The following is a 288,358-nucleotide window of genomic DNA, read 5'->3' as shown; positions in this document are numbered from 1 at the left end:
TGGGCAAGATTAGGGAGGAGATATGATCTCCTTCCAATTTTTTTCCAAGTGGGCATTTGGGACTTCAACCCCTCACCCCACCCTTTAATTTTACTTCCTGCATTAAGTATGTTCATGGTGATGGAGAATGTACCATGCAAGTCATTCCAGAAATCTTCATCAAAATTAAAAGTATCACTAAATCCTGGGTAAAGAATACTTTTCATGTTTTTGGTGCTACTCTTCTTTGCACAGAAAATAAAATTGATAAATTATATATGGGCTTTCCAAATGTTGGGTTTTCAGAAGACATCAAGGTCACTTTAGCTACATTGGAGAAAGAGAGAGGGCACCTTTTGGCATGGAAAGAAGCTAAATGGAGAATAAATAGTAGAGCCACTTGGCTCAAGGATGAAGATGAGAGTACAAAATTCTTTTAGAGTCATGCAAAATGAAAGAAGGTGCAAAATACTATTTGGAAGATCACTAATGTGAAAATACTAGAATGTACTATATTTTATGATATCTAGAGAAACAACACCATGATCAAGGGGAACATGTTCACCCACAATATTATCACCAACAGGTTGAAAATGTTCAACAACAAGAATCAAGGTTGACACTACAACAATATTTTAGTTCTCCTGAAGCCATTGAGGTATGTATACATGTTTGGATATTTTCTTTATTTGAAAAAGTGGATGTAGAAGGGCCATCTTTGTCACCTCTAGTAAATTGGAATCTCTACTACTGTCACTCAGGCTCTATTGAGTGATCAAGAAAGACTTCACCAACTTTTGGAACAACACCCAAAATTGATGCAAATGCTCCGAGTATCTTTTATAACTTCAACATTTTTTTGATAGTGACCTTGAATGTTGGAGTAATGTTAGTTACATTTTGTTGAATAGTTTGTGATATTTGACTAATCCTCACTATGTCATTTGGTTGTAGCATCTACATTTGTTTTATTCAACTAATATATTCACATTCATTGGTTAATAATATATTTATTTCATATGTATATATAGCAATGCATATTTATCATCTATCACAATTTTCACATTGATATTTCTATCACATGCTTTATGTTGTATCCCCTCAATCTATGTTCTATCTGGATTGCATCACATGTTTTTCATTACATCAAAAAGACCACATAGACTATTAATCTTTGCAGTATGTGCTATGTAGATTCCTACATGAGCTAGTTAACTATTTTTTCCTTATTACTGGATACTCATAATCCATAATGCCATTGGCCAAACATGCAGTTCACATGGTGTTGTAGCCTTGAAGTCTCTTTTTGGACTTGATTTTGGGTCATCAGACCATCAAACTGAAGAAAAGTTGAAATATGTGTTTTCCATGATGGACCTTCATACAAAGAAAATAAATTACCATAGCAAAAATGTTTCATTGCACACAAGGACTACCTTAGAGTAGGTAACATACCTTGAAGTTAATGTGTTTCTTTAAGCATGTTTCATTTTAATATAGTTCTTTCTTGTCTTTATTTATTTCTACTAACTAATAGTTTATGATGGTAGACTCAGACAACTGTCAAAGAAACTCTTTGTTTGTTAAAGAAACTTACATATATAATTCAGTTGTCAGAGATAGTGCCAAAAAAAGAGCTTCCATATTCTGCAATTGGGATTACAGTTTCATCTTGGGATTTCCCACATCATTTATCTATTAATCCTAATGAAGATTTTAAAAGAGTTTGCACCCTGCAATGAAAAACCCAAAAAATGAGTCTAGAGTATTGAAGCAGTTGATGATTCTTATTTTGTAGGGGGTATTGTAGAAAAATTTATGTGGGAGTTCCCAGATTCATCACCAAATAGGCCTACATTTCATGTGTCTTCATTAAAGAGGCAGGTATGAAGCTAGACTTAAAGACTTTTTCTAGTGTGCTTTCAACATGTGCCAACTTGGTAGCTATGGAACAGTGAATGGAGATCCATCAAGAAATAATTATAAGTGGATTTATGTGGATAAGGCTCTTATAGACATGTATGCAAAATGTTGAAGGATAGACAAGGCTCTTATAGACATGTATGCAAAATGTTGAAGGATAGACAAGGCTCTTATAGACATGTATTTGACAAGATTCTTTATCGAAACATGGTTTCCTGGAAAATAATGACAGGATATGTAATGCATGGTTATGGCAAGGAAGCCTTGGAAGTTCCAAAAATATGCATCATTCTAGCATGGAGCCATATTTTATGACCTTTATTTGTGTTTTTTCTGCATCCTACGATGTAGGCCTAATGGATGTGGGGTGCCAATACTTTGATCGTATGATTCAATGTTATCATATTAAACCTGCAATGGAACACTATGGTTGCATGGTTGATGTTCTTGGTCATGCCTTACCTCCTAAATGATGAAATAGGCTTTATTAATGGTACGTAAATAAAACCCAATGCCACATAGTGGGTTTCTTTTCTGGGTTCCTGTCAAGTGCATAACAATGTCGAGCTTAGAGAACAAGTTGTTGAATATCAATTTGAGTTGGATTGTAAAAATCCCACACCATATGTGCTTTTATCAAAAATCTATGTTGTGGTTGGGAAATAGGATGATATTGATAGAGTATGGAAAATGATGAAGGATAGGGAGGTAAAAAAATATCTAGATGCAATTGGATTGAGGTTAATAAAGAGGTGCATGATTTTCGAGTAGAAGGCAGATCACACCCACAAACAGAACAAATTTATGCAAAGTTGAAGATATTATCTAGGAGAATGAAAGCAGCAAGATATGCCCCCAATATAAAATTTATTTTGAGTAATGTGGAGGAGGAGCAGAAATAATAGGCTCTTGGTTACCATAGTGAAAACTTAGCTATTTCGTTATCTAATATTTATTTGAAAAAGTGGATGTAGAAGGGCCATATTTGTAACCTCCAGTAAATTGGAATCTCTACTACTGTCACTCGAGCTCTATTGAGCGATCAAGAAAGACTTCACCAGCTTTTGGAACAACACCCAAAATTGATGTAAATGCTTTGGGTATCTTTTATAACTTCAACAATTTTTTGATAGTGACCTTGAATATTGGAGTAATGTTAGTTACATTTTGTTGAATAGTTTGTGCTATTTGACTAATCCTCACTATGCCATTTGGTTGTAGCATCTGCATTTGTTTTCTTCAACTGATATATTCACATTCCTTGGTTAATAATATATTTATTTCATAGGTGCATATATAGAAATACATATTTGTCATCTATCACAATTTTCACATTGATATTTCTATCATGTGCTTTATGTTGCATCTCCTCGTTGTATGTGTTATCTAGATTGCATCACATGTTTTCCATTACATCAAAAAGACCACATAGAGTGTTAATCTTTGCAATATGTGCTATGTATATTCTTGCATGAGCTAGTTAGCTATTTTTTTTCTGATTACTGGATACTCATAATCCATAATTCCATTGGCCAAACATGCAGTGCACATGGTGTTGTAGCCTTGAAGTCTCTTTTTGGACTTTATTTTGGGTCATCGAACCATCAAACTGAAGAAAAGTTGAAATATTTGTTTGGCATGATCTACCTCTGTACAAAGAAAATAAATGACCATAGAAAAAATGTTTCATTGCATACAGACTACTTAGAGTAGGTAACAGACCTTGAATTTAATGTGTTTCTTTAAGTATGTTTCATTTTAATCTAGTTCTTTCTTGTCTTTATTTCTTTCTACTAACTAATAGTTTATGATGATAGACTCAGACAGTTGTTAGAGAAATTATTCTTTGTCAAAGAAACCTACAAGTATAATTCAACTATCAAAGATAGTGCCAAAAAAAAAGCTTCCATATTATGCAACTAAGATGAAAATTTCATCTTAGGAGTCGCCACCTCATCGATCTATTAATCCTAATGAATATTTCAAAAGAGTCTGCACCCTTCAATGGAAAACCCAAAGAATGAGTCCAGAGTATTGAAACAATTGACAGTTCTTATTTTGTAGGGGATATTGCTGACAAAGTTATGTGAGAGTGCCCAAATTCATCACCAAATATATAGGCCTACCGTACATGTGTCTTCGTTAAAGAGAAAATTGGCTTAAGTGGATGGCCCAAATATGCATCAGAGAATTGATGGCATTGGTTCAAGCGCTATGATAAAATCCAAAGCCACTATCTTGTTTGTTCGTATAGGAGGTACAATTGTTTCCTCATCTGGTCCAACTAGAAAATACACATTTTTTCAATGCAAAGCTAATACTAGTAGACCACCTTCTATGCATGTTGATGATTACGTTGCAAGAGAGAGAAACATTGATGGTGTTGTCCCTTAAGAAACCAATTTCCTGGTTGTGTAGAAATTGTGCTTAAGACATTAATTTTTATTATGCATGTCAATTATTTGTATAATGTATCCTCATGTGAAGGGCCTAAAGGACTTGACTTTTAACTCTTAATATTTAGCTAATATGAAAGTCTCAAAATGCCATGTGATGCTGGATATAAATGTTGTGTGAAGAATTCCTTGAGAAATTAAAGATAATATGATGTGTTTGATGGAAACTATTATTTGTAACTTAGAAGAAATATAGAAGTAGGAACTTTAAATATAGTATCGCTTTTTTAAGTAATTTTAACTTCATTCACATAAGTAAACAAAAACCTACAGCTTCATTACCATACTTAAAGAAAGGAAGAAATATAATGACACATGACAAAAAAATTACAAAATCATACCCAACAATGTGTGGAAAACTCCTAATTCTTTCATTAATCATCAATTTATCAAGAATACAATAGCATATTCTCCAGGTTCTTCAAAATTCAGACCTTTCTTCTATAATTTTGCCTCTTTTTATACATCATGAGATAGTTGGTAACTACCAAAACTATAAAACTTAACTATCTTCTAACTATCTAAAGTAAAAGTCATTACAGAATATTACATTAGAGGGTAAAAGACACCTCATTCTTCTTAGGAAATAAGATAACAAGAAGTAACAAAAATTAAAGTATCATTGGTGATTGTTGCTTGTTGTTTGAATTTGTGGCTTGAGTAGGTGGTCCTGCTGTTAGATTCGGTCTTGTCAGTCCTCCAGCAGAGATCAAATATGCTCTTACAAAGTGATTTTAAGGTGTCAAGGTCAAATTTTATCATTTCAGTGAGTCTTCAAGCAAACTTTGGTCACTAGGTACTAGGTCTAGGGTTTGCTTTTACTCCTGTCAAAGTTGTCCAAATGTCAGTCCATGTCACCATTCAGCTGAGTGTACCATCATTCATAGGGTTTTCATTATCATGTCAAGTTCCACTGGGTCATTTTACACCTTGTTCATGCTTCAGTTGCGCCTAAGTAAGGTCATTTCCCTCTCCTAGGGTTTTGAAGGAAATTTATCTTGGACGGTCAAATCATCGGCAAACCTTGTATCCTGATATTCATACACCTTCCCCTATCCTTAAAGTACCTTATCAAACACTTCCCATCACTGAGATCCCCCAAATTCCTCATTTTCGCACAAACCCTAGTTTCTTGCTACAACCTGGCAATTTTCTAGGTTGGACCTGTGTTTTGCCTTTTTGGACCCCTTCCCCTCACTCAATCTTTGAAATTCCACTTTCCCCTGCTTTTTAACATCCCTCCCTACTTACAAGAATTTTCCCAAGAATTTAGAAGCCACTTATCCCCTTCATTTCACTTCATTTCGACAAATCTCTTCTGCCACACATCGGGATAGGTTTTACTCCAATGAAGTTTCCGAGCAATAAAAGATGAATTTGGAAAACATGAGAGAGGTTTTTTTCCAAAACATGCCAAGGAAGAAAAACCTCCTTCACGTTTTACACAGGTGTCATGGATATAGAGAAATGTCAAAAATACAATCGCCTCAGGAGAATTGATGCACCTCTGAAGTGACCTTGGGAAAATCAATTTTTCTCCTAGCTTGGTTGGCCAAATGACTTTATTGATGAGTAAAATGATAACTAGACACAAATAGATTTCCAAAGAGCTATCATGAGCTCAATTTGGAGTTGAGGAAGGCATTCCAAAAGTTGACTGCAAAAGCACCCTACCTTTAGGCAGCCTCATTTGGCACATTTTGACCAGTCTTGGGAGATTTGATTTTTGACAGGGAAAATGAACTCCAAATTGAAAAATTCTGGTTTGGTTGGAAAGTAGACTCAAATTCCTTTCCAAAGAGCTATTCTACGCCCAATTTGGACACGTGGAAGGCCTCCAAAAGTCACCTAGAAAAAAGCGCGACGCACATAGAGAGCGCAGCGCACTAGGAGAAAATTTCTAGTGTAAATTTACACTGGCGCTATGCACAGGGCTAAAAGGCCTGAAATTCATTGAAATTTCTCCAAATTGCTAATGCTTTGCCTAGATTTTCCAGGTAGGCTTGCTATCTTGCCATTGCATCAAATTTTATGGTAAAAGACGGTGGTTAATGGGTGATAGTGGTTGCAATAAAAATTTTCAAAACCTACTTCTAAAGGATCCTCAAGCCAATTGCAGCCAGGTTTACAATTCACTGTTTTTGCCACCAAGATTTTGTCTCCCTCCCATTGTTCCCTTATTTTCACTAATCCCTAAATCCCTATCACCTAAATTCATTACCCCTTTCCCCTACATACTCTATCCTAAATCCTCCAACCCCACACAACAAAACCTATCAACAAATCCCAAACCCTAAACACTATTCCCATGCATCAAACCCTCAAACCCTATCCCATATTTCCCTATTTAATTTCTCCCAATTATTCCCATTCCTCAATATTGTTTCCCCTTCCTAACAATCCCTAACAGTCCCTGTTGCATTTGTTTTTTTCCCTTGGTGGTAGAATTTGAATACATCATCCAAAAGAGCAGTGCAAGCACAGTTTATACACAGCAGTCATTTTGTCTTTGAGGTAGTTTGTCCAGCAGTCATGGCATCTGAGCATTCGTCGGACTATGAGGTAGAAACCCAAAGTGACTCTCCCTTGGAAGAACAGGGACCCCGGAGGCCTCATAAGAGTGGCAGACATGTTAGAGAAGAACCGACCACCCTTACAGAATTGCAGGCCTGCCCTCTTGCTATGTCCTATTTTCAGTTTCAGTCATGCTATGAGTTTTGTGAAAAGGTTGCAAATGTTCAATTTCACCATGAGTTGGCTCGCCTATTTGTTCTACATTTGCATGGTGCTCAAGTTACTTTGGCTAGTGTTACTTTCACACTTACACCGTACTCTATTTCGTTAGCTACCGGCATGCCTAATATTGGAGAACCAAATGGAATATGACATACCTGGAGCAGAGGAACAAACAACTTGAGGACCGGCAAGCTGAGATAGAGTTGCAACTGATCAAGGAAAACCGGCAACACATCATGGCAGCACAAGGTAGACCTATGGAGCAAAGAGATGAGGACCGGGAGTATGTTTTAGAGAAAGTGAACGTTCACTTGGAGCAGCTGGTGGAGAAGGCTAATAGGGAAAAAGCAATGCTGAGACACATGGCTTTCCACTACATGGCGCGAAACAAAGTGTGCAAGGCCCGAATCAGGAATTTGAAGGCGAAATTGAGGAAGGCAATCAAGAAGCAAAAGAGGAAAAGGGAGATCGATCAACTTCAGATATTGGCCGAAGCCTCTTTGGCCCAGCATAACACTTGATAAGGAAGCTCCAACCCAAATTTCAAGAAATTTGGGGCAATTTTGGTCAGATGGCAAATTTTTGGTCACAACACAGGTTTTTTCTCCCTGTGCGCTTATGATTGGGAGCTCCAAATGACAAATGGCTTTCTGGATTCAGCATGAAAAATCATGACTATTGGTGCTTGGACAAGAAATTTGGGCATGATTTGAGTCTCCAAGAGGTCAAAAACACTCAAAAAATGACCTCTCTGCCCCTATTTTGACACACAGGAAGCTGTCTTGGGAGAATGAAGTTTTGGAGGGGCAAATGAGCACCAAATTTAGAAATTCCACTTGAGTTGGAAAGTAGACAGGCTAGGCTTTCAAACAAGCACACTTGGGCACAATTTGGACTCCTACAGGTACCTCAAAATCGCCTCCAAAGTGGTGCGGCGCATATAGCTTTTGGCGCAGCGCATATAGAGAAAAAGGCCAAAATCACTCCCGCTTCGCGAAATTTCGATTCGTGACTTTCTCCAAGTGGGCCCACTCATTTACACTATATTTTTCTTGGAAACTAAGGAAATGTTTAAAAAGTATTTTCACTTAAGGTGGGCTCCTATCCAAGTAGCAAAGGAAGGCGAGCAGTCACCCAAGCCATTTGTCATTTTTGTAACGCTGCACCTATAACTAATGGTTGGATTTCCACTTCCACTTTGTAATGATTCGAAAAACTCCCCAACTCTTGGTCATTCTATTTCCTCATGGCATAGTCTATTTATTGTATTGAAACCATTTGCAAAGGGTTGGCTTGTAATTTCTGGGAGACTGTGGGAGAGAAACTCAGTTCTTCATTGTATATTTTGACAGAGGATTAATGAAAGGCAGCGGCTATGTTTCATGAGATTCATGTGGTTGTGAGTGTAGCAAATGTGTCTCTTATGTTTCATATGCATTTCGTAATGTTTCACAGTTCATTTCATATTCATTTCCAGTGAAATTTTCTAAGTTAGATAAGGTAGAATTCATTTTTATTGCTCTACCTGTGGGAAAATTTCATGTTCAGTGTTCTTCTGTTGAAAAGGATTCATGTACTTATGCCCTTTTCACCCTCGTAAGCAATTCCTCCATTCCGCGTTATTTCAAACTAAATTGCTAGACTTTCCACCTGTATTGCCTCACGAAGTAATCTATGCCTTTGTATTAAATTCTCTGCTCATTGTTGTCCATTGATCCCATACCATCCCAGAAACTCAGTCATTCATAAAAAATTGTTTCTTGTATCCATATTCACTTACTAGCCTAAAATCAATATTTCATTGTTAGTCATCTCAGACCATTCCATTTACTTATTCGCTGAGTGTGACTCGGAGAGAGCCCTCTCCTGCTCTGGTAGGGCTAGCTACCAGACTGAGCGTGGTTTGTGGTTACCCTGAATTTTTCCTTCCTTCAGCCTAAGGCAGATTTAGGTGCTAACACCTACTAATGCATCTTTGGTCTGCTTTATCATCCATTCTTTGCACTTTCTCCATAATGGTACATTTGACTTTGGTGCTTCCTCTAACTTGTCAAGTTATATTCTGCAAGCTGTAATCCCACCATAAGTAGGTTTATCTGTAAACAGAGTCTTCACCATCTAGAGAAGCTTAAAATATTTGTTCAGGTAGTTCACAATGGTGGCTCGCTTTAATATTGTTGTCTTTTCATGAGTGTTATCAACTTTGCTCTTTTCTCCAACTAGCAAAGTCTCATATGTTTTCCATGGCATCAAGTTCCCTTGTAGTTCCCAACAAGAACAAAGTCCAGCCTTAACTCTTTTACCAAACAAGATGTTAAACTTTGAAACTGCTTCCTTCGTCTCATTTATCTTCTTCTCAACAGCATTCCTGTAGATATTTCTGATAATTATTTTATTGAAATCTATTGCAAATAATTTTTTGTCTGGCATTTCATGTTCCTTCAATTCTGCAGTAGATTTAGAATTAATGAAATCTATCATCCTCTTTGCAAATTTTGATCTATCTAAATCTTTTTGTTTATTTTTCATGACCACCTCTTCCATGTCTCGGACTAGTGTTTTCTGTTTAGATATAATAATAAGAAATTCCTAAATGCCCTTGATAACCTTAATGACTTCATCACATAGGATTTCCCTGGCTTGAATTAAGGACATATTGCCCTTCATTTTCTCCTTTACCCTTTTGATTTCATCTTCAACCCTTAGGAGATATTCCCTGTACTTATTTGCATTATCTTTATCCCTTCTTGATTCTTCTTCACTCAAATTCAATAGCTTGCAAGTTTTTTCAACTCTCTTTGGCCTTTCTTCACATAATGCTCAACCATTTTAAGCTTTGTTCCCAACTGTAAAACTTGTGTTGCTGGATCGTCTGTGTTGGTTGGAATTACTATTGTACAAACGTGAGTGTCCACCTGTCATTGCAGCTTGTCCAAAGATTCTTTAAGTAAAGAAACTTCTTCAGTTCTCTGCAACACATCATGTAGAAGCTTTTCCTTTTCATTTTCCACTTTAGCTATCCCTGCAACAATGGGATGTTCACCTGTAGGTAAATTCAACTTCTTTTTCAAAACTCCAATCTCTGACTTGGCAGATTGCAATAATTGTTGAATAGCAGGTTGATCATGAGGATTGACACCTATTTTTATGATAATTTTCTTCAGCTCATCAACCTATGCATTCAAAGCTCTAGAGTTGGCTTTCTCCAACTTTAATTGTTGAATTACCTTATTTATCATTTTTTCTACCTTAACAGTTGCTGCATTTGTTTTATGTAGATCAATTGCCTAGTTTTCATGTGAAAATTGATCTTATCAAGCATTGGAAGCTTGTGAGTATCAACAATTAAATTCATAGACTTGAAATTACTAGTGGAACCCACTGATATTTCAGTAGGATGAGAAAAAGTAATTTTAAGTTGGCTTCACTCCAAATCCATAGAAGATAGCAATCTAGTTTGTTCAGGTGCAACCCGAGGCTCAGCTTGAGCCTCCATATTTAACATTACCTTCTGATTTCTCTCAGCTATCTGAGCAAACATACTTTGAATTAAAGTAACCTGATCATAAACGGGTTCTCTGGAAGATGGGGAGGCTGGAGCACCTTCTATTTCTCCTAACTGAATCACCAAACCAAGTTGTGCTGAAGACATTGCATCCTAAAGCTTGGTCCTTTTTTCTGCTTCAGATTCTTCCTCATCCAGATGAATAGCTTACTCTCTAACCTTCTTGACACCTTTTTCTATAATGCTAGGAGTTTCAATCTTTGTTCCCTGAGCGTTTTGCAAACCTCCATTTGCCAATTTCTCTATTTCAGGTCTACTTTCATGTACAAAGGTTGAATATCCATTCTCCAGTATTCTCTTTGAAATAATTTGATGAGGGTCATAAATCCACTCAACCACCTGTAAAAGACACATATCATTCAACAATCTCTCAACCTCCTGGGCAGCTTGTCTAGTGTTTACAATGAAGGGTCCCACTGCTTTAGGAAACTTAAAGAAAAATCCTTTCTTCATAGGAACAAAATGAACTTGATCTACATTCAGGCTCTCCCTCATAAATTCAAGGGAAAAAAACCTCATTGGCATAAATTTAGGTAACCTATAAGGCTTGACAGAGGCTCCATAAAGCCTAATCTCTTCATGCTCTTCAAAGATGAACCAATCCCCAAATCTCACATCCTTACTCAATTGAAGAAATTATTTAGCCTTAGGAAGAAAAGTTGGGGGTAGGGTTCCATTCAAGTTTTTATTAGCCACTGGAAGGAATAAAGAAGTAAACTCAAATAAACCACTATCTCCTAGATCACCTCTTATCAGGTCTATCTAGAATACCACTGACTGCTTGTTTTTATATATCAACAACATTTAGTCCCAAATCATAAAAACATTCAGCATTCTGGAACAGAAATAAATAAGTAATGACTAAAGGAAATTTGAAGGAGCCAGTGAGAGGCAAAGTCATAAATTGGGTATTGATAGTATCTACCCATAATGTTGGAGTGTCTATTACTATCTCTAGCTTCACCATTAAGGAGAAGAATCCCATCACAACATTATCCACTTGCTCGGAGTCTTCTTTTCCTAGAATCTTGGCAATTACTTGCAAAATAGGTCTTATAACAACTGCAAATATTTCTAAAGAGAAGAGATCCCCATGTAGGGAGAATTGACCAGATTTAGGGGTCAGGAAAGAGGTGACATGAGAAAGTTCCTGAGGAGACATGTTTTTTTTTTTTTTTTTTGACAATAACAGCTAGTTTTTATTTATGATTCAGAAAAATAGTTGTCAAGGGCTTTAACAAGGCTACTCTATAATTCATTGTTACAGAATTTCATTTGAATGCAGATGAGGTTTGATTGTGTTCCATTTTTTTCTGTTTTTCCTTTTCTGCTGCTCCTTTTCTGTTGTTGTGTTTTTTCTATTCTTCCTTTTCTGCTGTGTTTTCTGCTGTTCCGCATTTTCTATTGTTCCTTCGGGAAAAAGGAACAGCAGAAACCAAAGGTGTTGTTCCTTTAGATCGGAAGAAGAAAAAACCAATGGGAGGAAAGCTCTGGAAGACTTGAAAGCAGAGTGAGAAGGGGAAGAGAGGAGTGTAAATAAATAAGATGGGAAGCGCAGAGGATTAAGCAAGGAGGCGGAGTCACGGGAGGGAGACAGCGAGTGCAAAACAGGAGTCATGAGATGAAACACAGTGATGAAGACTAGCAAAGAATGGAAATCGAGAATGACTAGGATGGGATCTGAGAAATTCCTTGTGGAGGAGTCCGCGGAACCAAGCTACTGCTCTCCAGACATAAGGAATGTTGCATTCCAAATCCACATTATTAACTAACAGAGATCTCCTGTTGTGGCTGGTTCCTTGATTGGCAGCCAAGTCAACCTGAGAGTTTAGCTTCCTCAAAATATGATAGAAGGAAATTTTGCGGAACAAGGGAAGAACTAGAATGCGTTTTTTGAGAATGGGGGCTAAATGAACTTGAGAAGGGATCTTTTTAGAGATCAAAGCCTAGATAATAATTCTACAGTCCCCAAAGACTGAGATGGAAAGGAGATTCCTCGTGATGGCTAGATTTAGCCCCTGCCACAGAGAAAGAGCCTCCGCTCTGTTGTTAGTCTCATGCCCCAGACCCCAAGGAAAACGTAGTTCAGTTGAGCCACCTAGACTAATGAAAACTCCACCGCCTCCCGCTGCTCCTGGGTTACCTTTAGAGGCCCCATCGAAGAAGAGGCAATGCTCATCCAAGGCTAATCTCCATTTGATGAATTCCTATTCTTCCAGACGAATTTCCCAATGAGCGAGGGTTTTAGCAGAAGGAATGGGTCTATTCTGATGGTTTCGAGCTAGTTCTTTTAGCCATTCATCTTCTTCACTGTCCAGGGACATACCATTTCTTATGGCAGGTTTGGCTTCTAGGGCCTCACCCAACAAAGCTTTGATCTTAGATATAATTCTGACCGGATTACAACTCTTCTCCCTAAAGATTCTATTGTTCCTCTCCAGCCACAGTTTCCAGCATGTGAATTTGGGGATCCACATCCAGCCAGTCTTGAGAAGATTTTTTTTGGAGAGATAGAACGGGGATAACTTGGCCCAGTTTCTTAGCAGGTCTGGAATATTTTCGGGAAGCTCTATTTTGTCAGGTCCTAACATCAGGACACCCCTCCAGATTTCTTAAGCAAAGGGGCATGTTAGCACCTAAATCCTCCTCAGGCTGAAAGAAGGCAAAATTCAAGGTAACCACAAACCACGCTCAGTCTGGTAGCTAGCCCTACCAGAACAGGAGAGGGCTCTCTCCGAGTCACACTCAGTAAATAGATGAACGAAAAGGACTGAGATGACTTTCCAACGAACAATTTATCTTAGGCTAGTAAGTGAAAATGAAAATAAGGAGGGATTTTTGTGAATGACCATGTTTCTGGGATGTTATGGGACCACTGGACCTCAATGAACAGAGAACTTAACCTAAAGCCACAGATTATTTCGTGAGGCAAGGTAGGCGAAAAGCATAGCAATTTTAGTCTTAAGATATGGCGGAATGGAGAGATTGATTAAGAAGGTGAAAATGGCATGGACAAATGAATCCTTTTCAACAGAAGAATGAACATTGTACATGAAATTTTCCCACAAGTAGAGCAATAAAATTGAATTCTACCTAATCTCATTCGAAAAATTTCACCAGAAATGAATATGAAATGAAATATGGAACATAACAAGATACATATGAAACATAAGAGACACACTTGCTACACTCACAACCACAGGAATCTCATGAAACAGAGCCGCTGCCTTTCATTAATTCTCTGTAAAAATATACAATGCAGAAACAAAGTTTCTTTCCCACAGTCTCCCAGAAGTTACAAGCCAGCCAACCCTTTGCAAATAAAATGTATACAATATATAGAATGTGTGGAGAAGAGGTGGAACGCCCAAGGGTTGGGAAGTTACTCAAATCATTTCGAAATGGAAATGGAGAGCCAACCATCAGCTACAAGTGCAACGCTCTCAAGCATGACATTTGGCGTGTGGTGACCCTTTGCATTCTTTCCCACTTGGATAGATGCCCACCTCGAAAGAAAACTCTTTAAAAGCCGCCTTTGGTGCCAAAAAACCAAAGAGTGGATGACCGGGCCCACTTGGAGAAGTCACGACCCCAAAATTTCACGAAACGGGAGCAAACTGGGCAAAATTTCCTCTGTGCGTCGCGCGCTTTTCTCTGTGAATCACGCTACTTTGGGGCCCGTTTTGAGGCACTTTCAGGTGTCCAAAATGTGCCCAAGTGGGCTTTTTGGAAAGCTTGGCCTGTCTACTTTATAACCCCACTGGAATTTCTGAATTTGAAGCTCATTTACCCCTCCAAAACTTCATTCTCCCAAGACTTTTTTTTGTGTGTCCAAAAAGTGGCAGAGAGGCCATTTTTGGGTGTTTTTTGACCTTTAGGAGACCCAAAACTTATCAAAATTTCTTTCTCGGACACCAGTAGATGTATTTTTCGATGCTAAATCCAAATATGTAAGCCATTCCTCATTTAGAGCTCTATGATTTTAGCGTCGCGCAGGGTGCGCGACAAACAGGGAGAAAAACCCTGTTTTTTGAACAAAAAATTTCCAAAAACACAAAATTGCCCCAAATTTCTTGAAATTTGGGCTGGGGGCTCTCTATGGAGTGACATGTTGAGCCAAGGAAGCCTTAGCCAAGAGTATAAGCCTGTCTTGCTCTTTTGCCCGTTTTTCCCTTCTTGTGGCTTTCCTCAATTTTGCTTTCAAATTACTTATTCGAGCTCTCAGACTCAAGTTCCATGCCCTGTAATGATGAGCCATGTGTCTCAGAAGTGTGTTGTCTTCGTTGGCCTTGTTCAACATGTTTTCCAGGTGCATGTTGACTCTCTCGAGAACAGACTCACGATCCTCCATAACCTGTCTCTCTAATGAAGTGAATCCAATCCTCCTCTGTTGGGTAGTTAGGCGATCCTCACGAATGTTCTGCAGCTCCATGATCACATGCTGGTCTTCCAGCTATTTGTTCCTCTGCTCCAAATACCTGATGTTCCACTTGGCCATCTCCAACTTGAGTGTCAAGGAGTGAATCTCTGTCTCTTGCTCCTGGAAGATCTCTTTCAGCTGTGCATTTTGTGGACGTGTATCTGTATCATCATCATCACGAAGGAGAATGAGTCTGGTCTTTTGTTCACCTGGTGGTGCACCTGAAGGCCCCCCCTCATGCTTGGGCTTCTTGCCCTTGTCCCGTACCTGCACCTGTATTGCCGATGTAGGAAGCGAGGCCCCTTCCACCCCAGGTGGAGATAACACTCGCTTTGTTGTTGCAAACAAAGGCCTGGTGCCTTTCGGATAGCCTCTCTGATATGTGATGGAAAATGGCACCACAGTTGTCTCATGGCACTCATGCTGATGAGAAGGACCACCTGTCTCATGTTTTGCCTCTGATACTACCTGCGGGGTGTTGAAGAAGTTACGGGAGATGAAGTCCTCCCAAGAAATGCCTTGCAATCCCAGCTGATGGTCCACCAAAATCTGGATAAGAGCAAAGTGATATACGTTGTTGAGCTGCTGCCGAGGGGTCTTGTATGCATGAAATTTCTCATCCTTTCTATGTTCCCGCAAATGAAAAATGGGAGGTTCATCATACGCACCCTGGTAAAGTGCATGAGCAACCTGATGTGATATGCATAAAGGCGAGGAAACCTCCCCTCACAACTGAAGTATTTCATGATCAATCTCATGAGCAGGGCATAATCATCTCTCAGAAATCTGAATGGAAAAACTCTCGTGAGTTGACTCAAACAACTGGCCTTTATGTAAGGCTCATAAAGTTCCCTCTCCACCTTCATCTTCTTGTGCCACTGTTCTCCAACATTCGGTATGCCTGTTGCCACAAATATGGTTTCGGGTGTCAATGTGAAAGTGACCACTGCCAAGATAGACTGTCCTCCATGTAGGTGAAGTGCAAAAAGATGGGCCAACTCATGATGAATTCTGACATTTGCCACCCTCTGACAAAATTCGAAACATGCTAAGTGCTTGAAACAAGACATAGTGAGAGGGCATGCCTGCAACTCAGTGAGGGTGTCTGGATCATCCCTGACATGTTTGCCACTCCCAGGTCTCCGAGGAGCCTGTTCTCCTGAAGTTGTATCACTGTGAGTTTCCCCCTCATAATCTGATGAAGTTTCTGATGCCATTACTACTATTTGTACCCTGAATTTTGTGCTACCCTCTGAACCCAATGACACTGATAGATGCCCTGCAAATCTGTCACCAAGGGGACAATAAAATAGGGAGTATCAGGAGGGGAATGATGAAATAGGGATAGGGATTAAGAGGAGAAAGTTATCAAGGATTTAGGAGTATTTTGGGTATAAGGTTGATGGGGTAGGGTTTGATTTCTGAGCCATAGGAATGCAGGGGGAAAAAGAGGAATATGATTATAGTGATGTTAGGGTGATGATTAGGGGAAAATGCTACAGGGGAATTACATGATAGGGGTGTGGTAGAAAGATACTTTTGCAACACTAGTTACTGTAGCAAAACCCTATTTTCTTGATTTTCTTTGTGTCTCCCTTTGTTTATTTTCAAAAAAAAAAAAATTGCACTCGGTTCACAGCCTCCAAATCATGGTATTCTTCTCAATATTTATGCCAAGAGTGAAGGTAGTTTGGTCTACCTCTTAAGTTTGATAGGCATTCATACAATTTTAGGAAAATTGGTACATTTTTGGGCTTGTAAGTCTGTGCGCCGTGCGCACTGCCCAATGCACCGCGCGCTCTGATTGCGTCGCGCCAGTGGCAAATTTAAGCTACGAAATGGCTCCCAGTGCGTCACGCACAATGAGTGCGCCGCGCCACCATATGTGTGCACCGCGCACTGTCAAAGTCACCCAAATTTGCTTGAGAAACAGGGAAGAGGGTTTAAGGCGGTTTTAGGGTGGTTCTCTTTGGGAGACAAGGTGTAATAGAGGTGACTATGACGAGGAGTGAGGGGACAAGGGGGAGGGGAAACAAAACCTTGGTGGCATCATTACAAACTTGCAACCACATTCATGGTTTTTCTTGGTGATTGTTTTCATGGATGGCCAATGCACCTTGGATATCATTCAACCTCTTCACAAATAGCTAAACATAGACCAAATTTATGGAGAAGAGGTGTCATAAAGCCTACCTGTGGATTTGATCGCTTTTCCCAATTGTTGAAGTGTTTTGGCACCGTTCTTGGGCCGCTGGACTATGTGCGCCACGCGCTCTTCCCAGTGCGCCGCGCTTGTGGTGATTTTACACTACGGGTTGGCTTCCAGTGCGCCGCGCGCTGTGTGTGTGCCGCGTGACCTAGTGTATGCGCCGCGCTTACCAAATCACCTCCCAACTCACTCAAACGCTCACCAATCTCACTCTCCCACCTTTTGCAATGCCTTCTCAAGTCTTCAATGGCACAATGGCTTTGCTTTGGGCCATAATATGTATTTATAGGCTTGAGAGAAACTAGTTTGATTTTTTCTTCTATGAAAACCCACTTTATAATGTTTTTGTTTTGCACTTTTTTATTGACCTTTAAACACACTGATTTTCACTTTTTCCTTGAAATTTTGGCTCAAATGACGAAATATTTGGCACATCTTTGCAGGGACTGTATGACGGAGCATCTGGCTTTGAAATCCTTGACTGCATCTGAAAATGTCAACTGTCGATTTTTGGAAAATTTTGTCATAGTTGACCTTGTTTGACTTTTCTTCAAAACAGAGTTTTGAAGAAGAGTCGATGTCTCTTGCGGTGATGATGAAGCTTTCTGCACTGTAGGTGTATAAGACCTCCCTTTGGCCTGCATGACTTTGTTCTGGGCATGTTTCCAGAGACCAAACTGATGAATTTCTAGACCCAAACCATAAAAAATGAATCTGTCCTGAAATGGGACTAGACCTTGACTATCATGACTTTGATTGATTTTGGACCAAGACCTGAACCAGCAGAGGCTAGGCATGAGGGAAAACGAGCAGCATGACTTTCTCCATCAGATCATGACATGTCCCTAGCAAAATGCAATTGAGTGAATGAAGCAGGACACCTAAAATTGAAATGCCCAAAGAGCTTTGATCTCTAACGGAGGGCTGACCAAACCGACTCTAACATTGGCTCCAATGGGGGATGGTAGCTCCCATGGAGGTGCCATGAACAGCAGATCTCTGGAGGAGCTAGACAGTGCCTCTTGGTCCATTGGGCTATGGAGTCATTATTTGATAAACAGCATAAGACTCTGACTTATTTACAAAACTGAAGTAACCATGAAATTGACTCAAACTTAACAATTGGAATAACTCAAAAACTGACTGTACATACTAAAACCAAACTGAAAATAAAAATGGTATTTACAATGACAGTGGAAGCAGCATTGATAGATCAACAATGATACCGCTTGATCAGCCAACCATTGATCGGCCCTCCAAGACAGTCTTCCCCGTTCATTTCCTTCAGAAGAAAGGCATTTTGACCGCTATATGCTGCAATTTTGAAAGGACCCTTCCACAGATTTTCAAACTTTCCGTGCTTGCCTTTCTCTTCATTCCTTGCATCCCACTTCAGCACCACATCATCCAACTGAAATTTGTCTGCTTTAGCTTTTCTGTCATAGATTTTCTTTATCTTCTCCTGCAACTTGGATATGTTTTGGAAAACTTCTTCTCTTGTTTGCTGCAAGTGGATCATTTGATTCAGCCTTCTCTGCACGGGATCTTCCTCACTGCCTGCCTCCTAAAGAAGTCTAACCACCGGGGTAGCAAGGGTGGCTGGGAATACTATGTCTACTTCATAAACCAGCTCAAATGGTGACATACCAATAGACTTTTTCTGACTGATTCGATCTGCCCAAAGTGCATGAACCAACCTCTTGTTCTAGCTCTTCTTATTAATTTCCAATAGCTTCTTGACGATTTTGACCAAAGATTTATTCGAAGATTCAGCCAATCCATTGCCTTGTGGGTGATAGGTAGTTGAATGACCCAAAATGATGTGATATTCGTGACAAAATTCTACCATCCTTTTCGATTTGAAAGTTGTTGCATTATCGGTGATTATTTTGTTTGGACAACCAAAGCGAGACAAGATGTTATTTTCAAGAAATGAGATGATTACTGTGTCCATCGCTTGTCTGGTAGGTGCTACCTCAATCCATTTTTTGAAGTAGTCCGTGGCTGTAAGGATCCATCTACGTTGTCCGGAATATGCAGGATGAATTTCCCCAATGAAATCCACCCCCCACTGCTGAAAAGGAGCGCTCACTTCGATAGGTTTGAGTGGCAAAGGCTGTAATTTCTGTTTCCCCTTGAAAATTTGACACTTATGACAGTGCTTTACCATCTTATGCACATCAGCAAACAAAGTAGGCCAGTAGTACCCTACTCTCAAAATTTTGTTAGCCGTTGATTTCCAAAAAAGATGACCACCACACTCTCCTCCGTGGAAATCTTCCATGGCTTTCTTTGCCTCCTCTTCCACCAGACAGTTTAACAAAATGCCACCGAGATCTTTCCAATACAATGCAGAATTAAAATACAAAACTTGGCAGCTTTCCATTTAAGTGTTATCGCTTTGTTTCTAGCCATGTCGGGCGGTGGTGATAGATTTTTCAGCACATATATTATATCAGAATACCATGGGGACAAAGCAAACATTTCGGATACCTGAACTGAAGTTCCTTCCTCATTCTCATCGGACATGGCAGTGATCAGATTTATGTCTAATGCATGCAAGTTTGATTCAGCCATTAGTTTCGCCAACCCCTGTCCTTTGACCAGCTTTGTAGGCTTTATCTCCACATCGTATTCTAGCAAGGCTGTGATCCATTTGCCTCTTCTCCCTTCCGGATCAGTCTGCACCAAAACATCTTTTACAGCAGTATTAGGAACATAGGCCAGAATGTGAGAGTGTAGAATGTATACCCGGAAATCCTTCAATGCTTTCACCAATGCTAGAGCTTGTTTCTCAATGATGTTGTACTTTAACGTTGCATCCCTTATAGCTCTGCTGAAGAATGCAATGGGTCTTTCATGATCATCCCTTTTATGCAATAATACTGCTACCATAGTGTGTTCAGAAGCGAATGAAAACAAGATGAAATCTTGAGTGTAATTCTGGCTGACTAGAACTGGAGCTAAAGAAAGGGCCAATTTGACCAAGTTGAAAGATTTTACAGCCTCATCCATCCATTTCACCTGGCTTTCCTTCTTAAGCATGTTGGTCATTTCTTTCAAGTGTTCCGCAAGATTAGGTACAAAGCGACGCAGAAAATTCATCTTACCATTGAATGATTATATCTCCTTTTTGTTCCTAGGCAGATCGATTTTCTGAATTGCTTGGACACGTGCTCGATCTATGCGGATGCCATCTTTTGAAATGATATGCCCAAGTAATTTGCCTTCCTCCATGGCGAACAAGCTCTTCTTAGGATTCAGCGATAAACAATATTTCCTACATTTTTGAAAGGCAATTTTTAGGCGATGCATGTGCTCTTCATCTGATTTTGAAAACACCGTCAAATCATCCAAGTACACCACCAAAAACACATCCTTCTCATTTGAAAACGCCAAGTCCATTGCACGCTGAAATGTGGCACCTGCATTTTTCAAACCGAATGGCATTTTGGCATAGTGAAATGTTCCCCATAGAGGTGTGAATGCCGTCTTATCTCTATCATCTTCATGGACAGAAATTTGGTTATATCCGGAATAACCATCAAGTAGTGACATACGAGATGCCCCCACTACTCGCTGAAGTATATGGTCCATCTTGGGCAGCGGATAGTTGTCCTTCAATGAGACCTTGTTTAGATTTCTGAAATCGATGCATAGGCGGATCTCACCGGTCTTCTTTCTTACGGGTACCAAATTAGAAATCCAATCTGAAAATCTGATGGGCACAATGATACCTGACTTGTACAACCTATTTACCTCTTTTTCAATGGATGGCAACAACTTTGGATTGATCCTTCTCAGCTTTTTTCTAAATGGTTTTTGATTGGGCTTGATAGGTATGGTGTGCTGAATGATATTTGTATCATAGGTCTTCAAATCAAAATAATCCCAAGAAAATACATCTACAAATGAAGCCATCAAACTGATATATTTTTCCTTGATTTTTGGTGGTAATGCTTTGGACAATTTCACCAATTTTGGATTTGCAGCTGTACCAATGTTGACTTCTTCTACACCTTTCTCCGTGGGTTGCAAAGTTGGCTTGCGGGCAACATCATCCTGATCAAAAAGTTCTTCAAGGGGTATCAAGCCTTTAGGAATGATGTTATTCTTCAGCTGTAATACATCCATTTGAATTATCTGCATTTATTCTGTACCATTACCTTTGCTTTCATCGTTTTCCACATCGATTAAGGTTTCTTTGAACTTGCCTTGGTTGAGCAGAAAATCCTTAATCTCTTCATCATCTTGGAACACTTGCCAATGTCGCTGATTGTCAGGAATGGTTGGATGGTGCTTGACATGGATTTCAAATTTGTTGTTGGAGTTCATGGGGATCTTCAAGCTGCTTGCTGCCTTGGCAAGAGCATCAGCAATACTATTTTGGATTCTTGGCACACATGTCAAGGTGTATTCGGAAAATAGTTTCAATATGTCCAAAACTGCATTTCGATAGGCCCGCATCCTAGGATGTTTTGCTTGATATTCACCTCTGACCTGTTTTATTACTAACTCGGAGTCGCCATATATTGAAATCCTCTTTGCATTCAGCTTTCTAAGAATTTTCAGGCCAGCAATCAGAGCTTCATATTCAGCCTCATTATTGGAACATTCGAAGGCTAGCTTGTAGGAGCAAACTCTCACGCTGCTAGGTACTTTGTTTGGGGCGGAGAAAGGACTGCGTACCCAAATGCCAATACCAGCTCCATCATTCCCTACTGCTCCATCAAAATCCATGGTCCATAAGCCTTCTTCTTCTTCTTGCAAGTGCTGAAAATCCTTTTGCTGCCCATTGTTTGTTTGTTGTCCATTGTTTTCAACTGATTGCCCAAGCTTTTGTTGCTTTTCTTGTCTTTCTTTTTTCAAAATCTCTCTAAAATTTTCTGTTATCTCTGGAATTTCATCTGCTTCTACTATCTGACTATCTATTTCATTTAAACTATCTGAAAACAAAACAAAAGACTCTAAATCTGTATGTACATAGTTTACAAGATGATTGATCAGTTTCTCCTTGCTTGTGATCATATACTTCATCTTTTGTTCCCGATATAGTTTCCTCATTTGTCCAAACACCGAGATTGTTGCATAGGAGAAATCTAGCTGTAGTGTCCCCTTCAATTTTTCCACCCAAGACCTGGAAAGAAGCATGCCAAACCTTGGAGGAATGTCTGCTACCACTACGTCCATCAGCACATTTTTCATAGGAAGCTAATCCAAACTCACAACTAAGTCTTTGATGAGCCCTATACACCTTACTGTACTAGAATCGAATGAATAGAGATCATGATATTGCCGGGTGATGTCTAGACCAAGCTTATCCATGATAGACTTGGGCATGAGATTGTGAGAGGCTCCAGAATCGAACATGGCATTGTGTAGCACAAAGTCATGCAATCGTAAACTGATATAGAAGGGTGGTACCTCGCTCTCGGGAGACTCGCCATTCGTTGCTGGCCCAAAAATCATTTCAGGCTGATCATCTTCCACATTTACCATGTCGGACGTTGGGTCCAAGTTCAACATTTTGGAAATCTGTCCTCTATAGCTGCTATTTTTCATGATTTCCGTCAAAGGGATGGATATTTTTAACTTAGAAATCTCATTCTCTAAGCTAAAAGTGGGAGTCTTTTCTACCTCTTTGACTGGAGCCTCTTTCTTTTCCTTTTCTTTTGATGTAGCTTGCTGCTGTGATTGTTCTGCTGACTTTGATTTGTTGCTCTCCGAATCAACTGTCTCCTTCCCTTTCCTTTGTGCAACTGCTGAATCATTCTTTGATGTCTCACCATCCTTCTTTTTCTGAATTGTTTTGACCGGTACATCTCTATTCCTCAGTGAATATCGCTACTGTTGGGTGGATAGAGCATTCATATAGCCTCTTTGGTATTCTTTTGACTCTTCTTCCAACACGGTTTCATTAGCTAGAATAAAATCAGTGCCTCGGTGTGTAGCTGAATTTACTGCACATTCTTCTTCTTCGGTGATGTAAGTAGGCAGCTCATCTGGAGTAAAAAGATGGTTCTCTTCACCTATTATGTTCCCTTCCTCATCTGATTCCGGTCCATGCACAAAATTCTGCTGCAAGGGTGTCTGTATGGGCTGTTGCGCTGCCTGCTCTTGGTTTCGCTGATCTCTTTGTCTTATCCTATATTGTGGTTGCTGCTGCTGGCCACGAAAGTTAGGATTCCTAACTTGTGGCTCAGGCTTGTCAATTTTCACTCTTTCAAGCATCTGCTCCACCTTTTTGAGCAGTTGATCCATTGAAGAAGATTCTTCTTTCACCATGGTTTTCTTCTCTGCTTTCGCCCTTGCTCTTTTGGACAGCAGGTTAGCCTCAACGCTGACTGCAATTTTCTGCATATCTTCCATTGTAGACGATTCTCTCTCTCTCTCAATTGGTACGCCATGTCAGCATCGAAACCATCCAGAAACTTCATCATTGCTAGTACCACAGGTGACTTTAGATGATCTGGGATGTCGTTGTAGACTGCATTAAATCTAACACAGTAATCTTGGACTGACTCACCTGCATTCCTTTTGATTTGCTCATACTCGGCCAGAATTTGAAGGGGATTCTTTTTCACTTCCCACCTGTTCAAGAATTGTCTTTGTAGCTCAGCTAAGGTGGTGATACTTGCAGTTGTCAAACCTCTGAACCATTTCCTCACATCACCTACAAATGTTTGTACCAAGAGCCTCATTGCCACGTTCTCCACATCGATCTCATGAAGTTCATAGAAGTCTACCATTTTGTCTACATGTTGTTGAGTTTTAACACCGTTAGGAGTGCCATCAAAAAACAGAATCTTACTTCGATAATCATTTGGCATGTCATCTAGGACTTGGGGGAGAACAAGAGGAGCGAAATGGGCAGCCATCATTCTGGGTGGATTTGGCCTTTGAGGTGTTGGAGGAGTGTGCACAGTCTGAAAGGGGCTTGCACTTGGAGTTTGGGGCTGTGTGGAAATGTAATTATCAATTAATCTATTAGCTCTTTCTGTCTCAAGGTCTACAAGAAATTTAGGATCGGGGACGGTGTAATCAACAGCCCTTTCGGATTTAGATTCAAACAAAGATATCTCAAATCATTCATCAAACTCAAACTCTTCAAGGTATTCAAAAATGTTGGGACATGAAGGGGATTTGAATATGGGAGTGAAGGTGCTTTCTTGACGAAGGAGTTTTGGGATCAAATTGGGATTTTCATAAATGTGAGGAGGATCCGGATCTGGATTCGCTCTGGTATATCGTCTTGAAGCCAGCGTGCTATTGAGAAGAATTACGGGACACAACCAACTTACTCAGCCTTTCCAATCCTAAGCCCATCATCCGGGAGCCTAGAATTCTTATGAAACAAGGGGATTTGATTTTCAACTTGATGTCCCCAGTGGAGTCGCCACTATGTTAGCACCTAAATCCGCCTCAGGCTGAAAGAAGGCAAAATTCAAGGTAACCACAAACCGTGCTCAGTCTGGTAGCTAGCCCTACTAGAACAGGAGAGGACTCTCTCCGAGTCACACTCAGTAAATAGATGAATGAAAAGGACTGAGATGACTTTCCAACAAACAATTTATCTTAGGCTAGTAAGTGAAAATGAACATAAGGAGGGATTTTTGTGAATGACTGTGTTTCTGGGATGTTATGGGACCACTAGATCTCAATGAACAGAGAACTTAACATAAAGGCACAGATTATTTCGTGAGGCAAGGTAGGCGGAAATCATAGCAATTTTAGTTTTAAGATATGGCGGAATGGAGAGATTAGTTAAGAAGGTGAAAAGGGCATGGACAACATGAATCCTTTTCAACAGAAGAATGAACACTGTACATGAAATTTTCCCACAGGTAGAGCAATAAAATTGAATTCTACCTAATCTCATTCGAAAAAATTCACCAGAAATGGATATGAAATGAAATATGGAACATAACAAGATACATATGAAACATAAGAGACACACTTGCTACACTCACAACCATGGGAATCTCATGAAACGGAGCCGCTACCTTTCATTAATTCTCTGTAAAAATATACAATGCAGAAACAAAGTTTCTTTCCCATAGTTTCCCAGAAGTTACAAGCCATCCAACCCTTTGCAAATAAAATGTATACAATATATAGAATGTGTGGAGAAGAGGTGGAATGCCCAAGGGTTGGGAAGTTACTCAAATCATTTCGAAATGGAAATGGAGAGCCAACCATCAGCGCCAGGTGTAGCGCTCTCAAGCATGACATTTGGCGTGTGGTGAGCCTTTGCATTCTTTGCCACTTGGATAGATGCCCACCTGGAGAGAAAACTCTTTAAAATCCGCCTTTGGTGCCAAAAAACTGAAGAGTGGATGACCGGGCCCACTTGGAGAAGTCGCAACCCGAAATTTCGCGAAACGGGAGCAAACTGGGCAAAATTTCCTCTCTGCTTTGTGCTACTTTAGGGCCTGTTTTGGGGCACTTGTAGGTGTCCAAAATGTACCCAAGTGGGCTTTTTAGAAATCTTGGCCTGTCTACTTTCTAACCCCACTGGAATTTCTGAATTTGAAGCTCATTTTCCCCTCCAAAACTTCATTCTCCCAAGACTGCTTTCTGTGTGTCCAAAAAGTGGCAGAGAGGCCATTTTTGGGTGTTTTTTGACCTTTAGGAGACCCAAAACTTATCAAAATTTCTTTCTCGGACACCAGTAGATGTATTTTTCAATGTTGAATCCAAATATGTAATCCATTCCTCATTTAGAGCTCTATAATTTTAGCGTCGCGCAGGGTGCGCGACGCACAGGGAGAAAAACCCTGTTTTTTGAACAAAAAATTTCCAAAAACACAAAATTGTCCCAAATTTTTTGAAATTTGGGCTGGGGGCTCTCTATGGAGTGCCATGCTGAGCCAAGGAAGCCTCAGCCAAGATTCTAAGCCTGTCTTTCTCTTCTACCCGTTTTTCCCTTCTTGTGGCTTTCCTCAATTTTGCTTTCAAATTCCTTATTCGGGCTCTCAGACTCAAGTTTCGTGCCCTATAATGACTAGCCATGTGTCTCTGCAGTGTGTTGTCTTCATCGGCCTTGTTCAACATGTTGTCTAGGTGCATGTTGACTCTCTCGAGAACAGACTCACGATCCTCCATAACCTGTCGCTCTAATGAAGTGAATTCAATCCTCCTCTGTTGGGTAGTTAAGCGATCCTCACGGATGTTTTGCAGCTCCATGATCACATGCTGGTCTTCCAGTTGTTTGTTCCTCTACTCAAAATACCTGATGTTCCACTTGACCATCTCCAACTTGAGTGTCGAGTGAATCTCGGTCTCTTGCTCCTGGAAAATCTCTTTCAGCTGTGCATTTTGTGGACGTGTATCTGTATCATCATCATCACGAAGGAGAATGAGTCTGGTCTTTCGTTCACCTGGTGGAACACCTGAAGGCCCCCCCTCATGCTTGGGATTCTTGCCCTTGTCCCATACCTGTACCTGTATTGTCGATGTAGGAAGTGAGGCCCCTTCCACCCCGGGTGGAGATAACACTCGCTTTGCTACTGCAAACAAAGGCCTGGTGCCTTTCGGATAGCCTCTCTGATAGGTGATGGAAAATGGCACCACAGTGGTCTCATGGTTCTCATGCTAATGAGAAGGACCACCTGTCTCATGTTTTGCCTCTGATACTACCTGCGGGGCGCTGAAGAAGTCACGGGAGATGAAGTCCTCCCAGGCAATGCCCTGCAATCCCAGCTGATGGTCCACCAAAATCTGGATAAAAGCAAAGTGATATACGTTGTTGAGCTGCTGCCGAGGGGTCTTGTGTTGCATGAACTTTCTCATCCTTTCTATGTTCCCGCAAATGAAAAATGGGAGGTTCATCGTATGCACCCTGGTAAAGTGCATGAGCAACCTGATGTGATATGCATAAAGGCGAGAAAACCTCCCCTCACAACTGAAGTATTTCATGATCAATCTCATGAGCGGGGCATAATCATCTCTCAGAAATTTGAATGGAAAAACTCTCGTGAGCTGACTCAAACAACTGGCCTTTATGTAAGGCTCATAAAGTTCCCTCTCCACCTTCATCTTCTTGTGCCACTGTTCTCCAAAATTCAGTATGCTTGTTGCCACAGATATGGTTTTGGGTGTCAATGTGAAAGTGACCCTTGCCAAGATAGATTGTCCTCCATGTAGGTGAAGTGCAAAAAGACGGGCCAACTCATGATGAATTCTGACATTTTCCACCCTCTGACAAAATTCGAAACATGCTAACTAGTGCTGGAAACAAGACATAGTGAGAGGGCATGCCTGCAACTCAGTGAGGGTGTTTGGTTCATCCCTTACATGTCTACCACTCCTAGGTCTCCGAGGAGCCCGTTCTCCTGAAGCTGTATCACTGTGAGATTCCCCCTCATAATCTGATGAAGTTTCTGATGCCATTACTACTGTTTGTACCCTGAATTTTGTGCTGCCCTCTGAACCCAATGACACTAATAGATGCCCTGCAAATCTGTCACCAAGGGGACAATAAAATAGGGAGTATCAGGAGGGGAATGATGAAATAGGGATAGGGATTAAGAGGAGAAAGTTATCAAGGATTTAGGAGTATTTTGGGTATAGGGTTGATGGGGTAGGGTTTGATTTCTGAGCCATAGGAATGCAGGGGGAAAAGAGGAATATGATTATAGTGATGTTAGGGTGATGATTAGGGGAAAATGCTACAGGGGAATTAGATGATAGGGGTGTGGTAGAAAGATACTTTGGCAACACTGGTTACTGTAGCAAAACCCTATTTTCTTGATTTTCTTTGTGTCTCCCTTTGTTTATTTTCAAAAAAAAAAAATTGCATTCGGTTCACAGCCTCCAAATCATGGTATTCTTCTCAAGATTTATGCCAAGAGTGAAGGTAGTTTGGTCTACCTCTTAAGTTTGATAGGCATTCATACAATTTTAGGAAAATTGGTACATTTTCGGGCTTGTAAGTCTGTGCGCCACGCGCACTGCCCAGTGCGCCGCGCGCTCTGAGTGCGCCGCGCCAGTGGCAAATTTAAACTGCGAAACGGCTCCCAGTGCGCCGCGCACAATGAGTGCGCCGCGCCACCATGTGTGTGCGCCGCGCACTGTCAAAGTCACCCAAATTTGCTTGAGAAATAGGGAAGAGGGTTTACGGTGGTTTTAGGGTAGTTCTCTTTGGGAGACAAGGTGGAATAGAGGTGACTATGACGAGGAGTGAGGGGACAAGGGGGAGGGGAAACAAAACCTTGGTGGCATCATTGCAAACTTGCAACCACATTCATGGTTTTTCTTGGTGATTGTTTTCATGGATGGCCAATGCGCCTTGGATATCATTCAACCTCTTCACAAATAGCTAAACATAGACCAAATTGATGGAGAAGAGGTGTCATAAAGCCTACCTGTCGATTTGATCGCTTTTCCCAACTGTTGAAGTGTTTTGGCACCATTTTTGGGCCGCTGGACTATGTGCGCCGCGCGCTCTTCCCAGTGCGCCGCGCACCTTGTATGCGCCGCACCTGTGGTGATTTTACACTGCGGGTTGGCTGCCAGTGCGCCGCGCGCTGTGTGTGCGCCGCGCGACCTGGTGTATGCGCCGCGCTTACCAAATCGCCTCCCAACTCACTCAAACGCTCACCAATCTCACTCTCCCACCTTCTGCAATGCCTTCCCAAGTCTTCAATGGCACAATGGCTTTGCTTTGGGCCACAATATGTATTTATAGGCTTGAGAGAAACTGGTTTGATTTTTTCTTCTATGAAAACCCACTTTATAATGTTTTTGTTTTGCACTTTTTTATTGACCTTTAAACACACTGATTTTCACTTTTTCCTTGAAATTTTGGCTCAAATGACGAAATCTTTGTCACATCTTTGTAGGGACTGTATGGCGGAGCATCTGGCTTTGAAATCCTTGACTGCATCTGAAAATGTCAACTGTCAATTTTTGGAAATTTTTGTCACAGTTGACCTTGTTTGACTTTTCTTCAAAACAGAGTTTTGAAGAAGAGTCGATGTCTCTTGCGGTGATGATGAAGCTTTCTGCACTGTAGGTGTATAAGATCTCCCTCTGGCCTGCATGACTTTGTTCTGGGCATGTTTCCAGAGACCAAACTGATGAATTTCTAGACCCAAACCATAAAAAATGTATATGTCCTGAAATGGGACCAGACCTTGACTATCATGACTTTGATTGATTTTGGACCAAGACCTGAACCAGCAGAGGCTAGGCATGAGGGAAAACGAGCAGCATGACTTTCTCCGTCAGATCATGACATGTCCCTAGCGAAATGCAACTGAGTGAATGAAGCGGGACACCTAAAATTGAAATGCCCAAAGATCTTTGATCTCTGACGGAGGGCTGACCAGACCGACTCTAACAGGGCACATTAACAACAGGTGATTAGCCATTTCTTCATCCAAAACACAAAGAGGGCACCTGGAGGGACCTTCCATTCCACGCCTTCGCAGATTATCTCTTGTGAGGATACTTTTGTGTGCCAAAGTCCAGTAGAAGAAGTTAATTTTGGGGAGAGCAGGAAAGGACCAAATAAATTTCCATTGGGTTGGCTCTGGGGGAATGTTTGGAACAGCCAATATACTTTTGTAACCTTTTGCTGCTGACTATGAGCCATAGAGAGAGCCCCACCCTCTTTTGTCCTTAGAAGAGGCCTTTAAAGGAGATTTTCCTTGAAGCAAATCCAACAATAAATTGGCTTCACCATCCAGCCAATGAGGAACCTCCCCTAGATTCCAACCATCCCAGAGTCTTCCTGCATCTTCTGTCCAATTGGAGATATCCCAAAGAGTTTCCAGATTGTTGGTTTGTAGCCAAACTCTAATATTTACAAGCTCTTCCTTCTGATTCAAGGGCTGATCGCCAAGGATCAAATCTTCCCAAATTCTTAATTTTTTCCCATTACCTGGAGACATGTTATCATAATAAGAAATCAGAGATTCTTCAGTAAAGGCGGTGTAAGTTCCAGACACGGGGTAATTCAAAGCTTGTGTATTAATTGTGAGGTTACTTGAAAAACACTCTCCCCTGATTGATTCATTACAAAACACTTCTTGGGGTACATTACTGAGGCTCATTGAATAAATCTAGGGAATAAATGAGTTTTGGGGAAAAAAGAAGCTAAAACACCTAACCTAACCATTGCCATGAATATAGGAGACTTTTTATGGTTCAGAATGACCTCTTGTTACAGTGAAAGATGTTTAATTATGCAGAGGGTATCAGAAATATCTCGTTTGACATCCATTAATGGGGTATGGATAACTGATGAAGAACTTACTTGTTGGGTCATGGTGACTGTAGATGACAGTTGTTGATGATAGTTGTCGGGATGGTTGCTGACTCAGACTGCTGAACTGGATGCGAGGTTTCTTAGTACTGAAAATAGAAGACTAATGCAATGGAGTTTTACTTGTCTTTTATATATATGATAATCAAAATGGAGGGAAATCTTGTAATTAATGTAACTAATTAATGGAGTGGCAGATGAGGTGACGGGGTATGGTGGATGAGGTGGACGGTAATGAATGAGGGTGGTGGATGACGTGGAGGAGACGAGATGAAGTGAAATGACAGGGGTCGCCCGCTGTGGGAGTAGGGAGTGTACGAGAGGTTCATCGGGCTTGAAACCCCACAGCAATATCAGGTTGTAGAACTCAGTCAAATACCTTGACGTCATGGTCAACTGCGGGGGTTGAGCCTGAGTTATAACTCATTCTTGTTGTTCCTCTGCAGAGCACTTTACCTGCTTCTTGAGCCCATGCTTGCTTAAATCTTGTGATACCTATGGGTTGGGGCCCCACCTTATATCGGATTTGAATGCTGTCAATAAGATAAAATAAATCACTGTTTTCGAACTTTCACATTCTCTTTTGATTTTTTAAAACATAATATTCGATTTTTTTATTTTTTGTGATAATATTAAAATGAAATTTAAATGATGATGGATGCTACAATAAATGGCATGGGTAGCAACTCCAATGTTGATAATGTTTAGCATGGAAGTTTTATTGGGGGTAGGACACCATCTATTAATGTGGATGAATTTATGGCTAGACAATGTGAATGTCAATAGTCAATAGCTTCAACTGGTGGACAACTACAGAAACCTATGCAAACATTGCGACCTGAGACTGAGAGAAATGTTGAAAAATAACTAAATCTAGACAATTGAAGTCTCCCCTTGAATATGACTTATAGGAAATCAATATGAAGTTGGATGTTGTTTCTAAATCAATAAGACTTGTTGCAGTTCCCACTGTCTGATGACTTTCTTCCATCTACACTAGTGAACTTACCTAGAGAGAATTCACTTGAATATCTTGTTGATGATGTAGAACATAACCCTGGTAGTTCTCCACATTTTATTTCAGTGAGCAAGGACACAACAATGGACACAGTTGAAGGTGTTAATTCTATAGGCCCAATTTCTAGGGACCCTGTTACACAACCTGAGGGTGGTATTGTCAGACATGAAAGCCTTACTCGAGACAAAGGAAAAGGAAAGAAAAGTCCAAGCAGAGAAAAAAAATTTCCTCGAGAGAAATGTGTGCTATCACCAAAAAATGATCACCTAGCCATCTCTAACTAGGTGGATTGAAATACACCATGTAGATTTAATTTTACCATAGTAAAATCACTTTCACTATGGAAAATAATTTAGTGAACTACTTTTATTAAATTATTTTCTAATTTAAATAAAAAAACCCATGAGAATAACTAGATAAATCATTATTTATTTAATTTTATCTAGGAATAATTATTAAATCATTATTTAAATAATTGTTCCTTGTCACATTTGACTAAATCCCTTAGGAATAATTAAATAAATCACTATTTATTTAATTTTTCCTTATTTATGTTATTGGAATAATTGTTAAAACTCTATTTAATAATTATTTCAATTTCACACCATTCTTAATTCTCGCGAAATAATTGCTAAATCATTTTATTTGTTAATTATTTCTAAATAAAGATATTTAACCATTTTAAATGTATTTTCCCTCTCCAATAAGTATAATAAAGTATTACAAGTGATTAGATCTTGATTTGGTTAATATTATTTTATTATTCTCCATTTTCAAGATTAACTCAATACTTTGTTATAAATAGGAGGTATTTTCATTCATTCTTCACCATGATCATAATCATGGTCACCATTATCATCTTTTTCCTTTTGAACTCTCATTCAAATTCTCCACATTTTGTCTCGGTTTTTCACATATTGATAAAGAATATCATTTTCTGAAACATCAAGGATATCAAAGGATCCATCCCACAGAGGGGGGCTTACAGACCCATCTGCAAATCTCCTTCACCAGGTGTTTTTAATAAAAGGTTTATTCATTTAATGTATTTCCATTTGGGTTATCACAATGGATATTTTTATTGTTGCTTTCTATTTTGGTTCGTCTATACTTTTGTTGTAGGTTTTCCATTTTTTATTGTAGATCTGAATTGCAAGAATCCATCAACTTGTTCTTAGGGTCACTTGTTACTTAGTGACTTAAGTGAAGTTTTTTTGGTACACCTTCCAAGAAGTTTCACACTAACAAATGACCACTCCACTCGGTCTTTAATTACATTTGTTGTCAACAAATGGTGACTCCACTGGTGTAATAACAACATTCTTGGGTGACTAAAGTTTCAAAAAATTTCAGGGTTTTCTACAGCTATTTTTAGCCTCTCAATTTCTATTTATAGTATTCACCCCTTTTTTGTCAAATTTTTGGATTCTGGTGGTTTTCTGGTTCTTTTTGCAAGTCACAGGTACCATCGGAGCACCAGACGACAAAATTTATGCAAGATCTGTTGATCGAGAGTCCCGAGAGAAAAACACACTTTTCAGCCCCTGATCTGCATTCTAGAGCGCACTATTTGGCCCAAAAGCTATGTTTTCCACTTTTCCAAATCAACACATGTGTTTTGGAATAGTTCCAAAAAAATTTCAAAAAAAAAATCAAAATTGTCTAGAGTGTTGTCTACAGACTGGTTTGGGTACTTCACTTCTTTTTTCAGTCTCCCTTTAGCATGGATCCATTTTATTTGTCACTTGAGGAAGGAAAAATCTCCCTAGGGTTTCAAGTACACCTCCACAATGTTAGGAAGAGATTTGTTGAGTGAGGAGTCTAGGGTCTTCAACATTTTCAGCCACTAATTTTCAGTCTGATCCATTACATTTTAGCTCTTTTGGATAGGTTTATTTTACCTTTTCTCCATTTATATTTTGGGTTTTACTATTCCCCCTCAGGATCCCCTTTAGCATCCTAGGTTTTGTAGATCTCCTACCCTTTGCATGATTTTTCACCTCTTTTTTTTGTTGTTTGTCTACACCATTTACCGCAGATAAGTGCCTCTAGATCTCAGTCCCTTGACATTAGATCATTTAGGAATTTTTATCTGTCTTTAAGTAGCCTGTTTTCCCTCTCTTTCTTAATGTCTTAGTAGCCCTTGTGGGTGGGGTTTCGTGTGCTTGATTGGTTGTTTATTTTTCTATCATTTTCAAATTTATTTACAGTACTTCAGCATTTTAATTTCAGCAACACATGGCATCATGAAACATGCTTAATTAACTCATCCACTTGACACATTATTTTCACACACTCACACCCTAAGCGAATGTCATCTTGGTTAACACCACCAAGCTAAGACTTGAAACACCACACCTTGATAAATCAACACACATAGATTAATCACACTTGGGCACCAAGTCAAACAATATTTGTAGTGTAGGTGTAGGATCAGTGAGATAGGCTTCCAATAACACCCATCGAGCATTGTCATTGAGACATAGAAGTTGACATATTAGGGATATTAAAATCCTTCACCATCCCACGATCCAAAGCTGGAGTGCATTAGAAACTCGATTCAGATGGGGTTAGGCTAAGTCATCGTGTGAGCGGTTCTCCTCAGGGCTATCCCATGTGGTGGATGACTACCAAGAATCTCAACACTCGACCAGCCCCATGGGACGAAGGTAACCATAGTGAAAAATACTAAGAAAACACCCTATAGGACTAGGTGTGGGAAGTAGTTGATTCTCTACCCTACCTTTGTCTGGACAACTCTACTTGCTAGGATGAGATTTCATCAAGTAAGAAGTTCTTTGGAAGGCCATCTGAAATAGTAGATCTAGGATTGTTTGAGGATTTAAATCACCTATAGGCTAGAGGTATTTTTCTTTGATAGGACGTGGTTTCTTGTATTAGAGTAACATCATTAAAATAGTTAGTTTACACTTGGAACCATTGCACTAGGTTTTTGTTTGTTGTTTGTTGCTATTTTATTCCTATCATCACCCTTTAGTTCTTAGATCATTATTGTTTGGACATCATTACGCCCCCTAGGCATTTGCCACATTGAATTCGAGGTCTTCACCCTCAACTCCCATTATGACATGTTAATCATCCCTATCGAGTTAGATTTCATCCTCCCAGTCCTCCATCGAGCCATCATTTTGATTTTGATTCTACTCATTCATCGAGTCCATCCTTTGATTCTACATCTTATCAAACCTGTATCGCCACCATTTCATGCACCAACATGGGTGCAGGAAACCGAGGGTGGTAACGTAGGTAGCAACCAAGGTGCCCCCACCAGTGGAACCCCCACTAGTGTGGTCACTCCTACTCCCTTGCTTCCTTTTATGGTTGATTTAAGTCTCCCTAATTTTAGACAACTTATCAATGACCCCCTTCTCCATGATCCCACTTGCCCAGCTATGCCTACTAAACTACCTTCATACATTCCAAAGTTTGAAGGTAATCCTGGAGAAGACCCAACTAATCATGTTCATTCCTTCCACATGTGGTGTTCATCAAATTCCATTATTGAAGACTCCATATGTCTTCATTTGTTCCAACGCACGCTAATAGGAGTTATTGCTAAGTGGTATGTCATTCAGCCCAGAGCCACTCATTCCACTTTTGCAACTCTTTCCATAGCCTTGCTTTCATATTTCTAGTTACCTCTCCGTTATGATATCGATACCAAACTTTTGACTTCTTTCTGTCAAACTTCTGCCACTCGCCTTTCTGACGATGTTCAAGAACGGCGTAGAAGGAGGAATATCTATAGAGGTCCCGATTTCAAAGATTGAGTCTATATGGATCAGTTCCTTAAATCGTTGTTGACTCCCATTGCTAAAGATGTCATGTCACACTTCCCCTAGTCTAAGGAAGAGGCACTCCAAGTAGCCTTAAAATTTGATTTAATCTATGCCTAGTGAGGTTATGTTTATATTGTCATCCCTAATCTTCCTCAGCATGGTGCTACTAATGCACTAGGGGCATCCCATGTCGCGGATGGCATAGTTGGAACCATATCATGTAGGTTTTAACCCCATACAAAAATTACCTACATATGAATTCTAAAACACAGAAAATAAACAATGTGAGAGCATATCACATAAAACACATATACACAGAGATTTTCCCCTGGATCCCAAAACCGAGACTACCAGCTTGATTTTTCATTATGTTTATTTCAATGTTACAATACATATTTATACATGTCGAAGCATCCAATACTATGGACCGAAAACCATTTCTTCCAAAACCATGGACTGAAAACCATCGCGTCCAAAACCATGTGCGAAAATCATGCACAAAACCATAGGTAGGTCCACCCAACCTAATATAAGGTCCAAAAAAAAAAATCCTGGGCTAGTGCCCCAGACCCCATAAAGGGGGGCTACTCGCCCCCTCAAACCCCCCTGTGACCCCCTCGTTGCGCAATCGGTGCAACGAAGGGGGGGCTCTGGGCCCCCTCTAACCCCCCGGTTCACTACGTGGGCTAATCGTGGAAAGAATAACACGACCCAACATATCACTCCCTCAACCATATGCTCCACTTCAGATGATTTATGGTCCACCTTATGGAGGGGCAAGTTCCACTTACAATTACCCCTCCACCAAGCAACCTTTATCGAGGTCCCGCCATGCCATATGCATATCCCCATCCGCATCAACACATGTCAAGGCCAGATGTTTCACCACCTATTTATCCCAATGTTTCCCCATCTCCTTATTATCATTATGCATCACCTAGCACTCCATCTCCTCTGGCACCAGTGCCCTAGCCCCCAATGCATGCTCCTCCTCTACCACAACAACCACGTCCTCCGCAAGGACAAGTGTATGCTCAGCAAAGTGGACCCAATCCCCCTAACCGAAAGAAAAGGAACAATGGGAACCATAATCGAAACCAGAAGTCTCAAGGTAGTCAAGGCACCCAGGGTCCTCCACCTAATGCCCCTCAAGGTCCTCAACCTAATCCCATAACCCAACAATAGGGCAGTCAGCCCAAGCAAACCAAGGGTCTTCGTATGAACATTCCTTGTGCTTGTTGTAGTGTATATGGTCATTATACACATGAGTGCCCTATTTTACCTCAGATGCGGGAAGTATGGGAAGCTCAACCAGCTTCTTGAGGATTGCAGCCCACCGTTCCTCCTCTCCCTCATGCTTCATCTCAATCGACAGCGCTTATCAATCCTTTCCCTCACCAAGGATATATAGGTACCCAACCTACACAAGGTTAGGCAACTCAACCAGCTCCACCATCTGGTCACCATGATTACCTGATTCTTATGATGAATTCTGATGAGGTCAATACTAAGTAAGACAACCTTCAGACTCGATCATGCCAATACGAAAATCCATCCTCTAAGTCAGCAATTGAGTCCCAACCCAAAGTGTCCACTGAGCCTCTATCATCATCCAATGGTACCTTACATATCCATCAGCCTAAGGTTGAGGTTTTTCCCAAGAGCCCCAAAGCTATATTATGTCGAAATGTTGCTTCTACTAAAGTCTCCCATACATATAGCATATTAAATGACTTGGTGCAGTCTCTTATTGCCATGTCAATGCTGGAAGTCCTCCAGATGTGCCCATCCCAAAGAAAATATATACTATCTGCCTTGGGTGCCATGGATCCTCAAGACAATTAGATGATTATCTTTCATGTTGACAAGTCAAAAAATCCTCCCCTATATTCATCTATTGCATTTAAAATACTAGTCTCCATTAGAAACACCATTGTATCATCGACAAATGCACCTCAAACTATATGATGGCTACTATTGTTTGGAGCAACTTGGTTCCCCTGACCTATCCTCATCCACCATCACACTTTGGGCATGGATGGTCATCCTTCACAGCCCCTTGGCTTATATCCCAACTTCCTAGTCACAATTTCCAGCAAGACTATCTGTATTGACATTGAATTCATTGATCCTCCCCTACACTATAACATCCTTTTGGGTCATAGTTATACTTATGCCATGTCATTTTTTGCATCGGTGGTTTATCGTAAGATGTGCTTTCCCCATAATGGAAATATTGTCACCATCTATTAGTTGATGTACTATGACCCCAAAGCCCAGACTTCACCTCAGTCCAACATTTCCTCTGTGGCTAACAATACAAATGTCTCGTCCTTCACCAATGTCTCTCCAGGAGTCTACAAATATTCCACTTTTCTTGGTGCTTACTATGGTCCATCACCTACCCATTTTGAGCCTAGCTCATCCAGTGTTTGTATGCTGCAAGCATCACGGGCTGCCCACAAATAGTCTAGTATGCCTTCACAACAGATTGCACCTCTTCAAGCTACTATTCCTAACTCAACCCCGCCTCCTAGTACTAATCCTCTAGGACCCTTTCCTTCTGTTGGTGTCTCTCCAAAACCATTTCCGCTTGGAACCGTTCCTTTAGGCCTTAACCATCTTCGAGCAGTTTCTCCACGCCACTATCCTTCTGGTCAGATATCGTTCTTATTTCCACCTCCTAGAGTTTATTCTACACCTTTCATGGCTACATTGAGTCTACCCAACATTACTTTGAGGATCACAGTCTGGTACATCAATCCTCCTGCAAATACTCCACCCACCCAACTTAAACCTTACACTACTTTGACCTGGGTCCAACCTGTTGTTCCTACCCCTGCCTTTTCTTTAGTTCCACAACAACCTCAACAAGAGCCTACACCTATTTAGAAAGAATCTTGTGAGGGGGGAAAGCCCAAAAAAATGGAACTAAATACAAGGTCCCCCAAACAACTCCATCTCCTCCTAAGATGCCAAATCCTATTCCTCCTTGTGTTTTGTGTGATGTTGTCAGACATGCCACCAATAATTATCATGAACTTCCTCATGTTAAATATGTGGTCGCTAATACCTTCCCTAATTCTAACATTCCGGAGGTCCATGGTACCCTACCTGAGTCATCCAAGAAGAACAGATCATTGCGCACAAACCACCCATGAACTTTGTGTGATAATTATGGCCAATATTCTCATTTTTGTCCCCATCTTTAATATTTTCGATACACTTCAAGTGTTTCACGGATTATAGGTCACTTGTAGTGGGTCCACCTCTCCTCTACCTATGGATTTTGGTCCCACTCTTACACCAAAACAAGAGGTCTCCCATACACACATTGTGATCCCTCCCCCTGATGTCGAGATGATGAATAGTACCACTCCTATTCTCTACTTGTCATCATCCATGAGATCGAAGCATTGGAACTCCCATAATGTTTATCATTATGCACAAACCACCCATGTGCTTTGTGTGATAATTATTGCGACTATTCTCATCGTTGTCCCCATCTTGAATATTTTCATGATATAATTTAAGTGCTTCGCGAATTATAGGCCGCTCATAGTGGGTCCACCTCTCCTTTACCTGTGGATTCTGATCCCACTCCTACACCAGAACATGAGGTCTCGCATACACACATTGTGATCCCTCCCCCTGATGTCGAGATGACAAATAATATGCTCCTCTTATCTACTTGTCATCATCCATGAGATCAAAGCATTGAAACTCCACTGATGTCTCCTATTGTGATTCTATTGAACCTTCTTTGATGAACACCCTAGTCTCAACATTAATAGATATTACATCTAATTGTCATTTTTCTCTGAACCTTAATGATGCATATGTGAACCTTGTCTCTCATGAAGATGCATTAGGTAGATCTTCTCCATCATGTGGTCCTTCTTCCTCCAGTCCTCCCATCTTCCATTTTGATGAAGACATCATGGAATCTATGACCACCCCTGATTATCCTTGGGATGATATGAAACATCATTCGTACTTCCTTCCGCAACAAACCCATGACCAATATGTTGTGGATTCCAAAGACTTCATTCATGGTGAATTCGATTGGTTTAAAAATCCCATTCCTGCACCAGATGCTTTTGAAGAAGGAAATATGGCTAACATTTCCCCTACCATTAAAATTAACATTTTGAATAAATCGAGGATTGAAGAAAACATTATCTTGGGGGCACAATGCACCCTGGAAGAAATTGATGCTTACACCAAGTTATTCAAGGAATTTCATGATGTTCCCACCTCGTCTGATTCTGAAATGCCCGCACTTGATCCTGTGATCGTTGAACATCGTATCAACACTTGTCCTGATGCCATACCCATCTGCCAAAAGCAAAGGCCTATCCATCCTTCCAAACATGAAGCTACTAAATATGAAATTGATAAGCTCAAGCATGTTGGTTTCATTTATCCCATTGAATACACCACAAGGCACCATCTGTGTCTGCACTGACTTCCACGATATGAACAAAGCTTGTCCCAAAGATAACCTTCCCACACCCTTCATATACCAGGTCATTGATGAGTGTATGAGGCATGAGGTTCTATCCTTTATGGATGGGTTTTCTAGATGTAACTAGATATGTATATGTTATGCCAGTCAGCTTAAAACTGCTTTCACTAGTCCGTGGGAAACTTGCGCTTACAATGTCATGCCTTTTGGTTTAAAGAATCTTGAGGCCACTTTTCAGTTTGTCATTTCCTACTGCTTTCATGAATTGGCCCATATTATATTTTCATATCTCAGCGATCTCACCACTCGTTCCAAACTTTGGTCGCAACACCTTCATGATTTCCATACCATGTGTCTGCGAGTCGTGAGTATAACATTTGCCTTAATCCCCTTAAGTGTGTCTTTTGCATTCCTACTAGCTAAATTTTGGGCTTCATTGTGTCCAAATACGGTATTACTCTTGACCCACTCAAAGTTCAAGCCATCCTTGAACTTCCTCCTCCCTATACCCTTTACCAGTTATAAAGCCTCCAAGTCAAAGCTGACTTTCTTCATTGGTTTGTTCCTGATTATGCCACCACAGATAATGGGTTCATTAGACTCCTTCGATATACCATTCCATTTTTTTAGATGACCAAGATCAACAGTCTTTCGATGCCCTCAAACATGCTCTCACTTCTGCTCCCTTGATTAGTCCACCTACTTTGAAAGGGATTTCATCTTGTACAGCTCTGCATCCACCCATTCAGTTTGCTCGGGTCCTCATATAAGAATATTTTGCAGGAATTTAGAATTTCATATATTATGTAAATAAGAACCTTAACGATCCCCCTGTTTCCTATTCCCACAAAGAAAATCTGCCATTGGTTGTCATGTTCTCTATTCAAAAGCTTCATCATTATATCCGTACATGTACCACAAAAACTATGACGAAGTCCAACCCCATGGATTTCCTGTTGAGTCAACAAATCATTAGTGGGAAGTATGACCATTGGATCATTATCCTTCAAGAATTCAATCTCAAATTTGTCACACATAAGAGTAAGAAAGGTTTGGCCCTCACTGAACTCATTTCCAAATTTCCCACCGGTGCGCCTGATCCACCAATTAATGATGATCTTTCATATGAACACTTGTTCACCATTACCTCAGATGATCCATGGTATGGTGACATCCTTACCTATTTGTAAACCCATAAATTCGCCCCCCACCTCACTTGTGATGATCGGTGATGTATTATACATCAAGCCCCTAGCTAACTCCTCATTGGTGACGATCTTTATCGTCACGGTGTCGACATTATCCTTCGTCATTGTCTCACCCATGCTAAAGTTGAGAAAGTGCTCAATGCCTACCATGGCAGCGCTTATGGTGGTCAACTCTCTGAAATGGCCACTACTCAAAAAATCATGTGTACTGAGTACTTCTAGCCTTCTCTCTTTAGCTGGAAATTGGGAAAATTGGCTATAAATTGGCTATCGACTTTGAGTGTCGATCCCATCAGATAATAACCATGAGTATATTATCTTTTCCACCAACTATTTCACCAGATGGGCTGAAGCCATGCTAACATTCAATAGCACCACAGCTGTTGCAACCATCTTCTTCTTTAACCACGTTATCACTCGATTTGGGGTTCTAAAAAAAATGGTCTCTTACCATGGCCAACACTTTGAAGATGAGATATGGCATGAGATATCCTCTCTGTTGGGCTTCAAACATCAATATTTGTCATCTTATTACCCCCAAGGCAATGGCCAAGTTGAAGTTATCAACAAAATCCTTAAGAAAATGCTTCAGTAGACAGTGAATAAACACAATGCCAACTGGTATTTATTTCTCTTCCCTACTTTGTGGTCCTATAGAACTTCTATCAAGACCACCACCAAGTTCACTCCATTCCACCTTGTTTTTGGAGAGGAGGCAGTTTTACCAATCAAGTGTGAAATACCTTCCCTTCACCTTATTATCTAACTCCTCTCAAACACCCAACCTTTATAACAAATACTCATCATTCTTGAGCATGCCATTGAGGACCATCGTGTTGCCTTGCAAACCATTGAAGCGGAAGAAAAGCACAATAAATCTCATTATGACTGCAAAGTCCAACCTCTGACCTTCTTCTTGTGTATGACCAATATCATGATGTCCTAGGGAGTGGGCAGTTCAAACCATTATGGTTAGGTCCTTATGTAATCCATAAGTGTTTGGGAAAGGGGGCATACCTATTAGAGGATCCAGAAGGAGAAATCCTTCCCAATCCTCGAAATGCACTCTACCTCAAGAAATTTTACCCATAGCATTTCCCATTGAAATGTGTGTATATATTTCTTTCTTCTTTCATTTAGGTAGTTTGCATGCCCCACCTTCTTACACATTGTCTTCTTGTGTCTTTCAGATGGATCCATCATCCACACCTTATATCATTTTTGTCGATGGTGCGAGTTGCTTCACCAAGAATCTAGCCTCGATATCTCAGGCCATTTTCACCCCCTTGCATTTATTAGCCCACTCCAGCAAAATTTTCATTGGATATTCCACCAATAACCAAGCCAAATACGATGTTGCGATAGTTTTTTAGCCAATGCCCTTGACCATCGCATCCTGCACCTTCATGTTTGTCTTGATTCCTTGCTATTTGTCATGCAATTGAATGGCATTTATCATGTGCATAATCATGTCCTATTTAGAAAATATCTATGAGTTAAGATTTTGGCACATGAATTTGAATCCATTTCATTCAATCATGTTCCTAGAGCCCAAAAACACTACGTCGATACCATTGTTAATAACAGTCTAAATTGGCATTTATCACATGTAAGAAGGCACCCATAAACAAATGGTGAACCACATCATCAAAATGTATTTTGAGTCCATTACTCTAAATGCATCTGGTATGCCCATAGCATACTCCATCTATCCATACAAAACTGGGGAGCACATATGCCCCGACATCTCCTCATCATCCTTTGGAGGATCTCATGCTAGTTGGTTCGAGATGCCTGAATCCTTTATTCAATCACTTCGAACACGATGGCACTCCAAAAATTCGTCCTTCTAGGGGGCATCATTCCCACCTTTGCATACTAGATCATTCCCCTCCATCGCATATGCTGGGGGGTATTATCCCATGCTTTGGGGCACGATGGTCCTCCCCTTAGCCACATTCTCAACTTAATCAACATAAGTCTTGGCCTAGACCCCAATGATCTAGGTAAGGTCGATTATCCTCTCTTTCCATGGATAGTTTGTCCTACCAGCCTCTCCGGCGAGCCATATACATACCACATATTGTAGATGATTAATACCACATCTTCATATATTCTACTCAATGTGATGCCACACATACCGCTTAGTCCCCATGTTTGACTTGGTGGGCGGGGATGATCCTAGACCTTTTCTAGTAGTTCATTCCTTTATGCCCTTCTTACCTTGACTCTTCACCAGGAACCACCCTTCCAAGAATCTTTAAGGCCATTTTTAGACAAGTAAGGTCACTTACCTAAAAGTCACAGATCCAAATTCCAATGGTCGGTTTGTCCACTATGATCTCCATAAGATTTAGGGCCTTCTCCTCCTCTCCAAATTATCCATGTGTCACTATGCAAATGAATTAGATTTGGGGGCAAAAATCCCTTCTATATGAAAAAACCTAGTTTTTCGGTCACCCATTGTGACCAAATGATACCTATATTTGATGAACCAACAACACCACTAGAAATCTCTCACGGCTTCTATAATGGGTCTCTCTTTGTGTTTGGTAATTTTACACTTCACTGGGAAGCCATTTTTTCCATGAGGTCTCACTATGTCGCCTCTTAAAACCAAATTTCTTCATTTGAGCCACTTGTACTCTGGTACCACTTTATCTTTGCACTGGTTGACTCACGTGTTGATTTTTTTCATGAGTAACCATCATTTACTCATGTTTTCATGGTTCCCTCCAGGCCTCTCCCATGTGGCAGCATCATCAAGTCACCCTTGTTCAGAGCATCAGAGATGAGTCACCCTTGTATTTATGGAGTGTATTCCACATTCCCTTGTTTCTCGTTATAGTGTTTCATACCTCATCATGTTTCATCCCTCCCATTTTTCTCATATTTGGCCTCCATCTGTACTGGACTGTCTTTGCCGAACCTCCATTTTAGTCATTGACCATACCCTCCAGAATAGAGTGAGTCGCTGCCAGGACAACCATCCTTATTATGATTTGAAAAGGGAAGTCGTCAGTTCACCACCCATCTTCTTTCATTCCATCATCCCTAGTGTCAGTCCATCAGTCACTCTACTATGATCCCTCATGCCTTTGTTAAGGATTCCTTATTTCCTTAACTCTAGCGAGCCTTCTTCTGTCAACCTCAACACATTTATTCTAGAAGAATCGTCTCAAGTGTGATGTACCTTGGTTGAAGCTTCCATCATTTATCGATGCCTCGAATCAAACAAAGGGACTCATTATTGTCCTTTGAATTGGTTGTTTCTCATGTGCTCAACATCAAATCCTTATTGCATGATTGAGATTCATACACTTGACGGTTTGGTGATCCCAACGATTGTCCCAGTGATTCACGGGTGTGTGTGAGATGTTCCAAACCTCATGAGGAGGTGGCCCTTCAGGAAGCCCCCCCACATTCCTGGATGACTATCGATGTCGATCCAGCCTTAGATGCAGTCTCGTGGATGTGATGGGTTTGGTTTCTGCGGGTGGTAGCACACACAACCTGCATGTCTCCTATAGACGATCTGTTCAGATCTTCAGAGCCCATTCCTATTCAACAGGTCTTCCTTGGTTGTGATCCCCCCTCACCATGTCATCTCGTGGGGCATTATATCTCATGTACTAAGATTTTATTGTATCCATTCATGGCCTATGTTTTTCCAGGCGCATTATGTATATGGAATCCATTGTATTATTTTTTGGCCCATTGATAGTAGTGTACCATTTATCATGTATCATGTATTTTGTAGCTCAGTCCCACATTGTTGGGCTCACTATTATTATTTATACGCAGTTATCTCGACAGGTATGGGTATGCCTCCCCTGCCTCATTTGAGATCATTTACTCCCACATAAAAGGAGACTTTTACCAGTTTAGTAGTTCTTTCCCCCTCCATTATTTGTATGTCCTTGCATTGCTTCAATTCTCTCTCTCTCTCTCTCTCTCTCTCTCTCTCTCTCTCTCTCTCTCCCCCCCCTTTGGTGTCTGGTGGAAGCATAATCTACAACGTACTTTGGTCATATGGTTTTCTTCTAACACTCATATGTGTGGGGGCAATCTATTATCACCAAAAAATTATTGCCTAGCCATCTCTAACTAGGTGGGTCGAAATACACCATGTAGATTTAATTTTACCATAGTAAAATGACTTTCAATATGGAAAATAATTTAGTAAACCACTTTTATTAAAATAATTTTTGATTTAAATAAAAAAAACCCATGAGAATAATTAGATAAATCATTATTTATTTAATTTTCTCCAGGAATAATTATTAAATCGTTATTTAAATAATTGTTCCTTGTCACATTTGAATAAATCCCTTAGGAATAATTAAATAAATCACTATTTATTTAATTTTACTTATTCCTATTATTGAAATAATTATTAAATCACTATTTAATAATTACTACAATTTCACACCATTCTTACTTCTCGTTAAATAATTATTAAATCATTTTATTGGTTAATTATTTCTAAATAAAGATATTTAACCATTTTAAATGTCTTTTCCCTCTCCAATAAATATAATAAATTATTACAAGTCGTTAGATCTTGATTTAGATATAAGTCTTTCAGATTAATCGCATTGATAGAATTTGGTCGACGTTTCAAACCAACTAATGTGGTATATCCTCAGGACAAGGTGAAGAATCAATTGATCTTAAGGAATAAATAGTATGGATGCATCATTGCCCAGAATTAGCTGTTGAAAAATAGTCGTTATAAATTAGTTAAATTAGTTAATCACGTACATAAAATAATATTAATTATTAGAGGAGGGGAGTTATTTATTAACATAATAAAATATATATTGGTTAAAAACTAGTTGTTAGGAGTAAAAATAAATATTGAATATTAAAAATAAATGTAAAATAATTAAAATATTATATATTTACTTAGAAATTAGCTGTTAGGAATAAATAATTATTATATTAAATTAAGCAAATTATTCCGATAGAAATCACATAAGAGAAATTTTTGGGTGAGGTGTTTCGAGCCAACAAGTGTGGTTCATCATCAGGACCACGACAAGTATTGTAAGGACCTGCGATTCTTACCACGAACACCAATACAAAGTGTGAAGGTTGGTTGGACAAAGTGCGCATGAACTACATGAAGAAATGGTAGAGCGAAAATAATTGAAAGCATGCGTGCGAAAGTATGGAGGAAAACCATGTATATATAGAGGATGGGCGAGGACGTTCATCCTTGGTGAGCCGACGATGGAGAGTTATGTTTGGGAGCATTGGCCGATGGGCCAACCATGTGAAATAACAAGCGAAGGGCATCAGTGTAGTATGAAACGAAGGTCGACCGAGAGTTGGCACGACACACAACATAGCGTATATATTGGACGCATTAAGGAGGCATTTGGACATCGAACAATCGATCAAGCATTCGAGCAAGTCCTCGTATGCAAGAACTGCAAGGAAGGTAGAGCCGCAACAAAAAGGTGAAGGCACAGTTCTAATGTGCCCAACCTTGGGCAGCTCCACACGGTAGCACGAAGTCTTGGAAGGAAGGCGAGGGCGCGGGTGAAGTTGCCGATGTTCAGGTGGAAGGCACAGGTGGTGACTCGTGTGAGTTTCTCGCCCGGCATGCGAAGTGAAAGCAGAGGTGGTGAACGGGGACTCGGTGAGGTCGCTCACCCACCGTGTAGAAGTAAACGAAGGGTGACTTGGGTGACGTTGCCTGCCTGTCAAAACAAGGTTTGGTTGAGGAGTCGGTTGGCAGCTCGTGTGAGGGCGCACCCGCCCAGCTCGGGCAAGGAACTTTGGTTATCACACGGAGGTGTGGAAAGTTGTAATTTTGGCTAAGTATGAAACTTGGTGTTTCCCAAGTATACTTGTAAAGCTTTGTAACATTGAAATATTGTATAATATATTGTATTCGGGCAGACTCATTGTTCAGGGAGTTGCCCCTCCCTTTATACTATGCAATTGTGTTCTCTTGTATAATTGCTGATGATAATGAATGTGTATGGGTGTTCATTGGTATAAAGGAAACATAATAATTACTTGGTTGAGAAACACAAACTAAGTAGGACATATGGTTAGGCGTAGTCCATGAACATAAGTATTGGTGAAAAGAAAGTGTTCGGTGGTGCCGCACCTCACCAAGAGCGATTGAAAGACTACTGTCGGACTGGGGGCGTGACAGGTAGTATCAGAGCAACTAATTTTGGCATTAAAGGTTGAAGCTTGGAAGTTGGTGACATTGAAGCAGGCACTTGCAGGTGAAGGAAGTTGTTTCACATACATGTGGAACAAGGGTTGGTTTAGGTTGCAGGAAACTTGGTGAAGTTGTTGGATGGTTGAAACTAGATCAAAAAGGAGGAAGCTATTAGCAATGGCAGGTGAATCTCAGGTTGGAGAATCTAGCCATGTTGTGAAGGATGCTTCGCTAGCTTTCATTGAAAAGGTGTTGGAAAGGATGGAGGACTTAAAGGCTTACTGGACTAAGAAGATGGACTTGGTCATGAAAGATCAAGAGGATACTTCAAAGATGAGGGAAGAGCTCGAAGAACTCCGGACTCAACACAAGTACACTAATCTTATGTGTACACGACTTGAAGTAAAGGTTAAGGAGATTGAAGAGGCAAGAGATCGAGGTCTGGCAGAGATCTTGAACTTGCAAAAATCCCTTAATGAAGCCAGAGATGAGATCACAGTGTTGAAGAAGGCCGTGAGGCATAGCTCAGGTGGAGGAGTGCCTCATGTGAAAGTCGAGGAACTGGAATCTTATGATGGTACAAGAAGTGCGAAGACTCTTGGAAACTTTCTTTGGGATATGGAGCAATACTTGGAACACACGGGTCTATCCGATGATGAGACAAAGGTGAAAGCAGCTGCTCAATTCTTGATGAAGGATGCTAAGGTGTGGTGGTGAAGGAGGATGGATTAGATTTCCAATGGCAGTACTGGTGACATAACTTCATGGGATGACATGAAGAAGGATTTGCAAACCCATTTCAGTCCTCAGGATGAAACTTGGGAAGCAAGGATGAAGATTAAGTTCATAAAGCAGACAGGGAACCTACAGACATATCAGCGGGAGTTTGCAAGTGCGGTTCTGGAACTTCCTGACATGGTGGAGAGGGACAAGGTGTTCAACTTCATTATTGGATTGAAGCCTTGGGCACGCAATGAAGTGAAGAGGTAGAAGATTAAGACACTTGAGGAAGCTTTTGTTGCTGTGGACAGGTTGGTGGAGCATTATGATGAGACTTCTGATGAGAGAAAGAAGAAGTCCGATAAGCCGAAAGAGAAGAAGAAGGATGATGCTTCAAAATTGGATGATAAGTCGAAGATGAAGAAAGCCTTGAAGTGTTGGATATGTGCTGAACCACATACGGTGAAGAATTGTCCTTCAAGACCGAAAGTGGCTGCTATTGCACAGTCTAATACAAAGAATGAAGAAGCTTTTATGGGGATGATGTAGATTCTTGGAGCTACTGCTGCTATAGAGGTGGTCTCTCAGAGAGATCCTGAGAGGAACAATTTGGAGTATGTTCGGATGAAGATTGGGAGTGCTGATATACTCACTATGGTGGATAGTGGGGCTACTCACAACTTCATGAGTGAAGATACTACGAGAAGGATTGGGTTGAAGTTTGTACTGGTGAAGGCACAAATGAAGACAGTGAATTCTCCTCCTAATTGTGTTCTTGGTGTAGCTGAAAGAGTGGACACAACACTAGGTGAGTGGAATAGGAAAGTCGACTTCACTATAGCACAGATTGATGACTATGAAGTTGTACTGGGGATGGAATTCTTAAAACAATTTGATACTATGATTGTTCCACATTTGAAGAAGTTGTACATTTACGATGGAAGGGAAGATGTACCCATTGGTGTTCCAACCATTGGTGTGACAAGGCCTAATTGTAATCTGGCAGTGATGTAGATGGAAGATGAGAAGCACGTGGAAGACATGAGTAAGCAGTTGTCTACGATTGAGGCAAAGCTTACTGAGCACTCATTGGTCATCAGGACACTATCTGATAGTATCTTGGATTTGTCAAGAAGGCTAGAAGTGGTTGAGGATGATGATGATGAGGAGGAGGCTTATGCAAGGCCGAATGTCCGAGAGGAGGATCGGCTTGCATATATACAGAGGATGGAGATAGAGAATCCTGACAGATGGATTGAGCTTATTAGTGAGGGTGAGCCTTCAGGCTCTACTCCCTCTACATCTTCTTAGATGACATAGAAAATGGGGCTCATTGTTAGTTGCTCATGGGAGTGAGTCCTTAAAACAGGTTGAGAAGGTATGGCAGATGGTGCAGGAATGGTTCGGCATTAAGCATCATGACATGTAGCAGATGGGATGGAGTTTCCATGGACCTGAGCATGGGAGAGATTCTTGGTGAGTCCGGGATGTGGCAGAATCCGAGATAGACTAGTGTAGGCATAAGGATGGACATTCTTATGATTTGAGCGTGACAGTTGGACTGATCACCCGACTAGTTCAAGTCATGGGGGCTAGCAGTGTACCAAAGAGATGTTGGCATCAAGTAAGGAAGGATGACAGTTCAAAGGATGAGACGACACATGATGGAGATGGCAGTTCTATATATGTTGTAGGGATGTTTGCAGTATGTGGAGAAGTTGATATCATGGACCAAGGATTAAACAATTGTTGATGTTGATCTTGGTGTATGGCTACTAGGATGGGATGTTGTCGAGGACGAAAACAACTTCAGGTGGAGGAGGATGTAAGTACCTGTGGTTCTTACCACGACCGCCGATACAAAGTGCGAAGGTTGGTTGGAAAAAGTGCGCATGAACTACACGAAGACATGGCAGAGCGAAAATACTTGAAGGCATGCGTGCGAAAGTATGGAGGAAAACCATGTATATATAGAGGATGGGTGAGGGCGTTCATCCTTGGTGTGCCGACGATGGAGAGTTATTTTTGGGAGCGTTGGCCGATGGGCCGACCATGTGAAATAACAAGCGAAGGGCGTCAGTGTAGTATGAAATGAAGGTCGGCCGAGAGGTGGCACAACACACATCATAGCATATATATTGGACGCGTTGAGGAGGCATTTGGACATCAAACAATCGATCAAGCATTCGAGCAAGTCTTCATACGCAAGAAGTGCGAGGAAGGTAGAGCCGCAGCAGAAAAGATGAAGGCACAGTTCTAATGCGCCCAACCTTGGGCAGCTCCACACAGTAACGCGAAGTCTTGGAAGGAAGGTGAGGGCGCGGGTGAAGGGGCCGGTGTTCGGGTGGAAGGCACGGGTGGTGACTCGGGGGAGTCACCCACTCGGTGTGTGAAGTGAAATGCAGAGGTGGTGAACGGGGACTCAGGTGAGGTCGCCCGCCCACCGTGTAGAAGTAAACAAAGGGTGACTTGGGTGAGGTCACCCACCCATCGGAACAAGGTTCAGTTGAGGAGTCGGTTGGCAGCTCGTGTGAGGGCGCGCCCACCCAGCTCGGGCAAGGAACTTTGATTATGACACGGAGGTGTGGAAAGTTGTAATTTTGGCTAAGTATGAAACTTGGTGGTTCCCAAGTATACTTGTAAAGATTTGTAACATTGAAAGATTGTATAATATATTGAATTTGGGCAGACTCATTGTTCAAGGAGTTGCCCCTTCCTTTATACTGTGCAATTGTGTTCTCTTGGATAATTGCTGATGATAATGAATGTGTATGGGTGTTCATTGGTATAAAGGAAACATAATAATTACATGGTTGAGAAACACAAACTAAGTATGACATATGGTTAGGCGTAGTCCATGAACATAAGTATTGGTGAAAGGAAAGTGTTCGGTGGTGTCGCACCTCTCCAAGAGTGGTTGAAAGACTACCGCCGGCTTGGGGGCGTGACAAGTGTGGTCCTGATGATGAACCACACTTGTTGGTTTGAAATGCATCGGCGAAAAATTTCTCTTATGTGATTTCTACCGAAATACTTTGCTTAATTCATTATGGATCACAAAAGCTTGAATACAAAAATTATTATATTAATTTTTAATAGTTAATTAAAGAATTAAAACAATATATATTTATTTAAAACTAGTTGTTATAAAATACTTTATTCAGTATTTTAATGAATAAGGTAAGTGAAATAATATATCAAAGTCTTTAAATTTATTTCTGAGTAAATATTCTATTTTAATGTTTTAATAGCTAATTAGATATTATCAATTTATAAAAATTCATCACGGGACTAACTTAATCCATATATATAAAATATACATCTATGATCAAGGTGAAGAACTCTAGCTAAAGAAATGGTTTTATAAATTAAAATATAAAAATGAAAAAGAGGTTCCTCATTAATATTAGATCTATTAAGTGACCAAATAATAATATTGCGCAAAATAAAAATTAGAGAAAGACTCCAATTTTTATAAAAATAAAAAATGAAGGTTAAGAGGGGATAACAATGATAAATTATATAAAACTACAGTTAAAGGTTTAGAAAAATATTAATCATCATGTAATACTATTGCATACATATTTTAGTTGAGTTAACTAATTTAATAATATTGCAAAAAATAAATTCAAAAAGAAGAAGGTCAAGAAGGGAAATAAAATAAAAATAAAAACTAAAACCTAAGGGGAAATAAAATAATATTATTTTATTATTCTCCATTTTCAAGATTATATCAATATTTTGTTATAAATGGGAGGCTTTTTCGTTCATTCTTTACCATGACCATAATCATCATCACCATTTTCGTCTTTTTTCTTTTGATCTTTCATTCAAGTTCTCCACATTTTGTCTCGGTTTTTCACATATTGAGAGAGAAGATCATTTTCTGAAGCATCAAGGATACCAAAGGACCCATCCCACAAAGGGGTGTCATGCGGAAAGAGTCAATTTTGCGGACAAAACCGACCTCCCTAGAAGCTAAGGCTTTCTAGTGACAAACAAGACAATCAAGCACTATCTTTCCCTAAATATGCATTTAAAATAAAAGCAACCAGGTGTTTTAAGCATACCTTTAGTCCAACGCTATTTGTAGCAGCCAAGCCTCTCCGATCCAGATGAGCTCCTCCTTCTCCTTGAAGCCTGCATTCACTAACAAGAAAACAATTACATAGCACCTAAATAACTCATATAATAAAACATATTCATCATAAATACCAAGGAGTATATGAAACAAATTATATATAACAACTTGTTGAGAAAAATGAACTTAATTGTATTAATTGGAAACAAAAGAAACCTTACAACCAGTGCCTTGGTGTTGTGCAGGTCCCTCCCAGGGTCCAGCAAGAATTCTCCTCTACTTTGATCAACTCACCCACTTCCAAATGAAGCTAAGAAAGGATTGGAATCTCTCCTCTCAAGCTCTATAAGGGAGTCCTAATTTCAGCAGCATCTACCCTTAGGAATGTTCAGCTTTCAACCTCTCCTCCCTCTGGCCCAATGCCTGTATTTATAGTGCTTTGGAGGAAGTTAATCAGGTCCACCATCAATGGGATAAGCCCCTCTTTCAATGGGATAGCTCCCCTCTTGATGGGATAAGTTCCTCTTTCTTTGGGATGCATGAACCATCTGGAGGCGCTCAATCCACGTCAAACCATCTTCTAGAATGCTCTAGATTCGACCATAAGTAACTTTTATGAAGTAAAACTTGTGCCTTTTGACCTTTACAGGAGTACGCACCCACCCCTTTACAGACAGAGCGTACAAGTACGCAGGTATTATGAACTTGATGTGCATACATGCAGGTAAGGGTAAGAGAAACTGCGTAACCAGAGTTATATTGATTTTTAAGGACTTTCTCTCTTTCTTGGAGTTTGACATGAGGAGCAGAGGTATAAGACTTGCCAAGGAGGACAGTATGACAGTTGATGGAGCCATACCGACTGCAAATGGTCATGGTGACAAATTTTAGTGTAACAAATTGCCCCCTAAAGTGTGAAGCTTGTAGTAGATTAGGGTTTCATATCATCTAGGAAGGGTGAAGCACTTTATCATTTCAAGGATTATCTTGTGGAGAGCCCAGTCGGAACCTACAAATATTCAACACAAAATACATATATGAGATCATATCATCGCTGAGGTAGGCATTCCCATACTCAGATTGAAAACTTTAACTAACAAACTAACTACTGCTCTGATATAGGAATGATTTCGCAGTACATCATAATCATAAACTCATGTAGACACAGTATTGACGCAACCATCTGTTTATGATTAGTCTACTGTATAATGAATACAAAACTCCTCGCAGCCTGGATGGTGGAAACTAGATCCAGGGTCTTCATTTCTACTTCCCGAAATAGTACGATTCTATCCATGCGAATAAATGAGTTGATGTCGAACATGGTAGAAACCACTTGATTACCAGTCAATGATGTAAACTGTTAACAAGTGTGAGAGAGACCACCAGTGATGTCAATGGTTCTCAAAGTACCCAGTACAATCCATGAGATGTGAATGAATGTGTTGATGTCGAACATGTCACGGAATCCTTCGATCGAAAGTCAATGATGTAAATTGTCGTCAAAGGCGAGAAACCTGCCATTGATGCATGCAGATCTCAAGGTACTGACGATTTCTAGATCATCTTTCTAGATAATGTGCTGATGTCGATAGAAAGCGACCCGTTGCAGGCAAGCCCACAACACGAAATCATAAATCAAGTTGAAGAAATGTAGCTGTAAGTACTGACTCAGGTATGGTCAAGATGGATGACAGGTATTTTGCAGATGAATGGTTTATTTGCAGTGACCTCTTGAACACATAACGACACAACAGATGGCTTGGTGACAATTGACCCAAAGTTAATACCCAGAAACCGGCTGAAGACTTTCAATGTGGTTTGATCAACTGTTAGGCAAAGGATTTCCCAAGCCAGGTGAATGAAAAGTGTCATGTTCAAGAGCGGTGACAAGGTTTTTCTGAGACAAAGGATAACAAATAGGCTCATTTTTCTCTCTTTTCCCCCACCATTTCTGGCAAGTACCTCTTTATTTTTTACAAGCTTGAGGAGGATAACATTTGCTTGATTATAAGCTCATCCTTTGGATGAGTCCAACTTAGTTTAGATTCGAACCCTAAGAAGGAGTGGTCCATTCCTGTTTGTAATCGAACAGGTCCTTTACTGTGAAATTTTAACGAGTCCAGTATAGGAGAAACTCGGCGTTTTTCAATTTTAGAGAGTCTGAAAAACTTAAGAAGACTCCAGGGTTGACCTTTTTCGTAAATTTGTGTCTCCCAAGCCCGAAAAAGTATAAAATAATACTTGAGAGAACCGCTTCATCTTTACGACCAAGGAGTACTTTCATGATTAGTGTCTCTGACCTGAAAAGTAAAAAGCGATCAAGGACACGTCGTTTTATTTCCAATATCGAATTTGAAACGACAAAAATCCGGCAATCTTTTCATGTTTTTACGGTCAGAAAAGGGTTGTAAGAGGACCGTCTTTTAATTCCGTTTTAACGAGTCTAAAACAAAAACTCGGCAATCTTTTCATATTTTGAGAGTCTGAAAAGGGCTTAAAAGAGAACTCCAAGGTGTCACTTTTTCGTAAGTTTTAACGAGTTCGCAAAAATGATAAAAATGTACTCATGGTTTTCATTTTTTCGTAAGTTTTAATGAGTTCGAAAAAATGATAAAAATGTACTCATATGGCCGACTTTCAATTTAATTTACGAGCAGGAAACGACGGAAAGAACTCAGAATTTTCATTTGTTTTACGAGAATGAAAGATAACAAAATAATCTTGGGATTTTCATGAGTTTAACGAGTCTTGAAAATAACCAAAATTGACTCGAGATAAGTTTCATTTTTATAAAAGCTTGAAACAGAGAAAAACTATGCTTCAAAGTAGTTTCATTTTTACAAGGTACATACCCCCCAAGCTTCATTGCATTCAACTAGGTGGATGAAATGAAGGTTAAATTTTGAAATCTTGGAAAGACTCATGGGAGTTGTTTCATTTTTTAGTGAGGTTGACACAGGAAAAGAACTATCCTCAAAACCCTTGTTTCATTTTTTAAACGAGCTTGACACAAGATAAGGAACTATGCTCATAACTACTCTCTACAATCTACCTAACAAAAAACTTTACTCTAAAAACCTTGACTCATTTTTTAACGAGCTTGACACAAGACAAGGAACTATGCTCTAAAATCCTTGATTCATTTTTTAATGAGCTTGACACAAGACAAGGAACTATGCTCATGACTACTCTCTACAATCTACCTAAATAACCTATCCTTGTTTCATTTTTTAATGAGGTTAACACAAGACAAGGAACTATCCTCGAAAATCCTTGATTCATTTTTTAACGAGCTTGACACAAGACAAGGAACTATGCTCAAGACCCCTTGTTTCATTTTTTAACGAGGTTGATACAAGAAAAAACTATCCTCGCACACACTGATTCATTTTTTAACGAGGTTGACACAGTAAAAGGAACTTTCCTCGTTACATTGATCATGGCTTCCAACTGGAAGAAAGACATGTCAATGGACACACCTTGATCATGGCTTCCAAGAGGTCTTCATCAGAAGGAAGAATAGTTCTCTGTAAGGAACACATGTCAAGGGACTCAAAAGGGATAAGAACATCGAGTTCAAATAATCCCATAGAGTTTTCCATGTCAATTGCCGGATCTAAATCAAAGGAAGATGAGCAAACAGTGAGAGGCTCACTTACATCGGTAACTGAAAACATGGGACCAGTTGCCACATAATGAACCCATGGCAGGGTAGATTCCACTTTAGAATCAGGAACATTTAGGGGTGTCATATTATTGGTAGTTGAAACAAGACTAGGGAACGAAAGCTGGTCTACAGTCACAATATTTCCATTCTGAGGGAAAGACATCACGCGAAAGAGTGTCGATACGACAGCCTTCATTGCATAAACATAGTCTCGCCCAAGGAGTAAATTGAAATCCAAGGGACCTCGAACTACAATAAGATCAATATAGACAGTTTTACCTTCCAAGGTAATGGAAAAATTAGGAAGGATCCCTAAAGGTTCACTAATGGTTATGTTAAAAGCTTTCAGATTCTGCGTAATAGGCGCAAGCTGAGGGGAACCCAAAGCTTTCCAAGCAGCTGAGGATAAAATACTAACAGAAGCACCTTCATCTACCTGTGTGCGATGCATGTCCCTACCACCAGCCTTGACAATGATTTGGAAAGGGATGGAGGAAGGAAGACGAGGTTCTGTCAATCTATTCCAATCAAAGGAAAAGACCTCAGTACTTGGAGGGGGTTCTGTAGAAACAGGTGAAATGCCCCCCGGTGTAGAAGAATCTGATGTAACAAAAAGAAACTCAGCAGTATGAAGCTCACTCTCTAAAGGGAAAGTGGGATCGACGGAATGTGAAATTGAATCGACCACTTGATCAACTAATGGATCATCAACCTGAGTGTGTTATAGACAATTTTGTGCCTTACAGCAACAAGCATGAATTGTCAATAATCCAAGGGATCCAAAGTTCCCTAAACATGATGTTCTTACCCCTAGAGGAACAAGGTCAGCAAACCAACAGCTCTCAGATCAGTTCTCCACCTGAAAACACTCAAAAACAAGCAATCCTGAAATCAAAGCAGGTGCTCCACTAGGTTTCTGCGCTGAAACTCAGCTGCTCCATGGTGTACCTGCGTTGCAAAGCAAGTGGAACAAAGGCCACCTGCGCTGAGCGAGATGGGACAAGTGGCACAATGAGTCATTGCTCTGGAATCTTCCAAAAATGACACTTGGATCAGGGATTTCGCCTTGTGATGAGTCAGATGCTCTGTTTCTCCAAGTGGAAGCAAAGTTCACCAAGTGGACTCAAGAACTGAAGATCAACTAAAGATTAACTGAAGAGAGAGAGGACACAAGGCAGCTACACATCAGTTGCAAGCTGACTCATCCTTTCTCAATTCATCTATATATTGAACTCTCTCCTATGAGCTCGAGAGGCTGGAATTTTGTGCAAAGTAATGATATGCTGTTGGTTTCACTATAGAGCTATTGGGTGATTGTTTGAGAGAGGTGAAGAGGAGAAATTCTTTCTACTGGGAGGTGTTGCTGGATTGGAGCCTTCAATGGTTGTAATACTCTCAGAACTTTTACTTCTTCATTAATAAAAGCTATTGAGGTTCTTCTATGTGCTCTTGTTTCAATAATATATTGTGATAATTGCATGTTTGGTTTACACTAATCCTTGAACCAGTTATGATTGCATACTTCTTGTAGTTTCCTTCTTTGTTATTTTGCAGGATCTCATTGTAGCTGGGCCAGCAAAAGAGCAAGGAGCTGGGAGCAAGCAGCCAAAGAGAAGAGTTTGGATTCGACATTAAGCGCAAGGCAACGGTTAGTGCATTTCTCCACTCTCTTTTGCTTTCATAAAGAAGTAAACCTTCAGTAGTTTTCTTTGCAGTTGTTGCTAAGGTACTATCACCCTTAGAGTGGGATAGGGTCATCCGAGTCGGATACTTTTCCCTACAACAAACTGGCGACTCCACTGGGGATCGTATCCGTTTGATTGTGTTTGTAGTATTTTGCTATTCATTTCCTGAACAAAAGAGTACCAAATCGAAAAGCGTTTGACTATATCAAAAGCGAAGTAGAGGGCAGCTACTCCAGCTCATTTCTGAGAAAGTTCATGATTTGAAGAGCTGATATACAAGGATCCTTGTAAGCTCTTAGTGATAGCTTTTCACCTTCCTTATCATCCCTTTGAGTGTGCTTGACTGATTGCTTCTGATTTGAGCAAAAACTGTGCATTTTTGAGAAAATTATGACCCGGAAACTGTGAAAACGCAACTTTCGTTTTCCAAAGCAGGTAGTACACAGGCTACCTGCTTTGCAACGCAGGTCCCGAAGGGGCTACCTGCGCTGAGAGCCAGACTGGCTGTGCAGCACCTGCGTTGGCCCAAATTTGCCTAGTGCAGTTGGGGTTTCCTCCCTTTCTCTTGCCTGTTTTCATTATAGATTTGGCAACCAGTTACCAGTCTTGCACCTGTTCTGAAACCAACATTACTTGCCATCATTTTGCCTCTGTTATATAACGAAATTTTACTTGTTCTTTTGTATTTCTTACTCATTTACAATTTCCCATAACGAAGAGTAAACTAGTCTTGCTTTTGGCCTCTTAGATCTGAACCTGTGTTAGGCATTTTGTTGGTCTAAAGAGTTAGCTTGTTTGCTGTCCATAGCTGATTAGTCATTTTACTCTCGTCATTATGGTTTGATTTCATGTATTTCCAGTGATTAAGCAAGTAAATATTAAGGTGTCTTTTGATTTTGGACAAACTTGTCTGTTTTCGCTTTAAATCGAAATCAAAGTTATATAACAACTTTCTTTTTGTAAAACATCAACATTAAGAAAGGGAAAAGAAAATACATGCATTGTGCATTTTGCATTTGAAAAAGTTTGCATGATGATTTAGGAGAAAGTGCATTAGTTTGTGCTGTATGAGCTGTGTGAAAAGAATTTGCCTTTCTTCTTGTTGTAGGGAAAAGTATCCGACTCGGATGACCCTATCCCACTCTAAGGGTGATAGTACCTTAGCAACAACTGTAAAACAAACTACTTAAGGTTTACTTCTTTATGAAAGCAAAAGAGAATGGAGAAATGCACTAACCGTTGCCTTGCGCTTAATGTCGAATCCAAACTCTTCTCTTTGGCTGCTTGCTCCCAGCTCCTTGCTCTTTTGCCGACCCAGCTACAATGAGATCCTGCAAAATAACAAAGAAGGAAACTACAAGAAGCATGCAATCATAACTGGTTCATGGATTAGTGTAAACCAAACATGCAATTATCACAATATATTATTGAAACAAGAGCACATAGAAGAACCTCAATAGCTTTAATTAATGAAGAAGTAAAGGTTCTGAGAGTATTACAACCATTGAAGGCTCCAACCCAGCAACACCTCCCAGCAGAAAGAATTTCTCCTCTTCACCTCTCTCAAACAATCACCCAATAGCTCTATAGTGAAACCAACAGCATATCATTACTTTGCACAAAATTCCAGCCTCCTGAGCTCATAGGAGAGAGCTCAATATATAGATGAATTGAGAAAGGATGAGTCAGCTTGCAACTGATGTGTAGCTGCCTTGTGTCCTCTCTCTCTTCAGTTAATCTTTAGTTGATCTTCAGTTCTTGAGTCCACTTGGTGAACTTTGCTTCCACTTGGAGAAACAGAGCCTCTGACTCATCACAAGGCGAAATCCCTGATCCAAGTGTCATTTTTGGAAGATTCCAAAGCAATGACTCATTGTGCCACTTGTCCCATCTCGCTCAGCGCAGGTGGCATTTGTTCCACTTGCTTTGCAACGCAGGTACACCATGGAGCAACTGAGTTTCAGCGCAGAAACCTAGTGGAGCACCTGCTTTGATTTCAGGATTGCTTGTTTTTGAGTGTTTTCAGGTGGAGAACTGATCTGAGAGCTGTTGGTTTGCTGACCTTGTTCCTCTAGGGGTAGGAACATCATGTTTAGGGAACTTTGGATCCCTTGGATTATTGACAATTCATGCTTGTTGCTGTAAGGCACAAAATTGTCTATAACAGATGCCCCCTAAAGTATGAGGTCGTTTATCGGGTGAAATGCTTTATTGAGAGGATCCGAAGTTCATTCAATCTGCTAAGAAGTGTCCTGTAATAAGATACAATACAATACATTATTTTTCATACATTTTCATGATCTAGCTGAGGCGGGCATTCCCATGCTCAGCTTTATAAATACATTTTGGTACATAGAACAGACGATCGTCTGATTGTAGACTGATAATTCTCTACTGAAATTATCATCCTTTGAGAAGGATGATCATCTGCTGTAATGATGTACGTATCAAATGTCTTTATGTCCTGAATATATATCGCAGCCCGGATGGATGAAACTAGATCCGGGGTCTTCAATCTCTTCCGATCTTCACTCGATGTACAAGTCGATCCATGTGAGAATTTCTTGAAGTCGAACATGGAAAGACATCGCTTGATTACCGGCCAATGATGTAAACCGTTAACAAGCGCGAGAGGAATCACCGATAAGGATGATGACCCTCAAGGTACGGCAGTACAATCCACATGGTGGGAATAAAGGACTTGGCGTCGACCACCATGCAAAATCTTCTGGTCGAAGGTCATTGATGTATACCTGTCGCCGGAAGTGAGAAACTTGCCATTGAGGCATGCAAGCTTCAAAGTACTGAAGGGGGTGTTCCTAGATCAACTCCTTGGATAATGAGCTGATGTCGACAAGGAGCGATCCGTCAAAGGAGGGCCTTAATGAATCCCACATCAATGACACGGAACGGAGCTAGTGATTGTGATGAGGTGAAAACAAACTGTGATGTATGATTCAGGGTGGCGGTCATGAAGTGGATGAAGGATAATGTATGGCAGTGGATGGGACATGGTTGACTCTTTGCAGAACCACATCTCTTGAACATATAACGACACTGATGTGATGGATTGGTAGCATTATCCCAATTGTGGATGGTGTGGCGAGGACCATGGTTATGAGACCGGTGAATGAAACAACCCAACCCGATGTGATACAGAGGACAAAGTGTCATGTTCAAGAGCGACTTGCTACCATTAATGCTGTGAGGTTCTCCCAATTTTTCCCCAGTCATTGCTGACCAGTACCTCTTTATTTTTGTCAAGCTTGAGGAGGATAACATATGCTTGTTCTATAACCTGCCCTTCGGGCAAGCCCACCGCTATGTTTTAACGAGCCTAGCGATAGGGAAACTCGTTCTCGTCTAAAGACAAGTTTGTCACTATTTAATCATTTTAACGAGTCTAACGACAAGGAACACTCGGTCCTTTTCATTTTTAGAGAGTCTGAAAAGGTACGAAAAGTTAACTCCAAAATTCCTTTTTCGTCTTCTAATCCCTTAAGTCCGAAAAAGTATAAAACCATACAGAAGGGATGAATTTTCGATTTCTTTAACGAGCCGAACAAAACAAGCGCTCGATCGTTTTGTGCAATAATCCCTCAAGTCCAAAAAGATTAAAATCTAGAGGAGGGATAGCTCTTCCGGTCCTTTTAACGAGCTGGAAGGCCAAAACTCGGCAAACTTTTCATATTTTACGAGTCAGTGAAAAGAGCTCAAAGAAGACTCGTCTTTTGAGGAACGAGTGATGAACAGGGATAGCAGCAGATTCCAGGTACAGGTTGGAATTCTCCAATCACGGTAGTGTCACAAGGATGGCTAAGTGAAATCACTCTTCGCAGCTGTTCCTCAAAATGGGTAAACAAACATATGGAGATGAACGATTGGCCAAATGAACGGATGGAGGTGAGACTGCAAGAACACGACCAAGGGCTTTAATATGGCTGTCAAAGGTTACATTTCTCAAGGTTATTTACCGGTTCATTTTTCTGGGTGAGCTTGAACTGCTAGGGAAAGATTGCTCACAATTTATGTTTATTTTTTAACGAGCATGAACTCTATACAAAAACTGCTCGATGATGCCCCCAGCATAATAACGCAAATCGAGGTGCATGTCCCCCAAGCTTCATTGCATTCAACTTTGTTGGTTGGAATGAAGGTTTACCATTGAGATCTGGAAAGGGGATCGTTTCATTTTTTAATGAGGTTGACATAGTAAAAGAACTATCCTCATTGCCCACTGTATTTACAGTACTCGATAGAAAATCGAAAACTGAAGGATGATAAAGGTTATTTTGAGTATCTTCCCCACAACCCGGGAGAAGGGAACGATGGTGGGAATCATTCCATGGTGCCCCGTCAAATACCATTGATTGGACTATTCCTTTGTCGGTTCCATGCACTCGCGACCAAGGACTTAAAGGTGTGCCATATTCTCTAGACCTATCTATCCAAACGCTTGATGAACGTTGATTTGGGGTTGCCCCCCAGGCCAAGAAAATTGATTGCTACAATATTTCCATTGGGCTTGGGGACAAAACCTTTGCATGATCCATGCTGATATCGTTTTCTGACATCTTTTGTGCGGAAGATATCATATTGCAGGTTCTTACTGTCGCCACTTCTCCCACAATGAACGTTGGCAGAAGGGTGAAAGTTCCCATTAATGTAGGATCTTTTAGTAGGCCTACTCCGATATTTTGAAACGAATGGTCGCTTCCATGGATCAGAGGAACGCTTCCTGTAACTTGTGAACCATTAGGGAGGAAATTTTGTTGGTCAATGATCGTAATCCCTCCTTGAAATGGGAATGCGATTTTCCTAAAATAGGTCGACACAACAGCTTTCATGGCATAAATCCATAGTCTTCCCAGTAGGATGTTATAGTCAAGATTGCCATCGATGACTTCAACATCTATTTCTACTGTTTTGCCCCCTAGTTCAATTTTCAAGTTACTAAGGATACCGTAAGGGGTATACGTCCTTCCGTCGAATGCTTTTAATGTTGTCGATGATCGCGACAAGGTTGGAGATCCTAAAGTTTTCCAGCAACTCATCGACATAATACATGTCGATGCCCCCTCCTCAATAATTGTTCGATGAACAGTTTTCTCGAGGGCTTTCACTTGGACGAGGAAAGCTAGCTGAGCTGGTAACTGAGGATCATATCCTTTGTGATCAAAGGATACAAGATTGGAATCTTTAGGATCCACCCCACCAATTGCTGATAACAATGCCTGCCTTTGGCATGGGCAATTTTGTAATACTTCAAGAGTCGACATAGCAGACGGCGATTGCGCCAAAACTTCCACTATATTATAATGTTGTGCCGCTCTGGCACGAGGATTAAATGTTGACTTGTGTACTACTCCCTTTGGCGGTTTTATTGTTAATTCATGTGTGATGGGGGGTACAACTTCTGCCGAAGTTGTTGTCGAACTGCTAGGTTGATCTTTACCTTTATCGTTCGACACCTGTGGATTCCCGTAATCTTTGTTCCTTGTCGAAATCAAAGCATCATTCTGTTGCTTCGATATCGATAACATAAGCACTTGCGACGGTGAAGCATTTCCACTACCAACCAGATTTTTTCCTCGATCGGGAAACAGATCAGTTAACACAGCTGGAGTTTGTGAACTCTTTAAGAATCTTTTTAGATCAGCTTTTTATGGACATTCTCTCGTCCAGTGATCCTCATCACATATCTGACACCCATAAGGTGGTTTCCTATCTCGAGGAGGGCTTGAAGAAGTTTTTCGAGGAGATGACTTTCCTTGTTTCTTCTTCTTCCCTTTGTTTTGTTTCTTCTTGCTCCCTGGTTGATTGGTTTCTTTGCCCTTATCTGTCGATACGGCATTTACTTCCGAAGCAAGAACTTCTTCATGCGCATTTTGATTTGAATCCTTACGGGCCTTCTTTTGATGGGTCTTTTTCGGATTCGTGTTTGTCGTGCCAATCACGCCATCACCGGCATGAGAGTCACTGTTTGATTTAGGAGGAGGAGGGATTGAAAACTCTGGTCTAAGGGCGTCTGGTATTTTGTCATAGAGCGTGCCGGACTGAGTATATACTAAGTCCAAATATTGTGCACGAGCGATAACCTACTCTTCTGTTACGACTCCTCCCTTTGCCACATCTTCCGTTATGGCCGGAAGTAATGACTTTATAAACCACTCAGCTAAAAGCTGATCAGGAACGTATGTTTTAACCATTCTTCGTCGACGTCGCCACTCATGTATATGATCTGATATATGAGTTGTGGTTGTCTGTTTGAAGTTAGTCAATATCTCTGTTCCCGTTTCATACCTTATTGGTAATTGAAAGTGGGTTAAGAATGTCGTGGCAAGGGAGCTAAAATTGTCGAACGAAGCTCTAGGCAATTCTATATACCATTTTGCCGCTGGACCTGTCAATGTCCTCTAAAAGAGGCGAAGCCTTATCGAATCGTCATTTAAAGTGTTCGATGAACACCATAGATGAAATGTCATTACATGATTCGACGGGTCTTCACCTGGATTTCCATTGAATTTAGGAATGTTGGATGGAAGTTTGTGTGGAATCGCTGACCACCAAGGGGCGTAAGCAATTGGATCATTGGTTAACCGATGTAAATTAGGCAACTCTAAAGTCGCCACGAATGGTAACTGTTGGTTCAAGTTAGGCGAAGCGTAACCAGGATACGATGGAATCGCCTGAACAATTGGTCTTTGCATACGAGCATAATGGAGTTGATGTTGGTATGATTGATACGGTTGATGGACTTGACCACTATAAAGTGGTTGATTTTGACCATTTTGAATATATGGTTGTCCAGTATTCGCAAAGATTTGCTGTTAAGAACCTTGGTACACTTGTTGGAATTGTGGTTGTTGGTATTGCACTATCCACGGTTGTGACACCATGGGTTGTTGTGCTACACTAACCATTGGACCAAGATGTGGGGTGATTGTACCCGATTGTACTTGTGTCGCCCCACCAGTAGGCGATTGTGGTTGGGTCGCAGGGTTAGGGGGCTGTTGCATGAGAACCTGAGAAATCTGAGGTTGACATACAACAGGCATTGTTTGAACTTGCGACACGGTTACAATAGCCGGTGTAGTTGGGATGTTCGTCACAAGTACACACTGTTGCATAGAATATACAACTCTTGGTGGTTGGGATAGCATAGGTACCCAACTACTCATTGCAATTCCACCATAACTTGAATAAGGTTGAGAACTCCCGTATGGGTACCCTCCCGGAGGGGGTAATGAAAGGGCATACTGCCCCCCATACGGTAGCAATCCAGAACTCAAGGCAATTGATTGTCCTGGAGGACTGGATGGCCTAATTAGATTCCCAAAAGGGTCAATTTGATGAGTCTCACCATGAGAGTTACCAGACATTACTCCGGAACAAACAGGAACAGACCATACTGTCGAGATAGTCTCTTGGTGGACTCCTTCTAGCGACTGAGAGCTAGTTGGGACAGATGGTATGCCGGCGAACATTGTTGGATTTGCAGCAGGTAATTCTTTCGTCGCCGTGTCATTTGACACAGTCCTAGATGTCGACGGTTGTTCAGACATTTTTAGTCTATCCAATTGATTGCCTAGTGATTCTACAGGAACTTCCACTGGTGATGGACAAACTTCTGTTGTAGCAGGAAATAGAGTGACCCCTACTCCAAAATGAGTTGGAGTGGATACTTGCGGTTCCTCTATAATTTCCTCTATCGCAATCAAACCAGGAGGAAGAGGAAGACCGTCAGGTCCGTAAAAGATTTCCGGTGCCGAAGAAGGGGTTGTAACGACAGCGACAGATGTTTGAGGAACAAAACTCTCTGGACCGGTTACAGATGGAACTGGTTCAGTCATACAAGTATTTGCCCCCAGACTAGGATCAGTATTACTGTCCCTCTATGGCGGTTTAACTTCTTCTATGGAGGCAGGGTTTCTGGAAATGTTTGGAGTAACCAGAATCTCAGATGTTGTTGGAACACTTGTTCTAACTTTTAAAGGAGATTTTGATCTGGTTCGACGAGTTCGCTTTGCCCAGATTGTTTTCGATTCCGGAGACAAAGACGGTTGACTCGCAAGCCTCCGAGAACGACGGATATTCAATTGACTTTCTTCCACGATTGTGGATTACTCGATCAACTAAAATATAAAGGGGAAAATTTGTGTTTCCGATTTGAATGAATTTTATTAGACGCTTTTAAACATAACTTTTCTTTTTCATGTTTTAAGAGTCGAGAAAAAGCTAAAGATGACTCTAGTCTCCTTCGATGTATTAACGAGCCCAAAGTGACAAATGCTCGGTTGGACCTTTTCAGTTATAGAGTTTGAAAAGGGCCAAAAGAAACTGCTCTGGAGATCTAGGTAGAGGGTGTGCCAAACCTTTCGCGAAACCACAGAATACGTTTTACGGTACGGGTGGTCGATCTTCGTGAATGCTGTGTTCACTGCATCGCGATCAGTAGGGCGGCCGACACGGCTTCCTATGGGTAAAGGATAATTGCCTATAGGGGTCTCCCAATATATACGCGACGGTACGTGGGAGCACAAGTCCGTATTAGTGCCACCGACTCTCAGGAGGAATCACCCACCTTCGTAGAGATCGACAGTCACTATGTTTAACGACACCGGAACACGTCTCTACCTAGACCTCTAGATGTTTGCGTTATGTTACAATGCGTTTTTAGGTTCATTCAGTATATTTTAAGTTGATCTTTTTAAAGTTTGCCTTTCAAGGTTCACCACGAGATGTATATGACAAATTCCTAAATGCAGCCTAAGATGAGAAGCAAGCTTTTTCAAATCTTTTTGACTGATGAAAATCTTAACTACTGAGGGAGAAGAAAGGCAAATTCTTTTCACACAGCTCATACAGCACAAACTAATGCACTTTCTCCTAAATCATCATGCAAACTTTTTCAAATGCAAAATGCACAATGCATGTATTTTCTTTTCCCTTTCTTAATGTAGATGGGTTACAAAAAGAAAGTTGTTATATAACTTTGATTTCGATTTAAAGTGAAAACAAACAAGCTTGTCCAAAATCAAAAGACACCTTAAGATTTACTTGCTTAATCACTGGAAATGCATGAAATCAAACCATAATGACGAAAGTAAAATGACTAATCAGCTATGGACAGCAAACAAGCTAACTCTTTAGACCAGCAAAATGCCTAACACAGGTTCAGATCTAAGAGGCCAAAAGCAAGCCTAGTTTACTCTTCGTTATGGGAAATTGTAAATGAGTAAGAAATACAAAGAACAAGTACAATTTCATTATATAACAGAGGCAGAATGATGGCAAGTAATATTGGTTTCAGAACAGGTGCAAGTCTGGTAACTGGCAGCCAAATCAATAGTGAAAACAGGCAAGAGAAAAGGAGGAAACCCCAATAGCCCTAGGCAAATTTGGGTCAATGCAGGTGCTGCACAGCCAATCTGGCTCTCAGCGCAGGTAGCCCCTTCGGGACCTGCGTTGCAAAGCAGGTAGCCTGTGTACTACCTGCTTTGGAAAACGAGACTTGCGTTTTCTCAGTTTCCGGGTCACAATTTTCTCAAAAATGCACAGTTTTTGCTCAAATCAGAAGCAATCAGTCAAGCACACTCAAAGGGATGATAAGGAAGGTGAAAAGCTATCACTAAGAGCTTACAAGGATCCTTGTAGATCAGCTCTTCAAATCATGAACTTGCTCAGAAATGAGCTAGAGTAGCTGCCCTCTACTTCGCTTTTGATATAGTCAAAAGCTTTTCGATTTGGTACTCTTTTGTTCAGGAAATGAATAGCAAAATACTACAAACACAATCAAACGGATACGCTCCCCAGTGGAGTCGCCAGTTTGTTGTAGGTAAAAGTATCCGACTCGGATGACCCTATCCCACTCTAAGGGTGATAGTACCTTAGCAACAACTGTAAAACAAACTACTTAAGGTTTACTTCTTTATGAAAGCAAAAGAGAATGGAGAAATGCACTAACCGTTGCCTTGCGCTTAATGTCGAATCCAAACTCTTCTCTTTGGCTGCTTGCTCCCAACTCCTTGCTCTTTTGCCGACCCAGCTACAATGAGATCCTGCAAAATAACAAAGAAGGAAACTACAAGAAGCATGCAATCATAACTGGTTCATGGATTAGTGTAAACCAAACATGCAATTATCACAATATATTATTGAAACAAGAGCACATAGAAGAACCTCAATAGATTTTATTAATGAAGAAGTAAAGGTTCTGAGAGTATTACAACCATTGAAGGCTCCAACCCAGCAACACCTCCCAGTAGAAAGAATTTCTCCTCTTCACCTCTCTCAAACAATCACCCAATAGCTCTATAGTGAAACCAACAGCATATCATTACTTTGCACAAAATTCCAGCCTCCTGAGCTCATAGGAGAGAGCTCAATATATAGATGAATTGAGAAAGGATGAGTCAGCTTGCAACTGATGTGTAGCTGCCTTGTGTCCTCTCTCTCTTCAGTTAATCTTTAGTTGATCTTCAGTTCTTGAGTCCACTTGGTGAACTTTGCTTCCACTTGGAGAAACAGAGCCTCTGACTCATCACAAGGCGAAATCCCTGATCCAAGTGTCATTTTTGGAAGATTCCAAAGCAATGACTCATTGTGCCACTTGTCCCATCTCGCTCAGCGCAGGTGGCCTTTGTTCCACTTGCTTTGCAACACAGGTACACCATGGAGCAACTGAGTTTCAGCGCAGAAACCTAGTGGAGCACCTGCTTTGATTTCAGGATTGCTTGTTTTTGAGTGTTTTCAGGTGGAGAACTGATCTGAGAGCTGTTGGTTTGCTGACCTTGTTCCTCTAGGGGTAGGAACATCATGTTTAGGGAACTTTGGATCCCTTGGATTATTGACAATTCATGCTTGTTGCTGTAAGGCACAAAATTGTCTATAACACTTCTCCCTCAGTAATTAAGATTTTCATCAGTCAAAAAGATTTGAAAAAGCTTGCTTCTCATCTTAGGCTGCATTTAGGAATTTGTTATATACATCTCGTGGTGAACCTTGAAAGGCAAACTTTAAAAAGATCAACTTAAAATATACTGAATGAACCTAACAACGCATTGTAACATAACGCAAACATCTAGAGGTCTAGGTAGAGACGTGTTCCGGCGTCGTTAAACATAGTGACTGTCGATCTCTACGAAGGTGGGTGATTCCTCCTGAGAGTCGGTGGCACTAATATGGACTTGTGCTCCCACGTACCGTCGCGTATATATTGGGAGACCCCTATAGGCAATTATCCTTTATCCATAGGAAGCCGTGTCGGCCGCCCTACGGATCGCGATGCAGTGAACACAGCATTCACGAAGATCGACCACCCGTACCGTAAAACGTATTCTGTGGTTTCGCGAAAGGTTTGGCACACCCTCTGCCTAGATCTCCAGAGCAATTTCTTTTGGCCCTTTTCAAACTCTATAACTGAAAAGGTCCAACCGAGCATTTGTCACTTCGGGCTCGTTAATACATCGAAGGATACTAGAGTCATCTTTAGCTTTTTCTCGACTCTTAAAACATGAAAAAGCAAAGTTATGTTTAAAAGCGTCTAATAAAATTCATTCAAAACGGAAACACAAATTTTCCCCTTTATATTTTAGTTGATCGAGTAATCCGCAATCGTGGAAGAAAGTCAATTGAATATCCGTCGTTCTCGGAGGCTTGCGAGTCAACCGTCTTTGTCTCCGGAATCGAAAACAATCCGGGCAAAGAGAACTCGTCGAACCAGTTCAAAATCTCCTTTAAAAGTTAGAACAAGTGTTCCAACAACATCTGAGATTCTGGTCACTCCAAACATTTCCGGAAACCCTGCCTCCATAGAAGAAGTTCAACCGCCACAGAGAGACAGTAATACTGATCCTAGTCTGGGGGCAAATACTTGTATGACTGAACCAGTTCCATCTGTAACTGGTCTAGAGAGTTTTGTTCCTCAAACATCTGTCTCTTTTGATACAACCCCTTCTTCGGCACCGGAAATCTTTTACGGACCTGACGGTCTTCCTCTTCCACCTGGTCTGATTGCGATAGAGGAAATTATAGAGGAACCGCAAGTATCCACTTCAATTCAATTTGGAGTAGGGGTCACTCTATTTCCTGCTACAACAGAAGTTTGTCCATCACCAGTGGAAGTTCCTGTAGAATCACTAGGCGATCAATTGGATAGACTAAAAATTTCTAAACAACCGTCGACATCTAGGACTGTGTCAAATGACACGGCGACGGCAGAATTACCTGCTGCAAATCCAACAATGTTCGCCGGCATACCATCTTTCCCAACTAGCTCTCAGTCGCTAGAAGGAGTCCACCAAGAGACTATCTCGACAGTATGGTCTGTTCCTGTTTGTTCCGGAGTAATGTCTGGTAACTCTCATGGTGAGACTCATCAAATTGACCCTTTTGGGAATCCAATTAGGCCATCCAGTCCTCCAGGACAATCAATTGCCTTGAGTTCTGGATTGCTACCGTATGGGGGGCAGTATGCCCTTTCATTACCCCCTCCGGGAGGGTACCCATATGAGAGTTCTCAACCTTATTCAAGTTATGGTGGGATTGCAACGAGTAGTTGGGTACCTATGCTATCCCAGCCACCAAGAGTTGTATATTCTATGCAACAGTGTGTACCTGTGACAAACATCCCAACTACACCGGCTATTGTGACGGTGTCGCAAGTTCAAACAATGCCTGTTGTATGTCAACCTCAGATTTCTCAGGTTCTCATGCAACAGCCCCTTGACCCTGCGACCCAACCACAATCGCCTACTGGTGGGGCGACACAAGTACAATCGGGTACAATCACCCCGCATCTTGGTCCAATGGTTAGTGTAGCGCAACAACCCATGGTGTCACAACCGTGGATAGTGCAATATCAACAACCACAATTCCAACAAGTGTACCAAGGTTCTGAACAGCAAATCTTTGCGAATACTGGACAACCATATATTCAAAATGGTCAAAATCAACCACTTTATAGTGGTCAAGTCCATCAACCGTATCAATCATACCAACATCAACTCCATTATGCTGGTATGCAAAGACCGACTGTTCAGGCGATTCCATCGTATCCTGGTTATGCTTCACCTAACTTGAACCAACAGTTACCATTTGTGGCGACTTTAGAGTTGCCTGATTTACATCGGTTAACCAATGATCCAATTGCTTACGCCCCTTGGTGGCCAGTGATTCCACACAAACTTCCATCCGACATTCCTAAATTCAATGGAAATCCAGGTGAAGACCCGTCGAATCGTGTGATGACATTTCATCTATGGTGTTCATCCAACACTTTAAATGACGATTCGATAAGGCTTCGCCTCTTTCAGAGGACATTGACAGGTCCAGCGGCAAAATGGTATATAGAATTGCCTAGAGCTTCGTTCGACAATTTTAGCTCCCTTGCCACGACATTCTTAACCCACTTTCAATTACCAATAAGGTATGAAACGGGAACAGAGATATTGACTAACTTCAAACAGACAACCGCAACTCATATATCAGATCATATACATGAGTGGCGACGTCGACGAAGAATGGTTAAAACATACATTCCTGATCAGCTTTTAGCTGAGTGGTTTATAAAGTCGTTACTTCCGGCCATAACGGAAGATGTGGCAAAGGGAGGAGTCGTAACAGAAGAGCAAGTTATAGCTCTTGCACAATATTTGGACTTAGTATATACTCAGTCCGGAACGCTCTATGACAAAATACCAGACGCCCCTAGACCAGAGTTTTCAATCCCTCCTCCTCCTAAATCAAACAGTGACTCTCATGCCGGTGATGGCGTGATTGGCATGGCAAACACGAATCCGAAAAAGACCCATCAAAAGAAGGCCCGTAAGGATTCGAATCAAAATGCGCATGAAGAAGTTCTTGCTTCGGAAGTAAATGCCGTATCGACAGATAAGGGCAAAGAAACCAATCAACCAGGAAGCAAGAAGAATCAAAACGAAGGGAAGAAAGATCAAAGAAAGTCATCTCCTCGAAAAAATCCTCGTAGAAAGGAGAAAACACCTAGGAGATGTCACATATGTGACGATGATCATTGGACGGCAGATTGCCCGTACAAAGCTGAGTTTAAAAGATTTATAAAGAATCCGCACACTCCAGCCGTATTGACTGATCCATTTCCCGACCCAAGTCAGAATCTGGTTGACAGTGGAAATGCTTCCCCATCACAAGTTATGATGTTGTCAAGTTTTAAGCACCAAGATGATGCTTTAATTTCAACATTAAACAAAAGCCATGGGAATTCACAGTCATTGAATGGCGAGAGAAAATGTCGATCAGGCAGTTCGACAACAACTTCGACAGAAGTTGTGCCGCCATCCAACACGAGAGGCATTCCAACGATCCATGGAGGCAATCATCCTCTCCAATATATCGGAGTAATTTTCCTAAAAGGCCCTTCTTTAATGGGCACTTTTGCCCCACCATCGCCGAGTAATCTTGCGGAGATGGGTGCAACGGAATATGAAGCCTTCTATTTTTAATGGATCTAAAAGTTTCAAGGATAGTTCCTTTCTCAAGTCAACCTCGTTTAAAAAATGAAATAAAGAGTAAAAGAGGATAGTTCTTTATGATGTCAACCTCATTAAAAAATTAAATGTCCCCTTATGATTTAGAGGACATATGCCTCATCTGCATTATTATGCTGGGGGCATTATCGAGCAGTTTTAGCAATGTTCATGCTCGTTAAAAAATAAACGCAGGAATCGAGCAGTTTTTGTACAGAGTTCATGCTCGTTAAAAAATAAACATAAATTGTGAGCAATCTTTCCCTACAGTTCAAGCTCATCCAGAAAAAATGAACCGGTAAATAACCTTGAGAAATGACAGCCATATTAAAAGCCCTTGGTCGTGTTTATATACCATCACCTCCATCCGTTCATTTGGCCAATCGTTCATCTCCATATGTTTGTTTACCCATTTTGAGGAACAGCTGCGAAGAGTGATTTCACCTAGCCATCCTTGTGACACTGCCGTGATTGGAAAATTCCAACCTGTACCTGGAATCTGCTACTATCCCTGTTTATCACTCGTTCCTCAAAAGACGAGTCTTCTTTGAGCTCTTTTCACTGACTCGTAAAATATGAAAAGTTTGCCGAGTTTTGGCCTTCCAGCTCGTTAAAAGGACCGAAAGAGCTATCCCTCCTCTAGATTTTAATCTTTTTGGACCTGAGGGATTATTGCACAAAAAGATCGAGCGCTTGTTTTGTTCGGCTCGTTAAAGAAATCGAAAATCCATCCCTTATGTATTGTTTTATACTTTTTCGGACTTAAGGGATTAGAAGACGAAAAAGGAATTTTGGAGTTAACTTTCCGTACCTTTTCAGACTCTCTAAAAATGAAAAGGACCGAGTTTTCCTTGTCGTTAGACTCGTTAAAATGATTAAATAGCGACAAACTTGTCTTTAGACGAGAACGAGTTTCCCTATCGCTAGGCTCGTTAAAACATAGTGATGGGCTTGCCCGAAGGGTAGGTTATAGAACAAGCATATGTTATCCTCCTCAAGCTTGACAAAAATAAAGAGGTACTGGTCAGCAATGACTGGGGAAAAATTGGGAGAACCTCACAGCATTAATGGTAGCAAGTCGCTCTTGAACATGACACTTGGTCCTCCGTATCACATCAGGTTGGGTTGTTTCATTCACCGGTCTCATAACCATGGTCCTCGCCACACCATCCACAATTGGGGTAATGCTACCAATCCATCACATCAGTGTCGTTATATGTTCAAGAGATGTGGTTCTGCAAAGAGTCAACCATGTCCCATCCACTACCATACATTATCCTTCATCCACTTCATGACCGCCACCCTGAATCATACATCACAGTTTGTTTTCACCTCATCACAATCACTAGCTCCGTTCCGTGTCACTGATGTGGGATTCATTAAGGCCCTCCTTTGACGGATCGCTCCTTGTCGACATCAGCTCATTATCCAAGGAGTTGATCTAGGAACACCCCCTTCAGTACTTTGAAGCTTGCATGCCTCAATGGCAAGTTTCTCGCTTCCGGCGACAGGTATACATCAATGACCTTCGACCAGAAGATTTTGCATGGTGGTCGACGCCAAGTCCTTTATTCCCACCATGTGAATTTTACTGCCGTACCTTGAGGGTCATCATCCTTATCGGTGATTCCTCTCCCGCTTGTTAACGGTTTACATCATTGACCGGTAATCAAGCGATGTCTTTCCATGTTCGACTTCAAGAAATTCTCACATGGATCGACTTGTACATCGAGTGAAGATCGAAAGAGATTGAAGACCCCGGATCTAGTTTCATCCATCTGGGCTGCGATATATATTCAGGACATAAAGACATTTGATATGTACATCATTACAGCAGATGATCATCCTTCTCAAAGGATGATAATTTCAGCAGAGAATTATCAGTCTACAATTAGACGATTGTTTGTTCTATGTACCAAAATGTATTTATAAAGCTGAGCATGGGAATGCCCGCCTCAGCTAGATCATGAAAATGTATGAAAAATAATGTATTGTATTGTATCTTATTACAGGACACTTCTCAGCAGATTGAATGAACTTCGGATCCTCTCAATAAAGCATTTCACCCGATAAACGACCTCATACTTTAGGGGGCATCTGTTATAGACAATTTTGTGCCTTACAGCAACAAGCATGAATTGTCAATAATCCAAGGGATCCAAAGTTCCCTAAACATGATGTTCTTACCCCTAGAGGAACAAGGTCAGCAAACCAACAGCTCTCAGATCAGTTCTCCACCTGAAAACACTCAAAAACAAGCAATCCTGAAATCAAAGAAGGTGCTCCACTAGGTTTCTGCGCTGAAACTCAGCTGCTCCATGGTGTACCTGCGTTGCAAAGCAAGTGGAACAAAGGCCACCTGCGCTGAGCGAGATGGGACAAGTGGCAAAATGAGTCATTGCTCTGGAATCTTCCAAAAATGACACTTGGATCAGGGATTTCGCCTTGTGATGAGTCAGAGGCTCTGTTTCTCCAAGTGGAAGCAAAGTTCACCAAGTGGACTCAAGAACTGAAGATCAACTAAAGATTAACTGAAGAGAGAGAGGACACAAGGCAGCTACACATCAGTTGCAAGCTGACTCATCCTTTCTCAATTCATCTATATATTGAGCTCTCTCCTATGAGCTCGAGAGGCTGGAATTTTGTGCAAAGTAATGATATGTTGTTGGTTTCACTATAGAGCTATTGGGTGATTGTTTGAGAGAGGTGAAGAGGAGAAATTCTTTCTGCTGGGAGGTGTTGCTGGATTGGAGCCTTCAATGGTTGTAATACTCTCAGAACCTTTACTTCTTCATTAATAAAATCTATTGAGGTTCTTCTATGTGATCTTGTTTCAATAATATATTGTGATAATTGCATGTTTGGTTTACACTAATCCTTGAACCAGTTATGATTGCATGCTTCTTGTAGTTTCCTTCTTTTTTATTTTGCAGGATCTCATTGTAGCTGGGCCAGCAAAAGAGCAAGGAGCTGGGAGCAAGCAGCCAAAGAGAAGAGTTTGGATTCGACATTAAGCGCAAGGCAACGGTTAGTGCATTTCTCCACTCTCTTTTGCTTTCATAACGAAGTAAACCTTCAGTAGTTTTCTTTGCAGTTGTTGCTAAGGTACTATCACCCTTAGAGTGGGATAGGGTCATCCGAGTCGGATACTTTTCCCTACAACAGAGTGACATGAGTTTCACTCTCCAATGGAAGAGTGTGATTGACTATACTTGAAATTAGATCAATCACTCCGTCAGTTGACGGTAGGTTGGGAGAAAGTTTACGGTAACCAGTTGGAAATTCTTGTTGTGGAACAGTAAGGTTTTCCAACAATGTTGAGGCTTCATCCATGTGAGGGCAAATGTGAGTTTGATGACTCCCTTTGCATAACTTACAAGGAAACCTAACTTTACCCTTTTTCCCAGGAACCTGACTATCACTGGTTGATGGATCAATGGAAAATTGATGAGATTTTTCTGACCATACTTCCAAGACCTTTGGAATACCAGGACAATTGACAAGGAAGTGGTCACCCTTACAAAGCCTGCAAGGGTATTTGGGTTTACTATGCATGTTGGGGTTTTCCTCAACACAACTAACACTTACAACCACGGTTGGTTGGTTGACTTCTTTCTTATCTTGCTTCTTCTTCTTCTTCTTCTTCTTCCCTTTCTTCTTCTTCTTAAACACCTGGTTACTAGCATCAAGGTTTTTACCAAGCGAAGAGGAAGAAATAGAGGAAGAAAAATTAGGCGAAGAAGGTAAAGGATCAACAGAAGGTTGGTGATGTTGAGATGGTGAACTCTGTTGAGGTGAAGCATTCGGTTGAGGTGGAACAATTGGAGTATTTGGGGTCAACGAAGTTGAAAATAACCATATTGGTAAACCTATTGTAAATCCAAGTAATGACAAAGTAGCCATATAAGGAGGACCAACATTTCCAAAGAAAGGAAAAGTACTAGGATTCTCATTTGGAGGGGTTCCTAGGTTGGTAAATTCTGGAACATTTGCCATTATATTCAACTTCAGTGAATTTTATTAACAATTTTAAAACTAAAATTAACAATTCACAATTCACACCTAACAATTAAAATTCACAATTCACACCTATGGTCTCTAAAAGTAAAAACAAACAAATTAACACGCACTATCAAATATAGGAGTCAAACTACACACAAACAGTAACCGTCCGGACCGAAAACACTAGTTGGTGATGAAATCCAACATCGCAGAATTCAGTACAGAAGTGGCGGGTGGAACAGTTACCCCGGCAACCTGCTTAATGAATAGACTAGCACAAGTTCCTCCACTTTAACCGTCTCGAGTGAATTGAACCCCCCAGAAAATCCAAGTGAGTCTAGCCGACGTCTGCTCCAGGTACAGTGGGATCTTCCCTCCACCGTCACCTTGGGTAGAACCCTAAAGATAATAGTCACTAAGGTCACCAACAGCAACAAATATACCTGGGGGAACAGTCTACGATCTGATAGCATGCAATGGAAGAGTAACAAGCTCAATCCCCTTGTCGGCTCCTTGACAATAATCCAAGGTTTACCGACAAGTGACCCCAAGCTCCTCGACAATGGTTAATCCGAGGTTTACTGTTTTTAATACGTGAATATCTAGCATCGTTCCCAATGAGGAAGGATTGATTCCCACACTGGTTCGGACATGATCTCATGCTTCTCCTTTAAGAGGAGCTTTCCCAGAGCATAAATGCAACAATTGGATTTCTTCCCTACCACAAGATGCAGCTACTTGTTTGTTTTATTGTCTTGGAGAGTTAACTAAAACCTATTCCAAGACACTAGCCTAAGCTAAATTGGTGGAAAGAGCCCTAAAAATGTAAAAATTACTAGAAGAATTTTAATTAAGCGTTGTGTTATTTAAGCTATTATTACTCAAAAGGGTAAATGGATATGAAACCAATGGTGTTATGACCCGACTCAACTGAATGCAATCGAATATGATAATGTAATCTTTTCAATTTGATGAATCCTAACTAAAGTAAGGAGAGAGTTTCCATTCACTTCCAACAATGCAAAAAATTGATCACTCAGAGAAAATATAACAAATTCTCTAATGCACTAATTTCATCAAGAAAAACTAATGCAAATCAATTCCAAAATAGTTTTTATTTTTATTTTAACAAAGCATGTAAAACTACTTAACGAAAATCAATTTTAAAATCTATGAAAATCTAAGAGAAATTTACCTAAAAGCAAAATCAATGGGGTGAAAGCCTACAAAATATAATTCCAGGTTGTTTTACTCGGTTACAATTCAACCAAGGACTAATTCATGCAGAATCATAAATCAGTCAAAAACAAAGACAAAAAGTTCTTGTTCTTTTTCTTAAGAATGAAATTCACAGCTTAACCAACAAGCTTTCTCGAAATTCTGCAAAGAGACAACACAACGGTAGGTTTCTCACAAAGGTGGATTTTACAAAAGGTCCGACTCCTAAGAAGACTGAAAAGACCAGGGAGATCCAAGGTTTTTACAACTTCTAAAGCCAGAGTCACTACAGGACCAATACAAAAATCAAACATAGGGCTAGAATCTCTATGAACTTCACTAAAACCCTCGATGCTAATGAAACCAGCTTAGATGAAAACTTTTGACAGGTAGCCAGTGGATCTGGGCAGAAAAAACAAACTATAAACAAAATCTAAGAGGTAAAAAGGAAAAAAAGGAATTTTCTAAACTTTTGACAGGGTACGCAGGCAACCTGTTTGCACAGGTGCGGCCACGCTCTATGTACAAAGCAGAAGTGCGTACAGGTACTCACTGTGCTTAACGCAGAGGGTGCATACTACTCTCAAAATCAAGAAAAATAAAAACTAACTCAATCCTAAGCTATTCCACCCAAATTCACAGTCAATCAGTCAAAAACCAGAAAGAAATCAGATTTTCTCAAATCAAAGTATCAATCAAAAGAGAAATCAATCAAATCCATGGATTCCCCAGTGGAGTCGCCATTTTGTCATGCGGAAAGAGTCAATTTTGCGGACAAAACCGACCTCCCTAGAAGCCAAGGCTTTCTAGTGACAAACAAGACAATCAAGCACTATCTTTCCCTAAATATGCATTTAAAATAAAAGCAACCAGGTGTTTTAAGCATACCTTTAGTCCAACGCTATTTGTAGCAGCCAAGCCTCTCCGATCCAGATGAGCTCCTCCTTCTCCTTGAAGCCTGCATTCACTAACAAGAAAACGATTACATAGCACCTGAATAACTCATATAATAAAACATATTCATCATAAAGACCAAGGAGTATATGAAACAAATTATATATAACAACTTGTTGAGAAAAATGAACTTAATTGTATTAATTGGAAACAAAAGAAACCTTACAACCAGTTCCTTAGTGTTGTACAGGTCCCTCCCAGGGTCCAACAAGAGTTCTCCTCTACTTTGATCAGCTCACCCACTTCCAAATGAAGCTAAGAAAGGATTGTAATCTCTCCTCTCAAGCTCTATAAGGGAGTCCTAATTTCAGCAGCATCTACCCTTAGGAATGTTTAGCTTTCAACCTCTCCTCCCTCTGGCCCAATGCCTGTATTTATAGTGCTTTGGAAGAAGTTAATCAAGTCCACCATCAATGGGATAAGCCCCTCTTTCAATGGGATAGCTCCCCTCTTGATGGGATAAGTTCCTCTTTCTTTGGGATGCATGAACCATCTGGAGGCGCTCAATCCACGTCAAACCATCTTCTAGAATGCTCTAGATTCGACCACAAGTAACTTTTTTGAAGTAAAACTTGCGCCTTTTGACCTTTATAGGAGTACGCACCCACCCCTTTACAGACAGAGCGTACAAGTACGCAGGTATTATGAACTTGATGTGCGTACACGCAGGTAAGGGTAAGAGAAAGTGCATAACCAGAGTTATATTGATTTTTAAGGACTTTCTCTCTTTCTTGGAGTTTGACATGAGGAGCAGAGGTATAAGACTTGCCAAGGAGGACAGTATGACAGTTGATGGAGCCATACCGACTGCAAATGGTCATGGTGACAAATTTTACTGTAACAAGTGTTAGCCTCCTGCTGCAGCAGGTTAATCATCTTTCATGATCGACAGTTTTACATGCCAAATATGTCGTGCTATGCATGCTGCAATGCTCCATATTTGCTACAGATGGCCAGATAGTATCCATGAGAGCAGGCTGGGCCACCGCTGTGTTCCCATTTTGATAAAGCAATCCATTTTTGCTTTGAGGCAGTTTTTTTAGTTGGAGGTACTCAGGCTGGAGTTCACTAACATCTTTCTTATTATATAGCTCCCTATTTGTTTTTCCCTTCCCCTATTAAAATCATATAGATAAATCCCCTATTTAAATACCCCTCCCTGGCAATATAGCCATATTTTCTACCAAGTCCGGGAAATCTCAGTCCATCTGGGACTGTTTTTAGCCCATCCGCGTCGTTTAGGAACTGGTTTGACATCTGGTCAGCCAGCAACCTCCCCCTTAAACCCCACAAACCCCTAAAAACCCACATTCCGCCCCTAACCCCAAAGTCCCTGTACATAGACATTAATCCGCGCCTTCATTTAACCCATAAACCTTCTTTCCGAAATTTTATAACCCACTCCCCCGCGCATTATCAAATTCGGGATATTCCTGCGAATATTCCCCGCACTAACCCGCTGTCACCTCGCATCCACCGCCAACCGTTAGATCCCCCGCCCCACAGATCTACGGTGGGCGGGCCTCCCCTTCCCCGACCTGCCCGAAGGTTAACGTCCGGGAGTTCGGCGGTTTTGCCGCCGTACTCCCGCCATGCGTCACCTCCTGGGCTGTGGCGGAGCCCCTCCCACCGAAACCACCATCCCCCATAAGCGGTGCGCCATTTACCGCTTACCGCCCTGCCAGGTGACGTCACCCCCCCTGCACAGTCATGTCCACATCACCTCCCCTATATAGTCACCCGCCTGCGTGGCCTCCTGCCACGTCACTGCCACGTGTCTCGCCACCGTACCTGCCACGTCATCGACCGTACGTGATGATGTCATCCTGCCATGTCGCCCTGCTGACGTCACCCGCCGTACAATGCTGACGTCATGCTGACGTCATCAGCCCTTTTTTGACGCAGAGGCGCGAAAATCGCACTTCGGAGCCCCGGAATCAAATTCTGAGGCAGTTTTTGATGAGCGATTTGCGCCTCATCGCAGGATTTTTTGGGCCAGAGGGAATCTTCAGGGAATCTTCAAGGAATCTTCGCCCCATACGACCCCAGGAAGCCCGAAAAGGTGCAGAAATGATCCATTTTCGTCACAGAACATATCAAAATGATCAGAGGAGAATTCCAGATGATACAGAGGCCGAGCAGCGGCCATTTACGGGTGATTAGACACATAGCACAGCAGATCAGCAGCCCATATTTGTCAGAGAGTATCAGTGGAAGAAAGGACGCCAGGAAGGATCAGTCATGATTTTGTAGGGGCTCGAGGCACCTGAAGCATTGATGAAGCCCCCAGAAAATCAAAATCGACAAGCATCAGCCCATCCTTGCCTTCAAATCACTGTCAAAACATTTAAAGCACCAGGACAGCAAGGAAGCAGAGACCATACCCATTCATTGCAGAAATTACTGCAGCAAGCCACCGAGGACAGCAGCATTCATACAGTTTTGACACATCGGCCCTGAGCACGGCCCGAGACATTCTTTGCATTTATTTTTAGATAGACTTAGGTCAAGTAGTCATTCTTATGACCTAATTAGGTCAAAAATGTAATAAAGGAAACTCTGCAGAGAGTTTTGCCCTATATATACCACACTCTGTATAGTTTTAAGTGTGGGTTAATTGGTATTTTTCACTAGAGACTCGCTGTGTATACCTGAATCTTTCTGTAATCAAAGATTGCTTAAAGCTTGGAGAAGAAATGTCTGTTGTTGTTGAGTGTGTTGAAGAGTTGGAGATGGAATTCCTGCGCTGCGGCCTGAAGCAATAAGTGCCTCTTATCTCTGTTTATGTGTTTGCCATTATCTAAATAGCAGGAAAAAAGAATAGCCTAGAATTAGTTAACTACTCTCTATGCTCAATTCCTGTTGTTTCTTGATGTTTTCTTCTAAACGAATTGGTTATGAACATTGAATTCCGTTTGGCTCATGTTTACCCCAGTTCGCCTGTGTTGGCCAATTATCTAGGAATTCTTAACTGCTCCTAGGTAGCGCCTTGTTACCCCTTTGCTAATCTGTTGGAGAGATTCTTAACTGCCTCTCTTTCTTTAGCATTCTTGCCATCCCTTGAATCTGAAAGTTGCTTCTGCCTCAGTTACCTTGCTCCATTTTCCCCTCTCTGTGTTTAAGGAAAAACAACAGCAGTTCCTCTCCTCGACTCCACGCCCAATGGTTTGAAACATTCAGACTATACTCAGCCTCTCTACCTGAAAGTATCTGTTTTCCCGCCAAAACTCAATCAAACCCCTGTGCATCATATCTAGCCTAAAATCACCCCTTTCAAACAAAGCTAAATCATAAAGAGAGAGCCCTCTCTGACCGCAGGCAGGCTAGGGCCTGCGGTCCAAAGTTGGTTTGTGGTTACCTCGGCCATATCCCTTTGGGAGTCAAAAGGGACAACCTGAGTGATAACATAATGGCGACTCCACTGGGGAGATGAATCATATGTTTATTAGTGCAAATCCTCAATTTTGACCAGTTCGCCTCGTTTTCTGGAGAAAGTGTTCCTTTTCTTCAGGGTTTTTCATGTTCAGCTCTGATCTGTGACGGTGGACAGAGATCAGGCACTTTAAGGTTACATCGTCCACCTGGCGACTCCACTTCATCCTCATAATAAAGACTCCGCTGTAGAAATGAACCCGAAGGAATTGAATAAGCAGATCAGGCTCTCGACTTGGACTATCGTCCAAGAGACCATATTCTTTCTCTTGCACCAAATTTTGCTATGTATATTGTATTTTAAAAGCGATTTTATGTCAGGTTTTTGTGTTTTGCCTTTGGAAGAGATTGTTGAAAAGCCCCCTTGCACATCAGAGCAGCAAATGTTGTTGAAGATCATCATACAGTCAAGGAGAAAACAAAAATGGAGCCATTGAATATCAGATTGAGGAAGACCCTGAAGCAGAAGCATATGACCAGATCATCAAAATGGATCCCTTGCCTCTTGGTTTTCAGTCGTCTGACTCATTCAAAGAAGAAGAAGACTAGCAGCCCGCACAGATCAGTCTGACCCTATTTGAGCCAGATTGTAATAAAAGCACCTCTGCAAGAGCTAAATGACCTATCAACTGGCACGCAGAATAATTAAAGAGATCAGTGCACGTCACCATCAACAGGCTGCAAGGCTCAGTATCGAGTTGACAATGATCTCCCAATTCCAAAGCATGGTAGTGATCCTGAACCTTTGTACAGTTCTTTTATTTCGGCCAAAAGTTGTATATGTATGTATAGCACAGTTTTGTACAGTACTTTGAACACCCCAAAGGAGATCAGTAGCTTCCTGATCTTCTCAAAGATTGATAAAGCCATAACAAATTGTAAAATCTCAATTGGTATCATTAGCAAGCATAAGCAACAAAGCCCACTCATGTTATTATTACTCAAGTGGCTGCATTAATTAAACAGCAAAATAAGTGCTGGATAGGGTAGGTAGGTAGGTATGATTAGTAAGGCAGCCAGCCAAGAGAAATTTGCAGAACACAGTACCAAATGAATACAAGGCAGTCTGACCTGCTGTTCTTGACTTTTCACAAGGAAAAGCCATCCCCAAGTGGAGCCACTGTTAGCCTCCTGCTGCAGCAGGTTAATCATCTTTCATGATCGACAGTTTTACATGCCAAATATGTCATGATATGCATGCTGCAATGCTCCATATTTGCTACAGATGGCCAGATAGTATCCATGAGAGCAGGCTGGGCCACTGCTGTGTTCCCGTTTTGATAAAGCAATCCATTTTTGCTTTGAGGCAGTTTTTTTAGTTGGAGGTACTCAGGCTGTAGTTCACTAACATCTTTCTTATTATATATCTCCCTATTTGTTTTTCCCTTCCCCTATTAAAATCATATAGATAAATCCCCTATGTAAATACCCCTCCCTGGCAATATAGCCATATTTTCTACCAAGTCCAGGAAATCTCAGTCCATCTGGGACTGTTTTTAGCCCATCCGCGTCGTCTAGGAACTGGTTTGACATCTGGTCAGCCAGCAACCTCCCCCTTAAACCCTGCAAACCCCTAAAAACCCACATTCCGCCCCTAACCCCAAAGTCCCTGTACACAGACATTAATCTGCGCCTTCATTTAACCCATAAACCTTCTTTCCGAAAGTTTATAACTCACTCCCCCGCGCATTATCAAAATTGGGATATTCCTGCGAATATTCCCCGCACTAACCCGCCGTCACCTCGCATCCGCCGCCAACTGTTAGATCCCCCGCCCCACAGATCTACGGTGGGCGGGCCTCCCCTTCCCCGACCTGCCCGAAGGTCAACGTCCGGGAGTTCGGCGGTTTTGCCGCCGTACTCCCGCCACGCGTCACCTCCTGGGCTGTGGCGGAGCCCCTCCCACCGAAACCACCATCCCCCATAAGCGGTGTGCCATTTACCGCTTACCGCCTTGCCAGGTGACGTCACCCCCCCTGCACAGTCATGTCCACGTCACCTCCCCTGTACAATCACCCGCCTGCGTGGCCTCTTGCCATGTCACTACCACGTGTCCCGCCACTGTACCTGCCACATCATCGACCGTACGTGATGATGTCATCCCGCCACGTCGCCCTGCTGACGTCATGCTGACGTCACCCGCCGTACAATGCTGACGTGATCAGCCCTTTTTTGACGCAGAGGCGCGAAAATCGCACTTCGGAGCCCAGGAATCAAATTCTGAGGCAGTTTTTGATGAGCGATTTGCGCCTCATCGCAGGATTTTTTGGGCCAGAGGGAATCTTCAGGGAATCTTCAAGGAATCTTCGCCCCATACGGCCCCAGGAAGCCCGAAAAGGCGTAGAAATGATCCATTTTCGTCACAGAACATATCAAAATGATTAGAGGAGAATTCCATATGATACAGAGGCCGAGCAGCGGCCATTTACGGGTGATTAGACACACAACACAGCAGATCAGCAGCCCATATTTGTCAGAGAGTATCAGTGAAAGAAAGGACGCCAGGAAGGATTAGTCATGATTTTGTAGGGGCTCGAGGCACCTGAAGCATTGATGAAGCCCCCAGAAAATCAAAATCGACAAGCATCAGCCCATCCTTGCCTTCAAATCACTGTCAAAACATTTAAAGCACCAGGACAGCAAGGAAGCAGAGACCATACCCATTCATTGCAGAAATTACTGCAGCAAGCCACCGAGGACAACAACATTCATACAGTTTTGACACATCGGCCCTGAGCACGGCCCGAGACATTCCTTGCATTTATTTATAGATAGACTTAGGTCAAGTAGTCATTCTTATGACCTAATTAGGTCAAAAATGTAATAAAGGAAACTTTGCAGAGAGTTTTTCCCTATATATACCACACTCTGTATAGTTTTAAGTGTGGGTTAATTGGTATTTTTCACTAGAGACTCGCTGTGTATACCTGAATCTTTCTGTAATCAAAGATTGCTTAAAGCTTGGAGAAGAACTGTCTGTTGTTGATGAATGTGTTGAAGAGTTGGAGATGGAATTCCTGCGCTGCGGCCTGAAGCAATAAGTGCCTCTTATCTCTGTTTATGTGTTTGCCATTATCTAAATAGCAGGAAAAAAGAATAGCCTAGAATTAGTTAACTACTCTCTATGCTCAATTCCTGCTGTTTCTTGATGTTTTCTTCTAAACGAATTGGTTATGAACATTGAATTCCGTTTGGCTCATGTTTACCCCAGTTCGCCTGTGTTGGCCAATTATCTAGGAATTCTTAACTGCTCCTAGGTAGCGCCTTATTACCCCTTTGCTAATCTGTTGGAGAGATTCTTAACTGCATCTCTTTCTTTAGCATTATTGCCATCCCTTGAATCTGAAAGTTGCTTCTGCCTCAGTTACCTTGCTCCATTTTCCCCTCTCTGTGTTTAAGGAAAAACAACAGCAGTTCCTCTCCTCGACTCCACGCCCAATGGTTTGAAACATTCAGACTATACTCAGCCTCTCTACCTGAAAGTATCTTTTTTCCCGCCAAAACTCAATCAAAACCCTGTGCAGCATATCTAGCCTAAAATCACCCCTTTCAAACAAAGCTAAATCATAAAGGGAGAGCCCTCTCTGACCGCAGGCAGGCTAGGGCCTGCGGTCCAAAGTTGGTTTGTGGTTACCTCGGCCGTATCCCTTTGGGAGTCAAAAGGGACAACCTGAGTGATAACAACAAGGGGGACTTACAGACTCGTTTGTAAATATTCCTCACCGAGTGTTTTTAATAAAATATTTATTCATTTAAATTCTTTCCATTTGGGTTATTGCATTGGATATTTTTACTGTTTCTTTCTATTATGTATTGTCTATACTTTTGTTGTAGGTTTTCCATTTTTATTGCAGATCTAAATCACAAGCAGTCATCAACTTGTTGTTAGGGTCACTTGTCACCAAGTGACTTAAGTGAAATTTTTTTGGTACACCTTCTAAGAAATTTCACACTAACAATTTGAGACACATCTTACATCTAAACCACCAGAGATGACAATACCATTTTATGATCAAAGATATGTATCAAGAGTTATGCATGTAGGATAAAAGGGGCCTACGCCTTTACCTATTATTCATCACAGATCCACTCAACTACAGGTTGATCCTAGCCCAATGTTCACTGTAACCCAACCCCATTTTGAATATAAAGGTCATTTACATGCACCACCACTACCACCTTTGCGACCACCTCCAACAATTCCTTCTGGTGTAGCTCCTCAAGTGGTGGAAGCCAGTCCTAGCCATGTATCTTCTTACATGGATTCCACGATAGATGTCCAACCTATTATTCCTTTAGGTTCACCTTTCCACACATTTGACTCTGCTACAAATAGTGCAGTTCCACCATTGCTTGGAAGAGATAAAAAATCAACTGCTCCAAAAGATTACTATATGGAAGGGACAAACAACAACATGAATATCAGTGTGGCACCACCATTACCTCCATCCAATACATGTTCTCTCTTAGAGTTTCCTCTTGGTCCACATCTACCTATAACGTTCCATCCAAATCATCAATTACTAGTGAGTTATGGTTATGTTGCCCCAATCACCCCTCCTCACCCTCTTTTTGATACATCAATGAGTCCATGGGCTAGTGTCTCAACTAATGCTAGAATGTCTGATGAGACCATTTCTTCAACAAGACCTCCTCCAACTCTTCCTCCCACACCTCCACCATTTTCATCCCCATGGGCCCCAAGTTGTGTAGGAATCTCCATAAACATCAATTATTCATCCTCTGTGTTGGAACTTATTAACTTGTTTTAAATACTTTGATCGAATGTTTCACTGAAATATCGATATTTTTATAAAAAATTGTTATGAAGTGTATGAATTCCTACCTCAAGAATGAAATTGTAGATCTCAATTTTTTCTAATTTTTGTTGTGGAGAATTATTGGAAGAAGTATTTAAGTGGGGCCATTGTATTTAGTGTTTTTGTGAACTTTTCCATGCACTGTGAAAGAAGTTCTATAGTCTCATTTTATTACAAATAATAATAAGAGTTTTAATAGATATTTTAATTAAAAAAATGGATGAGATCATATTATTAGTATCTAAATGAGTATCTATTGGTTTCATATCGAAGACCTTGGATTCATCTTCCAACCCTGGATTATCCAAATAATGGATCTTCTAGTCTTTAGCATGACTCTCGATTGGTGGATGATATTGGTTACACAGTTTTTGGAGGCAAACTATAGAATTATTTGAAAGGTGGAAAGACATGTGCAATGCATTGGAAATATAGTGGGAATGTTTTGAAGTGATTAAACAATATTTCATGTGTAAATTGTAGCCCAATCAATATTTAGTTGGAAACCCATATTGTAATGCTTAGCATTTCATATAATAAAATTTGTTGTTCAAATTACTTATGATTGTATTTGATATTTTTTTGTGTTGTTATCAACTTATGAGAATACATGATTCATGTGGTTTCATATTAGATGAGCATGAATATTCTATGGTATTTTTTTAATATAGTCACAAAATCATATTAATTTATTTATGTTGATTAAAAATGAACACAAATAAAATGAATATAAAACTACTAAATTAGTATTTTATATTAATCAATAATGAACACAAATAAAATGAATATACAAATACTAAATTAGTTGTTTATAATGATTATTAATGAAAATAAATTAAATGAATATGCAATACTAAATTAGTCATTTATATAATGAATGTGAAACTACGAAAACAAGATAAATGCCTGCTGCAAATTATAAATTTTTGATTACAAATGATGACTAAATTTTACATATATATGACTATTAGTAGCTAATTTACAGTATATTATAACACGACCGGAATTTAGTCATTTCTTTAGTCATTAATTGGTTTCAAACGATGACTAAAATTTGCATATATATAACTATTAGTAGCTAATTTAGAGTATCTTATAAAAAAACCAAAATTTTGATCATATTTCTTTGGTCATTAATTGGTTTTCTCAAGTGATCATATAGTAATATATTTTGTTATGTACTTGGTCATTAATAGTGGCAATTAATGACTAAACATACTACTAGAAAATAAAATTGAGACAACCAATTAATGACTAAACTAAAAATGACTATAAGTTGGTCGTGTTATAAGATACTGTAAATTAGCTACTATTGGTCACCGACTTTAAAATGGTCGTTTATATGCAAATTTTAGTCATTTTTTTAGTAACTAATTGGCCATTTTGTACTAGTAATAGTAATAGTTGTCAAAGTCGTCATGTTAATTAGTTTTCTATTTTAACCCATAGATAAATGAAAAGAAAAATCAAGTAAACTTGAAAATCTCCTAAAATCCAACATTTGAAAAAAGAAAACAAACTTGAAAAATGCTTTAAAAGAATATATATATATATATATATATATATATATTGTAAAACACTTAGAAAACCAACATTAAAAAAAAAAACAAAAAAAAAACAATTTTGGAAAACCTTTAGAAACCAACATTTGAAAAAAATTGCATACTTTATTGATAAAAAGCTTTAAAATTTCAAAAAAGTACCAACCAAAAAAAGGTGATGCTTCATTACCACTTTTCAAAATGAGTGTAAAAATCATCCCTAAATGTGACCTCCAAAAAATTAGGTCTCCCTCAAGTTCTCATTAAGTTGGCAACTTTGTTAGAAGCACTATTATCAACATAGAAACAAGTTGTACGCATAAAAAACAATGCATGTAGATACATTGTTTACCTAGAAAACAAAAATGAGAAAGATGACATTTAATATTTTCTCAATTTACTTTAGCAATCTCTGATGTTACAATGTAAGTTGCATGTTTATGGTAAAGGTGGAGATTGTTGACATTGTTTCATTGACAGATGGCAGGAATAGATGTCAACTTGATGAATTGGTGTTTGGCATTGATGTTCATGGAAATATAATTGTGCCAAGGGAGATGATCAGTGCTCTGGTAGTTGCAGTCTTTAGTGGAGAACCATCATAGTAGAATTTTAAGTGAAGAAGCTATAAAGTCTTTTAACTATGGTAGTTATATGACCTAGGATTTGAGGGCATTTTTCCTCAGCATATCATCTTAGATGTTTCTAGAAGTAGCACAGTTGGATAGTGCTTGTAAAGACATTTCCAATAGCATGAAACACTCTAAAAATTCCTCCACTATCAAAAGTTGTAGTTGGTTAAAGATCAAGTTATGAAGGGTCAAAGTGTTAGTTGGGTTTTGACCTCAAGTTTCTAAGTCATTGTGGGGCCTAAGTTGGACCAGTTAAGGGTCGAGAGTAAATGCAAGTGTGTAGTAAGGAAATTGACCGAATCACCCCTAACACTGACCTATGCTGGACCCGACGTAGGTAGAAAGATGGAAAATGTTGATTGTTTAGCAAATTTTATAGGTGATAGTGTGGGATTGGCTTGTTTAAATCTTAGGAGGGTTAGCACAAAGGTCCCACAAGGGAAACATCACTTCGACATGGGAAAGAAGAGTAGGTAAGTAGTATAGGCCTAATAGTAAGGTGGAAATATTTCAGGCTTGTGTGGTTCTGCTATGAGTCAAATAGTGGACCCCCCCCCCCCATGAAATGTTAAATGCATAGGCGGGTTTGCATTTTAATCACAACTACTTATTTGATTGAATAATAGTGAACTCACGATAAAGATTGATGTATAGTACTAAAGTCAAAAGGGGTTTATGTGCCAATAAATAAACATTAGTGGACCCTCACCCCTCCATTAACATTTGAACAACTAGGGGGGTTTGTGTTTTAATCTTGGTTGTCCAGTATTTCTAAGAACAAATAATCAATGCTCATGTTTTGCTTTCTTAGCTAAAGAAGTACAAGTTCAAGTGGTGTACACGTGGAGCACATGTGGTAGCTACTATGGTGAATTACATCAGCATGATGTAAGCACAGGTGATGTGGATGCTTAGGAATGTGACATGTGGCATGCAGATTTGGGGTGTACAAGTGGCTTACTTGGCTAACTTTCTATCACATGTGGCACCACATAAGCATGGATGATATTAGCATAATGTAGACATGAAATATGCAAGATGATGTGTCACATTATTGTGTGTTATATTACCAAGGGCACACATAGCCAAATAATGTAGAGTTAAGGAGTTTTTGGCCTACAAGCTTATTTAAAAGGCCATGTGGTTAGAACTTGGGGCCTTTGTGCTATTTAGTGCAAAGCATTGCAAGTTCACATATATAAAATTATTAGCACAAAGGGGTGTAGGCACATGTATAAGGGATTGAACAAGTTGGCAATTGGTTACACATAAAATGCCATAGTTAGAAGAGTTCATCATATCTGGAAACTAACCAAAGATAGAGTTGTAGTTAAACCCTTGCTAAAACCTGTAGCATGCAATAATTATTTAAACAATTAGGTTGACTCATTGATTGACTCCATACTATAAAGAAGGAAACGTAATTGAATTGGCTGGCTCAATCAGAATTAGTAATACTTAAGTGTCTCTCTCGCCACAAAAAATTCAATGAGAAAAGAGCCCTATGAATAATGGAGATATTACCATAGCTCAGTGAGCCATGCTGAAGTACATTACAAGCCCTATGAGCCTTAAATAGAAACAATTGGGAGCCACTCTGATGTTCAAATATGTATCAAGAAGAATTTAATACAGGGGCTCCTTAAGAGTGTAGGTGGAATGGGATTCAATTCTCAGCAAAGTAGTTCTCACGAAATCCCATTCTCTAATTAATGCAGCTACACTGATTGAGTAATGTGATATAAAAATAGCATGGTGATCCATATTGTAGTACACTCAGGTAGTGTAATGAGCATAAGTTACAACATCAATACCTATGTAATAGTTGAAAAAAACTAAGGATTAAAATTATGCAAAGAGGGAGAATGTAGCATTGTTGAAACTTGAGTGTTGAGAATGTAACATTATAGTGAGCTGAGTGGAGAGCGTTGTGTGAGAGTACATTTTTGAGAAAGGAAAAGAGTGTCTATGGAACATCTAAGGCTGATGTAACGTTCCCAAATAGTAAAATGCAAAAATAACAAGTGAAAAACTAGCTACAACAGTTAAATTTCTGAAATTTATAGTCACACAATAAATGCTAGAAAATGAACAAAAATGTTGAGCCATTGTATTAATTTCTGAAACAGCAAGTTGTGGCAAAAAAACAAGATTGAATGGTGGGCTCTAAATGCTAGAAAGGCCCCTCCAACACTACACCCTTATGTTGTAACTATCACTTCTGATTGTAGATGAATGGGTGTTTGGACCCTTTAAAGTGCTCTACAAATTATAGAGAATTAATTGGAGCCTTCTCTCAATAAACCCAAAAAAAACTAGAAGGGTTTAGCCTGTATCCACCAATCACTAGTGACCCTCAAAATTGTGTGCTCCTCTCCACAAGGTGCCAAGAATACTACAAGATTAAACCGCTACAATAATGTTAGATTTTCCCTCAAAAAACTAGCTTCCCCTAATCCTGTGAAATTTCCTTTCTCCACCCAAGAAAAATACAGCTCCACAAATCTTCTCAAATCACACCCCTTAGTGATTGTTAAAATACCTATTCAACCCCAACACATGCCCAAATTATAGAAACTCAACTCACTCAAAATATCACAGCTCCAACCCTGGAAAATTTCTAAGTATCTCTAATCTCCTTGTAGATGATTTTCCTGCAAAAATGCCTCCCCCAAACTCCCAATTCGCTTCCCCAACCCAGCCCCACAAACTGCATATGTGTCCTTAGATAAATATGCCCTTGTTAATAGATCCACTTGAAATATTCTTCTCCAAAGCCTGCAACAATCTCCCTACAACTCCCCTAGGGTGACACTCAAGGTTCACCCAAGGAGTTGGAATTTCTGCTCAGAAACTCCTTGTGAAAAATAGCAATTGTAGCTTTGGCTAAATGCCACAAGAGAACTCTAGTTCAAATGTAAAATTGTCAAAAGCCCCAAAATGAAGTCCTCTCCTTCTATGTATGTTTGTTGGTCCCTTTCCCTTGTGGGCTCTACCAAATTCCAATTCCTCCTTCTCCCACCTTCCCCACAAGTGTGAGTTGCATAAGGGTGTGAATTTCCCTTTTGGGTGGCCCCCACCATCAACAAACACTTTAATTTTTACTTTTTTCCTCATGTTTGAGGCCTCCTCTTTGGAAAGAATCAAGTGGTGTCTCCTCAACCCACTTTTCCTATGTTTTAATGCCAAAATATCTCCCAATTTCAAAAATTTTAAAAAAAAAATGGAGAATTCTTCTTAACAAAATTAATTAATTGGGTACATTACAGTCCTCTACACCAAAATTTCCGTGTCCTCAAGTAATTCCTAAACAAGCACCCTCTTGACTAGATGACCCAAATAGTCACTGCAAACAATACCAAGGTATTATTTTCATTTCTACAACACCCTCCAAAATTTTGGCCTACATCTAAATTTCAGAGCATACTTTGATCTTGTAAGTTTTCATTTGTAGTAGTAAGAGTCATCCCATATATATCCTCTAAGTTTTCTAGTCCCTTTGTCAAGAAAACTGAAGTGTCTTATTTTGGCATGAGAAGTGTCGTACATTGTAAAAGCATAGTTATTGTTCATTTCAAGAAGCCACTTTGGTGTTGATGGGTCCTATTTATCATAAAGACATGTGTTAGACTCATTCTCAAAGTTCATGCATTTGTGCACTAGTGTTGTCACTGTCATCACAAAGTGTATCCTAAGTGTCACACTTGAAGGATAATGTTGTTTTGCCATCGCATCAAGGGGACTGTGTTGATTCTAAGTGTTGAGAGTTGCGTCATCAAATTTTCTGAGTGTGTGATCATGTTCAAGTCTTACCTTGATTTCATCTCTGCTTTACTAATCCCATACTTAGCCAAATTCTGGAATATTTTCTGCCAAATCAACCTGAGCTCACTCTACCCTTTGGAACTGCGCATTGCATAGTGGAAAGCCTCAAGCATGTACCCTTTCCTCCTGGAACTACATAATGTGCAGTATCTGCCTCCAAATATTATGCACTATGCAGTCATAGTGCTCAATCTCAACCTCTTGACCTCCACAACTTTGCAATCAAGCTTCCTTGTCTTGGGTCAAGAAAAAGGTATATTTTATCCTCAGTAATTGCTTTATTTCATATTTATCTTTACAATATTATCTCTGTTTATGACCAGAAATAAAGGGAATTACAATTAAAGTTGGATGAAAGAACTTGGTAACAATTTAGATAAATCTGGCACTAGAAACTAACTTTTTACTATCCTTGTGTGTAGAAGACGTGGATTGGTCAATTGTCATTCAGTTGACAGAGCAACACCAAGCTGTAAAAGGGAAAGACAGCATCTGGCACAGGTAAGGCAGTGAGAGACCAGGCAGACCAATACTATTTCATGATAGAATCAAATTATGTATTGCGAAATCCTCAGGATCTCCTGATCCTGAGGATTCACTTTTATCTAGTTTTCCCTCTTAATGCTATATATAAGGCCAAAAGGCCAACAAAGTTCAATTCATACTTATGTAATGTATAATCATTCTTTTTGAGACATATCCTACTATTATCTTAGCAATGTTGTAATCTAGTTACTCATATTAATGAAAGACTGTGTTTGATCTGCACTTATATTCTGAATATTCTTTAGCAGAGGCTTCTAGAAAATTTGGGCCCAGTCAAGAGAAGTTCTACTACTTTCTTGTGTTATAATCTTTCCATTTGAATGTTTATTGGTTTTTAATATTCATTTAATATTATTTTTCTTATTGTGAGGATTGTCGATTCCAATTTATATTGTTGTTCATTTCGATTTATATTTAGTCGTGTGACATATCTGAATAATGCTTTGATTGATTGGTTATATTAGTTTCATAATAAATTGATGTTCCTTCTGAGTTATAATATCATATATCTTAAAGGTAGTGTTAATTAATTTCCATGATCTTCCAATAGAAGTAGTTGTTGTTTAGAAGTCATTTATCATATTTTCTTAATTGTTGTTCAATTGAGAATTGACATTCAATCAAGATTGTTGTTCAATTGAGAATTGTCGTTCAATCAAGATTGATGTTCAATTGAGAATTTCTGTCCAATCTAGATTGTTGTTCAATTATGATTTGTCATTCAATTCTTATTTGCAATAGATTAACATTGTTGCTCAGTTGTTACAGTTCTCTTTCTTGAAACCCCACTTGTACATATACCACCACCTATAATTAATACCAAACTAAAACAAGGAGAAGTGACAGATCAGCATGCAGATCCTGAAAAACTTACAGTCACTTCTCCCCCGTTCCCCGAAAGGTTAACGATACCCAAATCTATTGTTGATCCAGATTTCGATCTTGTAGGGGAACTGAAAAATCTTTGTATTAAAATCCCTCTCCTCCAGGGCATTCAAGACATACCCATCTATGATAAAACAATTAAAGATTTATGTGTAAAGAAGCATATGAGAAAGAAAAAAATCACCCACCATTCACATTGTAGGAACTTTGTCTGATTTACTCTTGGGAGGGGAAACTCCAATAAAGTATGAAGATCCTGGAAACCCCATAGTGACAGTTCAGATATATGGCCGCTCTTTTCCCAATACTTTAGTTGATCTGGGTGCAGCCATTAATATTTTAACAGCAGAAACCTGTCAAGCACTTGGTATTATAGCCCTGGAACCAACCACCACTCTATTAGAACTTGTTGATCATTTGATGGTAAGGCCAGAAGGAACCTTACAGGATATCACAGTTTCTGTTGATTCGTGGGAATATCTAGTAGATTTTCTTGTCATAAACCCAAAGAGTAGATTAGACGGGAACCCTCTGATTCTCAGCCTACCTTGGCTTGCAATAGCTAATGCTTATATTGGCTGCCGAGAAGGCAGCATGACTATTGAGAAGGGGGATGTTGTAAAGAATCTTGTGTTATATCCTCCTGCCAAGCCAAGTCTTCCCATTGTAAAAATATGTAAACAACCACCAGCGTACCTGGAGGAAAGCATCTGTTCACCACTCACAGTAGCAGAGGCACTAGAATTTAAATATCAGACTGAAGACGATGTTATTAATAATTTTATGAATCAGCCTGCTAATGTGAGAAATGTAAAGTGTCAAATGTTGAAAGAAATCTTGGATAATGAAGCCATGGAGGATCCTTTGAAGGATACCGACGATCAGCATATTCAGACGACTATTGTTCATAACAACAAACTGGTAGAGATCGAACTGGAAAAATTCTAAATATTAATGATGGTCTGGATAACGATCAGCAGCAAAAGCTCATATAGGTCCTATAGAAATATAAAGGGGCTTTTGCATGGGATTATCCTGATATGAAAGGAATAGACCCACAGCTATGTACACACCACATCTATCCTAAGAAGGATACTCGACCCATCTAGTAGCCTCAATGGAGATTGAATCCACATCTCAAGGATGTTGTGAAAGAAGAGTTATAGAAGTTGTTGGATGTAAACCTTATTTATCCTATCTCAGACAGTAAATGGGTCTCTCCATTGGTCGTTTTCCCTAAGAAAAATGGGAAGTGGAGTATCTATGTAGACTATAGGGAACTGAACAAGGTGACACAGAAATATCATTTCCCCCTCCCATTCATTGATCAAGTCCTTGATACTTTGGCAAGGAAGCAGTTCTTTTCCTTTCTAGATGGTTTCAACGGCTACAATCAGATTCAGATCGCCCTTGAAGACCAGGACAAAACAACCTTCACCTGTCCATGGTGTACATTAACATACAAAGTATTACCATTTGGCTTGTGTAATGCCCCAGCTACATTCTAGAGATTTATACTCATCATCTTTGCTGATTTAATAAATGAAGGACTTGAGGTACATATGGTTGATTTTACTCCATATGGGGATGACTTCGACCAAGCATTGCAAACATTATAAAAAGTCTTAGAACGATGCATTGCTACCAGGTTATGTTTAATCAATGTCAAGTGCCACATGATGACAACTGAGGGTGTCATCTTGGGACACTACATCTCTGCAGTAGGAATACAAGTAGACCCAGCAAAAATTCAGGTAATTCTTTTACTGCCTACCCCCGGCACTTAGACAAAGGTACATAGCTTCCTAGGATATGCAAGTTATTATCGTAGGTTTATTAAAAACTTTTCACAAATTGTTGTGCCTCTATGTGCTTTGACTAGAAATGTTGATTTCAGTTGGTCTGACAAATGTGACACAACTTTTACAGGTTTAAAGAAACTAGTCTCAATAGCACCAGTATTGTGTGGGCCAAATTGGGAGTTGTCTTTTCACATATCCACAAATTCATCTGATGTAGCTATAGGCACTGTCCTTGGCTAAGAAGGGGACAAGAAACCTTATGCTATATATTATATTAGCAAAAATCTCACTTCTGTAGAACTTAATTATACAGTGACAGAAAAAGAATTTTTAGTTGTTATTCATGCCATAAACAAATTTAGACACTATATAACTGGCTACCCAATATTTTTGTACCCTTATCACTCTGCAATTCGGTATTTAGGTAATAAATGTATCACAAATAGTCGAGTAACATGATGGTTATTGCTTTTGCAGGAGTTCGATACTACTATTAAGGATCATCTCGGGAAGGAAAATCTGGTTGCTGAATTTCTATCACGAATTCCGAAGGTGAATGATTCATTTGCGGTAGACAACCAATTTCCAAATGAACATCTATTTGTCGTGGAAGTTAAAACGCCATGGTACACAGATATAGCGAATTATCTAGCAGTTGGGAAGCTACCTAGGCATTTCACAACAAGAGAGATGAAGCTGATCATTCAGAGCTGATCCGAATGGAAAATGGCATCAACCCATGGTATTCATCCACCCATGGAATTTACCCATGGTATTGTAAGTGGCATCCACCCATGGTATTCATCCACCCCTGGAATTTACCCATGGTATTGTAAGTGGCATCCACCCATGGTATTTATCCACACATGGTATTGTAAGTGACATCTACCCATGGTATTCATTCACCCATTGTATTTTCCCATGGTATTGTGACATCCACCCATGATATTCATTCACCCATGGACTTGACCCATGGTATTGTGACATCCACCCATGGTATTCACTCACCCATGGAATTGACCCGTGGTATTGTGACATCCACCCATGGTATTCATTCACACATGGAATTGACCCCTGGTATTGTAACTAAAAAATACTATAACTAACAAGTTGCATTTTGTAAAAGGACATATTGTCCACCACAATGTAGTCCTTACAGTTACTATCTATTTTAATAAAAAATCTTTGTGGTTTTGTTTATTGAGCATTCTACTCTTTTTCTTCTCGCATTTCAATCTTTTAGATCTTGGGGGCCTACCCCCAAAATCTAGATCAGTGGCTTCAGAGTAGGTTATGACTCCATGGGAATGAGGGTATCATGCATAATTTAGTTTCAAATTTTGCAGCAATATTCAACAAACTTCAGGCATGTGCTATGTCATCCACAGAGCATTTTCTTGGGCCAAGCGGGAAGAATTTGTTTTTTCATTTTTTTGCAGGAATTTTTTTGGGCGGCGCATTTGCAGATCAAAACTAAAATTTTTGATGAAAAATTTACAAAAACAAATAACATATCTGGATTCCTTACGAAAAAATACCCAAATTCAAAAAACAAATCGGCCGAATTGGAGTCTGAATGAGGGAGATATCGTTGATTTAAAATCAGTTATGTTGCAGAAATGTTTCTGACGACAATTGGTGGACGGCGGCTCTCCTATATTTTTTTTTTGAAATTTTGGTGTATAATTTCATAAAAGTGATTATAGATCTGAGCATCTCTCAAAAAATATCTCAATTTCAAAAAAATTGAGTCGAATCAGAGTTCGGATGTGGGAGATATTGTTGATTTAAAATCAGTTATTTTTCAGAACTTTTGTGACGGTGGAAAAGTTGCAGTGCAAATCTAAGATTCTAGAGTGTCCAGATAAGAATTTCCAGCACATGGGAAGATCCAAAATGGTGCTTCTATTTCCATAAACATGTTATAATAAATATTCTGATTTATATTGACCGAGTTATGTCCATTTTAATTCTGGAGTAGCATTCGGAGCGAGTTCCCATTGGAGACGTGCCCTCCCACTCCACTTTAGTAGGCACCTGCTTCACATTCATCAGTTTCAGTATAGCAGCATTCAGCTTGGGTTACTTGGAGATGTTCCTTCCCACCCCAACCAACATCACGCTTATGGGTCAACCGCACAAAATCTTTATCATCGAAGTCCATTTGCTAGGTCGCACATGGTTAGTATCACAGTTGGTCACAAGCATTATAGGGTATCTCTATCCTCGGATCTTCGCTTGTCATGGTTATGGGTCATCCAAAAACCCACGCTTCATCGAAGTCCATTTGCTAGGCCGCACACTTTCAGTATCACAGTTGGTCACAAGCATTACAGGGTATCTCTATCCTTGGATCTTTTTTCATAATGGTTATGGGTCATCCACAAACCCACACTTCATTCAATTCCATTTGCTAGGCCGAACACTATCAGTATCACATTTGGCCACAAGAATTATAGGGTATCTCTATCCTCGGATCTTCGTTCATCATGGTTATGCGTTAACCACATAAAACCCTTCTCTTCAATGGCTCTTCATACTCAACAAAGGCTTCAGAGGAGGGAACTTCATGCAATGGGGACCATTGCTTCTTAAGGAGGGAGGAATGATCCGAATGGAAAATGGCATCAACCCATGGTATTCATCCACCCATGCAATTTACCCATGGTATTGTAAGTGGCATCCACCCATGGTATTTATCCACACATGGTATTGTAAGTGACATTCACCCATGGTATTCATTCACCCATTGTATTTGCCCATGGTATTGTGACATCCACCCATGATATTCATTCACCCATTGACTTGACCCATGGTATTGTGACATCCACCCATGGTATTCATTCACCCATAGAATTGACCCATGGTATTGTAACATCCACCCATGGTATTCATTCACCCATGGAATTGACCCTTGGTATTGTAACTAAAAAATACTATAACTAACAAGTCGTATTTTGTAAAAGGACAGATTTTCCACCACAATGTAGTCCTTACAATTATTATTTGTTTAATAAAAAAAATCTTTGTGGTTTTTTTATTGGGCATTCTACTCTTTCTCTTCTCTCATTTCAATCTTTTAGATCTTGGTGGCCTCCCCCCAAGATCTGGATCAAGAGCAGTGCCTAATTCTCTTGGATAGGCAGATATATTTTCCATACAGGAGTCAACATTTGTATACGCAGATGCATTCGTGAGGATAAAATTCATGATATACTAAAATTTTTCCATGACAAGCCCCGCGGGGGTCATTTGGAAAATCAAAGGACAGGGCATAAGGTATTACAAATGGGCTATTATTGGCCCACTATTTTTAAGGATGCTAAGAAATATGCCCAGGCTTGCGATAGCTATCAAAGGATGGGTAGGCCTGGCCAATCTGATGAAATTCCTCTGCAACCTCAGTTAGTCATAGAACCCTTCGAAAGGTGGGCTTTAGACTTCGTTGGCCCATTCCATCCGCCATCCAATCAAAAGGCCTACATACTAGTTGCCATGGATTATGTGACAAAATGGGTGGAAATAGTAGATTTACCAAGAGCCACAGAGGAAGTTGTGATTAACTTCCTTTTTGGGTTGTTTGTGCGATATGGGTTACTACGTGAAGTGATCACAGATGGGGGAGGGAAATTCACAGGACATAAGATTACTGCCACTCTCAGGAATCATCATATTATGCATAGGATCACTTCCCCATATCACCCGCAGGTGAACGGGTAGGTCGAAAGCACCAATAAGGTCATTGAAGCAATTCTGACCAAGACAGTCTCAACACACCGACGACTGCAAAAGGCCTTGTGGGCCTATTACACAACTTGGAGGAATACTACTAGATACTCTCCATACCATCTCGTGTTTGGAAAAGAACCTATTTTTCCAATTGAATTCGAAATAAAGACTCTAAGGACAGCCCAGGAAGTAGGGTTGGATCTAACAGAAGCCCAGACCAAGCGACTCTAGCAGATTAATGAACTAGATGAGGCTCGATTGCTTGCTTTGCAATGGACTACAATTATTCAACAAAAAAGGGAAAAATAACATGACAGCCTTATCAAGAAGAAAACGTTTTGAAAAAGTGGATTGGGCACTGCTTTACGATTCCAGATTCCAAGATTTCCCGAGCAAGTTGCAAACAAGATGGCTCGACCCTTATGAGATTCAAGAAGTGCATAACAATGGTACTCTTACCTTGGTTACCATTGATGGATCTGGCCATTCTTTTAAGGTGAACGGACACCGAGTATGCCTCTACCACAAACCACTCACCAAGGAGTCTTTCTGCGAGTAGGTACACAAGGACCCCTCCATGCAAATTTTAGCTGCGAGAAGTGATGACCCAATAGCTTTTCTTTCAAAAAATTGAGATCTCGTTAGAAGTTGTAAATAATGTATATACTCTTTTTGATTGATTGCAATTAAGAGTAGAAATTACCATGTAAATATGATAATTTTTATTACTTGATAAGTGTTGTTCAAACGATTGAATGATTGCCACTCAATCAATTGAACAACACATTTTTTTTATTTCTTTGATTTTTCCACACAAACGATTGAATTATTGTTGTCAATCGATTGAAAAACACATTTTTTGTTTCTTTGATTTTGTTGTTCAAATGATTGAACGATTGCTGTTCAATCGATTGAACAACACATTTTTTGTTTCTTTTATTTTTCCGTTCAATCATTTGAACGATTGTCGTTCAATCAATTGAACAACACATTTTTTGTTTCTTTGATTTTTCCGTTCAAACAATTGAATGATTTCCATTCAATCGATTGAACAACACATTTTTTGTTTCTTTTATTTTGTCATTCAAAAGATTGAATGATTTCCATTTAATCGATTGAACAACACATTTGTTGTTTCTTTGATTTTTCTGTTCAAACGATTGAACAATTGTCGTTCAATCGATTAAACAACACAGTTTTTGTTTCTTTAATTTTGTCGTTCAAATGATGAACGATTGTCGTTCAATCGATTGAACAACACATCTTTTGTTTCTTTGATTTTTTCATTCAAATGATTGAAATATTGCCATTCAATCGATTGAACAACACATTTTTGTTTTTGGTGTTGTCGTTCAATTGAATGAACATCACTTTTTTTGAGATTTTTTTTTGTTGTTCAATTGATTGAACAACACTTTTGTTTGCAATTTTTGTTGTTCAATCAATTGAACAACCCTTTTTGTCTTTTTAATAGAATAAATTGTGAATTTTTCTTAATGAGCGTGATGACATATTTTCTTTCTTTCTCCTTTGTATTGTGAATAAAAACCATTTGAATGGATTTGTGCTTGATATATATATATATATATATATATATATATATATATATATATATATATATAAAACAGTAATAACAATATCATTATGACTCATGCAGTCGTTTGATGGTTATCTTTGTTCCAAAGTTGATACGGTGTATCTTTATAATGACTGACTAAATATCTCTTCTCTAGACACATCATAAAATGATTTATTTTCAAACCATGCTAGCTTATGATTTTACACTGTCAATTGGATAAATCTCATTAACATGATGATATGGGGATAAGAGTATAAACTTTCATTGACATATTTTTACTTCTTACACCATCCCTAACTCTCAAGGAGAAAATGGTCCTCCCTCTCTTTAATAAATAAAAATTCCAAAAAAAAATGGACATAATGAGATGAGAAAAATAATCAAACATTGTCTTAAAAAGGATAGGGGGTCTCATCATGAGCTAGCCTACCATGATCATTAGGATCTAACAAGTGACATTCCAATTTGGCTACCAAACCAAGGTAATGACTTTCTTGATTCTTAAAACTGTCAGAAGGGTAGGGGGTCTCATCATGAGCTAGCCTGATCACTATGTTATATGTTGGTGAATGGCACTATGGTTATCTGGTCACCATGCCATCATATTGGTCTCTTTATGACAAGGAAAAGAAGAACCATCTACATTCTAAAAGGAGGACTCTAGCTCATTTTTGGGGTTAAAAAGCAACCCTGACGAGGCTATGAATGCATTTTGGTATAAGTGGCTCTTCTTATGGTATTGAGGTATCATCTTACACTGCCAAATGTTCTCTAAGATCTTATCCCCTATGGATTTGTCTCTAAAGGGAATTTTCTATTTGAACAGCATTCTTACAAGCCGATCTGCATGGTAAACTTATATCATATATTCATTATATTCTAAATTGTCCAATCATTTTACATCTGTCATTAATATATACCGTCGATTATGTCTTTGTCATTAATACCAATTCTGGTGAAAATATTTTGACATAATGTATTAAAATCTCTATTTTAATTTCTTTTCAGCCATTTCCCATCCAATGACATGTTTTTCTTTAATTGATTTATTGATTAACACATTGTTTTTAGAATTGGTTTCCTGCATTTATGTCTGTTGATGCTTTCACTTACTTTTCACATGTTGAAAGGACATGGACACCCTTTTCTAGTCAGAAGGGGGATGGCCTATGTACGCACTAAATGTGTGACAGTTAAGAGCAATTGTGCGGTAATCATTTGAATTACCTTCCGGGGAAGGACTAAATGATGATTATGAATGAGTAACAATTAGCAAGTATTTATGATTGGGTTAAGTGTATAATTTTCTCTACAAATCAGCTAGCTCATTGATATCATGTAGAAATTTCACCTACAGATCTAACTGATATATGCAATGTACTAAAGCATAATACTAGATCTACATCTACCATAAACTTGGCGGAAGCTTAATTGAACATGAGAAACATCAAGCATGAATACATATAACTAATAAGAAGGAATCAATCACACATAACACAGAATATATCACTAGGGAGAGCACCAGCATAAAACCCCAACACTGTATTATCGATCAAGTGGAAATCCTCAACAACATACAAAAGGAATCAGCTCAAAAGTTATCCTGCTCTCTCTGTACTCTGATGATGTAGCTCATGGACTACCTAGGTCTGTATATATAGGCTCCACAAGTCCTCCAAGATCCTATTTCCTTGCACAGTTTTGATTGGGTCCAATTACAAAACACATGTAAATTGGCCTGATCATACCTGTTGTCAACCTCAGGTCCAACTACGCAATACTTGAGGACTCAAGTTCCTCCTGCATGCAAGGAATGCTTACTAGAAATATCCTAGCAACTGACAGAAAATTGTCCCACCATCTGATCTCAACTGGGTCTTTGTCTGAACTGCCATGCATCAGTTATCCATGAGAGAATACTCAGTTATCTGAAGATAATAGTTGTCACATGCATGCAAGCATCAAAAAACTATGTCTCATTAATTTAACAACTTGTCAAATTAATCTAACTGAACTTGACTAAGTTAAACTAAGTCAACTGATCCTCTCAATATAGAACTCATCCTTAATTCCTCAATCAGTAGAGCAAATCAAGGACACATTCCCCAATTAGTGGAGAAATAATTGCATGCTATCACAAAGGCTTCAAGTTTGCTTTTCCTTAACTAATTAACTCATGGAGAATTAATTAATTAATATTCCAAATTGTTGGTAAGCCAATTTCAAATTTACTTCCTATAGATAGACCAGGGACTGCCATAAATAGGAAGGGACCCAGGAATGTTATTTTTAGAAGATGCTAATTTTAGCAGTTTCACCTCTCACCCAAGGTGGCCAAAATGCTCATTGGCCAAACTACTATTTTTAGCACTTCCTAAATTTAGCATTTATTGTTGCACATTTTTCAACAGTAAGGACGACAGCCATTATGGCTGGCATGCAGACTCATGATCCTGCATTAAGTATGGTTGATGGGACCGATGCCTTAACTAAATATGATATTAAATCCAAAAATATCGTCATTTCTCTGTTAATTGTTGTAACGTTTTATGTTGTTGTTTTGAATTGTGAAAGTGTAAAGCAATTGCATACAAGTGAACCAGTTATAGGTACAGCACGTTGGCATTATGACACAAGTTTGGCACTATGGCACAGGTGTTGTCCTTGATGGCAACGTTCTCAGGTGGCAGATCACAGTTCAGGCAATCAGAATGGAAGAAAATAAGGTATACGCAGGTTCCTCTCAGCAAAGTCGCGTATACACGTGGTATCACCAATCCAAAGGCGCGTATGCATATGCACGCACTTTCATGCAAAGAAAAGCGCGTACATGTGGAAAAAGGTATGTTTGGTCCATGGTATTTAGTCCGACATATTTGAACCTATGGTTTTGGTCCGTGGTATTGCATCCAAGGTGTTGAACCCAGGTATTGGGTCCATGGTATTGGTTCTTAGTGGTTTTGGACCATGGTTTGAGTAAGGCCTAGTCTATAAAATGGCAAGGAGATCATTTGGCAAATGTATCGATTTAGAATTGAATATCTTAAGAAGAGCAAGATCTGGAACACTGGTGATTGGTTATGGTGCATTGCTGGATCTGAATCAAGGAGGAACCTGAACACTACAAGATGGATAAGTTCTATTGATGGGTCAAATCTCAAAGCTTGAATAGTAGTATCTTTGTGTGATTGTGATCTATTGTATTTGACGCATGAATTGATCTATGAATTTGAAAATCTGGGTATAATTAATGCTTGAATACTTGAAAAGGGAAATCTGTCTTTCATAGATCTGTACGCAGGTTCGGCGCAGCAAAGGCGCGTATATACGCAGGTTCAGTAAGTCACAGAAGCGTATACGCTGGTTGGCAGTGATACAGATGCGTATGTACGCAGGTTTCAGCATAGCGAAGTAGCGTATGTTTCATGAAATATGCTTTAGCTGCTTCTGTTTATTGCTGCAGTGTTCTGGGTTCAGAATTGGTGTCTGGTTACTATTACTGTTTTCTGGTTACAGCATTCTGAGAAGTGTTTGATTGATTATATATTGGGTTGTACAAAGGATATTGATTGTTGCAGATATAATTGACGTTATTCATGGATCTAGTTTTAAAATTGATGAAACGTGGTCCCTGGAAGAAAGAGAAGGTTGAAGCCTTCTGCAGGTAGCAGCCTGCATACTAGTACCACTGCTAGTACAAGAGCTAAAGGGGGTTGTAGCTCCCTTCCAGGAGAAACTGGAGAACGAGAGAGGGTTGTAGCCCTCTGCAGGTTGTAGCCTGCGTACTGGTAAAGGACTGCACCAGTACAGAATCATTGTAAAAAGAAGTTTCTAATTGAAAGAAGATAGAGACATATTGCAGCAGGTGGTTTTCACCCACATTGGGTTTCCACCTTATATCTTGTGTTCTTGTGTGTGACTGTCTGCACTATTTTTCTGTTCCTGGTTGATGTCTATATGGTTCTGACACACTGATTTAAGATTAACACCTGAAGAATAATTAAATTTCAAGTCTGTGAGTTATACGTTGTTTTCCTTAACTAAAGTTGCGTATATACGCTGGTTTCTCTAACTAAAGTAGCGTATACAAATCTGTGGTTGAATTGAAAAATAATTGACTTGATAATACTGATTCACCCCCCCTCTCAGTATTATTTCCAACACAGCAGCCATGGGATAAAGAGCTAACAGGAATGAAATGCCAGTACTTATGGTATCAGATCAAGATTGTGCAATTCTCGAGCATGTAGGATGGCTACAATATCTGAATAGGTTGCAGGATTTTCATGAGGGGCTGACGTTGGAATTTCTGCAGAATTTGCATAATGGTAGCACCATAGTCAGAGGTAGAAGTATAACTGTTTCTGAAGCAGTCATAGCCAAAGTCACTGGACTTCCAGCTGAAGGAACCAAATGGACAAAAAAACATGTCCTTCTGCACAATGCGATTGAAGTATTCCAGGATCCAGGAGAGCAACTGGTGCGCGCAAGAAAAGGGATCCATCCTTTGGCGTTAAGGCAGTCGTGGAAAGAATTGGTCGTCATCGTGCAAAGATACATTACCTGCGACAGTTGGCACGATGTGGTAAATCCTTGTCAACTGAAACTTTTAGCCATTTTAAAAGAGAAAATTTCAGTTAATTTGTTGTTTTACTTGAATTCTCTATTACATGATGTCTCTTGTCAAGTTAGGACAGCCAAGGACCCACACAAAGTAATTAGCCATCACTAATTGATTAAATTAATCATTATGAATGGACTAGCCCAACAATAGTTAACTTGGGATAATGTTATAAATCCTACCTTGGCTCCACCCCCAGAAAACACAGTAACAGAGTAGCAAGGGCCAAGAACCCCAGGTTCGAGAAAAACACTAAAAACAAGAATTCCTTCGTGCCTCCAAATCGATTAAAACGTAGATGCTCTGTGTGATTGAAAGCCTAGCGGAGCACCCCAATTCAAGCAGATGAGGCTGGACCATCCTGCACACCACCTACAAGTCCGCAAAATTATCCTTTGCAATACTATGAGGAGGAAGTGGCCAGGGTATTGGAAAACATGGGGATATTTGGAGAAGGTAGAGAACAATCTAGGAATGTTGAGGAACAGAATTGCACTCCCAACCAGTCTACCCCTGCTGACAACCCTAGTCATGAGAAAAACCTACCATGCACTGATTCTGTGGAAGAACAGAGGGAACCAATTCCTTCTATGGAAAAACCTCTTGAAGCAGAGACACATGAAGAAGATATCACTAACGGAGGAAATTGGGCAATAAACACCGGTCTAGTGGACCCCCCAGCTGAAGAAAACCTTGTAAATGAAACCCTGGTAGATGAAAATCAACCAGGTAACACTATTTTTCTAAGTCCCCTAAGGACGAGGCCTACCCAGAAGGAAATCCGGAGAATGAAAATTGTTCAGGAGACACCGTTGTATTGGGGTCTCCTGAAAGAGAAATCCATGATAAGGCAGAATTAGAAGATGCAGCTCCCTTGGGAGATACAGTTCTAGACGAAACCCTCCCTGATGCCGACACATTACCACCTGTACAAGAACCAGAGGATAATGCAGTTAACCCATCAGTGGTTAGAAGTCCCAAGATAAAGAAGTCCTACAGGGACAGGCTCAGAAAAGCACTTAAGAAGTATAGGAAATAGAAGTGAATAATTGGGCAACTAAGGCAGTGGTTAAAGGAGGCCACTAGAGCCAAGAATGTGAAAATAGAAAAAGAGACCATAGGCACTCAAATAGAACATAGTTTTGGAAGGAACATTCAGACCCAAACTGAGGATCTTTTGGCTTGTCCAAAGGGAACTCAAACAGATCCATGCCTCGTAGAAGACGCTAAAATGCAAACCGAGGACCCCTAACCCAAACGGACCATCCTACCATGGATACTGTTATTCAAACAGAAGTTGAGAAGTACATTCTGATTGGTCGTTGCATGATTCAAGAGGCAGCTAAAGCTGTTGTTCAGACCAATCCCATGGAGACCCAGGAAGCAGAAACCCAAACTGAAGAAACACCTGCCTATACTCCCTTAATCAGGGAAGCACTTATTAGAAGACTGCAAAATGAATTACTAAAGGTGCAGCAGGAATTAGCCCAATACAAGGAGGAGGTAGTGCCCCTAAAGATACATCAAGAATTAAAGAAACAATTTACGGCACTAACCATAACTGAGGATGAAACCTTTGCTCAGTTCAGGGCTGAACAGAAAAAGGTTGAGAAAGCACGGGAGAAATTACAGAAGGCTCAAGAGCAGTTGGAAACTATCTACTCTCTCTATTCAGACACCTTGTCATGTAGAGCCCCTGCTACGAATTATGCCCTCTACCTCCTAGAAAGGTTCCTACTGCTAAAGATCAAAGCTGCTAAGGTTGGTAAGCCGGTGGAAATCAAAACCACCCCGGATTTTGTCAAATGTTTTAGAGAATAGAACGAACAGGTACAATGCCTCCTTTGTGAGCTGTATATGCACAATTTCTTTCTAGAAGACGACAGGGACAGTAACCCTGGGCCCTTTATAGGGGATGTGCAACTCCAGGAATTTCTCTCTTTCACCACTAATCAACTCAAGTGGGCCAAGGCCCACAATACCTTTAGGAGGTGTGAAGAAGGAATTGACCTATGGGTGAGAGGAGAACCAACCAAACCCCTGTAGCTCTTGATTAAACACAAGCAATTCATGAAACAAGTCGGTGTTATAGGCCAACTGGGGCCATTCCATACAGATATTATACAAGCTGGAAAGGAGTATTTCCAAGAGATTAAGGAGGAAGCCTTGTCTGCAGCTAGACAAAGGTGGGAAGCCTCCAGCATTACTATTAGAAATTGAGAACCATTTGGATATCGGAACTATAAAGCCGCCTCCTCTCGTTTCTATAAATACAGTAATATGATTTTGACTATGGGACCTGAACGGATAGGATATCTCTACAGGACTCCAAGCATATGGTATCCTCTAGATAAGTATCACTGTGATTATACCTTGAAGGATCAGGATATTACACAGGCTTTTATTATATTGAAGAAGAAAAATGGCTTCAGATATTATAAGGAGCAAGTATATTTTGCCTACTCCCTAACTCAGCTACACATAAACTATTTAATTGCATGAGGACATGCAACAAGGTAAGATGGGGAGTATGTTGGGTCAAGAAAAAGGTATATTTTCTCCTCAGTAATTGCTTTATTTCATATTTATCTTTACACGATTATCTTTGTTTATGACCAGAAATAAAGGAAATTACAATTAAAGTTGGATGAAAGCACTTGGTAACAATTTAGATAAATTTGGCACTAGAAACTGACTTTTTACTATCCTTGTGTGTAGAAGATACGGATTGGTCAATTGTCGTTCAGTTGACAGAGCAGCACCAAGCCATAAAAGGGAAAGACAACGTCCGACGCAGGCAAGGCAGCGAGAGACTAGGCAGACCAATACTATTTCATGACAGAATCAGATTATGTATTGCGAAATCCTCAAGATCTCCTGATCCTGAGGATTCGCTTTTATCTAGTTTTCCCTCTTACTATTATATATAAGGCCAAAAGGCAAACAAAGTTCAGTTCAGACTTATGTAATGTATAATCATTCTTTTTGAGACATATCCTATTGTTATCTCAGTGATGTTGTAATCTGGTTACTCATATTAATGAAAGACTGTGTTTGATCTTCACTTATATTCTGAGTATTCTTTAGTGGAGGCTTCTGGCAACTTTGGGCCCGGTCAAGAGAAGTTCTACTGCTTCTTTGTGTTATAATATTTCCATTTGAATGTTTATTGATTGTTAATATTCAGTTAATATTATTTTTCTTATTGTGAGGATTGATGATTCCCATTTATATTGTTGTTCATCTCGATTTATATTTAGCCGTGTGACGTATCTGAATAATGCTTTGATTTGATTGGTTACATTAGTTTCGAATAGATTGTTGTTCCTTCTGAATTACAATACCATAGATCTTAAAGGTAGTGTTAATTCATTTCCATGATCTATTGATAGAAGCAGTTGTTGTTTGGAAGTCATTTATCGTATTTGCTTGATTGTCGTTCAATTGAGAATTGCCATTCAATCAAGATTGTTGTTCAATTGAGAATTTTCGTTCAATCGAGATTGTTGTTCAATTGAGAATTGTCATTCAATCAAGATTGTTGTTCAATTAGGATTTTCTGTTCAATTCTAATTTGCGATAGATTAACATTGTTGTTTAGTTGTTATAGTTCTCTTTCTTAATCGAATGAGTTAGCTTTAATTCCATTTGAATATTTCCAAGTGTGATTCTTTGTATTCGCATTCAGATTCATTTAGTTTTGGAATAAGTAGACGAAATTGCAGAGTGTGTTAAGAGTTCTTTCAAAGTTATTTTTCCCTTAGTTATTTCTTTAAGAGTTGTGTGACTTAAGTTGAAAAGATAGTTATGAGTGATTGCAATGATTTACCTTTAGCTAACCTCTAAATTCACTGCATAGATTGTGCTGACACTCTTGATATAAAAAGACATACCTCAGGTAGACAATTAATGTTAAGATTGCTTAAAAAAAAGACATCTTAGTGAACCAACACCCTGTCAGTCTCCTCCTGCTCATTACGTAATCCCAATCTATAGGTCTCCTCCATGGCCCCTTGAATTGTGTAATTGCACAATTCTTTGGCTCTCTCTCTCTCTCTCCCCTGAACTGTGCATTGCGTAATCATAGTGGGAAATCTTGTTTCATTGTGACTTCAACTGTGCAGTCTTCCTACCTAGTCCTCTAATGTTGTGCATTGTGCAATCACAAGCCTCAGTCCCCCACTCCTAGCCTCTAGAACTGTACATTGTACAATTCCTAGGCCTTCCTCCTTGTCCAGTACTCAGTTCGAGCTCAACCAGCGATTTTCATGAAGCAAGCTAGATTAGGATTTTTTTGGACTGATGTTGTCATGTCATGAGTAATTTCCAGTCACAGGTACTATATCTTGACATGACAGGATAATGAATGAGGAGAAGAAGAAGGAGATCATTCCAGAAGTAACTTAAGAAGTTGTAAATACAAGTTGATCCTTATACAAGAGGATGAAGGGACACTAGATTGCAATAGAAGATCATAGTGGAGCCCTCCCATATTCAAGACTTATGAAGGATAAAGAGGAATAACATGTGTCATCTCTCAAGAAGACAAAAATATAGAAACAAAAAGAGTTCCTTGACATTGCCACATCATCATCAAGTCCATGTCATCAATGTCATGTCATGGCTTATCAAGGTCCTGCTTCAAGGTGTCATATGAGTCATCATTTCCACATCATTTATGGATGTAATTATGTAATTTTAAATAATATGGGAAATGTAATTGTTATAGCACCATTTAACACTCTTGGTAGATATGATGCTCTGATTATGGCATAGGGCAACCCTTCCTTCTAGACTTGGTCCAAAATCTAAAAAACAGTTTTATTCCCTATACGCTACTTTGCCCTCTGATAAAAGCGTGTACACATGGGTCAACATATACTCAACCCACGTACATGTGTTAAAACACTTAAAAAAATAAATTTCCTTAATTTCAGGTGGAGTTCACAGGTTTTACCTATTACTCACCTCCTATAGCCTGTGGCCCAACTGTTTCCCAACTGAAAAAACTAATTTGGAGAAGTATAAATAAACCTCCATGGGAAGGCCTTAGGGGATAATATATGAGATATTGATACTATAGTAAGATTATCCCTGATCGAGTCTGACGAAATTCCTATGCCTCTTTCACTCCCCAAAGTTTCAAGAAACCCTTGTTTCCTTGTTGGAGATATCCTTCATCTTTCTTGAGATATCATTGTGTTGGTGATGGAGGAAGATAGCTGAGGCCAAGAAAGGATGGATCTAAAGGATGGTTTCGCTTGGAGTTGGAGAAGGACTCAGGTCGCATTTCTCCACCTTACTTGTAGCTTACTTCAATAAATAAATGTTGTTTAGTTCTGGATATTAAACGTGTTTATGCATTGATTTATATTGTAATTCATTTATGAATATTATTTTGATGCGTAATTGTTCATTCATTTATATGATCTAAAGTTGATATCATGAACATGCTTTATGTTTCTACTGTAGTATATGTTTCATTTGAATAACTTTTAGGTTTCAAAGACATCAGGAGAAGTTGTGTGTTTGCACCCTACGAGATCTACCCAAACATAGGATCTTCGAGTAAGGACACTCCTGCATAGTTTAGTAGAATAAGCATTTAGGTTGTTTGCTTGAGAATTTATTGTTGTTGTTTGCCATCCGCTCTGTTGGGGTTTTCAACCCAAGACCCTAGGGTGATCTCACCCGCAACAGAATTGACGACTCCACTGGGGATAACATTCTTGTTATTCCTGGTTTGGGTTGTTTGTTCTCAACCAAGGTTCATTTTCTTGATTGCTTGCTTTTACAGTGTTGTTTGATTCATTAGTGTCCCAGGCATCACGTCTAATCTTCTTGATCAGACATTGATTTTTGTTTTTTCCTAATTGAGCTTTGTATATGTTGTTTTCTTGGATTACGGTCACGTATCCATGTGGTTTTCCTCTTATACTAGAAATGCGTGTGCACGCTTCTATGGCTTTACATAGTCGTGTATACAACTATTTGAATTTTTTTCAAATCTTTTTTCCCCGTTAGGTCTCCTGTCTGGTGATTTATGCTGTTGTATGGTCATTTACTGTCTAGAGAACTCAGCTTTCCTACAAGATTTCTTTTTCAAAATCTCCTTCTCACTGAAAAGCCTAGTTAGCCAAGGACTGCTTCTTAAGAAAGTTTGTGGTTTGTGTCTTGGGTTCAAGACTTCTGTTTGAATTTCTTGGATGTTCTGGTTTTCCAGAACAAGAAATTGATTGTGATTTCATATGAATCCCGAAATTCAAGTTGCCTTGCTTTCCTTTTCCTTGATTGATTGGCCTTGTTGCTTTTCAAGCCTTTTTTAGAGTCTTTTTGGCAATTTTGAAAGTTTTTCTTTCTTGACATTTTTGTCGATTTGCTGAAGTCTTTCACTATTGTTCAGGTCAATTTGTGCAAGTTTGTAGTCTTTCTTGTTTCAAGTTTCATTCATTAATGAGTTTTATAACTTGCAAGATTTAAAGACTCCTTGTGCTTATTTCTTGATCTTTCGAATTTAGTATTTCTTTTTGTAACCTCAAAATTTTCTTTAGTTTCATTAAAAGAAAAAGACAAAAGCATAGCTTTGCCTTTCTCTTTCTTTGCAAGTTTTTGGTTTTTTTGGTTTCTTTTGGTTTTGACTTTTGAGAAATTGTGATATTTTTCAATTTGTTTTGCTTGGTTTTGAGGGAAATTTGTTATTAAATTTTTGCCATATTTATTTTCAAGTTGGCTTATTGATCTTATAAGAAATATTTTTGCTTCTTGTATGAGCATCCATGCACTATCATTATAGTTTGCATTAAGATAGTTTGCATTAAAAACATTTTAGTCTTTTTGTTAGCTTTTGAGTGTGTGGAGTGTGTTTTCTGGAAAAGGAAAAATTTGCTTGTACAAGTTTATTCATAGAACTCTATAGAAATCCATTTTCATTGAAGAAAATAACTACATTTGCATGTAGATAAGTTTCTATTGGTTTCTATTGCATCAAAACATCATTAGTTTCACTCTCATTTTTAGCCATGACTTAAAGAACAACCCTATAAAATCAAGCGCTTTAATAAAATGAACTAAAACTTTTATTTTTGTCATTAACAAACACCAACAAGTTTACGTTCATTAGGGCCTTGGAATAGGTGAGTGGAGAGTTAACTCTCCAAGGCCACTCAAATTATCAAACATAGAAGTTGAATAATGAGTGAAATCCAATATCGTTAGAAATACAGGGAAAGCTTCATGACTAGGAGTTAAGCACGAGGGAGTGTGAAGACAAGGAAGAGAGATGCCCCCTCTCCTACTTGTTGGATCCTGCCTCATGACTGTTCCACCTAGCTTTTGATACAAATTGGTGCCCATAGTTGCCTTTCCTAGGTATCTCATAGGTTGCTGCGGAGGGAAATCCCGTGGCACATAAGTCTGATGTTGCATCACGTTCAGCAGTACTTCTGGAGGGTACCCTTGTGAAGCTTGGGTGCTTGCACTGGAAAAGGCTACTGTCTGGGGGTCAGCGTAACTTCTTTTGATACCTATGCTAGTAGGTCTAAGGTGTAATTACCCCATACTATTTTCGGAAGGTCCTTAATTTTTTCTTTATTGTATTTTGGTGTTCGATCCTCATCACCCGCAATGGAAATACTTGGAAGTTTCTTGATTGTTTGCATCTTTGGGGACTTTATAGTTGAGTTCTCTTTGATATTTGTATTTAGTTGGCTTTAGGTGGACTTGTCTTGTCACTTTTGGACTTTAGAATCTGAGTGACTAACCTGCCACTCCATTGATCTTGAAAGGATTTTTATATTTCTTCTTAAAGTTGTGGAGTTTCCTCCTCAAGGGCCAAGGTTTTGATTGTGCATCTCTCTTCCTTGGAAAGTCATTTGTACATTCCCACAAGGGAAGGATCTACAAATAATTTTTTTATGGCCAGTATTCCTGTGGAGACCAACCAAGGTACCCTCCCAAAATGGGATCCTTGTGCTTTTCCTTTCTTTGGAAATGTTGGTACCCCCTTGATGGCCACTTTGAATATTCCTGGATTAAATGTTGGACTACCAGTTTGGTTGTGGTCCACTCTGAATATTCTTGATGTTCTTGAAGCTTCTCAGATGAATTATTATTTTCAAGGGCATCAAATGGGTGATAATTTTTCATCTTCTTTCAAAGAGAAATCTTGGATTCCTTTTTCTCCTCCCTCTTGTAATAAGAGATCTAAAACAAAGAGAAAGAGGAAGACGAAGAAGAAGAATAATTCTATCCATTCATCACCAACCTTTGCAAGTCATGTTGGAGATGAGCTTTCAACCACTGCAAGTCATGTTGGGGGCATAATTCTAGTCAATGAGAGCCATACTAGCAATGAATACTCATCAACCTCTGTTATTCATGTTGGAAATGAGCTTTCAGCCGCTGCAAGTCATGCTGGGGGCATAAGTCTAGTCATTGCAAGTCATACTAGCAATGGGTCAGCTACCTCTGTGAGTCATATTTCTATTGACTCACCTACTTCTCTGAGTAGGGCTGGGGGCACTAGTCCTATCTCTCTTGGGAAAGAGTCACTGACCTCTACAAGTCATGTTGGGGACTCTCTACAAACCACTGCTAGTCATGTTAGCGAATTGGATGTTGATAAGAAACCTAAGCGTAGAAGTTTTAAACCTAAGTTCCCTTGTAAGATATGTAAGGGAGACCATCTTACTCATTTGTGCCCTAGTATTCTAGAGGTACAAAGGATATGGTCCAAGTCTAAAAGTTCTTCTACTCCTGAATCTGTTATGGTTTCTCAATAGTCTCATCAACCATTGGTTGATAATGTGGTTGAGCCAGTGCAATCTTTGGCTGATTACACTCCTCTTTTGGGGGGTGAAGTACCTAACAACAAAGTCTATTTGATTTCTAGTACAAAGTCTTCTGGTATAGGGGTGTTGGGCATGGAATCGCCCCAAGGCATGTTTTGGGGCTTAAAGGCCAAGTTGTGACCAAGTCCTTTGTAAAAGCTCCGCGAAGTGTGGGCGCGAAGCGCAAAGTTATAATAGAGTCACAGGGTTGTTTGCCCTTGTTTTTGTAATGTAATGTCGGCTTAATAAACCTACCCATGATCCGCAAACCATGGGATTGTATGAATAGAGTGAGGCTCTAAGTGTAGAAGATAACACATAGCGAGTAGCTAGAAGAAGGATGATGAGTCTAAGAGACTGAGTCGAAGTGTAAAGTGTGTCGTTGGGTTGTAGAGTAGGAGAAGGCTCTGCAACTGAGTGTGTAGAGGCCTAGTAGTCCGAAGCTGAGTGCGCAGACCCCTGTAGCTGAGTGCGCAGGGCAGGTCAAGTCTATAACCATTGGAAGAATTAATAAAGAGAAGTTAAACTTATTTCTGTGTATATTTTCCTGTTTAATGAACTATTTAGTATAAATTACAAGTGTATTATTTATTTGCTATGTGAGTGTGTTGTATAATTAAATATAACACAAGGATTCTATTTACGCAAAGATAACTAACTGGTGAAGGAAGATAAGTAAGATCACATGTGTGACTTAAGGAAATAGCATAGAGCACTGCTCCAGCAGCACGGAATCCCCCAGCCCCTGGTTAGGGTTGCGCGAAGGCAAGTATATCAAGGCGCGAAGGCCAAGAAGGTGTGCGAAGCAACCTATGCACAGGGATGAGCAGTTGGACCGAATAATACCCTTAGACATCTCAAGGGTGTGGAAACCTGGTTCCAGCACCCCCACCCCCATACTACTTCGGGTGAGACCTAAGTCCACGTTCCACGGACTGTTGCCGAAAATGCCAGTAGTACAAGGATTTGTTTGGCTAATTAACTCTGAACTTGGGTCAAGCCCCAACAAGCCAAAAAATGGTTCTATTGCCAGGACCAGGATCTACATAGAGATGTCTGATGTTGTATCACTAGAATGCGACAAAGAAAGGAATTGAAGTATGGTTGGGTAGAAATATTCGTAAGTTCGCAGCACCGGAAAACAGGAATCTGTGACTATCAAAGGAAGAGTGGTTAGACTTCTACTTATATACATAGATCCATGAAATTTTCTTCACATCTTTCCCCACTAAGCTATACGAGTGGATCGCGAAGCTAGCAGATAGCCAAGGAAGGTGTAAACTCGAAAAGCCTATTGTGTGGACTCCAGAATTGGTGCATAGATTGGAAGCATCGAAGGATAAGATCACGCACACTATTGATCATTGGCTCAATCGAATTATAGGAAGATTCATCACCGAGTTCGCGGCAGATACTTTAGCCAGCTATGGTGAGGAAAAATGTTGCTTCCTCAAAGGGCCGCGAGGTAAGTACGTTAAATCTTTGAACGCTTGGATTAAAATGCTACTGTGTGAAAAATGGGTTATGTGAATAAATTGATGTTTGGGGCTATGCAAAGTGGGAGACAGAAATGAAGGTAGTACAGAACTAGAAACTAGCCCCTTGATTTCACTTCCATAAGGGGGCGAAGAAGAGCTCGCGAAGGTCTCACCAAGAAGTGTGATCTATTTGATAAGGTAGAGGATTCCACGCATACCACCCCCACCGACACCGCCACCAGTTTCACTATCTTCACCCCCATCTTCACCCATACCACCTCCGCCACCACTTCGAATCAATATGGCGAGCGTGATAAAGTTTCCAGTGTTCGAGGGAGTAGGGAATGAAGATTCAGGACCAGTTTTGGTTCGTGATAAAATTTGTATGGGAAGCACAGGGAGTCACGGATGACAATATAAAGAAATCGACGTTGGTCAGCGCTCTGCGGGATCGCGCACTGACCTGGTACATTAAGCATTCCAATGACAATCCAAATGCGGGAATCGTAGATATTCAAACTATGCTAAACAAAGAATTTAGCAGGCCAAAGTCAGAGATGGAATCGATCATTGGTTTCAAGGAAATCAAAATTCTACCAGGCAAGACCCTTGGGAGTTGGATCAGAGACTGAAGTGCACAATTTGCGAAGCTAACATGACGTTGACAGATGGACAACACCGTGAATGGTTTGTAGCATCGTTAACACCGCATATAAGGAACGCATTGTCACAACAGAGGTTAACAACTCAGGGCGAGGACTTGGAGGTTGCAATGAGATTGCACGAGACCCCAATACAAGATACCAACCTATGAGTTCAGCAGATTGACGCACAGTTGAAAAACTTGTGCCTTGAGATGTAGAGTTTGAAACAAGACATGACTACTCACCCAGAAGTGCGTGATGAGGTATGGTGCGTAAAGTGCAAGGGTCAGGGACATGATAAGGACCACTACCTAGTTTTCACGAATTACCTCGCGAGGGGAGGACAAGTGCCATTGAGACCAGAGGTACAAGAAGGACCAAACCTGCATTATGGTGCGCGATTTGTCAGATAGGAGGAAAGCATGCTACATATAACTGCCATTTATTACAAAATTACACAATGAATGCACAACAGTTGTTCTGTAATTTTTGTAGATCAGTAGGCCATGATGAGCGCACTTGTAGAAGTTATGAAGTAATGATGGATCGAAATCCTACCTACATAGTTCAGGCCGAAATGTGGCCCCTTGACCAAAATGCAGGAATGGCGGGAACCGGATTTCAGGGGCGCAGATGAGGCCTAGGTGGAGGAGGCCCAGGAAGAGGTCACGAACAGCTGATATGTTACAATTGTGGAGGGCCAGGGCATTAAGCCCGTGATTGTACAAATCCAACGTGGCCATCATGCTTGTATTGTACATTGTTTGATCATGAGACAAAGTATTGTCCCACACTAATAGCAAGGTTGCGTGATAAAGGAGCACTCCAACCTCCCCCGACTCAGAACCTGAAAATGATGACGTCTGAGCCACATGAGGAAGACCCTAATGTGAATATTGTGATCCGAAGTGGAATTACAACAGAATATAACAAAGGCAAGCAACCTGAAGAAAGTACTTGGGTTCGCAATGCTCCAATGAAGGAAAGAGAGTTTGATTTGGAGCGCGCTAAGGAAACCTTCATGGAAGCTAAGAAGAGCTTCGCTGATGCCTCCATTTCAGGAAGTAAAAATAGACCAGAGCCAGAAATGGACCCATCGATGCTCACAATGTTCTTGGAAACATGCATGAAGCTGGTGTGTGACAACAAGGTTGTAAAGGGGTTGCAGGAACTCATAAATATATGCGTTGGGACCGCACCAGGAGAATCACACGTAGTCTAGAAGTTCGGAAAGCACACAACATGAATGGGAAGGGAGATGATATTGACCATGTAGATTGGATAATATGAGATGGATCAAGTGATTATGGATCTAGGATCAAACGCGAACATCCTACCGAAGCAAACATGGGAGCGCATGGGAAGGCCTACGCTGCAACGGTCTCCTATCCAACTACGAATGGCAAACCAGAAAAATATCCTACCTATGAAAGATCACAAGGAATCATAGTGGATATCGAAGGAGCAAGTGCACTAGCATATTTTTGAGAAAAAGTCTCTGCGCATGGTTCTACCTTTGGACCCTGCAGAAGGATCGCGCTACACGGAGCTGGTGCGCAACTATGACAGCAACGATGACTTGGACTCCATCTACGAGATAACCATGCAAGAGAAAGACTGGGTGAATCCAACCATGGATGGAAAAATCTCATCGGATTGTGAAGGCTCCTACACATCAAATTCGGAAGAGGAAACAAAATGATGGCAGAACTGGTTACATGAGGTAACCACATTGAATTGTAACACGATGACGAGATCGTTGCACTGCGTATCAATGGAGGCAAGGGAGCTGCCTACGTATGATGGGATAAGTGAGGTGGATGACTTCCTGGATAGATTTGAAAGTGAGGTGCTGGAACAGCAACGTTTCAAAGCGTTGAAATGGGTATTGTGTGCTATGCCTGCGAGGTGGTGGGGTACGCACCAAAGAAGTTTTGAGGAATAGCGTGAATGTAGGAGGATTATGTGCATGAATTTTGGGAAACCTCTGATGTGATTAACAGACAAGATTACTAGACGAAATGGTCTGTGCGCCCACTTATCCAGATTGATGCACACAGTCTTCACGTTAGCTGACACCATCAGTAAGCAGGTGCGAACAAGGTAATGGCGCGAACGACCACTCCGGTTGGAACCACGGAGTATGGAAAGACCAAGTGTGCAAAAGGTTATCCATGCAGAAGCCTTTAACGAAGTATGTGAAGCACTGAACAAGGTCCACAATGCGAAGTGGACTGACTGGGACCTGCACGTACCAGTGGTTCTATGGGCTTATAGGACCGTGTGCAAGAACTTGATGGCGTAGGCACCTCTGAAGCTAGAGTATGAAGCAAACACTGTGATCCCCGTAGAACATGAAATGCCTAGTCCACGCATCGTAGCACTGGTAGATACGATGATTCGTGGAACCTTGGAAGAAGAAATCCAACATGGAAATTTTAGGCTCCAAGAACTTGGGAAAGAAAGGGTGTGATTAAGGGCAAAAAGCGCTCTGGTAGAAGCGAAAGTCAGGAAGCTGCAGGACAAGATAAATGAATATTTTCTTGATAAGAAGACTAGGGTGATAAAATAGGGTGCGCACGATCACGCAGACAAGTTCGGACTATCACCGTGAATTGATCAGTTTGATGCCTTGGCTTGGACCGCACATTACTAAGCAAATCAACTAGGGTGGCACACTGCAGATGATAAAATGCGCAACGCTGCTAGTAACGATAAAAGGTGGGTATTTTCCAGGAAAAGTGATGGATGACTGGAGGAAATCATATACAGGTGGCGCAACCACCTGACTAGCTGAGGGAAGTACAGTCTTAGCACTCCTGGCAGTTGAAAGGAGGCATGAGACTATAAACTACTCTACCTGGGAGTTGTGCGATGTTGGAGCTACACACAAAAGCAAAGATTCACAAGGTCCGCGACCACGCAAGGGGGGCTGCACTACTGGGTGGTTTGGCCAGAAAGTGACTGTTGGAGTCACTATTCATGATGTGATGCTCGACTTGAAACCAAATGGAGCAGGCAATAGGCATTCAAGACACTATTTATGGGCAAGATTTGGGAAAATTTGTTGCTAAAGGAGAATTAATGAACCAGATTTGGGGGGAATGGTCAAATTCAAATTCAAAAGACACTATAAATTACAAAGGGCTACCCAACAAACAACACTTGGTCATTTTCAAATTGAGTAGTTGTATACCCCGCATAGCTTGAGCAGAGCCTTATTTGACCTATGCGGAATGTTAATTGAGGCCCTGAGTATGCAAGTGATATATTTCTGGTCAGACATGATGGGAGCATCTGAGGAAGTTATGGAAATTACAGAGATGACTGCCAAAGAGGCCGCGCAGGTACTAACTGTAGGGGATGCCTCGGAAGGCGCTGAGATTGTGGCAGAAATCCCTAAATCATGCACATGCCAAGACTAAAGAAAGATACACAAGCGATGCTTCTTGTACGTGTGTCCTCGTGAAACCCACTGCGCACCAGACTGATAATGGAGGAGAATGGGAAAGTCGTTAACATAGAAACCAACGAGGAAGAGGAAGACCTGGAGGACCTCATCATCGAAGAAGACGAGGACGAAGGCATGGAGGAAGAAATTGAGCCTATGCACCCTACAACAAATCTACCCGCCTATATCTCCCCACAAAAGGGTAAGGCTAAAGTGCCCAAGGATCTTGACGAGAGCAAGAGCTCTCTCTAGACCCTGCTCCTCCCAGACAACATCATTTTTTAGGGCACGCACCTGGGACGGGTGCCTAGCTTAAAATTTGAAGATTGGGACCTCGCTGACCATGAGAAGTTCCCTCACCTAGAGACCGCGCAGCTCATGAAGCCTAAGTAGAACAATGCGGTGAGGGTTACCGAATTAGAGCCATGAAAGTGGTTGCTCGGAGTGGAAAAGGCAAGGCTACTTAACCTACTCTGGGTGCCACATTTCCACTACGCCCCAATAACAACTTTCGTCATCAGGCAGCTTCTCTGCCTAGTGCATGGTGGGTGTTTGTGCCTGGAGGATCCCATCCCCATCGCGTACCACTTGATTCACCACATTACCCAGCTTCCATGTAAAGTAGAGGACCCCGCAACTATCTCAGAGGGGAAAAGCAGTGACCTAGCCATCGTGGAGGCCATGAAGAATAAGTATAAACTGGAAAAGAAGAAGAGGGGCTATGCCATATCCAACATCAACAACAAAGAAATAAGTGTGGCGACCCAAATACTGGTAGGTAAGGTTATGCCAAGTGTCGCGTGGATGAGGTACCTGCACTGGTGGTAGCACTTACTAAGCAGTACACAGAGGGGGTCTAGTTTAACTGGTCTGAGTTCCTCTACAAGGAATTCTTGGAGAATTGTCGTGAGGCTCAGGAAAAAGGAAAAACGTTCCACTATGGATGGCTTCTGTTGTCCATAGTGCTTGTGGCAGGAGAATTGCCGGAGGACAGTCAGTTCCCCACAATTGACAGGGATCTTTCGGAGGCCGCGAAGTACGCTTCGCTCTGGGCCACAAAGGACGCAAACCGGATCCACGACAGTAAGATATTCTGGGTGTTCATGGAGATGAACCTCGGAATGGGGATCAACCGCAATCTGCGGTTATCACCCACTGTCTACAATAGCCTGCAAAGGTTTGCAGAGTTTAAAGCGAACCTCCATAGCATATACATCAGAGTGCATAAGGACTCGGCCAAGCAATGGAGAGAACTACCCTTTGTAGCCACGAACGATGTAATCTTTGACGTACTGGAGACATGGCCACCGGAGTGGCGTGCTCCAGACATCGTGGAAATAGAGAAGCTTGTGGCGCAGAGGAAGAAATAGGAGGCAAAAATGTGCATGGCGTAGTTGGCAGAGAAGAGAAGGAACAAGGCAGTGGTAGCAAAAGCACAGGAGGCGTGGGACACTGCACAGACAAAAGCTAAACAGAAAAAGGTTGCAGCAGTAGCAGCAGTGCAGGAGGCAGCTGCGAAGGCACACGAGGGCCAAAAGTCGCCTTCATATGGGCATGAAGCAAAGGAAGAGGAGGGAGGTACGGACCCACAAACCACGTCAACACAGCTGAAGCGCTAGCACCCGACTGAGTGGACAGGGCCGCACAAGAAGGTTAAGGCATCGAAGTTGTCTATTGACCTGATCACCCTTATTGAGGGTGATCTGCATGACATCGGCGAGACAGTGAACGATGTCACCTCCGAGGCCCTCCAGAATTTTATGCAAGAGAACCAGATTGTGTTGGGGGCCCTCAGAGCGTAGCTACAAGAGTTGCGGGTGCGCACTCCTCAGGCCGGTACCCTTTTTACCAGCCTCACTGTAGGGACAACTGTAGCAGAGCAAACGTTGCACGCACAGGTGACAAATACCACAGTGTTGCCGAAAGGGGCACTGGTGACAAAAAATGAGGCCGACAAGACTACGATCAGTGCACTGAAGGGTATCAGAATCAACATGGCTACACTCTCGCGAGAGACATTAAACATCCTACAGCATGGGATTACTGCAGAACTACGGGCTAGGGAGAGCCACGCGCTACAAGTACTAAGCGAGCAGAAGATCAACATGGAACAGTTGAGCTTGTAGTGTGATGAAGTGGTGTCGTAGAATCAGCAGTTGGTACAGGTACTGGATGAAGCTTGTCAAAGCATCCCTAAGCTGGCCATCCCAGCAGACACACCAGTAGAGGTGTGCATCCACAGGCTAGCAGCAGGGGTGCACGAGGCGTGGGAGGAAATGACTAAGGTTCAACTAGATTTGAACCTTCAGATCGCAGAGCTGCAGTTGAAGGCGCAGCTGTCCACCCCTCCGGAAGTAAGAGAATAGTGTGCCAATGCTATTACAACAAGACTGGACGAGATCGGCAATGCAGTAAGGGACTGCACCAGAATGTTGGAGGAGTCATTTGAGGTCCTCACAAATCTATAGGAGGACCCCAACATCCAGCACTTAGAGACATAGGCAAGTGAACTCCAACAGCAGTATGACAGTGTCAAAGGAACTACACAGATGATGGCCCTCACTCAGAGCCTCATGCAGATGCAACAAGCCAAAGCGCTGAAAGAATAGGTGAACATGGCATGGCACAAATAAGTAGTCCTGAAGGCACGCGTTCAACCTTGGATCGACGAGGCCTTCACCATCATAGCAACAATTGAAAGAAAGCTAGCACAAATGTAGGGAACACAGGCACAGATTCAAGGAAGCAGTTCCGACACCAGGGTCTCAAAACAATGTGTACAGGAGATCCAGCAAGCAACCACTCAGTGCGTTGCCGACCTTTCAGTGTTTCAGATAGAGTTGCCGAACTTGCAGTGGTTCAAATAGAGTTGGAGGGACTCCGCACGAATATCTCCACACTGACAAAGTGACTTGATGGCGAGTCACGATGTTTTTGTTGGGGGCCTGTTGAGCATGGAATCCCCCCAAGGCATGTTTTGGGGCTTAAAGCCCAAGTTGTGACCAATCCTCTGTAAAAGCTCCACGAAGTGTGGGCATGGAGTGCGAAGTTATTATAGAGTCACAGGGTTGTCTGCCCTTGGTTTTTTAATTTAATGTTGGCTTGATAAACCTACCTATGGTCCACGAACCATGGGATTTTATAAATAGATCGAGGCTCAAAGTGTAGAAGATAACACATAGCTAGTAGCTAGAAGAAGGATGATGAGTCTAAGAGACTCGGTTGAAGTGTAAAGTGTGTTGTTGGGTCGTAGAGTAGGAGAAGGCTCTACAGCTGAGTGCGCAGAGACCTAGAAGTCTGCAGCTGAGTGCGCAGGGTAGGTCAAGTCTATAACCATTGGAAGAATTAATAAAGAGAAGTTTACCTTATTTTTGTGTATCTTTTCCTGTTTAATTCACTATTGGTATAAATTACAACTGTATTATTTATTTGTTGCGCAAACTTATATGAGTGCATTGTATAATTAAATATAACACAAGGCTTCTATTTACGCGAAGATAACTAACTGGTGAAGGAAGATAAGTAAGATCTCAGGTGTGACTTAGGGAAATAGTGTAGAGCATTGCTCTAGCAGCATGGAAACATCCAACCCCTGGTTAGGGTTATGTGAAGGCAAGTATATCAGGGCGCGAAGGTCAGGAAGGCATGTGAAGCAACCTGTGTGCAGGGATGAGTAGTTGGACCAAATCATACCCTCAAACATCTCAAGGGTGTGAAAACCTAGTTCCAGCACGCCCCCCCCCCCCATACTACTTTGGGTGAGACCTCAGTCTGCGCTCCATGGACTATTTTCGAAAGGGCCAGTAGTACAGGGATTTGTTTGGCTAATTTTGCTATGAAACTAGCCCACAAAAATATAGAAAAGATAGATCAACACCTTAGAATTCAGCCTCTTCGAGGGGGCAACCTCCTTTACATTGCACAAATGAATGATTCTTTGAAGGTTCAAATGGCAAAACCTCCTTTCTATATATAGGAGTCTAAGGAGTCACAATATAACCCAGCCGACCTAACAATAATAATATAAAGGCACAAAAATATCAATAGAGGGATTCTATGGGGCACAGTAATAACAATATGGGGACAATAGGGGCACAATAATATTTATAAGGGATATAACTACAATAGTAATGGGGTAATCACTAGTATTATAGGGACCTAACATGCCCCTCTCCTTCAAAAAAGTGTTGTCCTCAACACTTGAGTAGTTCTGAATGCTTCTGTATAAAATTCTCATCCTCCCATGTGGAATCTTCAGCGAATAAGTTCTTCCACTTAATGAGATACTCCAAAATTGATAGATTTCGTAGCTGTCGAGTTCTTGTTTCTGTGAATGCTTCTGGTTCCAATATAATTTTTCCTTCCTCGTCAAGTTCTGGCAATATTGTTTGAACTGGGAGCTTGTCACCTATAACCTTCTTTAAACATTAAAATTGGAAAACTGGGTGCACTCGAGAAGCTGCAGGAAGCTCCAATTTGTATGCCATAGTAACAATCTTTTGCAACACCTTGTACGGACCATAATACTTTGGTGATAATTTATTATCCTTCTTAGCTTGCTTGAGGGACATTTATTTATATGGTTGTAGCCGTAGGAATACCCAATCACCTACATCAAAACTTCTTTTGCTGCGATGTTGATCTGCGTGTTGTTTCATTCTATTCTGCGCCAACACGAGGTTATCCTTTAAGAGTTGGAGGACTTGTTGTTGATGCTCGATGTGATGTTCTACTACTTGAACCTTAGAATTTTCTCTTAAATATGATGTGATGGATGGTGGCTGATATCCATAAAGTGCCATAAATGGGGTCATTTTTGTTGTTGTATGGAAGTGTTATACCACCATTCAGCCAGAGGCAACCATTTGACCCATTGTGTATGTTTATCAGATACAAAGCAACGAAGATATCCTTCCAAACATTTGTTTACTATCTCAGTTTGCCCATCAGATTGAGGATGATAAGATGAGCTATGAGCTAACTTACTACCAAGACAAGAAAATAATTTTGTCCAAAAATTTCCAGTGAAAATGGTATTTCTGTCACTTACAATAATCTTTGGGTTTCCATGTAGCTCTTGAATTATTTCCATAAATGCAGTAGAAACTGTACTGGCTTTAAATGGATGTGATAATGCACAAAAGTGTGCATACTTGGTAAGTCTATCAACTACCACCATGATGACACTCTTTCCCTCAGACTTGGGTAAACCTGTGATAAAATCCATTGAAACCTCCTCCCAACGTTGGCTTGGAATGGATAAAGGTTGTAATAGACCCAAGGTCTTAATTGTTTCAACTTTATTTTGTTGGAAAACCAAACATTCTGCCACAAACTTTTAAATAATTTAAGGCCATCCCAAAAAAATCCATTCTTAACCCTGTGGTAAGTTTTTAAAAATCTTGAGTGCCCTCCTAAGGGAGAAGTGTGCAATTCCATAAGAATCTTTTGTTTGAGTTGGGAATTCTTACAGAGGTATAAGTGATCTTTGTACCATAACGAATCATTTTGTCAGCTAAATGTATCAGATGTACTGGAATCTTGTTGTAAATTTTGAATAAGTACCCACACTTCTTCATCATTCTTCCATTCCTCCCTTGCTTCGTTTATCCAATCTGGTTAGATAATAGAAATGGCACACAACAATGCTTCCACATCCTCATCCTTTCTTGAGAGTGCATCTGCCACCACATTTTGCTTCCCTTTTTTGTAAATGATTTCAAAGTCATAACCCAACATCTTTGTGACCCACTTTTGTTGCTCTTCAGAGGATAATCTTTGTTCTAAAAAGTATTTAAGGCTATCATGATCCATTTTTACCTTGAAGTGCCTTCCCATTAGGTAGGGTCGCCATTTCTTAAGTGCATGTAGTATTGCCAACATTTCCTTCTCATAAATAGCTTTGTGTAAAAACTTTCCCTTGATTGGACGACTTTCAAAAGCAATGGGTCTTTCATCTTGCATTAAAACAACACCAATTCCATTTCCTGAAGCATCACATTCCACAATAAAGGTTTTTGTGAAGTCTGGTGTAGCTAAGACCGATGCTTGGCACATTGCCTCTTTAAGTTGTTCGAAGGCCTTTGTTGCTTCTGGAGTCCATGAAAATACATCTTTATTCAATAATGTTGTTAGAGGTGCTGCTATTCTCCCATAATTCTTAACAAACTTGTGATAATACCCTGTCAACCCGAGAAATCCTCACAGATGCTTTATGGATGTGGGGATTTTCCATTCCTTAATGGCTTTAATTTTGCTAGGGTCTACCTTAACTCCTTCATGAGATACAATATGACCCAGATATTCCACCTCTTGTACACCAAAGAAACATTTGGATCTTTTTGCATATAATTGTTTCTCCTCCAATAGTTGTAGCACCCTGTCAACAAGTTCAACATGATCCTTCCAAGACTTGTTGTAGATTAGTATATCATCAAAAAATACTAACACAAATTTTCTAAGGAAGAGTTTGAAAATGGAATTCATCAAACCTTGAAATGTAGAAGGTGCATTGGTAAGGCCAAAAGGCATGACCAAAAATTCATAATGACCCTCATGAGTTCTAAATGCTACTTTCGGAATGTCTTCAGTCTTCATTCTGATTTGATGATATCCTGAACGAAGATCCAACTTGGTGAAGTAAATTGATCCATGCAATTCATCCAGTAATTCATCAATGACATGAATGGGAAACTTATCTTTAATAGTGAGCTTGTTGAGCTCCCTATAATCCAGACACATGCGCCATGATCCATCCTTCTTGTGCACCAATACTACTGGAGCAGAGAAAGAACTTTGACTAGGTTGAATTATACCATCCTCTAGCATTTTTGCAACCATACGTTCAATTTCACTCTTTTGGGCATAGGGATATCTGTATGGCCTGATGTTTGGAGGAACACTTCCTGGAATCAGATGAATAGCATGATCATGATCACGAATAGGTTGGAGACCTTTGGGAGTCTCAAATAACTTGGAATGATTGTCCAAGACTTTTTGGAGATCTGGAGAAATAGATGATTTCAATGTGGAAACATCTAGTGAACATAATTGTGCAATTACACCTCTTTGTTCCTTTTTTAGAAGCTTTGTCATACCGTTAGAGCTTATTATCTTTCCCATTTCCCTACAATACCCCTTAATTCAACTTCCTTTCCTTCTGCACAAAATTTCATGAAAAGTTCTTGAAAATTAAAAGCTATTGTACCCAAGGATTGTAGCCATTGGACTCCTAGTACAACATCAGCACCTCCCATTGGAATGGAAAACATTGGGCTAGTCAATACATATTCTCCCATGGATAGCTTGATATTATGGTACTTTCTAGAGCAATTTATTATTCCTCCATTTGCAACCATCACTTGACACTCTAGTGTTGGATATAGGAAGCAATTCAATTCTTTTTCTACCTTACAATGAATAAAATTGTGGGTACTTCCTGAATCAATCAACACTATTACCTTTCTCTTCTTGATTTGTCCTTCTATCTTGATGGTTTGAGGAGTGGTAATTCCCGCTAATGCATTACAAGATATGGTCAGATTCATTTCTTCTTTATCTAGGCTTTGTTCCTGGAGTATATCCTCTTCTTTTGACCTTTCTTGCTCATTTTCTTCTTCCTCTTCACAATCTATGTAGAATAATTTCTTCTTAGCACACTTATGACCTTTAGTGTATTTGCTATCACAACTGTAACAAAGCCCTCTTGTTGTTGGAAGACTAGGGGCAACAACACTTCCATATTTATAGTTGTGAGTAGTAAGCTTCCTGGTTGCCATAATTTTTCATTCCATTTTTCTTGCTAACCTGAATGCCTTCTCTAATGAATCAAGTTCCCAAAGGCGAACATCATGTTGGATATTATCCTTTAAAGTCCCTATGAACACATCAATCCTATGCTCCTCTGGAATATTTTTTTACCCTTATGTTCAATTTTTGGAACTCTTCAATGTGCTCCATTATTGAACCCTTTTGTTTGAGACTTATCAATTGGCTAAAAAAAGTGTTGCTTTTTGTATCCTCATAATGTGTTGTCAATTCTTCCGTAAATATTGCCCAAGTGATAATTTTTTTACGAGAGAAAAGCCACTGATACCATACAAACTGATTTGGTTCCAAATATAAAGTTGCAATACGTACCTTTTGTGTGTTTTGCATGTCATTATTGAGTTCGAAAAATTGCTCCATCTGTAATATCCATGTTGCAGGATCCTTGCCATCAAACTTCCTCATATAGGTTTTTGGAATATGGTGGGTCTTCGATCCAACATTAGAGTCCATGAAATCATGATTAACATTTCTTTTGTTCACATCATGAGTTTCCTTTACTACCCTTTCACCATTTGTAGGTATTTCTTGTAGAAAATTTGTCAAATTTGTCTTCAAATCTGCCATGTCTGTCTTCAAATCTGTCTTCAAATCTGCCACGTCTCTCTTCAAATTTGTCTTCAAATCTATCTTCAAATCATCCATCTTAGCTTCCATGCCCTTTATCTTAGATTCCACGCCATTTATCTTAGCTTCTGTTAGCTTTTGTGAGAGTGACATTTGTTGCACTTGGTCTTGTAATTTTGATATATCATGTAGCATTTCTTCCTCTTCTTCATGAGTCATGCTAGAGCTTTTAGGTTGCTTACTAGGTGTTTGCATTTTCTTTCCTCGGGGCATCAGTTACCGGTAATAATGCTCTACTATGCCCTTTGAATTCCTCCAAAATAAGTTTTCAAACCAAGCTTAAGCAAAAATTTTAAAAAAAATCTACACACCTTTTTCACTTTGTAGGAGCTTGTTATTGCCTCTAATGTATCTCTGTAATTTTGGATCATCCAGTTCTGAAATTGTGACCTACAGTAGCCCTTTGTGTCCTCTTTCCAATGCCACCAATGTGATCCAAATTGTTGGCATTATGATACATATGTTGTACTTGATGGCAACTCACTCATCTCAGATGATAAATTATAGTGCAACAAATTTCACGCACTTTCATGAAGATAAAAGTTTCTTTCATGTAGAGAAAAGTTCACGCACTTTCATGAAGATAAAGTTTCTTTCATGTAGAGAAAAGTTCATGCACTTTCATGAAGATAAAAGTTTCTTTCATGTAGAGAAAAGTTCACGCACTTTCATGCAGAGAAAAGTTTCTTTCATATAGAGAAAAGTTCACACACTTTCATGCAGAGAAACATTCCTTTCATGAAGAGAAAATTTCACGCACTTTCATGCAGAGAAAATTTCCCTTCATGCAGAGAAAAGTTCACGCACTTTTATGGTTGGTTCATGGTATTAGTCCAACAGTTTTTGATACTATGGTTTTGGTCTGTGGTATTTCATCCAAAAGTGTTGATCCCAAGTATTGGGTCCTTGGTATTGAATTGTTATGGTTTTGGACTGTGGTATTGTGGAAGGCCTAAGACTATAAAAGAGGAAGGAGATCATTTGGCAAGGCATCTTCTGAATTATTGAACATCTGATAAAGTGCTAGATCTGGAATATTGTGATTGGGATATGGTGCAGATCTGGATCTGAGCTAAAGAGGGATCTCACCGGTTGATGGAGAACAAGATCTAAGGATAGATCGAGATCAAATGGTTTGAAATGAACTATCTCTATATAGTTGATTATGCTTATTCTAGATCTGTATACTGACGCTTGTAATGATCTGAATTGGGTATAACTTAAGTTTGAAATCGCTGCAAGTCATGATTGAATATTTATAGATCTGTACGTGGGTTGGCTTTGATGCAAGAGCGTATGTACGCGGGTTTGGTTCATTGTAGTAGCGTATGCCATTTGAGCTATGATGTTTGAAGTTACAGGTGGTTCTGGTTGTTGATGAGTTCTAATGATAGTTTAAAGGTGTCAGTATTCTGCATATCTTGTTTAGTTGATTGTGTTTAGCTTCAGTATTGATGGATGAGAACTAATATTGGATCAGGATCATAATGACTCATATTTATGTGATCTAATGGACTAGATCTGGGTGCTAACACATATATTACCTTTGTATATGTAATGATCTGGGTATGTCTGAAGTCAGGAAGTGCAGCGAAGTTATGAATAAATAATTAATGACATATGCGCTGGTTCGCTTTGGTGAAGTTGCTTATACACGCAAGTTCGGCACTTCCAAGTAGCGTATGCACTCTGATGCATGATTTTGATGGTACAGTTGGTTCTGATTGTTGTTGCATAGTTCTATTGTCTGCTCTGTGTTCTGGTGACTATGTTGTTGACAGGGTTTCAGTGATTTAGAGATTGATGATGCTAGTATTGATTGTTTTTTGCTTCAATGATATTTATGGTTCCAGTATGAAAATTTGATGAAACATGGCCTTCAGATTATAGTGTTGTGCTTCAAGAGTATCCAGTCTGAAAATGTATGAAATGTGGTCCCTGGAGGGTGAAAGGAGATTGTAGGCCGGCGCCTACGTACTAGTACATCAACTAGTACAAGAGCAAAGGGGGTAGTAGCTCCCTTCCGATAGTAGCTGGAGAACAAGTGAAGATTGGAGCATTCAATAGGCAGGCACCTATGTACTAGTAAATGGATCAGCTAGTACAAGAGCTAAGGGGGTTGTAGTTCCCATCCAGGAGAGTCTGGAAAATGAGAGAGGGTTGTAGCCCTCTGTAGGTAGAAGCCTGTGTACTGGTAAAGGACTGCACCAGTACAAAATATTGTAAAATGAAGTATCTTATTGAAAGAAGATAGAGACGACTTGCAGTAGGTGGTTTTCACCCACATTGGGTTTCCACCTTATATCATGGTGTTCATGTGTGCTTCTTGTGTGTGATGATCTGTTCTGTTTTACTGCACTTGCTTACTGTTCATATGGTTAATGAAGTTCTGATGCACTAACTAAAGATCAAAATTTAATGGATTAACTGAATCATAAGTATTTTGGATATACGCTAGTTGCTTTAGACACAGTTGTGTATACACGTGGGTTCCCTTGAATGAAGTAGCGTATATGTATCTAAGTATGGAAATGAAAATTTTTTATTGATCTGATAATACTGATTCACCCCCCCCCTCTCAGTATTATTTCCAACAATTGGATTCTCCAAGGAAGAGTTATGGCAAATCTCCCACAGTGACCTGATTATAGACTAGTTCAGTAGAGCAAAATTGTACGACATGCCACGTGTCCCTGTTTCGACCTTTGGCTCTAAAAAATGTATACAAGAAACTACAATCCATCCTCTTTCTATGCCTTCTTATGAAACTTCAATCCGAAGCACAAAGAGAAAGTTATGATGATTTTCCCTAGGTCACCTGTTTGGAATGTAATTCGGGAGTCTGCAAAAAGACCAACTTCCTAAAATCATATCTCTGCCAATATAGCGCGAAAATCTTTGAAATTCGGACCCAAGGTTCAATGCGATTTCATCTCAAATGGGTTTTTTTTTTCACTTCTGAAACGTCGCAGAAAAAAAGTTATAGCGACAATACCACGATGACCTATTTGGAGCAACGAAACCCTAGAATCCAAAGCTCTGATACCAAATGTTATGAAACCAGCTCACAAAAAGATAGAAAAGATAGATCAAAGCCTTAGAATTCAGCCTCTTCGAGGGGGAAACCTCCTTTACATTACACAAATGAATGATTCTTTGATGATTCAAATGACAAAACCTCCTTGCTATATATAGGAGTCTAAGGAATCACAATATAACCCAGCCAACCTAACAATAATAATATAAAGGCACAAAAATAACAATAGAGGGATTCTATGGGGCACAGTAATAACAATATGGGGAAAGTAGGGGCACAAAAATATTAATAAGGGATATAACTACAATAGTAATGGGTAATCACTAGTATTATAGGGACCTAACAAATTAACTATGAACCTGGGTCAGGCCCCAATAAGGCAACAAGGGGGCATTCTGGTTTCTTCAAATCTTCCCCCTCCAAGTTCTAGGAGTGTCTCCTTTGATTGGGATAGTCTTGTCGAGCCTCGTCTTCCTTGAAATGCACCTTTCCAAATAAAGGTTAGAGTTAATTCCACAAATGTCTATCAATGTATGGTGGATGAAGGATCCTCTACAAGTATTATATCCTCCTTGACTTGGAAATATTTGGGCTCTCCAAAGTTGTTGACAGCTGATAGTGAGTTGTTAGCCTATTATAGAAGACTTGGTGAATCTATGGGTGTTCTTCCTTAATTGCCTATTACTTTAGATGGGAAGATTGTTTTTATCGATATGATGGTGGTTGATCACTCTTTGGATTTTAATATGCTACTTGGTCGTGATTATTTTTATGCTATGAATGTTGCAGTGTCTTCACTCTTTTGAGTGATGTGTTTTCCTCATAACGGGAATATTGTCACTATTGATCAACTTGCATCTAATAATAACCACCCTAATTCGAATTTACTACAGAATACCCCTTGGTTTTTTCCAAGTGTTCAAGTATTCTCTACCCCGCCACGAGTGAATTATGTGGCGTTGAATCCTCAATGTTCAATTGCTCCTGAGAAGGATCCTTTAAATTATTTTTTTCCTTCTTGGGACTTGCTTTTGGCAATTGATCGAGTGATTCCTCCTATGGGGACATGGAATCCCTTAATTCCCTCTTTTGATCCTTTTAGTTCACATGATTTCTTCGAGTTTGATTTGCCTTCACAGGAGGAACTTTTTGAAGCCATGAGTGTTAACTACCAAAGGAGTCCTTCGCCTAAACCCCGCAAGGGGCTTGTCCTAAAGAACTATTATGCATAAGTCGTAAGGCTGTGTGGTTCCCTATACCATATTGTACGTATAAGGTATGCATTTTCAAGTTTTTTATTCTATAACACAAGATTTTATCTAGATTTTATATGTGGGATTTATTAACTTCTTGTCTAGTGTTCCTATTTATGTCTATAGAACTTGGAAGATTTCTCCTTTGGACATTTTTCTCGTTGATCCTTTCTGATAGGTAGTAGTTCTCAAAACTAGCATATAGGTTAGGTTTTTCACCTGCATTGTGAATTTATTGGTTTCCTTTCCCATTTTGGCCTTAGGATCAACCCCACCAAGTTATGATGCAGAACCTTCTCATTGCTTAGAAGTGTCATTACTTATGTGGTAGATCCTACCTTATCATGGGTGCTCTAGATAGGACCTTATTGTCATTTGGAACCCATGCTAAAATTTTGTTCTTAGGCTCAGGGTTCCTCTTTATCCCTGCCATCACTTTTGAGATGAAGCCTCATTCTCTTTCTTCTTCACTATTTTCTGGCTTTATTCCCTAGAGGCTCCTTTGTGTTGAGTTGTACTGTTGCATTGCATATTGACTATTTGCACGTTTTGGCCTTGAGTCGGCTTCACTTCAACTCGTGTTTAAGCCACTTTTTGACCATGTCTTCTACAAAATCAACCTTGTAATCACTTAGCCTCTGCAACTTGATGCACCCTTTCATCCGTGCAAAGAACATTCCTTTGAGTTTCATTGACCAGTTCACCACTTTGCATTGAGCATAGGAATGTTCCCCTCCCAGGAACTAGAGAATTTCCTTTATCTACAACCATTCTTTCTACTGTACTATAGAGTTCTTTTATTCTTTTTCAGGCTTTATATAAATGAAAAAGACAAAAAAAGTATATATCCCAATAAAGAGCAGGAACGGGACATTATTTCCATATTTGATGGCAGCTAGAGTCAGTCATGTCACCCTTGAACAAAGCACTCAAAAGTAAGTCTTTCCTCCATTGGGATGGGCTTTATTTTGACTTAAGAGATCCTTAACCTTGTCATTGAGTTAGTACTCCTCCAATTGGTTATCTCTTCCAATCATATGGAGAGTTTGATTATGCCTCCTGCATGACAAACTTATACAAAGTTATCATATGCTTCCATGTAGTCACAATTGAGTTGTGCTTTTCTTCAAGGGAAGTAAACCTATGTCAGCCTCTCTGTGGTGTCTCTTGACCTAACTTTTAGTCAGCCATCCCTAATTGTCAGCGTCATGTTCGTTATCACATCAGTTGTATTGGTCCTTTTCTTGTGTCGATTTGAGAAGGTCTCCATTGACTTCTTGCTGGTGGTTCTTTCTCTTATCGACTACGACAAATTGCTCTGAGGGCAGATCTAAAGCCACACCCTGGCCCTATTTTCATTATTGATAGGTTTCCTTGTGCTCAACATCGATCAGTATCATGGGTCTTTGACTGAGTGGTTTCCCTTGTGTTCAACATCAACTTTCATTATCACACATTGGGATTCGTTCAATACCTTGGTTTCCATTTGATCCTATTGGTGGGTTCCTCGCCTTTGTGTTAGATTTCATTATTGGTTGGTTTAGAGGGTTTCTATCATGCGCTAATTACATCTTGTGTATGCTAGAAACGTGATTTGATTGGGTTACTACCTCTTTTTTCTTCTGATTCCTTCCACATTATTGGCCTACGGGTTACACTTGCGCTAGATTGATGAAGGATGCCTTAATTCCTTCCTTCTAGCTGATCTTTTCCCATCGAATTCAAATCATTGCTCTGGGAAAGAGATCTAGAGTTCATTTGGCAGTACCTTAGGGTTTGCAGTCATCAGTGGCAGATTCCTTCACTATCAACAGTGGGAAAACATCATTGTCTCCTGATTGATAGATTCTTCCAAGTGTTCAACTACAGCTCATTTATTTGCACTTGTTAGATTGTACTGGGTACCTTGACTCTCATCATCATTATCGGTGAGTGGTCTCATGTTTGTTAATAGTATACCTCAATGATCGGTAATCAAATGATTTCTCACATGGTCGACTTCAGATCATTTTTTCCCATTGTGTAGAAATGTACCACGGCGGTCGGTGAAGACCTCATTTTTGCATTAGCATGTCTTAGTTCACTTGTTAGTTTCTCTTGTTTCTTCTAGTTGACACCATCCACATTATATGTTGCAGTTCCTTACAGTGACATCCTATATGTTGGCACACAAGTTGCAGTGTACTACCATTTATTTGACCATGTTGTCTTGGTACTATTTGGATCAGTTTTTTGACTTCAGTGTTCAACTTCATACTTCAGCATCATTGATCAGCTCTTTATATGTGATATTCAGACATGTAATTTTGTGTTTATGATCAGATGATCCATTATGTATTTTAGTTCCTTTATACTTGTATGCATATTGGATTCGCTTTTGTACTTAACATGCAGACATTCTTTACTATTTCTGAGCATGGGTATGCCCACCTCAGACAACATTTTCTTTCTAATCTCTTTCGCTGGCTTGGCAGGCTGAATTCTGGTGAATTCCTCCTCGATCTCGGCATGATTCCTTCTATACACTTAATACATTTCGGCCATCATGTACCCCTTCTGACCTCATATATTAGGGGGCATATGTTATAGCACCATTTACCACTCTTGGTAGATCTGATGCTTTGATTATGGCCTAGGGCAACCCTTCCTTCCAGACTTGGTCCAAAATCTAAAAAACAATGTTTTATTCCCTATACGCTACTTTTCCCTGTGATAAAAGCATGTACACGTGGGTCAGCATATACCCAACCTGCATACATGTGTTAAAACACTTTAAAAATTTAAATTTCCTTAATTTCAGGCGAAGTTCAAGGATTTTACCTGTTACTCACGTCCTATAGTCCATGGCCCAACTGTTTCCCAACTGAAAAAAACTAATTTGGAGAAGTATAAATAAACCTCCATGGGAAGGCCTTAGGGGAGAAGATATAAGATATTGATACTATAGTGAGATTATCCCTTATCGAGTCTGATGAAATCCCTGTGCCTCTTACACTCCCCAAATTTTTAGGAAACCCTTGTTTCCTTATTGGAGATATCCTTCATCTTTCTTGAGATATCCTTATGTTGATGATGGACGAAGATTGCTGAGGCCGGGAAAGGTCGGATCTGGACGACGGTTCCACTTGGAGCTGGAGAAAGACTCAGGTTGTATTTCTCCACCTTACTTGTAGCTTACTTCAATAAAGAAATTATGTTCAATTCCCGATATTAAACATGTTTATGCATTAATTTATATTGTAATTCGTTTATGAATCTTATATTGATGCTTAATTGTTTATTCATTTATATGATCTAAAGTTAATATCGTGAACATGATTTATGTTTCTACTGTTGTATATGCTTCATTTGAGTAGTTTCCATGTTTTAAAGACATCAAGAGAAGCTAAGGATTTTCACCCTGCAGGATCTACCCAAACGTAGGACCTCTGGGTAAGGACACTTCTGCACAGTTCAGTAGAGTAAGCATTTAGGTTGTTTGCCTGAGCATTTCTTGTTGTTTTCCATCTACTCTATTTGGGTTTTTAACCCAAGACCCTAGGGTAATCTCACCCGCAACAGTAATGTAAAGTGGAATTCAAAGAGTCACCTATAGAATGTGAAAAGTCATATAGAATTCAAAAAATCTCATGGAAATTTGAAAAGTCAAATGGAAGCTCAAGAGTCATGAGGGGAGTCCAAGAGTCATAAGGGAGGTGGAGAGTTGCCTCATTTTTTATATATACGCCCTCATAGCTCAAGGAAAGGAAGTTTCACCTTGGCTCCTACAACTAGGCATTAGAGAGGAAGATAGCTGCTTTAGAGAGCAAGTGGTAGCTCTAATGCTCCACTATTGGAGCTAGTGATTTTCATTATATCGATGTATCTTGGAAATTTCAATTAATACTTGAAGCTCATTGAGCCAACAAACTTTCATGCATATATAGTGAATATTGTAATACTATTATTTGGATGTTTGTGATGTACATTGTTGTTATTTTGTACTAAAGAAATTGAACTATTTGAGTGTCTTTGGTGGTTATTTTATGAATGTGTGTCGTATGTGTTTTAACGATCGTTACTGCCATGTGGACTATTTTTCTAGTTGTTTAACAATTCCTTTATACATATTTGTGTGTGTGTGTTTAGTAGATTACTATTATTACTCTTCTCTTAAAGGCTCACTTTTTTTTCCTTTTGGTGAAAAAAACTTGATACATTCTACAATTGAACATATCACAAGGCATACTCACTTGTTCATTCAAAATTACATGCTCATTACTCTCTTGTTCTAATCATCACAATGAAGGAATATATTTAAGAATAATGGTAGTCGGGCCTTATTTATAAAAGGGCTCATACACCAAATGGTGTGCGGTCTAACTAGAACTTCACATTGGAAAGACCCCATTGCATGTTGCTGGATTCCATCACCATCAATATTCTGAATCTAGAAGGAGCATCGCCACCTTTTTATGGCTGAAAATTCATATCATCCTAACCACTCATCTTCCACACAAGGAAGTAACACATCGGATTCCATTCCAACTCATACTTCTGAAATAGTAGGGTCCTCTCATCCTGGTTTGGAACAAAATTTTGAAGTTACTTACGATCAGATCCAGAAAATTCGGCCCATTACTCGTCAGTTTGAAAGAGCTTTTGGTTTAATTCCTGTTTCTCACAGTCTTCCTCATAACCCAAGATAGAAAGACAAAACTTGTACAAGTGTATTGGTTTCATCAGTGGAAGACTTGGTTTTCGCCACTCTTGAGGAGTTAGTAGACTCTCATGAAGAGAGAGTTCAAAAAGAGGAACTTCCACCTATTGAGGGAGGTTTTGAAGGTGACAAGGGAGATTTTCAAATTTTTGATGAAGAACAACCGAGGGAAGAAGAACCATCTAAGTATAATGAAAATTTGAATGGCAAAGGGGAAGACTCTTATGATTTAGAGTGTGAGGAGGAAGGAGATGATGAAGACATAGCTGATAGAGACTTGGATTGGACGGCCCAAGGGCCACTCTCTCTTCCGGGTAACCTTTATCAAATGCCTAAACACCTAGAAACGTTGTTGTCAAAGTTAGATCCACATAAGAAAACAGAGGTGAAAGATCATATCGGTGATTTCTACATGCATTTATGTAAGTTGGAGGTATGTTTTTCTTGTGAATTGTTTCCATATACTCTAGAAGGTAAAGCATCGATATTGTATCATAGTCTTCCTACTAATTCAGTCCATAGTTGGAGGGATTTTAAGAAGTTATTTTTCAAAAAGTTTGTTCATAACAAAAATCCCTCCATGTTGTTAAAAGAACTCGATAGCCATAATATGGGGTACAAGGAGAAAGTAAAATATTTTAATCAAATATTTACCCATTTGTTGAAAACATTCCCCACAGATGTGCAACCCCAGGATTCAATCACAAAATATTATTATACAACTACCTTTCCAACTAGCATTTCTGTGTTTGTCAAAATAGTTTCAAAGGACACTTTGACCTTGACTTTTGCAGAAGATATCACTATTCAAAAGGACTCACAATCAATTGGATCCATTGAAGATCCTAATGAATCTAACGACTCCAAAGAAACTAGTAAGAAGACCCAATCTGTTATAGACATTTTTGGGCACTACAACCCCAAGCATGAAATGTCCATAAACCAAGGGCTCCTAAGTCCCTAAAGTGTTGTTCTAACCCCTAAAGGAACAAGGTCAACTGATTACAGCTTCTCCCAGAAGTTCTCCATGAAAAATTGCTCAGCATTGGTCAAAACAGGATCATTTCAGCTGCTCCATAGGCAAATTGTGTTACATCTCACCTAAACACACTGTGTGGGTGCATTGCATTTCAAAAATCCCTTCTATGGGGTGCGATGGGCGAGAAATGACAAATGGCAGTGTCATTCCATGAGGTGGAGAGGCAATGGAAGCTTCCAGAAACTTCTCCTGTGACAATTGCCTCTCTGAATTCGACCAAGGATGAGTAAGAGATCATCAATCTCCAAGTGGAAGCAAGAAATATCAGAGGGAAGACACTAATCAAATCACAAGCTGACTCATCTCCCTTACAGATATCTATATATGGATCCCTCATCCCAGAGATCCGGAGGCTGGAATTTTGCATATTGTAAGGAATTGTTGTTGGTTTCTTGAGATAATCATCAGATTGTTGGGCGATCTAAGCTTTGTATGAGGTGAAGAGGGGCTTCCTTGCTGAGAGGATGATGCTGGGTCAGAACAACTGGTTGTAACTCCCCTTGGCTCTTTCTTGTTTATCAATAAAAGCTATTCACGTTTTCCTCCATACTCTTGTGTAATTTATGTTTGCTGCATTTGTATGGTCAATTTACATCTGATCCTAGATTGTTTATGATTATAGATCCATGTTCTCGTATAGTGCTATGCTACTGTGATCTTACAGGTACTTTGTGAAGCTAGGCGTGCAAGAGAACAAGTAGCGAAAGACTATTGAGAAAGAGAAGAATCGAACCAGGAGATTAGCGCAAGACAGAGGTTGGTCTTCTTTGTTCTTCTCTATCTATACTTCATAAAGGAAAAACGAAAGTAGCTTTACTTTGTTCGTTTCTAAGGCAGCTATCACACCTTAGTGGGATAAGCAGTTCTGAGTAGACACTTTTCCCTGTAACAAAATGGCGACTCCACTGGGAACGAATTAGTTTGTTTGTTTATCTTCCTTGTTGTCTATTTCATAAACTTACAGACGGAGTCTGAAGTCGTGCTAGGTAGCTTTCGAACTGCGTTTGCTATGCAAATGCAAAGTAGATAAATGTCGCTTTAGTCAATCTTCGAGATCTGTTTATGATTTAAACGACAGATTCACAAACTCTCTGATTGCCCCTTGTGGTAGCTCTTAGATCCTCCTTAGATCTACCCCTGATTGTTGCATTACTGATTACCATTTGCTCAGCCAAAACCCATGAAATGAACTGCAAACTGTGACCCGGAACCCAAGAAAAGTCTCGTCTCTGGCCCAGCGCAGGTACTGTTCTGAGAATCTGAAATTCAGCGCACTTCCCGAGTGTATTAGGTGCGCTGCATTTCAAATTCCCTGTGTTACAGGTGCGCTGATCAGACTAGGCATTGTCCAATTTTGTTTTTTGTGATTCATTCTTTCCAGTTCTATTCATGAATTTTGTTGCCTATGATCAGTATATCTCTGTTTGAAACCCCTTTTCCTTGTTGTTATTCCACCTCCTTTGTACAAAAGAACTGTAAATGTTTTTGTGTGTTTGTTAAGTCATTTTCAGTTCTCCTTTGCAAAAAGTAACATAATCGCACTGTCGTCGTGTGATTTGAAAGTGTCGCAAGTGTCGTTTTCAATCATAGGAAAGAGTTTGATTGCTGTAGATAGTCGATTATCCTGTTACTATTGTTTTTGGTCTGAATTTGTATTTTTTCTAGTGTCAAAAACAAGTATTCATTTCCAAATCATAAGGTGTTGTGATTGCCTCCATTTTTTATTTCGAAAAGAAACTTGTTGATAATTGTCGCTTGAAAAGTAATTCAGATTTGTGCATCAACTTTCTTTTTTTCATTTACATACTAAGAAAGTTGAAAAAAAATACATACATGTGCATTTGCATTTAAACAGTCTGATTGGTTTGATTTAGGAAAGTGCATTTAGAGTGTGCTCTTTGCTCTTTGTGAAAGAATTTTGTCTTTATTTCTTTAGTAGCTAGGATTTTCATTACACAAAGAAGATAAAAAGATTTTTATCATCTTAGATTGCAGTTTAGGAATTATACTACATCTCGCGGTGAACCTAAAAGGCAAACTTCATAAACAAGATCAACTATAAAATAAATTCAATGAATCTAACAACGCTTTGGAACCTAACGCACAACATTTAGAAGTCTAGGCTAGAGACGTATTCTGGCATCGTAAAGCCTGGTAACTGTTGTTCTCACTGATGGTTGGGTGATTCCTCCACTTTGAGACGATAAGTGCCAGTACGGACTTGTGCTCCCACGTACCGTCGAGTATATTTTGGGAGACCCCAATAGGCTTAATCCTTTATCCATAGGAAGTCGTGTCTGTCACCCTATCGATCGCAACGCACTGAACACAGCATTCAGGAAGATTGACTGCCGTACTATAAAAAGTATTCTGCAGTTTTGCGATTGGTTTGGTAATCCCTCTACCTAGATTTCCAGAGCAGTCCCTTTCGTTCCTTTTCAGACTCTTTAACAGAAAAGGTCCATCTGAGCACTTGTCACTTCAGGCTCATTAAAAGTCGAAGGCGACTAGAGTCATCTTTTGTTTTTTCTCGACTCTTAAAAATTGAAAAAATAATTTGTGTCAAAGCATCTAAAATTTATTTTAAACGGAATAATCATCACCCCTTTCCTACGTTGATCTTAGGTTGAAGAAAATGGAATCCACCAACCAAGGAGTCCCCCTTGGAGGAAATCCTAGTCCCTTCTCCTCTTGGGGAGATGTTGGTGCACCCCATATGGCCACATTGTCGCTTCCAGGATTGACAATCGGCTTGCCCGTATGGCTCTTCTCAACCTCTGTCGTTCAGAACACAGCAATTCCTGAACAATCAAGTCAGCAACTAGACGAGTCCATAGTTACCCACCAACCTTCTACTTCCTCCAATTCTTCCTCTCCTCCTTCCTCTTCGCTTGATGGGGCTGGTAAAGCCAAAAATCAAGTACCTGAGAAGAAGAAGGAAAAGAAGAAGAAAGAGAAGAAGAAGAAGGAGCCAAAAGCGAAAGGAGGCAACCAAGCGTCGTTTAGCGAAAATCCACACACTGCACCGACCAGGCCTAAATCGCCATGTGTCATTTGCAAAGGAGACCACTATCATAGAGATTGTCCTTGCATCCCTCGGATCTTAAGGGACTGGTCTCCTCATTTGCACAACCCGGTGTCGTCAACCTCTGATGATCATGTTGAAAACACACCGTCGACTAGTGAAAGTGAAGCCCCAGGACAAAAAGGAAAATATAGATTTCCTTGTAAATTGTGCGAAGGCAACCATGCCGTCCACCGTTGTCCCTTCTTAGACGAGGCGAAAAGAGTTTTGGACGATCGTCCAGTTTCACCGTTACGACTTCCTCCTGGATATAAAAAAACTCTTGCCGAGTCCGTCACTAGTTGAAAAACCGGCTGACCCGCCCAGATGGTCGGCTGAATCATCTATCATTGAAGACAAACCGTTTGAACCCATACCAGACGAAAGTCAAAAGGTCGAGGCGGCAGTCGACCCGGTCTTGCCTTCAGAGGTTCTGTCTTCAGATGATACAATCACAGAAGAGAATAAGGATGACACCGTCCAAATTCTTTTCGTAAGCACAAACTCCGATGAACATAGGGGCAATTTACCCGTTCCTTTACCGCAGGAAGGAAATTCATCAAAGTCATACCTGGCCGTCTATTCGGTCCCACCTCCAAGCAACCTAGTTGTCTCCTTCGATTGGAACCAACTAGGCAGACCTCGTTTACCGGCTAGTGTACCATTCCGCATCATTGTTCAAATATATAGGATGGTTACGGCCGGTACCATCATAGATGAAGGGGCTTCTGTGAGTATCCTTTCCTCGATTTCTTGGAAAGTGCTTGGTTCACCATCGCTTTTGCCTGAGATGAGAAATCTAACAGCCTTTGACAAAGGAACAAGTTGACCATTAGGGATCCTTCCCAATGTGCCCATAACATTGAGAGGGAAAATCGTTCAAATGAACGTAATGGTAGTTCAAGGACCCCTGGATTATGATCTACTCCTTGGACGAGACTATATTTATTGCATGGGAGCGAATGTCTCCTCACTCTTTAGAGTAATGTGTTTTCCGCACGAAGGAAGAGTGGTCAAGCTCGTGGACCAGCTTTCATTTCCCGGATCACACAGAGCAAATAGTCATATACCATCCCTGAATGGTCTTTTCACACAAGGAATGTCTCATCAATCTCCAGTCCGTCCGCCTGATGAGCACGAGTGATTCGGGGGACATGACTGAAACCCAGGGGGCATGCACCCTGGTCTGCTTCGGCAGGAAAACTTCGGGTATAGGGTAGGTTTCCGCGAGAGAATATGACTAGTCTGTACTCCCGTCCGTGATTGGAAGAGGGGGTTATTCTGGAATAATATTCTTTTGTAAAAGTTATGTGGGTTGGCAAGCATAGCCACTCACCTTTGTTTATTTCGATAATCATCGCCAAATAAGTGTTTTGTTTACACCGTGAATAGAACAATATTTGGTAACCTGTAATAGGTAGACCTCTCTCGGTAAAACAAATGTTTTAACGGAAAGAAGAAGGGGTAACCTTGAAATTATGTTTTATACCTGGGGGCATGCAAACCTTTTGGCATGCAAGTGAAGAGCGACTATTTATTTTTTAAATTTGTAGGTCCTCTAACCCTTTAAACTCGTAGGATTGGTCGTTTCCTAACTTGCATAAAGGAAGGATGTGGGGCAAAACTCTAAAAATTGCCGTTTTTATATATGAGACATTCTTATTATACGACTGGATTAATCGAGCAGTTTTAGCGCGGACTTCATGCTCGTTAAAAAATAAACATAAGCAATGAGCACATGTTCCTCCAGAGTTTAAGCTCATTAAAAAATGAACCAATTTCCGGTAAATAACCATCGTGAATGTAACACTTCAACCTTTAAAGCCTTGGTCGTGTTTGCACCATCACCTCCACTTTTACATTGGCCGATCATTCACCTCCATTTGATTGTTTACCCATTTTGAGGAACAACTGCGAAGAGTGATCATGTTAGCCATCCTTGTAACACTGTCGTGATTGGAAAATTCCAAACCTTACCTGGAATCAGTTGCTACCCAATTTTATCACTCGTTCCTCAAAAGACGAGTCTCCTTTAAGCTCTTTTCAAATGACTCGTAAAATATGAAAAGATTGCCGAGCCATTGGCCTCTCCAGCTCGTTAAAGGGACCAGAAGTGCTATCCCTCCTCTAAATTTTAATCTTTTTGGACCTGAAGGATTATTGCACAAAACGATCGAGCGCTTGTTTTGTTCGACTCGTTAAAAGTATCGAAAATTCATCCCTTCTGTATTGTTTTATACTTTTTCGGACTTAAGGGATTAGATGACGAAAAAGGAATTTTGGAGTTTCCTTTACGTTCCTTTTCAGACTCTCTAAAATTGAAAAGGACCGAGTTATCTTTGTCGTTAAACTCGTTAAAATTTTAATAGCGACAAAGTTGTCTATAGACGAGAACGAGTTTCACTATCGCTAGGCTCGTTAAAACATAGCGATGGGTTTGCCCGAAGGGAAAATTATAGAACAAGCATATGTTATCCTCCTCAAGCTTGACAAAAATAAAGAGGTACTGGTCAGCAATGACTGGGGAAAAATTGGGAAGAAAACTTGAAGAAACTTTGTTGGTAGCAAGTCGCTCTTGAACATGACACTTTCACTCCGCATCCAAGTCGGGTTGGGTTGTTTCATTCACCGGTCACATCGCCATGGTCCCATCACACCATCCACATTTGGGGTTAATGCTACCAATCCATCATGTCAGTGTCGCCAATATGTTCAAGAGAAGTCATTCAGAGAATTCACCTGTGTCTCACCCACTACAATACATTTATACTCCATTCTTTCATGATCGCCACCCTGAACCTTATATCACCAGATCGTTTTCACCTCCATTAAAATCATTTGCTCCGTTCCGTGTCATTGATGTGGGATTCATTAAGGCCCTCCTGTGACGGATCGCTTCTTGTCGACATCAGCTCATTATCCAAGAAGTCGATCTAGGAACACCCCGTTCAGTACTTTGAAGCTTGCATGCCTCAACGGCAAGTTTCTCACTTCCGGCGACAGGTTTACATCAATGGCCTTCGACCGAAAGATTTTGCGTGGTGTTCGACGCCAAGTGCTTTATTCACACCACATGAATTGTACTGCAGTACCTTGAGGGTCATTATCATTATCAGTGATTCCTCTCACGCCTGTTAACAACTTACGTCATTGGCTGGTAATCAGGCGATGTCTTTCCATGTTCGACTCCAGAACATCTCTCACATGGATAGACTTGTACTTCTAGTGAAGATCAAACGAGATTGAAGACCCCGGATCTAGTTTCATCCATCCGGGATGTGATATATATTCAGGGAAATAAAGACATCAAATGTACATCATTGCTGCACAGATAAACATCCAATCAAAGGGATGATGGCTCTATCAGAATCATCAGTCTACACTCAGACGATTGTCTATCATATGTACATGAAAATGAATTTATAAAGCTGAGCATGGGAATGCCTGCCTCAGCTAGATCATGAATATATTATGAAGATAATGTATTGTATTGTATCTTATTACAGGTCTCCTCCCAGCTTGAAAGAACTTCGGATCCTCATAATAAAGCATTTCACCTGACATCAAAAGATTAACGACCTCATGCTTTAGGGGGCAACTGTTATAGACATTTTTGGGCACTACAACCCCAAGCATGAAATGTCCATAAACCAAGGGCTCCTAAGTCCCTAAAAGTGTTGTTCTAACCCCTAAAGGAGCAAGGTCAACTGATTACAGCTTCTCCTAGAAGTTGTCCATGAAAAACTGCTCAGAATTGGTCAAAACAGGATCATTTCAGCTGCTCCATAGGCAAATTGCATTGCATCTCACCTTAACACACTGTGTGGGTGCGTTTCATTTCAAAAAACCCTTCTATGGGGTGCGATGGGTGAGAAATGACAAATGGCATTGTCATTCCGCGAGGTGGAGAGGCAATGGAAGCTTCCAGAAACTTCTCCTGTGACACTTGCCTCTCTGAATTCGACCAAGGATGAGTAAGAGATCATCAATCTCCAAGTGGAAGAAAGAACTATCAGAGGGAAGACACTAATCAAATCACAAGCTGACTAATCTCCCTTACATATATCTATATATGGATCCCTCATCCCAGAGATCCGGAGGCTGGAATTTTGCATATTGTAAGGAATTGTTGTTGGTTTCTTGAGACAATCATCAGATTGTTGGGTGATCTAAGCTTTGTATGAGGTGAAGAGGGGCTTCCTTGCTGAGAGGATGATGCTGGGTCAGAACAACTGGTTGTAACTCCCCTTGGCTCTTTCTTGTTTATCAATAAAAGTTATTCAAGTTTTCCTCCATACTCTTGTGTAATTTATGTTTGCTGCATTTGTATGGTCAATTTACATCTAATCATAGATTGTTTATGATTATAGATCCATGTTCTCGTATAGTGCTATGCTACTGTGATCTTACAGGTACTTTGTGAAGTTGGGCGTGCAAGAGAACAAGTAGCGAAAGACTATCAAGAAAGAGAAGAATTGAACCAGGAGATTAGCGCAAGACAAAGGTTGGTCTTCTTTGTTCTTCTCTATCTATACTTCATAAAGGAAAAACGAAAGTAGCTTTACTTTGTTTGTTTCTAAGGCAGCTATCACACCTTAGTGGGATAAGTAGTTCTGAGTAGACACTTTTCCCTGTAACACAATCCTCATCCTCTAAGGCTAAAGATAAGGATTCTTTCAATATGGAAAGCTTGACAAGGTCTTTGAAGCTTCTCACAAATGAGGTATCAGAATTAAAGCAGAGGTCAAGTGATGCATCCGCCACCAGCAACAAGTCTTTCAGGCCACCTTTATTTAAAAACAGCAACAATTCTCAACCAGCTAAATATGTTTTAATGCAATGTTCAATGTCAAAAGTTTGGGCATGGACAACTCTTTTACCTTTCATCAAGATAAACATTCAGAAAATACATGCCCACACTGGAACCATAACATGAGCACTATGATGACCAATCTTGTTGACACCTTGTTAGTAGAATAACATCTTGAGCAGAGCGAAGAAGTGAATGAATATGTCACGGCCGAAGAAATTTCAGGTGTTGGACACTTAGTGAACATGTTTAATGTTATATATAATGATGATAAGAAAAGTTTTGATCAACCATGAGTGAGTGAAGATCCTCCTTATTAGTCAACTGCCCATTATAACTTGAGCAGAAAAGGACCCATTTATGAGTAGGAATTAAAGAAGAAATTATTGTGAAGGATTCTACCACCTTCAAATTCAGCTCAAAATTCACAGAATTAGTCAGGGAGTGCTCAACCTACTAACAACACTTCCACCAACAATAAGACTAAGTATGTCACTCGTGAAGTTTTGAACAAAGCTACACCACATGATCCTTCAACACAGCCCATTAAGGTTGAAAGTATTGATTACAACATTGTCGATGACATGAAGAGAGCTCGTGCCAATATTTCAATCTTTGAGCTTGCGGATATAATGAGGCAGCAAGAATTACTTATCCTATCACTCTCATTGCACTCTTCAGTAGGTAAGGAAGTTTCTGATTCTCAAGTAATATCTGGTAACTCTCATGATATCATTCAATCTGTAGTTAATGTCATTAACATGAATTCTAACTCTCCTTTCCTTCTATTTCTTTTAACTTTCAAAATATTTAATTATAATGTCTATAATTGTTTAGTTGATTCTGGTGCATCCATGAATGTCATGCCATTATCTGTTACCAAGAAAATAAATTCTAAATTGGAAAATACTAATGCATGAATCATATAGTTGGATAGATCATTTGTCAAGGGCATTGGTGAACTTAGCAATGTTCTCATTCGGTTGTCATCTAACCATAGAGTTCACCAGTGTATAAACATTGTGATTATGGACATTCCTGAAGCCTATAGATTACTTCTCTGCAAAGATTGGTCTAGCAAGAAGAAAGGTTACTTTTCAACTAAATGGACACACTTATGGATTTTGTATAAGGGAATAAATAACTAGATTCAAGTAGAAAATGATCCCTACATGAAACATACCATGACACAACTTGAGGGAAAAAAAAAGCTGGTAGGATTTGTAGACATCATTTTCAGAAATTATTTCCTGGAAGTCGTTCATGGATGTTATCTAGCATAGCCTTCACTCCTTCCTCGAAATCCAATTGGTGTAAATTACTCTTGTACAATAGATGTAAATAGTGTTAGTTTAGGACATAGCCCTAGTTCTACTAATATTTGGACTTTGCATTTTGATGGTGTGAAAACACGGGATGTATCTGGAGCTTATTGCATTTTAATAGAACTGTGATATAGTAAACATTTGATCTCTTGTTGCTTGGAATTTGAGTTCACTAACAATGTTGTCAAATATGAAGCACTCATCCTAGGTTTAAAGAAAGCAATTGACCTCAAATTTCAAGTGTTACATGAAAGGTACGAAACATGATACAATGTGTGTCACGTAATCTCATAAATTATTAGCAAGAGGTATGGCATTTAATTTTGCATTTCCAATCTTTCAATATTATTTTTTTTCCTCGAATTCGCAATGTCATTGTTGACACATTAGAAAATGTTGTTGCTAGGTTGTCACCTCTAAGGGATGGATTTTCAAATGAGATAATATATGTTCCTGATAATATTACTAACTTTCATGTTTTTAATGATGACCAGCTACATGACTTTATGGTGAACATTTATGTATTAAAGGACACATTTATCGATGAAGATGAGAACAAAAAGGAATTTTAGGGGTGAGGTCAAGCAAGTAGAGGAAACCCCATGCCCAAGGGTATCGTATCGTTAGATAAGGTGTCCGACCTACAAAATTGATTTAAGGGGCCAATCAATGAAAAGACTCATAGCTCCACACTTTTGCACAAATAAGTGAACCATGGCTTGAAATAAGACCCAAAGTTTGTAAATATGGGTACTTGTTGTACACATCAAGAGTAGAAATATTTTATCCACCTTTTGAAACAATATCAAGATGTGTTCATGTGGACGTACGATGATCTGAAAAATTATGATACATGAATAATCCATCATGTGATTCCCATTAAGGAAGGGGTCAAGCCTTTTCAGCAAAAAATGAGAAAATGTCATCCTATGCTTGAACCCCTCATTAAAAAAGAATTAAGAAAATTGTTGGATGCTCGGATCATTTTTAGAGTTCCCCATTCAACATGGGTCTCCAATATGGTTCCTATAAGGAAGAAGTCTGGGGAAATATGTCTATGTGTTGATGTTCACAATTTGAACCAAACCTCATACAAGGATAACTACCTTGTACCGTCAATGGAACAAATTTTGCAAACAGTATTGGGCTTCGAATTGTTTTCGTCGTTGGACGATTTTTCTAGTTACAATTAGGTTTTGGTGGTGGAACCTGACATACATAAAACCACTTTTAGGACAAAGTGGGGTACTTTTTCCTTTAAAATAATTCCTTTTGGACTCATCAATGCAAGAGATAATTTCCAATGCATTATGGACATCACATTTCACAAATTGTTTAGACAAAGCATTGTATGTTACCTAGATGATGTGACAGTGTTTTTGAAGAAGCTACCTGATCACTTACATCATCTAAGGAAAAACATTTAGTGATGTTGCAAATACAGGATATCACTAAATCCTAAGAAGAGAATTTTCACAGTGTCTAAGGGAAATATCTTGGGCAATATTATCACAAAGAGTGGGATAAAAGTGGACCCAGAGTGGGTCAAAACTATCGCTCAGGATCCCTTTCCTGCGAGTAAGAAAGAAATGCAGTCCTTCTTAGGTAAAATCAATTTCCTTCGTAATTTCATCTGATATTATGCACATATATTGAAACTGCTACAAGAGATGATAAAGAAGGATGCAATTTATAAATGGGATAAAAGGGAAAAGGATGCCTTTGTCCATATTAAGAAAGTGATCGCAGAATCTTCAACACTATAGAGTCCAAATTTCGATAAGGATTTCATGTGGTATACCTTCGCTTCTGACACTTCCCTTGAAGTCATTCTTATGCAAAAAGATGATCAAGGGAATGAACATCTTATATCATTCATGAATGTCTAATTTCAAGGACCTGAGTTAAATTATCCCACCATTGATAAATAATCTTATGCAATATACAAGGCGGTGAAGCACTTCAGGCCTTATCTTCTCAAAACTCATGTTATCATATTTGTATCTCGCCCAACGTTCAAATTGTTGTTCATTCAACAAGAGTTGGGTGAGATAAGAGTGAACTAGATGACCATCTTTCAAGAGTATGATCTTGAATTCAAGCTAGTTCACACGAGAAAAAGCCATGGTCTATGCCAACTTGCAGGAGAATCGGATAATACACCAGAAGATGACTATTCTGGATGTGAGTAGGAAACTGACATGTATAACGTTGAACAAGCAACCCCCACTAACACACCCACCTCTTGGTGCTCAAATGTGTGACATTACCTTGAGCATGGTACCTTTCAATCACACCTGACGGTGTGACAAAAGAGGATTCTGTAACTTATAGCTTTATTGTACCAATTGGTACATGGAATTATTTTTCTTAAGCACCATAATGGAGTCTTTCTCATATATCTACACCTAATACAGAAAGGGTATTATGTGATCTCCACGACTAACCAACTGGCGGAGATTATGCGAGTGATACTACTATGCACAACTCCATGTGGGATGGTTACTATTGGCCCACGGTTTTCAAGGATTGATTTGGATCTTGGGGGTAGTCCCCCAAGATCTAAAAAAATGAAATGCCAAAAGAAGAAAAAGGAGAACATGCAGTAAACAAAACCACCAAGAAACTTTTTATTAAAATAGAGAATAATTGTAAAAGCTACATTGTGGTGGACAATATGTCTTTTTACAAAATGTGGCTTCTTACTTATAGTCTTTTTTTGTTACAATACCACAGGTAAATTCCATGGGTGGGTAAATACCATGGGTGGATGTCACTTAAAATTACCATGGGTAAATTCCATGAATGGATAAATACCATGGGAGGATGAATACCAAGGGTGGATGTCACTTACAATACCATGGGAAAATACCATGAGTGAATGAATACCATGGGTAAATTCCATGGGTAGATAAATACCATGGGTTGATGAATACCGTGCATGTATTCCATTTTCCATTTGAATCATTCCTCCCTCCTTAAGAAGCAATGGTCCCCATTGTGTGAATTTCCCTCCTAAGAAGCCTTTGTTGAATATGAAGAGTCACTTAAGAGAATGGTTTTGTATGGTTAACCCATAACCATGATGAACAAATATTCGAGGATAGAGATACCCTGTAATTCTTGTGACCAACTGTGATACTAATAATGTGTGACCTAGAAAATGGAATTCGATGAAGCGTGGGTTTGTGGATGACCCGTAACCATGAAAAATGAAGATTTGAGGATAGAGATACCCTATAATTCTTGTGACCAACTGTGATACTAAAATTGTGGGGCCTAGCAAATGGACTTCGATGACAAGGGTTTTGTGTGGTTGACCCATAACCTTGATGCAAACTGTTGATGAAGTAGTAGGTGCCCACATAGCCTAGGGTGGGAGGGAAAATCTCCAAAGAAACCATGTCGGATGTTTCTATGATGAAATTTATGAATGTGAAGTAGGTTCCTACTAAAGTGGGGTGGGAGGGCATGTCTCCAAAGGGAACCTGCTCCGAATGCTGCTCCAAATATTAAAAATCATGGATTTTAGGTGGGCTACAGAACTTGACAACACCAGAGATGTATCTGAACTAAAAATGTGTTGTATACATGTAACAAAAGTGGCCATGGGTGTTTTAGATTCTCCTATCCAATGACATGTTGTAAAGGCTTCTTTCATATCATATACCTCTTGCTACAACTTTGTTGATAACTTCTGCTACAGGTGATGAAATCAAATTTAGTCAAAGACCCATTTGAGGTATTGAGAAGATATTTCCATTGATATAAGACACTTGAACTTTCATGAACTTTTGAGTCAGAAAATGTTTCCAGAAACTCATGATACGCACTACCATGCAACGTTCTAGACATGTGTAAGTTCAATTGCTCATATCTCTCAAATCGGGAAACGAAATCAAATTCCGTAAAAAACCCATTTGAGATAAATGAAAATAATTTCAAATGAGTTATTTTGTACCTTGTAACATTCTCTGTGGAGGTAGTAGCACTTGCATGAATTTTTCTTAATATTTCTTAAAACTTTGAAATTGAAATATGTTTCAAGCCCTCATTCCTATGGATTCGTAACCTGAATCTGATACCACTCATCCAGATATTGGAGGAAGGCTCCCAATATCTAAAAAAATGAAATGCCAGAAGAAAAAAGGAGAACACACAATAAACAAAACCAACAAGAAATGTTTTATTAAAATAGAGAATAATTGTAAAAGCTACATTGTGGTGGACAATCTGTCCTTTTACAAAATGTGACTTGTTACTTATAGCCTTTTTTGGTTACAATACCACAGGTAAATTCCATGGGTGGGTAAATACCATGGGTGAATGAATACCATAGGTGGATGTTAGTTACAATACCATGGGTAAATTCCATGAGTGGATAAATACCATGGGAGGATGAATACCAAGGGTGGATGCCACTTACAATAGCATGGGAAAATACCATGGGTGAATGAATACCATGGGTGGATGCCACTTACAATACCATGGGTAAATTCCATGGGTGGATAAATACCATGGGTGGATGTCATTTCCATTCAGATCAAGGATGCTCATGCTTATGCCCACAAGTACCCAGTTTGTCAAAGATACGTTGGCCACAATAGAAATTCAACTGCCCCATTCCATCCCACCGTTGTGGAAGAACCTTTCCAACAATGGGGATTGGACTTCATTGGTGAAATATTTCCACACTCATCGAGCAACACTGATGTATTCTCGCTTCTATAAACTACTTTACATGGTTGATAGAAGCAGTTCCTCTCAAGCAAGTGAATGATCAGGAAGTCAACAATTTTCGTAAATGGATTATCATTATCAGTTTCGGTGTTCCTACACTTGTTTTCAATAATGCAACTCATTTCTCATCATTGAAACTTTATTATTTTTCATTAGGGAATGAAATTTTATTGAAACACTCATCTAACTATTATCCATAGGGTATCGGTCTTGCTAAGTCAACTAATAAGAATCTGATCTGCATTATTAAGAAAATTGTTTACTCTGAATAAAGGAACTAGCATGTTTCTTTGGTGAAAGCTCTATGGGCTGACCGGATTGTGCCTAAACCCTCTCTAAAAACTTATCCTTACTTTCTGGTGTATGGAAAAGAAGACATCCTACCTCTGAACATATACCTCCTAGCCCTTTGGCTTTCTCAAGAATCTCGGGGAAAACCATGTCTTGTGGTTCAGAGTAATATAGACACCCTTTTGAAGTTACAGGAAGAAAGGAGGAAGGAAAAAGAGAGATTTTCCATTTATCATAGTCATATCAAGTGATGGTTTGATAGGAATTTTGTGGGGAATAAGGAATTCATTATGGGAGACTTAGTATTGTAGTAGGATAAAGCCCATGTGGATTTAAACATTTGTTGTTGATTAGAAACTTGGCCAGCATACGTATCATCTCCAATATCTAGATGGGAAGATGGATTATCTTCCTGTCAATGGCCAAGATCTCAAATAGTATTTTCAATAGCAGTCTAGGGTTGTAACACTACCTTTTTTTATATATTTGTTTCCTTGTCTCAAGTTTCTTCATTTGTCATGGTCACGTTGATTTTATTCCATTGTCTGCATTATTTTGTGAATAAAACCTCATGTAAGAGTGTTTGTTTTGGTTCCATTGTATGTAGAAAAATGGAAAAGGGCCTTGTGACACTGTAACATTTGGATAACCCTTCCGTCCTTCTTATTTGTCTTGGTTCATACCCTTTGGTCGACGATTTTTCGATGGAAAATATGATCTATGCATAAGGAAATCTTTGTGTAGAACCATGATACCCATATATATTCTATGAACCTCTTTTCTAAGTTTAGTTCTTTTGATTCAGTGATTTTCATGTTAATCCAATGGAGTAGGGAAGGAAAAGGGGAAAATATATAATGAGCGTGTTAATATCATATGTATATATAATTGTCTCTGAAGGAAAAACTTATTTTTCTCTCAATAAGTCGAGATCCCTCTTCCACCTATGTTACAAATGTTCAATAAATGCTTCAAGCTGATATCTTTGAGATAAAATAAAGGGTGAAGAATAGAAAGGCTTCTGGCGCCGAGAGGTGAAGTAAGTAACTTTATTAGAGTACTAAACAAGCTTGTTAGTAGCGAAGTGATGCTTGCATCCATATAGTTACTCTGCTAGGGTACTGAATAGGCTTGTTGGCAGCAGAGCAACACCAGAGACGAACACTAAGACTCTTAATATCTTAAGATCAAATATATTACTCTTGTCCTGAATTGAAATAATTACGATATAGCTAACTTTTTTAATGTGTTAACCAAGAAATGACTGAAGGTGACTAATCTATAACTGGGTTTAGCGGGAGAGCCATAGTAATCCACATGATTAATCAATACTTCCTGAGAAACTAGACCTTGCACAAAAGTTGGACGAAGGAAGAAAAGTTGGAGTTATACTAGTGTGTTGCCAAGTGTTGTCATTTCTACAAAACCCTCCAAAATTTTGGCCTACATCTAAATTTCGAAGCCTAATTTGATCTTTTAAGTCGTCGTTTCTAGTAGTAAGATTCATCCCATGTATATCTTTTTAAGTTTTCTAGTCCCTTTGTGAAGAAAGTTGAAGTATTGTCTTTTTGCATGGAAGTGTCACACATTACAAAAGTAGAGTTATGGTTCATTTCACAAGGCCACTTTGTCATTGATGGTTCCTATTTATCATATAGAAATTTACTAAACTCATTCCCAAAGTAATTGCATTGTCACACTAGTGTCGTCACTATCGTCGCAAAGTGTATCCTAAGTGTCACACTTGGAGGATAATGTTGTTTTATCATCCCATCAAGGGGACCATGTTGATTCTAAGTGCTAAGTGTTATGTCGCTGATTGTTCTTATTGTGGGATCATGTTCAAGTCCTACCTTAGTTTCATCTTTGCTTTACTAATCCCACACTTAGCTAAATTATGGAATATTTTTTTCCTAGCCAACCTGAGGTCACTCTACCCTTTGGAACTGTGCATTGTGTAGTGGCAAGCCTTAAGCATGCACCCTTGCCTCCTAGAACTGTGCAATGTGCAACCTCTGCTTCCAAGGATTGCACATTGTGTAGTCACAGTGCTTAATCTCAGCCTCTTGACCTTCACAATTGTTCAATCAATCCTCCATGTTAGTATCCTCCTACGTATTGTGCAATCCCAATATACAGGCTTACTCCCTAGCCCCTTGAATTGTGCAACTACGTAATCCTATGGATCTCTCTCCCCTGAAATGTGAATTGCACAGTCATAATGGTCAAGCTTACCTCACTGTGAACCTCAACTGTGTAATCTTCCTTTCGATGCCTCCAGTGTTGCACATTGGGCAATCACAAGCCTCAATCTCCCACTCCTAGCCTCTATAATTGTGCATTGTGCAATCCTTGGGCCTTCCTCCCTATCGAGTACTCAGTTCTAGCTCAACCAATGATTTTCATGAAGCAACCTAGACTACAATTTTTTTAGACTGGTGTTGTCTTGTCATGAGTAATTTCTAGTTGTAGGTACTATATCTTGACATGACAGGGTGATGATTGAGGAGAAGGAGAAGGAGATCATGATACAAGGCACTTAATAAGTTTTAAAGACAAGTTGATCCTTGAACAAGAGGATGAAGGGACACTAGATTGTGACAAAAGATCATACTGGAGCCCCCGTCTTCAAGCCTTATGAAGGAGGAAGAGAAAGAACATGTATCATCTCTCCAGAGGACACAAAGATAGGAGCATAAATATTGGGCTAAAATTTCCACATTATCATCAAGTCCATGTCATCAATGTCATGTCAGGCCTTTTCAAGGTGTCATATGAGTCATCATTTCCACGACATTTGTGGATGTAATTATGTAATTTTTAATAATGTGAGAAATGTAATGTAAAATGGAAGTCTAAGAGTCACCTATGGAATGTGAAAAGTCATATAGAAGTCAAAGAGAGCCAAGAGTCCCTTGGCTCTTACCACTAGGCATTAGAGAGGAAGATAGTTCTTTTGGAGAGCAAGTGGTAGCTCTAACGCCCCACTATTGGAGCTAGTTATGTTCATTGTATCGATGTATCTTGGAACTTTCGCTTAATACTTGAAGCTCGTTGAGCTGACACACTTTCATGAATATATTGTGAATATTGTAATACTATTCTTTGGATGTTTGTGGCATATGTTTTTGCTATTTTGTACTAAATAAATTGAACTATTTCGGTGGCTTTGTTGCTTATTTTATTGAATGTGTGTCGTATGTGTTTTAACGATTGTTACTGTTATGTGAATTAAGTTCTCTAGTTTTTTAATGATTACTTTGTGTCTGTGTGTGTGTGTGTGAGTGTGTGTGTTTCTTTACTAGATTAGTACTATTACTCTTCTCTTAAGGGATCACTTTCATCTCCCTTCGGTGAAAGAACCTTGATACATTCTTCAATTGAACATATCACAAGGAATATTCACTTGTTCATTCGAAAGTGCATGCTCATTACTTTCTTGTGCTAACCATTGCAGCTAAGGAAAATATTTAATAATAATGGAAATTAGGCCTTATATATGGAAGGGCTCCTAAACCAAATGATGTTTGGTCTAATTGGGACTTCATATCGAGGAGACCCCCTTGCATGTTGGTGGTTTCCATCACCATCAAAAGGTCCCAAATGGTCCACTGAGTCATCCCTAATCTCTACATTATCTTGCCATGCGGAAATCCCTCGATATTGTGATCCCAAGCCATCCTTATCATCATGAGGCGTCCCTTTCTCCTTTCACTGTCCAACCAGGAAAAGGAACTAACTGCCCTCTGCATACTGCCACTAAGTAGAGAATAATGGTAATATAAAATTGTTATCATCTCCTCTTGAAACGGGTGCAATGAGGAGTCCCTCTCATGCACTTGAGTAGACTCCTAAAGATGCAATCCAATCTCTGTGGGGTTGAACCCTCGCATCCATGAGATTCTCCTGATCTCCTCTTGTTGACTGCCCTTCCACACTAGTGAAGTCCCCCACACCAGCAACAAATCACTAAAATCCAATGGAAGATATGGATAACCTTCCCATGTAGAAACCAACTCACCCTTATAGGTAGTTGAGTGGCTAAGTCTTGAGATTCTGGAATCCCATGCTCGTCATAGAATGAACCTATCCTGCTGACAATGAAACACTATGATCATGCCCGACTACCTAACTTGCTTATATTAGATCCTCATATCTAGTAACTCTCAACCACTATATTTGTCATGATCAACATAATGCCCAACCTGCATGAGAAACTCAGTAATGCTCGAGCCCACCACTCCATGGTTGGCCTCTATCTTGAGCAGCAACCTGCCTCACCATATGATGAAAGTCTCAGTGATTCCCCTTATGTCACCCTAAGAAAGAATCAGATCACTCTCCATCATAACCCTTCCCATCTAGAAGTGAAGTGATCCACCCGCCAACCAGATCCCTGCATTCGCCAACCATACTGGAAGCTCACAACTTCCACTCCTCACTGGATGTCATTGTGTAGCATTTCTACCTGCTAGATCCCATATGAACCTCATCTATGACCCCTATATGTATCCCATAGGTGGACCCCAAGCATTAAGAATCTCCCCCATGCATGTCAATCTTCCCTACTCCTACCAGACCACATAGTGAAGTCTACTATCCCAACTCCTGATGATACACCAAGACACTTCTTGGAGTATAAACATCCACTCATAAGAAAGGTCAAACACCTGCCATATATGCTTTTGTGACACCTCGAAGTGTCGCACCCAAACTTTGTCATGCATCTGCTTAAGTGTGAACTTAAAGGTGGAACATATGCTACCTTCACAACAAACCATGGACTCCCTAAGCCTGTAAGCCTCCGCTCACACACCCACTACATTTCTCAACTAGAGAGTCTCTTCCCAACCCATGATACATTGTATCTCATCCAACTGCATAAGATGAGCCTCCCTAGGCCTACTTCCTATCATGAGAGCATCAAGGAGCGAAAACCTAACCTTCTGTAATTGTAATCCATACTGGAGAGTGATAGATGTGTAAGTCCCCAAGGGTATGGTCAAGAGCCTGTGTGGACACGAAAAGGTAATCCCATGGTTGCCCCTATCTTTATCTTGGTCCTACTAATAACTCCATCAATGACTTGTCCCTGCCGAATATAATGCCCCCAGATGCACATCAATGTCCTCATTGATCCTCAGCAAATTGAATGCAATGGAGTGTCTAACGTCCCTTCCAGTAGATTTCTCTTGAGGAAACGCTCCAAAATCCCACTGCGCTTTGTATGAATCTGAACCTCATGGCATACTTATGTGTAAAATTGGATACCACTGCATGTTATCATAACACCCTGCATCATTTGTTATTCCGCATGTGCCAATGTATTATCCCCTTTGCTAGTGAAATCACCATGTTGTAAGTCACATATCTACATCTATTATGGTATACCTTAGCGGCCTAACTCCTCACGTGTCAATGGGGATATCATTGTTGTGTCGTTCCTTGGTGAATTATGTGCCTAGTGCACCCATGTAAGAGCATTGTCTCCATGTAATGACCTACCTATTTTTATACCAAGGCATCTGAATAACTCTTGATAGGGCATGTTGACCACCTTGCAACCCCATACATGAATGATGTACCAATTCTCTTGAAGGTGGCACACTCCCCTTTAAACCCAAGTCGCCACTAGAATCGACCAATACTCTGATGGGAGTGTGAAAGAATGTGACTTCTTGGTCACTGGGTAAATCATCCCAAAAATGCCATAATCATCCTATGCCTCTGACATATGATGGAAAACCACACCTAAATCCCAAACCCAAACAGGCCTTTCAGTATCCACCCCACTCATGTCAACTAAACTTGGATCCCAGATGGATGTTCCCTCATCCCACATACACCTATCTCTATGCCCCATGGATGCATATTCAAAACCCTCTGGAACATACATCCCTGCAAGTGCCTATACAACAATAGGGTGCTCCTCATTTTCTAATATCACAGGAGGTTCCTCTATCCAATCATGGGTTCCCCTCTCATCTTGATTATCTACTATAGGGAATGAAGAAGGTCCACAAATAAGGCCCATACAAAGCTCCTCAACTTTCAACTTTGATTCTTTAAGGGCCAACTGAGTGCTCTTCAAGAACTCCTGGGTAGTCTTGAGCTCATAAGTAATCTTGTCAATTTCCTCATCCTCCCCTTCTAGCACACCATGGTACATCTCAACAAGCATGAGTATGTGGTTTCTATCTGAAAGGAGGCGTAGGTAATTAGTTTTCATCTCTGCTAATGCCTTTTTGAGTGTTTGTAGGTCTATAAGTAAAGTCTCTCCTCCAAAATACCAGGTTTCGATGCATTCCTCCAATAATATTCTGCCATTAATGCATGTGTATCATCATAATGCTTTGTGGGTGCTACAATATTGTCAAGGCTTATCTTCAATTGATTCTCTAAATTAAAGGCACAAGTATGTGTATGAGCATCATCTTCACCATAAAATAAATCATCTAATGGGTTTAAATGCACACCACTGACTACCCATGTGTTATCATCTTTGCACACCTCTTGCAAATCATCATCAAATATCATAGCCTCATGATTTTCCTCAACAATCTCATTAAATGATGATAGGCATTCTGCATCATTATCTAATTCTCCTTTATCCCAAACCCTTGTATCAACCCGTTGGAGTGAGTGTATATGAACTCCCTCCTCAATGGGTATGTCTCCTCTTACCTCGTTCCCACTATGTTGGTCAGAGTCCCTAGACGTTCCTTGCTCTTCTTAAATTTTTGTAGCCTCATGCAATGGTTCTAACGATGTTTCAAGGGTTGTCTTAGGGTTTGTTTCATATTCTACCTTGATCCACCTTATCATCTCTGCATAATTCTAGTGAATCCGCACTGATTTGTACAATACTCTTAGTTGAAAAAACTCCCAAAAGGAGAGGGACGCCTAAATGTCATGCCCCAAATTGGTATGCCTTCCAATTTTTTGCCAATAACTCCACCTCAATTGTAATAATGTCTTGCATTCATGATGCATCACCCATAACTTTGGGCATAATGGATTTTTCATATGACTGGGAATGGTCTTGATTCCCAATTATGGTATGAATCATTCATCCCCACATCAATCATCCTTTTTTTCATCATGATCACCTCATTCAAGGTTACTACCATGTTGTTTGATTTTAACCTTTCTCTGGATCCCATGATTTCTTAGCTTTTTATTCTAGTCTTGGAAGTATTCAACCAACAACTAATATACCATGAAATTATCAATATAATATCACGCACTGATGAACATGAAAATCATACCAAAAATTGGAATAATGTTAATATAAATATGTGTGGTAGAGAGCTTAAACATAGACAACCATTTCATAGTCTAGGCACAAAATAGTAGGAGAAAATGAACTTGGAAGTTTTTTTCTTGTCATAACTTGGATTAAGGCACACGGCTGGCCATTATCATGTTGTAATACCACTGTAATGTTCCTAAACAATAAAATGCAGAAATAACAAGTGAAAACCTAGCTACAACAATTAAATTATGAAATTTACAGTCACAGATAATAAGCACCAAAAGTTGAGCCAAAATGTTGAGCCATTGTATTAAGTTTTGAAACATGAGTACATTAATAAGAGAAGGATAACTTGGGCTTGCTTCTACAAGTTGTGGCAAAAAACCCAAGTTTAATGGTGGGCTCTAAATGTTGGAAAGGCCCCTCCAAAACTACACCCTTCTACTCGTAACTATTACTTCTGATTGTAGGTGAACAGGTGTTTGAAACCTTTAAAGTTCTTAGAAAATTATGGGAAATTAAATGGAGCCTCCTTTCATTAAAGCCAGAAAAACCCAGAAAGGGTTTGGGCTGTATCCACTGGTCACTAGTGACCCCAAAAATTGTGTGCTCCTCTCCACAGGCTGCCAAGAATGCTATAAGATCAAATTGTTGCAATAACATCAAATTTTGCCTTAAAAAATGACTTCCCCTAATACTATGAAATTTCCTCTCTTTACCCAAGAAAAATCCAAATCCAAAACTCTCCTCAATTCACACCCCTTAGTGACTGCGAAAATACTGAGTCAACCCCTATATAGGCCCAAATTAGAGTAGCTCATCTCACTCAAAATATCACATCTCTAGCCTTGGAAATTTTCCAAGTATCTCTGCTCTCCCTATAGGTGATTTTCCTGCAAAAACGCATCCCCCAAACTTCCAATTCGTTGCCCCAAACCAACTCCACAAACTACCTCTGCATCCTTATAGAAATACACCCTTGTTGATGGATGCAGTTGAAATTTTCTTCTCTAAAGCCTGCAACAAACTTCCTACAACTCCCCTAGAGTGACACTCGAGGTTCACTGAAGAAGGAGTTGGAATCCACCCATGGAATTTCCTTATGTTAAACAACACTAGTAGTCTTAGCTAAACAACACAAGATAACTCTACTTCAAATGTAAAATTTCCAAAAGCCCAAAAATGAGGTCCTCTCCTTCTATTTATACTTTTTGGTCCCTTTCCCTTGCAGGATCTACCAAATTAGAATTCCTCCTTCTCTCACCTTCCCCACAAGTGTGATTTTCCTAAGGGTACGAATTTCCCTTTTGGGTGGTGCCAACCATCCACCAACACTTTAATTTTTCCTTTTTCCTCATGCTTGAGGCCTCCTCTTTGCCAAGAATCAAGTGGTGTTTCCTCAACCCACTTTTCCTAAGTTTTAATGCCAAAATATCTCCCAATTGCCAAAATTACAAAAAAGGAAATTCTTCTTAACAAAATTAATTAATTGGGGACATTACAACTGAGAGCTAGCATGAAGATTGTATGAGGACCAAGGGTTGAGTGGAGTGTGCTGCTGAACAAGGTATCCATTTTTTTTCAAACATTCGTTTCTTAAGGTTTTTCAAAATTGTTTTTTAGTTTTTTTTTTATAAGTTTGGCATTAGTGAGGCTACATCATGATCATGTCCAAGAATAACACCCGAATAGAGTGGGGAATTGAACTGATGACTTAACATCATTTTCTATTTCAAAATGAGTGTGAACATCAACCCTAAATGTGACCTCCAAAAAATGAGAACTTTGCCAAATTCTCATTAAGTTGGTAACTTTGTTTTAAGTACTACTATCAACATAGAAACAAGTTGCATGCAAAAAAACAATGCACATAGATACATTGTTTACCTAGAAAACCAAAATGAAAAAAAACTACAATTAATAGTTTCTTAATTTATTTTAGTAATCTGCGACGTTACAATGAAAGTTGCAAGTTTATTATCCATTCAACAATTAGCACAACTTCTTCTAATTTCCATTGTCTCCCCCTATCCAAAAGATGCTTTAATAATGAAAGAACGATAAAATATAAGGAGTGTTGCAATAATGAAAATGTAATAGCCTTGGTAAAAAATATCCATGTAATAAAGTTAATAAAGGAAAACTAATAACCAAGGTCATGGGACACGTATTCCAAGTTGAATGTTGGGCAAGACATCCTAGTGTGGTTGTTCATTTGGTTTATTATGGCTAAGGAAATTGACAAAAGGCAATGGAAAAGGCTTTGGCAAAGGCATGAGATATTAATTGCCATTTTATTTATGAAAATAATGGAAATTAGGAGAAAAGGAAGGTGAAAGGTCACAGGTTTCGTGTGAGGATGAAAATGAAGGAAAATAATGGAAATTGAAGAAAATAGAGGCCTCATTGATAAAAAGGCTTCTAAGGATTAGTTCACAACCTTTTATCAGTTCAGTTTTGGAGCTCTCCCTCTATTCCCTCTATGTCATACTCTTGGACACTTAGAGTATTATTGGATCACTCTACCAGTGGAGGAAAGAAGGCAAAGGAAGGAAAAGAAAGCAAAGGGAAGCAAAGATCAAGCAAGGAAGAGTAGGATCAAGCGACTACAAAGAGATTACTTGCAATTATTGAGTTGCATGTATGATTTATTTGCTAGTTTTGGCATGCATGGTTATGCACATGTGTTTTTGGTTCTCTTGTTGTCATTGGCATGTGTTTTTCTAGGTGTGACAATTTTTTTCAGCCTTGCCTTTTTATTTCTAGATAGCCATGGTGTGATGGGGTTCTAATGTTTTGGTCTAGATGGATTGTCAGATGGATTCGAAGCTGAGTAGGGTGGTCTCAGGATTAATGAAAAGGCCTAGGAATCCCGAGATGGGATATATGGTGAAGCCTAAATGTGAACACCATTTATTAGGCCTAAGAATCCCTTGACCAAAATGGTGGGATATACGGTAAAGCCTAGAGGGTGGGAACCTAGTTTGGCCTAGGAATCCTTGACCGGTGAATGGTGGGATATACGGTAAATTCTAGAGGTGAATTCTCTCATTGGGCCTAGGAATCCTTGACCGGTGAATGGAGAGATATATGGTAAAGCCTAGAGAGTGGAGACAACAAACTCCTCGTGGTTTATGTGGAGAGATCTGGAGGCATCGATGCTTGTTTAGGGCCAAGTGATCTGGTAGGGATTGTGGTAAATCCTAGTTGTATTGATGAGGTTTTTGGGCCTAGGAATCGTAGGATGGGATATGTGGTAAAGCTTTAGGAAGCCTTGGTTGGTTTTGTTGTAAGTCCCACATTCATGCTTGGAATATGGCACGGAGTGATTGGCTGAAAGAAAGATTTGGTTCAACCCAATTTATGGTTGAGTGGTTTGTGGAAGTCCCTGGCTTGGTTGGATTTTGCATATGATTTATAAGAGCTATTTTCCTATTGTGTTCTATGTGTAAATACACTTGTTATTGGGTGGCTCTAATGGTTGTTCTATCATTGATATATCTATGGCTATTTATTGGTTATAAGCATATTTTATGATAATGATGATGTATGGCTCTCATCATCTTCTGATTAGTAAAAGAATGAATGATGAATACATGACCTAATAGATGATAATGTAGCTATTGTGAGAAGGCATCAATCCTTCTTGATGAATCCAAGATAAGTATAGGACCCCTATGCTCAAATTTGTTGTTATGACCTGTAGATTACATATTTGTGATATGTTTGAAAAAATGTATGTCGTGGCTAGTATGGGTTAGGTTAAGTCCTATTTATAGTTCTATTTATAATTTCTGGAAGTCTCATAGCATTTTGGGTAGATTCCTGAGTCCTAGCCCTAAAAAAGTGGTTCATAATCCAAGGTCACTGGCATAGAACTACCTGAAAAAGAATGCAATCGTTGGGATGCCTTACTGTGGGAGAAATTGGAGGGTCTTAGTCACACTGATTCCTTGTTATGGGAGTGGATGGGTCTCTAGGTTAGTAAAATGACAATTTGTCTCAAGGGTTAGGCACCTAAGATGGTTGGTTGTCTCCTGAAAGTTCTGTAGCTCCTGAGGAAGGTCAGATTGGTTTTGTTTTTTCAGTTCCACTTCCTTAACTGTAGTTGGGGAGTTGAATCACATCATAGTAACTCTTCATCACATGTTTACCTTGGTGGACTTGTTAGCTTTGGTAAATGTAGGAGGAGGGTGTTACAAAGTGGTATTAGAGCATGGTTCACCCCTTGGACTGGATGGGCGGAATGTGTTGGTCATGCATACATGTTGGTTACATATGTGTTCATTATTCTTGTGGTCTATATGCTTATTGTGTATACATGGTGGTGGTCAGGATTACAATTGTTTTTCCATGTGGAAGTTAGTAGTGTTGTTGTGGAATGTGATCATCATGAGTGCATGTCAGTTATGCATTTGTTATGCATGTCAGTGTTTATATGTTGTTATGCATGCGTTGTTGACATGGTATGGTTTTCGTGCATGAGATCATGATATGTAGTGGTTATGGTCATGCATGGTAACTGGATTATGGTTAAGATGATGTCTATATATTGATATTATTCTGATTATACATGTATCATGCTAATTTGGTTGATCTTGCAGATGAGATATCCTCCCTAGAGATTTACTGAGGTATGTCGGTTATGGTTATGTTTTGGTTTCTCTGACATATTATGCTTGCAGGAAGAAGATCAAAGATGACTAGCAAGATGGTAGACTACAGTTCACGAGATTCTCCCTATGGATCAGATAAGCAGCATGGTGTTGGGAATTCTTCTGACTTAGCAAACACATTGAGAAGTTTGAAGGCAGAAATAAGGAGTTGTAAAGCAGATAATGACAGAATCATTCAGGAACAAGAGATAAAAGTAGAAGTTAATGCATTTATTCTTCATAGTTTATTAGATTTGTAGAGGCAGGGACCGCTTAGAATCATTCATGGATAGGAAGATAGGACTAATGGGGCATATGGAAGTAGATCTCATGGTGGGCACAGGTTGGATAGAGATTTCATGGTTAGAGATGACAAATTCTTGGATACATCAGATAGGCGGGGTAATGGACACAAGTTATATTCTAGTTCTAGTTCTGAAATGAACTATGATTGTCATCATTATCATCCTTACAAGAGGAGTGATAAGGAATATTTTCCATATGAGTTCAAGAAAGCTAAGCCACCTACCTTTTATGGCAACTTGAAGAAGCAAAAATATGTAAAGGAATGGTTACTTGGGATGAAGTTCTTTGAGTTGCATGATTACACAAAGAAAATGAAGGCCATAATAGCTATCTTCATCCTCAAAGGGAAAGCATACATTTGGTGGGTAGGTGTGAAGCAGGTTAGAGACATCAGAATAGAGAAATTGAGATGGCATGAATTCAAGAGACTTTTTAGAAAGAAATACCTAAAGTTCACTATGGAGCAGGAAGTTGATGGGCACCTGCCCTTCCTCGATGTTCTCATTTCAAGGAATGATGATGGTTTGGTCTCCCACCAAGTGTTTCGGAAAAAAACTCATACTGAGCAGTATCTTCATGCCAGTTCCCATCATTTCCCTGCTCAAAAGTTAGGTGTTCTCAACATGCTAGCTACTCGTGCACTAAGGATCTCTGATGAAAAGAGCCTCGATAAAGAGAAGGCTCATCTCCTTAATGTTTTTTCTAATAATGGTTATAGTAGGCACCTCAGTGAGAAATCTTTCCTCAAAGCCAACAAGAATTCATTGGTCAAGAAAGACCCTAAAGAGCAAGTCTCAGGGGTTCATCTCCCTTTCATCCAGGGGACGACTGATAAGATTGCTAGAATTCTTAGGAAGCATAATGTTCCCTCTACCTTTAGACCCCTTAACACCATCCGTAGCTCCCTTAGATCGGTAAAAGACCTGGTTGACCCCAGGGACATGAAAGGTGTCTATGTTATTCCATGTTCTTGTGGGACCCCATATGTTGGTGAGATTGGATGCTCTATTAATAAAAGGATTAATGAGCACTCAGCTGACATAAAACATAGGAGAACCCGGTCTTCCGCCCTGGCTGAACATGTGGAGAAGATGAAGCACCATGTATGCAATGAGGAGCCCTGTGTTATTGCCAAGGTGGCACATTTCCATCACTAGAAATTTAGGGAAGACATAGAAATTGAAAGAAGTTCAAGAAACCTCAATAGATATGAGGGATGGAAAATTAGTAGTTGTTGGATCCCTGCCCTCTCCTCTTATCCACTTCCCCATTTTTTCCCTCCCTCCCCCCGTCCCCAGCCCGGTTTCCTTGTTTTCCCCCTCCTTACCTTGTTCAATCGTTGTCCTTTTTTTTCCCTTCTCCTCTCTCTATTTTCCTTCACTCCCTCTAGATGAATTGTCCCTTTCTTTAACCTTATTGTATGAATAAATGGATTATGAATGTTCCTTCAGTTCCTAAGCATTGATTTTAACCAGTAAATTCCCGTCTCCCCTCCACCCCCATCCCCCCCCCCCCCCCCCCCCCTTATTTTTTTTTAGAATTAACCAACCATATTCTTCTTTAAGGTTTTTAAGGTTTTTGCCTCCTCAATTCTTTTAGATTCCTTAATCTTGATTATTGGTCCTTTATTTATCTTATTAGGTTTGATAAGCCTCTAGTATTTTTATCATTGATTTGTGTTTTCATTCTAGATAGGTATATTAATAGGTTAAGGTCTCGTGAGTTAATTCTTACAATTTTTGTTTATGATAATAATATTACAAGAAACTAACTTGCATAATAACTAATTAACTTTTTATTTATATATTTAATTCGGAAAGTATATATTTACATATTATTCCATATTATATTAATGATTTAAGGTTTTTGATATATAGCTATTTCATAATATACATATATATATCCTTATTATATAATTGATTTTTGTTTTTATTTTAGATAGGTCTATTAATGGGTTAGGGTCTTGTGAGTTAATTCTTACAATTTATGTCTATGATATTAATATTAAAAGAAACTATCTTGCATAATAACTAATTAACTATTTATTTATATATTTATATTAAATTCGGAAGGTATATATTTACATATTATTCCATATTATATTATTGATGTAATGTTTTTGATTTATAGCTATTTCATAATATACATATTCATTTAATTAGTATTCCATATTAGTAATTTTTAGGTTATTAATGATTAATGTTTGATTTAGTGATTACAATTTTTGGTAATAATATAACAAAAAACTAACTTTCATAATAATTTACTAACCATTTATTTATTTGATTATAATTGGACAACTAATTTATTAATTCTCTTAATTTTTTGAATACAAACTTTACTTTTATTCAAATGTTGGTAATAAATATAACAATAATTTTGGTAATAATCATAACATAAATAACTTTTCCTCTCCCTCGGTCCAGTTGAGTTGGCCAGTCAAATTTAGCCGTTTCTCAGTCAAATTTCCTAGTCCAATATAGTTGTTTCCTAGTCAAATATAGTTGTTGGAAGATCTGCTCTCCCTATTTAATCTGTAGCCATGATCTAGTTCTTCAACTTGTCCTGACGATGAACCACACTCGTTGGTTCGAAATGCGTCGACAAAAATATTATAATGTGATTTCCGCTGGAAAATCTTCTCATTAAACTTGATATGGATCACAAAAGCTTAATTTCAACAAAAGAAATACTTGTCAAAGAGGTACTACGAAAGTAGAGCCAAGGAGTTTTATGAGTTAAAGATGGGACCAATGACATATGAGAAGTATATGACTATGTTCTTGGAGTTATTGAGGTCTTTATCATATCTTAAGGATGAAAAATCCAAAGTTCAGAGATTTGTCAGTGGATTTCCATTAGCATTTAGAGATTGGATTAAGTATGATGAGCCTTAATCGCTTGAAGAAGTCATTGGGGAATTGAAGCACTATTATGCACAATCAAATAATAAGATAGAGTCTCAACAAGGTTGGAAAGGGAAAGACAAAGCTAAAGGTAAATGGAAACTGAAGTGAGCAAGACCTCGAAATGCGTAAGAGAAAAAAAAATGTTGCACCTTACAAGAAGTGTAATGTATTTGGACATGGACATGGGTCACAGTTTGGAGGAAAGAAACATAGAGGTGAAGGTAAAGGGAAGTTGTAGTGTTGGACATGTGGTAAGGAGCATCTCAAAAGAGATTGTACACAAAATCAGGGTGGGAGGCCTCAGATTTACAATGCACAGGAAGTGCAGATAGTTGGGGATGTTGGGGAAAGCATTCCTCGAATATATGCAACGTTGGATAACAAGTAGTAAGATCACCAGGTGTCTATTATTGAGATGGACGATAAGATTTGTGATAAAGTTGTTTCTATTTTGATTGACTCGAGATCTAATTATAATTATGTTAGTCTTGACCTGGTGGATAAGTGTGATTTGAATAAAGAAGTGCATGTAGAATCTTGGTTAGTGCAGTTGGCTACAGGCACAAAGAAAAGAGTTCATCACTGGGTAAGATCTTGTGCATTTGAACTGAATGGTATGTATATGACAACGCATTTGAATGTACTACCATTGGGATCATATAGTATGGATTTGGGTATGGACTGGTTGTATCTTTGCAAGACTAAGGTGGATTGTTATGAAAAATATATTGAGTGTTTAGATGACAATGAAGAACATAGAGTCTTGCAGGGTAAGAAGAAAGCAACATCAGTAAGAACAGTTACAACTATGCAGGCAAAGTGTAGTTGCAGGAAAGGGCACATGATATTTGTAGTGCATATTTCTAGTGACAAAGGTAAGGATGTCGAGGATGCATAGATATTGAGAAGGTACCTGTTTTACAATAGTTTCAAGATGTATTTACCACAGAGATTTCAGAGTTTCCACCTCATAGGGGAGTGGACTTTTCCATTGAGTTGGTACCGAGGGAAACACCAACATCAAAGGAACCTTACATGATAAGCACACCAGAGTTAGTAGAGTTGAAGTTGCAGTTGAAGGAAAATCTTAACAAGGGGTACATTAGGCCAAGTGTATCATCTCGGGGTGCACCGATATCGGTTTTGAATAAGAGGGATGGTACACCTAGGTTATGCATTGATTATAGGTAATTTAACAATATAACCATCAAGAACATGTATTTGTTGCCGATAATTGATGACTTGTTTGATCAGTTGAAGGGAGTAGTGGTGTTCTCAAAGATTTATCTGAGATTTAGATACATTAGGTACGCATCAAAGAAGATGATATCTACAAGGTTGCTTTCAAGACCAAGTATGGGGAGGTCATTCCATTTGGTTTGAATAATGCTCCATCTACTTTTATGTGCTTGATGAATAGTGCATTTTGTCCTTATCTGGAAAAGTTTGTTATTGTGTTCATTGATGAATTATTGATATATTATAAGAATGAGGAAGAACATGCCGAACAATTAACAATAGTTTTGAGATTACTAAGAGAGCATCAATTGTGTGTTAAGCTCAGTAAATGCAGTTTATTTTAGACGAAGGTACATTACTTAGGATATGTGGTTTCCAAGGAAGGCATAACATTGGATCTAGAAAAGAAAAGAGCTATCATGGAACGGGTAGCTCCTAGAAATGTGGACGAGGTAAGATCATTTATGGGGCTAGCAGGTTATTATAGGAGGTTCATCAGGAACTTCTCTAGGATTGCATATCTTATTACATCCTTACAAAGAAAAGGTAAGAAATTTGAATGGACAGGGAAATGTGCAGAAAGTTTTGAGTAGTTGAAACAATTGTTGACAAATTCTCCAGTCTTAAATATTGCATATCTAGACAAGGAGTTTGTGGTATGCACAAATGCTTGCAAGAGAGGACTTGGTGGAGTCCTTATGTAGGAAGCATAGGTAGTATGCTATGAGTCAAGGAAACTGAATGAGCAAGAGCAGAATTACTTTACACATGATCTTGAGTTGGCAGTGACCATCCATGCATTGAAAATGTGGATGCACTATCTTCTTGGTAGGAGCTTTTCATTGATGAGCGATCACATTGGATTGAGGCATCTATTTGACCAACTGAATCTAAATTCTAGGAAAGCTAGAAGGTTTGCCATGATCAGTGAGTTCAACTTTGAGATCAGGTACATCAAGGGTAAAGAGAACAAGGTTGTAGATTCTCTTAGTAGAAGGGTACAGGTAAATCACATAGTATATGAGTCCTTATGGGACATATTTACAAGATTGTATCTTGCAGGCAGGTCAACATGATGACAGGTATAGAGAGTTTATGCGTAGGTTACAACATGGTACACGTGATCAGGATGGGGACTATCATCTCACAATCGATGGTTTGGTCAAATTTAGGGACAGGATATATGTGTCGGACAACAGTGGGCTCAAAAAGATTGCCTTGAGAGATTTCATGCTAAGCCATATTCAGGTCACCCAGGATATCTGAAGACATTGACAAAGGTGAAGAAGTTTTACTATTGGTCGAATCTAAAGAAGGAAGTGGCAACGTTTATGGCTAGATGCTTGGATTTTCAACAAGTAAAAGAAGAGTGTAAGCATCCAAGTGGACTACTACAGTGGATTTTGATTCCAGAGTGGAAATGGGAGGTCATTTCCAGGGATTTATTTACAGGTTGTTGAGGACATCTAGATAACATGATTCTATTATGGTTGTGGTTGACAAGTTGAAAAAGGTAGGGCACTTCATTCGAGTGAAGTCTACTTATTCAACTAATGATGTAGCACAAGCCTTCATCAGAGATGTAGTGAGATTTCCTAGTGTTTCGAAGAAGATTGTGTTAGACAGGGATGCTAAGTTCACTTCCAGGTTCTGGAAAGAGTTATTCGCAGGTTTGGGTACAAAGTTGGCCTTCAACACAACTTATCATCCACAGATAGATGGACAAGCAGAGAGGGTCAACAGGATATTGGAGGACATGTTGAGGATGTATGTGATGCATCAACAGTGTAAGTGGGAAGTGTATCTTCCACTGGTTGAGTTCTCTTACAACAATGTGCATAAGGAATATCTAAGGACAAGTTTGTTTGAGGCACTCTATGGGCGAAGCTATAATACTCCCATCAGTTGGAGTGATCCAGTGAATAGGGTATTGATTGTACTAGACATGTTTGCAGAGATGGAATAAGAAATACAAGTTATCAAGAAGAATTTGAAGGCAACACAAGATAGACAGAAAAGGTATGTTGATCGGAACATGATGTTTAAAGAGTTTCAAGTTTGGGAGCAGGTGTACTTGCGCATCAAGCCCAAGAAGAGATCCTTGAGGATTGGATCATGTACCAAGTTGGCACCTCGATTTTGTGCACCTTTCAATATTATTAAAAGGATTGGACCAATAGCCTATCGACTTGCAATGCCTTCAACAGTAAAGTCCATGATGTTTTCCATGTGTCATTGCTTAAGAAGTATGTTAAAGATGTTGATCATGTGATTGATTTGTTTGTATTGCAGGTGGAGCCAAAAGGATAATTGCAGCCGGAATCTCATGTATTTTGTAGAGAAAGATGCTCATACTCCAAAACCAATCAATCAAGTAGGTTAAAGTGTAGTGGAAGCACTTTGGGCATGGTGAAGCTACATGAGAGATGGTTGATCGTATGTGGGCTATGTATCCTTCTCTTTAATTGGTTGAGTAGATGTTTCTGTCATATGTTTTGGTATATGTATATATGCATGTATATGGATGTAAATACCACCACGAGTTGTGTTATAAATCTCCAATAAGTAGTATGTGTGTCATGTCATTGTGGTTGTCATGATGTTATGTTTGTCGTGTTGGTTATGTTGGTTGCTTCTTAGCGTGTTGATCCTTGTAAATACTGCATCGAGCTAAGTTATAAAGCTCCATGGGTAGTATGTTTTTCTTTTCAACAGTTTTTCTGGTTGTAGGTGTCATTGAACACCGAGGACAATGTTCCCCCAAGGAGGAGACTTTTGTAACAACTGTTGTAAAAAATCAATGTAATAAAGTTAATATAGGAAAAATAATAACCAAGGTCATGGGACACATATTCCAAGATGAATGTTGGGCAAGACATCCTAGCATGGGTGTTCATTTGGTTTATTATGGCTAAGGAAAATGGAAAAAGGAAATGGCAAAGGCTTGGGCAAAGGCATGAGGTATTAATTGGCATTTTATTGATGAAAATAATGGAAATTAGGAGAAAAGGAAGGTGAAAGGTCACAGGTTACACGTGAGGAGGAAAATGAAGGAAAATAATGGAAATTAAATAAAATAGAGGCCTCATTGATAAAAAGGCTTCTGAGGATGAGTTCACAACCTTTTGTCAGCTCAGTTTTGGAGCTCTCTCTCTATTATCTCTCTCTCATACTCTTGGATACTTAGAATATTCTTGGAGCACTCTACCATTGGAGGAAAGAAGGCAAAGGAAGGACAAGAAAGCAAACGGAAACAACGATCAAGCAAGGAAGAGCAGGAACAAGAGACTACATCGAGATTACTTGTAGGTATCGAGTTGCATGTATGATTTCCTTGCTAGTTTTGGCATGCATGGTTATGCATGTGTGTGTTTGGGTTCTCTTGTTGTCATTGGCATGGGTTTTTCTAGGTGTGACAATGTTTTTCAGCCTTTCCTTTCCATTTACAGATATCCATGGCATGATGGGGTTCCATGTTTTGGTTGAGTTGGATTGCCAGATAGATTTGAAGCTAAGTGGGTTGGTCTCAGGATTAATCACAAGGCCCAGGAATCTCACGATGGAATATACGGTAAAACTGAATGTGAACACCCTTAATTAGGCCTAGGAATCTCTTGATCAGAATGACAGGATACACGGTAAATCCTAGAGGGTGGGAACCTCATTGGGCCTAGTAATCCTCGACCAGCGAATGACGAGATATATGGTAAAGCCTAGAGGTGAATGATTTTGTTTGGCCTAGGAATCCTCGACTGATATGGTGAGATATACAATAAATCCTAGAGAGTGGAAACAAAAAAATCCTCATGGATTAGGTGGAGAGATATGGAGGCATCCATGCTTGTTTAGGGTCTAATGATCCAGTGGGGATTGCGGTAAAGCCTGGTTGTATTGATGAGTGTTTCGGGCCTAGGAATCCCGAGATGGGATATACGGTAAAGCCTGAGGATGCCCAGGTTGGTTTTGTTGTAAGTCCCACATTCATGCTTGAAATATGGCACGGGGGTGATTGGCTGAAAGAAGGATTTGGTTCAATCCAATCTATGGTCAGGTGGTTCGTGGAAGTCCTTGGTTTGGTTGGATTTTGCATATGATTAATAAGAGCTCTTTTCCTCTTGTGTTCTATGTGTAACTGCACCTGTTATTGTGTGGTTTTAATGATTTTTCTATCATTGATATATCTCTAGTTATTTTTTGGTTATAAGCATGTTTTATGACAATGATGATGTATGGATCTCATCATGTTTTGATTAGTAAATGAATGAGTGATGAATATATGACCTGATAGATGATAATGCAACTATTATGAGAAGGCATCAATCCTTCTTGATGAATCTTAGATAAGTATAAGACCCCTATGCTCAGATATGTTGTTATGACCCATAGATTACATATTTGTGATATGTTTGACGAAATGCCTGCCATGGCTAGTAGGGGTTAGGTTAAGTCCTTGTTCAAGTTTTGCATTAGAAGTCTTGTTTACAATGTTATTTATCATTTCTGGAAGTGTCATAGAGTTTTGGGCGGAGGCCTGAGTCCTGGCTTTGAAAAAGTGGCTCAGAATTTGAGGTTGCTGGCACAAAACTACTTGAAAAGGATTGTAGTCGCTAGGATGCCTTACTATGGGAGTGACTGGAGGGTCTTAGTCACATTGATGCCTTGTCATGTGAGCGACTGGGACTCCAGGTCAATAAAATGACAAGTTGTCTCAAGGGTTAAGCACCTAAGAGGGTTGGTTGTCTCTTGAAGGTTCTGTAGCTCCTAAAGAAGGTCAAATTGGTTTTGTTTTGGTGGTTCCACTTCCTTAATTATACCTGGGGAATTGAATCATATCATAGTAATTCTTCATTTTACCTCGATAAACAGGTTATCCTGGATAAATATGAAAAGAGGGCGTTACAGAAAATGCCCAAAATTAACTTTTTAATTTCTATTTTTCTCTCTCTTTATCTTCTATTCCTTTTTTTTAATTGATTCATCTTTTTTTTTTTTGTCTTAATCCATTTACTTTACATTATTTTTTACATAATTAATAACTTCTTTAATTTGAAAGATACTTTAATTTTTACATAGTTACTAAAACTTCTTTAATTAAAAGAATACTTTAATTTTTACATAGTTACTAAATTTTTTTAATGAAAAGATTACTTTAAATACTAAAGCTTACCACCACAACTTTGTATTCCAATCCCTTTTGAATAAAAACAAAGAGCATTTGTATATAAAATTTGGAAAAATATCTATAAGGAAAAAAAATCATTAACAAAATTAAATAAAACAATAAAACAATAATAATTCACAATACTTTACTCCATTCTACTTTTCAATGTCTTTTACATAGCTACTAAAATTTTTTAATTAGAAAATTTCTTTACATACTGAGCTTACACCCACAACTTTATATTCCAATCTATTTTAAATAAAATTAAACGGCATTTACCTATAGAATTTGAAAAATGTTCGTAAAAAACATGTTACCAAACTCAATAATAAAAAAATTAAAATCACAAATCATTATATTCTCTATATATATAATTATAAATTAATATTAAAGTTATAACTATTTATATTAATTAAAAGCTTTTAATAAAATATACGCATCAGTATTACAAATACTCCACACCTAACTCATTAAATCTCATTCCATATATATAACAACTAAGAAAAACACAAACTCTATATATTAATCATAAAGTACACCCTTTTGGAAAAAAAAACCCACCATGAACAATATGTCCAACGACCTAGTGGGATGTCTTTGTATGATTATTAACAAAACATTCAAATCTTTTCTGTAAGAGATTAAGATCCTAAAACAAGTTTAAAATTAAAAGGGATTTAAATTTAATAAATTGTCACGATGCTATATTTTTTAAAATTTACAATATTTTAATAATGATTAATAAGGGAGATATTTTTACTAGTAGCAAAGATTTTTAAATTTTGGATTATTAATTTTTTCTTATATTATTATTATTATTTGTTCACACTTAATCTTCAACGGTTGGGTAAACAGGGACGTGAATAGTCATCAAGAAGATGAACTGATCCGTCCATTTTATGTATATAAACAATAGTTAGCTAATGAAATGATCAATCAGTTTTTTCTGCCCATTCTGGAGTTACCCTGGCCTGACATGGTATCAGAGCACAGGTCCCAGGTCCCTCTTTCTGGCGTACCTTGTAACTCCTCTGCCTCTACCAGCGCTCTCTCCTATAGTGTAATTGCATCCGTTGGTTAACGCCTCTGCCTCTGCCAGCGCTCTGTCCTCAAACGGCTATGTCATTCTGCCACACCTGCGCTGCCCTGAATTCACCCAGAATCCAAAATCGTTCCAGCGTTCCTCTGCGTGACAACGCTTGTCTCTGACCTGCATCTGACATTTGAAATTGAACCGTCAAGGTACCTGAAGCGCTCCACATCAAGCCTTGAACACATCCGGCTAAAGACTGGGCTTCAATGCGTTTGTGAGGTGCTGGGTATTAGATGTGTCTGTGAGGGTCTGGATGTATATTCCCAGTTCATTGAAAGCCGCTCGAGCAAGTTCTTGTTGCTGAACGTGTCCCCTGCCCACACAGTGAAGACAGTGAAGTCCATTCCCAAGTTGGAGAATTCATGGCGCCCATCGTGGGGCACAAGTAGAGCTCTGAGGCCGGACTGTATTTTTCGGCATTTGTAGCTCCGCTTGCATATGGAGAGCTGGTGTCCATTGGAGGGCTTGGGCAAGGCGTGAATGGGAAGTTGAGTGCAGCGATTGCAGAAATTTTGGAGTCCAAACTATCAGTGGACAAGTCACGCTTTTATATCAAGTTTTATGACGTGGAGGGATCCTACTTTGGTTTCAGAGGCTCCACATTTTAGAAATTTGCGTGGCGGAAGGTTCCGACTCTAGAGAATTTCATATAATCATAGATGGTTGATGCAAAATAGCTCACATGGACTGGACATGGAAAGCATTTATAAGTTTCATAACATTTTTAGTATAGCTTATTTAGTCCACGTTGCATCTTGTTATAAATAATGTTTCATATACTCGGAAACTTTTTCACCAGATTCATATTGCAAGACTTGTGAAATGAATAGAAGTGGCATTCGTAGATGGTTTTCAAAAAGCTCAGTAGTAAATGTCTTATTAGATAGCCAATTTAAAAATATGGCGACATGACATGAATGGAAGTTTTGGAAAGTATGAGGGACCTAGTTTTTTGGTAATGATATGGGAAAATATAGGAAGGTGCACCAGCATATGAAATTCCGCAGAGAAAATATTTGGCAAACTAGTAGGGACATGGTACCTGTACATTGCATCCGCTCGCCCATTGCTTGTTATTTGAGAGCAGTTTTGTCATCGCTTATTATTTGAGAGCACTGTAATTTATTTGAGAGCAGTTTTGTCATCGCTTATTATTTGAGAGCACTGTAATTTATTTGAGAGCAGTTTTGTCATCATTTATTATTTGAGAGCAGTTCGGATTCTGTTTGTCATCACTCACGACCGCAAGGATATGGTATGGTAAATGATTTGGAATTGCGCGTTTTATTCCATGTGAGTGTGAATGTCCGAATGGTAATGCTGTGAGTCAAGTATTGCGCAGTTTATGTAAGCAGTCTTTCAAAGCAGTCAAAGTATTGTGCAGTTTTCAAAGGGTTTATTTATCATTCAGAGTATTGCGTTGTTCTTCAAAGTATTTATATATATCAATCAAAGTGTTTGATATTACGCAATTTATTACACAGTTTTCTTTTGAATGATAATGCTGCATTGAAAAGTTATCATTTCAATGTTGATGCTTCTAACAAACATTAGAAGGATTTGAAGGCTGTAACGTAAGGAAAGTTTTTTTTTTATCAGCAGAGACATTTTTTTTACAGAATGCATTCAATCATCTCTATGGTCGGAATAGTTCTCACTGGAAAGGAGAACTATTCTGAATGGTCTCGGATGGTAAAACACACCCTCATCTACAATGAGTTGTGGAAAGGAGTGTGTGTCGGAGAAGAAGACAAAGACCCTGTGCAGCCTACATCAGATAAAGAACTTGTCATTTGGGAAAACAAGAACAGCAAAGCCTATGCATTGATCGTAGCATCTGTAAATGAAGAAGTAAGTCGTCATATTTCATCCTATTCCACTACCTTTGAAGCTTTACAAAAGCTGAAAGAACTCTATGATTCACATTCTGCACTTGAAGTTGTTCAGCTCATGATTAAACTCTTCACTCTTGAACTGAAAAATAATGATCCTCTTGCTCTTGCATCTGAAATAAAGTCTATAATGCATGATATTAAATCCACTAAGGTTGAGCTGGATATCTCTCTTATTGCCTTTCTCAAAGCACTCTATCCTACCTACTCCAATTATCTTGAGTCATTACAAGCAAATGGAAATCTTAAAGATATAACCTTTGACTCTCTTGTGAAAAAGTTTGCTGAAGGAGAGAAAGCCTTTGGAAAGAAGACAGTCCCTGAATCTTCTGAAGAGACTGTTTGCCTTGCTCATAAAGAAAAGCATCCTGCTCAAGATTCTACAAGAGGAAGAGGTGGACGAAGAGGAAGAGGAAGATACTTTAGAGGCAGGGGGGCAGACATTCTCAAGGAGAAAAGGCAGATCTGCATTGCATTCGCTGCAAACGAAATGGATCACATGATGCTTCTACATGCAAGCTACCATGGGACAAAATTGAGCAGAGAAGAAATCAGCAGAAAGGTAAAACTAATGACACAGACAAAGGTAAAGCACCTGAATCCGCTCACTATATTGAGGCATAATGTAACATTGGAGTAAATGAAGATTTGTTTAATGCTTCACTTGCTTCTTCGAAAAATGATTGGTTGCTTGATTCAGGAGCAACCTGTCATATGACTCATAGGAAAGATTTTTTTGAAGATTTCACTGACAATGTTGATGGAGCAGTATACTTTGCAGATCAGTCAAAAATCAAGCCATCAGGGCTTGGCACAATCAGGCTTAAACTGCCTGGTCTTCCAGACTTTCTTTTGGATCATGTTCTATATCTCCCACAGCTGAAGAGAAACTTGCTGTCCTTGGTCCACATCCGCCAGCAAGGTCACTCCATTCATATGTTTGATGGAAAGCTTGAGGTAAGAAAGGCATCTGACCACTCACTTGTCATGAGGGGAATAGAAGAAGAAAGACTTCTTAAACTGCAAGGAACCTCTGCTCATGCACAACATTTCTCATATATTTCTCATCATGAAGAAGGTACACTTCCGTCAAATTTATTATGGCATGCTAGATTTGGACATTTAAACTATGATAGTCTCCGCTTGTTGAAGAAAAATGGTGTTGTTGGTTTGCCTACCATTCCTAGAAAACATAAGCAATGTGATGCTTGCATTCTAGGAAAGCATAGCAAATAGTCTTTTCATGATTCACATTCAAGATCACATAGGAAGCTTGAACTCATTCATTCAGATTTATGTGGTCCAATGCCTGTTCCTTCTGCAAATGGAAATAAATATATCATGACATTTATTGATGATTACACTAGAATGTGTTGGGTTTATTTATTGAAGAACAAATCTGATGCTTTTCAAACATTCAAGAATTTTCATAAGTGGATTGAAAATGATGCACAATCTCATATTGGGTCTATTCGCACTGATAATGGAAAAGAATATACATCAAATGAATTTGAAAACTATCTTCGCCAACATGGGATCAAATATCAAACAACTGTACCTTATAATCCCCAACATAATGGTGTAGCAGAAAGAATGAATAGAACAATCTTGAATATGGTACAATCCATGCTTTTCTTCAAAAATGTAAAGATAATGTTTTGGGATGATGCTGTTCTATGTGCTGCATATATAAAGAATAGATGTCCATCTAGTGCTATAAGAAACAAGACTCCTTATGAATTGTGGTATGGACATTTTCCTTCGGTAAAACATCTCAGGATTTTTGGTTCCACCTGTTATGCTTTAATACCAAAGGTACATAGAAACAAACTTGGTGCTAGAAGTCGTAAGTGTATCTTCCTGGGGTATTCAAACACCTCTAAAGCATACCGTCTCTATGATGAATTAAATAAAAAGTTTGTTGTATCTAGAGATGTCATTTTTCTTGAATCATCCAAATCTGACAGTGTTGTTGAGTGGCAACTTGATCGCTTGGATAGTTTCACAAAAACGAAATCATTTCAAGAGTTTGATAATCAGATTCCACATCTTGAAGGGGGGATTCCTATACTAGATCAACATGTGGAATCTTCTTCTGAAGAACAATCTCCCTTGCATGAAACTCCAACACCAGATGATCCTTTAAGTGATGTAATTGATAGAATTGGGAGACTCAATCTTGATTCAGTCCCAACTCAATCAACAGAGCAGCCTGGACCATCTCAGAAAGGTCCCCCAAAGTGGCTGACAAAGACACTTGAAAGTGTTCATCCTGATGAAATTGGAAAAACAGGAACCAGAAATACAAACCGACAAGATGGAGGTGATGTAGATAACTCTAATTCACCTGTTGATATGGATGTTACTTATGATTGTGAATTGAACTTGTCTACAGATTTTGAACCAACTTCCTTCAAAGAAGCTGCTTCTCATGATAAATGGAAAGAAGCGATGCAGAAGGAGTATGATGCCCTCATAAAGAATGGCACTTGGAAGCTGGTTGATCCTCCATTTGGAACCAAACCAATTGGCTGCAAGTGGGTCTACAAGAACAAGTACAAAGTTGATGGCTCACTTGACAAGCACAAAGCTAGGCTTGTGGCAAAAGGTTTTGCACAGAAGGAAGGGGTCGATTATGAGGAAACTTTTGCCCCCACAGCAAAATGGGCCACCATCCGGACACTATTTGCACTAGCTGCCCAGAATGGTTGGAAAGTCCATCAAATGGATGTAAAAACTGCATTCTTGAATGGAGATCTAACAGAGAATGTTTTTATGTCCCAGCCTGAAGGATTTGCTGTGAAAGGACATGAACATAAAGTATGCAAACTTGTGAAGTCCTTGTATGGCCTCAAACAAGCACCACGAGCCTGGCATGAAAAACTAACTGAGCATCTTCTGAAACTCAACTTCAAACATTTTGATCTTGATGATGCAACTTTATTTGTCAAGAAAGTTGGCAAAACAGTTGTATATCTTGTGGTATATGTAGATGATCTTTTAATGACAGGGAACAATGAAAGCTATATTGCATCCATAAAGAAAGAATTAGGAAAAAGTTTTGAAATGACTGATTTGGGCTATGTTCATTACTATCTTGGCATTGAAGTAACCCAACATCCAAAATCCATATTTCTTTCTCAAAAGAAATACATTGGAGATTTGTTAAACAGATTTGGCATGACAGAGTGCAATCCTCTTTCTACTCCAATGGAACAAAACTTGAAGCTCACATCTATTGAAGGAAAGGAATTTGAGGATGCAACAAAGTATAGACAGCTTGTAGGAAGTCTCATCTACCTCACTACTACCAGACCAGACATTTCATTTGTTGTTGGAATCCTCTCCAGGTTTATGCAAAAGCCTTGTGAGGGACATTGGTCTACTGCAAAAAGAGTTCTAAGGTACTTGAAGGGAACTCAAGACCTTGGAATCAAGTATACACAGGTGGACGACTTCAGCTTGATTGGATACTTTGATTCAGACTTTGATGGAGACAAAGAAACTGGGGTATCTACTTCAGGATATGCTATGAGTCTTGGATCAGGAGCTGTCTCCTGGAGATCACGCAAACAATCAGTTCCAGCAGATTCCACCACAGAAGTAGAATACGTAGCAGCAGCTGAAGCAACGAAAGAAATTGTGTGGCTCAGGAAAATTCTTGAAGATTTGCAGGTAAAACAAGTACAATCAACTCCACTCATGATTGATAACACCTCTGCAATAAAGTTGGCCAAGAACCCAAAGTTCCATGATCGTACTAAGCACATCAATACTAAATATCATCTGATCCGAAATCATGTTGAGGCCAAAACAATCCATCTCCGTCATTGTTCCACAAATGAGCAAATTGCAGACATCTTCACCAAAGCGCTTGGAAGAGAAAAGCTTGAAAGATTCAGAACGATGCTTGGACTCACCAACATCCCTTCAGATTAAGGGGGGGAATGTTCACACCTAATCTTCAACGGTTGGGTAAACAGGAACGTGAACAGTCATCAAGAAGATGAACTAATCCGTCCATTTGTTATGAACCAGCTCAAGAAAAGATAGAAAAGATAGATCAACGCCTTAGAATTTCAGCCTCTTCGAGGGGGCAACCTCCTTTACATTACATAAATGAACAATTCTTGGATGATACAAATGACAAAACCTCCTTTCTATATATAGGAGTCTAAGGAGTCACAATATAATCCAGCCGACCTAACAATAATAATATAAAGCCACAAAAATAACAATAGAGGGATTCTATGGGGCACAGAAATAACAATATGAGGGTAATAGGGGCACAACAATATAAATAAGGGGTATAACTACAATAGTAATGGGGTAATCACTAGTATTATAGGGACCCAACATGCCCCTCTCCTTCAAAAAAGTGTTGTCCTCAACGCTTGAGCAGTTCTGGATACTTTTGCATAAAATTCTCATCCTCCCATGTGGAATCTTCAGCGGATAAGTTCTTCCACTTGATAAGATACTCTGAAATTGATCGATTTCGTAGCTGTCGAGTTCTTGTTTCTGTGACTGCTTCCGTTTCCAATATAATTTTTCCTTCCTCGTCAAGTTCTGGCAATATTGTTTGAACTGGGAGCTTGTCGCCTATAACCTTCTTTAAACATGAAACATGGAAAACTGGGTGCAATCGAGAAGCTGCAGGAAGCTCCAATTTGTATGCCATAGTACCAATCTTTTGCAACACCTTGTACGGACCATAATACTTTGGTGATAATTTATTATCCTTCTTAGCTTGCTTTAGGGACATTTGCTTATATGGTTGTAGCCGTAGGAATACCCAATCACCTACATCAAAACTTCTTTCACTGCGATGTTGATCTGCCTGTTGTTTCATTCTATTTTGTGCCAACACGAGGTTATCCTTTAAGAGTTGGAGGACTTGTTGTTGATGTTCGATGTGATGTTCCACTGCCTGAACCTTAGAATTTTCTCTTAAATATGATGTGATGGATGGTGGTTGATACCCATAAAGTGCCATAAATGGGGTCATTTTTGTTGCTGTATGGAAGGAAGTGTTATACCACCATTCAGCCAGAGGCAACCATTTGACCCATTGTGTCTGTTTATCAGATACAAAGCAACGAAGATATCCTTCCAAACATTTGTTTACTATCTCAGTTTGCCCATCAGATTGAGGATGATAAGATGAGCTATGAGCTAACTGAGTACCAAGACAAGAAAATAATTCTGTCCAAAAATTTCCAGTGAAAATGGGATCTCTGTCACTTACAATAATCTTTGGGTTTCCATGTAGCTTTTGAATTGTTTCCATAAATGCAGTAGAAACTGTACTGGCTTTAAATGGATGTGATAATGCACAAAAGTGTGCATACTTGGTAAGTCTGTCAACTACCACCATGATGACACTCTTTCCCTCAGACTTGGGTAAACCTGTGATAAAATCCATTGAAACCTCCTCCCAACGTTGGCTTGGAATGGATAAAGGTTGTAATAGACCCGGTGTCTTAATTGTTTCAACTTTATTTTGTTGGCAAACCAAACATTCCGCCACAAACTTTTGAATATCTGATTTAAGGCCATCCCAAAAAAATTCCTTCTTAACCCTGTGGTAAGTTTTTAAAAATCCTGAGTGCCCTCCTAAGGGAGAAGTGTGCAATTCCATAAGAATCTTTTGTTTTAGCTGGGAATTCTTACAGAGGTATAAGCGATCTTTGTACCATAACGAATCATTTTGCCAGCTAAATGTATCAGAAGTACTGGAATCTTGTTGTAGCTTTCGAATAAGTGCCCACACTTCTTCGTCATTCTTCCATTCCTCCCTTGCTTCGTTTATCCAATCTGGTTGGATAATAGAAATGGCACACAACAATGCTTCCACATCCTCATCCTTTCTTGAGAGTGCATCTGCCACCACATTTTGCTTCCCTTTTTTGTAGATGATTTCAAAGTCATAACCCAACATCTTTGTGACCCACTTTTGTTGCTCTTCAGAGGATAATCTTTGTTCTAAAAAGTATTTAAGGCTATCATGATCCGTTTTTACCTTGAAGTGTCTTCCCATTAGGTAGGGTCGCCATTTCTTAAGTGCATGGAGTATTGCCAACATTTCCTTCTCATAAATAGCTTTGCTTAAAAACTTTCCCTTGATTGGACGACTTTCAAAAGCAATGGGTCTTTCATCTTGCATTAGAACAACACCAATTCCATTTCCTGAAGCATCACATTCCACAATAAAGGTTTTTGTGAAGTCCGGTGTAGCTAAGACCGGTGCTTGGCACATTGCCTCTTTAAGATGTTCAAAGGCCTTTGTTGCTTCCGGAGTCCATGAAAATGAATCTTTCTTCAATAATGTTGTTAGAGGTGCTGCTATTCTCCCATAATTCTTAACAAACTTGCGATAATACCCTGTCAACCCAAGAAATCCTCGCAGATGCTTTATGGATGTGGGGATTTTCCATTCCTTAATGGCTTTAATTTTGCTAGGGTCTACCTTAACTCCTTCATGAGATACAATATGACCCAAATATTCCACCTCCTGGACTCCAAAGAAACATTTGGATCTTTTTGCATATAATTGTTTCTCCTCCAATAGTTGTAGCACCCTGTCAACATGTTCAACATGATCCTTCCAAGACTTGCTGTAGATTAGTATATCATCAAAAAATACTAACACAAATTTTCTAAGGAATGGTTTGAAAATTGAATTCATCAAACCTTGAAATGTTGAAGGTGCATTGGTAAGGCCAAAAGGCATGACCAAAAATTCATAATGACCCTCATGAGTTCTAAATGCCGTTTTCGGAATGTCTTCAATCTTCATTCTGATTTGATGATATCCCGAACGAAGATCCAACTTGGTGAAGTAAATTGATCCATGCAATTCATCCAGTAATTCATCAATGACAGGAATGGGGAACTTATCTTTAATAGTGAGCTTGTTGAGCTCCCTATAATCTGGACACATGCGCCATGATCCATCCTTCTTGTGCACCAATACTACTGGAGCTGAGAAAGAACTTTGACTCGGTTGAATTATACCAGCCTCTAGCATTTCTGCAACCATACGTTCAATTTCACTTTTTTGGACATAGGGATATCTGTACGGCCTGATGTTTGGAGGAACACTTCCTGGAATCAGATGAATAGCATGATCATGATCACGCATAGGTGGGAGACCTTTGGGAGTCTCAAATACCTTGGAATGATTGTCCAGGACTTTTTGGAGATCTGGAGAAATAGATGATTCCAATGTGGAAACATCTAGCGAACATAATTGTGCAATTACACCTCTTTGCTCCTTTTTTAGAAGCTTTGTCATGCCATTAGAGCTGATTATCTTTCCTGGTTTCCCTGCAATACCCCTTAATTCAACTTCCTTTCCTTCCACAGAAAATTTCATGAAAAGTTCTTGAAAATTAAAAGCTATTGTACCCAAGGATTGTAGCCATTGGACTCCTAGTACAACATCAGCACCTCCCATTGGAATGGAAAGCATTGGGCTAGTCAATACATATTCTCCCATGGATAGCTTGATATTATGGCACTTTCCAGAACAATTTATTGTTCCTCCATTTGCAATCATCACTTGACACTCTGGTGCTGGATATAGGAAGCAATTCAATTCTTTTGCTACCCTACAATGAATAAAATTGTGGGTGCTTCCTGAATCAATCAACACTATTACCTTTTTCTTCTTGATTTGTCCTTCTATCTTGATGGTTTGAGGAGTGGTAATTCCCGCCAATGCATTACAAGATATGGTCGGATTTATTTGTTCTTCATCTAGGCTTTGTTCCTGGAATATATCCTCTTCTTTTGACCTTTCTTGCTCCTTTTCTTCTTCCTCTTCACAATCTATGTAGAATAATTTCTTCTCAGCACACTTATGACCTTTTGTGTATTTGCTATCACAATTGTAACAAAGCCCTTTTGCTCTTTTTTCTTCCAATTGTTGTGGTGTCAACCTTGTAGGTTGTGGAAGACTATGGGCAACAACACTTCCGTCTTTATAGTTGTGAATGGTATGCTTCCTAGTTGCCATAATTTTGCTTTCCATTTTTCTTGCTAACCTGAATGCCTTCTCTAATGAATCAGGTTCCCAAAGGCGCACATCATGTTGGATATTATCCTTTAAAGACCCTATGAACACATCAATCCTATGCTCCTCTGGAATATCTTTTACCCTTATGTTCAATTTTTGGAACTCCTCAATGTGCTCCATTATTGAACCCTTTTGTTTGAGACTTATCAATTGGCTAAAAAAAGTGTTGCTTTTTGTATCCTCATAATGTGCTATCAATTCTTCCGTAAAAATTGCCCAAGTGATAAATTGTTTACGAGAACAAAGCCATTGATACCATACAAACTGATTTGGTTCCAAATATAAAGTTGCCATACGTACCTTTTGTGTGTTTTGCACATTATTGAGATCGAAGAATTGCTCCATCTGTAATATCCATGTGGCGGGATCCTTGCCATCAAACTTCCTCATATCGATTTTTGGAACATGGTGAGTCTTCGATCCAACATTAGAGTCTATGGAATCATGATTAACATTTCTTTTGTTCTCATCATGAGTTTCCTTTACTACCTTTTCACCATTAGTGACCCTTTCTTGTAGCAACTTCTTCAATTCTTCCATGTCTGTCTTCAAATCTATCTTCAAATTTACCATCGAATCCTCCATCTTAGCTTCCATGCCCTTTATCTTAGATTCCACGCCATTTATCTTAGATTCCACGCCACTTATCTTAGCTTCTGTTAGCTTTTGTGAGCGTGACATTTGTTGCACTTGTTCTTGTAATTTTGATATATCATGTAGCATTTCTTCCTCTTCTTCATGAGTCATGCTAGAGCTTTCAGGTTCCTTACTAGGTGTTTGCATTTTCTTTCCTCGGGGCATCAGTTACCGATAATAATGCTTTACTATGCCCTTTGAATTCCGTTAAACCAAGCTTACACAAAAATTAAAAAAAAAACTACACACCTTTTTTCACTTTATAGAAGCCTGATATTGAATCTGATGTATCTCTGTAATTTCGGATCATCCAGTTCTGAAATTTCTACCTGTAGTAGCCTTCTGCGTCCTCTTTCCAATGCCACAAGTCTGAGCCAAATTGGATTCTCCAAGGAAGAGTTATGTGAAATCTCCCACAGTGACTTGCTTTTAGACTGGTTCAGTAGAGCGAACTTGTACGACGTGCCACGAGTCACTGTTTCAACCTTTGAATCTGAAACACACATACAAGAAACTACAGTCCGTCCTCTTTCTGTACCTTCTTACGAAATTTCAATCCGATCCCCAGAGAGAAAGTTATGACGATTTTCCCCAGGTCACCTGTTTTGAATGTAATTCAGGAGTCTGCAAAAAGACCAACTTCCTCAGATCATATCTCCGCAAATATCGCGCGAAAAGCTCTGAAATTCGGACCCAAGGTTCAACGCGATTTCTTCTCAAATGGGTTTTTTTTGCGACTTCTGAAACGTCACAGAAAAAAAGTTATAGCGAAAATTCCACGATGACCTGTTTGGAGCAGCGAAACCCTAGAATCCAAAGCTCTGATACCAAATGTTATGAAACCAGCTCAAGAAAAGATAGAAAAGATAGATCAACGCCTTAGAATTCAGCCTCTTCGAGGGGGAAACCTCCTTTACATTACATAAATGAACAATTCTTGGATGATACAAATGACAAAACCTCCTTTCTATATATAGGAGTCTAAGGAGTCACAATATAATCCAGCCGACCTAACAATAATAATATAAAGCCACAAAAATAACAATAGAGGGATTCTATGGGGCACAGAAATAACAATATGGGGGTAATAGGGGCACAACAATATAAATAAGGGGTATAACTACAATAGTAATGGGGTAATCACTAGTATTATAGGGACCCAACACCATTTTATGTATATAAACAATAGTTAGCTAATGAAATGATCAATCAGTTTTTTCTGCCCATTCTGGAGTTACCCTGGCCTGACATTATTATTAACTTTGAGAATATAACTATCAGTAAGATAGATATTTAAAAATGATTGGATCATTATATTTTTATTTTTGTGAGTATCACTTAATGTAGTAAGTATTAAGTGAGAAATTAATCACTTAAACTACCTCTTATAGAAATGATCATAAATAAATAATCCAAAAAAATGATATTTAAGATAAATATATTTATAAAATTAAAATATATAAATTAATTTAAAATTATGAAAAATTTCTAAAAACATAATTAATAATTCAAATTTACTATTCTAATAAATTCCAAAAAAATTATATATATATATATATATAAACATGTTACAATAATCTTTCAAAACAACCTTGTTTATTCATTACCAGCAATATCTCAATAATCAATCATAAATTGGATGGAAAAAATCAATGTGTACTGTACACAACATGTGTGGACAAATTCCAACCACCACCAAAAGAGAAATTTGCTGCAAAATCAAACAAACAATTTGAACTTCTGATTAGAGGGAACCAATTTGAACTTGAAAATATAATAGTTAGTAAGATAGATATTAAAAAATTATTAAAATTTCAGTCATGTGAACATTACTCGATCCAATAAGTGTTAAGTGGACTATTCAAAAATCATGAGAAATTAGTCACTTACAACTACTTCTCATAAAATCGATCATAAATAAATAACTTACTTAACACGATTAAATTACAAAAAATAATATCTAAAATAAATATATTTATTAATTAAAATATAAATTTAGATAGATAAATAAATTTTAAAAATTTCTAAAAACATATTTAATAATTCGAATTTACTATTTTAATAAATTTCTAAAATATATATATATAAAATGTTACACTAATCTTTCAAAACAAGCCTGTTTATTCCTTAATAGTTATCTCAATAATCAATCATAAATTGGATGGAAAAAATCAATGCGGACTGTACACAACATGGACAAATTCCAACCACCACCAAAAGAAAAATTCGCTGCAAAAATCGAACAAACAATTTGAACCTCTGATTAGACGTAACCAATGAGGAGCCAAAAAAATCGCACGCAACTTGGGAATCCCACTGAACGTGTCTCAATTCACACAGATGGGGATTGAGTTGTTGCATGTTTCTGTACCCAACTAACAAGTGAGATCACATGTACAAATGCGTTGGGCAGATATAGGCGAAAAGGTCGTAACCCTTGAGCTTTGACCGGAAGCTCTAAACCTCTCGTTCCTTCCCTTAATGGAAAATGTCACAGGAAATTTATCACGTGAAAGATAGACATTCGAAATTCTCGACCTGATCACGCTTTACCCGTTGCTTCGAAAATGTCGGCATATAATATATCAGTCCTAAGGAAGTAAATAACTTAGGAATTGGGGAAACTGCCAAGAGTCTTCCTTGGTCTGATTGAAGTCTCATATTTATTTATTATTTTTTAATATTTTTTTTTAATTTAATAGTTGCTGATGAAAATTTGTAGATTTTTGTTATGGTTTAAAATATATTTTGAATGCATAAATAAATTTAATATTTAAAAAAATAGTTTATATATTAAATAATTTAAATTTAAATTTTTAAAAATTTCTTAGATTTTGTTTAAAATTAATTAGAAAAATGTTTTGAAAAATAGATTGTTTTGTCTATAAGTTAAACCATGTACTTTAATAATTTTTCAATATCGTCTAGAAAATAATAGAAATTTAGGTGCGATTTCGATAAAATTTGGTGGAAATTTTAAAAATCCTGATTATCTCTATCAAGCTTCAAGGTTTTAGATGCCTTGATAGTTTTTGATGGTGTTGAATCTATTTCCACAATAAAAAATAAGATTCAAGCATTCTTACTGTCAAGTTAAAAAAAAAAAACAGATTTGGGAGAGATTTTTGGTCATCCCAACAAAATCTATGCCCAAGTATAATGCATTTTTTACGTATGCTAACTTAGAATTAGAAAAACCACTTTGAATACTTGTCCAAGATCTTTTTTGGTTTGGTTGAAGTTGTGTTACCATACTTACTATTTCTCGCCAAGCATACCCATAATCAATTAACACAATTACATTAGTAAATGTTGTTGATATACTTCACTCATATGACTATATTATGGCTATTATTTCTGTCTCACCATGCATACCAACGTTCAACACGTGCTGAATCCATATAAAGTCAAAAAATAAATTTAAATAACACAAATCAAGATTTTATCTTACATTTTTTTACTGGAATAGAGAAATCCAAATAGTGACACTAAAACCCACTCCTATTAATAATGAGGAAGTAATATTATGCTATTATAGTTGTTTTTAGTGCCACTTTTAGGAACTTTTTCTGGTGTAATTCCTCAAAAATCTGGGAAAAATTTATTAAAATCACAAGCATCATGGATAATCCCTTCACATTTGAAATGCCCTCAAAATTTTCAAAATGCTGAATTCATATACAATCCAAAAATAAATTTAAATAGCACAAATCAAAATTTTACCTCAAATTTTTTAGAGTAAAACAACGAAAATCACACTAAAAACCACTCCATTAATAACGAGGAAGTAATAAGAGGGAGGAAGTAATAAATTGGAATCGGGGAAACCACTTAGCTCACCGCCCGGAGTCTTTATTGGTTTAGTTGAAGTTGTGTCGTGACGATACCATACCTACCTACCACCACGAGCGAAAGAGTAGGTCAAGACGCGGGGCGGCTACCATCTGTCTGTATTTTGTTGACCTGTCGTTGTATATAATGCCCCCTCTGTGCTCATTGTGCCTCAGCTCGCGTTCTGCATTCAACAGTCTGCAAGCCGAGCATAACACAGCACAATCCAATCTATTCATAGCCATTTGGACAATATACCCCAATCCACTTTCAGATTTGATAGATCCCAGAAATGCAGACCATATCAGTGAGCTTGCAAGCGGCCTCTCATGGCGGGCTGGAGGGCATGAGAGAATTGAGTTTTTTCAAGGGTACCCGTCTGCGCCAAGATGGATTGAGAATTAAAATGAGGAAAAAGGGGGCCGCTGGCATTGAAGCCGTGTATACGATGAGATCAGGATCGGAGAACCTGCAACAATCGAGCAATGTTACTTCAACTCAGTGGCAGACCTCCTGTGCCATTCTGTCCAGCAACGTTGTTTCCCAGCAGCAAGAGACGGAGAAATCTGCTGAGCACGGCCTGGTTGCTGTCAATGGCCACGCCAAACCGGAGTCCATGATCCCAAGGGAGCTCGACAACTTGCCCAAACCGTTGTCTTTGATAGACCTGTCGCCTCCGCCCATGCACGGGTCCCCACTTCGCGTGGCTTATCAGGGTGTGCCCGGTGCCTACAGCGAGGCCGCGGCTCGGAAGGCGTACCCCAATTCGGAGGCCATTCCCTGCGACCAGTTCGAGGTGGCTTTTCAGGCTGTGGAACTCTGGATAGCCGACCGGGCAGTTCTTCCTGTGGAGAATTCGCTGGGCGGAAGCATACACAGAAATTACGATCTTCTACTCCGTCACAGGTATTAAAAGAATCTCTGTTTTAGGGTTAATTTTGAATTTTTTCATAAAATCTTGGGTCTGAACTTGAGGGACGCTTCGCATCTTATGGACAGCCATTAATATATTTCATTAAAAGGATTCCATGTATGGAGCATCTTTAGTAAATTCACAGGCATAGATTAAGGCGTTCATCCGAAAAAATTCATTCGATGCGTTCATTCAAATTTTCATCGAAAAAAATTTAGTCGATGCGTTCATCCAAAAATTTTGAATTAGACATGTATTGATATGTAACAAGTCAAATACCCCAACTTAGTAAATTGACAGGTATAGATTAATGCATATATTTGAAAATTTTGAATTAAATAAACATCTGTTGATGGAACCAGACTAATTCAGTCATAAATTAATGCATTTATTTAAAAAATAAAAATATTTTAACAAAACATTCGTTGGTATTTGGTAATTTCAGGGGATTTACTTCAGTTTTATAGAAATTATTGTCCAAATTTAATGGAAAATATTGTCCAAATTTTATGGGATAAAATTATTTATTTTAAATCTTTTTAAGAAATATTTAAAAATTTACTATTTTTACAAGAATATCTTAAGGTTCCTTCTGAACTTTAAAATAAATCTCCAACCTTCCAATTTTCCCAGTAAACCTTTAAACTCTGAATCCTTAAATCTCCATCCTTCCAATTTTCCCGGCCTGGCATTAAAGACAACACTTTAAACTCTGAATCCTTAAATCTCCATCCTTCCAATTTTCCCGGCCTGGCATTAAAGACAACACTTTAAACTCAGAATCTTTAAACTCTGAATCCTTAAATCTCCATCCTTCCAATTTTCCCGGCCTGGCATTAAAGACAACACTTTAAACTCAGAATCTTTAGTAAATTTGTGGATTACCATTAATACATCTCATCTCATTCAGCATTAAAGACAACCCTTTAAACTCTGAATATTTAGTAAATTTGTGCATTACCATTAATACATCTCATCTCATTCAAAGGATTTTCCATGTATAGAGCATCTTTATTCAATTTAGAGGCATCAATTAATGCGATCATCAAAAAAAATATTCGAACCAGACACTAACTGATAATACTGATATGGAACCAAGCAAATACCCTGACACTAGGGAGAACCCTTTGGGCTTTGAATTAAGTTAATTTTGATGTAACTGGTTCCTGATTCTTGGTTTTCTGTAATTGATGCCTGATTCTTGAGTTTATTTGACAACAGGCTTTGCATTGCTTTGAATTAAGTTAATTTTGATGTAACTGATTCCTGATTCTTGGTTTTCTTTTCTGTAACTGATACCTGATTCTTGAATTTCTGTAATTGATTCCCGATTCTTGATTTCATTTGACAACATGCGCCTGATTCTTGATTTTATTTGACAACAGGCTTCACATTGTTGGGGAGGTTCAGTTGCCTGTTCATCATTGCCTCCTGGCGCTTCCTGGCGTGAGAAAAGAATATCTGAATCGGGTGATCAGCCACCCGCAGGCGCTTTCCCAGTGCGAGCTGACGCTCACCAAGCTCGGCCTCAATGTCGCCCGCGAGGCTTTCGATGACACGGCCGGTGCCGCCGAGTTCATTGCCCTCAACGGCCTCCGCGACACGGCGGCCATAGCCAGTTCTCGGGCAGCCGAGCTTTACGGGATGAGCGTCCTGTTCGATGGCATCCAGGACGACAGTAACAATGTGACCCGCTTCGTTATGCTGGCGAGGGAGCCCATCATTCCAAGAACCGACAGGCCCTTCAAGACCAGCATTGTGTTTGCTCAAGACAAGGGTACCTCCGTCTTGTTCAAGGTCTTGTCAGCCTTTGCTTTCAGGAATATAAGTTTGACCAAGATTGAGAGCAGGCCTCACAGGAACCAGCCACTTCGTGTGGTCGATGATGGTAATGTTATTGGCACTGCCAAGCATTTCGAGTACATGTTCTATGTCGATTTTGAGGCCTCCATGGCCGACACAAGAGCCCAGAATGCCCTTCAAGAGGTCCAAGAATTCACCTCCTTCCTTAGGGTTCTGGGCAGCTACCCTATGGACATGACCCCCTTGAATAATATCTCATCTTCATCCTCATCCCCATCCTCTTGTTGATAAATCAATGATATTAAAAACCCCTTGTCTTTCTGATCAGGAAATTCTAGTTCTAGTTTTTCCGGATCTTGAAGTTATATTTTTTCCATATCAATAAACATATTCCTGGTTCCTGGTACATGGTACATGGTTCCTAAAGGAGGGAGCAGAGCAGAGCAACTTACAGCGATTTGGGCAATGAGAATGAATTGATTTATATGATATTGTTGAATATCTATGGCAGATGAAGGCGTGATTTGAAGCTTTTTGTTGTTATAGTTTTGATGGAACCTTAGGATTTTCCTCTGTAAATTCATTCCGCCGCCTTCAAGGGAGATTGCAGAAAGAAAGCTGTAAATGTAAATGCAGTATCCTGTGGCCCTCTGTGGCAGAGTAGTATTTGGTTGTTCTTCCCTTAGTATTCCATTTGTATTTTTTGTTGCCGATCCCAATCACGGCATCCCACAAATGTATTTTGTTTGATTATACTACTCTATCAACATTGAGGAAAATTTACAGAACTGTAACTGTGTTGTTTGTTCATGGACCGAAAATTTCTGGACTAGCCTTGTGAGGAGCATATGGCTGATTAACATTTATTTTCTAGACAAATATCCGAGTTCATTATTTCAGATCTATCCAAAAGTGAATTATGTGCATCAAAGTTACTATGTTTCAAAGCATAACTGACATTTATCCAAAACTAAATTGTGTCAAAGTTACTGTGCTTCAAAGCATAACTGTTCTTTATCCAGAACTAAATTATGTGTATCAAAGCTACTATGCTTCAAAGGAACTAAACCATAAGCTATTTTTTCTTCGATTTTTTCACATTTATTTGGTATCATTTATCAGGTTACAACGTTTGTGGACATCTCTGTTGGTATCCATCCACTTCAAAGCATAACTGGCCTTTATCCAAAACTAAGTTATGTGTATCAAAGTTACTGTGCTTCCAAGCATAATTAAATTATAATTTATAAGCTATTTTTTCTTAGATTTTTTTATATATTTGATATTATTTATCAGGCTTACAACATTTGTGGATATCTCTGTTGGTATCCAGCCCTTTTAAAAGAAGACTGCAGAAAGAAATATGTCGATGTAAATGCAGTATTCTGGATCCATTTTTGTCAGAATAGTTTGCTTGCTCTTCCCATAGTATTCTATATGCATTTTGATTGGCTACCTCAAGCATGGCATCCCACTAATGTATTTTGATTGGTTATTTTTTCAAGGCAAACCATTAATGTATTTTGATGGATTGTTTTTAAGTAGGAAAAACAGGAAAATTTACAAAACTGAACTGTTTTGCCTGTTTATGGTAGAAATTTTTCTGAACCAGATAAGTGAAGAACATATGGCTGATTTGCATTAGCCTACAAGCCAAATATGTCTGAAATCTATCCAAAACTGAATTTTGTGTATCAAAGTTACTATGTTTCAAAGGATAGCTTGGCTTTATCCAAAAATTGAATTATGTATATAACATGCTTCAAAGCAGAGCTAAAGTATAAGCTAAATTTCATTGGATTTTTATACATATTTTCTTTTACTTATCAGACTTACAACGTTGTAAATATCTCTATTGCTATCCAGCTGCTTTAATGAAAGGCTGCAAAAAGAACGCTGGAAATGTAAATGCAGTATTCTGTATTCATTTTTGTCAGAGTAGTATTTGGTTGCTTTTCCAATAGTACTTCGTTTGTATTTGATTGGCTACCTCAATCATGGCATTCCGGTTATAAACTTTATTTTATGGACATTGAAGGAAATTTACAAAACAGAATTGTTTTATTACTTCTGAGATTTAGATGCTAGAAAAATATTCTGGACTAGATTTGTGATTAACAATAGTATGTCTGGAAAATATTCTGGATCAGACTTGTGATTAATAATAGCCTACAGTAGTCCATGGGGTTTTGGATTGATGGTGAATGAGTGCACTGTTAAGGCACTCCTTGCGATAGATCACTGGTTCAAATCCAAAAACAAATAACCTACAAACCAACTATATCTGAAATCATTACACATAAAGTTATTGTGCCTTTCTCCAAAACTGAGTTACGTATGAAAATTATTATGTTTCAAAGCATAACTCAAATATAAACTAATTTCTTTTGGACTTCCAAAACGAGACTGCAGTACTTTGTATCTGGTTGCTTTTTCTTTATTTTTGATTGGCTACCTCAATCATGACATCCCAGAAATTTATTTTGTTTGATTTTGTCTACTGTTTTTTTAAGGTAAATAAAACACAGAAATTTATTTTGTTTGAATTTGTCTAATTATTTTTCTAAGGTAAATAAAACCTTTTTGTTGGCATCGATAAAATATACAAAACTGGACTGATAGTTCTGGAATTTAGATGGAGGAAATTTTCTAGTTTACTGAGGACGTTGGTTAGAGGGCTGAATAATTTATATCACACCTATTATTTTTTATTATAGTTAAATTATAAAATAATCTCTATTTGGTTTTCATATATGCATTTAGTATCATTTATCAAATTTAAATATCCTAAATATTTTATAGTTTCCATTAATTTTCCTCGTATGCCAATCACAATATACTATACTGATTATGCCATTTGGCAATATTTTCTATATGTGTTCATTAAGGAAAAAATATGAACAGGATTGCTGGTTTTATATAGATTAATGGGATTATTTTGTTAATTAAGTTTAATTAATTAATATTATTTATAATGCTTGTTTTATATAGATTAATGGGATTATATTTTTAATTTAATTTAATTAATTAATATTATTTATAAATTACAATTGAATTTTTGTAAGTAAGCTTTATTGTACGTTATATTTGAAATAATTATTTATAAAACAATTTGTGTTTTTGTAAATAGGATTATTATTTTTTCCATCTAGATCTGGTTTTCACAAGTGACATATTTGTCGTTAATAAGTATATTATTATATTTTTTTCATTTAGATTTAATTATCACAAGTGACATATTTTTCCTTATTAAATATATTATTATAATAGTTTTGAGTTTTTTTAATTGCTAATTAACTTTATATTTTAAATATTTTAAAATATATTTAAGTATCATGCTGAAATGAGAAAACATATTCAATAGATTTTTTTTTGTCTTTTTCCTTGAAATCTGATTATACAATTTTAAATAAGATTGTTGTTTTTTTATTATTTAGAATATGCTTTTTAAATGCAAAACTAAATTTAATCCCTTGAAAAACCTTTAAAATATTCTATTTCTAAAAATTATATAACAAAAACTTTAATTATAAAAAATATCTACAACATTTCAGACAACAGTAATAAACAAAAGAAAAATATCTAATAATTAAGTTAAACTTATACAATTATCATTATACTATATCAATATCATAAGTAGATAATATTTAATTATTGTATTTAATTAATGAAATTTTGGTTTACGGGGAAAGTTATATAATTCTCCATTATAATTTTGTTGAATATATATTTTATAAATAGCATAATTAGATAATATTTAAATTTAAATATTGTATTTAATTAATGAGATTTTAGTTTACTTGGAAAGTTATACAATTGTCTATTATAATTTTGTTGAATATTTATTTTATCAATATCATAAATAGATAATATTTAAATTTAATTATTATATTTAATTAATGTGATTTTGGTTTACATGGAAAATTATTCAATTGTCCATTATAGTTTTGTTGACATTATTGTAAGTTGTGTAATTGAAATAGCAATTATAGAAAGAGTTAAGGGTTTACCTAATTTTATAATTTTAGTTTTATAAAAAAAATTTGTTTAAACTGAAAAATATTTATAAAAAAATTCAGAGTTAGATGATTAAATATTGTTTTATATTTTATGTTTATAACATTTATCACACTTACAATTTTCTTGTCTTGCTAAGTCAACTTAACTATAGTCTCCTTCGTGCACTTTTTTCTTTTTCTTTTTGAGCATAGAAATAAGATATTAAAGAATTACAATTAGATTCTTGTTTTTCTTAAGTTTTGATAGACTGCATTAATCTTAGTGGACGTTAATCATCATCATCATTATTTATTAAAATTGAAAATGAAATATTTATTGTTTAAATTTTTTTAATTTAATTATAAATTTTTTTAATTTAATTAGAAATTAAAAAAAGTAATATTAAAAAGTGTAATTTAAATATTTTTATTATTTTTATTAAAAAATTATATATTTTTATTATTTAATTTTAAATAAATGTGACAACCCATATAAACTCAAATTTTGACAATCACGTAAAACAAATTTATAATTTCAACCAATTTTTATAAAATTTTAGACCGACTTTAATTTAAAATAAAATATAAAAAGTAGAAAAAATTAATATATTCTTTTTAAAAACAACCACTTCAACATTAAACATAATATCGCCATTCGTAGTTAGTATGTTAATTGAATTATGTGAAACATTATTTTCTGTGTTGTTATAATGAGATTGGTTGATTCGGCTCTTCATTAAGAAGAGTGGCTGGTTATAATTTCATTATGTAGAAAATAAATTTAAAAAATAACAAAGTCAAACGGCATTAATAAACTTAGACGTGCAGAGTCGTGCGGAGCACTAAAATCCAAGCATTACCAACCAAACTATGTCGCCCATCGTTCTGCTTTCCAGCCTGGAAATCATTTTAAATGCTTGCCTAAGCAATAGCAATGGTGGCCGTTGGACCGCTGAATCTAACGATGTGCTGTTCAATTTATAATTACATTTTTTAATTCGAGTATTTATTGGAGTTGGAAAAAGGTGCAATCTTTTATTACAAAAGTCAGTAAAGAAATAACATTATAATAATAATTTATTTTAAAATTGGAAATCAATAAAAATAATATTATATAATAATTTAATTAAAATTGTGATTAATATTATATATTTTTTTTATTTTATGTTATATCTGTTTTTGAATGAATAATATATTTTAATAAATTAATAATTGATTATTTATTTAATGAATAAATAATTTTTAAGATATGTATTTTTAGTAATTGAGTTGTAATGTTTTGTCTTACTCTCTAATCTTTCGTGTCTTACATTGATTTAGAGTTCTAGTTTAGTTTTGATAAGTATATTGATTGAGAGCTCTAGTTTAGTTTTGATACGTGGATACTTATTTCAACAATGGTAATCGCTGCGATGTAGTATAATATTAATTGATCAAGATAGTGTTTGATGTGCATTTCATTTTTAGATCGGAGTTTACATTTCATTCTTATTTGAGCACAAAAAAACCACCTTCACACATCTTTTGCACAACTTCCTCCATGCAACTAGTTGTTTTGTTGTTTATTTGTTATTAAGTTCATTTTTCAACTTTATTTGAGAATGCTTTTCGCACTTGCAACATGTCGTTATTTCCGCCTTTGCACAAGCATAACGAAGCCACCTTCACACATCTTCTTCCACTTCTGCACAATTAGCAATGGTTTTTCCTCTTGTTCATAATTATTATTTGTTTAATTAAAATAAAATGACACGAAACTATTTATTGCAAAAAGATAACACTTCGTTAAAAACAAATAAAATTAAAATGTTTTGCATTACTAAAGTAACGGTAGTGTTGAAGAAACTTTTTGTGTGGAGATGTGAAGCATCTACACTTTTCTTACAATGAGTTGTCATAAATTCAAACTAGTTATAATCATGATAATCAACTAAAAAAGAGATAAAATTACTAAACTAACAATAATTCATAATATAGAACGAAAAAAAAACCCATTGTGTGGAGTTGCGGAGCATGTGCACTTCACCACGTTCGAACTAACTGCAATCATGATAATCAACTAAATTCGGTTTAAAAGCTTGCACTATTGTAGAGCTTTTGTATTTCTACACAATTGCTATACACGATGGAAGATGCAAGCTCAACTTTGAAGACTTGTTGATGGCCCAAAATGACTATGTCAACATTACAAAGGAGACCACCCTGTCAGGAACTTAAAGCAACTCCTTTTCCGTTTGGAATGGTGGTTCCAACTGGTTAAATTGGGTCTAGTTACCCTTTCTCTTTCTTTGTTGGTTTGTAATATGACTATTACTTGCCAATAGGAAAGAGACATCATATTTGCCCTCTTGCAGAGTTCATGCAAGAAAGTGATCCTTAACCTGAATTAATGGCTTAGCAAAGCTACTTTAAATTCTGCCCTTATGTAAGAGGACTTTTGGAATACAATATTTAAAGCTAAATGCAAATCTAATCTAAGAAACAGAAAAATAAATCCTAAATCTATCTTGATTGAAAGAAGGATTAGTCCCCCTCTCGACAAAGAGCAAGGTAAAAGGGGATTTGGACTAGCTTTGAATTGGGAATAAAAATGAAGTCAATAAGCCAAGGAAATAGTTCCAAGACTTATTACTAGTTGAAGCAAGTATATGTATTCAACTATCTGATAAATAGTCATAAGATCTCTCGTGCACATACACTTGCTCAAACTTGTATAAATTCTTTGTAGATTTAAACTGCATATTGTAATATGTTAAATAATTGCCTTGAATCTACTCTACTCATTAGCAGAAACAATAAATGATCGATGAAATCATGAAGCATAAAAGAGAAATAATTCAATCACACATAACACAATAATTTTATAAGGAAAGCCACATCTAAAGACCCCTACTATCTGTATATTGCATTAATTAGAAAAATATGAGAAGATTACAATGCTTTGCTCAAGCCCAAACAACCTCTGCACTATCTCTATCTATCTCACTACCAACTTGTGCACAAGCTTATCTTGGAACACCTTTCTCTCACAAGCTCCACACACAAACTTGTGCTTCCTATTTCTTGGTCTCACCAAAATAATGATTAAACTTATGCCTCCATTCCTCCTTTTAAAGGCAATTCAAATGGATAAAATTAGTGAGTTTTTTAATTAAGGAATGATTTTTTTTAGGTCTTCTTTTGATTTCATGGACCATCTCTTTAATTTAGATGATTTTACAACTGATAGTACATTGTCCCTGAACTCCAATCTCAAGTGGGTCTTTCTCTAATCTGACATGCATGAGTCAATTATGAGTGAACCTTCAGTTCATTGGATGAGCAGTGTCGGTTACACCCCACTACTAGATCTCCTACTAATTCCTCCATCAGTGGGACCTAATTTAACTGAATTTAACTCAGTTAAACTGAATTAAATAATTACAACTCAAAATAACTCAACTTGGGCCCTAAACTTTAGGAACCAATCTACATGACTCTAGATAGACTCCCAACAACTCAAATTAATTGAGTCAACTAAGTCAAATTAACTTAGTTAACTATTACAAGTTGCTATGAGAATTAGAATCACAATTTAATTCCCAATTTAATTCAAGGACAATTTAATTAGGATTTTTTTCTTGATGTTATTTTTAACATTTCTTGTTGTTATTTTCAACACTCCCTCTCAACAAGAAAGGAATTAAACTCTATCATGATCGAGTACCTTTGGAATGTTCTGCATGCAACTCTTGTCACTGTTGTTGTTTCTATTGCAACATCTGCAACCAAAAAAATCCAAACAAAATAAAGTAAATCAACGGTGTCTACAATTGTCTAATAGGAAAACTATGCTACTAATGGTTCTGCTACTAAGACTCATGCTCTATTGTCAACGCTACTCTGCACTCCTCAGTATCTGACTAACATTGATTCTTCTGCAACTGAATACTGTGGGCCCTCATAGCAAAGTAATGATCCATGAAACAAAAACACCTCAATGGATCTTGCCCAAATTTCTGCACTTTTGGGATTATTGCTTCACATCGCCCCACTACATGTGCTCCCTCTGCCCACTTGGCTCAAAATTTCCCCTTACTAGAGGTATCTTCTTGAGTCGATGTCTCCACTTGATCTCCTCTTTGCTTCTCCAATTGTGGTTGCTCCACAACTTGCTAAGGCTGCATTTGAGGTTGCGTGTTGAGAGGTCATTCATGTTCCCTCTCAACCACCAAGTCTCTAACCTTTTCCTTTCTCCTTAAGGATTTGTATGCATGATCTAAATCTGATCTACTCATATTGCTGTTGCTACTGCTCTGCTACTAGTTCCAAACTGCTGCTACAACTACTCCAATAATGAGTATGATCTCCCCGGATCTTGAAGTACTTGCTTCCATAGGGCTTCTCCCTTTGAAACTAGACTCCCTCTATGTCTCGATCTCCTTATGGGAAATCTCTCTGCTCTTCAATCTACCAATATTAATGATCATAACTCCTTTTTGTGTCACTAAACATTGGCTCATTGATCTGCCCACTAGCAGCCTTCTAGCTCCATTAAAAAGTCTGCACATAGGGTCTTCTGGATCTTCCTTAAACTAGAGCTCCATCAATCTGCAATTCAAAATTCCTTATCTAATGTGAATCCTACTTTGACAATGATTCCTGCTTCAATACCATGTAGATATTTCTACATATCTAGCTCTGATACGATGTAAAAATTTCTACAAATCTAGCTCTGATACCATGTAGAAATTCCTTGTAGATTCAAACTGCAAATTGTAATATGTTAAAAGAATTGACTTAAATCTACTCTACTCATCAGTGGAAACAATAAACGATCAATGAAACCATGAAGCATAAAAGAGAAAGAATTCAATCACACATAACACAATAAGTTTATGGGGAAAGCCACAACTAAAAACCCATGCTCTCTATATATTGCATTAATCAGAAAAATATGAGAAGATTATAATGCTTTGCTCAAGCCCCAACAACCTCTGCACTATCTCTATCTATCTCACTACCAACTTGTGCACAATCTTTCTTGTCACACCTTTCTTTCACAAGCTCCATGCACAAACTTGTGCTTCCTATTGGCTGGTCTCACCAACTTGTGCTCACCAAAACAATTATTAAGATTATGCCTTTATTCCTCCTTTTAAAGACAATTTGAATGGCTAAAATTAGTGAGTTTTCTAATTAAGGAATGATTTATTTTAGGCCTTCTTCTGATTGCATGCACCATTTGTTTAATTTAGATGATTTTACAACTCATAGTAAACTATCCCTGAACTCCAATCTCAACCGGGTCTTTCTATGATTTGACATGCATGAGTTAATTATGGGTGAATATTCAGTTTATTGGTGGAAAAGTGCTGGTTACACCCCACTACTCAATCTCCCTTTAATTTCTCCATTAGTTGGAACTAGTTTAACTTAATTTAACTCAGTTAAAATAAATTAAATAATTACAACTCAAAAGATCTCAACCCGGGCCCCTAAAATTTAGGAACCACTCTACATGACTTTAGATAAACTCCTAACTTGAATTAATGCAAATAAGCCAAATTAACTTAGTTAATGTTTACAAGTTGCTATGAGAATTAGAATTACAAATTAATTCCCAATTTAATTCAAGGACAAATTAAATTAGGATTTTTTTGTTGATTTTATTTTTAACATTTCTTGTTGCTATTTTTAATAGAACTAGTAAAGTCCTCAAACTATTTTCTTGGCTTATTGACTTCATTTTTATTCCAAATTAAAATCTGGGCCAAATCCCCTTCTACCTTTCTCTTGGTTGAGAGGGGGACTAATCCTTCTTTCAATCGAGATAGATTTAGGATTTAGTTTTCTGTTACTTAGAGTAGATCTACATTTAACTTTAAATATTGCATTCTAGAAGTCCTCTTACATAGAGGTAGACTTTAGAGTGGCTTGGCTGAGCCATTAATTCAACTTAAGCATCACTTTTTTGCATGAGCTCTACAAGAAGGAAAATCTGATGTCTCTTTCTATTGGCAAGTAATAGACATACTATAATTCAACAAAGAAAGAGAGAGGGTAATTGGCTCCAGTTGAACCAGTCAGAACCACCATTCTAAATGGAAAAGGAATTTCTTTGAGTTCCCGACCAAGTGGTCTCCCTTATAATGTTGACATTGTCATTTTGGGCCATCAACATTTTTGGCACTAGGAGAGGGCATGTCGACTTGTTATCTTTTGGAGTTTTTGTATTTTAAAGTTTTTATTTAATCACAATGGGTCCTTCCAAACTTCCCATTTGGAGTTGTATCTCTTGACGTGCATGTTGTGTCAGTTTAATCACTGGTTAATTGACTGAACCACAACAATTTAATTGTCAACCAAGGTAGGTCTGTTTATTTCAAAGGTGTCTACACTATCTGTGTCGATACATAACAACCAAGGATATAAATAAAGAACAGAAAGAAATGTCATTGAACCAATTGTAGAAATTAAACACTCATGCAAAAATAAAAAGCATTCTATAGGAATGAAATCACACCATGTTTTACCAAGAAAAGGGCGCGCCACACACAATATCAATGACTGAACCAACTAATCAAATATTACAACTTAAATCAATCTTGTGTAACAACATATCATAAATTTGAAAAACAAAAGTAAATATGCTCTATGAATTATACAGCGACAACAATAACTTCACACTTATGAGAAATAAATAATTAATCTACTACTACAACTACTACTGTAATCCTTGCTAAAGAGGAGGGCCCTTCCTCCCTTGCAAGGTGCGGGGATGAAATGCGAACTAGTTAAGGATTCAACACAGAATCTGTGAAATCATAACCAACAATGTTGTATTAAAATAACTATGAATTACAGAATCAAAAAGATGATACTATCTTATGTTGCCTTCCTATTCCCTTTTGTGGAACTAAATTCTTTTATAAAGTTTACATGCCCAAAATAGGGAACATATCAGTCATGAGAATCTCACGATTCTCATGCTGATCAATATTAAAAGAAAATAGAAATTGCTACAACTAGTTTCTAAATACAAGGCCTATTCAAGTTACATCATTTTCTAAAATCATAACCACCTAGATTCCTTAACTGCCCATAGATAATTCATGGTTCATGACAATTGTCTCATGGAATAGTACCCATGGTCTTTGACAGTTGTGGTGTAACAACATCTCGCAGTGTAACAAAAACTTGAGGTGTAACAACAATGGTCTGTAACAACAACTTGAGGTGTAATAACAACTTGCAGTGTAACAACAAATCCTGAAAGCATATTTGTGAATTAATAGCATAGTTGTCCATCCTTTGGCCTTGAATTCATGGGTAACACCTGAAAGAAAAAGAGCCAGAGAAATTCTTGCACACTTACTCTGGTTAGCCATAAAAGAGATATCACTTCATTCATATTAAAAAAAAATGGAAAAATAATATCTCACAACAAGAGTTGCTTCTTATAACCAGGAAAACGATAATTATGATGTAAAACTTGCAGGTTCAAATGTAAAATGGTTAGGGAAAGAGGTATCTAAAATATGCACAAAATTTTCACCCAACATCTCCCTCCACCTGAATCAATTGCATGTCCTCATGCAAAATTCCTAGATACCGTTGTTGTATTTCTGATATAGATATGTCAAATTGTAAGTGCTAGAAGTATCGTCATCAATGGACCTATAGCCTTGAGTGGCCATCAATTAATGCGCCAAGATTCCTCCTCATAGTCACACAACTAATAATGGGGCTGGTACTCTTCCATTGGCAGCCAAATCAAAGGATATTTAAACTTGAGCCCTATCTAGAAGGCTCCCAATGATTTCATAATCCGAGTGTACTTTGGAACCCATGCAACAACAACTACGAAATTTTGAAACCCAAAAGGGTCACCCTCCTATATAATGGATGGTGGTTGATACCTTAGAATTTTCTCTTAAATATGATGTAATGGATGGTGGTTGATACCCATAAAGTGCCATAAATGGGGTCATTTTTGTTGCTGTATGAAAGGAAGTGTTATACCACCATTCAGCCAGAGGCAACCATTTGACCCATTATGTCTGTTTATTAGATACAAAGCAAAGAAGGTATCCTTCCAAACATTTGTTTACTATCTCAGTTTGCCCATCAGATTGAGGATGATAAGATGAGCTATGAGCTAACTGAGTACCAAGACAAGAAAATAATTCTGTCCAAAAATTTCCAGTGAAAATGGGATCTCTGTCACTTACAATAATCTTTGGGTTTCCATGTAGCTTTTGAACTGTTTCCATAAATGCAGTAGAAACTGTACTGGCTTTAAATGGATGTGATAATGCACAAAAGTGTGCATACTTGGTAAGTCTGTCAACTACCACCATGATGACACTCTTTCCCTCAGACTTGGGTAAACCTGTGATAAAATCCATTGAAACCTCCTCCCAACGTTGGCTTGGAATGGATAAAGGTTGTAATAGACCCGGTGTCTTAATTGTTTCAACTTTATTTTGCTGGCAAACCAAACATTCCACCACAAACTTTTGAATATCTGATTTAAGGCCATCCCAAAAAAATTCCTTCTTAACCCTGTGGTAAGTTTTTAAAAATCCTGAGTGCCCTCCTAAGGGAGAAGTGTGCAATTCCATAAGAATCTTTTGTTTTAGCTGGGAATTCTTACAGAGGTATAAGCGATCTTTGTACCATAACGAATCATTTTTCCAGCTAAATGTATCAGAAGTACTGGAATCTTGTTGTAGCTTTTGAATAAGTGCCCACACTTCTTCGTCATTCTTCCATTCCTCCCTTGCTTCGTTTATCCAATCTGGTTGGATAATAGAAATGGCACACAACAATGCTTCCACATCCTCATCCTTTCTTGAGAGTGCATCTGCCACCACATTTTGCTTCCCTTTTTTGTAGATGATTTCAAAGTCATAACCCAACATCTTTGTGACCCACTTTTGTTGCTCTTCAGAGGATAATCTTTGTTCTAAAAAGTATTTAAGGCTATCATGATCCGTTTTTACCTTGAAGTGTCTTCCCATTAGGTAGGGTCGCCATTTCTTAAGTGCATGGAGTATTGCCAACATTTCCTTCTCATAAATAGCTTTGCTTAAAAACTTTCCCTTGATTGGACGACTTTCAAAAGCAATGGGTCTTTCATCTTGCATTAGAACAGCACCAATTCCATTTCCTGAAGCATCACATTCCACAATAAAGGTTTTTGTGAAGTCCGGTGTAGCTAAGACCGGTGCTTGGCACATTGCCTCTTTAAGATGTTCAAAGGCCTTTGTTGCTTCCGAAGTCCATGAAAATGAATCTTTCTTCAATAATGTTGTTAGAGGTGCTGCTATTCTCCCATAATTCTTAACAAACTTGCGATAATACCCTGTCAACCCAAGAAATCCTCGCAGATGCTTTATGGATGTGGGGATTTTCCATTCCTTAATGGCTTTAATTTTGCTAGGGTCTACCTTAACTCCTTCATGAGATACAATATGACCCAAATATTCCACCTCCTGGACTCCAAAGAAACATTTGGATCTTTTTGCATATAATTGTTTCTCCTCCAATAGTTGTAGCACCCTGTCAACATGTTCAACATGATCCTTCCAAGACTTGCTGTAGATTAGTATATCATCAAAAAATACTAACACAAATTTTCTAAGGAATGGTTTGAAAATTGAATTCATCAAACCTTGAAATGTTGAAGGTGCATTGGTAAGGCCAAAAGGCATGACCAAAAATTCATAATGACCCTCATGAGTTCTAAATGCTGTTTTCGGAATGTCTTCAATCTTCATTCTGATTTGATGATATCCCGAACGAAGATCCAACTTGGTGAAGTAAATTGATCCATGCAATTCATCCAGTAATTCATCAATAACAGGAATGGGGAACTTATCTTTAATAGTGAGCTTGTTGAGCTCCCTATAATCTGGACACATGCGCCATGATCCATCCTTCTTGTGCACCAATACTACTGGAGCTGAGAAAGAACTTTGACTCGGTTGAATTATACCAGCCTCTAGCATTTCTGCAACCATACGTTCAATTTCACTTTTTTGGACATATGGATATCTGTACGGCCTGATGTTTGGAGGAACACTTCCTGGAATCAGATGAATAGCATGATCATGATCACGCATAGGTGGGAGACCTTTGGGAGTCTCAAATACCTTGGAATGATTGTCCAGGACTTTTTGGAGATCTGGAGAAATAGATGATTCCAATGTGGAAACATCTAGCGAACATAATTGTGCAATTACACCTCTTTGCTCCTTTTTTAGAAGCTTTGTCATACCATTAGAGCTGATTATCTTTCCTGGTTTCCCTGCAATACCCCTTAATTCAACTTCCTTTCCTTCCACAGAAAATTTCATGAAAAGTTCTTGAAAATTAAAAGCTATTGTACCCAAGGATTGTAGCCATTGGACTCCTAGTACAACATCAGCACCTCCCATTGGAATGGAAAGCATTGGGCTAGTCAATACATATTCTCCCATGGATAGCTTGATATTATGGCACTTTCCAGAACAATTTATTGTTCCTCCATTTGCAATCATCACTTGACACTCTGGTGCTGGATATAGGAAGCAATTCAATTCTTTTGCTACCCTACAATGAATAAAATTGTGGGTGCTTCCTGAATCAATCAACACTATTACCTTTTTCTTCTTGATTTGTCCTTCTATCTTGATGGTTTGAGGAGTGGTAATTCCCGCCAATGCATTACAAGATATGGTCGGATTTATTTGTTCTTCATCTAGGCTTTGTTCCTGGAATATATCCTCTTCTTTTGACCTTTCTTGCTCCTTTTCTTCTTCCTCTTCACAATCTATGTAGAATAATTTCTTCTCAGCACACTTATGACCTTTTGTGTATTTGCTATCACAATTGTAACAAAGCCCTTTTGCTCTTTTTTCTTCCAATTGTTGTGGTGTCAACCTTGTAGGTTGTGGAAGACTATGGGCAACAACACTTCCTTCTTTATAGTTGTGAATGGTATGCTTCCTAGTTGCCATAATTTTGCTTTCCATTTTTCTTGCTAACCTGAATGCCTTCTCTAATGAATCAGGTTCCCAAAGGCGCACATCATGTTGGATATTATCCTTTAAAGACCCTATGAACACATCAATCCTATGCTCCTCTGGAATATCTTTTACCCTTATGTTCAATTTTTGGAACTCCTCAATGTGCTCCATTATTGAACCCTTTTGTTTGAGACTTATCAATTGGCTAAAAAAAGTGTTGCTTTTTGTATCCTCATAATGTGCTATCAATTCTTCCGTAAAAATTGCCCAAGTGATAAATTGTTTACGAGAACAAAGCCATTGATACCATACAAACTGATTTGGTTCCAAATATAAAGTTGCCATACGTACCTTTTGTGTGTTTTGCACATTATTGAGATCGAAGAATTGCTCCATCTGTAATATCCATGTGGCGGGATCCTTGCCATCAAACTTCCTCATATCGATTTTTGGAACATGGTGAGTCTTTGATCCAACATTAGAGTCTATGGAATCATGATTAACATTTCTTTTGTTCTCATCATGAGTTTCCTTTACTACCTTTTCACCATTAGTGACCCTTTCTTGTAGCAACTTCTTCAATTCTTCCATGTTTGTATTCAAATCTATCTTCAAATTTGTCATCGAATCCTCCATCTTAGCTTCCATGCCCTTTATCTTAGATTCCATGCCATTTACCTTAGATTCCACGCCACTTATCTTAGCTTCTGTTAGCTTTTGTGAGCGTGACATTTGTTGCACTTGTTCTTGTAATTTTGATATATCATGTAGCATTTCTTCCTCTTCTTCATGAGTCATGCTAGAGCTTTCAGGTTCCTTACTAGGTGTTTGCATTTTCTTTCCTCGGGGCATCAGTTACCGATAATAATGCTTTACTATGCCCTTTGAATTCCGTTAAACCAAGCTTACACAAAAAATAAAAAAAAAAACTACACACCTTTTTTCACTTTATAGAAGCCTGATATTGAATCTGATGTATCTCTGTAATTTCAGATCATCCAATTCTGAAATTGCTACTTGTAGTAGCCTTCTGCGTCCTCTTTCCAATGCCACAAGTCTGAGCCAAATTGGATTCTCCAAGGAAGAGTTATGTGAAATCTCCCACAGTGACTTTCTTTTAGACTGGTTCAGTAGAGCGAAGTTGTACGACGTGCCACGAGTCACTGTTTCGACCTTTGGATCTGAAAAACACCCAAAAGAAAGTACAGTCCTTCCTCTTTCTGTACCTTCTTACGAAACTTCAATCCGATGCTCAGAAAGAAAGTTATGACGATTTTCCCCAGGTCACCTGTTTTGAGTGTAATTCAGGAGTCATAAAAAAGACCAACTTCCTGAGATCATATCTCCGAAAATATCGCGCGAAAAGCTCTGAAATTCGGACCCAAGGTTCAGCGCGATGTCTTCTCAAATGAGTTTTTTTTGCGACTTCTGAAACGTCACAGAAAAAAAGTTATAGTGAAAATGCCACGATGACCTGTTTGGAGCAGCGAAACCCTAGAATCCAAAGCTCTGATACCAAATGTTATGAAACCAGCTCACAAAAAGATAGAAAAGAGAGATCCATGCCTTAGAATTCAGCCTCTTCGAGGGGGAAACCTCCTTTACATTACATAAATGAACAATTCTTGGATGATACAAATGAAAATACCTCCTTTCTATATATAGGAGTCTAAGTGGTCCCAATACAATCAAAGCCTACATACCAATAATATTGTAGGGCACAACAATAACAATAGTGGGCTTCTATGTGGCACAATAGTAACAATATGGGCACTACATGGGTACATCAATATAAATAAGGGGTATAACTACAATAGTAATGGGGTAATCACTAGTATTATAGGGACCCAACATAGTCACACAACTAATAATGGGGCTGGTACTCTTCCATTGGCAGCCAAATCAAAGGATATTTAAACTTGAGCCCTATCTAGAAGGCTCCCAATGATTTCATAATCCGAGTGTACTTTGGAACCCATGCAACAACAACTACGAAATTTTGAAACCCAAAAGGGTCACCCTCCTATATACCTACACTATTGGTCTCAGTGCGTTTAAGGCACCTCATTAATGCTTGGCTCTTCAATTGCACAAAAAGGTTGAGGCAGAACCCCACGATTCTCCTTCTCTAGATAGTTGAATGCTCTCTTACATCTGGATTACTCAGAAATCTCTTAAAATCACGCCTCAACTCTGAAGCCATACCTGGTTCCTCCCTTATCCATAATGATGCCTTCTCTTCGTTGGTGTCCACTCACTTCATGGCCAAGTGCCATTCTATCTGATTTCTCATGAAAGAAATAAAAACATGCAACTATAGGTCCCCCATATAGGAGAAAATGCTCGCAACCATATGAAAAATAACATTCTCATAGATTGTATTATGAAGAAAAAACTCACATAGTAAGATTTAGTCATTAAATTTATCGCAAGCACAGAAAACTTACAAAAACATTTGGGTAGAATTACCCAAATACGGTCTATTTTCATAGACCACCTTCAACTGAAACAAATAAAATATTTCCCACAGAAATATTGGGTAGGTTGGAGAGGGCCTTCTACACCCTAACAAATTTAGGGCATGCTCGTGTAGCTTGTGTTTATCATTTGTTAAATCCTGAACTTGTTGTAACAACTACAATTACTCCTCTTTCTCCTTCATGGCTTCCTTCTTTTCCCATATTTCCCATTCTTCTGCCAATTTCTTCTCAACCCACTTTTCCTGGAGCGAATATACAACTATCCGATGTGCTTCCAGTGAGATCAGTCCCTCTTGTAAAGAGAGTGCCTGCTGTTTCCATTTATGCAATTCTTATGTCAATAAAATTTTCTCTGAACACCATCTTGCTTCAGGACCCTGTGTTCCTTCACATGCAATATCACTTGGGGTATAACAACATCTTGAGGATTGAGTTGCTCTGCTTCGACTACCAGTTTCTATGTGCACGCTGCTTCATCATCATATTCTTGTGGTTCAACTCTATATTCTTCTTCTTGGGTATCCTCTGCCTCTACTGCTCATTCTTGTGTATCAGAAATGTCGTTGGCAGGTTCTTGTGTATCATCTCTTTATTTTTCTCCCTGGGTAGCCTATACCTCTGCTGCTAGTTCTTATGTAACATAGTGTCATTGGCAGGTTCTTGTGTATCATCTCCCAGGTTGATTTCCGTGGGATGCTCCATTTCGACTGCTAGTTCTTGTGTAACAACAACGTTGTTAACGGGTTCTTGTGTAACATCTTCCTAGGGTTCGGTTTGAGTTTCCATTGAAATGGATTTTGCAGCATAGACTTTATATCTAGCTACTACTAGATCCCTAGCACATGCTACACATACAAAACCCGATGTGGTTTCCACCCTCATTTTGTCTATAGCCTCTACCAAGGTGTCTAGGCCTGGGACCTGTGCTTCCACTTTACTCTCCTCTAATTGTTGCTTTAATTTTTCATTTTCTTTTTCTAAATTTTCAATTTTATGTAGCAAAAGTTAGGTCTTGTCCTTACCTTGTAGAGGGTTCTCTTCCGAATGGGCCTGTTCCGCTTCTTTTTGTTTCGTTTTGTCCTTGTGCTTGCTCAAATCCTTTATGGGTGGAGTGAAGGTTCTGGCTGTGATATGACTTTCACCCTCTTCTTCAGTATCCTATCGCTTATCAGCTTCTCTAATGATATTTTCTCAATCCTACCTCTTGAGGATTTCTCTCATTCTTCAGTCTCCCTAACTTCCCTTGGAGCGTTGTTGGGGATTTCAGCTTGCCTTCAGTGGGAAGTCCTCGTCTTTCTATTCATAAACTCCTCCTAGCTCTTACCTTGGCATTCCAATGCATCCAACACAATTAACTTGATGAGGCTGTGGTTGGTAACACAACTCTCTAGGTGTGCAAAAATTTTCACGGTAGTAGACATGTGCCTTATATTTTCTAGTAGGAAATATGGGAGATTGACCAGCTATTGGTGTTGAAGGTGGTTTAGCAGTAGGAAATGGTGATTGAACATGATCGTTTCCCTTCCTTCACAAGTAATGTACTTGATAATGTACAGGGCAACATCTCCCCACGGTTGAGGGAGTGATAACCTGTCAATTCGCCTTCCCTTTTTCTCTAATTTCTCTTCTCCTTGCAAGAATTCTACCTTAAGGGAGGGGTCATTGATATTTCAGTTAAACCACCTTTTTCCCCCAGTCCGCAATGATGTTACTCAAGAAATTACTTCTTCCGTAACTTCTAGCTTCAGCCCCCTAACCTCTGTTTGGTTTCTGTTTAGGTTTTTAGCGAATTCCATGGAAACTGACTCCTATGATCCCTTAATTTGCTCAAAGAACTCAAACCATCCTACTTCCTTAAAAATCTAGCACGCCTCAGGGAAATTCTCCAGTGCTTCAGTCGAATTGGGCTTGTGTCAGACTGCTTCTCCTCCCATTTCTGTTTCAGTTACTGCACTTTGTGTTCTCTCTATTCTTCCTCTGAGAATTTTGAAATGAGGGTGCAATGCTTCACTGAGGTTGATATTAGGGCAGTGAAGTAGGCAATAAAAGCAAGAATTTGGGTCAGGGGGATCGTACTGCACACGTTGTGATCTCATTATTGATCCTGGATCGTGGAGGTCTGGCTTTAAATGCAATTTAGTCCTTGGCATGATTGGCATAAAGAGATAACAATAATGGCAGGGTTTAATAATGATTACAGGATTGTCGCTTTTAATTTTAGTTTGAAATCACAGATTGCGAAATGATTCGCCCTCCCCCCAAGTTTAATGCGACAACCGTCCTCGACCGTCAAAGAAGGTGCCATATTAATTTCCATAATTTTTAAACAAAGGGAAAAAGTGATATACCTTTTGCGTGATGTACCTAAGGTGATGTGGCAAAAAGGGACTGGTGAAAAGGTACCAACGATATAATTAATTTCGGTGGTGACGTGCTGGTTGTGTCAATTGCTCCTATAGCATGATGTTGATGAATGTTATTTATTGTGGCAGACGATTTCACCTAGGTCACTACTGCAGGTTTTCAGTTGTTACACATGTAACATCAAATACAGTTGCTAACACTATTTCTACAACGATTTCTTATTTACACTACTCTTTATGAATACTTAACAAAATTTGAAAAGAACAAGGAAAAAATAAAAACTTGTAACAACATATTGTAAGATGTGCATAAGATAAATGATGTTGTTATAGAAAGAAAAGAACATATAACATCCGACACATGATGGTTTTCAATTGTCACAATTTGTCTGCCTATGCCCTTATAAGAGGTTTTCACAGTCACATTCTTTTTTACATATTTTTTTACAATTTTATTATATGTTTTTTTTACTGGGTGTAATAGCTACTAATAAAAGTTGGTTTTCGATTGTTACACTTATTAGAAAATTAATAATTTGGCAGCATGTGAGTTTTTCCTCTACCCCTGTAATCTGAAGGTCAGAATCCATGACAACATTAATGAATGAATCCTTTGAAGCGGGTTTGCGATATAGCTGAAGACGGTGCCCATTAGCAAGTAATGGTGTCCTAGCACTGTCAATGGTAACTAAATTCATAGTCCCATTGTAAAATATTGTGTGAACTTCATAAGGACCTAGCCACCTAGTGCAGAGCTTCTCCTTGAAATCCTTGAATCTCGAATCATATAATAGAGCCCAATCTCTTTTTTGAAATTTCTTATTTTTAATGAATCTATCGTCCCACATAGCCCTTTCTTGTTGAATGATGTTTGTTTCATGGATAGAAGCTATCCTTTTCTCATCTAGTTCATTGAGTTGATTCAACCATTGCTTCTATGTTGTTTCCATATTCAAGTTCACTTGCAACACTGTTCTTATTGTCTTGATTTCGAACTCTATGGAAAATAAAGGATTTTTACCATACACTAATCCGTATGGTGAGAATCCTATTGTATTCCTACATGTAGTTCTGTATTCCCACAACGTCTCTGGAATTTTATCAGCCTAATTCCTCCTATGGATGGCCACAATCTTGGTAAGAATTCTCTCAATAACCTTGTTGGTGCTCTCCACTTGGCCATTCACTTGTGGATGATAAGGTGAAGTAATCCTATGATAGATTTTGTATTCTTCAACTAGCTTTTGAATCAAATGAGATGTTGTTATAGATCCATTTGGGCACATCAATCCCATCATCCAGATTAGTGTTTTAAGGGTCATCAAACCCTAATTTCAGTTGCTTCATGCCCTAAACAAGTCACCCCTTTGAATGCCTCCTTCCCAGATAGTTTCATGACTTGAAGACATCCAACAATAGCCTTTAGAAGGACCAGCATAGGTAAGCCCTTGTAAAGGTGCACTAAAGAGTAGTTGAGTCCACTGCCAAGGTGCTCTGCATAGCACTTAGGCTTCCTTTCACCTATGCTGGGCGAGGTTGAGCGAAATTCACATAGGGTTTGGGGAATATTCTTATCTTTTGGAGTCATCTACAAGGTTCCCTCATTTATCAACTCCTATGAGCTCGAAAATGGATGAGGAATGAGTTAAGATGCATCCTATCCCCTCATCCCTTCCTCCATGGAACTAATTCTAAGTATGGAAGGCCTTTCATGCCACCATTTATGACAAAACCTCCTTCATCTTCCTATAAATTGACCACTCATCTAAGTGATCAAGGGCTGGATTATGTTGAATTGTAAGGAGATAATGTTGCTATGAGATTTGTCTTTGAAGCAAGTATTGTAATGCTACAAGTTTGTCATGCTTTTGATGTGATGTGGATGGGATCCAAGCTGGAGGAATGGCTTTGAATCAGACACCAATGGTTGTAATTCCTTCTTCTATTTAATAAAGTGTTTGAACCTTTCTCCCATATGTTTGTATTGTTTCATAATGCTTATATGTGTGAATTGTATCTGATTCCTTTCACTTATATTCAATAGATCGTGTGCTTTGATCGATTCTTTGTTTTTTGTTGTGTTTATAGGTACTTCTCAAGCGTATTAAGTATGGGAAGGAGCGACAGGATCGATACAAGGGAGACGAGAAGAAAGCAGAACTACAAGTAGGTATTCTCATCTTCTTATCTTATCTATTGCTTATAGGAAAAGACTAAAACACTTTAAATTATTGTTATAGATACAACTATTTATCTAGGGAATTAGTATTTATCCATAGTTACCAAATTCTCCAAAGCAAATTGGTGACTCTGTTGGGGATCAAACCCAGAATCTCTGGTTTCGCGGACCAGATATTCAGGTGCCTATGGTGGACATTTATTTGGATATGCAACCGCGCAGAGAATTCTCCGTGCTCATTACTTCTGGCCAACCATATTCAAAGATTGTATTAATGCTATCAAAAGCTATCACACATGCCATATGTACGACCGAAAAACCATATTACCACCTGCACCATTGCATCCAGTCATTGTTGTTGGCCCATTCGCCAAATGGGGCATTGACTTTATGACATGTAATGCCACCTCGACCAAGGGGCATGGGTATATTATAGTCGTCGTTGACTATTTTACCAAAAAGGCTGAGGCGATGCCAAATTTGAACAACACTGGTGAAACGACTGCTTTTTTCTTTTTTAACCATGTGGTTGCCCGGTTTAGTGTACCACAAGCCATAGTTACAGATCGTGGGTCACATTTTCGCAATCACATGATGGCTGAGTTGACTGCTAAGTTAGGACTGTCACATGATAGTTCTACCCCCTATTACTGCAAGCGAATGGACAAGTTGAGGCTATCAACAAAGTCTTGAAGCAGATGTTGCAGAGAATGATAGGGGTTCATAAGCGAAATTGGCACTTAATCCTGTACTCTGCGTTGTGGGCATATCGAACCTCGTTGAGAAATGTAACTGGATTCAAACCCTTTCAGTTGGTGTATGGTTTGGAAGCAATCTTACTGGTAAAATGTGAAATTTCATCGCTCAAACTCGCGATTGACCTATTACTCGAGACTATTGAAGAAGAAGCGCATTTCTTGGAATTAATCCATCTGGATGAAACCTATCGTAATGCCGCATTGGAAAAGCGCATAAGAACATATTAAGCCGCAATATGATAGAAATGTCAAGCCTTGTATCTTCTCATAAGGAGACCTGGTCTTGCTTTACGATCAGGAAGCTTATAAACCTGGAGCAGGGAAATTTGAACCAATTTGGATGGGTCCTTATATTGTCAAGCGTGTTCTGGAAAAAAGGTGCCTATGAGTTAGTAGATTATGATGGGACTCCATTGTTGCAGCCCCGAAACGGGTTGTACCTCAAACGTTACTATGCTTGATTAAGTGTAGTAAAATTCAAGGTTTTGTCGCTCGAGCCAACTAAAAAATGCAGTGGAAAAAATGATTGTTGACTGACCTGCATGTCGAGCCATCAATTGGACCCACCTCTGCATATGTTGATCTCTAGGACCAGCTACACCCAATGATACATGTTGTGGTTGCATCAATGGGATTCTCTCTAAGGTAAAAGCGATTAAGATTGAACTATAGTATAAATTCTTCATATTACCACTTTTTACCTTGGTTAATTGTTCTTTCAGTGAGGAAAGTACAGCCTCGCACCAGTTGAAAAATTTTGGCTCTAGAAACTCCAGTGCATACTGCATATAAGATCTGTTTGCCAGATGTAGTGCCACACTGCTAGCGAATTTTGTGATTGTGAAGAGAATTGTTCTCAAAGGAAAATCACCTACATCCCTGATGTTTATTGTCCCATACTTGCTAGGTTGTGTACTTGGTTGACAAAATTGACTAATATAATCTCTCACCGATTCACCTCAATGGGGAAATCCAAAAAGTGAGATGGGGGCACCTCGCCTCGATACTCTGGTAAGAAAGTAAATAACGTCTATGGTAATAGGGACCATCTTGTCCCTAATATGAAATGTCTGATCTGTTAGATCCCATGCATGAACAAGGAACTGCAGTAGTTCTATTTATTGCCTCATTCCAGACAACTTGAAGTATTTGAGTAACCCGCAATTTTTGAGGGCCTCAACTGTACCTAGATTTTTTAGGGAAACCATGTCTTGTTCTTCGTGCTCTCTTTCTCACCATGTAATTGAAATTCTAATATAATGAAAGCCTAAAACACCATCATAAGCTGAGTTAGGATCCTTTCCATGCAAAAAATAGGACAAATTTTGAAGCAAACATCTAAATCAAACTTGGGAAACTCGCCAGTCATAGAGACAATGCACTGTAGAGCATGCAAGCTTCTATCTAGGTGCTCTTCAGTGTAGTTTTCGATGTGAAAGCTTATGCTGATCCCATATCGAAAAATGAAACCCCAGGGGCCCCAAAAAACCCTAAAACTTGCATGAAATGAAAAAAGAATGATTTGAAAATAAAGAAAAGAGGTTTAGCTCCTACCTGGTTTGAATGGCTCGAGAAATGGTCTGCAGAATCTCTTGCAATCAGTGGGTGAAGATCGAGGTAAAAATATAGCTCAAAGCACAAAACTGAATGGTAAGTTCCAAATGGTAAAAATGTCATGGTAAAAACTTGTTTTATGTTTATTTCATGTTCATTAACTGAGTAAGCATTAGTATTTACCTATTTTTGCCTATGAAATAGTTATTTTTAATCCATTTGGTGGTGTTTTGAGTAGGTTTTGTAACTGACTTACATAATTCGACGTGGTCAATTGTAAATTATACGTTTAACCACAGAGCACACTTTTATCTCTTTTTCGAGCTTTGTTAAAAATGAAAAAGGAATCCCCTTGGATTCCTCTTTAATCTCTTTTCAGACTCTCTAAACATGAAAATATTGTCGAGCGCTTGTCCGTTCCAACTCGTTAACGGATTGGAAACGATATCTCTCTTGTATTCTTTTATGTTTTTTCAGGCATGAGAGATTAATTTAAAAAAAATAACTTGTGGAGTTTTCTTTTTGTCCCTTTTCAAACTCTCTAAACATGAAAAGGACCAAGTTATCTTTGTCGTTAAACTCGTTAAAACATCAAATAGCGAAAAACTTTTCCATTTAGACAAGACCGAGTTTTACCTTCGCTAGACTCATTAAAACATCAAATAGCAATGGATTCGCCTAAAGGGTGAAATTATACAACAAACATATGTTATCCTCCTCAAGCTTGATAAAAATAAAGAGGTACTGGTCAGCAATGACTGGGGAAAATGGGAAAAAGGGGAAAAACCACTTTATGGTAGCAGGTCGCTCTTGAACATGACACTTTCACTCCATCACCGTGACTATCTAGGTTGGGTTATTAGCTTTATGGTTATCACACCATTGGTATATCAAACCATCCATCACTTTGTTTGGGTCAATGCTATCAATTCATTTTAGTGTTGCCAACATGTCCAAGAGAAGTCATTGAGTCAAAATTCATCCTTTGCAATACCATAAACCTTCATTTTCACAACTACCATTCTTGAACCTTGTGTCGTCAGTCAAATTCCATCTCTAAAATCACTACACTCATTTTGTGTCATTGATGTGGGATACATCAAGGCCCTCCTGCGACAAGTCACTTATTGTCGACATTAGCACATTATACAAGAAGTTGACTTAGAAACACCCTTCCAGTACCTTGAAGATTGTACTGTACCTAGGGGGGATGTGTAGAAATTTTGAATAATATGACACATATTCACAGAGATTATGTTGATCATACAATTATAAGCGGAACATGTATAATACATAATCTCCTCTACGTTGATCATCAATTTATAGAAGCAGAAACATTCACAGGCGCACATAGAAGCATCAATCAAACTCATAAACACAGTATGTATCCCGGGGAAAGCATCTCGCTAAAAACCTCACACTATCTGTATATTATATTGATTGAATCATGTAACAATACAAAGCATAATACTTCTCACAAGTATCTCCACCTGTTACACACAATACAGCTCAGATCTGATCTCCAAATCTCTTCCACTGCTTGCCTGCCTCCACTGCTCAATACCTGCTCAAGAACTGATGAGAATGGCTCACCAAACTCGATTTTCACCTGCAAAATAGTCACTCACTCTTTGTGGACGTGAGCAAAGGCTAAAATGTGGGCCAAATACGTGAGAAAACTCATTGGCATACTCAATCCCTTGATTGTGCAAGATCTGATGCACAACTATAGTCACAACTGATAGCAATATGATTCTCTACCACTTGTCCCTGTTGAACTGAACATGCACTGACATGCAACTGAGTTAACTGATGTATTCTTTAGTTGTATTATGAGTTAATAATTAGTTTAAAAACTCATCATTAGTCTATCTGCAGTTAGACTAACTACAACTAGTTTAACTAAGTCAAACTGAACACAACTCCATCAACTGTACCTCTAGTCCACTAAACTCAACTCACTTGAGTTCTTACTGAAGTCATGCATGCAACAACTCAACTGACTCATAAGAAAAGCGTATTTCCTTCTGACAGCTGCATGTGCCACCTCTGTAGCTCAAACAGAAGTGCTCCAAGAGAATAAGATCAAGTTTATAGTCCAAATATTATTGTGAGATAATAATATTTGACTTTTCTATTTTTGACAGCTAGTCTAAAAATAGACTTTGATCACTCACACTGTGATCACTCACACTTTCATCAAAAATAGAAGTCCATCTATTTTTCCCAACTTGATCAATCATCCATAAACATAGACATGATCCATATGTCTAAAAATAGACATAGTCTAAAAATAGACTTGCGCCAAAAATAGCCTGCGGGCCCACTTAGTGAAGGCGACTCTTTTCACTAAGCTCCATCATCTTGTTGTATTCTCAACAAGCATTTCTTGTTGCACACTTTTCAACAGGATGGGCCATAGTAATAAATAAGGTGTTTAACCCGTATGATGTAAGGGACAACAAGTAGTTAGTAATAATGTAATGGGCCCATGATATTAGATAGATGGTATTGAGGGAACCATGATATTGACCCATGGTATTGTATGTATGAGGCCTATATAGAGGCTAGAGACTCCCCATTGAGGGATGTCAAGGAATTATTGTATTAACATGCATATGGCTTATGGAGTGCTCTCCTTCCTTAAGGAGTGAATGTATGGTGTTGCCCTACCTTAAGGGTTTGATCAATAAAAAAACATTTCTATCTATTTCTATCTTATTACTTCTGGGTATATTTGCATTATCTTATATTTTTGGATCAGATCTATAACAAGTGGGATCAGAGTTATAACAAGTGGTATTAGAGCACTTTCATGGGAAAAAGTGGAGAATATTTTTTTTATTTTTTGCAGGAACTTTTTGCGGTGGTGAGTTTGCAGATCAGATCTGTATGTTTTGGGGAAAAACCTGCAAAATCTAATTGTATATCCAGATTCTTTGTGAAAAAATATCCAATTTCAAAAAAAAAAATCGGCCGAATCGGAGTCCGGATGAAGGAGATATCACTGATCTAAAAATTAGTGGTGTTGCAGACATTTTTTTGGGGTAGCGAGTTTGCGGCATAGATCTATACATTTTGGGGCAAAATTTGTAGAAACTAATTGCAGATCTGGATTCCTTATGAAAAAATACCCGATTTAAAAAAAAAATGAGTCGATTCGGTCATAATAAAGATTCTGAGTAATATTGACTAAACTGTGGCCACTTAAGTTTTTAGCCAAGTAAGCGATTTGTTTTCAAAAACCCTATTCATGGCTTATAACTGTATGTTTTTTACAGGAAAAAATAATGGGTCTTCTATTGAAAATTTTATAGCACATCTTAAGTTTGACTTCCCAGGGTGTTGGAAGGACAAAATAGGGTATTATTTGAAAGATGAAGCTGCTATATGGTGGAAATCACTTGACAGTGAGATTATGAAGTTATGTCATGCTAATGAACTTGAAGAACTACTTTTGGACAAATGGTCTCATACTAGAAAGGAGGAAACCAAAAAACCTAGCAAAGATTTTATTTTTGTAGGAAAGAAGGAAACCAAGAAAACTAAAGGGTTATTTTCTGCTGGTATCTCCTTATTGCAGGTTCATGGATTGATTCAGAAGGAGAAGATCATTGTGTCTATAAATCCTAGTTGCAAGCATAGTTTTATCAATGTTAATTTGGAAAAAAAATTGCAAGTTCCAGCAAAACACATTGAAAACACATAGGTTGATGATGAGGATGTTCAAGTTTATAAGGATTTGAAGCTTTCTATGGATAAGTATGTGTTGCATGGTGATTTTTATACTTCAGATATGGATAACATGGATGTTGTTTTGGGATATCCTTGGATGGAATCCGTGGGTACTGTTAATATTAATGTGTAGAAGAAATTCCTGAAGCTCTGGTATAAAAAGAAGAAAATTACATTGCAGGATATTTCCATTAAGACCCAAGCAGAGACTATGGAGGCAGAAGCACAAAGCTCTAATGACACTTACACATCAGATGATGAGCCTTTGATGGTTGATAATCAAACACAAATAGAGGTTGAAGCAAAAAAGGTTACAGGTACTGATACATCAGAGGAGGACTCAGTGGTTGAAGTAGTACGAGATACCAATCAGGCTCCATAAGGTGGTGAATTAAAGAAAGATACATCGTTGGTTAACACTTCAGCATATCACCACCTACATCACCCCACAAGAAAACAACCAACAAAATGGCAATGAATTAGCCACAAGGACAACAACCCCCGCATGACAGATAGAGAGGAGCGAAGATCCACCCACTACACATCAAGACAGAAGAGCTACCAAGGTCAACTTCCATCTCAAGCGAGCAAGGCACCAGCGAGATTGAGGGTTCACCTTTCTCTTGGATGGCTAGATGCATGTGCATGGTACCAGTGGACTACTCTTTTGAGTCGATCTTATTATTTGTGTTCTTCCCATGTTTCGGGGACGAAACATGTTAAGGGGGTGGAATGTAGTGTACCTAGGGGAGATAATATGGGGTACAAAGGGAGGAACCAAAGGGAATAATGTAATAATGGGATGGGCCATAGTAATAAATAAGGTGGTTAACCCATATCATGTAAGGGACCACAAGTAGTTAGTAATAATGTAGTGGGCCCATGGTATTAGATAGCTGGTATTGAGGAAACCATGGTATTGTATGTATGATGCCTATATAGAGGCTAGAGACTCCCCATTGAGGGATGTCAAGGAATCATTATATTAACAGGCATATGGCTTGTGGAGTGCTCTCCTTCCTTAAGGAGTGAATGTATGGTGTTGCCCTACCTTAAGGGTTTGATCAATAAAGAAGCATTTCTATCCATTTCTATCTCATTATTTTTGGGTATATTTGCATTATCTTATATTTTTGGATTAGATGTGTAACAAGTGGGATCAGAGTTATAACAAATTGCATGCATCAATGGAAGGTTTCTTGCTTCTGGCGATAAGTTGACATCAATGGCCTTTGACCGAAAGACTTTGTATGGTGTTCAACATCAAATCATCCATTCACACCATGCAGAATGTACTGCAATACCTTGAGGATCATTATCATTATCGAAGATTTCTCTCGCATATGTTAACAACTTACATCATTGGCTAGTAATCAGATGGTGTCTTCCCATGTTCGAATTCAGATCACATATTCACATGGTTAGAATCGTACTTGAGCGAACGATTGAACGAGATAGAAGACCCCGGATCTAGTTTCATCCATTCAGGCTGCGATTTCAGTAGTACTAAATCATATGTACAATGGATTTACATTGATGGTCATTCCGATCATGGGTCTATATCTGTAGAAGATTGTTTATGTACATGTAAGGAAAGTTTATAAGATGAGCATGGGTATGTCTTCCCTAAGAAATTCATGTAAAATCAAATATCATGATATGTGTATTGTAATTGATGCAGGTCACCTTCCACTTCGATACCTCCTCATCACATCGTAAAGCATTTCATTCGACATTGGCATTTATCTGACTTCATGCTTTAGGGGGCAGCTGTTACAGATCCATTTGGGCACATCAATCCCATCATCTAGATCATTGTTTTAGGGCTTATCAAACTCTAATTTTAGTTGCTTCATGGCCTAAACAAGTCACCCCTTTGAATGCCTCCTTCCCAGAGAGTTTCATGACTTGAAGACATTAAGAAATAAACTCTAGAAGGACCCGCGCAGGTAAGCCATTGTAAAGGTGCGCTACAAAGCAATTGAGTCCACTGGTAGGGTGCTTTATAAAGAACTTAGGATTCCTTTCACCCACGCTAGGCGAGATTGAGCAAAATTCACATAGGGTTTGGGGAATATTATTATCTTTTGGAGCCATCTAGAAGGTTCCCTCACTTATCAACTCCTATGAGCTTGAAATGGATGAGGAATGACTTAAGGTGCATCCTATCATCTCGTCCCTTCCTCCATGGAACTAATTCTAATTATGGAAGGCCATTCAAATGCCACCATTTATGACAAAAACTCCTTCATCTTCCTATAAATTGACCACTCATCTAAGTGATCAGGGGCTGGATTATGTTGAATTGTAAGGAGATAATGTTGCTATGAGATTTGTCTTTGAAGCAAGTATTATAATGCTACAAGTTTGTCATGCTTTTGATGTGATGTGGATGGGATCCAAGCTAGAGGAATGGCTTTGAATTAGACACCAATGGTTGTAATTCCTTCTTCCATTTAATAAAGTGTTTGAACCTTTCTCCCATATGTTTGTATTGTTTCATAATACTTATATGTGTGAATTGTATCTGATTCTTTTCACTTATATTCAATAGATCGTGTGCTTTGATCGATTCTTTGTTTTCTGTTGTGTTTACAGGTACTTCTCAAGCGTATTAAGTACATGAAGGAGGGACAGGATTGATACAAGGGAGATGAGAGGAAAGAAGAACTATAAGTAGGTCTTCTCATCTTCTCATCTTCTCATCTTATCTATTGCTTATAGGAAAAGAATAAATGTTCACTTTAAAGTGTTGTTCTAGATACAACTACTTATCTAGGGAATTAGTATTTATCATTAGATACCAAATTCTCCAAAATAGACACCAATGGTTGTAATTCCTTCTTCTATTTGATAAAGTGTTTGAACCTTTCTCCCATATGTTTGTATTGTTTCATAATGCTTATATGTGTGAATTGTATCTGATTCTTTTCACTTATATTTAGTAGATCGTGTGCTTTGATCGATTCTTTGTTTTCTGTTGTGTTTACAGGTACTTCTCAAGCATATTAAGTACAGGAAGGAGGGACAAGATTGATACAAGGGAGATGAGAGGAAAGCGGAGCTACAAGTAGGTCTTCTCATCTTCTCATATTATCTATTGCTTATAGGAAAAGAATAAAACACTTTAAACTGTTCTAGATACAACTACTTATCTATGGAATTAGTATTTATCATTAGATACCAAATTGTCCAAAATAGATGTGAATTTGGGCCCTCCATCTATCATTATTTCTCTGGGTACCCCAAAGAGAACAAAAATGTCTTCAAACAAAAAGTCTAAAACAACATGCTCTGTGGCTTTGGTCAATGCTTTCACCTCAACCCATTTTGTGACATAGTCTATGCAGACCAAGATGTAGGACTTTTGCTGGGATGAAGGGTTAATTTGTCCTACAAAATCCAGGGCCCATTTCTCAAATGGCTCTAAAACTATTTGAGGTCGTAATGGAATCTCATATGACTGGAGTGGTTGACTCATTCTTTGATAGCTATCACATCCCTTCATGAATTTCTTATCATTCGGAAATTTTGTGGGCCAATAGTATCCTATTGAGAGCACCTTGTATCCTGTCCTCTTATCTGCAAAGTGTCCTCCACAAGGTTCCTCATGACAAGCTCTAAGGATATCAAATATTTCATCCTCCCTCACACAATGCCTGATCTGATGGTATGGCCCAGTTTGATAGAGATTTCCCTCAATCCACGAATATCTAGCACTTTGCTAGAAAATTCTTCTCTTTTCTCTGGAGGATAGGTATTGTGGAAATCTTCCTGCAACAAGATAATTAGCTATGTATGCATACCACAGTGAGTGAGTTGAAATAGAAAAAAGGTATTCATTAGGAAAATAATCTTCAATAGGCATGCATTCATCACCAACAGTTAGCCTAGAAATAAAATCAACCACTACATTATCTTTCCCAGGTTTATCTAGGATTATTATATCAAATTCCTATAACAACAATAACCATCGCGTAATCCTACATTAGTGACCAATATATTCATTAAAAGGTGAATAGAAGAGTGGTCAATGTGTATAAGAAATTTATATCCAGTGATGTAGTGTCGAAATTTGTTGATGGCATGCATTACCGCAAGGAACTCTTTTTTTATCTCTGTATAATTGAGTTCAAATGGAGTCAAGTTCTTGCTTATGTAATAGATAGCATGTGAATTTCTATCCTCTAGCTAGCCCAAAACAACTCCCATAGTAGTATTAGATGCATCTATAGCTATGTGAAATGACAGACTCCAATTCTTTCCTCGCAAAACAGGAGTTGCTGATACACAATTTTTTAATTCCATAAAGGTCTACTCGCACTTCCCTGTCCATACAAATTCCACATCTTTCGTAAGGAGAATAAAGGAGATACAATCTTTGAAATTTTTTCTATAAACCTCCTATAGTATGTTACATGACCCAAAAAGTTACGTACCTCTTTCTGTGTCTTACGAATTGGAATTTTCAAGATTACCTCTATCTTAGTAGGGTCTACCTTAATCCCGTTAGCAGAAATAAGATGTCCCAACACAACCCCTTCATTCATCATCATGTGACACTTTACAGTACTCAAAGCAACATTATTTTGTAAACATCGTTCTAATACTTTTTCTAAATTAACTAATGTTGTTTCAAAGGAATCACCATAAGGTGTAAAGTCATCCATAAAAATTTCTAGACAGTCATTCAATAGATCTGAGGAAATTCCCAATATTTCCCTTTGGAAAGTTGCTAGTGCATTATAGAATCCAAAAGGAAGGACCCTATATGCAAAGGTTCCCCAAGGGCAGGTAAAGGTCATTTTATCCTAGTCTTTCAAGGTGATCTGTATCTAATTGTAACCACTAAACCCATCTAAAAATGAAAAAAAAATCTTTCCAGATAGGGTATCAAGGAATTGATTTATAAATGGCAGAGGGAAATGGTCCTTTTGAGTGGCTTTGTTGAGTTCTCTATAATCTACATATACTCTCCACTTTCCATTCTTTTTAGGAATGATAACAAGTGGGGATATCCATTGACTATCAGAAATTGGATAAATGAAGTTGGAATTCAATAGTTTCTATAGTTCTTCTTTCACTACCTCCTTTAGTGCAGGGTTCATGCTTCGCCATAGTTGTCTAATTGGATTGCATCCATCCTTTAAATAGATGTGGTGAGTGCATAGGCTGGGATAGATCCCTTTCATATCTGTATAATCCAATGAAAACACCCTTTTGTACTTTTGTAATAGCTGTAACAATAATATGTTTTTCTCAGCAGTCAGGTTTCAATTGAAATTTAGATATTTACCTGGTTCCATTTCAACTAGAGTTTTGTTTATGTTTGGAGTGGTCTTCATCTATTTAAAGCTCAAGTATTCTATAATATCTTCCTCCCCTGAGTCCTTAATAGAAGTAACAAAAAGTGAATTACTAATAAAACCATTTATGATATCATCATCTGTCTCATCCTTGAAGTACTGGGCTTTCCCGTGGGTGAGAAGTGGCTGGGAGTAGTCTGACTCGGGTTCGAATTCATCCCACAAAGGGTTTCCTGAATCCATACTTGGTTTTGCTTGGGGGTAGAGACTAAGGTTCTTTGTGGCCTAGCCAAATGAAATTATCATAGAACCAGACCTGCATCCTATGAATGTTTTTTCAGTGGCTAGCCAAGGACTTCATAGAATCAAAGGATGTCCCCCCAGGTTTGATTTAGTTTGTAAAATAAGGAAGTCAACTAGATATCTCCAAGAATCCACTGTGATCACTACATCTTCTAACACCCCCTCAGGTTTGACATGGGACCTGTCTGCTAATTCCAACACCGTAGGTGTGTGTCTTAGTCCGTGTAACCCCAAGGTGGTGAAGATCTCCTTAGTCATTACATTAATGGCTGCCCCTAAATCAATCAATGTATTGGTAATGGGCTTGTCATCGATGTAAACAATGACCATGGGATTTCCTGGATTGTTATATTTGGTTAAGAGAGGCTGATGAGTCATCAATTCAGACAAATTTCCCATCACATGAATAATAGTGGGGTCCTTAGGCTTCCTCCCAGGTTTTTTAATGCACAGGTCTCTTATTGTTTTTGCATAGATATGTACATATTTAATAACCTGCAGTAGAGGAATCTGTATGTGTAAATTTTTCAACTCCCTAAGGAAATCAAATTCTGGTTATGAAGTCATCCCAAGTTCGGCTAATCTTTAGGGATACGGAGGATCCTTAGTTATCATAGTCGAGTTAGCTGTTACAGGTGTATCAACTTTACTTAGATTGGTTGTTACAGGTGCAACAATTCTTCCTGAGTTAGTTATTACAGGCGTGACAACAACTTCAAGATTTGTGGTATCTTCTCTCGGTGACTCACACTCTTGTTCAATGATAATAAGAGAGTGTTTTGGGTTAATCACTTTTCCTAACCCAAGATGAATTTCATTATGTCGACAGGAGTGATATAATAAGTTTGAAAGGTAGTTGGGGCCTCAATGTTCTGGGTTTCCTTATTGTTTGGGTTAGGATTAGGTTTCACAAGTAATTGGGGTCATATAGGAGGTGTAGCAAGAAGTGTTTGAAGATGTGGTAGCTGTAATAGATGTTGCATTGGTATTGTAGAAGGGGTTGAACCTAGGGAATTTCCTGTCCAAATCTGAGTCCAAGGATTTTGCTGAGATGGAGGCTATTAGAAAGGTGGAGAGGGAGACCACTGGTTCCAAGGTGAAGGAAACTATGCTGGAGAAGGAGTAGAATACTGCCATGGGAATTGCTGAGCATTATATATATTATTCCATGGATTAAAAGAAGAGAAGTCTTGAGACATACCTGGGGGTCGTGGTTTCCATGGTTTCCTAGATCCAATGAAATAGGAAGACTGAACTTCCTCACTTGATTCTTTGAGCACCACTTTTAGTCTGGGAAGCTCTGGACAATGACCTGTAGAATGCTCTAGATCACAAATGTTGCACAAGATGATGCTGTTTACTCTACATTCCTTTAGGGAATGCTTCTACCTACATTTCAGGCAGAACATAACTAAAGTTGTATCAAATTCATCCTATGCTTTCTTTACTTGTGCCATCATTATTTGAGCATACAAGGTACCGAGGAGATTAGTTTTAAGTTTTTCGAATAAATTTCCGGTCCCAGCTCTGGTCACACCTCCATTTGTAGATTTATATATTCTGATAGAGGCATCTCATACCATGCTTCTACCTATCGACAACCCTCTCGAGCATCTTAGGCAGAGCTTTATTATATCATCAAATGATTCCTGGGATATGTCTCCCTTTCCTAGTATATTTAGGGTATCAAGGCAATCATCTCTCATTTCCCTTATGAATATGGTCTTCAAGATTTATGGATCTAGATCACTATGTTTATATCTCTGCAAGTTATAATGGAATTGTTCCACATAATCCTCCAAGCTTTCTTCCTCCTTCCGTGTCATCCTTAATATTTCTTCCCTCAAGTTCCTTGTTCGACAATCATCCTGATACTTGGATAAGAATGTATCTTTCATGTCACCCCATGTCTGAATAGTAGCAGAGCCTAGTCCCATAAAACATCTCAATGCTGCTCCTTTTAGATTAGATTTTGAGCATCCGAAGTATAATCATAGCTCCTACACAAGATATCAAATTTAAATGAGAAGGTGTCAGGGTCTTCTACAGTCATTCCTTGAAAAGATGGAAGAGTTGACAAAAGAATGTTTTCATGCGAATATCACTTATTGGGAACTCAAAGGTAGTAATGGTGGCATATGTTCTGTTTTAGTTATTTTTATTATTGTCCCCGATTATTGATCCTCTTGACTCTTGCTGTGATGAGTCTCCTTCTTCAGACCGTCTATGTGACTGTCCTGTGGGTGAATATTCAGAGATGATAGCTCAAGCTGCTCTGAGGCTGGTTGTTTCACTGCGCTGCCCGAATCTGGATATTGATAAGTAAATGAATTCTTTTCTGATTCAGGCCCTTGGTGTTCCCCACTGGTTTCCCCTTGGCCCCCAAATCTAAAGTCTTGACCACTAGTTCCCCACTGCTGTTCTTGAATTGACCCTACGGTTTTGGGAGTGGGTACACTAATTTGAGGATGATGAGGTCCTGAGATAGAGAAACTAGATGCTCCTGGCCTTAATATGAGGGTAACAACTTTTTGTGGCCCTCTTTTTCTTGTATCCCTATGTGAATTTGATTGTTCTTTCTCTGCTTTTGAGATTAGTTCCTAAATAAATGTTTTTCTCCCCAAATCTACGCTCTTCTTGTTCCTTTTATGACTCATTTTTCCTATGATTTATTAGATTGGTTGTGTTTGGGTATATCTACTACTCCTACGCCTTACACATGGAAGCTATGTGTATTTATTTCACACCCTAAGTGTCTCAGGTTCTATAGTGGTGAACCCACTCAGATATATTAGAGTGATGTGAAATTTCTTACCTCTCGTCTTACTGCCCAGCTCTTGTAAAGTTGAAAACACATATAAAGAAAATCCAAAGGTTTCACACACCCTAAGTGTCCTAATGATCATAATGGTGATCCCACCTAGGTATGTTAGAGTGATGCACAGGTTCTTACCTCTTGTCTTATCGCCCAAAACATGTGCACTAGAAACACTATATTAATGAAACACACTTGGCTCACTGTATCATCAATTTCCTTCCCCAACAACGACACCAAAATGTTGTTTCGGTTTAATCATTGTTTAATTGACTGAACCAAAACCATTTAATTTTCAACCAGGGTATGTCTGGTTATTTCAAATGTGTTTTCACTATTTGTGACGATACATAACAACCAAGGATAGAAATAAAGAATGGAAAGAAATTCCGTTGAACCAATTACATAAATTAAACACTCATGTAGAAATCAAAAGCATTCTACAGGAATGAATCACACTTCCTGTTTTAGCAGGAAAAGGGAGTGCCACACACGATATCAACGAATAAACTAATTGATCAAATATTACAACTTAAATCGGTCCTGTGTAACAACATATCATAAATTTGAAAAAAAAAAAAAAAAAAAAAGATGTAAATCTGCTCTATGAATTATACAATGACAACAATAACTTCACACTTACAAGAAATAAATAATTAATCTACTGCTACAACTACTACTGTAATCCCTACTAAATAGGAGGGTCATTCCTGCCTAGCAAGATGCAGGGATGAAATGCGAACTAGTTAAGGATTCAATGCAGAATCTATAAAAGCATCACCAATGATGTTCTCGTATTAAAATAGCTGTTAATTACAAAATCAAAATGACAATACTACCTTGTGTTGCCTTCCTATTCCCTTCCATGGAACTAAATTATTTTATAAATTTTACATGCCCAAAATAGGGAATAAATCAGTCATGAGAATCTCACGATTCTCATGTTGAACAATACTAAAAGAAAATGAAAATTGTTACAATTTGTTTCTAAATACAAGACCTATTCAAGTTACATCATTTTCTAAAATCATAACTGCCTAGATTCCTTAACCACCCACAGATAATTCATGCTTCACGATAGTTGTCTCGTGGAATAGTACCCATGGCCTTTGACAATTGTGGTGTAACAACATCTCACGGTGTAACAACAACTTGAGGTGTAACAACAATGGTCTGTAACAATAACTTGAGGTGTAACAACAACTTGCGATGTGACATAAATGGTCTGTAATAGCGAATCCTCAAAGCATATTTGTGAATTAACAACACAATTGTCCATCCTTTGGCCTTGAATTCATGGGCAACACCTGAAAGAGAAAGAGTCTAGGAACTTCTTGCACACTTACCCTAGTTAGCCACAAAAAAGGTATCACTTCATTCATATTTAACAAAAAAGGAAAAATAATATGTCACAACAAGAGTTGCTTCTTATAACTAGGAAAATGATAATTACCATGTAAAGCTTGTAGGTTCAAAGGTAAAATGGTAAAAAATGGGGGAAGAGGTATCTAAAATATTCACAAAAGCTGCACCCAACAGTGCATCCACCAATAATCCACTAGAAATAGTAAGAAACTTGTCAAAGGTAAAATTTAACGGTAAGAATAATGCTTCTCGATTTGATCCTGCCTTATAGTTTATTCAAAATTTTACAAATTCTATTTTTCATGATATTAATGAAGGTATTTTGCAACAAATTTTAAGCTTACATTTTTAGGAAAATTCAGAAGATGGTGTTAGTATCTTCCAGTTGCCTCTATTCGCAGTTGGGATCATTTTATCACAACTTTCTTTGATGAATTCGATGGTTATGATTATGAATAGGCATGTGATGAATTTCAGTATTTACGAAGGTTTGAAAATGAATCTTTCTTAGATTTTACTATTAGATTTCAATTAAATTGCTTAAGATTCAAAGTTGATAAACCTTCAGATATTGAATTGAAGGATTGATTTGAATATGTTTGTTCTCCGCCTTGCATTCATAATCCACATGTGATGATTTCAGGATCTTATGAATCTTCTTCGGTTTCTATTAACATGATTGAGAATTCCAATATAAAGGTGCATACTAATCATGATGAAGTTGTCTTTGCCATGTATGATAAATTCCTTCATTTAGTGAACACTTCCTACAACATTGATAATCATTTTAATGCACTCACACAAAATATATTTCTTTTAATATATCTTAAAATTTTATAACAAAAATAAATTTAATAACTAACCATCTTATAATATTTATACTATAATTAAATATTTAAAAATTTAAAAATTTGAGTCTTCCATCAACATTATATTAACAATATTAATAAGTGTTAGAAAATTATATTTTTTTAAAATACTAACAAATAATTAATTAAATATATTTTTATCAAAATTTAAAATAAATTAATATTTGAATATTATATTTTTAAAATACTAAAATTAATTAATTAAATATATTTGTTCTTTTCGTTATTATAGTTAGAAAAATTGAAGATATAATTTTTTTCTTATTTTTAATGTTGCTTTTTCTAATTTTTGTCATTGTATTTTTGATTCTTAACTCTCTTGCCTAGCCTCTCCATATTCCTCGACCTTTAGAGAGAGAAACTTGAGTCTTGGATGCTTTTTGAAGAGATCCCATCAATTCATCAACAGAGTGTTGACTCATAAATCTTGCTTCTTTTATTACCCCAACTACTAAATGAAACTTTTCAGAAATGGTATTGAGAAACTTTTGCTTGCTTCTTTTATTACCCCAACTACTAAATGAAACTTTTCAGAAATGGTATTGAGAAACTTTTGGACCACCTTAAGATTGAACACATATTCATTGTACATCTTCTAATAATTCACCATGTTTGTTACTCAAGTCATGTACTAATCTATCAACTCCAATTCCTCCACTACTTTACTTTAAAAATCTCCTCTCAAAGCTTGTAGTTTCACTATTTTTACTTTGGTGGCACCCTTAAAATATCATAAGTAGTTTTATAGAACTTCGCAAGAGAATTCTTTGGGAAGATGGTTTCATCAAATGGATTTTGAATAAGATACAATGCATTGAAATTCATCATTCTATGTTTTGGAGCATTCATCAAGGTCTATTATGTTGCTTTATTTGTCCATTCTTAATATCAAAATAGTAACTATTTTTATTGATCAAATTTCATATTTTTTCCCTTCAAAAGAAAGAATTAGGAAAAAGCATTGGTTACCTGAAGCCATTTCTATATGATGGCTATAACTTCATTAAAAACCCCAGACTTGCGCCAACAAATAAATATGTATACTACAACCCAACAAAAATAAACATAATTTATCTTTTCCAAATAAATAGATAGCCTCTACAATTAACATATAATATTGATCTACTTCAAATAAATATATTTGATTACAAATATTAAATAAATTGTTCGTACTTTAAATGAATCTATAGACTCTATCCATTCATGCAAACCGTTTCTTTCTCATTGATGGATTCACTCACATGAACGATTACATCAATGCAAAAAAAACCACCTTCTTATTTCATAATTTATGCACATAACATACTTTATCTTCGACTTCGAAGTAACGTTGTATAATTTTTCTTCATTAAAATAATATTAATAAAAATAATACTGTAAAATATATTTCATTTAATATATCCTGAAAATGTATGATGCAAATAACTTTAATACTTGAATATTTATCCATAACCATACAATCAATGAGAAAAGGCTCAATTTTATAAAAGTAATACTATAAATTATATTTCTTTTAATATATCATAGAAGTTTACAATAAAAATACATTTAATTACTAACAACCTTATTATATTTATACTATAATTAAATATATAAAATTTTGTGTTTTCCATCACCATTATAACAAAAGGCTCAATTTTATAAAAGTAATACTATAAATTATATTTCTAGAAGTTTACAATAAAAATAAATTTAATTACTAACAACCTTATCATATTTATACTATAATTAAATATATAAAATTTTGTGTTTTCCATCACCATTATATTAGCAATAATAATAAAAGTAAAACCAAAATTTTAAAATAAATTAATATTTGAATATTATATTTTTTAAAATACTCAGAAATATTAATTAAATATATTTTATCAATTTTTTAAAATAAATTAATATTTGAATATTATATTTTTAAAATTTAAAAATAATTAATCAAATATATTTTTACTTTTTGTTATTGTAGTAAGAAAGTTTGAAGGTGTAATTTTTTTTCTTACTTTTAATGTTTTTTTTTTTCTAATTTTTCTTTATTGTCTTCTTTGTTTTTTTTTCCCTGGGAAAAAGTCGTAATTTCTATTAAGTTGAGAAATTACATTTTGCACATGCCGAAGCATTCAAGAAGAGGCAGCAGTGCCTATCGAGTTCTGTCTGTAAACTGTTTAATCAAAAATAAACATCATTCTCCACGCAGGGAGCTGTCCAAAAAAGATACTGTAAAGTATAACAAAATTTGTGTCTGATGCTCTTCGCAGAGAGCCATATAGATCTATAAATATTTACAGCAAAATTACAAAATTATGAAACTGTAAATGGGCCTTAGCGCCCGATTTCCATCTGGTCATCAAAGGGCCTATGGTAATACTGGTAGAAAGACCCTTCTCTCACCTCCTGAATCAGCCAATTGTCTCCTTGCCTGTGCGCTGCCTCTTTGGAAAGATGGTCAGCATCAGTGTTTTGTTCCCTGTAGATATGAAGACAAGTAAATGAGTCAAAAGAAGTTATCAGCCTCTTTGCCTCATCAAGAATGTGCCTTAATGTAAATGCATGACAATGTGATGCACCAGACAGCCAATTGCATACAATTTTGGAATCACCAAATAACTGGAGATGTCTACAGTTTTTAAGAATGGCAAAATGAATGAGGTGTTTTGCAGTGCATAGTTCAGAGAAGTTATTGGTTCCTCTGCCAAGATTGATTTGTATCTTATAGCTGTGTGATTCATCAAGGTGAAGAATAGCTCCTCCCCCACACCCCACCTCCTGAGCTGAACCATCAAAAAAACCCCAAGGTTTTGATTTGTCAATGACCAGTTGTCTCATTATGCGGATAGGACCAGTATGTTCTTCATTTGGGATTAAGTTATACTCTGCAATGGTATGAAGAAGGATAGATTGCCAGTGAGGGACCTTCAGGTTGAATATGGCCTGGTTTCGGGCAATCCAGATAGCCCATTGTCTTCTTTGTTAGTAACTCTTTTGGCTCATTTCTTGATATTCCTTTAATTCTAGAAAGAGAAACTTGAGTCTTGAATGCATTTTGAAGAGACCTCATCAATTCATCTACACAGTGTTGACTCACAACTTTTGCTCCTTTTATCACCCCAACTACCAAATGAAACTTTTCATAAACGGTCTTGAGAAAATTTTTGACCACCTTATGATCTAACAAATCTTCAACTAATTCACCATGTTTGTTACTCAAGTGATGTAGTAATCCATCAACTCCAATTCCTCCACTTCTATACTTTCAAAATATCCTCTCAAGAATTGTAGTTCCACTATTTTTATTTTGGTGGCGACCTTACAATAACCTAAATAGTCTTAGAGAACTTTGCAAGAGAAGTCTTTGGTAAGATGGTTTCATCCAATGTATTTTGAATAAGATACACTTCTTTGACATTCATCATTCTATGTTCAAGAGCATTCATCAAGGTCTATTAAGTAGCTTCATTTGTCCATTGTTAATATCAACCTAGTAATCATGTTTATTGATCAAATTTCATATTTTTTTTCTCTTTAAAGAAAAATTTGGGAAAAACATTGGCCACTTGAAGTCGCTTCTACATGATGGCTATAACTTCATAAAATAATGAAAAACTTGCCCCATAAAAAATAAATATGCATGCTTTAATCGAAAAAAAATAAGATATTTTATCTTATCTAAATAAATAATTGGCCTCTTTAATTAATATATAATATTTGTCTATTTCAAATAAATAGATTCCATTACAAATATTAAACAATTTTTTCTTACTCTAAATAAATGTATGGAATTTGTTCACGTTTAATATTTTCTTACCCTAAATAAATGTATGGAATTTGTGCATTCGTGCAAACAATTACTTTTGCATTGATGGATTCACTCATAAGAACAATTTCTTCAATGTTAAAAAAATTTCAGTCTTCATTCATAATTTGTGCATATAACATGCTTTATCTTCAAAGTAACTTTCTATAATTTGTTTTCATTAAAATAATATTAATTAAAATAATACTATGAAATATATTTCCTTTAATATACCTGAAATGTTTATGATAAAAATAATTTTAATAACAAAATATTCAACTATAACCATACAATTAATGAGAAAGGCTCAATTTTATGAAAATAATATTATAAAAAATATTTATTTTAATATATTTTAAATGTTTATAATAAAAATAAATTTAATGATTAACTATCTTATAATATTTATACTATAATTAAATATTTAAAAGTTTGTGTTTTTCATCAACATTATATTAACAATAATAATAAGAGTAAAACACATTTTTTTTAGTCTGTTTGGGGTAGCTCAATTGGAAATGGTCGTTGAAATGAAGTTTATGAGAAAAAAAATTTCGGCGTAAATCACATGATATTTCATTTGTCCACGTGTTTCCGAACCAACTAGTGTAGATCATCGTCAAGACAAGTTGAAGAATCAAATCATGGCTGCAACTTAAATAGGGAGAGCAGATCATCAAACGGCTAGGTTTGATTGAAAAACGGTTATACTAAAAAAAAGCTATATTGGACCATACTGGAAAAACGGCTAAAATTGATCAAGAATGACTAGATTTGACTAATTAAGTTGTATAATTAAATAATATTACTATGCTAAAATAAACATTATTTTAATAACTATCATATCTTTTTTAAGTGAAAAGTTAACTATGTTAGAGTTAACTAGGGAATGTTTATAATAAAATGGTATGTAATGTTATATCTAGGGAAAACAATTATTAAAGGATTTAATAATAACTAATAATAATTAATATTATATTACTATTATAATAATGTTATAGTATTAATCTTATTATTAATGTGTTCTGTAACAAATTAATAAGAATTATAATAAGGCTATTTAATTGGAATAAGTAAATTATTAGATCTAGGATATTAATAAAAGTAAGGATTTAATATTAACATAAATAATACTAATTATTGTTATATTATATATACTACATCATATAGATTAGTCATTAAAAGGGGAATATCCATATTAATGTTTAATAAATATTAAAAGTAAGATTAGTTATAGTAATAGTGTTATTTTTATTACTAATGGTTAGAGTATCAATTTATTAGTGATCTAAAAGGAACGTATATTAATAGTTCAAGGGATTAGAAAATTTTGTAAGGATCCATTGTATTATTATTATTAATCTAATAGTGTTTAAATAATAGTATTTAATTAAAGGATAGGTAACTAATTTTATTAGTCAAGCCGTCTACTTTGAACATAAAATTGCTAATAAATATCTCATACTATATAATCTAACCTATTAGAAAACGATTTATCAAGGAAGAATTCCAAACAGGATCAAAGAACCATGGTTAAAGAGAGCAGGTTAAAGGATAACAAGGGGAAATTTTCTTTAAAAGAAAACTAGAACAAGCTAATAAAAGAGGGAGGGGAGGAAGGGAAGGAAATAACTAAGAAGCGAGGGCCGAGATCCAACAACTACTGATCTTCCAACCGTCATCTCTATTGAGATTGATAGGCCTTCTTTCAATCTCAAGGGCTTCCCTAAATTTTCGGTGATGGAACTGCGAAACTCTGGTAATAACACCAGCCTCTACAATACAAACATGATGTTTGGTCTTTTCCACATGCTCTGCGAGTGCGGACAACTTGGTTCTCCTATGTTTAAGGTTAGATGCGTGTTCACTAATCCTTGAGATTGAAAGAAGGCCTAGCAATCTCAATAGAGATGACGGTTGGAAGATCAGTAGTTGTTGGATCCCAACCCTCGCTTCTTAGTCGTTTGCTTCCCTTCCTCCCCTCTCTCTTTTATTAGCTTGTTCTAGTTTTCTTTTAAAGAAAATTGCCCCTTGTTATCCTTTAACCTGCTTTGTTTAACCATGGTTCTTTGATCCTCTTTGGTATTCTTCCTTGATAAATCTTTTTCTAATAGGTTAGATTATATAGTATGAAATATTTATTAGCAATTTTATGTTCAACATAGACGACTTGACTAATAAAATTAATTACCTATCCTTTAGTTAAATACTATTATTTAAACACTATTAGATTAATAATAATAATACAATGGATCCTTACAATTTATAATCCCTTGAACTATTAATATAAGTTCCTTTTAGATCACTAATAAATTGATACCCTAACCATTAATAAAATAATAAGAATAACATTATTACTATAACTAATGTTACTTTTAATATTTATTAAACATTAATATGGATATTCCCCTTTTAATAACTAATCTATATGATCTAGTATATATAATATAACAATAATTATTATTATTTATGTTAATATTAAATCCGTACTTTTATTAATATCCTAGATTTATTAATACTTATTCCAATTAAATAGCTTTATTATAATTTTTATTAATTTGTTACACAAGACATTAGTAATAAGATTAATACTATAACATTATTATAATAGTAATATAATATTAATGATTATTAGTTATTATTAAATCCTTTAATAATTGCTTTGCCTAGATATATTATTATATACAATTTTAATATAAACATTCCCAAGTTAACTCTAATATAGTTAACTTTTCACTTTAAAAACATATGATAGTTATTAAAGTAATGTTTATTTTAGCATAATAATATTATTCAATTATACAACTTAATTAGTCAAATCTAGCCGTTCTTGATCAATCTTAGCCGTTTTTCCAGTATGGTCTAATATAGCCATTTTTTAGTATAACTGTTTTTTAGTCAAACCTAGCCGTTTGATGATCTGCTCTCCCTATTTAAGCTGCGACCATGATCTGATTCTTCAACTTGTCCTGACGATGATCCACACTAGTTCGTTCGAAACATGTCAACAAATGAAATATCATGTGATTTACGTCGAAAAACGTTTTCTCATAAACTTGATATGGATCACAGAAGCCTCAATTCAAAAATGAAGTTTCACCTAACTAGAAGTCTTCCACAAAGTCTCACCGAACCAGAAGTCTTGGGTTCGAATCTTGTGCTTGGGTTTAAATCTTTTGCTACCCCCGTGATTGGGGTGAGAAGTTGGACATGATGAAGGTGTAGTCCTACCAAGATTATAAAAAGAAAAAGCAACAACAACAATGCATTTTTTTTAAATAAATTAATATTGGAATATTATATTTTTTAAAATACTCACAAATAATTAATTAAATATATTTATCAACTTTTAAAAATAAATTAATATTTTAATATTATATTTTTAAAATACTAAAAATAATTAATTAAATATATTTTTCCGTTTTGTTATTATAGTAAGAAAGATTGAAGATGTAATTTTTTTTCTTACTTTCAATGTTTTCTTTTCTAATTTTTCCTCGTTATCTTTTTGGTTCTTACCTCTCTTACCTCACTTCTTGATATTCCTCTACCTCTAGAAAGAGAAACTTGAGTCTTAAATGCATTTTGAAGAGATCCCACCAATTCATCTACAAAGTGTTGACTCATAACTTTTGCTTTTTTTATCACCCCAACTACCCAATGAAACTTTTCAGAAACGGCCTTGAGAAACTTTTAGAACACTTTATGATCTAACACATATTCATTTGTACATATTCAACTAATTCACCATGTTTGTTACTCACTTCATGTACTAATCTATCATCTCCAATTCCTCCACTACTATACTTTCAAAATTTCCTATCAAGGATTGTAGTTTCACTAGTTTTATTTTGGTGGCACCCTTACAATATCCTAAGTAGTTTTAAAGAACTTCACAAGAGAAGTCTTTGAGGATATGGTTTCATCCAATTCATTTTGAATAAGATACAATGAATTGGCATTCATTATTCTATGTTATGGAGCATTTATCAAGGTTTATTAGGTTGGTTCATTTGTCCATTCTTAATATCAACATAGTAATCATTTTTATTGATCAAATTTCATATTTTTTCCTATCAAATAAAGAATTGGAGGAAAGCATTGGCTACTTGAAGTCAAATCTACAGAATGGCTATAAATTCATTAAAAAAAATAGTCGAGCCATAAAAAATAAATATGCATATTTCGACCCAACAAAAATAAGATATTTTACCTTATCCAAATAAATAGATGACCTCTATAATTAATAAATAATATTTATCTACTTCAAATAAATAGATTCCATTCTAAATATTAAATAATTTTCTCATAATCCAAATAAATGTATGGACTCCTCCGCATTCATGCAAACAATTACTTTTGCATTGATAGATTCACTGACAGGAACAATGAAAAATATTCCTTCTTAATTTTTAACTTGTGCACATAACATGTTTTATCTTCGAAGTGACATCCTATTATTTTTCTTTATTAAAATAATATTAATGATACATGGAAGTATTACACTTTGTGAGGAATGAGAAGGGCTTTTATGTTCCTTTATTGAAGAAAATGGCAAAAAATATTCAATTGCTATTATTTTATATACTAATTCTGAATATGTGTTAACATATACTCATTGTGGAATGAATATGAATCTATATGTATTAGGCGAAGCTCAAATAGGTTAGATTTAAGGTTATTTTTTAGTTTATTAATAGATAACATAGATACACCTTATAATAAATTATACATATATGTATATAAAATGATTATTATTAAAATTTATTTTATAATTAATTCACTATCTGTTTTTTTTGGTTTGACTTATAGGAATTTGAACTTTGATTTCATGGTTTGTATAATATTTGAAATTTGATTTCATAGTTTGCATAATACTTCAGAGTATGACTATTACCAAGTGAGCTTCCCCAAAAGACTAATTGATTTATCAAATTTTAAAAAGTACAAAATATGTAAATTTATTTAAAATTTTATATATTTTTCAATAGATGTTAATAAAATTAATAATTATTTATATTTTCGGTGATTTATAAAGTTTGAAAAGTCAACAATATTTGTAATAAATATTTAAAAATAATGTTTTTATTTGTGTATATTTATAAAACTATAATAAAGTGTGTTTAGTTTTAAACCTTTCAGGCTTTCATGTGTAATAAAGATAATAGATTCCTACGTCCCAAAAGATTTTGAGAATTGTCCAATCTCCACTTTCACTAAAAGGTTAAAAGGAGTTGGTTTTTATTTTAGGGAATTTGATTTTGATTTTGATTTTCTAACTCTTTATTGCACCATATATTTTTTTTTAAACAAATGTAATAGTACGTTTAATATCACTTGTATATTGCAAGATGGATCTTCATGTATTCCCTAAAGATTTAGTCATATCTTGGCATTTTTGTCAATCTTGGTTATAATTTGAGTTGAAAATAATTTTTTGAGAATTTTCCAACCTCCATTTTCACTAAGACCTTAAGGGGAGTTGGTTCATATTTTAGGGAAGTTGATTTTCTCCTTTATGCTAGTGAAGACAAAAAAGTAATTTTAGTTTAGATTTTCTAGATAAAGATGGACCATTTTCTTGTCATATTTTATCTTACTTTGATTTTGTAACTCTTTATTCCACCAAAAACATTCTTTAAAAACAAATGTAATAATACTTTTTATATCACCCGTGTGTATTGCAAGATGGCATGTTCATGTATTCCCTACAGGTTTAGTCATATCTTGGCATCTTTGTCAATCTTCGCTTAAGAAGCTAATGGTTATAATTTGAGTAAAAAATAATTTTTTGAGAATTGTCCAATCTCCACTTTCACTAAAAGTTAAAGGGAGTTGGTTCATATTTTAGGGAAGTTGATTTTCTTCTTTATGCTAGTAAAAAAAATCATTTTAGTTTTGATTTTCTAGGTAAAGATGGACCCTTTTCTTGTAGTATTTTATATTAATTTAATTTTCTAACTCTTTATTGCACCAAATCCTTTCTTTAAAAATAAATTTAATAATAGTTTTAATATCACTAGTGTATTGCAAGATGGCATCTACATGTGTTCCCTAAATATTTAGTCATATCTTGGAATCTTTGTCTACATGTGTTCCCTAAATATTTAGTCATATCTTGGAATCTTTGTCAATCTTTGCTTAAGAAGCTAATTGTAATAATTTGAGTTGAAAATGATTTTTTGAGAAGTGTCTAATCTCCATTTTCACTAAAGAGTTAAAGGGAGTTGGTTCATATTTTAGGGAAGTTGATTTTCTTATTTATTCTACTCAAAAGGAAAAATAAATTTTAGTTTTGATTTTCTAGATAAAGATGGAATGTTTTCTTGTAATATTTTATCTTCGTTTGATTTCCTAACTCTTTATTGCACAATTTTTTTTCTTTAAAAACAAATGTAATAATACTTTTAATATTACCAGCGTATTGCAAGATGACTTCATTTATTCCCTTAAGATTTAGTCATATCTTTGCATCTTTGTCAATCTTCACTTAAGAAACTAATGGTTATAATTTGAGTTGACAATAATTTTGGAAGCCTCTTGCTATCTATATTTTTATCTTATATTTTACATTAAATATTTAACTATAATCCTACAATCCTACTATCAATGAGAAAGACTCAATTTTATGAAAATAATACTATAAAATATTTATTTCAATATATCTTAAAAGTTTATAACAAAAATAATTAAAGTTTATTTTAATATACCTGTAAAGTTTATAATTAAATATTTAAAATTTGTATCTTCCATCATAATTATAATATTCACATTAATAATAAGAGTAAAACAATTTTTTTAAGTAAATTAATATTGGAATATTAGATTTTTTAAACTACTAACAAATAATTAACTAAATATATTTTATCAACTTTTTATAATAAATTAATATTTAAATATTATATTTTTTAAATACTAAAAATAATTAATTAAATATATTTTTTCTTTTTTCTTATTATAATAAGAAAGATTATCTATATATCTATATATATATATATATATATATATATATATATATATATATATATATATATACTACTTTTAATGTCTTTTTTTTTTCTAATTTTTCTTTATTGTCTTTTTGGTTTTTACCTCTTTTGCCTTGCCTCTTGATATGTCTCTACCTCTAGAAAGGGAAACTTGAGTCTTGAATGCATTTTGAAGCAACACCATAAATTTGTCTACAAGGTGCTCCCCCATAACTTTTTCTTCTTTTAACACCCCAATTAGCAAACGAAACTTTTCAGAAATGGTCTTGAGAAAAATTTCTACCACCTTACGATCTAACACATCTTCTTTGTACATCTTCAACTAATTCTCCATGCTTTATACTCAAGTCATGTACTAATGTATCAAATCAAGTTCCTCCACTACTATACTTTCAAAATCTCCTCTCAAGGCTTATAGTTTCACTACTTTTACTTTGGTGGCACCCTTAAAATATCTTAAGTAGTTATAGAGAACTTCACAAGAGGAGTGTTTGGGAAGATGGTTTCATGCAATGCAATTTGAATAAGATACAATACATTGACATTCATAATTATATGTTCTTAAGCATTCATCAAGGTCTATTAGGTTGCTTCATTTCTCCATTCTTAATATCAACATAGTAATAATTTTTATTCATCAAATTTCATATTTTTTCTCTCAAAAGAAGAAATTGGGAAAAAACATTGACTACTTGAAATCATTATAACTTCATTAAAAAACATTTGCAGACTTGCACCAGAAATAATAAATAAATATGCATACTTAGGCACAACAAAAATAAAAATATTTTATCTTATCCAAATAAATAAATGAGCTCTACAATTAATTTATTGTAATTATCTACTTCAAATAAATAGATTCCATTAAAATTTTTAAATAATAGATATATGCACTGTTCTCATTTATGCAAACAATTAAATTTTCATTGATGGATTCACTCACACGAATGATTACCTCAATGCTGGAAAAAATTCTTTATTAATTCATAATTTGTCCACATAACATGTTTTATCTTCGAAGTGACGTTTCATAATTTCTTTTTATTAAAATAATATTAATGATACATGCAAGTATTCCACCACTTGAGGCATTAAAAGGGTTGCCTCCTCTCAAAACAACAATCATGCACTTAATCTTTTATGTTCCTTTATTGAATAAAATGACAAAAAATCGTTAATTGTGATTCTTTTATATACTTATTCTGAATATGTGTTAACATATACTCATTGTAGAATGTATATGTGTTACGTGAAGGTCAAATATGTTAGTTTTATGGGCATTTTTTAGTTTATTATTAGATAACATAGAAACACTTTATATTTCTATGACACATATGATTTACAAGTTGTGTAGTTGAAAAAAAGATTTAATGGATATAATTGGGTAGTTAAAACAATTAATATATATATATATATATATATATATATATATATATATATGTGGATGATTATTATACATATTTTGAATATGTGTTAACATATACTCATTGTAGAATGTGCATGTGTTACTTGAAGGTCAAATATGTTAGTTTTATGAGCACTCTTTAGTTTATTATTAGATAACATAAACACACTATATTTTGATGACACATGTGACTTAGAAGTTGTGTAGTTAAAAAATGGCTTAATAGAGATAATTAAGTAGTTAAAAATAAAAAATAAATTATGTGTGTGTGTGAGAGAGATTATTAACCTTTATTTTATAATTGATTCATTAACACTTTTTTTTTTTTGTTGGTTTGACTCATAGGGAATTGAACCTTGATTTCATGGTTTGTATAATGCTTGAAATTTAATTTTATATTTTACATAATAATTGAGTATGACTATTGCCAGTTGAGCTACCCTAATAGACTAATTGATTTATCAAATTTTAAAAAGTACAAAATATGTAAATTTATTGAAATTTGTATTTATTTTTGTTTAATAGATGTTAGCAAAATTAATAAAGACTTATAATTTTGGTGATTTATAAAGTTTGAAAAGTCAACAATCGTTGTAATAAATATCTAAAAATAATATTTTAATTTGTGTATATTTAGAAAACTCTAAAAAAACTGTGCTTAGTCTTCAATCTCTTATGTGTAATAAAGATAATAGATCCCTACATCCCAAAACATTCTGAGAATTGTCCAAGCTTCACTTGAAATAAAAAGTTAAAGGGAGTTCGTTCATATTTTAGGGAAGTTTATTTTCTTTTTTATGCTAGTCAAAACAAAAAAATACTTTTAATTTCAATTTCTAGATAAATATGGACCATTTTCTTGTAGTATTTTATCTTCATTTTAATTTTGTAACTCTTTATTGCACCAAAAAATTTCATTTAAAAACAAATGTAATAATACTTTTCATATCACCCAGTGCATTGTAAGTTGGCATATTCATGTATTTCCTAAGATTAAGTCATATCTTGGCATCTTTGTCAATCTTCGCTTAAGCACTTAATGGTTATAATTTGAGTTGAAAATAATTTTTGTAGAATTGTCCAATCTTCACTTTCACAAAAAAGTTAAAGGGAGTTGGATCATATTATAGGGAAGTTTATTTTCTTCTTTATGCTAGTGAAAACAAAAAAGTAATTTTAGTTTCGATTTTGTAGATATAGATGGACCGTTTTCTTGTAGTATTTTATCTTCGTTTCATTCTCTAACTCTTGAGTGCACCAAAAACTTTCATTAAAAACAAATGTAATCATACTTTTAATATTACCATTGTATTGTGATATGACATCTTCATGTATTCCCTAAATATTTAGCCATATATTTGAATCCTTGTCAATCTTCTCTTAAGAAGCTAATGGTTATAATTTGAGTTGAAAATATTCTTTTGAGGATTGTCCAATCTCCATTTTCACTAAAAAGTTAAAGGGAGTTGGGTAATATTTTAGGGAAGTTGATTTTCATCTTTATACTAGTCAAAACATAAAAATAATTTTAGTTTCGATTTTCTAGATAAACATGGACGATTTTATCTTATAATTTGAGTTGAAAATAGTTTTAGAAGCTTCTTGCCATCTATATTTTATCTTATTTTTTATATTAAATATTTAACCAAACCATACAATCAAAGAGAAAAACTCAATTTTATGAAACTAATACTATAAAATATATTTGTTTTGATATATCTTAAAATTTTAAGATAAAAATAAATTTAATAACCGAATATTTAACCATAACCATACAACATACAATCAATGAGAAAGGGTCAATTTTATGAAATAATACTATGAAATATATTTCTTTTGATATATCTTAAAATTTTATAATAAAAATAAATTTAATAATTAACAATCTTATAATATTTATATTATAATTAAAAATAAATTTAATAATTAATAATCTTATAATATTTATATTATAATTAAATATTTAAACATTCGTGTCTTCCAACAACATTATATTAACAATTATAATAAGCCTAGAACAATTTTTTAAAATAAATTACTATTGGAATATTAAAATTTTTAAAATATTAAAAAATAATTAACTAAATATATTTTATTTTTTTAAAATATTAATATTTGATTATTATTAGTTAATTATTTTTATTTATCTTTTCTGGAGAAAAATCAAACTTTTTATTAAGTCAATAAAATGTTACATGCCTTCAACATTTCTGAAACTGCGAATCCACAAGGAGAAACACAGAGAGCTTGAGTAAAACCATGACAAAACCTCAAGGGATTGTGTCATTCAGAATAAGCAAAAAAAAGAACTAAAAAACCAAACTGGGCCTCCCCTTAACATGGAGAAAACAATCCATAAATTGTATTGTTTATATAAAACTGTAGCTAAAATGCCCACAAAAGACAACTATACCAGAAGTTACATTACATTTGTAAAGAAAACAATTGATAATACTGCATCAAAAGTAAACTGGAAAGTAAAGAAAATCTACCAGTATTTTGGTAAAAAAATACATGATTTTTTATACGACCGCTGATACGATAATGGATCCTCCCATAGTTTGACTCTATTATGTGCCATGTGCTCAAATTCTGTTACAAATCCTCCTTAGAAAGGTTTTCTGCCTTTGTGTTCTGCTTCCTGTATATGTGGGAAACATATATATATATATATATATATATATATATATATAAAATCAAAACCCATTTTAAGATGTAAAATTTCTTCACTGAATGGAATAAAAATGTGATTTTGACATCTTTGAACTTCATTAAACCAGTTTATAAAATTTAAAGAATCACCAAAGCATTGAAATGTATCAATTCCAATTTCCCGAATCTAGCATAATAAAAATTTCAGTGATTGGAGTTCTGCAAAGTTGTTTGTTTCTGATCCAGGAATATTGAAGCTTTTAAGATTCTTTGAGCATTTATGTGAATTACCGATCCCGCCGCACATCTATTATGTGCATTAGATGCACCATCAAAATAAGCGCAAGGGATATGTGGGCTTATTTGTTCCTCTCAGTTAATCCAAGAGGGATGCTTTGTTGATGAAAGTGGAATTAATGAGTATATCAAAGCACACTCAGAAGTGATATGGGAGGGTGACAAGGGAATGTCCTGAAATATGACTTTGTTTCTTGTTAACGAAATGCCCCATGTAATTATTGGTGGAAAATTTCTCAAATTTTCGTCTCATACTAAGTTCCACCATTTTTTCCGGGCCTTAGCAATATTAGAACCTCTCCAATTATGTCTAATTTTGGGGAGACTCAATGTGGCCTCCTATATTTTTAAAATGAGAAGATAATTTAAGAACAAATAGTATACTGATTCTTCTAAATTTTTGCATAGTATGCACCATCCAGGTTCATGTTTGTTCCTTTTTTGAAGCTTATTCCATGTTGGCACCTTGTTTATAAGAAGACACCAAAAGAAAAGTCTTGACTTCACGGAACATTTCAGTTTCCATATTGGTTTCCACCACCATGCTTGCACCCCCTGTACTCTCCTGTCCATTTGATAATTGTAACCATATTTTGGAGAGTAATGACCTGAGGGTGTGTGAACCCATCTAAGTTCATCTGAACGATCCCTTATCCTAACCTTAGTGCATTGTAGTTCTCTATTATAGATCTCCCAATAACCTCCCCATTTGGGTTCTAAGTGGATATCATCAATAGATTTCAATCCCTAGTTCCAAATTGAAGAAGCTTCACCATATTCAAACTGGTTCAGAAATATAATACCTTGATTTTTGAGAAATTATGTTAGCTCCCTTGGTAGTACAAATCCTTCGCTGCATCTCACCCATAGATCAATACCTAATATAATTTCTCCTCATTTCTAATATGCCATGCAAGGTGGTCTTGAATAATGCTAAAAGATTCTACAATGGCCTTCCAGATAACAAATGCATTTTTTGTTTTCTTGTCTATCCCGTGTGTCCATTCATCAATGGGAGAGGGATCAATATATTTCATTTTGATCACAACAATCCATAGGTTATCCATTGATAATATGAGCCATCTTGATTTTGCTGCAAGAGCTAATGCAAAAAGGGGGAGATACTTTATTCCCCATCCACCCCAGGCCTTTGAAAGGGCTATTTTATCCTAATCTACCCAAGGAAGAACTGCTTCCTCCTTTGATCCAATGCATAAAAATCATCCACACAGTTTCCTAATCTAGGATAGAATTCCTTTGGGAACCTAGTTGATGGAAATCCATTAAATCAGTATTGCAAATAGATAAGATTTTATCAATACCAATCTTCTAGCCCTCGAAAGCCACTTAAAGCTACAATTTTTAATGCGTTTTTTGAATTTGTCTGACAGCCAATTCCAGCCATGCTTTCTATATGAATTAGGCTTGAGGTGGAGACCTAAATATTTAAAACTATCCATCATAGGTCTTGCTTAAAAAGGGAGAACCATAAGTACTCTATTTCTTTCTGCCATAGATAAACTTTCACGAACTAAAGAGGACTTTTGAACATTAATACACATACCAGTTGCTTTAAGGAATAGGTTGAGGGAGGATTTCAACTGCTGAATATCAGCTCTGGATTTGTCACTGAAGAAGAGGATGTTGTCTACAAACATGAGATGGGTAAAAAAAGTATTTGTGGTTACGTCAATCCATTTTACCTCTCCTCATCATTTAGGTGTTCGAATCAACTGGCTCAGTCCTTCAGCCACTAATAAGAAAAGTAGCGGTGACAAAGGACACCCCTTTCTGAGGCCTCTCTAATTGTGGAAAAAAGTGGAAGTTGTGCCATTAATTAAGATTGCAAAACTCACATTTGTTATGCACCCCATTACCAAATTAATAAAACCAATCTTGAATCCTAGATGAGTAAGAAAGAGGTGCAGATAGCTCGCTGATTCTGTCGTAGGTCTTTGAAAGATCTATTTTAACTATCATACCTTTTCTTTTTCTCTTTTTGATGTTATGCATAGATTCCTGAGCAACCCCTATGGCTTCATGGATTTGTTTGCCATCAAGAAAACCAAATTGTTCCCTGGAAATATTTTTAGAGAGGATTGGTTTTAGATGGATAGAAAGGACCTTTGCAATTATTTTATAGAGGCAATTACAAAGTGAGATGGGCTTGAAATCCTCAAAATTTTTTGGATCATCATTTTTAGGAACTAGAACAAAAAGTGTAGATTTGAACGGCTCATATACATAACCTTTGGTTCTGGATTTATATTTGAATATTATATTTTTAAAATATGATAAAAATAATTAATTAAATATATATATATATTTTTTTGTTATTATAGTAATAAATATTGAAGATGTGATTTTTTTCTTAATTTCAATGTTCCTTTTTCTAATTTTTCCTCATTGTCTTTTTGGTTCCTACCTCTCTTGCCTCACCTCTTGATACTCCTTGACCTCTAGAAAGAGAATATTGAGTCTTAAATGCATTTTGAAGAGACCCCATCAATTCATCCATAGAGTGTTGACTCATAACCTTTGCTTCTTTTATCACCTTGACTACCAAATGAAACTTTACAGAAATGGTATTGAGAAACGTTTCGACCAAATTATGATAAAACACATATTCATTGTACATATTCAACTAATTCACCATGTTTGTTACTCACGTCATGTACTAATCTATCAACTCCAATTCCTCCACTACTATACTTTCAAAATCTCCTCTCAAGGCTTGTAGTTTCACTATTTTTACTTTGGTGGCACCCTTACAATATCTTAAGTAGTGTTAGAGAGCTTCACAAGAGAAGTCTTTAAGAAGATGGTTTCATCCAATGCATTTTTATAAGATACAATGCATTGACATTCATCATTCTATGTTCTAAAGATTTCATCAAGGTCTCTTAGGATGCTTCATTTGTTTGTTCTTAATATCATCACAGTATTAGATATCATTTTTTGGGATTCAATCGCGTTAAGAAAGTCATTCATATATGACCATTTCCATGAGAGGTAGTCGTAATTGACTAATTTCTCATGATTTTTGAATAGTCCACTTAGTACTCATTGCATCTAGTGATGCTCACAGGCGTGAAGAAGTGGGATTGAAACTAGTGAAATGAATCACATAGCGTTAATCATCACTTCTGGGGCTTGCACCCGGTAACTAGGACTTCCTGGGAGGTCACCCATCCCAAATCGCCTATGGCTCAAGTGCACTTAACTGTGGAGTTTTCGCCACTCAAGCCCACTTAGCTTGCTATCCAATTTGCAAAACCTTAGAAATTATTGTGCCTCATGAACCATTCAAGTAGAGCTCCCTTCACTCTACTTGAATGTTTGATGAGGCACAATACTTGCTAAGGTTTTGTAAATGGGGTAGCAAGCTAAGTGGGCTTGATTGTGGGGAAAACTCCACAGTTAAGTGCGCTTGAGCTAGAGGTGATCTAGGATGGGTGACCTCTTGGGAAGTCCTGGTTTCCGGGTGCAAGCCCCGGAAGTGACGATTGATGCTATGTGATTCATTTCACTAGTTTGAATCCCACTTCTTCACTCCTATGAGCATCACCCGATGCAATGAGTGTTGAGTGGACTATTCAAAAATCATGAGAAATTAGTCAGTTATGACTACCTCTCATGGAAATGGTCATAGATGAATGAATTTATTATCACAATTGAATCCCAAAAAATGAGATCTAATATAATGCACTGCGAAAGACCCTCAAGCATCATAGTAATCATTTTTATTAATCAAATTTCATATTTTTTCCCTCATGAATAAAGAATTGGGGAAAAGAATTTGCTATTTGAAGTCATTTCTACATAATGGCTATAAATTCATTAAAAAAAATCGCAGACTTGTGTCAGAAAAAATAAATATGCATACTTCGACCCAACAAATATAAAAACGCATTCATCCAAACAAAACAATTACTTTTGGATTGATGGATTCACTCACACGAACGATTACCTCAATGTTGACAAAAATTAAGAAAAAAATTCCTTCTTAATTCGTAATTTGTGCACATAATATGCTTTTACATGCTTAATCTTTGAAGTGACGTTTTATAATTTTTCTTCATTAAAATAATATTAATGAAACATGCAAATATTCCACGAGGTGAGGAATGATAAGGGCCAGCTCCTTTCAGAACAGCAATCATGCACCTAATCTTTAAATCATTAATTGAATACTCTATGCACCTTCACCTAATTTTCTATACTCATTTGGAATATGTGTTAACATGTACTCATTGTAGAATGTATGTGAATGTATATGTGTTAGGTGAAGGTCAAATATGTTAGTTTTATGAGAGCGCTTTAGTTTATTATTAGATAACATAGACACACTTTATAATTCGATGACACATGTGATTTAGAAGTTGTGTATTTGAAAAAGGGATTTAATTAATATATATATATATATATATAAAATGATGATTATTATACTCATTTTGAAAATATGTGTTAACATATACTCATTGTAGAATGTATATGTGTTACGTGAAGGTCAAATATGTTAGTTTTATGGGCACTCTTTAGTTTATTATTAGATAACATAGACACACCTTATATTTCGATGGCACATGTGACTTAGAAGTTGTGTAGTTGAAAAAGAGATTTAATAGATAAAATTAGGTAGTTAATATATATATATATATATATATATATATATATATATATATATATATATATATATATATATATATATATAAGGGGATGATTATTAAAATTTATTTTATAATTGATTCATTAACTCTTTTTTTGTTGGTTTGACTCATAATGATTTGCATCTTGATTTCATGGCTTGTATAATACCTGAACTTTGATTTCATAGTTTACATAATACTTCAAAGCATGACTATTTCCAATTGAGTTGCTACAATGGACTAATTGATTTATCAAATTTTAAAAAGTACCAGGTATGTAAATTTATTTAAAATACTAATTGATTTATCAAATTTTAAAAAGTACAAAATATGTAAATTTATTAAAATACTAATTGATTTATCAAATTTAAAAAAGTACAAATGTGTAAATTTATTTAAAATTTTATTTTTCTTATGTTTAATAGATGTTAATAAACTTAATGAAGATTTATAATTTTGGTGATTTATAAAGTTTGAAAAGTCAACAATATTTGTAATAAATATTTAAAAATAATGTTTTTATTTGTGTATATTTAGAAACCACTAACAAAAGTATGTTTAGTCTTCAATCTTTTAGGTATAATAAAGATAACAGATTCCTACATCCCAAAACATTTGGAGAATTGTCCAATCTCCACTTTCACTAAAATGTTAAAGGGGGTTGGTTCATATTTTAGGGAAGATTATTTTCTTCTTTAGGCTAGTATTTTATCTTCGTTTGATTTTTTAACTCTTTATTGCACCAAAAAATTCTTTAAAAACAAATGTAATAATAATTTTAATATCACCAGTTTATTGCAAGATGACATCTTCAGGTATTCCCTAAATATTTAGTCATATATTGGCATCTTTGTCAATCTTCGCTTAAGAAGCTAATGGTTATAATTTGAGTTGAAAACATTTTTTTGAGAATTGTCCAATCTCCGCTTTCACTAAAATGTTAAAAGGAGTTGGTCCATATTTTAGGGAAGTTAATTTTCTTCTTTATGCTACTCAAAATAAAAAAATAATTTTAGTTTCAATTTTCTAGATAAGCATGGACAATTTCCTTGTAGTATTTTATCTTTGTTTGATTTTCTAACTCTTTATTGCACCAAAAACTTTATTTAAAAACAAATGTAATAATACTTTTAATATTACCAGTGTATTACAAGATGCATCTTCATGTATTCCCTAAAGATTTATCATATCTTGTCATCTTTGTTAATCTTTGCTTAAAACTCTAATGGTTATAATTTGAGTTGAAAATAATTTTGGAAGCCTCTTGCCATCTATATTTTTTAATCTTATTTTTACATTAAATATTTAACCATAACCATACAATCAATGAAAAAAGCTCAATTTTATGAAAATAATACTATAAAATATATTTCTTTCAATATATATTAAAAATTTGAAATAAAAATAAATTTAATAATTGAATATTTAACGATAAACATACAATGAGAAAGGATCAATTTTATGAAAATAATACTATAAAATAAATTTCTATTAATATATCCTCAAAATTTATAATAAAAATAAATTTAATAACTAATAATATTATAATAACAAATAGTTTTTCTCTCCAAAGGAAAGAATTGGCTACTTGAAGTCATTTCTACATTATGACTATAACTTCATAAAAAGAAAAAACCCTCATAGAAAAAATAAATATGTATACTTCCCCCTAACAAAAATAAATATATTTGATCTTATCCAACCAAATAGATAACCTCTACAAATATATAACATTTATCTACATCAAATAAATAGATTACATTACAAATATTAAATAATATAAATATGCATACTTCGGCCCAACAATAATAAAAATATTTTATCTTATCCAAATAAATAGATCGCCTCAAACCCATCTTGTCCCATCACATATCAGCTGAACAATTTGCCTTCCTGAATCACAGACAGATCCATGAGGCCATTGCTACTGCACAAGAGCTCATGCATACCATGCAGATTAAGAAACAAAAAGGTATGATCCTTAAGGTTGATCTATCTAAGGCATTTGATAGAACAAACTGGCTTTACCTCCGTCTGCTCCTCACCCATCTGGGCTTCCCCTTCGCCTTCATCAAATGGATTATGAGCTGCATTACAAATGTATCCTACAGTGTACTGCTTAATGGTGAAGCTACCTCCTTCTTCACATCTGAGAGAGGCCTCCGACAGGGTTGTCCACTCTCCCCACTACTTTTTTTGCTCATCATGGAAGGCTTGAGTAAGGTTATCTCATCAGCACGTGATCGCCATCAGATTACTGGTATTAAGCTGGCGAATAACCTATATCTTACTCACTTATTATTTGTGGATGACATTCTTATTTTCCTGAACGGCAGTATTGGAGACTCATCTGTGCTTCATTCCTCATTCCTTCTCTTTCAACAAGCTACAGGAATGAATATCAATAACAGCAAATCCACCATCACTTCCTTTGGTTGCTCTGTCAATGAAAGCACTTATGCACTGCAGCGTTTCCCTTTTCAAAGCCTGACCTTAGCGGATGGCATCAAATATCTTGGCTTCAGATTAAAACCAAATGGATACAAAATTGCAGATTGGTTATGGCTTATTGCTAAGGTAGAAAAGAGACTCCAGGTATGGTACCATAGATATCTATCAAGAGCCGGACGACTGATACTTATAAAAGCAGTAATTGAAGCCACACCGGTATATTGGATGGCCCTCTCTTGGATCCCACGAGGCATTCTCAATCGTTTACAGCATCTTTGCAGTAGGTTTCTGTGGAAAGGCCATCAACCCGGCAGGATATTTGCATGGGTCAAATGGGATACTATTGCTAAGCCTAAACGATGGGGGGGCTGGGGCATTAAAAGGCTCGATCTTTTCTCTAAGGCTCTGGCGGCTAAGCTTGGATGGCAACTTCTCACTTCTGAAGGACTCTGGACAAAAGTTGCTTATGAAAAATATATCAGACCTTTAACTGTGCTGGATTGGATCTGTAGACAACATGAATCGCTCCATAATATTTCCATCATATGGAAGGCAGTTATAGGCACTCTGCCCCTTATTAGAGAAGGTATAACCTGGCGTATCAGGGCGGGTGATGTGGTACGTATTGGTCGAGACCCCTGGGTGGGTTGCGGGAATTCTCATAGACTCCCTGAAGGTCTCATTGAACATCTAAATAACAGGGGTATCATATCTATTATGCACATTGGTGATCGCGCTAACTCCTCCTTTTTACAACAAGCTTGGCTCGATGCAAGAGCACTTGACATTCCTGCGCATTGGCATAATAATTGGGCTGAGTACACGGATGCACTCTTGCAAGCACATATCAGACTTATTGAAGGCACAGATGAGATCATCTGGGCATTTGCGAAACATGGTGCGTATACGCCAAAGCTCGGCTATATAAGACTTATGGAACCATATAAGCCTCTTGTCATCCACCCCGCTTGGAAGGTAACTTGGAAGCTGAAATCTCCTCCGCGAGCCCGTCTGCTTATGTGGAATGTTATTTTCGATAAGGTGCCCACTGGCACTAACCTCATGAAGCGCTCATTTCACGGCCCCTTTCGATGCCACCTTTGCCAACAGGAGGAAGAAAGCACCGCCCATCTTTTTTTGAATTGCAGCTCTGTTCAACAACTATGGCAAGGAATCATATCCCATTTATCATTGCAGACTACTTGGCATGGAAGCAGCATTATGGAAGCCTGGGAGAATTGGCATCAAGAAAATTCTGGAAAAACCATCAACATCCCTCCCCTTGCATGCTGGGCGATTTGGATTGCCCGGAATCAAGCTATCTTTAACCTTCGTGCTCCGCACTGGCCTACCATTCTTCAGCACACCATAGCGGACTATAGCTTGATACCTGAGGACAATAACCCGCAGCCTGCCCGCATATTAAAACCTCTGGAAATTGATAAAGCAAAGCCATGGGCTTTCTTTGATGGGTCTGCACAAGAAGCGGGTTGTGGGGGAGGAGCCGTATTACACATCTCAGATTCTCATATCTACAAAATTCAGATCCCCTAGGCAGAGGAACTAATAATTTCTCTGAATTGTGCACTGCCAAACACCTCATTCATTATGCCATACAAAAACATTGTAGACACCTACAGCTGTTTGGAGATTCAAAAATTGTTTGTAATTGGCTGTCTGGTTCATCACTTTGTCATGCATTTACATTGAGGCACATACTAGAAGAGGCAAAGCGTCTGACTGCTTCCTTTGAATCTTTTGTTTGTCGTCACATCTACAGGGAACAGAATACCATTGCTGATCAACTCTCCAAAGAAGCAGCGCACAGGCAAGGAGACAATTGGCTGATAATGGAGGAAATTGAAGGGTCATATTATCAGCACTACCACCGACCCTTTGATGATCAGATGGAAAATGGGCACTGAAGCCCATCAACAGACATACTTTTTTGGTTTTTTTGTTGACTATGACTATTGATCTACCCTATATAGTTTTTTGTACAGCACTTTACGTTGACAGACCTGTTTTTATATGGCTCTCTGTGTAGAGCAAGGACTCCTATATATATTTACTGACAGCATACAGTTACTTGACTGCTCCCTGCGAGGAGACAACAGCTTGTTTTTTGTACTATCAAAGCACTGCAGACTGACCGTTTTTGGGCTGATCTGCCAATACTCGAATGCTTCGGCATATACAAAATGTAATTTCTTAATCATAATAGAAATTACGACTTTTTCCCAGGGGAAAAAAAATAGATAACCTTTATAATTAATATATAATATTTATCTATTTCAAATAAATAAATTCCATTACAAGTATTAAATAATCTTTTCTTACACTAAATGTATGAACTTTGCACACTCATGTAAACCGTTACTTTATTCCTTCTTAATTCGTAATTTGTACACATAACATGCTTTATATTCAAAATAAAATTTTATAATTTTTCTTCATTAAAATAATATTAATGAAAATAATATATAAAATATATTTCTTTTAATATATCTTAGAAGTTTATGCTAAAAATAAATCCAACAACTTAATATTTAACTATACCGATACAATCAATAAGAAAAGCTCAATTTTATGAAAATAATAATATAAAATATATTTCTTTTAATATATCTTAAAAGTTTATAATAAAAATAAATTTAATATCTAACTATCTTATCATATTTATACTATAATTAAATATTTAAAATTTTGTGTCTTCCAACAACGTTATATTAACAATAATTAATAATAAAAGTAAAACCAAAATTTTAAAATAAATATATAATGCAATATTAGATTTTTTAAAATCCTAACAAATAATTAATCAAATATATTTTTATCAAAATTTTAAAATAAATTAATATTTGAATATTATATTTTTAAAATACTAAAAATAATTGATTAATTAAATATATTTTTTCTTTTTCTTATTATAGTAAGAAAAATTGAAGATGTAATTTTTTTCTTATTTTCAATGTTTTTTTTGTCTAATATTTCCCTATTTCCTTATTGGTTCTTACCTCTATTGCCTTGTTTATTGATATTCTTCTACCTCTAGAAAGATAATCTTGAGCCTTGAATGCATTTTGAATAGACTCCATCAATTCATTTACAGAGTGTTTGACTCATAACTTTTGCTTCTTTTATCACCCCAACTACCAAATAAAACTTTTTAGAAATGGTTTTGAGAAAATTTTAGAACACCTTATGATTTAATACATCTTCATTGTACATCCTAAACTAATTAGCCATCTTTGTTACTCAATTCATGTACTAATCTATAAAATCCAATTCTTTTACTACTATACTTTCAAAATCTCCTCTCAAAGCTTGTAGTTTCACTATTTTAACTTTAGTGACACCTTACAATATCCCAAGTAGTTTTAGAGAATTTCACAAGAGAAGTCTTTGGGAAAATGGTTCCATCCAATGCATCTTGAATAAGATACAATTATTTGTTCTGGAGCATTCATCATTCTTTGTTTTGGAGCATTCATCAAAGTTTATTGAATTGCTTCATTTATCCATTTCTAATATCTACATAGTAATCATTTTTATTAATCAAATTTCATATTTTTTTTCTCTCAAAAAAATAATTAGGAAACAACAATGACTACTTAAAGTATTTTCTACATAATGGCTACAACTTCATAAAAAAACAAGAGACTTGTCACATAAAAAATAAATATACATAACCAAGCCCAACAAAAATAAAGATATTTTATTTTATCCAAATAAATAAATAACCTCTCTAATTAATATATAATATTTATCCACTACAAATAAATAAATACCAATACACATATTAAATAAATTTTTCCTACTCTGAATAAACGTATAGACTCTGTACATTCATGCAAACAATAAATTTTGCATTAATGAATTCACTCACACTAACGGTTTTTCAAGAAAAAAATTATTTCTTAATTCGTAATTTGTGCACATAAAAATACTTTATCTTCGAAGTTGCGTTCTATGATTTTTCTTCATTAAAATAATATTAAAAATACATACCCAGTGAGGAATGAAAAGAGGCACTTCCTCTCAAAACAACAGTGATGCACCTAAGCTTTTGTGTTGACAAAAAAATAGTCAATTGTGAATTTTTTATATACTCATTCGGAATATGTGTTAAAATATGCTCACTTTAGAATGTATATGAATGCATATACTTATGGTATAATGTATATGAATATAATATGAATGCATATACTTATGGTATAATGTATATGAATATAATATATATGTTTTATTTGAAGGTTAAATATGTTAGTTTTCTGGGTATTTTTTAGTTTATTATTAGATAATATAGACACACTTTATATATTTGATGGTATATGTGATTTAGAAGTTATTTAGTTGAAAAATGGATTTAATTGATATAATAGGTAATTAAAAATATTTTTAAAAAATCAATTATATGTATATATTAGGATAATTATTATACTCGTTTTGAATATGTGTTAACATATACTTATTGTAAAATGTACATGTGTTACATGAAGGTTAAATATGTTAGTTTTATGGGCATTTTTTAGTTTATTATTAGATAATATAGACACACTTTGTATTTTGATGGCACATGTGACTTAATGGTTGTATAGTTAAAAAATAGAATTAATTGATATAATTGGATAGTTAAAAAATTAAAAATAAATAAATTATATATGTATATATATTAGGATGATTATCATCATTTATTTTATAGTTGATTCATTAACTTTTTTTTTTTACTTGATTCATAGGGATTTGAACCTTGATTTCATGGTTTGTATAATATTTGAACTTTGATTTCATAGTTTCCATTATAATTCAAAGCATGACTATTGCCAATTGAGCTCCCAGAATGGACTAATTGATTTATCAAATTTTAAAAAGTAATATATATATATATATATATATATATATATATATATTCTTCAATAGAGGTTAATAAAATTAATAATAAATTATAATTTCGGTGATTTATAAAGTTTGAAAAGCCAACCATCTTTTTAATAAATATTTAAAAATAATGCTTTTATTTGTGTATATCTAGAAAGCTCTAACAAAAATGTGTTTAATCTTCAATCTTTTAGGTGTAATAAATATAACATATTCCTACCTCCCAAAACATTTTTATCGTATTTTATATATATATATATATATATATTTTTGATCTTAATTTTTACATTAAATATTTAACCATAGCCAAAACAATCAATGAGAAAGGCTCAATTTTATGAAAATAATACTATAAAATATATTTCTTTTAATATATCTTAAAAATTTAAGATAAAAATAACAAAATATTTAATGATAATCATACAATGAGAAAGACTGAATTTTATGAAAACAATACTCTAAAATATATTTCTTTTAATATAACTTAAAAGTTTATAATAAAAATAAATTTAATAACTAACAATGTTATAATATTTATACTATAATTAAATAGTTAAAAAATTATGTTTTCTAATATTATAATATTTATACTATTTAAATAATTTAAAAAATTGTGGTTTCCATCAACATTATATTATGTCAACAATAATTATAAGAGTAAAAACATTTTTTTAAAATAAATTAATATTGGAATATTAGATTTTTAAAAACACTAACAAATAATTAGTTAAATATATTTTATCAATTTTTTAAAATAAATTAATATTTGAATATTATATTTTTATTATACTAAAAATAATTAATTAAATATATTTTTTCTTTTGTTATTATAGTAAGAAATATTGAAGATGTAATTTTTTTTTCTTAATTTTAGTGTTCTTTTTTCTAATTTTTCCTTATTGTCTTTTTGGTTCTTACCTCTCTTGCATTGCCTCTTGATATTCTTCTACCCCTAGAAACAAAAACTTGAGTCTTGAATGCATTTTGAAAATACCCCATCAATTCATCTACAACTACCAAATGAAACTTTTTAAAAATGGTTTTGAGAAAATTTTCGACCACCTTATGATCTAACACCTTCATTGTACATCTTCAACTAATTTGCCATGTTTGTTACTCAAGTCATGTACTAATCTATCAACTTCAATTCCTCCACTACTATACTTTCAAAATCTCCTCTTTAGGCTTGTAGTTCCACTATTTTTACTTTGGTGGGATCCTTACAATATCCCAAGTAGTTTTAGAGAACTTCACAAAAGAAGTCTTTGGGAAGATGGTTTCATCCAATGCATTTTGAATAAGATCAATGCATTGATGTTATCATTTTATGTTCTGCAGAATTCATCAAGGTCTATTGGGTTGCTTCATTTGTCCATTCTTAATTTATCAACATAGTAATCATTTTTATTGATCAAATTTCATATTTTTTCCTTCCAAAAGAAATAATTGGGGAAAATCATTGCCTAATTGAAGTCATCTCTACATGATGGCTATAACTTCATAAAATAAAAACGATATACTTTCACCATAAAAAATAAATATGCATACTTTGGCAAAAAAAATAAAGATATTTTATCTTATCTAAATGAATAGATGACCTCTACAATTAATATACCAACTTAGATCCATCTAACACCATATCTATCATGTGTCGAAAGGGATCAAATCCCTCGAGGTGCAAACCTTATTCTTGGAGTGTAGAACTTGAGGAAACTTTTCACCTCGAGGGATTTGATCCCTCTTGGTGCATGATAGATCCAATGTTATATGGATCTAAGTTGGTTCGAGTTGAGGGAAACAATGTCACATTTTTACATTATCATTATTATGTATATGTTTGACATTAACTTCAAAATTCACATTCTATTTTCTTTGCTCAGAATGACCATATAATTCTCTTCTTTAATTTAGTTTGTGGTTGTTCCCTTAAATGGTTCGTACATCTTTGTTTGGATGCTTTTATTTTTTTGTGTGTTTATGTGTTTGGATTTGGATGATAATGTGTTTGAATGTTACAGTGCTTGTGTTATATTTTTATATATGTATGTAATTGCCTATTAGTAATTAGTTGGTGATGAAGAAGGGAGACAATCTTGTCAATAGTTTTCTGGAGGATTGATACTACAAATCTATTTCATTTAATTTTAGGTATCACAACTTCTCTCAACTAATTAATTCTTAATAGTGTCACTCCAGGTATTATTAAATATATCTTGAACAATAGTTTTAATAATTTATTGCGTCAATATTACTCTTGAAATATTTTTTTCTCTCCTAATGTTTGAAATAATTGATTTCCTTCAAGAATATTATGATGATTTTTTTATCAATAGTCTATTCAACAAAGTCAAGAAGTAATGTATTTTTAATTTTTCTTTTTAAATTAGTGGCTAGAATTATAAAATCTTTACATTATTTGTTTCTCCAAACAACTATCACACCTCCTTCAAAAATATTTTCTTTTGTTTTGAATGTTTATAAATATATCTTTTCCTCTTATAAATGTTATAAATACATTATTATATGCAATTATCTATTACTAATTTTTAATATATGTAATTTTGAATATCTTTTGAATATATGTAATTGTCTGTTAGTAATTAGTTGATGATGTAGAAGGGAGATGATCTTATCAAGGATTAATTTGAAATTTGCAGGAGGATTGATTCTACACATCTATTTCATTTTAATTCTAGGTATCACAACTTTTGACAGCTAATTAATTCTTAATAATGTCTTTTTAGGTATTACTATATATCTCGAAAACTTTTTTTCTTAATAATCTACAACGTCAAGATTAACAACATCTAATGCATCTAACACAAGCAATCAAATAAGATTACAAAACAACATCTACAATGAAATCAATGCATCTAATGCAAGCAATCAAATAATATTAGAAATCAATATCTACACTAAAATCAATGCATCTAGTGAAAGCAATCAAATAGGATTAGAAATCCAAATCTACATTGAAATACATCCATCTAGTGCAAGCAATGAAAAGGATTAGAAGTCAACATCTACACTGAAATCAATGCATCTAGTGCAAGAAATATTCTTCCCTCTCTCTCCCCTCCATATAATCTTGAAAAATATATTTAGTAATTTACAGTCTCAAGATTAACAACATTCAATTCATTTAATCCAAGCAATAAAATAGGGATAGAAAACAACATCTACACTAAAATTAATGTGTCAAATGAAAGCAATAAAATAAGATTAGAAATCAACATCTACACTGAAATCAATGCATCTAGTAAAGCAATCAAATATAATTAGAAATCAAAATCTACACTGAAATCAATGCATCTAGTGAAATCAATCAAATAGGATTAGAAATCATCATCTCCACTGAAATTAATGCATCTAGATAAAGAAATCATATAGGATTAGAAATAAACATCTACACTGAAATCAATGCATCTAGTGCAAACAATATAATATAATTAGAAATCAACATCTACATTGAAATCAATGTATCTAGTGCAAACAATCAAATAGGATTATAAGCTATCATCTACGTTGAAATCAATGCATCTTGTGCAGTAAATATTCTTCCCTCTCTCCCCCCTCTGTCTATATCTATATATCTCTTCATCTCTCCTTCTTTGTCTCTCTATCTCACCTCCCCAAACACACACTCTCTCTATCCATATATATCTATCTCTCCCTCCCTCCCTACCTCTCTCTTCTTCCCTCTCTTCACCTCCCATCTATATCTCTATCTCCCTCTACCTCTCCTTTATCTCTATATATCACCCCTAAAGAATATACATTCTTTCTCCATATATATCTATCTACCCTCTGTCTTACTCTCCCTCTCCCTCTCTCCCCCTTCTATTTCTCTCTCCTCCTAATCTCCTCTCTCCTTCTCTCTCTACCTTATCACTCCCTCTCTCTCTCTCTCTCTCTTCAATTTTCTCTCTTTATGTCTTTCTTCTTCCCTACATCTCTCTCCCCCTCCAACTCCCTCTCTATCCCTCCATCTATCCTCTCTATCATGTCATCTCTCTCTTCCTTCCTCTTTCTCCCTTTCTCCCCCATCTCACTCTATCTCTCTCCCACTCTCTCTTCACCCTCCAACTATGTCACTATCTCCCTTTCTCTCTCGTCTCTCCTTCTCCCCCCCTTACTTCCATCTCTCCTTATTTGTCCCTCTATCTCACCCAAAAATAGACATACTCTCTCTTCATCTCTCTCTTGTGACTCCCTTTCTCTCTCTCTCTCTCCACTTTTCTCTTTCTATGTATTTCTTCTTCACTCCCCCTCCCCCTTCCAACTCCATCTCTCTGTAACTCCCTCTCTCATCCTCTCTCTCAAGTCCTCTCTCTGGTCCTTCCCCTCTCTCCCTTTCTCTCCTACCTCCCTCTCTCTCCCCCCATCTCTCTCTCTCTCTCTCTCTCTCTCTTCCCTCTAACCTTTTCACTCTCTCTCTCTCTCTCTCTCTCTCTCTCTCTCTCTCTACCCTCTAACCTTGTCACTATATCTCTCCCCCCTCTCTCCCTCTCTATCTTCCCTCCAACCTTGTCACTATCTCTCCCCCCTCCATATTTTTGTCTCCCCCCCTTTATTTCTTGCCCTTCTCTCCTTCTCTCACTCCTATTTTTCTCTCTCTCTTCATTCCTCTTTCCTCTCCTTCATTAAATCTCCTCCTCCCCCTTGTCACTCCATGTAGGTTTTAACCCCACACATAAATTACCTGCATACGAATTCTAAAACATAGAAAATAAACAATGCAAGAGCATAAAACATAAAACACATATACATAGATATTTTCCCCTAGATCCCAAAACCAGGACTATGAGCGTGATTTTTCATTATGTTCCTTCCAATGCTACAATACATATTTATACATTCTGAAGCATCTAATACCATGAACTGAAAACCATCGCGTCCAAAACCATGGAACGAAAACCATCGTGTCTAAAACCATGTGCGAAAATCATGCACAAAACCATAGGTAGGTCCACCCAACCTAACATAGGGTCTAAAACCAAAAATTTTTGGGGTGCTGCCCCAGACCCCATAGAGGGGTGTTACCTGCACCCCTCAAACCCCTTGTGACCCCCTCGCTACACAATCAACACAACGAAGGGGGGGATCTTCCCCCCCTCTAACTCCCCGATTAACTACGTGGGCTACTCGTGGAAAGAATATAGCACAACCCAACATTCTCCCACTTGTTGTTTTCTTTCAACAGGGGGCCACAAGAGAGCTTAGTCATTTATCCAACCCTGCAACACCCATTGCTTCTCTACACCAAGAGAACTTCTCAGAGCTCAAGGATTTTGTCAATGCATCTGCAATATTCTTCAAAGTGTCCACCTTTACCAGCAACACCTTTTTGTCTTCTATCATATCCCTCACAAAGTGATACTGAACATATTGTGCTTTGTCTTTGAATGATATGCAGGGTTCTTTGCCAAGAAAATTGCAGTTTGGCTGTCACAGTCTATCTTTATAGCTCCCTGTACTAACCCCATACTTGAACACAATCTCTGCAACCAAACTGCTTCCTTGCTTGCATGAGTGGCTACCATGTATTCTGCCTCTGTAGTTTATAGTGCCACTACAGATTGTTTCTTACTCATCCAACTGACTCCACCTCCAAATAGGTTAAACACATACCCACTTGTAGATCTTCTTTGATCCAGATCTCTAGCCCAGTCTGCATCAACAAAGCCATGAATATCCAACACTCTGTACAATCCTGGTCCTCCTTGGTAGCACAAACCATAATGACTAGTGCCACGCAAATACCTGAAAACTCACTTCACTGTTTTCCAGTGCTCCTTCCCTAGTTTTGACATAAACGTGTTCAATACTCCCATTTCATGTGCAATGTCTGCTCTAGTACATACAATTGCATACATCAGGCTATCGACTACACTTGCATATGGAACATGGGACATGTCCTCTTCCTCTTCTTGTGTCTTGGGAAACTATTCGGCAGATAACTTTACACCTACAGGAATAGGAACCTTCACCAGTTTATTATCTTGCATATTAAACCTTTGCAGTATTGTCTCGACATACTTCCTCTAGTTTAACCAAAGCCTCCTCTTTTCATGATCTTGTTTAATTTCCAAGCCCAAAATATAGTTTGCAGCACCAAGATCTTTCATGTCAAATTTGGAGGACAATTGGGTCTTCAAATCCTGGATAATTTCTTTGTCATTTCCAACCAGCAACATATCATCCACATACAGGACCAGATAAATAACATGGTCACCAATTAATTTAAAATACATGTAGTGATCTGCTTTGCTTCTAGTGAAGCTAAGTCCCTGTATAAATGTATCAAATTTCTGAGACCACATCCTTGGTTACTGTTTTATCCCATACAGAGACTTCTTTAACTTGGATACCTGTTCTTTCTTACCCTTCACTGCAAAGCCTTCAGGTTGCTTCATGTAGATTTCCTCTTCCAGATCCCTGTGAAGAAATGTTGTCTTCACATCCATCTGTTCTACCTCAAAGTCAAAATCAGCAACAACAGATAAAAGTAATCTAATTGAAGTTACCTTGGCAACACGAGAAAAATTATCACCAAAATCAATTCCCGACACCTGGGAATAACCTTTTTCTACCAACCAAGCTTTGTATTTCTCCACATTTCCTTTTGTATTTGTCTTCTCCTTGAACATCCATTTGCTGCCAATGGGTTTCCTTCTAGCCGACAATTCCACTAGATCCCAAGCTTCATTTTTGTGCAAAGATGCCATTTCATCAACCATGGCCTCTTTCCAGAGTTTTCCATTCTTTGAATCTACTGCTTCCTTCAAAGTTATGGGATCATCATTAGTAATAGATAAAGCAGAATTTGAATAGAAAGTAGATGGACTATACCTTTCTAACTGACTTCTTTCTCAAACTGATCTTCTCACACCCAGAGTTTGTGGCTCTTCATCTTCTGATTCCTCCTCTGTTGTAGAGCCTGATTCTTCCTCCTTAAGCTAAAACTCTATCTTCTCAGGTTCCTTTGGTTGGAATTCATGTTTAATAACATCTTTTACCTCTCTGAACACCACATCTCGACTGTACACAACCTTCCTTGTTACTAGGTTCCAAAGCTTATAACCCTTTAAACCATCCTTATACCCAATAAAGATTCACTTTTCAGATTTACTATCCAACTTGGTTTGTTTCTCCTTTGGAACATGTACATATGCATCACATCCAAATACCCTCAGATGTGAAAGAGAGGGTTTCTTACCAGTCCATACCTCTTGTGGAGTCTTATCCTCCAACACTGATGAAGGTGATTTGTTGACCAAGTAACATGTTGTCTCCACCACCTCTGCCCAGAATTCCTGTCCTAACCTAGCACCACTGGGCATGCTTCTTGCCCTTTCCATCAATGTCTTTTTCATTCTTTTTGCAACTCCATTTTGCTTAGGTGTGTATGGAGTAGTCTTTTGCTGTGATATACCACACTTCTTACAAAACTCTTCAAATTCCTTACTGCAAAACTCTCCATTGTTATCTATCCTCAACACCTTTATCTTCTTCTTTATCTAGTTTTCCACCAGAACCTTAAATTCTTTAAACAAATCAAAGACTTCAGATTTCTTCTTAAGGAAATATATCCATGTATTCCTTGAGAAGCCATCTATAAATTAGTACACAGACTTACCCAGTGATGGAACTCTTACAGGTTCAAAAAAATCACTGTGTACAAGTTCTAATATCTGTTTCACCCTCTTACCGCCAGAGGGGAAACTCACCCGATTCTTCTTCCCATATAAACAATTTTCATAGAAATCAAAATCCAGATAGCTATTACTCATACCTTCTACAATACCTTTACCATAAAGTATTCGAAGGCCCTTCTCTCCAATATGTCCAAGCCTTTGATGCCACAACATGGTCTTCTCTCCAGAGACCACTAGATTTTCTGCTCCACTTTCAGGAACCATAGAGCTATTGCGCCCATCAACAACAGTGCTACCTTATAGCTTGCATAGAGTTCTAATCCGAAATCCCCGCATCAATACCAGTGCTTCCCGAACCATAATGTAGGTATCCTTCTCGAACACTATTTTTACACTTACATCATCCATCTTGCTTATAGAAATCAGATTTCTGGCTAATGCAGGAATATGCAGAACACCCGGAAGTGTTCTATCCGTTCCACCTTACAACTTCAACTTTACTTTTCCGCGACCAACGATTCTAGCCTTCCTATCATCCCCTAAGAAGACATCACCACCATTGTATTTCTCATACTCGCAAAACCACTCTCTATGGGGAGTGAAGTGAAAGGATGCACCTGAGTCAATCAACCATGCCTCATGCTCTACATGTGTACTTGAAGAAGCCAAGTACACATCCCCACCTTCATCTGAGGAGGTCTTCGCCTCTATAGAAGGAGCATCATCAAATTCCTTTCCTTTATCAGGAGCTTTAGATTTACAGTCCCTTTTGTAGTGCCCTTCCTTTTTGCATTTCCAGCACACCACCTTTACAGGTTTTCCTGGAGATTTAGATCTCCCTCTAGATTTGGATATCCCACTCGATGACTTATTTTTGTTTATGTTCTGGGACCATCCTTGTACATACAAGGCATCACCATTTTGGCTCTCCATATTTTTTCGTCTCATCTCCTCCGTCGGCAAGGATGAGACTATTTCATCGAACTGCAAGGAAGTTGTATTGCTATCTATTGCAATAACCAGACTATCCCATGAATTTGGTAGAGAACACAACAAACTGATGCAGTTATCTTCACCTCAAATTTTAATATCAATAGATAATAACTAACTTACCACAATATTAAATGCGTTTAGATGCTCTGTCACCGAGTCTCCATATTTCATCCTTAGGTTATACAACTTCTTCATCAGACACTCCCATTGGTTTAGTACCCAGATCTACCGTGATCCACTGAATTTTATCCACCAACAGATCCTCCATCTTGAGTTTCAACAACTCAAAACTCTGACCATTAAATTTCTCAATCTTTATCTTTCCACTGCTCGCCATCTTCTTTCACCACCAGAATCTATCTCACAGATCTCCCACTAAATAGGGTGTACCACAGGCCCGAGTGAAACCCCTTAGCAACAAAGGTGTCCCATTGAAGCCAAAAACAACTCCGATACCAATGTAGGTTTTAACCCCGTACAGAAATTACTTGCATACGAATTCTAAAACATAGAAAACAAACAATGCGAGAGCATAACACATAAAACACATGTACACAGAGATTTCCCCTGGATCCAAAAACCGAGACTACCAGCCTGATTTTTCATTATGTTCCTTTCATGTTACAATACATATTTCTACATGCTGAAGCATCCAATACCATGGATTGAAAACCATCACGTCCAAAACCATGGAACGAAAACCATCGTGTCCAAAACCATGTGCGAAAATCATCCACAAAACCATAGGTAGGTTTGCCCAACCTAATAGAGGGTCCAAAACCAAATTTTCTTTGGGCGCTGCCCCGGACCCCATAGAGGGGGGTTACCTACAACCCTCAAACCCCCTGTGACCCCCTCGCTACACATTCGATGCAACGAAGGGGGGGCTCCGCCCCCCCTCTAACCCCCTCGTTAACTATGTGGGCTAGTCGTGGAAAGAATATAACACAACCCAACACTCCGCCTACATCTCTACCTCTATCAATCTATGTATTTGTTCTTCCCTCCATATATATCTAGAGTTAATATATATCATGATATATTGATATATATTATAATATAACAAATTGAATATTATATTAAATTTAATATTACATTAATCCAAAGTTATTAAATTTAATGATATTAATACTATAATATATTCATATTAAATATAATATTAATATTATAATATCAATATCAATATTAGATTAGATGATGTTTTTTACATGGAATGATAACAAAATTTATAATTAAACTACATCAAATTAATACTTTCAAATATTACAACTTTGATGTGGAAATATTTGTCTTTAAAGATTTTAATATATCCCTAAGATATTGGTCCTTGACGATGGATGGAGTTCCCATCCGAAACGTTGGACGAATCACTTATATCACACAGTGCCCTTATGGAAATCTATAACAATAAGATTCATTTTACAAATGTTTAGTTAAAAGTAATATTAAAAGATTTTGGAGCAATATTTTAGATTTGTTAAAGGTAAATTTATAATCCGTTCTAATTCACATATATGATAAATGAAATATTAAAAGCATGAGATAATTTACTATCCATTCAAATACATAGTTATATTTTAATAACTAATCTTAGTACATTAATAAGATTAAAAATTTATATATAATTTAAGATTGGCTGACATCAACGCAAATTATTTTTATTATCTTTTGAGGACCTGACATACTTACACATCGAGGTCATACTAGGCTGTAGAATGCGCCTCTCAGTGCAATAATAATTATCTATTTCAAATAAATAGATTCCATTACAAATATTAAATAATTTTTTCCTACTCTAAATAAATATATGGACTTTGCACATTCATGCAAACAATTATTTTTGCATTGATGGATTCACCCACATAGACAATACCTCAACGCTGAAAACAATTGCTTCTTAAGTTGTAATTTGTGCACATAACATGCTTTATCTTTGAAGTGACATTCTATAATTTTTCTTCATTAAAATAATACTAATGATACATGAAAGTATTCCACTGGGTGAGGAATGTGAAGGGCCACCTCCTCCCAAAACAAAAGTTATGCACCTAAGATTTTGTGTTCCTTTATTGAATAAGATAGACAAAATATATTTAATTGTGATTCTTTTATATTCTCATTCTGAGTGTGTGTTAACATATCCTCATTGTAGAATGTATATGTGTTAACATATACTCATTGTAGAATGTGTATGTGTTACCTGAAGGTCAAATATGTTAGTTTTATGGGCACTCTCTAGTATATTATTAAATAACATAGACACACTTTATATTTCGATGGTACATGTGACTTAGAAGTTGAGTACTTAAAAATGGGATTTAATTGATAATTGGGTTACAAGTAGTTTAAATAAATAAATAAATAAAAATTATATATATATCTATATATATATATATATATATATATATATATATATATATATATATATATATATATATATAGAGAGAGAGAGAGAGAGAGAGAATGATTATTAACATTTATGTTATAATTGATTCATTAACTCTCTTTTTTTTTGGTTTGAATCGTCAACATTTGAACCTTGATTTCATGGTTTGTATAATACTTAAATTTTGATTTCATAGCTTTCATAATACTCCAGAGCATGACTATTTCCAATTGGGATGCCCTAATGGACTAATTGATTTATCAAAATTTCAAAAAGTACAAAATATGTATTTTTCTTTTTCAATAGATGTTAAAAAAATTAATAAAGATTTATAATTTTGGTGATTTATAAAGTTCGAAAAGCCAAATATCTTTGTAAAAAATATTTAAAAAATAATGTGTTTATTTAGAAAAGTGTAAAAAACCTTTGTTTAGTCTTCAATCTTTTAGGTGTAATAAAGATAACAGATTCAAACCTTTTGAGAATTGTCCAATCTCCACTTTCACTAAAACATTAAAGAGAGTTGGTTCATATTTTAGGGAAGTTGATTTTCTTCTTTATGCTAGTCAAAACAAAAAAGTAATTTTAGTTTCAATTTTCTAGATAAAGATGGACCATTTTCTTGTAGTATTTTATCTTCGTTTGATTTTCTAACTCTTTATTGCACCAAAAAATTTCTTTAAAAACAAATGTAATAATACTTTTAATATTACTAGTGTATTTCAAGATGAAATCTTCATGTATTCCCTAAAGATTTAGTCATATCTTGACATCTTTGTCCATCTTCGTTTAATAAGTTAATGTCTATAATTTGAGTTGAAAATAATTTTTTGAGAATTGTCCAATATCTACTTTCACTAAAAAGTTAAAGGGAGTTGGTTCATATTTTAGGGAAGTTGATTTTCTTCTTTATGCTAGTCAAAACAAAAAAGTAATTTTATTTTTGATTTTCTAGATAAAGATGGACCATTTTCTTGTAGTGTTTTATTGAAGTTTAATTTCTTAACTCTTTATTGCGCCAAAAAATTTCTTTAAAAAAATGTAATAATACTATTAATATTATGAGTGTATTATAATATGACATCTTTGTGTATTCCCTAAAGATTTAGTCATTTAATTTTCTAACTCTTTATTGCACCAAAAACTTTCTTTAAAAATAAATGTAATAATACTTACTAGTGTATTACAATATGACATATTCATGTATTCCCTAAAGATTTAGTCATATCTTGGCATCCTTGAAGCTAATGGTTATAATTCAAGTTGAAAATAATTTTGGAAGCCTCTTGCCATCTATAGTTTTTATCTTATTTTTTACATTAAATATTTAACCATAACCATACCATCAGTGAGAAAGGCTCAATTTTATGAAAATAATACTATCAAATATATCTATTTTAATATATCTTAAAAGTTTATAATAAAAATAAATTTAATAACTAACAATATTATAATATTTATACTATAATTAAGTATTTAAAAATTTGTGTTGTTGTCACTTAATGCTTTACAAGTTATCAGTGGCCCATAATGCATAAGAGCAGTGACGTTGAAGCCATTTCCCAAGACATAGAGTATATTAGAGCTCAATCATACCCTCTCCATTGCACAATGCTCAGAGAGAGCTTTCCAACGGTATATGGAAGTCCAAGAATGGAATTGTGGATAAGAAGTTAGAGCATAGTGAAGCTGCCCTTTGAAAATCTAGAAAACAAAGAGAAAAGGCCAAAGGACCAAGGAAAATCGAATATTGAAGGTCTAAAAGCTAATCGCGATCGCAAATCAGAGGTTTTCCAAAGAGGTAATGAGGCATGCAGTGAAATATGCGATCAATCGATTTCCGATATGACAAATTGGGCATACCAATTGGTCCAGGCTTATCGGTGAAACAACAGAGTTATGACACCATAATATTGCAATATCGTTGATGTGTGATGATAGTTTTAAGGTGTTGGGTGGGGGGGGAACCCAACTAACATAGGAAATTCATGCAAAAACAAGGGAAAGTGACCTATTTCTCTCTCCTCCAAAGGGGGGGTGGGGCATGTGGCAGAATATGGTAAATCTTATTGCTGCATATCGGGCATCCCACAGTCTCGCATCTCGCATCCCACAATCTCGCATTATCGGAAATCAACGGAGTAAAGGAGATACCAATTAAAAAGCCTGCGATATTACAATTTCACTAATCTAGTGTTAAATCGCTGAGGAATGCTGATTTTATTTAACAAAGGAATTCCACGAAAAACAAAGGCTAGGGGGCCCATTTTCTCTCTCCTCGACCAGGCCACGTGGCAGGATATGATTGGTCCTTATAGATGATGTGGCCGTACAAAGGACACGTGGCAGTACAGATCTGACATGGCAGTACGAAGGACAAGTGGCATGCAAATTCGACATTTTTAGGGGTCCCATTGGGGCATTTCTGGGTGACACATGTCACCACTCACAGGGTGACATGTGATAGTGATAACGTCACCCCCATAGATCAACGATCGATAATTGCACTGGTTAAGGTGCCCCTACACCAAAGAAGCCCCCCTAGATGCGATATGTGAGAAGCCCCCCTAGATGCGATATGTTATGCTACATGATTTATAAAAACTTCATGTTTGGACTATTGGTCCCTCCTTCTCCCATGTGGCAATTGTGATTCAGTTGGTGGGCCCAGTTTCATTAATCAGTGATCACAGGTATCGCTGGGTGTTATCAAAAGCAGGCATGAGATATATCTGAAGTGAGGGATCTTGTGTAGCAAAGGAAAAAGGCCCCCGGAAAGTAGTCTAAAAGCCTTAATGCATGAGGGCTAAGCACTTGGTCACAACCCCCGATCATATGCAAAAAATAGCGGAAAGGAACCATACCAAAGGGGGCTTAAGGGGGCATCAGAATGCACCCATTTCTTAATGTTTCAGTGATAAAGGCCCGCATCTGAAAGACTTTCGTGTTACATCATAAGTGCATCTCCATGTAGACTAGGATGTCTATAATATCTTACAGGGCTTTAAAGGTGTGATAGGTTGGCAACTATGGCTTTAAGGGAAACAAGTGTGCATTTGAAATTGGTATGGATGGATCTAGAAAGGCCCATTGTGACACAGGATCAAGGTACAACCCAGGGATTCTCTGCTTCATTACCACAACATGAAGTCGATAAGCACCCATTCCCAGCTTCAAAGAGTGTATAGTTCAAGTAGTAAAGGCAGAAGCGACGAGATTCAGCCATGCAACACAAGAAGCCAAAAAAATAGCGAACTACAACCTGAAGAAGAGGAGATCATAGGGATGGGCATGGATATTTTCATTTACATTTTTGTCTGACTATTTAATTATTTCTTGTCCTATAATGCACCTTTTTTTAATAAGAGAATTAATTTTGTAATGTTTTGGGCCACAGAGTCCTCCCGGGCCAAGGCAGCTGGTCATCTTGACAATTAAGACTCGTCCTGAAGATATTTTGTGTAATGAATGTCCATGCTCCTCCTCTCCTGATAAATAGGAGGAAGAAAGACTTAAAAAAAGTTCTGAAATTCAAAAGAGAAAACTACATGTTATTTTCGGACTAAGGCTTTGTAATACAAATCTTTCATAATATCAATGAAATGTTGGTGATTCCCCCTTCAAGTATAACAGTATGTTATCACTCTGTTAAACCCATTTTATGTTCATACTTCTTCTCTGAATTCATGTAATCATAGCTGTTAGTAATATTTCAAGCCTTCCTCACAGATTCATTTGTATCGATAAGTTAATGCGGGTGCCTGTAATTATATCACATATTCATTTGTATCCACATTGTTAATGCATATGTCTGTATGGATGATTGAAATTATATCTTTAATAGTTGTGCTTCATGAATCATAGCACCCAATCTCTTTGTTGTCCACTATATCTACTCGTAACTCAAATAAGTATAGAAATTCTTAATTCCTCAAGCTCTATGTGTTAAGTTTAGAACTCTTGAAGCCTTATGCTCCATATGATGAGTTGCTCTTTCTTCTTATCCTCTATCATTTTCTCTACAAATATTATTAAATTATAAGTCCTTGAACTACTCATCCTCCACTGTTTTATGCATATTTCTGAGATTTGTACATGAGAATAAGTGCCAAAAATTCATGTCTTACTCCTTTAGGTGAATAAACCAACCCAATATCTATATACAAACTATATGTGATGTCTCCATTTCTAGAAAATCATATGAGACACTCCAGATTTAGATGTGCATAGGCATTCGTATTGTAACCAATCTGAGGTTGTCTCTGGGAACTACAACATCTTATGGTACTAATGCCGAGGGACGTATTGAAGGGTTTTTCCCCTGGGATACAAAAGTTGAGCACTCTTTGTCTAGTTGAGCAAAGTTTGTTATGATTTCATCCACATCACCTTGGTGACTCCACACGCCCCATTATCATTTTATCATGCTAGATTTTAAAAGGCCTCACAGTCCCTTAGATACATCTCAGCAAAAAGCCCCATTTGTATCTGACCCAGAAAGTTTAATTTTTTGGAAATTATGGAAAGAGAAAACCCCCTTGACCTTTGCTACCATTTCACCAGCCTTTGAAGCTCCCTCATCCGGCTCTCAACCCATAGTTACTTACTACTCAGGATTTGTTCCTAAGGCCCTGACATACCCTGCATTCAATCTATCCACTCTTACCACTGTGTTTTCGGGCCAAGTTCCTCAGTCAAGTCTTAATATCCCTCCATTAATCCAAATGGCTCTTCTAGGTTTTTTGTAAATAAATATGCACCTTGTAATTTACCTCAGCCTCTGAGTGCAATACCCCAGGACTACCTAAAGCATATGCCTAGGTTCAATGAGGAAGATGATAACACAGCATAGAAGCACATTGAAACCTTCAGTGCCTTTGGTTAGAACCTAAATTTGGAACAACTGGATGTGGTCAAGAGACTTTTTGTACAATCCCTTTATGGAGAGGCCAGAAAGTAGTTCAAAGCCCTACCCAATGCCTCCATCACTACTTGGGAGGAACTTGAAAAATATTTCACATATAAATGGGGTGAAAAGAGAAACCATGAGTACCTCCTCACAGAGTTTAATTCCATAAAGAAAAATACAAAAGAGGATATCTTAGAATTTATAAGAAGGTTTAATAAGAAGTACAATAACTTTCCAACTGAGATAAAGCCTCCTCCAGCTGTTGCTCGAATAGATTTTTTGGGAGCCTTTGAATCTGACTTTGGCTTTACTCTAAGGAAAGGAAGTATCTCACTCTAGATCAACTCCAAATCGATGCACTTGAGGTGGAAGCAAATTTTTCCTCAACATGAAAGTCAAGAGGAAAGCAAGAACCTACTGAGAACAAAAGAGGGAAAGAAGTGGCACCCTCTTCTGGTCGAGATGGAGAATCACCAGACCTAAAGTTGGATGAACTGGAAAAACTCATAAGGATTTTGTCATAGAAGGTTGGAAATATTGAAATTGAGAAAAAGAGCCTCTCCAAACAAAATCCTCAAGTCAACAATCAGGGTAATAACCCACAATATAGAAGGCCCCCATTGCAAATAATTCCAAGGGAGAGAAAGGAACAACTCGACCAAATCCCTCATCCACTATATTTAGAAGAGGATCTGAATGAGAAATCGTCATGTTATACCTCTGAGATGATAATGGTCAGCTATCATGCCATAGCATCTAAGATAATAAGGGTTTTTGTTTTAGTTTGGAGGACCAATGAATGAAACAGATGTAACACTGTAATGCCTAACCTTTTGAATAATATTAATATCAAAGCAGAGGGCTGCTATAAAATTTCACACAATGATATAGCTTGTATGGTGGTGAGTAGAAACAAAGAAATAACATTATTATCACAGTTTTAAAATTGGAAATTAAATAATCATAAGTATGAAAACCTCTAAAAAATGTTCAAAAGGTTTAAGAGAATATGCTTAAGCTTACAAAAGATGCTGATGATTTGTTGATTCAGATGGAATTAATTAAATAGATAGTCCATTAATTCATTCTCTTTATAGATTGTCACTTCAGAAGCTTATAGGAATAGATTGAAACTCAATTATTCCTACCTAGGTATCTCTGTAAGACATAAGAATATGACGAAAAACATAATGAGTAATACTGGAAAAAATTAGAGGAAACACAAACTGTGTAAAACAAAATTCAAAATCCTTTCCTTTGTATTAAGGGTCCAAAAAAGTTAAGTACATCAAATGTTTAGAAATGATTCATCAAGGGTGCAACCCTTTAATAACTTGTGAAGAGAATTATTTATACAACAATAGAACTAAGAAAATATCCTAAACTATTTTTGCAAAAATAGATTATTATAGAAGGAAAATAAAGAGTCCTGGTTGATCTGGCACTATTTTGATGATGTGTTGTTGGTGACTATCACTGAAAATAACTGAAAATTGTTGAAACTAGCTGACTGTTCCTCCAAAAGATGAATGTTGTTTGATTTTCATGCTGGATATCATATTTATTGATGACCTTTCATCTGATACACTTTCATCTGTTTGTCATTTAACTATATTTCTTTATCTGCCTCCTCTGTTTTAACATTTACTGTGTAAATTGTTTCTTTTTGCTCTGTCTCTAGTTTAAACTTGATTTTCTGTTTGTACACAAAACTTTTGCTAAATGAAGCCATTTATCACCTGCAAAATAAAACAATTTATTAATAAAAAATAGGTTGACAAGGAGGTGATAAATGGCTTTATTTGATCTGAGAGGTCTGTGGACGGAGTCCAGAGCGTGTTCGGGAGGTAAATAGTGGTTAAATTGGTTGTAGATCCTCAGGGTGGTGCAGGCAGGCTTAGGCAGGTTTCAGTCAAAAATGAGTGGAAAGAGTGAAAATGAGGGTCTTTGGCGTTTAAACAGGTAATGTTTAAAATTTGGTGTGGAAATTGATAAATGAATAGTGGATGGTTTCGGCCTAAGCGAGGAGGCGGTATTAAGGTTCATCCCACCGCTTTTGGCCATTGGGTGGTTTTTTCATGACAGCATGCGAGTTAGGGTAAAGCTACTACGTAACCAAAGGGGGCCCGAGCTAAACCACGAATATCATGTGCTCTCAGGCTTGTAGAGGTTAGACATCGGGAGCGCGCGATATGGATGCACGTCGTTAGATCTGGGGGTGAAAGATCTAATGACTATCGCGCAGTGAAGTTACACGAAGGTGAATCAGGCGGAGATTAGCGGGGTTTGTTAACCACACCAAGGGGGTGGGTTAAAAGGTTTTATATTGGGAAAATGTGAATTTGTGGAGATAATTAAAATAAAGCGGGGGGAAGACAAAACTTACGAAAAAGGGGTTTTATGGTTTTTTAATAAGTATTTAGTAAATTAACAAGGGGAAAGTGATTTTTTCAAAGGGGAATGGGTTTCACACTAGGGAAAAGAGGTTTTTGGTAGGAGAATGAGTTTGGAGGGTAATTTTCTAGGAAAATGTGTGAAACCAAGGGGAAAAGGTGAAAATGAAGGGAAAAAGGGTATTTTAACAAGAAATGATGGGATAATGGGGAAATTAGTTAGTATGTAGTGGGGGATGAAATGAAATGAGGGGAAGTTAATCGATTCATCTAGTGAACATCTTTTCACTTTCACAAATGCTCCCGCACACTGAAACATTGGATCAAGCATGATAAATGTGCTTATGCTTTGACAACCTTGTACTTCTGTAACCTTTATTCTACCTACCCTTTACTTGTCCTAACATTTTTTTCTTCACTTTATTGGGTGCATTTAAGCTAGCAGACCCTTTATTTCTTTTCATGAATAAGATACCTCTATACCTTATTCTCTCCATTAGCACAGATTAAACTATTGACCCAATTTTATTTTCTACCTATGACAATCAATTTAAAACAATTCCAATTATGATTAAACTGTATAAATGGATTAAATAAACTAGTGTGGCATCTAAACAAACTACACATGACTATTATTTTCAAAAGTGAATTAGAATAAAAGTAGTGGCATTTAGATTTGCAACACTTTCAGAGTTTATTGCTTTTTGCTTTTCTCTCTAACCTAACATTTTATTTTTGCCTTCATTTTTTAGGGAATCTATTCTAACATTTTCTTTGACATGGACATATTTATCAAAATATTTCCTAACATTTTTATTCAGTATCTTTTTTTTCCATATCCTAGCTTAACATTTTTTGAAGAATATTTTCATTTTTTGGACTAATTTATTTTAATCTACCAAAACCAAAAAATGCTACAACACGTCGGATACACAGGATGTGTAGGGAAATTTGTATTCTGATTTTTCTGAAGAAGAACATGAGAATATGGCTCACCAGGAGGCCAGTCATGATATAAAATCCATTGCATATGAGGAAGATATAGATTATTATTCCAAACAGTTTGCAGATTTCATACAAGCACAACCACACCACAAGTATGATCTAAGATCTTCAAAGAAGAGGTCAAGAGAACCAGAACAACAAGAGAGAGGCACTCCCTAATTTATTCCTCCAGTACTAGATAAAGGGAAAGGCAAGTTAAATCATGACCCTTCAAAGATGAAAGTCCCCTCCAATAAGGAAAGAAATAATTCAGAGGGACACACAGTAAAGGAGGCCCCTGTTCTGCTGAAAACTGCCAGTGGGAAGGAAGAAGGAACAAAGCCAGGAGGTAGAAAAAGTCCAACCCACATTGAATCTCTAGAAGGATCTTAAAATGGTAAAAATTCTTGTTCCTCTAATTGAGCTTCTAAAGAAACCTATTTATAAAGCTCAAGTCGCTCATTTCATGCATCCATCTACCTCAGCACCAACTCATGATATTTTAAACCTCCAAGAGGAGGAGAGGCCAATGGTTTTTTTGGGCTACATGTTGAAGAATTTGATCCTTCTACTACACCCTTCTACGTGACCCTAGTAATCCATGACCTCTTACTGGATAATTGCATGCTGGATTCAAGAGCCTCACACAACCTCATGCCATTAATAGTGATGGAATAGCCGGGCTTTGAGATCACCAGACCATACAAGGACATGTACTCCTTTGAATCTAAGAGAGTCAAGTGCTTAGGGATGATAAAGGACCTGGTGCTAAACCTGGCTCAGATCCCTGTGAAGAGTGTGGTAATGGACATAGTAGTGGCTGATATTCCTCCTCGGTTCGACATGCTCTTATCTAGATCTTGGGGTTCAAGGTGGGGGGATCTATCAAGATAGATATAATTTATGCCATAATTCCCACTTTTGGAGGTGAGAAAAGGAGTTTGTACATAGAATCCAGGTTTGTAAAGACCGTGACCCTAGCTAAAGGCTCAGAAAATTCCCCAGTGCATGGGAAAGAAAGTGACCTCTCCTACCTATTTCTAGGAGAAGATGAGACCTTCGTAGAGGAAACATCACTGCACCTAATGTGGTAGTTAGAGAATTAGTGCACAAATGAAAATGAAGTATGGAAGTTATACTTCGACGGGGGCAAAATCAAAAGAGGGAAATGGAGCTGGAATATTGATGGTATCTCCGGAGGGTAGCTTGATACCCCTCTCTTTCAAGCTGGAATTTGAGACCAACAATGTGGCAGAGTACAAAGAATTTCTCCTTGAGTTACAAATGGAAAAAATATGAATATTGAATGCCTAATGGTGTATGGAGACTCTGAGCTGGTCATAAGACAGATCAAGAATCAATGCCATGCCAAGCACCCAAGAGTGGGGAAATACTAGAATGAAGTGTGGGATGTAATTGATAATTTCTTCCTAGCCTTTAATATCCAATTTATGCTTAGGGAAGGAAAGAGGATGGCTGACTCCCTTGCCATATTAACAAGCAGTTTTAGGCCCCTACAAAATACGCTTCTCAGATATGAGGTAGAAGTCAGATATAGACCTTCGATACCTGATAATGTCAAGCACTGACAGGTATTCAAGGATGACGAGCAGGTGAAAATATTCATATAAGTTGTTGGAGAGTTTTCCCACTCCAAAATTGATCAATAAGAAGACTAAGAAGAATATCAAGAAGCCACTCCATGGAAAGAAACTGTGGCTGGGTGCAAAATTTTTCAACTGAAAGGGAACACCATCCCGTGCGGACTGGTCCCACTGGAAAGGATTTTTAATAAGGACGACATAGTCTCCAAAGTGATAGCCTTGGAGATAGATGATCGAATATAAGACTAGAACATCGGACCAAAGGAGGAACCCTAGATGATCAAGCTATTAAAAGGAATCCCTTGACAATACAAACAAAGGTATTTAAATCTATTCAAAATTTATAAGGATGTATTTTCTTGGTCTTATGAGTATTTTAAAGCATTTGATACTAAAATCATTCAACATAATATTCCTTTGAAGAGTGGAATAAAGTCATGCAGATAAATCCACTCTTACTCCCCTCCATTGAAAACGAGGTGAGAAATATGCTACAAGGGAAGATCACAATGCCTTTAAGGTACTCTAAATGGGTGGCCAACTTAGTCCCTATCCCGAAAAAGAGTAGAAAAATAAGGTTGTGTGTTGATTTCCAAAATCTAAATAGGGCATCGCTGAAATAAAACTACCCGCTACCCAAGATGGATTATATATTGTATAAGGTGGTTGGATCACCTAGAATTTCCATGGTGGATGGATTCTCTAGCTACAATGTTATGCTCTTAACCTGCAAAATGATACCCAAATACAGAATATGCGAAGAAAAGATACCCAGAACACAGAATAGCAATGATTTTATTATTCAGAGAGTAATGCTCACTTGCCTCTTTGAGGGGGCAACCTCCAATAGAGCAGAGCTCGATTACAAAATAAGACACGATGCTCCTCGCAGGGAGTCTCTATCCTTTATATATGACTCATACATGTAATACCACGGACCAATACCGTGGGTTTTATTAATACCATATATCTAATACTACAGCCCATTTGCAACTAACTGTGGTTCCGTCATTAATTGGGGATTAACCACTTACAATTATTAATATGGGCTTTATTGACTCTTGACTATGACGTGATCCCATTACATAAATAAGGGGGTTAGGGTGGGACCCTAACATGCCCTCCCCCTTAAGACTAGCTTTGTCCTCAAGGTTGAAGCTGCGGAAACTGCTGAAGAATAGTGGCTGGTTCCCAAGTTGCATCTTCCGGAGAGGTGTCTTTCCATTTGACGAGGACTTCCTTAATCATGCGGTTGCGTAGTTTCTTATCTCGTGTGTCTAGGACCTGTTCAGGTTGAAGCCAGATGGACCCTTCTTCGTCAAATTTAGGTAGACTGGTCTGAATTCTACAATTGTTCCCAATCACTTTCTTGAGGCATGAGACATGGAAAACTGGATGGATTTTTGCAGTAGGTGGCAAGGCCAACTTGTAAGCCACTTCTCCAATGCGCTGAAGTACTTGATATGGTCCGTAGAATTTGGGAGATAGTTTCTGATACCCCTTGTCTTTGAGTGATGTTTGCTTATATTGTTGTAGCCGTAAAAAGACCTGATCCCCTTCTTGAAATGGCGCTCGGAGCGATGTTGTTCTACTTGTTGCTTCATGTGGTTCTGAGCTTGATGAAGATTCTCTCGAATATGGGTGAGCATGGTTGCGCGGTGTTGTAGGAGTTGATCCACTGCTTGTACTTTTGAGCACCCCTTGAGATACGAAGTAGGTGAAGGCGGGAGTTGACCATATATTGCTTCATAGGGAGTCATTTTGGTGGTGGCATGATAGTTGGTGTTATACCACCATTCAGCCAGAGGTAACCACTGTACCCAAAGGTGTTGCTTTTCTGAAGTGAAACACCTAAGGTAGGTTTCTAGACATTTTTTGACGGCTTCAGTTTGACCATCTGTTTGCGGATGATAGGAAGTACTGAGCTTTAGTTGAGTGCCTTGTATCCTAAAGAGTTCCTGCCAAAAATTACTGGTGAAGATCGGGTCGCGGTCAGACACAATAGAAGTGGGCATGCCATGCAATTTGAAGATCTGATCCATGAAAGATTGAGCGACCAAAGTTGGTGTAAACGGGTGGGGTAGGGTGCAGAAATGAGCATACTTCGACAGTCGGTCCACAACCACCATGATGACTGACTTGTTCTCTGACTTTGGAAGACCTGTAATGAAATCCATAGAAACCTCCGTCCAAATTGATGCCGGAATGGGCGATGGTTGTAATGTGCCTGGTGTGTTGACGGTTTCCCCTTTGTGGCATTGACAGACATCACATTCTGCTACGAAAGTAAGGATGTCCTTTTTCATGCCTGTCCAAAAAAATGATCTTCTGGTGCGAGCATACGTCTTCTGAAAGCCCGAATGTCTTGCAATGGGAGATGAGTGCAATTCTGCCAAAATGCGACTTTTGATGGTGGATGTTGGTGATATTATGACTCGGTCCTTGTAGCGAAGAATATCATCCTTCCACAAGTAGCCCTTGGTGGAATTTGGGTCTACCTGCAATTGAGAAATGAGTTAGGAGAGCCCAGGGTGTGAAAACCATTCCCTGCGAGCCTCTTCAATCCATTCTGGAATGGGGAGGGAAATTGCTAGCAGAGTACTTTCCTCCTCAAATTGCCGAGATAATGCATCTGCTACACTATTGTCTTTCCCTTTCTTGTAAATGATCTCATAATCATATCCTAGCATTTTGGCGAGCCATTTATTTTGTTGTGGGGAGGATAGGCGTTGCTCTAAAAAATATTTAAGACTGTGATGATCTGTGCGGATTTGGAAACGTCGCCCCAATAAGTAAGGTCACCAGGTCTCGACTGCATGTAAGATGGCCATCATTTCCTTCTCGTAGGTAGATTGGCCCAGATTCCTCCCACTTAGTTGTTGGCTTGTGAAGGCCAACGGTCGCCCTTCCTGCATTAAGACCGCCCCAATACCTGTACCCAAAGCATCACATTCAATGACAAAAGATTTGGTGAAGTCAGGTAGTGCTAAGACTGGAGTGGAACACATGGCATTTTTTAGAGCTGTAAAGGCTTGTTGTGCTTCCTCATTCCAGAAGAATGAATTTTTCTTTAGGAGTTGGGTGAGGGGCTTCGCTATGCGACCATAGTTGCAGACAAATTTACGATAATAGCCTGTGAGACCCAAAAATCCTCTCAAGCTCTTCAAGGTCTTAGGTTGAGGCCATTCCTGCATTGCCTGGATCTTTTTGGGGTCCACCTTGACACCATCACGCCCCACAATGTGGCCCAAATACTGTACTTCTCCATGCCAAACGAACACTTGGACATCTTGACAAATAATTTATGCTTGCGGAGCAGTTGCAATTGTAGATCTACATGCTAAAGATGTGCAGCCCAAGTGCAACTATAGATGAGGATGTCATCAAATAAGACAAGGACAAATTTCCTGAGATATGGTTTGAGAATGTGGTTCATAAGGCTCTAAAAAGTAAAGGGGGCATTACAAAGAGCAAATGGCATGACCAGGAATTCATAATGGCCTTCATGAGTTCTGAAAGCAGTCTTGGGAATGTCGACTTCCTTCATGTGAATTTGGTGGTAGCCTGAGCGAAGATCCAGCTTAGTGAAGAATTGAGCCCCATTGAGTTCATCCAGCAAATCATCAACCACCGAGATGGGAAATTTATCTTTGACTGTCAACTTATTGAGGGCCCTGAAGTCGGGACACATCTGCCACTCCCCATCTTTCTTGACCACCATGACCACTGGGGATGAATAAGGACTAATGTTGGGACGAATGACACCTGCTTCCAAAAGTTCCTTGATGATTTTTTCTATTTCATTCTTTTGGGTGAATGGATATCTATATGGGCGAACATTTGGGGGTTGGGCCCCTGGAACCAAGGTGATGCTATGATCATGTTCCCCTCGCGAGGGTGGAAGCTCATGAGGCTTGTCAAAGACCGGCAGATGGTTATTTAAAATCTGTTGCATCTCAGGATGAATTGGCAGAGGCTTGGTTTCGAATGCCTAGATGGCATTAAATTGAGCTACAACTCCATGATTTCCATTTTTTAACAATTTTTCCATCCTATGCGAGCTGATGATAGAGGGGGCTCCCGCCTGGAGTCCATGGAGGGTATGTGTGTAGTTGTTCTGCTTAAAACTCATATATAACTCCTGGAAATCCATTGTGATTGGCCCAAGAGTGCGGAGCCATTCAGCGCCGAGGACAATGTCACAACCCCCTATGTGTATGGCAAACATGTGGGTTTTCAACTGATAATCCCCCATTTGAAGTTTGACATTTTCACAGCGGCTTTCACATTTCATTGTGCCTCCATCCGCAATTTGAACTTGGAAGTTAGAAACTGCTTGTACAAAACAATGCACTGCTTCTGCGACTTTTTGATGGATGAAATTATGTGTACTTCCACTATCAATCAAGACTACTATTGGGCGATGTTTAATAAAACCTCTGATTTTGAGAGTTTGAGGGGAAGAAATCCCTGCCAAAGCATGCAACGAAATAACTGGTTCGTCAGAGACATTGTCCTTTTGGTTGTCTTCTTCTAGTGGCTCATGTTCCTCAAGTGGTGGATCTTCCTCTGTTGAGCTGTAGTCAGTGGCATCAATTTGAAAAAATTTGGGCTCCTTGCATTTATGACCTGGGGAGTATTTTTCATCACAGTAGTAACATAGTCCTTGCTTTCTTTTGTCGGCCATTTCCACAGGGGACACCTTTTGGACCTTAAGTGTTTGAGTCGTGTTGTGAGCCTGTGGGGGGCGACCTTTAGCGGAGAAATTTGGGTGACTGTATTGGGCTACTAATGCACGTTCCACGTTACGAGCTACCTTGCAAATCTCCATCCATGTGGGAGGGTGGTGCAGTAGGACTTGAGCTTTGATGGCTTCTTTAAGACCGCTGATAAAACATTCCATGTAGAACACATCTGAGAGACCCCAAGTGCGGAAGGTTAAGGCTTCAAAAGTTGTAATATATTCATCCACTATACTAGTCTGTCAGAGCTTAGTAAGACGACCTGGTCAAAGTGGTCTTGAAGAGCTTTGGTGAATTTGGTCCAAGTCCTAAAAGGTCGAGTGCAACGTTGATGCCATTCCCACCATTTCCACCTTTCATTGTCCAAGTACATGCTCCCCAACATAAGCTGAGTCTCATCATCTAAGATGTCATTCAGTTTGAAATACTGCTCCATTTGTGCTATCCATGCCGACGGGTGAGAACCGTCAAATTTATGCATATCCAACTTGGGAGGTCGCTGACTGGGTTTTTGGTGGGTGTGCCAAACGTGAGGAGAGTGGATAGACTCACCCTCATTGTGTCCATTGCCATTATACTCCTCCTTGTGGGCTTGCTCCTTGCCCTTCAGGATTATTTTCTCGACCATGCTACATAGTCCGCTAAGCTGAATGTGGAGGGTTTGCACTGATTCTTCAAGTTTGTCCATCCTTTCATTGGCCATCACTTGAGATCTAGTTTCTACCATACACCAACCTGATTTTTTGAAAATTGGGACCGCCTAAAAAAAATTTCCACTAAGAAGTGAATGGTACCACCATGCTCAGCTCGTCGCCCTGATTCTGATGGGCTAGATCACCAATAAGCGGCCCGAAAGATCTCAAACTCCTAACGGAGTTTTACTCCTTCCTTATCAATACTGCAGTCGCCAAATCCTCAAAATGTCAATGCGGCCAAAAGTCCTGCAAAAATTATACCCCGGTATAGGAACCCTTCACAGCGACTCCGATCTGGTGGATCTGAGAGATATGAATGGCAGATCTGATAGCTCTGGGCGGCGGAACAGACTGCTTCTGTGGATTTGATGGATCTAATAGATCAGAATGGCTGATCTGTAAACTCGAGACTGCGGGACTGATGTCTGCTGCTGCTGCACCCCTTTGCACAAGCGGATCTAGAAGAGATGATGTGTGATCCCCCGATAGAAAAGGGAACTATGGTCTTGAGGAGTGTCAGGTGCTACAGATCGCAATATACATAAGGGTCTGGCAGTAGTACTCGGCCCAATGTTTCAGGGCTCTAACTAAGGAGGATCGACCGTACCCTTAGTCGTACAACCCGACTACCCTATCGTACGGGCGAGTAATCTCTCCGAGTGCTGTTCTTGGTGTACTGTAGCCACAAGACGGCCGACGGTTTATCTATGGCGAGGTTTCAAGGGAGCCTAGGGGGCTTCCGATATACCCAGAGGGTACGTGGAAGACAGTCCGTGCGCAGTTCTGTCTAATGCGCTACTACTCGAAGGGGTACCCACAGGGGTTACAAGGGAGTCCAACAAACGTGACCACCTCTTGTATTTCCTGCGTGCATGCCTCCCCAAATCCGCAGGTTTATGCGCTCAACAACAGATCCTGTGGTTTAAAGACGCCGGAACATGTCTCTAGCCAAAAAAAATTTTTGCTAAGAAATAGAGAGCCCACCAGACCTGGAAAGTGCTCTGATACCACTTTTTATGCTCTTAACCTGCAAAATGATACCCAAATATAGAATATGCGAAGAAAAGATACCCAGAACACAGAATAGCAATGATTTTATTATTCAGAGAGTAATGTTCAGCCTCTTCGAGGGGGCAACCTCCAATAGAGCAGAGCTCGATTAAAAAATAAGACACGATGCTCCTCGCAGGGAGTCTCTATCCTTTATATATGACTCATACATGCAATACCACAGACCAATACCATGGATTTTATTAATACCATCTATCTAATACTACGGCCCATTTGCAACTAACTGTGGTTCCGTCATTAATTGCGGATTAACCACTTACAATTATTAATATGGGCTTTATTGACTCTTGACTATGACGTGATCCCATTACATAAATAAGGGGGTTAGGGTGGGACCCTAACATACAACCAGGTGGTAGTCCACCCTAAGGATCAAAAGAAAAATGCTTCCACCACCCCGTGGGGAACGTTCATGTACGCTCATATTCTACTCAACCTTATTAATGGAGGGGCCACATTTCGGAGAGCCATGGACATAACTTTCGCAGGGGAGAAATACAAAGTCATGGTGGTCTACATGGAAGACATCACAGCCTTTTCCAACACTAATGAAAAGCACATCCTCCGTTTAAAGCACACCTTTGAAAAATTCAGAAGGTATGGTCTCTCTCTGAATCCTAAAAAATCTTTGTTCATCCTAAGTGAGGGAAAGCTACTTGGACACATAGTAACTTAGGAAGGAGGAAAGATTGATCCTGAGTAATTTGAAGCCATCAACCATATTCCCCTGCGCAAAAACATGAAAGAGGTTGAAGCCTTTCTAGGGAGAATAAATTTCTTGAGGAGGTTGTACGTAGAAATTGTCAAGGGTATTACAGACATTTTCAAGAAGGAAAATGAAGTCGGGTGGAGATCTATCCCTAGAGATGCTTTCATCAGAATTAAAGAAGCTTGAGGAGGTTGTACATAGAAATTGTCAAGGGTATTACAGACATGTTCAAGAAGGAAAATGAAGTCAGGTGGAGATCTATCCCTAGAGATGCTTTCATCAGAATTTAAGAAGCTTTAGACAAGGCCCTAGTACTAGTTAGCCTCGACTATCTAGTGCCTTTCTACATCTTTTCTTTCACCTCCCCACATACTATTTATTCACTTCTACTATAGAAAAATAAAGAATGTTATGAAAAACCCATTGCCTTCTTTAGCCAAGTCATAAGGGATGCTGAGATGAAATATAATATATTGGAGAAAGAAGCCTATGCACTAGTCATGGCTCTGAATGCATTTCATATGTATGTGTTGTAATAAAAAATCACAACGTTTGTCCCAACGATAATAATCAAGGACATCCTGGTGCAACTAGACAATGAAGGAAAGAGGGGTAGGTGGAGAGCAAAAATACAAGAATATGAGCTATAAATAAAGCCTACCAAGCTCATTAAAGGCCAGGGGTTGGCCAAGGTTTTATTTGAATCCAATTGCCAAGCTCTAGGGATAAACTTGATCACAGAGGGGGTAGAACTGAGGATCATCACAACGAGGTTAGAACATCTGAGTATAAAATCTATGCCAAATACGAGGTATATCCTTGGTATAAGAACATTGTTCATTATCTCTTATTCCTGAGGTGCCCGTTGGGGGTAGATAAATCCAAATACCAAGACCCTAGGTTACAAGCACAAAAATATATCATATCCAATGGCCTGCTCTACTGGAAGGAACCGATGGGTATTGCTGTTATGTTTGGTGGAGGGTGAAACCCATAAGGTGATAGAAGATTTTCACAGAGGAGTTTGTGTAGGACACTTCAACTGGAAGACCATGGCACATACATTTTTTAAGGTAGGGTTCTATTGGCCTACACTATTTGGGAATGTTCATTCCCAGGTCAGGGCATGTGAGAAGTGCCAAGTATTTGCTGAGAGGAAAAAGTTTTCTCCTCTCCCCCTGATTCCAGTACATGTGGAAGAACCTTTCAGAAAGTGGGGACTTGATTTCATAGGAGAAATAAACCCACCATCCAATGGCCAACACAAGTGGATATTGATGACCATAGATTACTTCACCAAGTGGGTAGAGGCCATCCCAGCCAGAAATTCTATAGACACAGTGGTAATCAAATTTATGGAGGAGAACATATTGTTTCGTTTTGGTTGTCCCTCCAAAATTATCACTGATAATGCTCAGGTCTTCAAATCTGCCAAGTTCACCACCTTCTTCCATAAGTTCAATATCATAATCAAAAACTCCACTACCTATTATCCTCAAGGTAAGGGCTTGGCTTAGTCCTCCAATAAGGTTTTCGTAAGGGTGCTGAAAAAGACCATCTCTAAAAATCAGAGAAAGTGGGACTCCCAACTAAATTTTTCCCTATGGGCCAACCAAGTAACACCTAAACGATCCACAAGGAAATCATATTTTGAGTTGTGTATGGTAAGGCTACAGTCTTCCCAATCTAGTTAGCAATGCCATGGCAAGGCTATTACAATAATTAGAGGAAGAACAAGGTGCCTTAACGTGAAGGATAAATCAGCTAGTCGAGCTTCATGAGAATAGAGAACAGGTGGGGGCCAAATTGTAAAATTACTAGCAAAATATGAAATCCCTATTTGACAAGAAGGCTAAGGATCAACCACTTCAATCAGGAGATTTAGTTCTCCACTAGGACATCCAACAGGAAGACAAAGGAAAACATGGAAAATTCGATCCAGTATGGTTCGACCCCTTCAATATTGCAGAAGAAAGAGGAAATAGCACATACCTACTTAAAAACTTGAATGGTGAA

The 288,358-nt window shown here is 37.7% G+C and overlaps 1 protein-coding gene across 1 annotated transcript; it reads left to right on the top strand.

Annotated features, from left to right (window-relative positions):
* The first annotated feature begins 189,744 nt into the window (after positions 1–189,744).
* Positions 189,745–193,159, top strand: LOC149199295 (arogenate dehydratase 3-like). The gene is made up of 2 exons (XM_089402369.1): positions 189,745–190,561; positions 191,954–193,159. The coding sequence occupies exons 1-2, from the start codon at positions 189,948–189,950 to the stop codon at positions 192,657–192,659; spliced, it is 1,320 nt and encodes a 439-aa protein (XP_089258495.1). The 5' UTR covers positions 189,745–189,947; the 3' UTR covers positions 192,660–193,159.
* Positions 193,160–288,358: the final 95,199 nt, after the last annotated feature.

Source organism: Pinus tabuliformis, chromosome 2_1 (genome assembly GCF_031772625.1).
Source record: "Pinus tabuliformis cultivar Carrire ecotype Pingquan chromosome 2_1, CPIR1, whole genome shotgun sequence".
Classification (NCBI taxonomy): Eukaryota; Viridiplantae; Streptophyta; class Pinopsida; order Pinales; family Pinaceae; genus Pinus; species Pinus tabuliformis.
This window is presented reverse-complemented; position numbering and strand designations above follow the sequence as displayed.

Coding starts and splice junctions, on each gene's coding strand:
- LOC149199295 (XM_089402369.1), top strand. CDS start 189,948: ATGCAGACCATATCAGTGAGCTTGCAAGCGGCCTCTCATGGCGGGCTG. Junction 190,562..191,953: donor GATCTTCTACTCCGTCACAG/GTATTAAAAGAA, acceptor ATTTGACAACAG/GCTTCACATTGTTGGGGAGG.